The 288358-nt window shown below is 38.1% G+C and overlaps 1 protein-coding gene and 1 non-coding gene across 8 annotated transcripts; one reads left to right on the top strand and one right to left on the bottom strand.

The window, feature by feature from the left end:
• Positions 1 to 68710: 68710 nt before the first annotated feature.
• PRDM5 (PR/SET domain 5) lies at positions 68711 to 266121 on the top strand. 7 transcript variants are annotated; one of them, XM_058549982.1, is made up of 16 exons: positions 68713 to 68961; positions 87870 to 87953; positions 138748 to 138870; positions 163596 to 163770; positions 166003 to 166177; positions 167399 to 167491; positions 167753 to 167874; positions 171759 to 171838; positions 176242 to 176326; positions 177577 to 177734; positions 185844 to 185937; positions 189206 to 189366; positions 192359 to 192452; positions 214415 to 214500; positions 249848 to 249952; positions 263192 to 266121. In XM_058549982.1, exons 1-16 carry the CDS (start codon positions 68869 to 68871, stop codon positions 263354 to 263356), a joined length of 1893 nt encoding a protein of 630 aa, XP_058405965.1. In that variant the 5' UTR covers positions 68713 to 68868; the 3' UTR covers positions 263357 to 266121. The 7 variants fall into 7 exon arrangements, with proteins under 7 accessions (XP_058405967.1, XP_058405969.1, XP_058405965.1 ...); XM_058549981.1 differs by having other exon boundaries at positions 138730 to 138870; XM_058549984.1 differs by lacking the exon at positions 249848 to 249952 and having other exon boundaries at positions 68711 to 68961; positions 138730 to 138870.
• On the bottom strand, positions 173125 to 173232 carry LOC131411629 (U6 spliceosomal RNA). The gene has a single exon (XR_009221613.1). It is a non-coding gene; the product is annotated as a U6 spliceosomal RNA (small nuclear RNA).
• Positions 266122 to 288358: the final 22237 nt, after the last annotated feature.

Raw genomic sequence — 288358 nt, 5'->3', positions numbered from 1 at the left:
GAATTTCGAAACCCAAACAAATATCTCTTCATCATTTTCAATGATAAAAGAAAGATGCTACTAAACAAAACAACCTTTGAGGGTATTATTTCAGCTGTATTTAATACTTGATCTTCAAGTTTAGGTAAAGACTTGATTGTTTAAGAAAATTTTACAAATGTTAAGTCAAAATTTTAAGGGAGTCGAGGTTTCTAGAAGATATAGAGTCTAAGTGCCAGAAACTCAAGAATGTGGAAACTCCCTCCGTGTTGTTGACTTTCTTTCCTTGGTATGGCGTTAGCCTTGATTGAAGACCTAACATACAACTGAAAATTGCTGCTTTGAGACCACTGCAATCTTTTGATTTTTACTATTTTTGACTTGAGCCATCTCTTCCCAAATTCAACTTGCTAGGTCATATTTGAATGCCTATTTAGGTATATATGTATATGTCTACAAAATACACATCTATATACCCACCTTTAAATTTTCATCTCTTGTAGAAGCCCACTTCTAACGCCGGCTAGATGTGTTGTTGCCAGGTCAAACAGAACAGAGGAAAGACAGCTGCTTCCCTCACGATTCTGCTCTGGACTGACCTCTATCACCACGGCACTCAGGGAAGCCCGGTACCAGGCTTTCACACATAGCTAGATTATGCCAAGGAGCCATAAATAAACTCAAGGTTGCTGACAAGATTGCAGACATCAGGATCAAAAGAGGAAATTGCATTGAAATGAAATCTGATTTCAGATAAGAAAACCTTAGCCTTCAAATTTTTTCTTTTTGTCAACATTAGTTTTACTAAAGTTTCCTCTTATAAACCAAAGGTTTTGCCTACTTATAAACCAGACTGGACTCCCTGGAAAACACAGCTGTAACAGAGTCTTGGAAAGCACATGCGTTTTGAAACTGTAAAATTCAATGACTTCCCACTGCCTACATCACAAAATAACCGTGGAGAATTTATCACTTCGATAAAAGAAGAAAAAGTATGTGTTAATAATAACCTGTGCATCAGGAGCTGGCAAATTCTACCATTTAAATATATTATCCAAACATTACTCTCTGCCAAGAGCCAAGTAAAAATGACTGTTTGCAATAGAGGGTAAATGCCCCTCTTTTGGGTCTGCTTAATGTTATGACTTGAGCTTCTGTGATTAGTTTCCTTAACACATGCCTGTTCTCAGAAGCTTATGTAATGGTCCTGCTGTTTTGATCCTAACTTATTAAAAACACTCTGTGACCCTCCACATTTGCAATATAGATAATGTGGGTGCCCTGAGACAAGGACTGTAAATCTGCAGTGTTATGAAACAGATGGGCTCAAATGATGAGAAATGAACAATATACCTTGTCAACAATGCAGAAACAGAAGGGAAACAATCTCACCCCTCCACACCAAGTAATTTCTAGCAAGTCATAAAACCACAGAGATAGAGACCACTACGGATAATTAATCCTGGAAGAGCTCTTTCAGCTAATCCAGTCAAACTGCAGTTTAAAGTTAGAGTCTCCAAGTGATGAAGCAGGTTGCCCAGGGTCACACAGCAAGTCACAGAGGCTGTTCCTTGATTCCTACTCAAAAGGTTTTTTTCCTACAATATTTCCTTTGTTTAGCCCCTCCATCCTCTGGCACAATTTCAAAATTAGTTAGTAAACTTGAAAAATAATTATGACGATCAGGTCAAAAGTATTTTCAACGATCAAAATTCCATGCAAATATAAACTTCAGATTTACATGGGAAAAGTGATGGTCAGGAGAATATATTTCTGCTCCTCTACATGTCTGCAACTTGCAATAACATTGATCATTAAAAATATTTGCATTGAGCTTTACTTTAGAAATCGCATTTACTGATTTGCAATAAAAACATTAAAATGAGAGATTGGCCTATAAATCTGTTCTCCTTTTAGCTGCACTTTAAGACATTCCCTGTCTAATCAAAGAGTAGTTTCTTTTTGTAAACAAGTCCTGACCAACTCTTGCTCATGGAGGCGAGAAGGAGCAGTAATCATTAATAACAACTGTGTGAAACTTACGAGGTACCAGTCGTTTGCAAGCCTCTGGGTGGAACTAAAAACACTGCTTGCCAGAGCTGGAGGCTATGAGGACTAATAAATGCCCGAGCTAGTGCAGAAACAGAAACTCTACATCCTGACATCCTTTAAAGTAAGAACAAGCCACAAACGACACAAAAGAAGAAGGGTAAACTCACTGGAGAGGATGCTGCTGCTGGGTTTTGTCACATATGGAACAATGCAGAGTCCTTCCAGAGAAGCTGGCCCTTGCAAAGCAGGAGTAGATGAAGCCAGCACAGGGCTCTTTTGGGGGAGTCTGAATCTCCCATGCTACACGTAGTATTAGTGGGAGCCATGGAACGGGCCAGTGCTAGTTTCTTATACCTTTGTAAAGTCAGGAGCACAACTGGAAGGTTCTGTTTTTTCTGTCTCTAAGATATAGATTTCGGGGATTTCAAATAAGAATAGTGGGTCAAATCAGAGTCTTAGTAATAAGCAAATGGCGTGGGCTGCTTTAAACTAAGTGTAAAAGTTTTCAGTACAAAAGATATCCTCTTGTTTCCTTCGAAACGAAGATCTAAATCTAACCTGCAAGAAGTGGAGGGTGAGGTATGTTTTTGCTCTGCTCTTGAAGTCCAGAGCTCGATTGTTAGAAGGGAAGCATTGGGGTGACAATTAATGCAACTTGGACCAAGAGGAAGAGAAAGGACAAGTTCAACTAAGCAAACTGTTAGAAAATTCAACCAAAGAAATAGTAACTATTCTATGGAAAAATAATGCTGATGTCATCTAACAACATAACTGTTAAGTTTTCATTTCCTACATCACTGGGTGCTCTGTCCCGGGGATCTGTGGAAACTTATAGAAGGGCATAAACTGTTGAGAGGTCTGGCTCTGTTGGAACGAGCCCTAGGCTGCTAGGGCTGAACTGGGAGTCAAAAACCAAGGGACCCTCCTCAGATGGTAACCTCACGGCTGTGAACGAAAATCATTTAGCTTCTCAGGAGCACCACTTTCTCAATGTAAAATGAGGGACTGGATTAGAGAATCCCTAATGCTCCTTTTAATAATAAAATTCTATGATTCGTAACTCCACGCACTCTTTACTTGGATGAGATCGCTAAAGAATAATATTTGATGAAAATGAAATGGCAGGACAAAAAAGCAGTATTTTACATATTCAACCATATTTAAGAGGACTTCGTTATAGCTTAAATGTAACAGAATTTTTAGCAAATTAAGCAGAATTTAGGAAATGCATTTCAGAGTGGTAAAAATCTGATACCTTTCCTAGATAATAAAAACTTCAACTATGAAATTTATCCAAAGATTCTTTCATGTTCCCATTTGTAACCAATAAGAGATCTTGGATAGTTTCAAGTCCACTTTCTTCATCATGTAAAACTGAAGAATTTACATTCAGATAGCTCTTCATACTATCAAGCAATTCCACCAAAAAGGATTTATATATTGCATCATCTAATCCTTTCTATATACACAATTTGTCATAAAAATAATTTGACAGTATTATTCTTAACTTAGAAAAGTCCACGATAATCACATCTTATATATTTGTACAATGATTAACATTTTAGAGCACTCACATACCCATTATTTTACTTAGTTCTCACAGTAACCTTGTTACGTAGGTCTTTTATCCCTGCTTTTTAGGTGATACTGAGGCTCAGAGATGTTAAGTGACTTTCTGACCTTCACATAGCTGCAAGTATCGAAGTAAAACTGCTGACAATTCTATTTTCAAATCCAGATCTGGTTCTCTTTTGATTTTTAATAGAGTACTGTTGTCCTTGGAATGTGAGCGCCACAGAGCAGGGAATTTTGCCTCTGGCCCACTCCTCCATTCCTAATGGCCAGAGGAGTGCGTAGCTAGCAGGCACTCCATAAGATTTTGTTGAATGGATTATTGGTTACACTATTATAAAGGCAATACATATTTGATATAGACATTTTTGAAAACATAGGAGTTTAAAAAAATGTACCAATATCCAACCATTCAAACATAATTGCTATTACATTTCTGATAAATTTGCTTTCATTCTCTTCCCTATGCACCTTTATTCAAATTTTAGTTTCATGTGGTACTTTGTGATTACAATACAATGTATTTTATTTATTTGTATATATGAATTTTTTATTCTTCTCTTTTGAGAAACTTTACTGTTCTCAATCCATATAGTTTACAGGGGCATTTAACCCTGGTCATGGTGACTGGTTCAATAATAATTTAGAAAAATAACAATAATAATAATAGCCAATATTTATTCAGTGCTTACTATGTTCCAGGAACTCTAGTAAAAGGTATTAATAATTTCCAGGTATAATCTCATTTAATCCCCCAAATAATCCTATAAAATAGTAATTATTTTTAATTCCATTTTTAAAATGAGGAAACTGAAACATCAAAGAAATAGTACCTTTCACAAATCACACAACCAGTAAGTGGTGGAGCCAGGATTTAAATGTTAGGAGTCTAGCGACAGAGCCCAATCCGGGCAATGTGGCAAGAGCCTGCGTGAGAATGAAGCCAAAGAAGGAGAGCTGGGGATGGACACAGCGGGCTCTGCCAGCTTTCTTTTGCCCCGGTTCTAGCTATTCCTGAAGCCATTTCCTCTTCTAAATAGACTGGCACATGTGTGAAATATTCGCAGTGATTCATGACTTCATTATTTTAATAGCAAAAGACTAGAAACAGCCCAAATGTCTACCAGTATGGACTATTCATACTATTGCTTATTTCATTGGCCAATGCATATGCACCTTGTGTAAAGGCTGCCGTGGCAGAGTTTGAGAAACCTTCAGCTGATGTAGTTCTCTTATCTCCACAAATATGATGATTCTCCATAACGTGCAGACTGTCAGCACTTCTCAACTAGACACCTTACTAATATTCAAGGGAATGTTGTTACTTTCTCTTTTAAATATCTTGATCCATTGCTGTAACACCTGGAACCCAGCAATTCTCCTTTCTCTACCTAAGGAAGGAGAATCCCGTAACTGTTTGACCTTTGTGGGAGAAGTTTTTTGGAAATTTCCTTAGATAACCCTGATTTAAATTTATTTGTACCTAAAAATAAGAAATAGAAAATGTTAAGCAGGCTATATTATCACAGACTGAAATTCACCATAAGAATATGAGCTTAAATCCAACAAATGGCTGAATTGATCACTCTGCTCTAGATAACCAAGACGCAAGAGTTAAAGAGCAAGTATTTATACTGGCAGAAGTTCAGTTTGCAGGATGGGCCACGATGTAGGTAATGCTTAGGAGTCAAAGAGGTGTCTTGACCTCTGCAGAAACTCACATTAAAAATGGAAACAAATTAAACTTTTAGCCACAATAAAAGTGGCAACTCATTCAAAGCGTAATGATCCAGAATCTCATGATAATAACCTAGCTGGCCACTATACAAAACAAGCATCATTCACGAAGGTTATTGCCCGCATACCACTCAAAAAGGAAAAGCCTTGGAGAGATTCAAAGAGGCCATCATTAATTGCCAAAGATAAGCCCCTGATTCAGAGAAAAAACATTGGGGAAGGTCAGAATGCACACTGCTTGAAGGTAATCGTGGTGCTCACAAAATTGTTGTGTGGTCATACAAAATGATCTTCTGGAGTTTAGAAAAAACGCTTCATTATTTTACCCGTGATAACATACCTAAATTGGCCATGATGTTGAATCATCATTGGCTGGGTATTTTTAATAGTATTGTCAAGGATGTTTCCAGTGTACATCTTACTTGCCAACAACAAAATCCTGTCAAGACTGTAAAGACGGCACATGGACAGGAATCAAACCCACTGTACCCCACAAGGGGGCTGTAAGTGTCTTTCGGTCATTGCTTATTCTCAGGACGCATTGAGGCTTTTTGTTGCTGGAAAGGAAGGCTCTGATGGTAGTGAAAAATTCATTTGATTTTTTTGTTTGTGATATGAGGAAATCTAACCCATCTCTTCAGTGACAGGGCACACATTTCAATGCAACTCTCAGTAAGGAATTTTGCAAAGCCTTGGCTTTTACTAAGAAAAACTTCATCCCCAATCTTCAGGAAAAGTAGAGCAAATAAATGAAATTCTAAGACTAAGATTAGCAATGCTTTCAGAGACACTCAACTTCTCTTGGCCTAAAGTATTTCATTAGCTTTAATGGCAACAAAATCAACTACTTTGGGGATTCATCAGCTTTCACCCTATGCATTAGTAAGAGGCCACCCCATGTATTTAGGAATTTCACCTTCAGTCCCTGCTGCATGCTGATATGATCAAGTATTGCAACAGACTCCTGCACATGCCCAGTCTGATCATCAACAAGTACAAGCAGCCTCCCCATAAATTCCTACTAAGCGGACTCTGAATGATCTAAAACCCAGAGATTTAGTCTTCTAGAAGAAGATGCCCTCAAACTTTGATAAAAAGACCTTATCAGATACTGTTAGCAAAAGTACTATGGTGAGCTTCTAGGCATTGATCCTTGGATCCATGTTTTCTGCTTTGAAAACCACAAGTCATCTTCCTTAGGCTGTTGGACCATTTATCTTTTCTTACTTGTTGTTGTACTCTGGTAACCCCTAGAATTGGCCCAAAAGGTTTATCAATATGCTTTTACACATATATATCATTTTCAGAAGTCTGACCTCCCATAGCCTTTCTCTACCACCAAAGGAGAGATAATCTAATGGATTACTGGATTTGTCATCCCCAACCTGATCCTGCTAACAAAAATGTAATAGCTATTCAGTTGAAACATCAGAAGGTATATTTCATTTTACTGGTCCCTTCGGGTTCTTGAATTTTCCTCACATTATTAAGCTCATCTTTAGCCTTAGGGAAATCAACAAAATACTTCCACTGAAACCCATACAGCCACGTCAGTGGCATTGACCTCACCAGAGTTGAGAACAGATCTACCATTTTGGCTGCAGTAGTTAGTCTGTTCTGTTTTTTTTTAAGATTCTCCAGCCAGCTTTGCAGGAACTATTTAATTCCACTCAAGAAATCTGCCAGCCAGTGCAGGGGATCAATAATTAACTCACTCTTATTATGATAATCTGTGCCCTACTAACATGAGCAGCACTCTCTTGTGCATGCAGTGTAATAGCTAGAGACTTTCAGAAGACGCCTAGAAACCTCCAAAATGAGTAAACTAAGGGCGTCTCAGGAGAGCTACACAAAGGGGTACATGAGGGAGTTAGGCTCCCACTCAGGGGCATGTGCCGTGCGTGGACTGTTACTCCAACACTAGGCGTAATTGAATTAGAAAAAATGGATGAAACGTGTGTCTAACCCAGGAAGAAGTTATTAGTAACATTGCAAGTACTCTTCAGGCCCCCCAAAAACTAATTTAAATTCATTAGTGGGGATTCTCACGGATACTCATATCACCCTTGATCTGTCGTGGCTAGACAAGGGGCAGTGTGTGTCGTGGCTGGCGCCCTGATTGCACCTGCATAAATGCCACGAGCCAGGTGGGAGAGTCTGTGACTAGACTTAAGGAAAACCCCACCTGCCTCTCTAGAACAGAGCCAGCTACGTTAGGGGTCTTGTTTTCACGGTCTGGATGCGGTAATCTAGTTTCCTGACTTCTCAGTCATTTATAATGAACAACCATCATTTTTGTTCTGGTAATCGTCTGTATTTCAGTTAGCTTATGCAAACTATCCGGAATTTTAAACGCTACCGCACAACCATCGTAACACCAGGTGATTCGACAGCTCTTTCTACATCAGAAGGAATGTAAGGAATGGCATTATTCTGTGAAAGAAATACCAACAAAGGACACTTCTTTACCCTTTTTTGATTAATAATTATCTCCAGTTCCTTTATGAGAGGTAAATAAAATTGTACATTGGAATCAATTACCTGTACTCCAAAATAAGAGTTTTAATACTTTTAAAACTCTGGTCACAATAAGAAATATATTCACATTATGACCCAGTATACATATGCATGTGTGTACACCTGAAAAGGAATTCTTTAAAATAACATTTACCCTTACTATGCACGATGTATTATAATATTTTCTATTTTATTTTTAAATTATATTTTATTTATTTTGAAAATGCTAGATGCGCCACACAAATTGATGGCTCACTAATGGGTTGCAACCCAACATTTGAACTATAGTCTGTTACCCCAGGTGGCATTTTAGTCGTATATATTCAGTTGTGCAAAAATTTTGCTTTTTAAAAATTTTTCTACAACTTCTTCTCTGCCTCTTACTGCCATTCATCCTGATGGCAGAACATTTGATCAAGGAATCCCAGTTCTTCCTGGGTATTTAAGATTTAGATCGAATCACTTCTTTCTCCCTAGGAAAACACCTAAGTTCTAGGTATTCTGTAAGAACATCATGGCATCAGAGGGGAGCATTTATACCCCATCATGAACTTGTCTCAGTTGGGCCATGTCACGTCTGTAGCTCAGAGGTCATCATCTCATGGAATCTAGAACAGAGATATCAGTGACCCTGCCTTATATCTGCAGGGCACGTGGAGACCATGAGGTCCAGGCTCTTCCATCTGAGCTGCCAGGTCTACTCTACTCTTCTGTGCTGTGTTGGCACAAGGAAAACTCTGAGGTCGCTTTTCAAGTCTAAAGTTCAGATTGGACAAAATTTCGTCTATTCTCAGATACTCAACCTTTTCATGGTTTTATTGCCTCAACTTCCCAGACTTTGACCCAGGAGTGGGGGTAACTCGTGCTGAGACACTCATCAAAGACTAACTTTCCTGCTTGATTTCCCATCTCTGCTTTTCTCATCCCAGCTCTATGGATATTTTTGCTTCATTTTTAGTGACAGAATTATCTCTTATCATCATGCAGTCTTTCAAAAACACACTTCATGGTATGAACTTTGAGCTGTTGATTCTCCAAATTCAGGCTTTTCACACTTAAAAACCTTTCCTTTAAATCTATTATCTCAGCTCCGAGTTTTGAAAGTCTATTTAGAATTCAAGAGTCAAGGTTGCCTTTTGGTTGGTTGTTTGCTTTCTGTTCTGCCATAACTAACCGTTCTGGAGGAATAGTTTTCTCAATCTTTCATCCTAAAAGAGGGAATGCATTACCTAAAACATATAATATGATGATTAATTTTAAAATATAGCCTTCCCCCTTTAGAACTACCTATAGTAAAATAAAGTATTTTTAATCTCACGGTGTGATATGGGTCCTTCTCAATGCTGTTCCTTTTGATTTCATAATAGATAAAGAACACCAAGTCTCAAGTATGAATACGTACCTTAATGATATCTATTGTAGCACAAGTGAGCACACTCTCATGCTTATAATGGGCAAAACCAGATATACGATTCCTCCTTACAGCATTCTGTTCTAAGGTTTATTTTTATTTGTATAGGCTATGATTATATACCCATTTTGTGCAAGATATTTGAGGCTTTCTGTGAGCGATATATATAAGTGAACTATATCTTACCTCCAAATTAGTTCTAAACTGAAGTGAGGATGAGTAGATCAGTAAATTATAGAGACAAAAACAAAATAAAGGAAGAGCCATAGAAATGTGAAAGTTCTAGGGGTGCATTCGTTCAAAGGAAGGATGAGAACTCAAAATTCACTGGTTAGTGTCAAAAAGGTTTTCATGAAAGGGTTGGGCTTTAAAAACTGAGAGGAGAGACTATTTGTGGTGGAGAGAGCAGCAGAGGATGACTCAGGAGGGAAGATGGATAGAAGAGTAAGTGCCTAAGCGAGCTTGATTGGCTAAACTTATAGTACACCGAGGTCAAAGGGCACACTGATAGGATGAGAAAAGAGAAATAGCAGAGAGGGAATCAAGAAGGGGAGTGGTCCATAGCGTCAAAAGCTGCAGAGAAGATGAGCATAGAGAGAGTAGAGTTTTAAAATATTTCTTTTATTTGATTATTGGAGTGTTGTTGACCTTTAAAAACACCACTTCAGATTAGGAGTAGGAGTGGGAGGTAGATGCCAGCGGGATAAAGAGAGAGGGGTAAGTGTATGAAAGTAGTAATGTTAAAGGAGGGTACAGAGAGGGTCTAGGATGAGGGAGTCTGAGGATCAGTAAGAAAAAGATTTCTCTTGTTTGTTTGCTTGTTTTTCATACTACGTAGTAGACAGAAATATGTTGTTGTCAAAAGAACTAGAACCAATAGAGAGGATGTCATTGAAGATACAAACCAGATAAAAGATAATTTATGGAAAAACGACTCAGAGAACTCAGTAAGTGCTAGGATTAGCTATTTCCATGAAGTGGGATACTTGTCCCCAATAACTAGGGTAAAGAAAATCGTGAGTATAAAGAATAGAGATGAAAGAATGAGTAAATTATTTATTTCTTCTATTTACAAAGTATTTTCACATTTATTAGCTCATGTTATCCTCACCAGGAAATCTTAATTTGCAGCAAAACAAACTGAAGTTGAAAGATTTTAAGTGTGACCAATGTTCACACAATGAATAGCGACCCTGAATTGCATGAGATTTCCACTACACCACAATGATTTCGAGTGTCCTCAGACAGGTAAGCCTCCCTGATATGAAGAAATTTAAAAATGTAAAGTCCATCTATAACAATGAGAGAAGAAAGAGAAAGCATATTTGGACATATGGAACCTTCAGTGCATTTGTCAAGAAAACTCAGAAAAGTTTCCCTAGAAATAAAGACACACTAATAATAACTGCCACAAGTGTAAAGAACATGGATGAGAACATAAATGACAAACTTGGAGTGAGAAAAGAGTGTACAGGTCATGTTTTTTTCTCTTTATGGTTTGTGTTTTTGAGCAATCCTTTCTTACCCTGAGATCACCAAGATATTCTCTTACTTAGAAAAATCTTTAAAATTTTGCCTTTTATATTAGGTCTTTTATCCAGCTGCCAAATATTATGTTTTCCTTTTTGGATCAACTTTATTAAGGAGTAATTAACATGTAATAAAATGCACCCATGTAAAGCATTCAATTCTACAAGTTTCGGCAAAGCCATACACCCATGTGGCCACCACCATAATCAAGATGTAGGACATTCCATCACCCCAGGAAGTTCCCTTTTTTCCCCCTTCCCCCAGGCCCAGGCAACCACTGGTTGCTTTCTTTCATTGGAGATTAGATTTCTCATTTCTAGGATTTCATATGCGTGAAGCCATACAGGAGGTACTCTTTTTGTATCAGGCTTATTTTGCTCCAGACCACGCTTTTGAGATCCACCCATGTTATTTTATATATCAGCACGTTGTTCTTTCTTGTTGCTGAGTAGTAATCCGTCATATGACTATATCTCAATTCTATTCACTTGTTGATGGAAATTCGGGTTGTTTTCAGCTTATGGGCTGTTATGAATAAAGTTGTTACGAACACTCATATTTAAGATGTGTTGTGGACATGTCTTTTTTCCTCTTGAGTAAAGACCTCAAAGGAGGATTGTAGGATCATGGGGTAAGTGTACGTTTAACTTTATAAGGGACTGCCAAGAAGTTTTCCACAATGGCGGTATCATTTTACACATACACCAGCAATGTATGAGAGGTCTGGTTGCTATACTCATGCTCACACATACTCACTAACACTTGGTATTGAGATTATTTTATTATATGTTAGCCACTTAGTGGGTATGTAGTGGTACCTTATTTGAGCATCTTTTTTGTGCTCATTAGCCATTTATATATCTTCATTTCTGAATTGTCTGTATAAAAATCTGGCCTATTTTTATTGGATTGTTTGTCTTCTTACATTATACCATAAAAAGAATATATAAATATATTTATTTATATATGTAAAAGACTATATCCTTTGTCAGATATAGGTATTGTGAATATTTTCTCTCAGTATATTTCTTGCATTTCCATATTCTTAATGTTGTCTTTAAAACATATCCACAAATTCTTTGATACTCTTTCCTTCAAGAGATGATGCTTAATCACCTCCTTTTGAGTTTGGGCTGTAATTGTAATTGATTCACTTCTTATTAACAGAATAAAGTAAAGTGACGGTGTGTAACTTTGGAGATTTCATCAGTCCCTCCTCTCCCTTCTCTCTTATCACTGTGAGCATCTCTCTTCTCCACCATTTTTATTGAGCCAACCCTTAGAGCATGGTAATGCTACTGCAGTGCACTGCTGAATATTGATCTAGAACACACTTTTTCTCTGTCCAAATGAGTAAAGAACACTAGAAGAACATTGCTTTCACAGAATACACAACAGTATACCTTCCCTCTCTTATCTCAAGGGCTGAGCCTACTCTCTGGATATTTGTGATGATTTAGGGTATAGAGACTTTAGTCTTCTCAGCATTAGACTTTTTCTTCTTTCTTTGTTTCCACACATATTTATTGAGTGCCTATTATGTGTCAGCACAGTTCTAAGCACTTGGGATATTCATCAAAAATAAAACAGATAATTTCATATAAGAACTCTCAACAAACTAGGAACAGAAGGAAACTACCTCAAAATATTAAAAGCCATATATGACAAGCCCACAGCTAATACCATACTCAATGGTGAAAGACTGAAACATTTTCTGTTAAGATCAGGAACAAAGCAAGAATGCCCATTCTCATTACTACTATTCAACAAACTCTGGAATTAGACAAGAAATAAAAGACATCCAAATTGGAAAATTATCTCTGTTTGCAGATTGCATGATCTTATATGTAGAAAACCCTAAAGATTCCACACACAAAAAAAACTGTTACAACTAATAAACAATTTCAGCAAAATTGTAGCATACACAATCAGCACACAAAAATCAGTTGCATTTTATATACTAATAATGACCAATCCAAAAAGGAAATTAAGAAAACAATCTTATTTACTATAGCATCAGAAAGGATAAAATATTTAGGAATAAACTTAACCACGGCGGTAAAAGATTTTACACTGAAAACTACAAAATATCACTAAAAGAAATCAAAGAAATACAAATAAATGGGAAGACATCCTGTGCTTGTGGATTGGAAGACTTAATATTGTTAGAATGTTCATACTATCCAAAACAATCTACAGAATCAGTGCAATCCTCATCAAAATCCCAATGGCATTTTTTTGTAGAAATAGGAAAAACCATCCTAAAATTTATATAGAATCTCAAGGGACTCCAAACAGCCAAAACAATCTTGAAAAAGAAGAACGAAGCTGGAGGCCTCAAACTTCCTGATTTCAAAACAACAGTACAAAACAACAGTAATCAAGATGGTGTGGTACTGGCACATATAGACCAATGGAACAGAATAGAGCCCAGAAATAAACTATTGCAGATACGTATGGCCACATTATTTTTAACAAGATGCCAAGACTCCACAATGGTGCGGTCTCTTGAACAAATAGTGCTAGGACAACTGGATATCCACATGCAAAAGAATGAAGTTGGACTCTTACACCATATACAAAAATTATCTCAAAATGGATTAAAGACTTAAATGTAAGACCCTGAAGTATAAAACTCCTAGAAGAAAATATAGAGGAAAAGCTTCAGGACATTGGATTTGGCAATGATTTCATGGCCATGACACCAAAAGAACAGGCAACTAAAGCAAAAAAAGACAAATGGGACTATATCAAACTTAAAAACTTATATGCATCAAAGGAAAGAATCATTGGAATGAAAAGGCAATCTACAGAATGAGAGAAAATATTTGCAAATCATATATCTGATAAGGGGTTAATATCCAGAATATATAAGGACCTTCTGCAACCCAACAACAAAACAACAAATAACCTGATTAAAAAATGAGCCAAGAATTTGAATAGACAACCCTCCAAAGAAGATACACAAATAACCAACAAGTGTATGAAAAGATGCTCAACCTCGCTAATCATAAGGAAATGCAAATCAAAACCACAATGAGATATCACCTTACACACATCAGGTGGCCACTATCAAAAGAACAGAAAATAACAAGTGTTGGTGAGGATGCAGAGAAATTGGATCCCTTGTGCACTGCTGATGGGAATGTAAAATGGTGCAATCATTATAGATAACAGTATGGAGTTTCCCCAAAAAATTAAAAATAAAATTACCATATGGTCTGGCAATCCCACTTCTGGGTATATATCCAAAAGAATGAAAGTAGGATCTTGAAGAGATACTTGCACACACGTTTGTTTGAGCATTAATCACAATAGCCAAGAGGTGGAAGCAACCCAAATGTCCATAGAGAGATGAATGGATGAAGAAAATGTGGTATATACATACAATGAAATATTATGCAACCTTGAAAAAGAAGCAAATATTGTCGCATGCTACAACATGAACAAGTCTTGAGGACATTATGCTAAGCAAAATAAGCTAGTCACAAAAGGACAAATACTGTATGATTCTACTCATATGAAGTATCTAAAGTAATCAAAATTATATTAACAGAAAATAGAAAGATAGTTGCCAAGAGCTGGGGGAGGTGGGAGGGAAAATTAGGGCTTAGTGGGCATATAGTTTCAGTTTTGCAAGATGAAAAAGTTCTAGAGACCTGTTGCACAACAATGTGAATATTCTTAACACTACTGAATGTACACAAAAATGATTGAGATGGTAAAGTTAATGTTAACGGGGTTTTTATCTCAATAAAAAAATTAAAAATAAAACAGATAAAAGTCTGTGCCCCACATTAAAATAGTGACTACATTTTAATGGAATCACCAACCTCACAGGACATCCTGCTGGCCAACTATATTGATGGTATCATTACAATAGGCCATTATGAGCAGGAAGTAGCAGACGTTGTAAACACCTTTGTAAAACAGCTATGTGCCAGAAAGAGATATAACTCGGGAAAGTGCAGAGTCTTTCCACCTCAATGATTTTTTTGGAGTCTGGCACATATCAGAATATGATCTCCAAAACGAAGATATAAAACATAAATTGCTGCACCTTGCCCCATACCCCACTACCACCAATAAGAAGAGGCATAAGGCTTGAAGGGCCTTTATAAAGGATTTGGATTTTGAAAGTAGCACACACCACATTTGTGATGAATGTGTGTGAGTCCGTGTGTATATGCACATGTGCATATATGTCAGTGTGTATATATAGACATAAACAAATATATACGTTTCTCTCTAACAGATAAGCCATAAAGCTGCCAGCTCTAACTGGCCCTGGGCATGAGAAGTCTTTCCAGCTGGTTCAGTGTAAGCATTTTCCAAATCAATGGCTGCAAACCATATGCTAGAGCGTTGTGGAAAATTGAGCGCATCTGGAATAGCAATTACGATTTGAGTCACCACCTTACTAATTTAAAAACAAAAAATCCCTTTTTATTCTCCAAGACCAAAAACCAAGTTAAAAGAGAACATGACAGGAAACACCGCCTCTACTTATTTCAAGTGTTTGAAGATGACATTAATGTCTGTAATTGCCCAGAAAATCGATATTGCTTTTGGTTAGCTCTTTTGATAGGGAAGGGTGGTTACAAATGCTTCCTCTTGGCACTTGCATCAAAATAGCCTTTACTTCATAAGTTAGTGAGCCAATGTACACATTCCGCTAATTGCCAAGTATTCCTATTTTAAAATCTACATCCATAAATGAGGGAAATAACCAGGGTATGTCTGTGGAACCATTGTATCCACTATGAGACAGCCTCCCGCCAAAATTCCATTCATCACCTGAGCTCCACAGCCCCACTGTAATTGGTAGAACGCAGTGATATTTAAGTGGCAAGCCTCAGCATCAGAGTGGAGCCCAAGAATCCTGAGAAGTCTAGGTACGCAACAACTTCAATAAATGGACACAGATCCCTTAGTGAAGTGCAGCATAAATATCTACAAAACAAACTTTAGCCTTCTCACAGTGCTCTTACTTTAATGCTCTCTTTGTTAATGGACTTCTGGAAATCACCTGAGAAATCATACCTCACTACTGTGATAATTCAAGTCAGGCTGCTGTGTTTGCCAGATCTAGAGTATTATAGAAGAATAGGATCAGTTGCCCTTCTATTTCAGCTTCAGGATCCTCATTTATCCAGCAGCTATTGCCAAAGTTCTCTGCAGGTCAAGCCTTTCTGATGACCCCTCCTACTCTGCTGCCTACTATGATAACCATGCCTGTCTTAGCTCTGGTGTCTGAGAGTTGCCATTCAACCTTTGCCACCATCATCGGCATTGAAATCAGTAAGCCCATTTCAATAGCAATATTTTCTACCTTCATGCCTAGGGAAAAGGAAAGTGAGCCTCTTCTTCTTCTTTTTTTTTGGTGAGGAAGATAAGCCTTGAGCTAATGTCTGTTGTCAATATTCCTCTTTTTGCTGAGGAAGATTGGCCCTGAGCTAACATCTGTGCCCATCTCCCTCTATTTTATTTGTGGGACACCTGCCACAGCATGGCTTGATTAGCGATGCATAGATCCACACCTGGGATCCAAACCTGTGATCCCCAGGCCACGGAAGCAGAGCGCGCAAACTTAACCACTATGCCGCTGGATCAGCCCCAGGGGAGCCTCTTCTTTTGACAAGCAAGGTACAGTGAAGCTTGGGCTCAGGATCCTATGATTAATGTAAATCCCCCTAAATGTCCCCATTCCAATTCTCGGCCCCCTTCTCTCCCAACCAACATTCTAAATTTCATAGAAGAGACCAGAAAAGACTATGAATTAAACATACTTTGTAAGGTTGGTCTCTGTATTTGATCTTTGGTTATACCATCTCTAAAGTGCCAAGAGATATTACATTTTTAAAAGTATTCATAGAAGGTCCCTGGTTCTCTGCCTTTAATTGAACAGAGAATTTAAAACCCTAAGCCTTACCCTTCTTTCATTAAATCTCTGCAGAAATCAGAAGGAGCCAGCTCACTCTCAACTCCTTGTAGTCCCTCCATAATGGCCCATCACAGCAACCATTCAGGCTGCCCAAGACTTTCCTGTAAAGGTCTTTAGTCCAAGTGACAATTTAGATAACTACAGTCATGTATTGCTTAATGATGGGGACATGTTCTGACAAATGTGTCCTTAGGCAATTTCATCACTGTTCGAACACTATAGAGTGTTCTTACACAAACCTGGTTGGTATAGCCTACTACACACGTAGCCTATATGGTACTAATCTTATGGGACCACCGTCATATATGCGGTCCATTGTTGACTGAAATGTCATTACGTGGCACATGACTGTATATTGCTATTGCCATGTCCCATTTTCCATTAATAACTGGATTGTCCCTACTGCAAACTCAAATAAGTCAGATAACCGAACAGCTTACCACACTTGAGGTTTAGTTGCCAGTAACTATTTTGAAACTCACAACTGAATGAGACAAGGTCCAATTGCAGGAAACCAAAACTATTCTAGTAGGCATAAAGAGAAAGGGATTTCGTTGTTTAAGAAACTAAAAAAAAAAGAAGAGCCAGAGAAGCACACTGCCGAATAACACTGCAGGACTGCCCTGCCAAAGAAATTTCTGCCTCTGCTATAATCAGGCAGATTGGAATCAGGAGGCTGTCAGCAGAACTGTTGACTTCAAAAGCACACGGCCTACACTCATGTTCACAGCAGCAGTATTCACAATAGCCAAGAGGTGGAAGCAACTCACATGTCCATCAATGGATGAATGGATAAATAAAATGTGGTATATACAAACAACGGAATATTATTCAGTCTTAAAACAGAAAAAAGTTCTGACACATGCTACATGGATGAATCCTGAGGACATTATGCTAAGTAAAATAAGCCAGTGACAAAAAGACAAATACTGAATGAGGCCACTTATGACCTATCTAGAATAGTTAAGCTCATAGAAACAAAAAATGGCACGGTGGTTGCTAGGGGCTGTGCGGAGGGGGAAATGAGGAGTTGCAGTTTAACGGTTGTAGAGTTTCAGATTTGCAAGACGAAAAAGTCCTGGAGATTGGTTGCACAGCAATGTGAATATGCTTAACACTCCTGAACTATACACTTTAGACATGGTTAAGATGGTAAATTTCATGTTTCATACATTTTGCCACAATGGAAAATAAAAATTGTTAAAAACAGCGCGCTGCCTTCGCTGAGATCTAGGGATGAGGTCACTACACTGTTACAAAGTAAGTGACTGGGTGCTGGATCTCCAATGAAGAAAAATCCCAGCGCCTCAAGGATTGTGCTTCCTAGCGGAAAAACTGAACAGCAGGCAGGCGGCCTCCGCCTCTCTGGCCTTCAGAACACTGCATGGCCGTTTCTGATAGCCACAAGCTCAAACCCGCCCCCAGGCATTTTTGCAAGGAGTATGAGAAGATTCACCAGAAGGAGACTGAATGGATGCTAAGTGCAAATCCACTCTACCCACCACAGAAAAATATTTTCCTATGAAGAAAAAATATTGATAGTATGTTTTCAAGACTTCTGGTTCTAGAAAGAACATGGGCGATTTAGTTCTGAATTTTCCCACTGCCTCTGAAATAGGTACAGAGAAATAACAGGGGAAAATGGAAACACACCAAAAATTCTCACAAACTGCATTTTCTGTAAAACAAAAAAATGTAGACAACCCCAAAAACTACAGATTATGTGTAAGGAGTGTTGCCCCAGGCAGAGACAGGAGAACGGCAAGGCAGAGGAACAGAGGGCGGGGACGCCCATGGGGACAGATTCTAGAGATTTCTAGAAAATATTCAGTCCCGGAAGGAGACAGCATCATGATGAGAGGGAGCTTCGGAGAGCTGGGCTGAGATCCAACAGGGCTCAAGGCTGAATAAGGCTCATCTTCAGCCAGAGAAAGAGGAGGGGGGCAGAGAAAATAAAAGGTGAGAACTATAGCCAAGGGAGCCTATAGGTGGCAGACCTTTAAAAGATGTAGCAAAATACAGATCTGGGAGTGCGCGCATTCACCACCTTGGAAAGCAAAGTGATGCCTCTTTTGATGATGGTCCAGAGGAGTCCTCTGGGGTGGGGAGAGGGTGGACTGGGAAAACCCTGGGCTGGTGGCAAAAGCCTTCCTGAATAGATATGACCCTGGCCGTCAGAGGAGGTGTGACTACACAGATCAAAAAGCAACAGTCTGTCACTCCAGCACAGAGATTTTCAACCAAAGGCGATTTTGTCCTCCAGGGGACATTTGGCAATGTCAGGACAGATTTTGGTTATCACATTGGAGAACATCCTACAATGCACAGGGCAGCCCCCATGATAAAGAATTATCCAGCCTCGCCTGACAATAGCATCCAAGTTGAGAAACTCTGCTCTAGTAGCAGAAAGGAGAACCCTTGAGCTGTGAATTTTAGAATGCTACCTTGGGTCATCTCTTTCTCCATTGGAACCTCCTGCTAATGGTCCAGAAAAATCAAATAAATTCAAATATTTTTTAAAAAGGAATAAACAAGCACAGAATCATACAAAGATACTATAAAGAAAACTGTGAAAAAGAGAGGCTCAATTTTTCCATAAATAATGAAAACTCTCTAAAAAAGATTGCCATGAAAATTGTAATACAACTATCCTACAGAAATTTTGAAAATTCATAGAAGATTACAGAACATACATACAATAACTGAGGGAGAAGATGGACAGATAAAGGGAGAGGATAACTACAATTCGAGAATTTGAAGTGAACCTGGAGACTGCAGACAATTTTGAACATGCGGAAGCTCAATAAACCACTGGAACAAAAAAATCTTCTAAAATTTAGAACTATATTTTTTTTAAAAAAACAAGCAGATCACGTAGTGAAAAGCATTCATAGATACACAGAGAAAATCATACAAAGAACTAAGACCCAACATATGAATAAGTATAAACAGATTATTCTCACTTACCTTTCAAAAAAATTTAAAATTTGATTTGGAAAACTGATTCAGAAAAGCTAAATATTAAAAAAAAAAACAACAAAGGGGGGCCAGCCCAGTGGTATGGTGGTTAAGTTTGCACACTGCTTCGGCAGCCTGCAGTTTGCAGGTTCAGATCCTGGGCACAGACCTACACACTGCTCATCAAGCCACTCTGCGGTGGGGTCCCACATACAAAGTAGAGGAAGATGGGCACAGATGTTAGCTCAGGGCCAATCTTCCTCATATACACACACACAAAAACACAGCAAAGGTAAAACAGGCAAATAAAAGCAGAAAGAATTTAGGAGTTAAGATCTTACATTACAGAAGTTAGAATTCGTGCCAAATAGCGTTAAGATAAATATTGGTAATTTATAATGTCAACAAGTAAAATTCACAATGAAGATATAAGTGATGTCTTTGCACTAATAACCATAAAGCAACTTCTGTAAATCAGAAGTTACAGGAGATACAATGGGAAGTAGAAGCCAGTTCCCCACTTTCTGCCCAGTATAGATTGCGAGAGTCAGGATTCACAGCAGGAAACAGAAGCCAATCTCGGTATGAGTGGAAGAAAATTTAAAATAGGGACTTGGGTGCATGCAACATTATTAGAAGGCCTGCAGGAGCAGAAATCAGGATCCACCACTGGATGATTTACTCACAGTCACGATTCTGCTGCTCCCACTGCTGCCACCAACACGGCTGGCCCTCAAACCCTGAGACACTGAGTTTGCCATCACTCTTATCTGCTGATCCTTCCATGGCAATAGCCACCAACAGGAAGATGGCCCCTGTCTCACTTCATCTCACTGGTGGAGCCTCATTCACATCCAGAACACTAGTTGCAAAGGAGTGTGAAAGATATAGTTTTTAGCTTTACCACCTCTCTAAACAAAATTGAGGATAGAATGGGGATGGTAAGAGCGTATTTAACTATTTAGCAAAGGATCAAATGGAAAAGAATATCTGATAGAGAGGACCTAAAAGACATCATCATTAATAAGACAGATTTGTTGGATTCTGTACTTGATGATAGAGAATACATCTTTTTTAATTTTTTAAATTTTTATTTGTGTCAGGAAAATCAGCCCTGAGCTAACATCTGATGGCAATCTTCCTCTTTTTTTTTTTTTTTCGCTGAGGAAGATTGGCCCTGAGCTAACATCCGTGCCCATCTTCCTCTACTTTATAAGGGACACTGCCACAGCATGGCTTGACAAGTGGTGTGTCGGTGCGTGCCCGGGATCCAAACCTGTGAATCCCGGGCCGCTGAAGAGGAGCACACACACTTAACTGCTGCACCACCCGGCTGGCCCCTCTAGAGAATACATTTTTTAAGTGCCAATGGTATATTTATAAAATTGACCACATGTCAGGCCACAAATATAATCAATAACTTTCAAGAAGTATAAATAGGGGCCGGCCCCATGGCATAGCAGTTAAGTGTGCGCGCTCCACTGCTGGCAGCCTGGGGTTTGGATCCCGGGTGCACACCGACGCACTGCTTGTCAGGCCATGCTGTGGCCGCGTCCCACATAAAGTGGAGGAAGATGGGCACAGATGTTAGCCCAGGGCCAGTCTTCCTCAGCAAAAAAAGAGGAGGATTGGCATGGATGTTAGCTCAGGGCTGATCTTCCTCACAAAAAGAAAAAAAAAAGAAGTAGAAATATTTCAGATAACATTCTTTGATCACAATGTAAAGACACTAGAAAAATAATTAAATCAGAAAACAAAAACCTCTCTCTTAACTCTTGGAACAAAGGGAAGAAACAAACCCAAAATGCAGAATTTCTAGAAAACAACAAGAATGAAAATAGTACACAGCAGATAGCTAAAGCTGCGCTCAGAGAAAAATTAAAATCCTTAAATATTTATATCAATATAAAAAAGAAATAATAAAAATAAGTTATTAAGAATTTCGCTCAAAAATTAAGAAAGGAATAGCTAAAAACAAGGAAAAAATATGAAGAAAAGTTAGAAACTAATGAGCTAGAAAACAAACAAAACAAAAAAATAGACAAAAAATATATTAAAACTGGTTCTTTAAAAATATGAATAAAATAGATACATTGCTAATTAATTGAATCAAGAAAACAGAAGAAATCAGAAAAACAACAATATAAGAATTATGAAGGAGGGAAAAAACACAGAAATGGAGAGAATTTTTTGATATCATAAAACAATTTTCACATGTATAAGCAAATTTTTTGAAAACCTGGAAGAAATGGATCCAGAAAATATAACCCAGGAAAATATAATTTACCAACAATATCCCCCAAAGAGACAGAATATTGAATCAGATCATTTTCCACAAAAGAACTAAAGTTATAAAAGCACCACCTGCTAGAAAAGCACTAGTCCTTGATGCTTTCACAGGAGAACTGTATCAAACCTTTAGAGAAAAGATAACTCCAATTATTTTACTATTTTGACTGTTTCAGAACATAAAAAAAGGAGGAAAACTTTAAAATTGTTTTCATAAAGTAGGTATAATAATTCCCAAATCCTGATGACAGTGCACAGAGAAGGAAACTATAGTCCAAGCTCACCACCGTCAATACAAAAATCCTAAACCAATCATTAGCAAACAAAATCTACACATTAAAAGAATAATATGTAATGGTCAAGTTGCACTCACCTTCCCCCTGGAATATAAGGATAGTTCAATATTAGAAAATATATTAATATAACTTATCATATAAATAAATCTAAGGGAAAAAATCATCCCCATTTATCAGATGGGAAAATCAATGGTGCAAAATAGAAAAATCCAGAAATAGACCCAAATATATACAGGTGTTAGGCTATGTCAAAGGCAGTATCTTCAATTAATGGAGTAAAGACAGCCATGGTATTGGAACAACTGGATAGCCATCTGGCGAAAAAAGGATAAAATTGAATCCTTTCTTCATAGGATTCTATAGGATAAATTCCAAATGGATTTTAAATGTAAAATAGGAAATTTTCAAGTTTCCTACTTAGTAAAGGAGGGAAGAGGAGAGGAGAGAGAAAAGAGAAAAATATGGCCACTTTATTTTACTGATACGGAAAGATTTCTAAGATATAGTAAGAGAAAAGAGTGAGGTAGAGAACAGAGTAGTATCAGGGTACTATCTTTTATACAGGAATGGGGGAAAAATAGAATACATGTGTGCATGAGTACTTAGAAGGATATATAATAAACTAACAAAAAGTGGTTAGCACCAAGGAATTATGTGAACGGAGAGGATGGGAGACAGATGTCTCTCAATAAATCTTTTATAACATTCTGACTTTGAAACTTGTGAACATGATACTTGTTCATAAAAATAAATAAAAATGGTTAAAAGAATAGAGAAAATACTGGTGTCATCTACAAGACACCAATTTATGCATAGTTTCCAAATTTACTCTAGGTCCCGATTCACAAAAAGGAAGAAAAAAAGTCATGGTCCCTCTCTACAAAGAGGATTATTGAAATAATATGTACGCAAAAAAGCCTAATATTTCAAGAGAAACAATCAAATTGAATTTATAATGATACCTTAGGGACCTGCTAAGTGTGGTAGTCTGCTGTACATTGTAACAGAACTAAGAGTATGCTATCGGAGAGGAAAGAAAACTCAGTAGTACACGGAAACATGCATACCAAGTCTCACCTCTCCCAGAAAGGGGGCAAGGGGTTGGTAGCATTAATGCATCCTGAATAGGAATAAAAACAATAGGCTAAAAATACAAATCTGGGTCAAATCAGGTTAGAGACAATCATAAGTCAGTGTCATGATAAATTATGAAGGGAAACTAGAAATCTGTGGTTCAGGGACAACTCTGAGTTGAGAGATGAGCTTCAAGGGAGGACCAGGGAAATTCACACTTTATCTGCTTCTCTGAAATATTATAGGTTAAGTTTGATTAAAAAGAATGATCGATAATATCAAACTTAGAAGAAAAAGAGCCCTCCAAAGGGGATGTCTCAGAAGGGAACACCCCATCTAAGAAGGGTGGGAGAAATGGGGAAAGCTTTGTAAACGGGGCGCTTTACATGCCAATGGCAAGGACATCAGTCCCTAAGGCCTTTTGTTAACACCAACTGCTCTCCTCACATACTTTCCACCTACCTAATGTCCGCCTGGTTTCTACAGCAGCACCACTTCCCTCGTCCAGCAAACAATATGTGACCCCGGGCTGTTGCCCCAATTTATCAAACTTTATTCACAGAGTCATCTGAGTATATCTTCAACCTCTCCTGGACTACCCTAAAAAGAAACTTGACCTTCTGGGGCGTGTCCGTTGTTTTCTCTCTAAGAAGCGGGCTAGAGTCTTTCCTACAGCATTTTCAAAACAGCTCTATGTTCCGCATGAAAGTCAAAATAGTGTTTCATTCTTGTTGTGTATCTCAGAATTTAGATGCCAACAATGCACATGTGAAAATAATAGCATTTTGCTTTAAGTATGAATGCTGGAGACATAATTTCCTAAGAGGAATCAGATTTTAGCATCAAGAGTAATTACTCTTGACCCTTTACTGAGACAGGGTAGCTTTTTGGACACCACCTCATGTGAAACGACAGCAGAAAACCTGAGGATTCACAGCAAAAACAATCAACCGAAGGCGCAATGATTTAAGAGGGCATTCAGTCCTGATCTGGAAAGGAGATTTGTTTGCTTGTTTAATGTTTGTTTTAACTTTGATTTCCTCAAAAGGATTTCTATGAAGGAGGATCTTCTACTACCTGTGTCTGCAGAAAAGGAGACCAAGTGTTTGTTTTTTTTTAACATTAAGGATGTTTTTTAAAAAGAAAAAAGTGATTTTCGTTGCACTAGTTTGATCGGGCTGTGAAAAAGTTTTCAGAAACTCTGCAAATTAGCTCCAGTGTCCTAGCCCAAAGCCCAAAGCCACCCCACCTCTGGAAATCCCAAATATTCACAGTCATTGCAAGGCTCTCTCCCACTCAGCCTGCACCAGAGAGTTCTTCCATACTAGATCTGCCCAAGGTCTTCTGAGTGGGGAGGAAGGCAGAATTTGATCTAGAACCTTCCAGAAGTGAACTTTTCACAAAGGACCATCACATTCAGATGGCTGCCAGGGTGTACAGTTAATTACACGCAGGTGTGCAGCAGGCCAGGTGTGAGAGAGTAATGATAAGCTGTTTGTATTTCAAAGTATGGAGGAAAGAAAGAAAGAGTTCCAGGCAGAGACACAAAGCAGTGTGAACAAAGATCCTGGGCTAGGAAAAAGTTCAACACACTGAAGGAGCTGAAAGAAGGGCGGTACAAGCTAGAGCAGGGATTGGCTAGAGATTGGCTTTTTGCTAGAAATGCAGAGTGAGTAATTGCAAAAGAGACTGTATGGCTTGAAAAGCCTGAAATATTTACTATCTGGCTCTTTAAAGAAAAAGTATGCCGACTCTTGACCTAGAGAATGGAGAGGCAGTAGCCAGGGATACGGCTGGTGAAATAGAACCTGAATCACGCAGGGTCCTGAAGGCTTGAGTTGAACTATTTTGATTTTATCTTCTGGACCATGGTAAGCCACTGAAGTGTTTTAAACAGGGAGTGCCATGACAGGTAAATACTTTTAAAAGAACACTCTGGCTTCTACGTACAGGAGAGATAGATGGAGACGTAAATAGAAATGAGGAGACTGGCTAGGAGGCTATCGTGGTAATGCGGAGATGATGGTGGCTTAGGCTTGCGTGGCTTCAGTGAAATGCTGCTTAAGCAGTATTAAGCGGGTAGGATCCCCAGAATTTAGGGATTTCATTGATGTGAGGATGGGGGCAGAAGGAGAGATCAAGGATTTTTTTTCGTTCCAGTTATTTTGTCTCAAGAGTATCAACTGAAATTGGGAAAAATGGAATAGGAGATCCTTGAGGCCTCTTAGTTCTAAAATTCCATAATTTTGTAATGTTAAGCTTATGCATTGATAGCTTTGTTATTTGTGGTTATTATTATTTTAAACTTGCAATTTAGGGTATGTTAAATATAATTATCAAACAATTTAAAATTATACTATCAGGCAAATATAAAATGAACATTTTCAAAGGTATTGTTTAACTCATTAATAAATGAAGGACCAATAAGATGTTATAATTGGTTCAAAGGACATTTAAGAAATATCTATCTATCTATCTGCAATTTTAAACCGAAATGTTAGGATAAAATTGCTAGATTAGATACTAAACTGGTTAATATGTTGCAGGGTGAATAACTTTTGTGGTTATCCGTTCCATCAGACAGAAACTATTTATATCTCCAATGGACAAAAATCTGTAAGCTAACTTTTACCCCTACAGAGTTGTCATATACCCCAGGCAATCAAGCATCAAGCCCAGTGCTACACTGAGAGAACACCCAATAATCTCTTTTCAAGTTTCATGTAATTTTTCTGTTAGGTACATTATGGTGTCCCACAGTGGAATAAACGGGATTGCTCATTTCAGCATAATATAGATTTACAATAATTCTATTTCTATTCTGATTTCTGTCATATTCAGATCCGAGGGATAAACAAAAGTAGTCTTGGACACAAGAACAATATCAGGTGGAAAGTGAATTTTATGTAGAATGATGGTTAGAAGAATTCTTTCAGATTTTAAGTTTTCCATTTCTGGGATATTCAGTAAATTTTATTTTAAATCCAAAAGTCTAACTTTAAATACACAAACTTGAATTTGCAGTGGGGAAAAAATTACTCTTCTTAAAACCGAGAGAAAAATTAATGATAACCTACTACAGCCAAAAACAAGATTTAAGGCTGTGTTCCTTAGTTGTTTCATATGACTTGGGCTTGCCTAGTTGGCAGCTTCATAATTTGAACACATCCTGCTGTGAATTGAAAAGCTGACCAGAGTGTTTTGAAGAGCAGATTATAAGGATTGCAGTTTCTAGCACAAGCTGTCCTTGTATGTAAACCTCATGTTCTTCTCATCTAATAGTCACACTTATGGACTGATTTTCTCTCAGGTGACTAATTATGAAGCATATATAATTAAATGTTTTAATACTCCATATTTGTTTTAAACGTTTACATTTCCTCAAAGCATACCTTTGTGGACAGTAACTTGTATCATTATTCATCTCACTTGACAGGGGGAAGTCTGGGCCACGAGAAGCAAACATCATGCCTGTGATATCCCACTAAACAACATAGAGAAGCTAAGAATGTATTTTCCTGGGGAGTTGCAGGAATAAAATCATGGGGGATTTAGTATTGGCCTGGAATTTGGGTTCCTGAAAATGTATTTTGAATGTCAAAAATAAAAATTCTGAGATGAATAATTTTATAGAGGAATTCTAAGAATCTTTGGCTTTTTGAGAGGTGTTGCTCATGACTAATGAGGTGTTCAATTGTGAACTTGGATAAGGTAACTCCCAAAGGTGCTTTCCTGCATAGGGTGGGAAGGAGGCCATATCACTCTGCAGTATCAGATTTGGGAAATGGAAGTGGAATTATTCCCAGGGCTAGGATTTGTCTGTCATTTACTACTAAGTAAGCTCAAAGGCCCAATTCTCTTTCTCTTCTTAGTAAAACTAATGCAAAAGGCAGAAGAAAATTAACTACTTCTTACTGAATTCAGATAGTTCTAGAAGTAATCCAAATGCTCAAATGATTTCTTTGGCTTGTGGTACACATATTGGTTGTCTTCACAAGTTAGTTCATTGGATTATAGTCCAAATCCTTCCTCATTTTCCATTTTTCAGAAAAATAAAATGGTACCTTCTCAAAGTGCTTGGGAGACCAGAGAACACGGAGCAATCCTCTGTTGGTGAGGAAGCATTCATGTTGCATTACACCTATCTCAAAAGTAAAAGTAGCATTTTCAATAAAAAGCATTTGCCATTATCTAAGACGTTTAAAGTTTTCATTACAACATAAAAAGTATCGATTACATAAATAAGAACTGTTAAAAACAATTTGTTTTAATATCATAGATTTTTTTTAAGAGTAGAGATAGTTTTGGAATTCAATGTCATGTCTAAGGGGAAAAGCTCCAAAAGCCAACTTTACTTTCTTCAGCAATAACTCTAATTAGAAAGAATCTAGTGTACACACCTAACCAGTTCAGCGTTAAGGTATGCACACTTTCAGACAACAGTCATACACAATTACTTGATTTTAATTTTCTGGACATATTTACTAGGGGAAATCCTCTTTCTTCCCTGAAGCATTAAGAGAATACATACTTGGATCCTTCCAAATTTAGAGTGAAGCTACATCACCTATTGTGATAGAGTAAAATCCTATTTACTCTTATTTTCTTCATCTTAGACAGTTATGAGCTATTACAAGAAATGAATGATGGGTCTCAAAGAAAATGGAAAGTTTTCCTTCGATGGAGAGCGAGGGAATGACCAAATCTAAGATACTAAAACCTGCCCTGGGAATAATTTTTTCTACTTTGATAATAACAGTGATAGCAATGATGATGATGATGATGATGATGATGAAGATGATAACAGCAGTTGTAGTAGCAGCAGCAGTGACTAAGCTTAACCAAGCTTTTGGTATGTACCAGGCACAGTGCTGAGCACTTAGCATGACCTCATTTACTCTTGGCCATCATCTCTCTAGGAGGTCCATGCATGCAGAAGAACACTTAGGTAAGCACAAGTTATCCAAGATCCCACTTTGGGTGATCTGTGGACATATTGCAAAGTGGCTTACTATATTAACAAAAAAATCTTTAAAATCCCTTGTTTCAAAAGAAAAAATAAACAAATGGGACTTTATCAGACTAAAGAGCTTCTGCAAGGCAAAGGAAACTATGAACAAAATGAAAAGACAACCCATCAACTGGGAGAAAATATTTGCAAATCATATATCTGACAAGGGGTTAATCTCCAAAATATATAAGAACACATACAACTCAACAACAAAAAAACAAACAATCTGATCAAAAAATGGGCAGAGGATAGGAACAGGCATTTTTCCAAAGAAGATATACAGATGGCCAACAGGCACATGAAAAGATGTTCAACATCACTAATCATCAGGGAAATGCAAATCAAAACTACAATGAGATATCACCTTACACCTATTAGAATGGCTACAATTACCAGAAAAAAAACAACAAATGTTGGAGAGGACATGGAGAAAAGGGAACTCTCATACACTGTTGGTGGGAATGCAAACTGGTACAGCCACCGTGGAAAACAGTATGGAAATTTCTCAAAAAATTAAAAATCAAAATACCACATGGCCCAGCTATTCCACTACTGGGTATTTATCCAAAGAACTTGAAATCAACAATTCAAAGAGACTTACATACCCTTATGTTCATTGCAGCATTATTCGCAATAGCCAAGACCATGGAAGTAATCCAAGTGCCCATCGACTGATGAATGGATAAGGAAGATGTGGTATATATATACAATGGAATACTACTCAGCCATAGAAAAGACAAAATCATTCCATTTGCAATGACATGGATGGAACTTGAGGGTATTATGTTAAGTGAGATAAGCCAGACAGAGAAAGACAAACACCACATGATTTTAGTCATATGGGGGAGATAAACAATTACATGGACAAAGAGAGCAAATTAGGGGTTACCAGAGGGGAAGGGGGTTGGCGGGTGAGCATAAGGGGTAAAGGGGCACGTATATCTGGTGACTGACAAATAATAATGTACAACTAAAGTTTCACAATGTTATAAACTATTATGACACCAATAAAAAAACAAAAAACAGGGGCCGGCCCAGTGGCGCAAGCAGTTAAGTGCACACGCTCCACTGCAGCGGCCCGGGGTTCGCCAGCCCAGATCCGGGGTGCGCACCAATGCACCGCTTGGCAAGCCATGCTGTGGCAGCATCCCATATAAAGTGGAGGAAGATGGGCACAGATGTTAGCCCAGAGCCAGGCTTCCTCAGCAAAAAAAAAAAAAGAGGAGTATTGGCAGATGTTAGCACAGGGCTGATCTTCCTCACACACAAAAAAAATAAAAAATAAATAAGAGCAATAATAAAAAAGAATCACAAATAACACTTCTATCATAGCATAAAAAATATCCCTTGTTTCATTATAAATATATAGGCTAATTTTACATTCTGTTTCCTAATATATATACCTTTATTTTACTATTAAAATAATATTTTAAATGACTTAATAGAAAATTTATATTCCCTGTAATCAATATTCTTTATCTGATATTTGAACTTCACTTTCATTGAAGCAGTCTTGCTACATCAAGTAAAATACTATCAGAGATTTTTAAAAATGTTAAATCAACTTAATGAGCTAACCATTCTCATTAGGATGAACAATGAATTAATTCACCTTATTCAAGATTTTTGTCCTCCACATTTTCTTCTACCCCTGAAAATTTCCCCATGAGTTTAAAAACTTTTGATTGGCACCTTTCACAGCTTAATCATACGGAGTAACCAGAGGCTAACAAAGCAGTGAAGGATTTTGAGGCCACAGTTCATTGTCTTCTCTGAAGGACAGTCCTTGAGGTCATCTGCTGTGTGAGTCTATTTGGTTAATTCCTCTCACAGGCCCTGTAAATAAGGAGTCATCCCGGACATGAAACAATTTTGATCATTCTGACATTCACCTTTTATTGCTCTCAATGTAGATCAGTGGAAGAAAAGTGAGAGTTTGTGTGCATGTCCAACTTTAAGGTTCATTGTCTCCATTTACATACTCAGAAAAGTGAGTCTTCATGCATACTCTGCATAGCCCAGCAAAGGAAAAATGCAAATTTGCTTGTAGTAAAATTTCTTGCGAGTGTCTAACATGAAAACATTTTTTCTTCAAACCTTTGAGTAAAAGTGACATTCTGAAAGGATTCGACATGTTCCATTGAGTTCTTGTATCCCAGCACTTCACTGTACTGTCTTGAACGTTCTAATATGCAAATTAAGAAGTCTTAGACCAAATTTAGTTTGGAAAATTGTCAAAGACAGCTGCCAGGCATTGGCCAGTTGGTAGGTAAGAGAACATAAGATAAAATAATGGAGGCACTAAGGAGAATTAGTGGGATGGGAGCACACATATTGTTGAGCTACTTACTCCTCAGACTTGAGACAAACTCAGGCACATAACAAAGAGGCTCTGAGAGATGGCCTTGAAGCCTTTCATCTTCTTGCTACTGGTGCACTGTCAGTGACTAGGAGGATCTTATGCTATGCTGTGTTACCGTCATATGTGAATTTACTGCTTTCAGAGATAAATTGGACAATAATTAGGGTGATGTGACAGCCCCTAAAGTGCTTTTGAAAAGGATGACTCTAGCAGAGAAGAGTAGAGGGAAAGATGGAGGGGGGTGACTTATAAGAGACTCCTACATATTCAGGGTCAGTGACTTCTCAGGCAGGTCACAGCAGAAGGAACCTCCAAAAATGAGAACTATTGCCATTTTACCAAGATAACTTCACCCTATTCTGAAACATTCATAGCATTCTTAGTGAGTTAAAACTTTGCCCCATGACCATGGAAAGAAGGAGAAAAAGTAACACCAAGGAAAATAGAGGCAATGTGACCTTAAGTCTCCCTTGGACCTTGATATATTTTGTAAGCAAAGCTAGAGCAGGAAAATATATCTATTTGCCCAGTCTCTCTTTTCTCCTCACTCTTCCTCCCATTGACTGACAACTGTGAAGTCCACACTCCAAGAACATTGACTGGGCATCCCTGCCAAAGGAACCATTAGAACTAGTTCTGCTGGTATAATGCAATTTTTCCTGTCACTGTATTTTTGTTCTGTCACCTCTATCTTTTGAACTTCATAACCTATGAATGAGACCTGCACAAGATGGTTTAGAAGCAAATAGCAGAATAGACTTGAATAGACAAAGATTTTGAAACACATCATCCCAATTGAAGATATATAATTTCCTCAGATATTCTCCACAGATCCGGAGCAATGGAAAGCTGTCCTTAACACTATGCAACTGATAAGCTTGTTTTTCAATTCCAGTTCTTTTTAGAGGTATCAACCACTCCAAGGTTGTTATGGAGTTATATATAATCTTTTCAAAGAATTTCTTTCTGTCAGTATGCAGTAACTCTACACTTCATCAGTCATCTAGAGCAATCTATCATGGGGTCAATTTTGCATGATACTCTTCATCATATATAGAACAGAATGTAAAGGTTTGAAGTAATTTTTTTACCTAAAGTACATCCTTGAATGTTTTTTCTAATGTATTATTAGTTATGAAAACACTCAGAATGTGTCCAGTCTTGTGCCAATAAGAATATTACCCCTCTAGCAGTTATAATACAGTCTTTTAAGAATTATATCTACCCTATTTATAGCTATTTATCAATTTCCAAATATAATTTAATAAATGTTGGGTTGATCCAAATACTTAATACTTCACATTGAACATAGATCAACTGGCATTTATCAATTAGGAAAGCTTCAGTTCTACAACAGACCCACTCCTCTGGGAAATTCCCAACGTGGAATTTACATTTCCACGTCCTGTTCAATAGTGTTACAAAAGCACGTAAGACTGTTCAAGTTCTTTCAAGAGTTCCTAATGAATTTATTGCACAGTTGTACTGCCAAATGTAGAGAGTTAACTGATAGACCAAAGAAGTCCCTAGATCAGAACCTAATTTATAGAGTGTTCCAAAAGGACAATCCCAGCATAGGGTAAATAAGCCAAGGCTTCTAAAACACAGTGAAGCCACGCAATCACTTGGCTAACTCTCCTGTGCAGTGAATAAATTCTGTGACTTTCAAGATCACACGGGCTTTTTTGTGACTTCTATCTCCCTGCCTGCACCTGCACTTCTGTTGTGCTTGGACACCAGAACAGACACTCTGACTCAAATCATCAAGAGCTCTGTGCAATTTGGAGTTCTCTTGTTTTCTTTTCTACTCAGTTTTGTTTGGCCTCAGTGACCCAGATGTAGAGTAACACCAAGCTCATGTACTTTAGTAATACTCAGTACAACTGAAAGAATAACCCACCTAGGTTTGACTCTTGCAGACTTATTACAAATTTGGATAACCTCTGATCATTGCTAATTACCCTCAAAGTTATTGAACAGGAACTATCATAGCCTCTGTTAGAGCACTAGCTTTCAAATCTAGTTTTAAAGTGCTATCCATCCATTTATCCATCCATCCATCCGTTGTACATTCGTTGGGCTCCTCTTATGTTTAAGCCACTGTGTGTTAGGTGTTATGGGTTTTACCAAAATGCAGAAGATAGTTGAAGAGAGTATGATTCTTACTCAAGTAAGTGTAATAAAAACTTGTATTTCTTTATTTTCTTTAAAGCCCTCATTCTGTCAAGCTGGAAAATAATTCAGCTTCAGTCATTACTAGGCTCTCCTGTGCAAAGTTGCACAAAGGTCCTAGAGTTTTATATACACTCCAATACATCAGAGAGATCTTTTGGTCACTGCTGGGCATTTTTTCAGCAGTGGTCATTGATAAGTTGCTGATGGTTACAACCTAAATGAACCCAACAGGACTGGTCATTCTGATCCTGCTATTCTGCCCTTGTGCATGGACATTTTTGGGAAGTTCTAGTGGCTCAAAACTCTCAGTGTACTATGCAGCCATTGCTTACAAGGGTTCTGTTAGGGAACAAAGTGCAGTTCCCCTGCACCCCACAGACTTCCATTCTTTTCCCAGTCTAGAAGGATCACTTTCTCTACTTTCCACTCCTCCAGGATACTGTTTGCTGGCTCAAACTTTAGGAAAATGAAGCCACAAAAGGAAGCATGAAGCAGACAATTTGTGCTTTTTGCCTTATGACATCAATCACAAACCCAAAAGGAGAAGGGAGAGATGCCAGAACCCCCAGAAAATTTTCTAACTTTTGTGCTGATTAGACCATCCTTGAAATAATCTCTATGCCAGGCAAATGTCTTGCACTCAGCTGGCCTAAGCATGAATAAGCTGCCCTGTGGCAAAGGAGATGGAATTAACCTGACTGATTTAACAATTAAGGTTCACTCCTGGAGTTTGGAGGTGAGCCCATCCAAACTGAACAACTACTACATAGAAGAGAAGTTGGGGAGACAGTTTTAATGTATTTCATTACGTAGTTTAACAGGCTGTCTTCATCCCTAAACCTCACGTTATTTTCTGGTGCTCTGTATATAGAATAATCAAACACCAGTTTCAACTCTGGTGGTTGTCCTAGGGTGCTAAATGAAGTGCAGGAGACAGCAAACTAAGAAACCAAAGATTCCATTAGTACTACCACTCCATTATTGACCAGGCACATTTCATTTATTTGCCATTCACAGGGCACCCAGTACGTACCAAGTTCTGTGCTGGGCACAGAAAATATAAAGATAAAATAAACAGTCCCTGCCCTCAAAGAACCCAAGGTTGCATTCTTCTCAACGATAGCCTCATATTTAGCATATCTATTGAAAATATTTCCTACACACTTCTGTGTGCCTCTTGCAATTGAAGCAAATAAAAATGTTTAAAGGGTGGTAAACTTCAAGAGTAGGAAGGTATTTAAAAGTTTGCATGAACATTCCTAGTATAACTTCTGGCAAGTGGATTCTCATATCCCTCTATTGTCAACTCTTAAAAACCTAACATAATTACAACAGCTCTGACCACTTCTTGAAAAATTCAAATGGTCCTTTCTCAGTCCCCATCTTTGATCCTTCCTAGGTATTTGGCTCTTTGGACCAATCAGACTTTCTTGAAATTTCTCTTCTCTCGGCTTGGATCCCACTTCTCTCCATTGTTTGAATTTCCCATTTGTTTTGACTCTTGCTCTTCTATTCTCTTTACTGACACCTCCTCCTTCCCTCCCCTCCACTCTGGTTCCGCCTTCCATCTTGGCTTTGTACCCAGTTGTATCTGAGCGCATCTGTTCATCTTTCTGTAAACTCCCAACCTTGAGCTCATCTAATTTAGATTCCCAGTGCTACTCTCCTCTGCAGGCTTTCAACCATCATCTCTTCAGATAGTTCCTAAAGGAATATCACATTGCCTGTCTTTTGCCTAGACTCCTTATTTCCTGGATGCCAATAAGACATCTCCACTGAAAAGTTTCAGTATTACGTTGACATCACCATAGCTCTCACCACTTGATAATTTTGAATAAGTCGTTCCACCTGCTAGGTTTCTGTGTCCCTCCACTATAGAATCAGGTGTTTGGACCAGACGATCTCAAAAGTTTCATGCAATTCCAAAGACTCCATGCTAATTTATTTCCAAATCAGAACTGATCTCCCTCTACCTCAAGGCGCTTATTCTTATCTAACTCTCCACATTTTGTCCCAGTTTATTTTGAACTTATTTCTGTCTTTTATATCATCTTTCACCAACTTTTTTCTCTCTTCAAAACGTGTCTTTCCTTTGGATTCCTAATGCTGCTCTCCTCTGCCACTTCAACTATGCTCTAATTTAGTCTCCTTTTTCCTCTTAACTTAAACCTTCTTTATACCTTTCCTAAAACAATATTTTTATTATGCCATTTCCTGCATAAAAATCCTCAATGCTTTTATTGTTGTTGTCAACTTTCATCAAAGTAGATGTAATAGATAAAAAGAGTGTGTGCTTACCCCTTACAAGAGATCTGGGGGCCTAGTCCAAGGAGCTCTCTGCAAGTGCAAATATTCTTTTAAAATGTTTTAAAGTGGATTTTTCAGTTTACTTCATAATGTGTCTGTAGAATAGCCATGATGTAAGAATAATGTTTGGGGGTGGAGGATGTGGTTAAATGTTTGGACTCCGTAGACAGACTTGCATTTGAATCCCACTCCTCTCATTACCAGCGTGGACAGATAAAATCTCCTCGGTCCTTGATTATCTCCATCTGCCAAATGAGGATGATAACAGTACCTGTAATATAATATTGTTATCAGGATTAAGTAGTGAATTTAAAGTGTCCAGCATAGCTCCTGGCCCATGGTAAGCACTCGTTACATGCTTTGGGCTCCACACTCAACCACTTGGGGTTAAGTTCTGGTACCATCCCTTGCTAGCTATGTGACTTTGGGCAAGTCTCTTAACCTTTCTGAGTTCCCACATCTGGAGGTAATGATAATACTTACTTCACAGAACTGCCATTGGGATAAATAAAGTAATCTGAGGTGGATTTACCATGAAACTGATGAAGCTTAACTTTCAGTGCCTCTCACTTCCACAGGATCCTTCCAAGATCCCAAGAGTTAGTGGGGTGGAGTGGGGCAGCTAGAAATCTATTCATATGGTTATATGTTTCTATAAAATTTACAAAAATAAGATGTTTTATCCACACTTGGTTAAGACTGTTTCTTTCTACTCCAGCTTTGCCTCCATCACAGTTCCCCTCTGGTTGGCTGAGGTTGGAGTGGCCCACAACACTTTGGAGATGTATCTAAGCAAAAGATGAGTTGGGGATTCTTTTAGTCTAGGTTTATGGGGATTTTTTCCTCTGGTTCACACCACTTTTTGTATAGTTAAGTTATTGCTAGCTGTCCCTAGTGTAGAAATGATTTCCAGGAATACTGTCACCGCAGCTTGTGCCATAACAAAACATTGCAGGGACAGAGGTCATGGTATGGGCATGCTTTGTAGAGCCCAGTGCTGAAGTATGTCGATAATGATGGAGAAATTGGGTTTGAAATGCACAGAACCAGAAACCAATCTGTGGAAATTATAGATGTATCATATTATTTTTTATTTTTGGTGCATATGTCATATTCAATAAATCTCTAAGACGCTATTTTAATTGGAAGTTGGAAAGACATCTTGGAATATTTCATTAAAGTGAAAAATTATAGACTTCTGATTTGATCATATCTTTTATCTTTAAATTTACTTGGTAAAGAACTAAAAGAAAATTCAGATAAAAATTAACGAAATATGAAACAAAAGTGTTAAGGTGAGTGATGAAATCAATATAAATTATTCTGATGTTGAGAAGCAAATGGTAATAAAAACACTTTAGATGATTTCAAAAGCTGCAATTAGTTAAAAGGAAGGGACAAGGTTTGAACATAATAATAAATAGGCACTTGGATTATTTGATAATCAAATTCATGAAGAGAAGTGATTCATATCACACTGAAAAAATATTTACATTCCTTGATGACTGGATGTTAAATACTGACAGTGACAAAGATAATATCAAACACACTCATAACCACTGCTACAACCAAAGATACCAATTAAAAATGGCTAGCCATCAGTTTAATGAGTACATTCACTCCCCTTGAGCACACTTATACACACACTGCCACACACACACTCACACACACAACTTGTAATGCCCTGAAGTCCTAGAGTTTATAATTTTTTTTTAAAAAGTGGGGCCTTTACCAGACGAGAAAAATTCTGAATTATTTCTATGACTTCACCAATGATGATTTGTGAAGCTACAAAGTTAGTAATAAAAACAAATTTCAAGTAATCATGCTAGAGGAAAGTTTAAATTATCTCTCTCTTCTCTCTATGGAAAGCAATATCAGTAAATCTCTGTCATAGGAAATGGCAGTCATAAGGAGGGCACCAACAAATGAGGCAGCAAAGTGATTACAGAAGTGTGTCCGGCATATCATATTTTTTCCCCTGGATTTTGGGATATTTGTGGGTTCATTGCCTTTTTAAAATTTGTTTTGAGGTATAATTTATATACTGCAAAATGCACTTATCTGTTTTCTCAGCTATTTAAAATTTATAATTTATTTCTTTTCTCACTCTACATACATTCTCACTTTCATACCAAATTTTGCGTCTTAATTTTCTATTCTCTTTCTTGCAGGTGTCGCCCCTCCCCAAAACCTAGATCCACCCTGGCACTTTTTGGAGGAGCGCCCCACACACAGGAAGCTCACCATCAGCATTCATTGTTATTGCCTCGCTTCACATTTTATGTCTCTTAGCTGTGGGTGAAATCATGCACTAAGAGATGGGGACATTCAGGTTTGTAAGTGATGGTTTCACTTATCAAACTCAAATCCCTTTGCTCAATGCTCAAAGCCTTCATTTTTCTGGTTCTAAGCTACTTCTCATGCAAACACGTGCTACATCCTCAGGTTGTATCCTTGGTTCTATTCTACCTGTTTTCATTTCACTACTGACACTTGGCCATTGCTATGAATTAGGAAAAAATTAATGGACATGAGAATATAGTATGTATATAATGTATATTTCAGTGAAAAAATGTTTACAAATCTCAACTCAAGCATACTCTCAACTCTGTAAAATAAAAGTAAATTTATGTACAGAAAACACATCTGCATACAATTTTACTAATGACTATCTCTGAATGGTCTGTGGTCATTATCTTATTCTTTCTGTATTTCTGTATATTCCAATAGTTCTACGATTAACATCTACTCAGAAAAAATTAATTAAAGTTAAATAGATCAGATATATTTTCTTTAGTTATTTTTAAGGAGGAGAAAGTGCCTTGAATAAAATGTGCCCTTATTCAGACTTTTCAAGGGGCCATTCTTCTGAACGTGGTATTCTAATTGGAGCTTAAAGGCAGGAACTTGGCATTCCTATGGTCTACTCCCAGAAATGGTATTAACTTCTTCAGTGGCCTTAAGCTCTTCACTTAACCTATTAGCTCACCCTTTGTAAAGAGAGGATAATAGCCATTCTTGGGGAATTACGATGGCAAATTAGCTTAGGTTGTAAAGTATTTTAAAGATGAGACCCTGTATTAAATTGCTTTGCAATTTTGGGTATTATTTAAAGAAATAATGAGGAAGGTAATTAATTATCTTAACTGTCTGTGTTTCCATGGTAAAAGAAAACAAGACTTTTTAATAATGTATAGAGTAAGAGCTTGGAATGGAGGCAAAATGGCTTGGTGAATGAAAGCAGGCACGTTTGAAAATAAAAGTCAGATGAAAACAGCAGAGTGTGTGTCCTTTCTCCAGGACCCACACAGTTGGTTCTTTTTAAAATTTCATTTATTTATGTATTTTTGAGGCTAAGTAGGAGTCAGGGAATCTGGGATGAGAGGAAGGCAATATTCTTTGCAATATTAATTAAAAATATGAATAGGATGGGGGAGAAACTCGAGAAATCTGAGAAATGATTTCAATGAAAACCTCTTCCGTGTGAGGTAGCAAGCTGACAGCATAACGTCAATTTCATAAGCATGTTTCTGCTAATCAAAAAGAAAATTTTCGGGGGCCGACCTGGTGGTACAAGAGGTTAAGTGCGCGCTCTCCGCTGCAGCAGCCCGGGGTTCGCCGGTTCGGATCCCGGGCGTGCACCAACCGACGCACCGCTTGGCAAGCCATGCTATCGAGGTGTCCCATATAAAGTAGAGGAAGATGGGCATGGATGTTAGCCCAGGGCCAGTCTTCCTCAGCAAAAAACGGAGGATTGGCAGATGTTAGCTCAGGCCTGATCTTCCTCGCAAAAAAATAAAATAAAATAAAATTCTCCAAATCTGACTCAACTAAGTGGGAAGTGATGGTACTCTTGTAATTTCTGAGGCTTAAGAAATTTATGGACTACATTGAAATACTGATTAAAGTCAAATGGTTTTGAAATAACTTCTAGAAGCAAATGTTACCAATTTTTATCTTTACCAATCATTTACTTGTAGCAAATCAAAATATATTAGAGGAAAAAAACATACTTTTTTTATATCATCAAAACTGTAGACAAAGAAAACAACATTATGAAATTGGTAAGGGATAGCATTTTCCCAAAGAGGGGAGGGGCCTTCTTAAATACTGACAAAAGGCCCATTTAATTGTTTAAGAAAGTAGATTATGTCTTTGATTTCTTTTGAGGAATGTAAGTTCAAAATCAGTAGTGAACATGTGGTTTGTGTTGGGTTCATGTCAATGCGATTCGTTCCAGGTCTTGTATCTCCAACTGTCCTATTCCTATCAACACCAGACTGTGAAGGAAAAAAGAGTTATGAAGCTTGATCTTTCAGAAGCAGAATGTAGTACATTGGATGTTATATGACCTTGCCCATGCCCTGCAGTGATACCACATCCTCGCCTTAATCCCCATCCCTCCTAATGTCGCAAACGGTCTTCCCTCATGCTGAGCTGTTGCTGTGGAAGTACAAGAGCTGTCAAAGGCAATTTTTATAAAGCACAGTGTCACCTTCCAGACCCAAACCCTGACACTTGGCCAAAAACTGGCCCAGCAGTTTCACATACTCTCACCTGCACCCAAGGAAACTTGCTGCCCATTATAAGGGCTTAGCAAGGGTTTGTCTTGCAACTTCTGGCTCTAGTTTTGTTCTTTTGAACGTTAGCTTAAACCTTCCAGAAGCTCCTTCCAGGTTTATAATTTTCTTGACCTTGCTTTACTTGCTTTGTCATTTTAATGAACAGTGAGTGGAAACATAACCCAGTGTAAGGAAGTATTATTCACGTATTTGCTGCAGATATTACTTACATTACTCTTTTAGATATGTCAGAAATGAACACAGTTTTTCAAAAGTCATGAACCTGTAGCTTTCATTATGTTGTGAGAAATGCACGTATCCAAGGGTCTGTGCCTCTGTTTCAAGAATATAAATCATATACTCCATCTCTGATTTTCTCTATCAGCAAGATACCAATCATTAAAATAAAAGGAAAGTGCAAGTATGGGAGAACAGTTTGATTCTAGTATTTCTTGTGGTTCTTGCTATTGAATGCCTTGTCTCTGGGGTATACCTTTTTGGTCGGTTGGTCAATAAAGAAAGAGTTACTATTATATAATGAATATTAATAACAGTAACAGATTAAGTGTCATGAGATAATATTAGAGTACAGTATTATGTGTATTTTAATAACCTAACATCTTTCACAGGTTGACATTTATACTAAGGATCTTGACCTTCTGAGATTTCTGTCTCATCTTTCTCAGAGTATTTTTCACATGTTTTGCATAAGCAAATAAATTTGAATAGTAAGGTAAAATTGAATTGAACTCTGGAAATTCTTCATTTTTTTTTTAATCACAAGCTCTCATTTACTAATATTTATTTATCTTTTTTTGCTGGGAAAGATTCACCCTGAGCTAATATCTGTTGCCAATCTTCCTCTCTCTTTTTTTTTCCCTCCCCAAAGCCCCAGTACATAGCTGTATACTGTAGTTGTAAGTCCTTCTGGTTCTTCTATGTGAGTCGCCACCACAGCATGGCTGCTGACAGATGAGTGGTGTGGTTCTGCGCCCACGAACCGAACTTGGGCCACTGAAGTGGAACGTGCTGAAATTTAACCACTAGGCCATCAGGGCTGGCTTTCTCATTTACTAATGGACTCCCTAAGAAATTGGTTAGGAAGTTAAGGAATATAATTGTTCAGTTGCCTGAATAAAATCCTGAGGGAGAGGGCATTAGGAGCCCTCAGTTTTAACATTAGCTCTCTCAGTTTAAAAGGAGAAAGCTTGCTTTCACTGGCTCGAAGATGCAATCTTTAGACTCTTCCCTCCACATTATTATTTCACTTAATGTCATTATCTCATACTCATATAAATGTAGTCCATTGGTCGTAGATACTAAAGGGCAAGAGAGTTGATATTCTGAGGCTTTTCATTTAATTCAGCTTCAAGAAACACCTTTTAAAGCCCAACATTAAGTATTGTGCCTTATCTATCCTGAGCACACGTCAAAAGTGTTGACCACAAGTTTGGAGGCCAGACACTTCTTCTACTTGTCATCTGCAAAAGAAGGATTAGCATATGCCCATCCTACTTTTATCCACACCTCAGTAAAGCCGACCTTTTAAGGGAAAATTGAACATTGTTTTACATTTTTCATTTTAATTTCATATTAACTTATGTGGGTTATTGTGGGTTTTTACCACTTGCCCATATCTCCTTTGAGTTCCAGCTGATCATGCTCCTCTCCCCTTCCCTGAATAAGTGGTAGTGGACCAACCATGAGTCAAGTGATGAGCTGTCCATGATTAAAGTCCTCGAGATTTTTCTCAAGTAAACAATATGAATCACTTTGGAGAGAGTACAGAACCATCACAATCATACATTATTAATTGAAATACAAATCTTAACCATTAATAGTCTACCAGAGATTTACCTTATAGTTATAAGTGTTCCTGGGGTAACAATATTTTAGGAAATAATAAGAATAACTAACATTTATTGAACACTTAGTATATACTAGGCTCTCACTTTATGTTTTATATTCATCATCTTATATACTTTCCACAACAACCTTAATAAGTAACATTTAGGGTAAATATTTAACTTTCCACTTGTTAACCAGGATTTATTATAAAGTAAGACAACAATATGGAAACTCCAAACAATAACAAGGTAATTCAGGCAAAACACCTATTTTGCACTTTACTGAATTACGTACATCTAGCTAAAATGAATCATTTTCTTTTCTTTTTTTTTTTTTTTTTTGAGGAAGATCAGCCCTGAGCTAACATCCATGCTAATCCTCCTCTTTTTGCTGAGGAAGACCAGCTATGAGCTAACATCTATTGCCAATCCTCCTCCTTTTTTTTTTCCCCCAAAGCCCCAGTAGATAGTTGTACGTCATAGTTGCACATCCTTCTAGTTGCTGTATGTGGGACGCAGCCTCAGCATGGCCGGAGAAGCGGTGCGTCGGTGCGCGCCTGGATCCGAACCCCAGCCCCTGGTAGCGGAGTGTGTGCACTTAACCGCTAAGCCACGGGGCCGGCCCAAATCCTTTTCTGTGTAGACATACGCGCACACTTTTATGAGTGTTTGAATCATCCAGGTAATTGCTCTGGTTCAATTTTTTGTATCTAGATAGTTTTTCCAAGTGATCTAGAGTTTCTTGTGTTTGTAAAGATAAATGAGAAAGTCGATGTGGGAATTTAACCAGTGTTTCACTAGTAAGTGCTCAATAAATATTAGCTTCTATTGTTGCTGTTGTTTTGTTATTCATTCCTTCTTTTATTCAATGGTATTTATTGAGTGCCTTCTATGTAGCAAATACTGTTCCAGGCAGTAGGGAGCAAAATAAGGCAGAGAGCAAAATAAACAAAAACCCCTGTCTGGCCATGAATAAGGGGAGAAGATCTTGTAAGATAAAACTAAGCTGGAACCCAGTTTTACAATAATAGCAACTTCTGAATAATGCTTGTTGTTATTTCTTATTACTACATTCCTCCGCGAGCATTATGAGTGATGTCTGTAATTTTAACCAATTTGACAGTATTTTTAAAAATGTTACTCTCTTTTTAATTCATTTGGCTATATTTATAGAGCGCCTACTCTAAGTTAGCTATTCCTCTGAAAGAGTAACTAAGAGGCATTTAGTACTGAACAATGCTGAAATTTGCATTTATAATTTTTAAATACAGAAAAATCATTCATAAACATACAATGGAGGGAGAATAACGGGGAAGTATCCCAAATGTTAATATCAACCATTTACAACCAAAGACAGAGAGGGTGACACTTTTCACACTTGTCACCTATCATGAGTGGGATAGTAGCATAGGTCAGATAGTTGTCCATGCAAGAATTGTTAGGAGTCAAGTGGAACTCCTCAGGAATCTGTGATGCTGCCTTCTTTTAAACCATTGAGCAATGCCTCTTGACCCCATCTCTCTGTTTTATGAAGGAGTAAAGGTCAGAAATGGTATCTTATAGATTCAGACAAAGACTCTGAGCCTAAATATCTTGATTTATGAATTTGTGGGCCTGAGCTGGGAAAAGAGATGTGTTGGAGGCAAGGAGAACTTACACAGGGGGACTAGAGGAGGAAGGAGTGGGCAGATCCAGACCAGGTAATGGGCATCAAGTGGTGATTGGTGGTGAGGGGGGCCAACCCATTGGGTGACACCTACACAGGACTGTTCCCACATGGGCAAACGATAAAAGAAAGATTTCTGGACAAATGAACTCTTCATTCATTTTTATTCTTGGAGGAACATTTTTCTATTGTTTAAATTTGGGGGGGGCTTATAAATTTGTATGCATTGTTATACAAAGTCACTAAAATCTAATGGTTTTAAATCTAATGGTTTAAAGAAAAAATATAAAATTAAGCCATGAGAATAGCCGTTGATTAGGAAATAGAAAAGAAAGAATCTTTTTTAAATAAGAATTCCTCATCTTTTTAAACTCTGGCCAAAGATAATGTTGGGTTTTAAATATACGGAGCCATCTGAGAAATTGTATACATGCTCCAGTAACTTATGCAAGGAAACATGGTTATGAACTTCCTTTTGGAAGATGTGTGAAAAATATTTGAGTCTGTTAATCTGAACAGAAGTGCAATAGTTAAAGGCAGTAAGTGTTTTTTTTTTGATAATTTTCTTTAATGTTAACAAATATCATACGTAAATATCATATTGTACCTATAAATCAGCCTCTGGCTTTGTAGACAGCAGGGTCAAAAACTAATAAAAGAAGAAAATTCCACGTTAGAGTGAGCTGTTTCTCAGAGATCTCTATAATCTTTTTTATTTATGAAAGAATGTGCAACATCTACATAAATATAAAAATACTTAAAATCAAAATTTATTTGTTCATGGAAATAGACTATCTTCAGTAGAACTAGAGTAATGATACCATGTTCACATCTCAGCAGCTGTTTTAATATTAAAACCACTTGTACATAAAGAAAGAGATATAATCTGATGAATCAAGGAAGACTTCAAGGTTTGGATTGGAAAAGAGAAACGGAGAGAGTGTTCCAGTTTGATGGATTTAGATGAGCAAAGACAAGAAGAAAAGAATGAAGACTTACGTGACTATGAGAAGATACATCTAAAGAAAACAGGAGAAGAAATGGCAAGTGGGTTGCTTAGAACCAATTTTAGCAGGGCTTTGCCTCCAATCATATTAATGCATGAATCTTTAAAGGTTATTAATATTTGGTGTTTATAATTACTGTTTGTGATAGTTCCATTGAAGAAGGATGGATTGAATGGGTACTTACCATTCATTGAATAAAAAGATTGATATAACTCATTGAGAAATGAGTTCACCTTTGCAATTAGTTTTCCCCAACATTCATACAATCGAATGTGTGGAAGCTGTGTTTTCCTCAGGTTCTCGGAAGTTTGTTGAATATCACTGAATGTGAAAAGAATGTGCAGTTCTAGAAAATCTGTGCTTTCTCAGGGAAATAGCCTAAATTGGTATGCTGTGATGTGAGCCATAAGAAGAACCCTTGGGGTGGATGTTTAGATGCAAAGCCATTAAGTTAAGTACAGTATTTACTGCAATTGCTTCCTATTGCCTGGAGGGAAAATGAAGGAGAATTTAGTTTTTTTTTTTTTTTTTATTGGTTTATAACATTGTAAAAATTTCAGGTGTACATCATTGTACTTCTATTTCTGCATGGACTACATCATGTTCACCACCAAAATACTAATTACAACCCATCACCACACACATGTACCAAATTATCCCTTTCACCCTCCTCCCTCCCCCCTTCCCCTCTGGTAACCACCAATCCAATCTCTGTCCCTATGTGTTTGTTTATTGTTGTTATTATCTACTACTTAATGAAGGAAATCATACGGTATTTGACCTTCTCCCTCTGACTTATTTCACTTTGCATTATACCCTCAATGTCCATCCATGTTGTCACAAATGCCTGGATTTCATCGTTTCTTATGGCTGAGTAGTATTCCATTGTGTATATATACCACATCTTCTTTATCCATTCGTCCCTTGATGGGCACTTAGGTTGCTTCCAAGTCTTGGCTATTGTGAATAACGCTGCAATGAACACAGGGGTGCATGTACCTTTGCAAATTGGTGTTTTCAAGTTCTTTGGATAAATACCCAACAGTGGAACAGCTGGATCATATGGTAGTTCTATCCTTGATTTTTTGAGGAATCTCCATACTGTTTTCCATAGTGGCTGCACCAGTTTGCACTCCCACCAGCAGTGTATGAGAGTTCCCTTTTCTCCACATCCTCTCCAACACATATTGTTTCCTGTCTTGTTAATTATAGCCATTCTGACGGGCGTGAGGTGATATCTCATTGTAGTTTTAATTTGTATTTCCCTGATAGTTAGTGATTTTGAACATCTTTTCATGTGTCTGTTGGCCATCTGTATATCTTCTTTGGAGAAATGTCTGTTCAGGTCTTTTGCCCATTTTTTAATTGGGTTGGTAGTTTTTTTGTTGTTGAGAATTTAGTTTTAAAGCGATAAAATCTTGTGTAAATCTGGTTTAAATTATGTAACCTGATGAATGATTTACTTCTAAAAGAAGACCATTCACATTTGCTCACCGTAGAATCAAGCACAACACAAAACTTAATCACTGCTTTTTTACATTGCCAAGCAATATTTATTTTATCGAAGTAAGTATAGAATAACACATACGTATAAAAAAATTATTCTCTACTGTATACCACTTCATCTAGGGATGAGCAATTTCTCTACGTGAATAATAAGAGATAGTTGACTTTTGTGTTCTTCCAGAAGAGGAGGTTGCAATTTTGTGTTTTAACACTCTTCTTACAACAAAAAATGTTTGAAGATTAGTAGAAGAAAAAGCAAGACAAATTAGTAGCTTTACATGTAATTAATAGAATTGGCAATCACTTTTAGGTCATCTCTTTACCAATGCAGAATGGAAGTGAATTTTAAAATCATTACTCATTATACGTATTGCAAGGTTTTAATTAGCAAAGAAAATCAACCTCAAAATTGTCTTCAGCAAGTTAAGTATACCATGAATTATGAACTTGAAAACAGATGTTGACAGTGATTTTTAAAAGTCTACTTGACACCTTTCACAGGTGCTGTGATTTGTATAATTTAATATTTAAATAAAATATGCTTATTGAAAATTAAGCTATTTGAATAAAAGTCTATGCATTTTTACACTTTTGATCATTCAAATAATGGGTGACTTTCACAACATTCCAAAAAATCAATATGTATTTACTTGGCTAGTAAAACTGAAATGCTGAGATGTATATTTGTGCATGTGAGAGTATATATTTTATTTTATTTTTTATGAACTTCTTCGAATCTAGGGTGAAGGATTTAATAAAACCTGCCTGAAGGAATACTGGCATCTTGGCCTACTAGCTGAGAGGACAGAACTCTACTTGTGTGGAGTTTGGCAAGGAAGCACCTCTTAGTTTTCTCCATGAAAGTCAAGAGTGGGGGTGGGCGGACAGGGTGGGATGTGTGGTGGGGGCACGATTCAAGGAAAGAGCAACCCCGAAACACAAATAGATCATGGGGGCTGGACCTGCACTCCATACTTGTGGAACCCATCAACTTCTCTTACTGGTTTCATCCAGTTTCTCTGGCACCTTAGAATTCCTGGGGAAATTTCTTTTCAGAACCAGACGGTTTGATTCAGAATGCAGATTTTTTCCTAAGAAAACACTGACAATCTGTCCAGGCTTCATTAAGAGTTCCACACCACTTCCTGAATTTGACATCAAAATTTGCCTGCCCCGTTACAAAGGTTGAGGGCTGTAGGAACACTGGCAGACACCCGTATGAGTCTTGGCTAGGTTTCTCTAGGTTTAGAACTTAATGTGGATTTATTAAATCCACAAGCTTAGAGATGGGCTTGAATGATTTAGAAAAGAGATGAAAGACAGAAACCATAGTATTCTGACAATAAGTTTATTAAAAATCCATCAGTGTTACATTTATTACAGGAGAAATATACTTCATATTGCATTAAACCCTTTCTCAAATCTTCATCACCAGATTAGCTCCACAAAGATACTGCATTTTACAAATTCCAAGAGATTAAAAGGGTGCAATCAGACGGGAGAAAGAAATGCAATGTAACTTGACACTTGTTTTTTATAGAGGATCAGATTTTCAAAGGGATCTTTTTGATTAAGTATCATTAGGGTTAGGCTTAATATCAGGATCCATATTACTAGTCACATTATTATGGTCTGAAAGAATGAATATGTCTTTGAGATGTGAATGGTTTAGCTCCTATTTATTGGTAGGTCCTGATAAATGGTTTGCTAACGAGCTTTAAAATCTTTCTTATTATATCATTCTCACTAAATTCTTTTGAGACAGGTGATTTCGGGCAACTGTCAATTATACTTAAGTGATGGAAGGCAAGGGTAGCAGAAAATTGTGGTACTTTACTATGGCAGCCCTAGCAAACTAATACAATGAGTAAAAAATTTGAAATCAAGAAATAAAAACTTACAGATACCAGCAACATACTAGAGTTATTAATTTTTAGAATTCAAAGGTATTTTAGAGATTAACTGTCCCAATTCCCTTATTCTGCAACTGATGCAATTGAGTTACAGGGAGAACTCTGTAGTACATATGAGGTAGTATTTGAATAAGACAGGCCCGTTCCATAAGACTCCCATTCCCGGTCCTCTTCTCTCAGTTGCTTACCATGTTGGGAGAGAAAGCACCTATGACCAAAGTCCAAAAAGACTATAGATAATAGAGATGAGTCTATCTGATATTCAAATCAGGCAAAGATCACTTTTCTGGGAAGATCAAGGAGGGCATCAAAGAGGAAGTAGGATATGTGTGTGTGTGTGTGTGTGTGTGTGTGTGTGTGTGTGTGTTTTGTTTTAAGTTTCAGGTTTGAAGGATCAGCAAAATTGGTAGGCAGAGTGGTGGAACGAGGACATTTCAGTCGAGAAGCTGCACTCCGAGTGGAGTCATGAACACACTGGGTATGTTTGGAAAAGGTGAGGGATCAGTTTAATTGCTGGACGGGGTTCCTATGGAGGTTGAGTAGTAAATAAAACCGGAAAGGTGGCAGAGACCCTGCTGACAAGAGTCAGAGCATGGGGAAGGAGGGCCGTGCTGTGTGGTGAGCAACATTCGACCTTGTTGGGTGAGGGAATTTGATTTTGGGCCCAGGTGTCCCATCTGTCGGGATTCATTACTCTTCTCCTTGGCAGGAGGTACTTGCCGATGGGTAATTCAGATTTGATTATAACAGCATCTGGGAACTACTATAATTTTCTGCCTGCTTTTGATTCCCAGACTTGGTTATTTGAGTGAATGCATGTGTGCTTATATATGTATGTATACAAGAAAGGGACCCCCAAGTGAAGCCCCAAATTATTACACCTTTTTTCAAAAAGTATCAGTCTGTTCTAGCTGATCTCATGCCTCTCTGGGCATTAGAATGCTATGAAAACCTCCATGAAAAAGTGAACCATAGTTCTTAAAGCCATGTTTTTGACACAGAATGTTTATAACTTTCATAGTCCCAAGAGGTAGAAGTGGTTCTTGAAGCGGATTACATCTATTTATCCCTGTACATCTCTAAGGAGGAAAATATGAAAAGAAGTTTTACATGTGCAAATACTCATTGGTAGCCATTTTTATTACATGTGCATTAAGAATTCTTGCAACGTCAATACTGCAATACTGCGGAATAATGGTGCCTGACTTTTTCATCTATATATATAGGTTATCACAAGATGAGGTGTCAATGACTTTATGATACCTTAAGTTGTTGTGCAAGGAAAATGACTAATTTTTGAATCAAGGACAAATTGAACTCAAGGTAAAGCAATAACGCTTGATCTCTGTAAATAACACCTGTGACCTGTCTTCTAACCCCTCACCCCAAATTGTCAAAGATTTTATGTATACTAATTTATTCTCATCTTTTCAGACTATTACCTTTATTTTTTTGAAGAAAATATAGGGGCCAACTTAAACCAAAGAACTTCATCTTGCATCAATGATTGCATTTGGACATACAGTTCTTAAAGCCAAATATTTTTCTAGACATATTATCTGCATTTTTACTTGTACACTGATACATTATGTTCTTAAGGTATGTTTTATTGCTCTGTGGAATTATGCATCATCTCAAGCACTTGCATCTAACTCAAATTAAAATTGTTCACAAATAACTGAGAATCAATTTAGGCCCAAATATTTATCTCCAAGTTACAGATGTTTTCTTTCTGCATTTTTCTGCCTTAGGTACATTAGATTCCTTTTTAACTTTATAATCCGAGTTAAACAAATAAACGTTTCCATTGGGAAAATTGTGGACTTTCACCAGCTGCAAGCTTCACTGCATTGGAAAATTTATGTTTATTCTGTAGTAAAACAATAATGCATGGCCCTGGCCTGAATTCACAGCTACAATTTAATCTGTTTAATTGGGCAAGTTCAGGCTGAGGTCCTTCTGTCCTTCATAAAATTGTACTCCGGCAGTTTACGATTCTAGCAAACCTCCAAGAGTGAGTTACGGTTTGGTGCTCAAACTGGGAATATCTACAGGATTATTCAGAAAGTAATATCCCAATTGGGGGCACTTTATCTTTTTACAATGAGATTTTTAATTTTACTGTGCCTAGAAATACTTGTCAAAGAGGCAAAAAATGTTGTTTCAAAGACTTTTGCTTCTTTTCCCTAGTTTTCTAAGGTGATTAGTGTAATAATATTTCAGTTCCTTTGACTAGAAAACAAAGTGTTTTAAAACTATTGGGCGAGTTTTAAAGAGAAGTCAAGGCTACATACAAGTTAATGAATCATGTTTGATATTAGGTCTTGTGTTCTCTCCCATTCTCTTGGTCAAGTTTTTCTCAGATAGATTGAATATATACCGTGAACGCACAAACTAGGCACACCCTCATAAAAAGGCTTTAAGCACCATGGTGCACACTCTGTCTTCACTGAATGGAAAGAGAAGAAAACTGGCACTTTTTTGAGCACTCACTATAAACAGACACAGTATTCTGTGTGATACAAACATTGACTCATTCAATATTCTTTCTCTATATCTACATATAATATATCTCTATGTCTGTCTGTCTATCTTTCTATCCATTTATCATCTCTCTCTCTCTCTATTTGTACATACCCCCATTTAGTAAAAGAGGAAACTAATATTCAGACATCAAATAATTTTTCAGTGTGGAACTGGAGGCAAAGCATGATCTTTCTGACTCCTCTTTTTCCTGCGTTTTTACTTTTTTTTTTTTATGAGGAAGATCAGCCCTGAGCTAACACCCATGCTAATCCTCCTATTTTTGCTGAAGAAGACTGTCTCTGAGCTAACATCTATTGCCAATCCTCCTCCTTTTTTTTCCCCCCAAACCACCAGTAGATAGTTGTACGTCATAGTTGCACATCCTTCTAGTTGCTGTATGTGGCACGCGGCCTCAGCATGGCCAGAGAAGCGGTGCGTCAGTGTGAGCCCAGGATCCGAACCCGGGCCACCAGTAGCGGAGCGCGCACACTTAACCACTAAGCCACGGGGCTGGCCCTGCATTTTTACTTTTTAAAATTACATAAGTAATGCAAAAACTCATTCTCCTTGAAAAAACCTGGAATATTATGGTTAAAGCTCAAGTCCCTTTAAAAGCCACCTCTGATCCTGGTCTGCTCCTTCCCTCCTCTGAGATAAACAATTTTATGCATTAAATGTGTATTTTTCAGACCTTTAAAATCTTTTACTTACATATGTGTACCCATAAAAACGTGTGGCATGGTTTGATGTGTTTTGTTATTTTTCATATAAGTAATATCCTGCACGAATAATTGGACAAGTCGCTTTTTCACTCCTCATTAAGTATTTGAGACCTACCCATCTTGAGACACACAGATCTAGCTCATTCTTTTAACTGCTCTGTCCACCTGTGACTATATCATGTTTCAATTTGTAATAGCACTTACTACGAATATCGTGACAACACTCTTTTACAACTCTCCTTGAGCATATGTGCTAACGTTTCTGTGAGTGTGGAACCTATAGGTAGAACTGCTGGGTAAAAGAGTGTGTGCATTTTTAGGTTTATGGATACTGCTCAATTTCTCCCCAAAGTGGATCTCCTAGTTTATCCTCGCACTAACAATGTGCGAAAGCCCCCATTTCCCCACACCTCACCAACTTTGGGGGCTGTGCTCAGCTTTTAGATTTTTGCCTAACTGATGGGATTAGAATGTTCCTTCACTGTTGCTTCGATGTGTCTTTCCCTGATTGCTATAGAAGTTAACTATCTTTTCAATGGCCATTTATATCTTTACTCTTATTAATTACTTTTCCATTTTTATCCATTTTTCTTTTAGGTATTTGTCTTTTTCTTACTGATGTATTGTCTGTTACATATATTGCAAATATTTTTCTTAGTCTGTAGTTTATCTTTTAATATGGTAATGATTTCTTGAACTGTTTAGAAGTTTTAAATTTTGATGTGCTCCATTGTATCAATTTTTTACATTAAAAAATGTATTTTTTAAGAAGAGTTTCTCCACTCCAAAGTCATGGAGATAGTCTTCTGTATTTTCTCCTAGCAATCTTAAAGTTTTCCTTTTTGTACATAGTAATGTTAGATGATGGTGTGAAGTATTGACTGAAATCTTTCCTGTCCCTCGAGGTTACCAAATAGTGTAAGACTACTAGGGGAGACAGACCCCTGTCGAGAACAAAGTTACTAATTTCTCCAAGGTCAATTTCAAAGAGGGTCTGGTCCTTGGCATAAGATTCCTAATCCGACCCCGGATGCCAGTAAGGCTAACCTGCTTTGACAGACTTAGCCAATGCGAGAAAGGAGAGGGAATTTGGAAAGAAAAGGTACTTGCTGGAAAGTGTTTTGTATGTTTAGAAGTACAGCATTTTGTTCTCATCCCTATACATTGGGGGCAGTGAAAGAGATGTATGTCTATTGAAATTTAAAGGTGTGCTTAAACATAAAGACTAGAAGAGCTTCTTGTCTGAAGATTTCTGAAGAAGGGAGAGCTTTAGTAACTCATCCTTACTGGCCATGAAGGAACAAGAATGTAGTATGTGTGAGTCCAAAGGTACATTCAAGAAAGGCCATGCCAACACCCTATTTCCCTGTGAGCCTTCGAATATCTGGAAGAGAACTCCAGTGGTTCCTTATGGCTTCACCTGGAAGAGTACGCAGAGTTGCAGAAGGACACCAAGACCGTGAGACTGCCCAGGTCATCCCTCAGCCAAGCAACATACACCCAACCTGCAGATCTCTATTGGCAGCTGAACTTCACGTGAGTGCTGCAGGAGCAAGGTGGTCCCTCTGCCGGGAGAGGGTTATCTATGACAGAGGCAGTCCAGCTAAAGCTGAATCAGTCCTTAAGAAAAACAACCTCAAAGCAGACATATCAAAGCGGTCACATGGATCGAATTTTCCTTCCCTCCTCATCTCACTGGCTATATGGAGAGAGGCTAGTAAGAGAATTAGAGTGGGGAGAAGAGAAGGCTGTTCAACTAGAAAAAACAGAGAGTAAAGAAACAGATCACATCCCACTCCCTGATGCCAGAGAAACAAATCCAACATCTAGGAAGTGGAGTCCCCAGGTTCAAATTCAGGCAGTCAGACTTCAATATTGACCTTTTAATGTCTATGCAAATGTTTGATTCTCAAGTATGATATTTGCTCCAGATTTCTGACTTATATCCATTAGGAGTTCTAATTTCCTAATAATTTCTTTTTAAAGATTAATGGATATAGGCTTTTATTTGAAAAATTAGGGGCAACTGTTAACATAAATTTTTTCTGTTAATTTATTAATGTAGGGAATCAAAATGATAGATTTTCTAATATTTCTAACATTTGCAGCCTATTTTAAATCTGACATACTATTACATATTTTCTTTTAATACATTGCTGGATTCTGTTTGCTAATGTATTAATATATTATTAAGGAGTTTTGTATTCATGTTCAAAAGTGAAATAGAACTATAATTTTCTTGTTGTATATTTATCCATTTTTAAATCAGAATATTGTAGGCTGTGAGATTAGTTGATTAGATTAAATATTTTTCTAAATTCTAAATCTGTTTACACAAAAGGGGGATTATCTGCTCCCTGATCTTAAATCTGTCTGGAGTCAGGTGCTTTTGAATAGGTAGGTTGTTAATTACCTGTTGAGCTTATTTTACTGTTGTTCTATTGGATTTTTTATTACTTCCTGGACCATTTTGGTAATTTATATCTTCCCAGAAAAATTCTCCAATTCATGTGGGGATGTCCAGATTCATTCTACAAGATTACTGATGGTAGCAATCAAAAAACCCATTACCTTGTAAAATTCTTTCAATCAGTAGTGTTCCTTTTTATGACCCTACATTTTTCTTGATTGTAATTGCCCTGTTTGTCTTTTTTATTAGTTTTTTCAAATATCATCTTTTATTTTATTCAATTCTATTCATTTCTTTTGTTTTCTGTTTTATTAGTTTATTCTTTTACCATTGTTGTGTCCATCCTTCTACTTTCTTTGAGTTTATTTACGTTTTTCCACCCCATTGTTTCCTGATTACAACATAAAGTTTATTTATTTTCAATTCTTATTACCATTATTCTTTCTTAATAATCAAGGCTGTATATTTTTCCAAAATATACAGTGGTACTTATACCACTTTGTTTCCACTCTGTGAGTTTAGTTTTGTAGTGCTTGCTTTCTTGTTAGTAAGCTCTAAATGTTTGATTATTATTGATTTTTTTTTTTCTTGAGGAAGATTGGCCCTGAGCTAACATCTGTGCCAATCTTCCTCTATTTTGCATGTGGGATGCTGCCACAGCATGGCTGACGAGTGGTGTGTAGGTCCACGCCTGGGATCTGAACCCGTGAACCCCGGTGGCCAGAGCAGAGGGTGCGAACTTAACCGTTACACCACAGGGCCAGCCCCTATTCATTTTTAATGTACCTACTCTGTTCAGTATGTTCAGTCTGTGTGACATAATTTCAGGGGTTTTTAAAAATTAATATACATTCTAATCAGTTTAACTCTTAGGCCCTTGCAGGAGGGACTCTGTTTTGGGACCTGTGCTTTAGAGGGCTGTGCTTTGGCTTTTATTTTTTGAGTCCTATCAGTGACTTTGTCTTTCATGGTTTTTTTTTTTAAATAATTTAAAAAAAATTTAATTGTGGTGTAAAACACATAACATAAAATTTACCATCTTAACTGTTTTTAAGTCTACAGTTCAGTAGTGTTGATGTATATTTACATTGCTGTGCAACCAATCTCCCAAATTTTTTCATCTTGCAAAATGAAACTCTATACCTATTAAACAATAACTCCCCATTTCTCCCTCTCCCAGCCCCTGGTGACCACCTTGCTACATTCTGTTTCTAAAATTTGACTATGCTAGATAGGTCATATAAGTAGAATCATATAGTATTTGTCACTTTATGATTGCCTTATTTCACTTAGCACAATGACCTCAAGCTTCATCCATATCGTAGCATGTGTCAGAATTTCCTTCTTTTCTAAGGGTGAATAATATTCCACTGTATGTTTATACTGCGTTTTTTTAATACATTCATCTGTTGGACATCTCGGTTGCTTCCAATTCTTACAGATAATTCTAAACCCATTCATACTGATTGTAATTATGTCTATGTTTTGACTTTTTCCTCTTATTTTGTGTTTTTTCTTCATTATTCTTTCCTCTCCACTATTTTTTTTACCTTTTCTACTTCTTCTGAATATCCTGAAAATTTTAAAATATGCACCTAATCTTTTTTCCTAACGACATCTAGAGCCAATCAATTGAAATAAGTGGCCAAACCTTAACAGACTTTTACTCCCCTCTGCTTTCCTCTGCATATTCCACACACACAGACACCTCCCATTTACCATGTCAACAATGTCTAGAATTATAGGTCTAGATTGATATTTTAAACAATTTTTGCAATTTTACAACCCAGAATAATGTAAATTTACTTATTTTTGCTTATTGTTTATTATATCATTGCTTCAACTTAGTTTTATTTTTCTTCTTCCTAGATTATATCTTTCATCTTTCCTAGTTTTGGGGTAATAAATGTGGAGAATCCATGTATATTTGAAAATGTCATTTTTTTGCTTTCAGGCTTGAATGATAGTTTGGTTAGATATAAAATTCTAGGTTCACTTCTCTTTTCTTTTCCTTTATCAATTATCAATTTTAAGATTTTGCTTCATTGTCTTACTGTGTTCAGTGTTGCTAATGAGAGGACTCATGAGAATCTGATTCTCATTCCTTTTTGAGCTTTGTGCTCTGTTCCTCTTTTAGTATTGTTTCTTTACTCATTACCTTCTGAATTTAACTATGAGGTGTGTAGGTACTCAATGGGTCCTTTCAATCTAAGATTTTACGGCATTCACAAGATCATCCTGTTAGCCACTGGCAAAATCACCTCTCTTGACTCAGCCTCATGTTCATTATAATGGAAGTATAGGGGAGGAGATCTTACAGCTTTCATTAAAAAATTTTAGTCACGGGGCTGGCCCTGTGGCCTAGTTGTTAAGTTCGGCATGCTTCACTTTGGCGGCCCGGGTTTGGTTTCCAGGCATGGACCTACACCACTTGTCAGCAGCCATGCTGTGGCAGCAACCCACACACAAAATAGAGGAAGACTGGCACAGATGTTAGCTCAGGACAAATCTTCCTCAAGCAAAAAGAGGAGGATTGGCAACAGATGTTAGCTCACGGTGAATCTTCCTCAGCAAAAAAAAAAAAAAAGAAAGAAATTTATTCGTAAGGCAGGTACAAAACTCACTAGTTTATAAACAAAGAAGAATTGAATGCAAATTGTGTTTCTGGCAGATGGAATATGTTAAGGTTACCTGTTCAGATGGCTAAACCTTTTTACTAATATTTGTGGAGACTTTTTGATTTTTTATCTACTTAGTTTCCAAATAGCTCCTTTTTTTTTTTTTTCCTTCTGATGAGTATCATCTCCCTGAAGTTTGCATTTCTAAGAGATGGCTTTCAGGTCCCAGAGAAGACATGGTAGAAAATTTATCTCAAAGGCACAGAGAAAGGATGTAAGTTTTCTCCAAGAAGGCATTCTGAACCATATATGCCTATTACCAGAGGTCTAGGGTAATCACTATGTGAATTTTCCTTCTTTGTCTTAGGTGCAGGACAGTTCTGTTTCCAATGTCCTGATCATCTATGATATCTGCATCCTGAATGATATCAAGGGGCTGACTTGCCCATCCAACTACATTTTCTTCAATTTGTTTCTTTATGTCAGGGAGAATATTTCCAACCAAGGTGGAAATCAAAGGTTCTTATGTTCTAGATTTAGAGCTGTGTGTCTTTGGAATGTTTTAATAAATCATTCCACAAAAGCTTCAGAATGTTTTCTTTCCCTCTGGGTACATAGTTCCATTTCAGCTTTGGAGAAAAGGCCCCCCAAAATATTTCCTATCAGGGTCTGAATATTAGCTTCCAATTAGGCCAATTTCTGACCATAGAGCTCCTTAAAAAAATTCCTTTCAAATTTATTATCAGGTCTCAGCCAGGACAAACAGTAAATATTCCTGGCAGTACTGAACTCCTTTTTCCTTCTTTTTTTTTTCCTTTTTCTTTTAAACCAAAGGTATATCTATCGAGTGACTTGAAACCAAAACCAATAATCCTTTTATGACTTAGCCATGGATGCAAGAGGCATTCCCAAAGAAGGTGCAAAAGATATAGTCTTCCTGAGATCCAGAGCCCCTCCCAAGGATAGCCAAAAGAAAGAAAGACAATCACCCAGAGTGCTGGTAACAGTCAGTTTGACTCCAGTCTCAAACGGGATGCCATTCACATTTCTGTCCTGCAATATTTTGGGGGCCCCAACCTGATGGTGGAGCCACATGCACATGCAAGAACTGATAACCTGCATGCCCTGGCCAGGCAGAAAACCAAGCCACGCTCTCAGGACACAAAGCTAGACAAACAGGAAAGCAATAGTTGTCCCTGGGAGGGAAAAGATCAATGGGAACCCCAAAACCAAATTTACAAGAGTCACAATTCAAAGAACTAATTCTTACAAATGTTTTAATCTGAATTTGCAAAGGAAAGGTCACAGTTAAATTTTCCCTTCCTCTCTCGACTGGGCATTACAGACAGTGATCCTGGAGAGCTGACTTTGGTAAGAATTCTTACTCTTCGCCACTTCTGCCAGTTTTCCAGGATCCTATCATTAAATTAAACAAGGAAGCCATGAGACTGAGGTGGCTTTAATGCTGTGGAGGCCTAAATAAGCAAAGAAAAATCTAAGCCTGTAAATGCCTCAAGGTTATGAAATCAAAATCCTAAAGACAACCAATCACAAAGAGCCAACCAAGCTTTAAGCTACAGCCAATCAATAATTTCCTAACTTTGCTTCTGCCTTTTCTCCATAAAAGTCTCTCCCCAGCTCCTATCGGTGGAACGATCTTAACCACTATCACAATTCAAATTGATTTTTGCTCAAATCAACTCTTAAAAATGTTTGATATGCCTCAGTGTACCTTTTAACACCATCTGCAGGCTCCAGAGCAAGTGGGGTGTCCCAATGGGTCCTTTTCTATCACCAAAATTGTAGCAGAGAAAAAATAATTTTTCCTCTACCCTCTGAATTCTTGGCTGAGATCCCCAGTAATAAAAGACAGATTTACAAGAGAAAAACAAACAGAAGTTTATTACATGTACACCTCATGTATACATGAGAGATACCAAGGAAAAGAGAACTCCCCAAGATGGCCCAAGACACCACCTTAAAATAACTTCTTCAGCTAAAGACGAAAGAAAGATGGTGAGGGAGGAGGGGAGAAGCCAGTTATGGAAAAGCATGGTAAAGGGGATGGTCTATTATGCAGATTCAAGCGCTGCCTTCTCTATTAAGTTTCTTGTGATTCAGAGTCACCCTTCTCTTTCTGGTACCAGAGAGGCATCTTATAAATGGAGATTTTCTTTATAAATGTAAATTTCCCTTACAGAAGAGTAACTCGTACTTTGTTTTCAGCGCTTCTCCTGTGTCTGCTGTTTCTCAAAAATAATCATCTCAAAGTAATTCTGTATGCCAAAAATATACATTTTGGGGTGGCATATTCTGCTACCAGTATATACTGCTATTCAGTAGTAAGAAGTCAAAGTGGGTTGTGAACCATTGAGAAATTTTTGTTGTAAAACATTAGAGAAATGACACAATAAAGATAGGAATTATGCATAAATATTAAGTTTATGCATATGCAAGCAGGTGGCCATTTATAACCATGCAAGTTGTGCACTGCACAGCTCCAGAGGGACCCATTCACACTGACTATGGTAAGACTGAAGTCCTTTAGAGGTGTGTAATGCATGACCTTCCCCACTCTGTACTAGCACTATCTTTAAAGTAGTATGCTAGATAAACAAGGATAAAATGTAAGACATAATGTCTGCATTCAAAGACCTTGAAATCTAATTAAGTAAATGTGAAAAACATACACCCCCCCCCCCAAATGATACCAGCTAAACCCAAGGTTGACATAAGGGAAGCTATGTTGCAGAAAAGAAACCATATTGTAATTGAATGACCTCTGATTAACTAACCCAGACATGCTCTGTAGATTGTATGGCCCCTCACAGCCACTATAAGTTGATAACGTTGTTCTTTTGAGGTCCTTAGGTATGTGATGACCTCCAGGCAGAGAGTCTATGCTGATAGCCATCAAGAACAACTGAAATGTCAGGGTATAGGGTGTTGCTCCAGTCTCTGATGCATATCCAGTAAAACAAAAGACTGTCAGGAACTAAGACCAGATGTCTGCTCCCACTCGGAGATCAGATGGATTCCCTCACTTGGAGACCAGCTGCCTCTCCCATCCGGAGACCAGCCCCATATATAACTGGCCTATAGTCTATTTTCTGTAGGATGGTTCTTTCGGACATTAGTTGGCCATCTTTCCTCTTGCTAGCAAGCTGTAATAAAAAGTCCTTTCTCTCCTACCTCCTTGCTTCTTGACTATTGGCATGTCTTGCAGCAGGCAGACGTCCTCCTCCTTGTGTAGTAACACTAACAATGTAAGATAGTGATTGTTAAGCATCAGATGAATGAACAGATAACAAAAACTATGACTATATAAAACCAGGAGAGATTGCTTTCAGTTGTGGTGATCAGAAATGGTTTCGTGGAAAAGATGAAACATAGATTGGATTGTGAAGGATGGCAGAAGTTAAATAAGGAGAAAATAACGAAGAGGACATTTCAGGCAATGGAAAAAAATGTAAGCACGACATTGATCCATGTATGATAAAGTTTTATGGAAGAAAGAATAAGTCAATTTGATTGAATGAGGGATTCTAAAAGGCTAGTGGGAGTTAAGGTTGGAAGGGTAGGATGGAACCAGCTTGTGGACAGCCTGTTGACTTGAGGATAAGGATTTTGGAATATCTAGTTGATATGTGGAGTTCTTCAAATTGTTGGAGAAAGGGAGTGTCAAGATAATATTTAAGGAATCTTAACCTAGCAGTGACATCTATAATTCATTCAAACAAAGAGAAGCTAGAGTAGCAACATTTTATAAACATTGTAATAGTCAGATGTGGGGTTTTGAGGGTCTAAACTATGGATAGTGCCAGTGATATGGGAAGAGGCAAGACAAGAATGAAATGAATCAGATCCATGACATCTCATAAGTAAGGTGTTAGTATTTCAATTACAGATGCTGGCAGAACTGTTTCTAGAATAGGAAAATTAGAGTGATTAAACATTTTGAGGTTGCATCACTAAAGGACTAAAACAAACCTTTGGCTCATGAATTCCACAAAAAAAAAAAAAAATTAAAGCCAGGTATTTTTTAGTTCTTCAGTTATTTTAGTTATTTACTGTTTGTCTCTGTCTATTTTTCCTAGAACCAGTGATAGAATCATATGTTGCAACTAAATATATTATATGGATCAAAATGGCTCTCATAATACAGGCAATACTTGAAGCTTTTTCAGATTTTACATTAGATCCAATTGTCATATGGAATATTACTGGAATAGGAAATATTTACCCTTAAAAAAAGTGATATTGGTATGAATAAATTTTTTTAATTGAGGTTACATTGGTGAATCAATATTTTTGAATGAATGAATAAAGCACTCTTTATTAGGTGTGTTCTTTAAAATAAGTTAAAACTCTTCAAAGATAATTAAATTAATAACTTTTTTTTACTTGACTTTTGCTATATTATGGGTTTTTAATGTCTTCGTTTTGGAAGTTCCACAGCTACTATATAATCATAAGCATAAGAAATATTTTACTTACCCTACAATCATTTTAAATTTCCTGAGCCAAATTCTCCCCTCAGATGTACTTTTTATAACTCCCGCTGAAGTTAGTGGAAATTTAGTTAGACTATCTGAGGGCAAAATTTGGAATCACATTTGCAAAGATATTGACTTTTCCTGATTCATGTCTTATTGAGAAATTGGACATTTAAATTGGCTAGGATTATCTGTAATAAAGTATTTGAACTTGATGCCATTTAGACATATTGGGAAAAGAAGAAAAATAATGTTTTACTGCAAGTTGCTACTTTTCAGATTTTGACTTTCATTTCCCACGAAAAAAATATAAAACTGGAGAATTAAACGTCTCCACATTTTCCCCTACTGAGCTCGAAAGTTAAAAAGCATGGCAATTGCATGAGTGAAATATTTTTTATAGCATATAATAACACTGGAGCTACAGGAGACTGGCAGGAAAAGAGAAAAAACTAGAGGGATGGAAGACAGAATGTATGTGAAATATTGGACGCAGGAATCCAAAATAAATGAACCAAATGGTTTTAAGATTAACTCAGATTATTTCATTTCTACATTTTCATTGTGTGAAAACTATTACAAAGATTTCAAATGGTTCTATTTTTTTGGTGTTGACTTTATCTTTTCTAAATATTAGAGTAATGTAGTATACCCAGACAAAAGTCAGTCCTATGTAGACAGAATTTTGTGAGGGATGCTGCTTATGGTGCATTGCCCACTCTGGGCATCAGACTTTCGATGGCCATGCACAGGTGAAGGTCACTCAGTTCTGCTCTTGATATTTAATTAATTTTAGAAGAACTCGTTTAGTACTTAACCAAAGATTTGTCTAAGATGACAGTGCTCGTCCTCTCCATGAGAGCAATCTGAAGTTCATTCCTCATACCAATTTAAAATTTGCTATGTGTACAATTGACTACATATGCTGTATGTGTTGGGTTTCGGTATTTGTCCCATGCCTCCCCATTTCTTAACCTTGTGTGTAAAGAACAATTTTGGCCCTTATAAATCCTCTTCTGTGTCCTCTTCTGTGCCTAACATACTAATATGTTTCTCACAATTGTTCTTTCAAGTTGAAATGTCATATCAACTTCTACCTTCAGGAACCTTGCTGCTGCCTCTGTCCTTGCTTACGCACTTGCTCAAACACAAATAGCTAATGCTGGGTTGTTATCAATTGATGCTTAGAAAAGACTTTGATTCTCTCCTGTAAGCTCTGCAAGATGTTTGCTGTGTCTGCGCAAGACTATAGCACTCTGTTTCTAATGTGACTGCCCCGTATCGGTGTGTCCTTCCTATTAGTAAAATAGATGCTATAGTGACAGAGATGCTGTTAAGGCCTCCTTGTTAGGAAGACTTCATTTCCTCACAAATTCACTCTGCCTCCAACTGGGCAGAAACACAGATTGTAGGGGACATCCTTTGTAACACATTAAACAGGCTCCTTTTCTCCTCTTCCCCACCCTGAAGTAGAGTCGATTACAGTAATATTTTCATGCAGTCGAATTTGCAAAGTCTGATAACTTGTACTGTTTATTCTTTGTGCTTGGCACATAATTAGGAGTTCTATAACTACTTGTTGCAGGAATATATAATAATCTTAAAGATTTATTTTTTAAATAGATACCACATAATTTAAGTTAAAAATTGAAGAGCATCTTACAAAGTTTTAAATCAATTGGGAGTATAATCAAGGACAACAAACTGACAAAATATGTTTAGTACAATTTAACTACTGGTAGGTTTCTTTTCTCCCCCTTTGGGAGACACAGAGATCTATGAGCCCAGAGAAGAAAAAAGTTTCCTACAAGCTCTCATTGGAAATTGTTAGGATTCTGCTGGTTTCTGTGGCAGCAGCATTGTCTTACAGCCAGCATTATACAGATATTAAAGACTCCATTCTTGCCCTGGAAGGATGACGGGGGCTGCTGTGTGCCACGGTGCAAGTTAATAGACCCACTTCTGTGTAATTACAGCAAACCCAGGTGGCTTGGTGAAGAACATCGAACTATAGCTATGAAACTTAGTCCTAATCCATGGTAATAATAACAATAACTTCCATTTATTTTGAATCTATTTTGTGCCTGGGGCTTGGAAAAGTAGGCATTATCATCTTCATTGTACAGACACGAAACAGAGTTTCAGAGTGGTTATTCACCTTTCCTATGGTCTCACATTAATACATCTCAGATTCAAACTCCATACTCCCTGATTCCAAAATCCTTGCTGTTACCGTGGCCCTCACCACTCCAACAGAGACTGGGAAGCACTCTTCACAAAAAGGAGCTCCCCCTCGTTGGAGTGGTGGAGGGAGACTATTCTGGCAGTTGTGTCTGGAGGAAGAGGTTTCCAGATCTATTTTTGTGGGTAGCCTGCATAATTTAGCACGGACTGTGGCATGGTCTGTGTGATTTTTTCTTTTTAAAGTCTTTTTGCTTCCTTCTGGTCTAAGGTTCTTTATGGTAAAATTTTGCAGAAACGTTCAGAACTGATGACTTGAGGAATCAGCATGATGCCAATTTTTTCTTCACAGCTGCGTAGTGGTCAGCTTCAATAAAGAGAGACATAATAACTGAATTCCTCACACAAAGAGAACAGCAGTGCAAAGGCTGGCTGGATTATGATTCATGGAGGACACATTTGACCCAATGGTATAAGAGAATCTATTTTTCCCATATTTGATTATTGAAAATTTTTTGGTGTCTTTTCTCCAGAGAGTACACCTGTCACACAGCCAGAAGTCTTCCAATTTGGTTTTCCATGTGTTGACAAGCTTCTTATAACAAAGGACTTAAGTTACCTTCACGGGAAACAGTATTAGTAACTTTCAAAATAATATATTGTTTCTTATTTGGTCACGTATATATATGATTTAAATACTGTACTTCACAAGTTAGGTTTGGATATAAGAGCTTAAAGTCTACAGACCTATTTCAGCAACAGAAAATTTTGTTGGTTTTAGAAATAAGTGACATTAATATGCTGTTGTCTAATTACAAAGACTTTTTAAAACAAAGTAAACCAATGTTAATGAACATTATTTTCTTGAACTCACCTAACATGCCAAGTGAAAAATAATATTCTTCATTCATTCGTACAGTACTTGGTTACAATAGGAAACAACAGAGAGAAATTCTGAAATTAATGATCTTCAAACAATGTTAACTTGCCATGGTTGCGTGCTCAACATAATAGGATGGAATAAGAAGCTTACCTACGTGAAACTTCAAGCTGCCAAACCTAAGAAGAAAGAAACAGTTGGTAGAGAGGAGGCCTTATGGAGACCCCAATTCAGTAGGGAATTACATCATTGGTTGTGTATGTCTCCCCTTTTATTGGGAGGTCAGCAAGACATCATCACTCAACTGTGATGTTTATTTGAAATAACATTTGCTAAGGAAAAACTTAGTTCTTGCCTCTGTGCTAAATAATTGGTAAGACATTATTATAATAATTATTGTGATTATTATTTTTACTCTCTACATAGTTTCAGATAGTTTATAAAAAATGATCATCTAAATTAAGATTCCTCTGTGCTCATTTGAATGGTGTGTTAAGAAAGTGCTCTGTTTTTTGTTTTTTTTAATAATAGTTCAGCTCCAAAGTCATCATTTTATTTTAAGAAAGGAAAAGGGAAATCAGTAGAACATATTGAGAGTTTCTGACAAACATAGGAACATTGATACTGCTTTTTGGTTAATTGCTGTTGTATTTTTTTTGGTGAGAAAGATTAGCCCTGAGCTAACATCCGTTGCCCATCCTCCTCTTCTTGCTGAGGAAGATTGGCCCTGGGCTAACATCCATGCCCATCTTCCTCTACTTTATATGTGGGACGCCGCCACAGCACGGCTTGATAAGCAATTCATAGGTCCACGCCAGGGATCCAAACCTGTGAAACCGGGGCCACTGAAGTGGAGCATGTGAACTTGACCACTATGCCACTGGGCCAGCCCCCTGCTGTTGCTTTCTAATGTTATCATTTCTGTATATTAAAATTTGTGGATGCGTTAGGCTATGGTTATGAATAGGTCAAGCCTCAAAATATCTGTCAGGTTCAGAGAAACTTTCTGTAAAGGCAGGGTCTTATCTACAGATATCCTTGGAGAATCACATGACTCTGTCTTCTCTTAGACACAGTTGATTGGACCAAACTGGAGCATCTGATTACAGAACAACTATTTTATTGACCTTGGCCAACTATATTTTCTGCTCAGTTCTGGAGGAAGAGTTAGAGGCGGACTGGGAGAGGAGACGAAAGAGAAGGAGAGAGAGAGAGAGAGAGAGAGAAATGGAGAGTTCCACCTGTCCTAAACGACTGCTAAGCGTCATGGGAAGCGTAACTGGAAAGTGAGCTGGACTAAGTCAGCATAATAGAGAATCAAAGACATTGGAATCAGCCAATCCTAGATTTGAATTACCTCCCCCACTACATGGATATATGAAGTTGACCAAGATCAATCCCCTCTCTGAGATTCAGTTTCCTCATGTGTAAAATGGGGCTAATCAAACTTACTTTGCAGAGATGTTACGGTTTTAAGATAATAGATACAAAGATCCTAATCCAGTTTCTGGCGTACACCAGGCATTCAATAATGGAAACTCTTATCCTTCTTGGTTTCCTCCTCCCATTTTCCTTCAGCTTCCTGTCATCCTTCCATTCTCTGTTCCTTGAACAGCACTGACTTTTGGGATGAGATGACCACTGATTTATCGTTCGGCTTTTCTTTTTATAACATTACTCACTCTAGTCCCAACCACTTCTAGGTTTCTTCTAATTAAAGGATTTTATGATTCTTCTCTGGTACTGCAGAGAAGTCTTTGGTGTCTCACTTAAAACCAAGGGAATAAGGAAAATTTCATGTGCAGACGTTTTCAGGGTCATCTTCTCACGGTGCTATTGCTATTGTGGAATCAATGCTAAGGCGAGATGGTTTCAGAGCAAGAATCTAACAACTCCATTCTGGATTTAATTTTCAAGGATTTTTTTCTTTTTTTGAGTCACACCAAATAAATCTTTATTCTTTTCTGCTCAGGAAACTCGGTTTTATATTCATTCATTACAAAATCCTTCTGACTCTCAGGAAACTAAAGACAAATAAACCTCAGTGTTTTTTCTATCAGGCTTTTTCTTCACCATGGCAGTTGGAAACAGTCATTAATAACCAAGACACAATCAAAAGAATTCAACAGGATGTGTGGTGAAATAATTAATTAATATAGAATTATAATTCAAGTTTTCCCTGTAATGAAAAAACAAGTATACAAGTTTGAATTCAATAATTAAAGCTTGCTTTAGGCATATCAATGAAAAAAATTCCTTCCAAAAGCAAATTTGAAAGTAAGGAGAATGTGTTTAGAGTCATTTCTCTTGTGTCAAGATAGTGCAGTATTTTCTAGAATAAGTAAATCAGGTGCCTGGTCATACTTTAATGTCAATATTTTGATTTTCTTACTTATTTTTTTAAGACTGGATTTAAACTCTTAATATAAAGCAGACTTTTAATTTCCCATTTTTCAAAGATAATATTGAAAGATAACTTTTTAGCTTTTAAAGTTTTAAGAAATGACTCATTGTACCACTACTGTCTTAGAGGCTTCAAAATCAAATTTCCGGTCAGTATTGTGCATTGTGACTTGGCAAACATGTATCTTTGTGTGTTGTGATAGAGATTATTATTAAGACCTTTTTATTGCTGGTTTCCACGTTTTGGGTAGTAGATCTTCAGAAAACTCCATCAAACAGATGAAAAGAACATTGCGTGCTTTAATGAAATATACTGTTTGCGTCAGTTGGAACAAAATCTCTGATGGAGATTCATAAAAGATCGGGAAAGTTTCTCATTTTATTAATTTCAGATTTATCTTTACGAACATTTATCTCTTGCCATTTCCTGATTAGTAAAGATGCCTACATTCAGAAAGATGAGCATTCTTAAGTTGGCAACTTTGTTCCCCAGAAACATAGCACGCAACCAAAAGGGAGATATGCCAAAACCAAGGGTCAGCAGTGAATGAGGGTTGTGTCAGAATAAGACCAGAAAACATTTCTTTTTCTCTAGTGATCAAAAGCTGTGGAAAGCTCTGTGCCCAAAGAGACATGGCAGAGCATTTGACTCAGAGGCCGGGGCAGCTCAAGGGCCAGAGCTGAAAGACTGTCTAACAAACGGCTGAGTGCCCTGGGAAAACTCCACGGGCCACCCTCTGGATGGTGCTCTGGTTCCAGCTGGGCCCAGTGGACCTAGTCTGGCCTGGTTTTAGCACTGGTTTAAAAGACCCCAGGAAAACCTACTTAGTCCAGATTCTTTGAGGCACAACAACCGAATTCTAAGCTCACCATCGACTAGTTTGAAAATCTCAGATTAGCCTCAGAATTGACTTTTAATCAAGAAATATTTATTGAACACCTATTATGTGTTTCAGGGCGGTCTAATGCCAAATCCCCCCAAACAAACTTTGTGTTTGTTTATTGATTCATTTCCCCCTACAGAAAACTGGACACTATCCTCTACGGTGGGTCAAAGGGATCAAAACTCAGAGAACAAATAAGGCAGTGTTTCTCCCACCCCTGGTAAAGCTACTCTTAAATTTTTCAAAAAGAGGATCATTTATTCTATTCTTTAAAATCTCCAAATATTGCTATTACACGATTTTCTTCATAATTTTTTAAAAAAATCTTTTTCTACATTTTAACAAAAGTCTTCTACTTAGGAAATTAGGCTTTCCTTAGTCCTGAAGAAACACGAATCATTTCCACAGAGTGTAAGTGTTGTTAGAAGCAAGACGACAGGCCCCAAATGGAGTCACTTATGCTAAGCCCCACATCCCCAAACTGAGACTTAAGTACAGTTTCGGATCTCCTAGAAATGAAATCCAAAACCAATCAATCAGGAATCACCTGACCGGCACTAGGTCATCTGCTTGATGGACCCCTGATGACCCCTAAAGGAAAGTCACCTTGCAATAGCCAATCCACTGTTCCGCCCAGTATAACTTCCTTGTTCCTGCTCCCTTCTGCCTATAACAGCCTTTCATTTTCTACAGCCCCTGGGAGTTCCTTTTTATCTGCCAGGTTGCATGCCGCCTGATTCATGGATGGTTGAAGAAAGCCAATAAGGTCTTGAAAGTTTATTCAGGCAAATTTTGTTTTTTAACAGTGCGGTCTTTAATTTTGTCAAAATTATTTTTAATGGTTTATAAGGAACATAAAATGTTTATGGGAACATCAAATGGTTTCCCAGGCAAGACCCAGGAGTAGAAAATGACTAAGAATAACAAGAGAAATGAGCAGAAAGCTCTGGGCTCATCGTGAAGGATGAAATAGCCCTTTAAAGTTCCTTCTGAGCACACTGCAATACCTACTAACTTCATTAAACACTAAAACAAGACTTGCGGCACTATTTTAATGTTGTGATAGCAAATTCTATTTTTGCGGCATTCTCTATCTCGCCCATCTCCATTGGGGTATGTTTGAAAATCTATAACAGGTCTGATGATTTTCAAACAACAGAGGACTCAGGAATAGTTTGTCTTGGAAAGTGAAAGAACTTCCCAGGGGTTAGGGCATCGTAAAAGAACTAGTTTCTACTCGATTTAAATATTAAATTGTTCGCGACAAATTTTCAATTAACTTGAAATGGATTAATTGCAGGCCACATACACCCCCTTTCTCTGTATGTTAATCAACACACTTATTGGTCCCCTATGAGTTCAAACCTCTGAAACAAGCAGGAAAAAACCAAAGATGCATAACTCAGATGCGAGAAGGACCAAAATTTCCTAGCCCTCAGAGATTGTTCTCAGTAGTCCGGAAATAAATATGCTTTCAGAGTCGGAACTTGGTAAAGTTGTTTTGGAGGATGCCCCCAGCTGTGTCTAGGCCCATTTCATTTTGCATCTGAAAACAGTAAAATTCCCCGACTGGGAGTAATAGTTGGGAGGGGCAGAGCCCAGGGCTGGACAAGGGCGGGTCCGCAGCGCTCCCGGGTCGGCTGCGCTCGCCGGCCTCCGGGTTAGAGGCCCCGGGGTCAGCCTTCTCCAGGCTCCGCGCCCGGGCGCGGGTCCGAGCCGCCAACTTGCGGCCAATCAGCGCGCGGCGTCCCGGCGCCCGCAGCGCCCCGGCCCGCGCCCCCCGCGCCCCCGCGGCAGCAATGGCAGCAGTGGCCGCGGCGGCTCCGGGCCGGGCCCGACCCGGCACGAGGAGGGGCTGAGCCGCGGGGGATCCTGGAATCGGCGGGGAGGTGGGGATTCTGGGAGGAAAACTCCATTTCCTCCTTCCCCGCCGGACTCGCCCCTCCACCCGGCACCCCAAATGTCGATCTGTCGCCTCCCGGGCGCAGCGCGCTGGTGCTGAGCGAGGCGGCGGCCGCCGCGCCGGGAGAATGCTGGGCATGTACGTGCCGGACAGGTTCTCCCTGAAGTCCTCGCGGGTGCAGGACGGCATGGGGCTCTACACGGCCCGCAGAGTGACAAAGGTGGGTGCCCCGCAGGCCTGCGCGCCCCTGCTCCTGCCGCCGCGCCCTCGCCTCCCGGGGCCGCCCCTCCGCAGGGCCGGGCTCCGCGGGGAGGCCGGGGGCAGCGGGGACGGCCTCTGCCCGCCGCGCTACCGAGCGGGCAGCGCCACGTAAGTGTCTGCGGGGCGCGCTCCGCTGCCGGCCGGTCCCGGGGCGGAACTGCCGGCGGCCGCCCTGCGGCAAGATGTCTTTCCTCTGGGCTGCAGGAAGTGAGCGCGCGCCGGGCCTCCCTTCTCCTCGGGGCACTGCGCGCCGTCTCCGCGTGGGCGGAGGGAGGCGCGCGTGGGCGGGTGTCTTCCCGGGCGCGCCCGCACGCCGCCGCCGCCGCCCTTCTTCCTTTGGCATCAGCGCGTGCGGCCAGCAGCGCCTCGCCTGCCTTGTGGGGATGCGGAGCCGCCCACAGCGCAGGGCACCCCTGGCCTTAGGATCTCATTCAGACGCGCGGGGGTTCTTTCCCTCCTTGGATTCTGGGAGGTGCCAACTGGAGAGTCTTTAAATCTCTGATCTTTTTTCTCTGAATGGATCTCCTTCCAGAAATTTAGGGAAAAGTGAGTAGGGCAAGCACATTGCACTGTACGTAGGGGAACAGCCTGGAAATGCTGCATGTTGAAAGCAGAGGCCTAGGAGGAGAGATTACTGGAAAATTCCAAACCTTTGGATTTTGTGTTATAGCCGTTTCACAGGATATGTAAAATCTGGAACCACAAAGGCAGAGGTGAAGTGCTCAGGGTAATGAGAGCCACCGTTTACTTAGCAGATGACTTTGTGCCAGGACCCCTGCTTGGTACTTCACCTACATTAGTAACTTCACGGGCACAACACTCATCTGAGAACAGCATTAATCCTCATGTAAGAAATGAAAAAACAAAAATACTCCAAGGTAAATTTGCTGCTGAGTTAGTGAGTTAGGCTTTAAACCCATGGCTTGTGAGTCTAAAGCTCATATTCTTTCCAGATCTATTCCTGCCTGCTTCCCAGCACCGCCCCCCACCCCTGCCCCCCGATATTTTGAGAAATGGAGGTTTGGGCAAGAGCAGGCTTGTTGAAGTGAGGTATGTTAACCCGAGGTTCACAGGATGCACCAGGATCCCTTTCATCTGAGAATAAATCTCCCCTCACCCCTTACCTAAGGAGCAGGTGGGATGGGTGGAGAGGTGCTTCGGGGGCTTCCTTGTCCCTGGAAAAAAGAAACCCCATATTTACTTTTTCAAATGGGAGTTTGGAAGAATGCTCAAAGGTGAAAACCAGGAGTAAACACTTTATCTGAATTCGAGGTGTACTGAATAGATGTTTTTGCCCAATGGATACATGTTAAAATCAACATTCTTTCAAAGCAGAAGTTGAGATCTTGCTTTTAATTCTTTTTCACAAGATATGAAAATTCCCAAATGGATTTTTCTTGAAGGTCTCAGGCCTAAATGTAGTTACTTAAAAATTAAACACAGTTCTTAAACACTGTTTTGTTTAATGTTATATTAATAGTAATATACTAAAAAGTTGTACAAATAATAAAATTATTACATAATCCCTATTTTTTGCCTTATATTTTTAGTTAGGTTTTTAGAAACAGCTGGCCAATGTACTTTCTTTTGATATTTTTATTAATTCCTACTTTTTACCCCCATATACTTATTTGGACATTTTTATTGTTTTAAGAGCTTCCCCAATCATATATTATTGCATTTTACTGTTTCAGTACGAAGTAGACCCTTATCTTCCTGGCTTGTGTGACTTGAACATGTAAAACACAGAGATTTTCATCCAGATCTCATCTAGAATGCTTATTTATATAGTTCAAGTCAATATGCAGATGTTTGCAATAAATCCAAATGACATATTATTAGTGACATAGTTTGGTTATGATCACAAGATACTCAGTCATCAGGTCATTGATCATGGACAGGTTCATTGATGCCAGAAATGACCTTGAAGTAGCCTTCAGCTCGTTTGCCTTCCAAAGGCTGAGGATGAAGCTGAGTAGCAGATTTTAGCTGAATGGTGGGGCAGAAGCCTCCCTGACCTGTTTGCTTGCATATAGTTTCTCCAGTCTTAAGTGTTTTTCAAGTTACCTTGTAGCAGGCCTAACTCTGGCCATAAATTAAGGGGTCTGAGAAGAGAGAGTATTTCAGCAGTTAAATTAAGGACCTTACTTTAAAGTTTTCATGTTCTCTATTCTAAAGAAATTTTAGAATGTATCACTTTAGATATATATGTTGGAAATTACAGATGTTTTTTCACACTTTTATAACGCGTATGCTTGTATAACACTTCTGTTTTAAAAAACGCTTGCAATTCAAGCCATCTGTTGATTTCAAATTCAGAGAATCGAATCCAGAACTGTACTGACGTTGGAGATCTTGCTAGAAACTCCATCCCCACTACATTCGCCGGGTTGATTTGGGATTCCCTTACTCATGGGACCCCCTAACCTATTTCTAGACACACCCCTTTTTTTGCAGTGTTTCCTAGAGTGGGGTCCCTGCGGCAGAATCTCCTAATTCCCTGGCTCCGCCTTAGTCCTGCTAGGTTTTTCCTTGGCAGTTATCCATTTTTGCAGGTCTGTGGCCTCTTTCTCACTCTCTCTTTTTTTTGGTATAAAATCTACATAGTGACGAGAAGAAGAAAAGGAAAAGACTTCCTTTCCTTTTGTTTTGTTGCCATTATAGTAATTAGAGGTCGGATGAGGTGAGGGTTGTCTGGTAGATATTTCTGTATAAGCCATGAATTGTTCTTGGAGAAAGAATGGGTGAGAGTCTGCTGGAAAGCCTTTGAGTAGAAAAAGGAGGCCTGAGTTGCTAATGAGAAGAATAATAAAATGGACACTTTTGCATGCCATGTGCCAGACCCTGTGGTAAGTGCTTGCTATGTGTTATCTTCTGAGCACAGTTTAATGCTTGAATAAAGATGTGGAATTCTAGGTTAACAAGTACTATGCAGATTAATTACTATGCAAATTACTATGCAAATTAATATTAATGACTTAAAGCTAATACACTAAGTATACATAGAATAAAAAGCAAACTCTTCACTATGTTACATTTTTTATATCACGACCGTTTTTTGCCTTGCCAGCTTATATGATAAAACAGAGAGTAGTGGTGCTTGACATTATACTTGAACCCAAAAAGTGGAAAGGAAAACCATGCGGTTCCTTCAGCTCTAGCTTCTGTGATTTTGTGGAAAGGGTTACAGTGGGAAGTATTCTCCTAGCAGTCTTCCTTCTCTTTAGGTTTATTGCAGGCTCTTGGTTTTTCTTCCCTGCTGACTCTCAGTCATTGAATCATTCATATGTGGCAGGCCCCGTGCTAGGCTCTGGGGATGTGCAGGTGAGTGGCACAGATAAGGTCTCCGTCTACAAGGAGCTTGTTTTCCTGTGTGAGGAGAGAGGCAGTAAACAAGGAAAAAAGGGAAGATACCAAGAGAATTTAAGCGTGTATATGTGGATTGATTTTGCTAGGCACTATATTAGGCAATGGAATTGCAGGATTATAGTAGTTTTTAGTCTAGTCAGGGAGACAGAAAAGTAAATAGTTTCCATGCAGTCTGACTAGTGCTGCTATGATAGATGACAATGTGGAGGTTGTGGGAGATAAAAGGTACTGTAGAAGTTCAGAAGAAGGAGAAACCCCTGTCGTTGTTACAGTAAGTCATCAGAAAAGGCTGCGGGAGTCAAAGAAGGCTTTATGGAAGAGTTGAATTTCATGGGGTCACATTATTATTATTAATATTGTCTTTATTATTGAGCACCTTAACTTTACATGTATTGTTTCATTTTACTCTTTACTCTTTACCTGTGAAGTAGGTACTATTATTATACCCATTCTCAGATGAGGAAGTTGAGGCAAAGAGAGGTTGGCCAGTGTGACACATTTAAGTATTTCCTGGGCGGCACAGACTGAGTGGTGGACCTGTGATACTGATTTCAGTGAGTCTGCTGGAGTTTGTACTCTTCATCGGTTTGGATGGTGTCGAATGGTTTGTAGGTAGAATTGTGGACATAAAATTGAAGCAGTCCTTGAAGGATTAGACCTTGTGACAGACCTAATTTCAGACCAAAGAAGTGGTTTAAACATTTCCACTGAGGCACCACCTTGTACAGAGGAGCCTGTGGGCAGCCCGAAACCGTCACACACAGTCACACATTGTGAAGTCTGGGATTTTTTGTAGTCATTTTATTGTACAACAGTCTTCAAAGGTTTATTATTATCCCTAATTTACATGTTACACACTTGTCCAATTATTACTTCTTGTCAAAATTTTTGCAGTTGTCCTTATGTTGACCTTTACAATTTTTTCTCCTTTCTAGTACATTCTTCATTAGCAGGCTAAAACCTTACCCGATCTTCAGATTTATAGTTATTTTCTTTTATATCTAGAAGCACTTTAACTTGCATACCCTTAGCATAGCTGGACTGGGTTTGTATTTTTAAAAGAACTAAAGGCTAAAAGGAAAACTGAAGAAAAGCAAAAAAGGAAATAACTAAATATAAGTGAAATAAAATCTTATGTTTCTCCTGGATTTCTGGTCCCCTAATTTCAGTAGAAGCAGTAAAGAGCATTCCAGGGGCCCAGGTCTCCTTAACTTAATATACACCAGCTACAGTGATTTGACCTGCTGGGGTAGCACTATTCCTGGCTTCCTTCCCTCTCAACCCTAAGGGGCCCCTGATTGGCATCCTGTGTCCATGAACCCTAGGGCAGTCTTTCATTACGCTTGGCCCTTCTCATGAACAGATGCAGTTCCTAGTTCAAACTTGGCTGGATACCCTAGGATCTCATCCACAGCTGCTTTTCAGGGCAAAATTTATTGACAGCACGAGGGTATTAATTTCCTGTTAATTTGTGGGTTTGAGCTACAAATTTAGGCTTAAAACAACACAAATTTATCATCTTATGGTTCTGGAGAATATAGATCTAAAATGGGTGGGCAGGGCTGGTTCCTTTTGGAGGCTCTAAAGAGAGTCTGCTTCCTTGCCTTTTGCAGTTTCTGGAGTCTGCTTGCATTCCTTTGTTCATGGCCCCACATCATTCCCACGTCTGCTTTTGTCATCACATCTCCTTCTCTGACTCTGACCGTCCTGGCTCCTCTTGGTCCCTTGCTTAGAGGAACTGTGATTAGATTGTGCCCACTAAGATAATCCAGGATAATCTCCCCACCTCAAGATCCCTAATGTAATCACATCTGCAAAGTCCCTTTTACCATGTAAGGTAACATACTCGCTGATTGGGGAGATTAGGATGTGACCATTTTTGGTTGGCCATTATTTATCCTGCCACGGCTCCAAAGTATAATTCTTCTTTGCCCAGATTGTGTGGGGCATTTTACAGGGACTAACTGGGGTGAGTCCTTCCACATGCTGGTCCTGATAAAATGTACCTATTGCAAATCTACCATATTGATGAATATTCTGCCTTTGTTTTCAGTATTGATACTGGCAGAGGTCTACAGGGTTGGCGTTCATGCAGTAAAACCTGGGTGAGTGATTTCCTTATAAAGAGGAAGAGAAACAGGAAAAAAAGTGTGTGCATGAGAAACAGAATAGGACAGAATAGATTCTGATAGTGGTCTGAAGGAGAGTGTTTAAAAGAACTCGAGAAGCAATCTAATTTGCACATTCTCCTTTTGTAAATGAAGACATTGAAGCCCAGAGAGGCTTTGCACGGAGTTGCAGCTCACAGCTGCCCTCAGCTCGTCTGCCTTCCACACCACGGTCTCCCTCTCTTTCAGACCAAGGCAGACACCTGGTTCTCTTTGAGGGATGTGTAGTAATGACATTTGGTGAGGTAAAATCCCAAGTGAAAAATACCTAAAATAAAGGTTTAAATCTGAGTTTGTGAAAATACATTCAGGTAAAAAAAGGCAAGTTGTATGGGGTTAGAAAAACGTGGGAAAGAGGAAACTTGAAAAGAAAAGTAAGTGAAAGCATAGAGAAAAAATCACCATGCATCAATGTTAATCCAAGAAGACCAGATTTTGTGGAATAAGGTGTTTTGTTGATCAGCTCAGAAGGTGACTCTGGTGAAGAAACAATGGATCTTTATCCTAGGGCTAAAATTCTGCCCGTGGATGTTTGCTGCTGTTTCCTGGTGCCTGATGATAACCAACCTGGGAACATAATCAGAGGGAACATAATCACCGTCGGTGTCTGCCATACGTGCTATCTCTTTCTTGTGTTCACACATTTACACTCTCTGAGAGGGACTCAAGGCAGCTTTGTATTTCCTGGTATTGCTACAGTTTTTTTTTAAATGTGTAACTAATCCACTTAAACCAATGTTTTCTCAGAAACTTTGTATTTTGTTTTTTGTGATAATAACAGCTCCAGTTAATTCTTTCAGCAAATATTTGAGTGAGTGCAGTTGTTAGGCGCTGGGCGAGTTGCTAGTGACAGAGAAGGCAGTCACTGGGTGCGTTTCCCAGTTTGTATTAAGCCCTACAGCATGCCTGCAAGCTAGCCATTATTATCCTTGTTTTATAGATGAGAGAACTGATGTTGAGGAAGGTTATATCAATAATAAGTGGATTAATCAGAATTTGAATTCAGATCATTCCATATATCCTTTTCATTAAAAAAACCCCCCAATTTTTCCTCTATACTGATAAAATGCTATATCCGTGCTCATGTACCACAAATACAGACACATACCCACTCAGACTTTAAAAAAATTAGTTTACAAACATGAGAAAAGAGTAAACTCATTTCGTCATCTAGCATTTCTCATTCAGCAGTATCTTGTGGAAATCCCTCCAAGTAATCTACTTTGGCTCTAATTTATTATTTTTATCACTGAATATATTCTAGGCTGTGAATGTGCCATAATTTTCACTTATTCAGGTCTTGTTTTACACAATTATTCAATACATCTTTATCGCCAAGGTCTGTACTGGCCATTTGGAATATGATAGTGAACAAAATAGAAATTCTGGCTCTTGCGGGGCTTGTGTTCTAGTGAGGAGGAGACAGAAAATAAACAGTGAACATATTAGATAAATTTTACACTATGTTAAAATGTGATCAGTGCTATGGAAAAAAGAAAAAGTAGAGCTGGGGCGTGTGTGTGGGGATGCTATGATGAATAGGGTGTCTGTCCAGTTAATCCTCAGTAAGTGGGGGAAACTTGGGCAATGACTTAAAGGACGGGAAGGAAGTAGCCAAACGTATTTCTAGGGGAAGAGTGTTCCAGGTAGCAGTGAGAGCAAAGGCTGTAAGATGGGAGTTTGCCTGTTGTGTCCAGGACAAGGAGGCCAGTGGGGCTGGAATGGAGTGAGTGAGGGGGCCGAGTACTAGGGGAGGAGGTCCGGGAGTTAGTGACGGGAAGGGTACTAGGAGAAGAGCCACATTTCTTAGGGCGTTTACTGCCATTGTAAAGACGTTGGCTTTAGTTTGAGTGACATGGGGAGCCACTGCAGGGTTTTGAGCAGAGCAGTAATATGATGTGACTTGAGTTTACTGAGAATCACTCGGACTCCTGGGTTGAGAATAGTCGGCCACAGGGCAGTTGTGTAAACTGGGAGACTTGTTAGGATTGTTGCAATAATCCATGCGAGAGATGGCTTAGACCAAGATGGTGGCTGTGTTGGTAGTGTAGTTTGAAGATAGCGGTGACAGAATATGCTGATGAGATAAGGGTGAAAGAAAGAGAAGGATCAAGGATGATTCCAAGGGTTTTGGTCTGAGAAATTGGAAGGACTGGATTGTTAGCCTACAGCTGAGATGGGGAAGATTGTGGGTGGAGCGGCTTTAAGAGGGAAGATCAGGAGTTCAGTTTAAGGCATGTTGATTGTGAGATGTTTGTTAGACAATAGGCAGAGTTGTCAAAGACGCCGTGAGATACAGTTGTTACACCTGCAATTCCTCCTTCCCATTCTCTATGCCATTATTTTCATGTTTTATTTTGTTATAAACCTTACAATACATCTTTACTATTTTCCTTTTAGACCATCGATTATCTTTTAGAGCAATTAAAAATAAGATGAATTGTCTGTGTTATTTATCTTTATTTTATCATTTCTAGAGCTCTTCATTTGTTTGTTTTAAACTAAGTTACTGTCTAGTATCATATGCCTTATGCCCGAACCATATTCTTTTAACATTTCTTGTATCACAAGTCTGCTGGAAATGAATTTTCTCAGCTTTTGTTTGTCTGAAAAAGTATTTTGCTTTTATCTTTGAGACATATGTTCTCCAGGTTGACAGGTTTTTTTTTTTCAGTACGTTAAAGGTGTCACTTCTTTTTTTGGCTTACATAGTTTCTGCCAAGTCTGCTGTAGGTCTTACATTCTTCTGTACATAATCTGTCTTTTTTCCTCTACTTTCAAGATTTTTCTAGTTTTCTTTGGATTTTAGCAGTTGGAATATGATGTCTAAAATTTTAATAAAAATCTTGCTCCTTTTATATGTGGTTTGATGTACTTTATCATTTTTGGAAAATTCTCAGCCACTATCTCTTCAAATATTACTTCCGGCCTAATCTTTCTCTCTTCTTTTGGGACTCCCATTGCGTGTATCTCAAACCATTTGATATGATATTGTCTCACAACTCTTATACACTTTGTTCTGCTTTTTTTTTTTGCACTTTGTTGCAGTTTAGGTAATTTCTATTGCCTTATCTTCCAATTTACTGGTTCTCTTCTCAGCTGTGTTGAGTTTCCTGGTGAGTCTGGCAAAGAAATTCATCTTGGATACTATGATTTTTATTTCTAGGATTTCCACTGGACTCTCTCTTATAGTTTCCATCTCTCAGCTGAAATCTCTATATTCATGCATGTGATCTGCCTTTTGTGGTTGCTTCTTTAATAAATTAATCATAGTTATTGTTAAAGTCCTTGTCTGATAGTTCCAACATCTATGTCATCTCTGAATCCGGTTCTGTTAATTGCTCTGTTTCTTCACAATGGGCTATTTTCTTTCCTTGCTTTTTTGGATGTTCTGTATTTTTGTATGTCTTCTATATTGATTGAGTGCCAACATCATGTGTGAAACAATGAAGAGTGCGGTAAATAGGGGTCAGCTCAGTGGTGTAGTGGTTAAGTTCACATGCTCCGCTTTGGCAGCCCAGGGTTCGCTGGTTCAGATCCCATGTGCAGACCTATGTACTGCTCATCAAGCCATGCTGTGGCAGCATCCCATATACAAAATAGAGGAAGATTGGCACAGATGTTAGCTTGGAGACAATCTTCGTCAAGCAAAAAGAGGAAGATTGGCAGCAGATATTAGCTCAGGGCCAATCTTCCTCACCAAAAAAAAAAAAGTGGTAAATAGTATTTATGCCTGGAAATAGGCACATTTTTAGTTTTGTCAGGCTGTTAGTGTGGGAGTTTGGATCAATTTAGTTAGGAGATAAGATGTGTTTGCGTTATGGTGTTGCTCTTGTTACCTTCAGTGCACCATGGGCTTCAGATTCTTCTAGAATTGGCTGTGGTTAGGGTGGTGGCTGGGGTGCTCAAGATTTTTCTCAATGTTTATACTCTACTCCCAGCTTTCTTCTGTCCCTGAATGCCTGTGCCACGGAGGGATTCTCTCACCGTGCTGCCATGCTCTTGCCCTTCCCCCAGTAGTAGACTGCTGTGTGTTGTTATTTGAGGTTCTCTGTTTTCTGTCTTGGTCCAGCTTCACTCTTATCTAGGATTTGTCAGCCTGAGCTCTGGGAGTTGGGCTTTCTAATCTTTCCTACCGCTTTTTCCCCATGGGAACCAAACTTTTGCCTTGTATCAGTGGTTGGTGTTTTGTGGGAGAGTGTTTCCTTCCCCTTACCCAATGAGAGGAATCCTTTGTTGGTTGTGGTGTAAGTTCCTGAGCTTGTACTGCTTCCTGCCCTTCTCCCAGGAGCAGCGGATCTTTACCTGTGTTCTGGAAGTGACAGAGCTCTGCTTTTCTTGCAGTGGCTAAAGCCTTCTCCTTATATGAGAGGAAGGTCAGGGCAGGAGGTGCGGAGTATTGTGCCATTCTTGCAGCAGCTGCTGTTCCCCCCTTGTTTGTGTTATCACTGAGGGAATCTCTCTGTTCTCCTATCTGTCCCCCAGTTTCTTATATGGGGAGGTCCTTGGACAAGAGTCTGCAAGTATGTGTGAACTCCCCTTGGGTCTCAGGATTCTAGTGGTTCTGTACGGTCAAGCTGTCTCAAACGCATCCTTTAGCAAACCATTAAAATGTTAGATGATTTCTTACCAGCTTGTATGGTGGCTGGCAGCTCTTCCTTCTGTCATCTGCCAGAGTAAGCCAGTGCTCTCCTCAAGACAAGTTACGATTTTGTAGTTTCTCGGCCTTTCTTATTATTGGGGTAGGAGTGATACTCTTTCTAAATCCTTGGTGGATATTGAACTTTAAAAGTTTTAAAATTAAAGACATTTTCTTTATATTCTTACTTATTATTTTTATTACTTTACATATCTGTACAGTTTTGCAAAAGATGTTTTTAAATCTCCCACCCTAGTTCTTCTTGCATTTCCAATGTTTTTATGTTGCTGGTGTCTCACTGCTCTCTCTTCTTCATAAGTAACTTTTTATCACTAACGTTCTGCTTACTCTGTTTAGTGCATTCAGCCATTGATTTAGCCTTGTCTGATATTGAAACTATTGCCTTTCTTTTCTTTGCTTTTATCTATATCTCTTTGTCTACCCATTTTAATTCATTTTTTATAATTTTATCTTTTTGTAATCATATGTAGCTAGGTTATATTTCATAATGCAGTATTACAATCTCTCTCATTTAATGAGAGAATTTAACTCCTTCATATTTAGTGTAATGTCTGGTAAAGTTGATTTTATTCTTGTTATTTTTCATTATGCTTATTACTTATTTTATATTGCTGTAATCTGTTTTTAGTTTTCCTTGTTTTTGCTGTCCATTCAAGTCACTGTTTATTCCTTTCTCCCCTCTTGTTACTTTGTTAGTTCTCTTCTTTTTCTTTAATTATTTACTTATTCTGCCCCTCTTTCACAATCAGATGCACATGATATTTTATTTGATAGCTAGTGCTCAGCCGTTTTTCCCACAAAAACACACGATTTCCTCCACAAGGTCTTCTATTACCCTGTTACTTCACTCTTCTCCTCCTTTCTTCCTGCCTCTGCCTTCCCTGGCCGTGCAACTTTTGGGATGCTTTTGCCTTCCTGCCTTCCTTCCCCAGCAACTCCTATGTTTTGATGAAATGATGTGTTACTTAATAGAATTTCTTTTAAAAGCATATCTCTGTTGTTTTGAGAGTTGCTCTTTAGCTTATATATTCCACACTACTAGTTCATTGTCATACGTTAATTTTGCATGTATATACACCAGCTACTCATTTTCTTCTTCCATTTTCTGTCCTTTGTTCTGGTTCGTGTGTTTAGTTAGAGGCTTTTTGTGTTTCTTTTTCTCATTAAATTGTATGGATAAGGTTCTCTTGGAATCTGTGTATATCATCAAGTAGCTCTACTTCCACCGACTGGGTAAGTGATTCTCAAGTTGTTCTATTTCTCTTTTAATTCATTCTTTAAAAATATTTCATTGGGAAATCATGTTTTTTCACTCTTAAAGTTTTATTTTATTTTTTTTGAGTGCTGTACTTGAATCTCCTTAAATTCCTTCATGTAATTGAGATATTCCCTTTTTTTTTTTTTTTTCAGGAAGATCAGCCCTGAGCTAACATCCATGCTAATCCTCCTCTTTTTGCTGAGGAAGACTGGCTCTGAGCTCACATCTATTGCCAATCCTCCTCCTCCTTTTCTTCCCCAAAGCCCCAGTGGATAGTTGTACGTCATAGCTGCACATCCTTCTAGTTGCTGTATGTGGGACGCGGCCTCAGCATGGCCGGAGAAGCGGTGCGTCGGGGCGCGCCCGGGATCTGAACCCGGGCCGCCAGCAGCGGAGCGCGTGCACGTAACCGCTGAGCCTCGGGCCGGCCTGAGATATCCCTTTTAATGAAAGTATGCTGTGTCCTACGGAAGTTACGTTTGCAGAGTGTGCTTCTTGCTTTTCCGCCGGGTCTTTTTCAGGCAGCTGGGCCTCTTTGTACAGGCTGTTTGCCCTGCTGCTTTGTTGAAGCCCAGGGCTGCGTATTGCAGAAGGGTCTGTCATTTCTGCCCTGAAGGAAAAGGGATCTGTATTGCCTTGGGCCTGAACTGGCAGCTAGGCTGTCACTTCCCTGTCCCTCAGCTTTCTGGTCTCCTTATACTTTCCCGGGCTGCAAGGATGGGAAAGGCTGTGGGCTGTGGCCTCCTCTCCCATCTCTGACATTCAGATTCTTCACAGGATCTTCTAGTTTCCAGTCCTCAGCCTTGGCTCCTCTGCTATTTTCCAGTTTATTACTCAGCCCGCTGGAGACAATGCCTCACACCAGTTCTGTGCCAGAACCTAAGGCTTCACTTACGCCCAGTTACTTGTACATGCTAGTAGCAGTTGTTTTGCTCAGAGAAGCAAGTAGCTTATGGTTGGGGTTAAGGGAAAAGGTGCTGCATTCAGGTCACCATATACCCAGAATCTCTTCTTCTGCACAACTCTCCTGCATTTCCCATTTCATGTTTATTTTATAAGTGATGCATTTTACAAAGAATAATTCTGTTATATCTTGGACACTGGTACATTTCTTTTCCCTGATGTCCGCTGTATCAGCTGAGAGTAAGAGAGACAACTGCAGTAATGTAAACCTTGGGAATTCTCTTCTCCCTATAACAAGAAGTGAAGTGGGCATTTGCTGTTATCAGTTCAGTGGCTCAAAATGTCAAGGTAGAAGTCTTCGCAGTTCTCTTGGCCTCAAGATGGCTGCTTTAGCCCCAGGTGTCATGCTCTTATTCCAGATGGGGAGAAGGAGAAAGTAACCAACGCATTAGGGTATACTTGCCAGGTGACTTAGCTCCCATCTAAGAGCTTTTGTGGTACGTCCATACAATAATTTCTGCTTCTGTTAGCTCTCCTCTCTATCTAAATGGGAAGCTGATAAATGTAGTTTTTCTACTTGAACATATTAGTACCCTCAACCAGGTCAGTGTTATAATACTAAGGAGAATGGATATAGAGAGGTGACTTGTCTCTGCCCAGGCAGTCACAGTAGGGAAAGAAGGGTAGGTATTTTTCATACTGAACTTTTTAGAAATGCACTTTGTTGAAGGCCTAATTGTATTGCAGGAGCACACACATGCACAGTAGTTTAACATTGAAATATAATTATGTTCTAAGTTGGGACTCTGGACTCCTTCTGTGAAAAATCATCATCATTTCACATATAAATGATTCAGCTGCAGATTGATTTACTTTAATATAACTTATTTCATCTATATGTATATTTTTTTATTTGCTGAACCATTTCAAAGTAAATTACAGATGTTATGACAATTCACTCCTCAGTATTTCAGCATAAGGACATTCTCCTAAAATAGCCACAACATCATTTTAACATCCAACAAAAATAACAATAATTTCCTAATGTGTTGTAATTCCAGCCCATATTCAGATTACTCCAGTTGACTCCAAAATGTTTTTATAGCTGTTTATTTCTGAACCAGGATCCCATCAAGGACCACCTATTACATTTGGTTGTGTCTGTTAAATCTCTTTAACAGTCTCCCTCTTCCTATCCCTTTTTTTTTTAATAACAGTGAGTTTCTAAAGAGATCAGACTAATGGTAGAGTATCTCACAATCTGCATTTATCTGGTTGCTTTATTTAATGGGTTTCTCTATCTTGGGTATTTCTTCTAATCTGAAAGTTAGATATAGGTAATTTTACTTTTTTATGCACTGACATTGTATATTAAAGCACTCCTCCCCACTCTCAGGATACTTTTTACATTGCAGTAAATAGTGCAGTGTTAGCAGTGGGAAACAGGAAGGAGCATGGGGAAACATCCAGCTCCCTCTGGTCTGTGTTTTATCTGAGTGCTCTCTTCCTAGGTAGCACCCATCTCCCCAGGTGCTGGGTGAGAGACAGGATAAGGGGGAAGAGGTCTGCGTATGTTTGCTTGCCCTTTCGCTTCTGGAGGTGCCCGGAGAGTTCAGCAAACACCTCTTTCGTGTTCCTGTGACAGACACTGGGGAATGAAGGGCTAGAATGGTTTTCTTCATACTGCCTTATACCGGGGGGTATACACTGCTATCTGGTTTTCCCACTGTAGTAATGCCAACACTGGGTTAACATAAGTTTTCTATTGTTGTAAGCTGATGATACTGTATGAGTATCTATTTCACTATCAACCTTTTACCTAATGGTTTTAGAATCTATTGATGATCCTTGCCTGAATCCATTATATTGTTAGGGATTTCAAAATGGTGATTTCACTCAAATATTCCTCCTTTCTTTATAAGTTAGCATTCCTCTTTAAAGAAGAGCTTTCCTTCATCATATGCTGCTGTCTGGTTGTCCTGAACTAGGGTTATTATTGAAAACAGGACAAAATGCTTAGTTCTTTCCCTTTACTAATTTTAATAAGCTGTTATTCTCTAGTGATGGCAAATGAGGTTTAAAAAAATTTTTTTTCTTTTTCTTTCTCTCTGTGACAATCATTATGGACTTAAGAATTTGTTAATGACTTTCAATCAATTACACTCGTGTTCTCTTTGAGTCTCAAATTGCTCTAAATTTGGCCTGTGGAAGCTCTTTCTATTAGAGAGCTGGAAGGAATCTTGGAAATCAACTAGTCCAAATCCCAAAGTTTTATAGGTGAGGAAACTGAAGCTCAGAAGTTTGCGACATCCTAATGTGTCACAGCTAATTAGTGGCAGAGCAAGGATTAGGACCTAGGTCTCTTGAAGCCTCAGCTGGTGCTTCCCGCACTGTTCTAAGAGAGAGATCTGCAGGAAGTCTTGCTTTCAACTTCTTACTAATAGTATTAAGCAAAATGAAAGAAAATGGCCCACATGTTTGCAATCATACATTTTCTGTTTATTAATAGTTATTGTCTAGCCCAGTGGGTGGCAGATTGAATGGATTAACTATCTGCTTTGTTCAGAAACAGCAAAGAAGCAGCCTTGTAGGCTGGGTGTTGGGCCGGTCTGAGAGGTGAGTTTGACTTGGACAATTTGGCATCTATAGGTTGAATTTGTGTTGCAGTCACATTTTATTTGACCTGCACAGAGTTTTGAAAACTTGGAATTCATTGCCAATATAGAAAAGTAGTGATTTCACGTAGAGATTTGAGTTGTCAGCCTCTCTAAAATATTTGCAGATATTGGGCAACATTGGGCCCCCATTGTGATATAGCAACAGTCAGTTGGAGTGGAAGAAATTTTTAAATGGGTGGGCCCTTCCAACTCGCCTCCTGGCCACTCCCTAGTGTGTCCTTTAATATTTGTTGTTGGGTGTCTGATGTACTGCTTTCCTGCCTAACCTTGTAAGCATTTCAGATAGTGACCCTTTAGATGGTTAGAAGTGAAGAATTCTAGGAAGGTTCTTGCAGTGAAGTCACAGGTTGAAGGTAATGTCAGTAATGCAGGCACACATGAACAGCAAGACGATGGCAGAGCTGACCGTTTTCCTGCTGCTCGTATGAGATCTTCAGCAGCTTAAACACAGAAAGTAAAACCAATGATCACAGGAAGTCAGCTAAAAAATTTTGAAACTTTTAAGAAGATAGTTTGAAATATTGGTTTTTTTCCTATCATTAATTATGAACTTCACCTTAGGTATTTAATATGCTCGTGCACATGTGTATATAATTTATGTTATAATGAATCATGAAAAATATTCATTTTTGTAGCTTGAAAATGGTCCATTACTGGCAATTTCATATGGTTCAACTAAAAGAAAAAATAATTACATATATATGGGTCGTGTGCCCCAAACCTTCCTTTCGTAGGTATGTTACCCAAGCAGGTTTGAAGCCCACTGAGGTAGAAGAAGCTTACTCTTAGGTTAGAATTTCCATAGGAAATGGTTAGTGAATAAAGCAGTGTATTCGGTAAAATTATAATTATAAGAAAAAGTGCTGTTTGTATAGTAGAAACAACAGTGAACCAGGAATTATAGAAGGGGTGGGTAGCAGGTGCTGGGATCGTCAGGGGAAGGCTTCAGAGTGCGGGTGGGTCTTGTAAGGATAAACTCTTCATCTAAAGCCAAATATAAACTTTTAATTATCTGCATTGTTTCTTACCACAAGTGCTGTGGATATATAAGAGTTGGCTATTTACATTTTTGTATTCTTGCAGCCACAGAAACTTAAGTTTATTTGGTCAAATCATTCTAATACACACTCACTAGTGTCCTTTGAAGGCAATCTCATCAAATCGAGACAGCTCAATATACTTATAAATTTGCCCCCTCTATCTATGTTTTTATGTCATTGTCTTTCAAACTGTGGCTTGCAACCGATTGGTGAGTTATGAAATTACCTTATTGGGTCAAAAGTAGTATTTTTTAAAAAGTGAAGTAAAATAGAGTAGAAAATATGGGAGTATGTTGTACAGAGTAAGGGTAGTAGTATTTCAAGAAATTTGTATTTTAGTTTTATATCTGTGTGTTTCTGTGTGTATACATGAATATGCTAGGTTGAGATGCAAAATGTATTTCTTACTATGGGCTGAGGAAAAAAATTGAAAGCCATATTTATTATAATTTGGTAGTTTGAGTTTATGATGGAGCAATTGTTACTGTTAATATGAGACTTTAAAGTCTAAGTCCTGATGCTCATTTTGAATTTTCAAAGCTATAGGTCCTTTAATAATCTTATAGGTGTGCATCCGGGCAGGCTTTTCTCCTCATCCCAGTGCATTTATTTGGGTTTCCATTTCTTCCTCTTTAGTCCTTTGAACACTGTTGAATTGATCGATTCAATTGTTTTTCCTCCAAATTTGTACTCAAAGAGGAACTTTCCAGCATGGGTAGACCACTTGCATTGGGAAGCGTGTACTCAGATTACTTACCTTCTGCAATAGTTGATGAAGGCTAAATACATGATAAAGAGGAGTGAAAAGTTGAACTACATGCATTAATACCAAATCCTCAAATTTATTACCAAAAACACACCTTATTCTTTGGTCAGCTTTCCAGATCGGCCTTACCATCAGGCTGTCAGTTTCTTCATTCAATTCAACAGTCAGTGTGTTGAGTGACTTCTGTGAGCAAGGCTCGGCCGCGTAATTATTGAACTCTGTAGTCAACAAGAGCTGAGAAGAGAGGCATGAGCCTGACTGGGCCCCAGGTCATACAGCTGTTTGTCAGGGGTTTGAGTGGGGGCTTGGGGAAGGGGACAGTGCCTGAGCTCTCCACTTGGGATAAACCACTGGTTCCTAATCTTTTCTCTGACCTTTTTGCTAGGTGATGAACCCTAATCAAGCACGTTATTTAAACTCTTTGAGTCTCAGTTTCCTTCGTTGTTAAATGGGGAAATTCTCACATAGGTTTATTTGGAATGTGGCACATAGTAGTTCAGTAAATATTAATTTCCCTCCCCACTTCTTTCATTTCTTAAACAGCTTTCCTTAACTGCCATTAAATACTGGTAAAGTCCCATGTTGAGGTGAGAAATGGTTACCTTTTACAGAAAGCATCTTTGGGGCTCTGTGCTTGTTTGGCATGAAGTGGCCGGTGATTTGGCTGGTGAGGCATGGAAGGATGGAGAAGCAGAGCCAGCTTCCAGCCTCTCTGAAATTTGCTCGCTAAACTTTGCATCGGTAACTTTATGTTATTATAAATAACAGTCTCCTTGTTTCTTTGGTGTGCTCGTGCTTCGGTTATTTAGGTTTATAGTTTTGACTTGAGGAGTCTCAGTAGCTGTTTTCTGCCCCCAAGTTAACATTAAAGAACAGGTCTTCCGGGCTCTGCCATTATTTGTGGCTTCTCAGGACCGTTTTTTGTTATCTGTAAAATGAGGGGCTGGGTTAGCTAGTTGTAATTCCTTTTAGCTTTAACATTTTACTCTTCCCGGGAGTTCGGTTTTCTGTTGTTCATTAAGTAATTTGTATTCCTTGAAACATTGCGTTGGTGGTTATTTTTCCTTTAATGATGTTCATCAAAAATTCCCCTGGAGATTTTGTTGGTTTTTCTTCCTCCTTCTCCTTGTGAAGGGAAGGATCCTATTGAGAATAGTCACAGGTGGTTTGGAGGATGCTCACAAAGGCCTGAGTGGCTCTGTATCCTCTGCACACACTTCTACAGACCATCTGGCTGGACAAACATGACCCCACTCCCTCTGTCTCTGCAGTCCCTGCTTTGGTTGCCTTAGTGAGAAAAGAGTGTCACTTACCCCTTCAACTTGCCTGGGGGGTCAGCCATTCCTGGTCTCACCTGGGAACTTGTCAAAATGCAGCTCCCTAACATCCAACTCCCAGAGAGTCTGATTTGATAGAGCCCAGGATTCTGGATTTGAAACAAGTGATGCTGGTGATCTCACGCAGGTGGGCTTCAAAGCACGTGCTTTGAGAACCCTGGTTTATAGTGTGTCCCCTTGGCTGTTTGACAGATTGGCAGGAGAATTTAAACTTTATTTATGAACGGTCTTCCTTGGAGAATGGCAAGCCTACTTCCTTCTTGTTCATAATTGAGATGAATTTATGATTTTTGTGGAAACCAGGTGATTTTCTACCTGGTGGGCTTGTCTCTCAAGTCAGGCAAAACTCAGTGCTTGCCATTTTGAGACCACTTGCCAGAGGTGGCAGAGGATTGAATCACGTAAGTACAGTGTCAGGGCCCCGTCAGAATTGGAATGTGAAGCAGTTTAACCCTTTTCTTTTGGCTCCTGTGTTGTGGGTTTAGGCTCTTAGGCTAAAAACAGATTAAGTTGGATTTTAACTATGTAAATATTTTGTGTTGTGTAAATTAGTTAATATTTTAAATGTGTCTCAATTTTTGGGCATGAAGATTTGTAGAAAAACAATTTTCTAGAAGACAAATAATAGGTTATTTTAGTAACTTGATTATTGTACTAATCCTTTTTCAATATAATCATTACTACTCAGGGTGAAAAGTTTGGACCGTTTGCTGGAGAGAAGAGAATGCCTGAAGATTTGGATGAAAATATGGATTACAGGTTGATGTGGGAGGTGAGGATGTATTGGTATTTTAAATATTTCAAATATGTTTCTCTTTATACTATTTAGTGCATTTACAAGGCTAAGTTAATAGATATTGATTCCAGTTGACTATCGAAGCATTGAAGTGTTTCCATTTTAAGGAACCTGAGTAACTTAAGCACTAAAAAAAAAATACTGTTGAAATACCTTACTAGATAATTCTTCTAAAACTCTGAAGTTTATGTAGTTCATCATTGAAAAATAAGTTTTCTCTGCATAAGGATGTTTGGATTTCAAAATAACCACGTTCTTGTACTGCATTTAGAATTTGATTTCTGTAAATGATATACGTTTTCTTTAACTTTTATTTCCTAATTTCAGTTCTAATTGCATAGAAACAATTCTGAGCTCTATGTTGGAATAAAAATCCCACCTTAAAATGTTTTTTACCTTTAAAAACATGTATTTAAAGAACCGTGACACTTAGACAGTCTTTTGCACTCTGAAGCTTCCCTAATGCAGGGATCTGTATATACAAATGTATGTCTGTTTATTAGGAGGATTTTCTGCCTAGTGCCAATTGTATTTGTTGCTGTTATTTTTCTAGTCATTAGAAAAAGAAGGGCCTGAGGGATGGAAATAGAAAAATAAAGGCGTAGAGAATGTTGGAACAAAAATGTGGAAAAGAAAACTCAGTCCCAAGGATTGTATTTAGTGGGTTCCATGAGGAGGGTGGGAGTTGCGATATGTGTAGGTGGGGCCTAGAGAAGGAGGGTCATAGAATCAGAAAGGGGTAGAATCCTGGAACAGAGAACTACATGTAAAAAGTCTCTCCGAGTGTGTGTTTATCAGTTAGGGTCTCCAGAGCAACAGAACCAATAGGATGGAGACCTATATGTATTTCAAGGAATTGGCTCACATGATTGTTGGGGTGGCAAGATGGAATCCGTAGGGCAGGCCCACAGGGTGGAAACTCAGACAGGAGTTGATGTTGCGGTCTTGAGGCAGAACTTCTCTGGCTAACCTCAGTTTTTGCATTTAAGGCCTTTGACTGGATGAGGGCCACACACAGTATTGCCGGTAATCTCCTTTGTTTCAAGTCAACTGATTGCAGATGTTAACCACATCTACAAAATGCCTTCACAGCAATACCTAGATGAGTATTTGATTAAATAACTGAGTACTCCAGCCCAGCCAAGTTGACACATGAAGCTACTGTAGTGTATTATGTGCAAGCAAAATACGTTTTTAAGCATCACTCATATTGCTGAGACTGCTGGAGGTGGGGGGTGGGGTGTATTAGGAAGAGATTCTTGAAAGGCTTCTGCAGTGCAGCTGATGGAAAATGGAAATTCATAATATAGGCTTCATTATAATTTAAGGGGAAGTGTTATTGATATTGCCTTAATTTAACGTGCTGTTTTAATTGTTTCTTTTTATGAGCCTAAAAATACTTTTAATGGCTTTCACTATTTTTCTATAAGATGTTAATTTTCTCAGCAGTTAATTTTTTTTTACCATGAAGGTTTTCAGAAATCAAACATTTATGTGACTAAAAAAATTGATAATCTAAATAAGTCATAAATGATAAAAATAGCAATTATTTAAGAGGCTGTTAATGGCTTTTGATATTTGTTTTGTTGTCTCTGAAAATTTTAGTGTGATGGTCACGTTAATGTTTTGCACAGCTGGTTGTGAGGCATTGTTAAGCAGATAATGATTATAATTATTATTTTGAAAGGACTTGCATGTAGGAAACTTAAGAAGACTTTTTTGTATACCTTAAACTTATATAGTTATGTATGTCAATTGTATCTCAATAAAACTGGAAAAAAGCAGGCTGGTTTTGTACCGTTATACAGTCGCCAGTGCAGCAGCAGATCATCCAGTTTTCCATCATCTAGTCCCGTGGTTCTTTAATGTCTTTACATTATTATTTAGTTTTTACATGCTAATATCCCCAGTCCGCCTCATTCTGCCACCCAAAGAGCTACTGATTTTATACATTTTATGTTCAAGTAGTGTTACATTCGTATAAGGAATGGTTACTGTTCTCTTTTATTCTACTCCTTGTTTAATATTCGTGTTTTGTGTAAGTAATATTGGTACTTTGTACACATTTCAGAAGGGGATTGATGAAGAGTCTTCCTGTCCCCTTCAAGCCTGCTCTTTCCCCTAAGACCTCTGATCCCTTTAGCCCCTTGGTTCACGTACCTTTCCCCTCCCCTCTGTGGTTCTTCTCCTCACAGTCTGGTCTTCCGTGTGGATTGTCAGCCATCCTCTGCTCTGTCCAGTTGTGCTGCTTGCTGGGCAGGGCAGGGGAAAGACCGCTCAGAGGTATGTCTGCTGGGGGTAAACATTGAAAAAAAGATCAACCCCTTTGAACTGTAAAGGCTTACTGCCTGCCAGATTTAATTTTAGTGCTTATTGTGTTAACTGAGTGAGCTGCTTCCCAGCCTTGAGATATACTATTAAAGTCTTTTTTATTATTTTAGCTTTGGAGGTGCCAGGATTCAGAAGGAGCATAGAGAAAGGAGAATAACTGTTCCCACTATAGTCTTCTCCTCGTGGACTCCCTTTGAGCCCTCTCAAAGGGAGATAATGAGCCTCCCCTCTTCTGGTGGGTAAATTGGCACTGGTTATTTAAGTCATTTCTAGTATGCGCCATAGCTACAAAGCTAACCACCTGCAGTTCTCGAATGGGTAGCACTTCTCCTCAAGCCCATAGTTACTTGTGTTATGGTTATGGAACATGAGCCAGATACTGAGGGTAGTGTCTGGAAAATGATGTCATGTGAGAGACCATGTGGCATAGCTCTTTCTCAGTTTACACTTGCACTTTACTTGTGGTGCCAACAGTTCTGGTGGACAGGGCTGGGAGCCCCTAGGTGGCCATGTCATACCAGAGAACTTGGAGGCACCAGTTAGGATTGAGCCTCCTGATGTGAGTGAGCCCTGTTAGTTGGGGACAGGGTATAAAGGGATCTGAGGGGATCAATGGGGAGCACTGAGATCGTCCACTGCAGCCTGCCCCTCTCCCCCCGAAGGTGTAGCTCGGAACTTAGCGATGCCCACCGCTGCAGAGCCTTCACCAGCACTCACCCTCTTTCTGTGTTGGCCGCCAGGATTTGAGATTGGAGTCTGAAGAGACTCAGTCTTGTCTGTCCTTAAGATGTCTTGATAACCTCAGAATTTTACTTTTGTTTTAAAATTAAGTGTATTAGCAGAAGAATTCTGGATTTCTCAGCCAATTATAGAGCTTGAGGTTGGAAACCGGTGCCTGATTGTAACTGCTTCCCATTAATAATTTGGTGGAATATGCCCAGTTGTCTGTATTGTATTCTCTTCTTTCCTTAATTAGAAGTCTTTCTGTCTACTTTTTTTCCAGGTGGTTTGGAGCTTAAGATATATTTCCTTCCACTCTCTACCCGCTCAGACTTGCTCTAAGACCAAAATCCTTTCATGTACTGTTGCTAAAACTCTCAGTGATCCTTTGTTTTTAAATCTCCAAGACCTTCTCTTTCTATAATATTTTCTTTGGTATTTTAAACCACAGTTCAAGTACCTCCTTTCCAGGCACTGGCTCTTATGATTCCAGCACATTCCTTTAAGTTTTGGCACCTATAGAACACAACACACACTGTACATTTTCCTCGCCACCTTCTTAGCCTAATTATTCAGGTATTATTAAGTGGCTGCTGGTGAATCCAGTCTCTGCTTGAATCCTCCAAACAGCTCTGGTTTTGGCAGTGGGTCTTCCCTTCCTTTTCCAAAGCATCCTCTTGCATCGCCTGTAAGAGGTTTTTGTGTAGAAACTGGCCTGGTAAGTTTCTCAAGACTTGGCATTGTCCTGGCATTTCCAGTGGAGTCATTCGTTCCTGAACTTTGCATCTATCCTGAGATCACAAAAGTCTCAAGCCTGTCCTATCTTTCTCTTCTACTCATGCTGGGCCCATGTTTGCCTCTCAGTCTCTGAACAGTCCAGCTAGTCCAGTTGGACGTTCAGTGGTGTGATCTGATGCAAGTTGAGCCAGAATACTATGCCGCAGTTCAGAAATACTGGATGGCCCCCCGTGGACAGAATGTTCTTGCTGTTAGCCAGTTAAGAACTCACATGCAGAATCCCAAGGACCCAGATAAATACTGGAGGTTCAAGTGAAATATCCAAATTCTAGGTGATGTTTTTATAGGAAAAAGTAAAATCCATTTTACTTAGATACAGATTGGTTTCATGCAATTTTATCATCTCCAACTTAGTAGAAATGTATCTGTATCAACAGAAGGACATTAAGAAAACAACAAAACAGGGCTTAAACTTTGCTTTTTAAAAAGGCCAAGCTCTTACTCTTAAGGAGCCTGTGGTCTTGGAAGGGTTCCAGAAGTAACATGTTGTGGGATATACAAAGTATAATGAGAGCAGTCTGCTTTACCTGCATGAGCCTGACTTAGTGGCATTTAAAAAGTTTTACATTAGTTTATTTTTCTAAATCTATCCCCTTGAGGATTGATGAGGGAAACTATATTTTTTACATCTGAGGCCAGTGGAATTACCAAGGCAATTTGTCACTATAATCGACTAGATAGCTGTATATTACAAAAGGCAGAATATCAAATTATCATAATTTTATTTTTGTAAATAAAAGATTGCAGAAAAGATTTTGTACCTCTGGAAAATAACATGTTTTCAAAAATATAGCTACTAAAATATATGATTACAAGATTTTCAGGTGTTTTTGTGAGAATTGTTAACCTCCTACAGTTATAGTAAATTATTATTTCAAAATAAATGTATATACCAAGTGAGCTGGGGGCCTTTCTGTAATTGGGCTTTAAAAACAATCCAAATATATATGGACTGTTTTTGGAAACTTCCTTTACCCCCAGTCGCTTATACACTGGTGATGGTTCCTAATTAGTAAGCCCTCTCTCCTTAGTTCTAACCAAAGAAGAGCAGATAGGAGCCAGATGAGGACTAAATTATCTACCTCATTAATGAGCATACAATAACTCTCTAAGTTCATGCCTCCAGAAGAGCTGGATTGGAGAATGTAACTGGGACCCATGGTCAGAGTGTGGCCTTTATACTCTGCTCCTTAAATCTCGACCTTTGTACCACATGTGGGAAGAGTTGGGCCTGCAGAGTAGATTCGGAATATATTTGCCCATCAACTGCATGGAGAATTGTGGCCTGACTCACAGACAGCATAATCGGAATGGAAGATACCAGAGAGCCTGGGAGAGGGGCAGGTGTCCAGCCTGCTGTAGAAGGCGTGCCCTGAGTCTGATGGCCGGTCTGCTTCCTACTCGGCAGGGAGTTGGGCACAGAGAGGAAGGACTGTCAGGGTCTCACCAGTCAGCTGAAGAGAAGGAACCATGAAGGAGAGAAACCCAAAGTATATTTGCTCTTAATTTATATCTCTCATGGAAAGTGAAGAAACATGAAAAGGAGGAGTACGAGTTCTTTACTGAGAATTTGTGCATGTAGAATTAGTTTTTCTTCTTTCTCATACTGAAAAATGATGAGTCCGTTTGGAATTCTTTACAAAACAAAAATAGGCATGGGAGGTGCAGCATGATAGAAACAGGAAGAATACCAGAGTCGAGCAATCTTCAGTCTGATTGTGCCCCGAGGATGTGGTAAAGCTGTTGTTCTTTTTGGGCTTATGTTTCAGTAGGGAAAGATAGATGTAAAATACCATTAATAAGTAATATAGTGATAGGTAGTGATATGGATATAAAGAAAATAAAATAGGGCAAGAAGACTTACCTCAAATAAGAGATACTTGATACTTGATGACTTGAACATATTGATATTACTGCTGAGAACATCTACAAAAGACAGATTACATATCAGATAATTTGTGTAAGGCCATCAGAGAGCTGTTAAAGCAAGAAGTACCAGAGTGTCTAAAGCTCCAGAGAGCAGAAAACTTTGGAGAGGTGAATTGATAATCTGCAGCCTCTTTTCTCTTGGGAAAGTGGTCAGACTTTTGCTCATTCTAGATATGGGCAAGCAGCTGAAAATCTGAGCTCAGGTCATGTAGAGGGTTAGTGGTTGAGCACAGAGAAACAAGTGTCACTTTTGGCGGTCTTGTGAGTTTGGAGTGACTATTGGAGACTCAAAGGAACTCAAAAACATTGCTGACTCTTCCTCAAGACATTTGCAAGAATTGTGAAGCTGTACGGCAGAATGCTATCAAGTTAAGCCATACACTTCCAAAAGGCGAGTGTTCTGCAGGCTCATGTTGCTGCAGAAGGGCCATCAGTGCACATCATACTTTCAGTTGGAAGCACTGTAGGGCTGTGCTGTAGGAATAGGGTCAACTGAGGCCGGTTGAAGCCTGCCAACTGAAACCCAGCCTTGAATCAGCTCACTCCCTGATTAAAGTTAACAGTTTCCATTCTGCCTGTCAGAGGTCAGGATGAACCTATTCTGGAGAAATATAATATCTGGATCCTCTAAAATTTTTTAATATACAGTGTCCAGCATTTAATAAAATATGACTAGATGCTAAGAGATAGGACTATATGACTAAAACCAAGAGAAAAACTGGATGATGGAAACTGACATAGGATGATTCAGATATTGACTGGAGTTAGCAGATGAGGACCTTAAAATAAACATGATTGATATTTTCTTGCAGATGGAAGAGGAGATGAAACAAACAGATGAAAAGATGGAGAATTTTACTAAAAATTGGGATGTATAAATGTCATATAGACATTCTAGAAGAGAAAAATATAACTGAAATTGAGAACTCAGTGTTTGAATTAGATATTAGGTATGACACAGCAAAAGACAGGATTAGTGAAGAGGAAAAGAAGTCAATGGAAAATATTGAAAACGAAGCACAAAGAGTAAAAATAGATGTGTGAGACAGTGAAAATATCTAATATATCTGTAATGTTAGGATGTTTTAGCATTTGTTTTGAAGGAGAGGGAGAAAATGGGGCAGAAGCAAATTTGATGAGATAACGGCTGAGAATTTTCCAGAACTGTTAATAAACATTACCTGACAAATTGAAGAAGCTCTGTGAGCCTCAAGCAACATCAGTATAAAGAAAACTGCATCTAGGTATATCTTAAACTGTTGAAAATCAAGGCAATCTTAAAAACAGCCAGAAAAAAAAAGCAACATTATCTTCAAGAAAGCAACAGTAAGACTGATAGCTGACTTTTAACAGAAAAGGCAAAAAAGGTAACAAATATAGTAGACAACTGAATAATATATTTAAGGTGATAGGAAATATTTGCCAATCTAGGATTCTGTACCCAGCAGAAATACTGAAAAATGAAGGTGTAGTTGTCTGGGCCTCTTCAGCTGTGACCATCTCCCTATGTGACTGGTGCTTTGGATTTGTCTCACAGAATTAGCCCTAGACATAAGTCTTTGCTTACTCTTCAAATGAGGAAACCAAGACCACTTCCAAATCCCAGCCTAGATATAGATTCCAATCTTCATTTTAATTTTTAAAATTTTATATTCTCTGGGAGCAAGTTGCTATCTCCTATTTTTTTCCCTTTTGTGCTCAGTTACCTTGTTCTAGTGAGATTTATTTTTTTCTTCTCTTTATGATATGATTCTCCACTTATTTTGTGGGAGAGAGAAAATGTGCTTCTCTGGATTCACTGAAAGGAGGGAAAGAACAACAGGAAGCATTTAAATACAGAGATGTATATATTGAAATACGGACTTGACAAACAAGCCAGTCAGGGAATTTTCAAAGTAGAACAAAAATGTAACAAACTCTGCAAACTATTCAAAAGAGGTCATAATTGATCTCCCAATTCCCAAATTTAGAGGTAATGTTTGTTGACCATGTGCAAATGACTGCTCTGCTTGGGGATGAGAATGAAGAGATGCTGAATTATTTTCTCGGAACTGAAGTGACAGAATTTGAAGATTTTGACTCATACTACAGAACACGTTTTTATTTTGCCAAAAATTATTACTTTAAAATAAAGTTTTTTCCTATACATTTTATCTCAATAAGAATGGTGACCCATCTTCCAAGTTGTCTGAAATCAAACAGGAATCTGGGAAGCACTTGATGGAATGTTCATGTCAGACACAAAATAAATCTGTTTTGCAGAAATAGCACGAAAAATCTTTGACCTTCTTTACCTGGTTCACCAATGATTTGGATGTAGGTACAGGTGAATTAGGAGAGTTTATCAAAGATGCTGTTGGCCAGATCTATTCAAGTACTATTTAGCTCCCTATCTGGATGATAAAGAAGGGGAAGGAGAAGCAGCATGAGGATGAAGGAGAAGATGAAGATGGTGATGATGTGGAAAAAGGAGAAAGGTTGAAGAGGAAGATGACGAATAGAATACTAATAGATTGCAACCTTCATTTTATTTTTTAAAATTTTATATTCTCTGGGAGCAAGTTGCCGTCTCCTGTTTTTTCCCCTTTTGTGCTCAGTTACCTTGTTCTAATGAGGTTTCTTTATTTCTTTTCTCTTTATAATAATGATTTTCCACTTACTTTTTGGGAGACTATCTTGGGCAAAATACACTGGGGAAAAAAATCTGCTCATTTCTGATCCAAGTTTCTTTTTATCTCTTCTTTTCTCAAAAGATGTGACTGTCGTTTTGTGGAATTGACACTTCACTGTGCGCTGTGGGAAAAAGAAAATTTTCTCCCTTTGCTTTGCTGGAAGTTGGAGGGTGTTTATCCTCTTTGTGCTTAAAATTCTTGATTTTTGCTTCTTTTTCTAAAGGGCTCAGAAATTATGCTGTGTCTCTGTGCGAATATGGACATTTACCAACATCACCATGTACGTGCAATTTGTTAAATAAAAAAATCTAGTAAAATGGAGTTATATCAAGTGAGGAAAGGATGGGTTTGAGATGTTAGGGCATTTTAGTGTCAGCAGGAGAGAAGAAAGAATGCAGCAGAAGCAAATTGAAAAGGTAATGCCATTAAGTGGGTATTTTGACAACATGGCTTCTCCTGGGGCTTGCCTAATTAAAGTTTAACATGGTACCTTTAAAATAAAATTCTCTCCTAATGATAACTTGAGCTCTACCACTTGATGGACTAGTGGTATCATCCACTATGTGTACGATTTTTGAAATTGACATTCTCTGTTGTAATTTTGTTCCTGTTCATTTTTAAATTTTATTTTTCTTTCATGGGAAAGGAAAGAATGCTCAGCTCTAAACCTTAAAAGTATATGTACATTTCTTTGCTATAGTAAAACTAAATGTATATATAAAAGATTTGATGCTTTTCTCTTAGAACACATAAATTTCAGACCTTTCAGATTTGATTTGCTTAATAAGTAGTACTGTCAAAAAAATTAAACGCAAATAAAGATGTTTTCAGATAAGCAAAAGCCAGCAGACCTGCACCAAAAGAAATTAAGTAAAAGGTAGCTCTTTTGGGAGAAGGAAAATGAATCTTGACGGAAACATGGAAATGCAGAATGGAGTGAAGAGCTAACAAAGGTTAAATATATGGTAAATAATCATAAATATTGATGGTACTAAACAAGAATAGTAATGTTTTGTGGGTTTAAAAATACATGCAATTTATATAATGATAAGAACAATTCAAAAGGCAGGAGGGAAGCAGATGGAATGAGAGTTCCAAGGTTCTAGCATTATCAAGTAAATTTATCTAATTAAATTATCTAAAAGAATAGTAAGAGATTGTTTTTACTAACAAGTTAATAAAAGGAAAAAATGGGATAATAAAAGAATTTTATTAATGCAGGAGGCAGACAAGAAATGAGGGAAAAAGAAACAACTGATTCATATAGAAAGTAAATACTAAGTTAGTAGCTTTAAATCCAACGAGATCAATAATTATATTAAATTTAAATGGACTAAGTACTTCAATTAAAAGACTATTAATGGATTGGGTCCAAACACCAACCTGATGCCCCTTAACAGACAGTTTTAAAATATAAAGACACAGAAAGCCTGAAAATAAAAGGATGAAAAGAGGCTGGCCTGGTGGCCTAGTGAAGTTTGCATGCTCCGCTTTGGCAGCCTAGGGTTCACAGGTTCAGATCCTAGATGCGGACCTACATGCTGCTCATCAAGCCATGCTGTGGCAGCATCTCACTTACAAAAAATAGAGGAAGATTGGCACAGATGTTAGCTCAGGGCCGATCTTCCTCACCAAAAAAAAAAAAAAAAGGATAAAAAAACATATATATATATATACAAATAGAAAGAAATCAGGTGTAACCTTACTAGTATTTAACAAAGTAGACTTTAAGGAAGAAGCATTACTAGAAATAAAGAGGGTCAATACACTAGAAGATATATATGTTCCAAATGTGAAAGCAAAAACTGAAGTAGCAATAGAAATAGATAAACTCACAATCCTAATAGAAGACTTAAACACACCTTTCCCAATTGCTGATAGAATAAGCAGGAAGATAAAACTGGAAAGGATAGAGAGATAATCTGATCAATATAATCAATATACAGGACCTACATGACATTTATAGAACACTGTACCCAATGATACTTGATCAAGTAATGCACATGGCACACTTAACCAAAATTAACCATATGCTGTGTCATAAAGCACAAGTCAATAGATTTCAAAAGATGCAATCTCATTAAAAATCCTAGCAAGATTTTTTTTTTTTGGTGGAAACTGATTCTAAAACTTATGTGAAAATCCAAAGGGCCATGAATTACCACGGTGGCCTTGAAGTGAAAGAACAAATCTGGAGGACTTATGCTATCAAATAAAAAGGCTTATTATAAAGGAATTCTAATTTAATACTATAGCATTGACACAAGAACAGACAAATAGATGCTGTTTTTGACAAAGATGTCATTAATAACATGGTGAGGAAAGGATGGCATTTTCAATAATAATGTTGGGTCAAAATGATATCTTTATGGAAAAAAAGTATTTTGTCCCTTAACTCACATCATATATAAAACTTCAATTTCATAAGATGGTAAATGTAAACTTGTTAGGTAAAAACAATAAACCTTCAGAAGAATACCTTCATGATCTTAAGGTAGGTGGAGGTTTCTTAAATAAGAAACAGCGAACACTGTAAAAGAAAAAAATGACAAATTGGAGAACAGTAAAATTAAGAACTGTTCATCAGAAGATACCATAAAGAGAATGAAAAGCAAATAACAGAGGGGGAGAAATTTCTAATGCCTATGTCTGAAATGGGCAAAACACGTGAACAGGCACTTCACACAAGAAGGTATCCAAATGACCAGTAAATATGAAAAATGGTCAGCTTCATTAGTCATCCAGGAAATGCAACCCAAAAGCACAATGAGATGCCATGATATATTCAACAGAATGCTAAAACTGAACAGACAGATAATGTCAAATATTTGCAAGGATTATCTGAAACTCTGACATACTTATGCTGGTTTTTTTTGTATTGTTATTTTTTATTTTTTTTACCTATTATTTTGCTTCTATATTTTTTTAAATTTTTTGTTTATTGCAATAAGATTGGTTGATAACATTGTATAAATTTCAGGTGTACATCATTATACTTCTATTTCTGCATAGATTACATCATGTTCACCACCTAAACACTAATTACAGCCCATCACCACACACGTGCCGAATTATCCCTTTTGCCCTCCTCCCTCTCCCCTTCCCCTCTGGTAACCACCAATCCAATCTCTGTCTCTATGTGTTTGTTTATTGTTGTTATTATTTACTGCTTAATGAAGGAAATCATACGGTATTTGAACTCCCTCTGACTTATTTCACTTTGCATAATACTGTCAATGTCCATCCATGTTGTCACAAATGGCTGGATTTCATCTATTCCATTGTGTATATATACCACATCTTCTTTATCCATTCGTCCCTTGATGGGCACTTAGATTGCTTCCAAGTCTTGACTATTGTGAATAATGCTGCAGTCAACACAGGGGTGCATGTATCTTTATGCATTGGTGTTTTCAAGTTCTTTGGGTAAATACCCAACAGTGGAATAGCTGGATCATATGGTAGTTCTATCCTTGATTTTTTGAGGACTCTCCATACTGTTTTCCATAGTGGCTGCACCAGTTTGCACTCCCACCAGCAGTGTATGAGAGTTCCCTTCTCTCCACCTCCTCTCCAACACATGTTGTTTCCTATCTTGTTAATTATAGCCATTCTGACAGGCGTGAGGTGATATCTCATTGTAGTTTTGATTTGCATTTCCCTGGTAGTTAATGATTTTGAACATCTTTTCATGTGTCTGTTGGCTATCTGTATATCTTCTTTGGAGAAATGTCTGTTCAGGTCTTTTGCCCATTTTTTAATTGGGTTGTTAGTTTTTTTGTTGTTGAGATGCATGAGTTCTTTATATATTTTGGAGATTAAGCCCTTATCAGATGTATGGTTTGAAAATATCTTCTCCCAGTTGTTAGGTTGTCTTTTCATTTTGTTGATGGTTTCCTTTGCTGTGCAGAAGCTTTTTAGTTTGATGTAGTCCCATTTGTTTATTTTTTCTATTGTTTCTCTTGCCCGGTCAGACATGGTGCTTGAAAATATGTTGCTAAGACCGATGTTGAAGAGCGTACTGCCTATGTTTTCTTCTAGAAAACATTTCATAGTTTCAGGTCTTACATTCAAGTCTTTAATCTATTTGGAGTTAATTTTTGTGTATGGCATAAGGTAAGGGTCTACTTTCATTTTTTTGCATGTGGCTATCCAGTTTTCCCAACACCGTTTGTTGAAGAGACTTTCTTTTCTCCATTGTGTGTTCTTGGCTCCTTTGTCAAAGACTAGCTGTCCATAGATGTGTGGGTTTATTTCTGGGCTTTCGATTCTATTCCATTCATCTGTGTGTCTGTTTTGGTGCCAGTACCATGCTGTTTTGGTTACTATAGCTTTGTAGTATATTTTGAAATCAGAGAGTGTGATACCTCCAGCTTTGTTTTTTTTCCTCAGGATTCCTTTAGCTATTTGGGGTCTTTTGTTGTTCCATATAAATTTTAGGATTCTTTGTTCTATTTCTGTGAAAAGTGTTGTTGGAACTTTGATAGGGATTGCATTGAATCTATAGATGGCTTTAGGAAGTATGGCCATCTTAACTATGTTAATTCTTCCAATCCAAGAGCACGGAATATCTTTCCATTTCTTTGTGTCTTCTTCAATTTCTTTCAGCAATGTTTTATAGTTTTCAGTGTACAGCTCTTTCACCTCTTTGGTTAAGTTTATTCCTAGGTATTTTATTCTTTTTGTTGCAATTGTAAATGGGATGGTATTCTTAATTTCTCTTTCTGCTACTTCGTTGTTAGTGTATAGAAATGCAACTGATTTTTGTATGTTGATTTTGTATTCTGCAACTTTACCATATTCGTTTATTACTTCTAAAAGTTTTCTGGTGGATTCTTTAGGGTTTCCTATATATAAAAATCATGTCATCTGCAAATAGTGACAGTTTCACTTCTTCCTTTCCAATTTGGATCCCTTTTATTTCTTTCTCTTGCCTGATTGCTCTGGCTAGGACTTCCAGTACTATGTTAAATAGGAGTGGTGACAGTGGGCATCTTTGTCTGGTTCCTGTTCTTAGAGGGATAGCTTTCCGTTTTTCACCATTGAGGATGATATTAGCTGTGGGTTTGTCATATATGGTCTTTATTATGTTGAGGTACTTTCCTTCTATACCCATTTTATTCAGAGTTTTTATCATAAATGGATGCTGTATCTTGTCAAATGCTTTCTCTGCATCTATTGAGATGATCATGTGATTTTTATTCTTCATTTTATTAATGTGGTGTATCACGTTGATTGATTTGCGAATGTTAAACCATCCCTGCATACCTGGAATAAATCCCACTTGATCATGGTGTATAATCTTTTTAACGTACTGTTGTATGCGATTTGCTAGTATTTTGTTGAGGATTTTCGCATCGATGTTCATCAGTGATATTGGCCTGTAATTTTCTTTTTTTGTGTAGTCCTTGTCTGGTTTTGGTATCAGGGTAATGTCAGCTTCATAGAATGAGTTAGGGAGCTTCCCCCCCTCCTCAATTTTTTGGAAGAGTTTGAGAAGGATTGGTATTAAGTCTTCTTTGAATGTTTGGTAGAATTCACCAGGGAAGCCGTCTGGTCCTGGACTTTTATTTTTGGGGAGGTTTTTGATTACTGTTTCGATCTCCTTACTGGTGATTGGTCTACTCAAATTCTCTACTTCTTCTTGATCCAGTTTTGGAAGGTTGTATGATTCTAAGAATTTATCCATTTCTTCCAGATTGTCGAATTGGTTGACATATAGCTTTTCATAGTATTCTCTTATAATCTTTTGTATTTCTGAGGTGTCTGTTATAATTTCTCGTCTTTCATTTCTGATTTTACTTAATTGTGCCTTCTCTCTTTTTTTTTTTGGTGAGTCTAGCTAAAGGTTTGTCAATTTTGTTGATCTTTTCAAAGAACCAGCTCTTGGTTTTATTAATTTTTTCTATTGTTTTTTTGGTCTCTATTTCATTTATTTCTGCTCTGATTTTTATGATTTCCCTTCTTCTACTGATTTTGGTCTTTGTTTGTTCTTCTTTTTCCAGTTCCTTTAGGTGCATTGTTAGATAGTTTATTTGAGATTTTTCTTGTTTGTTGAGATAGGCCTGTATTGCTATAAACGTCCCTCTTAGAACTGCTTTTTCTGTGTCCCATAAATTCTGGCATGTCGTATTTTCATTTTCATTTGTCTCCAGATATTTTTTGATTTCTTCTTTGATTTCCTCGTTGACCCAGTCGTTGTTCAGTAGCATTTTGTTTAATCTCCACGTATTTGTGGCTTTTCTGATTTTTTTCCTATAGTTGATTTCTAGTTTCATACCGTTGTGGTCAGAAAAGATACTTGGTATTATTTCAGTCTTCTTAAATTTATGGAGACTTGTTTTGTGGCCTAATATGTGATCAATCCTGGAGAATGTTCCATGTGCATTTGAAAAGAACGTGTATTCTTCGGTTTTTGGATGGAATGCTCTGTATATATCTACTAGGTCCATCTGTTCTAGTGTATCATTTAAGGCCAATGTTTCCTTATTGATCTTCTGTTTGGATGATCTATCCGTTGGTGTAAGTGGAGTTTTAAAGTCCCCTAATATTATTGTGTTACTGTCTATTTCTGTTTTTATGCCTGTTAATAATTGCTTTATATATTTTGGTGCACCTACATTGGGTGCGTAGATATTTTCAAGTGTTATCCTCTTGTTCGATTGTTCCCTTGATCATTATGTAATGTCCTTCTTTGTCTCTTTTTACAGTTTTTGTTTTAAAGTCTATTTTGTCTGATATGAGTACTGCTACCCCAGCTTTCTTTTCATTGCCATTTGCATGGAGTATCTTTTCCATCTCTTCACTTTCAGTTTGTGAGTGTCTTTAGGTCTGAAATGTGTCTCTTGTATGCAGCATATATATGGGTCTTGTTTTTTTATCCAGTCAGCCACCCTATGCCTTTTAATTGGAGCATTTAGTCCATTGACGTTTAAAGTAGCTATTGATAAGTATGTACTTACTGCCAGTTTTAAACTTTTTTTTTCTCAGTGTTTTAGTAGTCCTTCTCTGTTCCTTTCTTCTTCTACAAAGAACTGATGGTGTCTTTAGCTTGACTTCTGTCTGCAAGCTCTACTCTTTAACTCCCCTCCTCCCTCATTTTATGTTTTTGATATCATATCTCATCTCTTTTTGTGCATTTGTATCCATTACCCTCTTATCATGGAAATAGATAATTTTTTCTATTTGTGGTCTTCTCTTTCCCCCTTAAATCAGTCCCTTTAACATTTCCTGTAGCACTGGTTTCTTGGTGACAGACTCCTTTAATTTTTGCTTGTCAGGGAAATTTTTCATCTCTCCTTCCATTTTGAATGATAACCTTGCTGGGTAGAGTATTCTTGGCTGTAAGTTTTTTCCTTTTAGCACTTTAAATATATCATGCCATTCTCTTCTAGCCTGTAAGATTTCTGCTGAAAAGTCAGCTGATAGACTTATGGGGTTTCCTTTGTATGTAAGTTGACTTTGTCTTGCGGCTTTTAGGATTCTCTTTTTATCTTTAATTCTGGACATTTTGATTATGATGTGTCTTGGTGTGGGCCTCTTTGGGTTTATCTTGTTTTGGGCTCTCTGTGCTTCCTGTACCTGGATGCCTGTTTCCTTCCTTAGGTTAGGGAAGTTTTCATCTATTATTTCTTGAAATAGATTCTCTGTCTCTTTGTCTCACTCTTCTCGTTCCGGCACACCTATAACATGGATGTTAGTGCACGATGTTGTCCCAGAGGTCCCTTAGACTGTCCTCACTCTTTTTAATTCTTTTCTCTTTTACCTGTTCAGCTTAGGTAATTTCTTCTAGTCTTTCGTTCAGCTCACAGATCCGTTCTTCTGTATCCTCTACTCTGCTTTTGAGTCGTTCTAGTGAATTTTTCATTTCCAGTATTGTATTCTTCATTTCTGTTTGTTTTTTTTTTTATATCTTCCATTTCTTTGTTGACATTCTCACTGAGTTCATCTATTCTTCTCCCCAGATCAGTGAGCATCCTTAACACTCTTTGTTTGAACTCTCTGTCAGGTAGGTTGCTCATTTCTGTTTCACTTAGTTCCTTTTCTGGGGTTTTGTCCTGTTCCCTTACTTGGAATGTGTCGGGGGAAGAGGGAGGATCTCCCTCTGCCCTTTCCCTTAAGGTTCTTCTGGCTGGCCAAATAATCAACAAGACAGGTTAGCAGGAGAAAATAATACCAAGTTTAATAACATGTATACATGGGAGAAAGCAGGGACACTGCGTTTCTCAACACAATAGCAGAAATTCTCGTCTTAAATACCATTTTCAGCCAATGACAAAGGAGGATGTTGGGGGGGGAGTCAGTTACAGGAGATTACCACTAAAGCACTGTAAACAAGGGTAAAGTTATTATGCAGATTTAAGACCTCACCTTCCACATTGATAAGTTTCTAGAAATGAGGTCATTCCCCCTCTTCCCAAGACAGAGAGGGAGATACCTTTACAAATGGAGATTTCCCTTATAAATGTAAATGTCTGTCTGGCAACTCCTTGCAGGGCCATCCAAAGAATGTGGCCAGAGAGACAGAATTTCTGATAAGATGGGCTTGTTGGTGCCTTTCCTATTGTAACATCTATTTTACATTATATTACAGCCATCAGATGGAAGATCTGTTCCAGGAAGGAGCCACCATGTCAAATTCTTTAGGCAGTTAGTGGGGGAGGTCAAATGTCCTTCAGAGAAAACAATCAAGGTAAAGAGATATATTTCAGGGTGGCCAAATTTTGATCTCCCACAAATGTATTCCTTTGCCTCTTCATTTTGCCTCTTTCCCTGTGCTTGTGTCTGTGTATTAGGTAGGTCAACTATGTCTCCTGCTCTTGGATAGGTGACCTTATGTAAGTGATGGCTTAGGAGGCCTGCAGTGTGCTTCCCTCAGTTGTCAATGTTCCAGGGGTGACCCCTATGTGGGTTATGTGTGTCCTTCTATTGTGGCCTGTTTGCTCTCCCTGTAGGCGCCCAGGGAGGCCGATTTATGCTCCTGGCCAGCTGTTGTAATGCTCAGCTGCTTGTAGTTGTTGTGGGCCCTTCAGTCTCTTTATCAGGTGTGGGGAGCCCCAGCACAGTTGGCTGCAAGTTCTAATACCACATTTGTGTTGCAGTATTTCTTTTAAGTGAGTAGGCCCCCAGCGTGGCAGGTTGTTAGGTTCAGAGCCTTACAATTGCTATAAGCCTCCAGCCTTTAGGTCTCTTGTCAGCTCTCTGAGGATTGTAGCTGGGTGGGGCTGGCCTCAGGCACGGGAGCACTCAATTGTTTCAGGCTTTGGAAGGTGGGGCAAACCCCCAATGTGGGTCTTTGAGAAGCACAAGTCTTCTGCAGCTGACAAGCCCTGCCGCCCACAGGTCCAGACACACAGTCAACACAGTCCTGCCCCCTGTGTGCGCCCCGACCTCCCGAAGCAGACCCAGTCTTCCATCGCGGGAGCCCCACACACTCCACCATCACCCCACTCTCTCTTTGTGCACGCCCTGCCCCACTGAAGTCTGCTCAGTCGCCAGGCTGCAGGGAATCCAATCACCAATCTATGCAGGCCCACAAGTTGCCTGAGGGCTTGTTGTTGGGTGGGGCCAGTCTCTAGGGTGGGGATTAATCGCTGCTTTAGCCAGTGGGGCAGACCCTGGGCTAGCAGGCCTCAGGGAGAACTCCAATGGCATCTGTGTCAGCATGCCCACACCAGGCCACAGCAATGGCCGCCGCCAATGTCCCAGTCCCTGGAGAGGTCTCACCTCTCACCGAGTTGCACACAGGGCCTGTTAGTTGAGTCTCTTTTCACCAAAGCACTGTGCACCTTTCTTTCTGGTGATTTTAGGTTGCTTTCTGAAACGAGTGAGTTTGCGCGCGGGCCCTTTAAGAGCCGGTTTTAATTTGTTTGTGAGCCAGCTTTTCTGGGGGTACTCCCCAATGTTTCAGTAGCAAGCAAAGTCAGATATTATGCCGCTGGTCTCGATTGTGCTGGGTCCACAAAATGCCCCCAGCGGGGGTGCTCCCTGGCTCAGGGCCCCGCGCCTCCAGGGAGGGCTGCGTACCTTTGGGCTGCTCTGGCGGACGTGAAGCCGGCGGCTTGTGAAGGCGGCGTTTTTCTCTCCAGGAGGGAGTTTCTGCCTCTTCTACCTCAGTTAGGATTGTGCGTTGTTGCAGAAGTTCCTCTCATCTAGTTTTCAGTTCTGTCTCAGGGGTAATTTTTCCATGAGTAGTTGTAAATTGGCTGTGTCCACAGGAGGAGGTGAGTTCACAGTCTGCCTATGCTGCCATCTTGACTTCCTCTATGCTGGGTTTTTAAATCGGTATAGTCACTTTGGAAAACCATTTGGTGGTATGTACTAGATCTGAATATATGCATATGATACGATGCAGCAATTCTATTAGGCATGTTCTCTGTAGAAATGTGTTCGTATATTTACTAAAAGACTCGTACAAGAATTTTCATAGCAGCATGATGAGAAGTTGTCCCAAACTGGAAGTAACCCAAATGTTCACCTACAAGTAAATGGGCAAATGCATTGTGGTATATTCATGAAATGGAGTATTATAAAGCTTTGTGATAACGAATGTATTATAACTGTGCTTAGCAACATGGGCGATCTCAAAAACATCATGTTGACTGAAACAAGCCGGAGACAAAAGAGTGCATACTGTATGATTCAGTTTATATAAAGTTCAAAAACAGGTAAAGCTAATCTATGAAATTTTACGTCAGGATTGTCGTTACCTCATTGTGACGATAGTGACTGGAAGTGGGGACTTTGGAGGACTTCTGGGGTGCTGTTTCTTGATCTGTGTGCTAGTTATTTGGGTGTGTTTACTTTGTGAGAATTCACTGAGCTGGACACTTAATTTTCTGCATTTTTTTGGTAGTTATTTTATACTTCAACAAAAAGTTTACTTTAAAAAATAGAACAGAACAGTGGGGTAAAGTGCCCAGGCCATGAGTTTCTAGCTGGGCTGTGGGGTTGTGCTGAGACCTATACAATGAGAGTGCAGCCATGTCAAGACGACCTGGCTTAAGAACCCAGAGAGGAGCAGAGACAGCAGTGAATTTGGGCTGTTCACAGGACAGAAGCACAGCCAGTGAGGCTAGTGGTTACTGGATGAGGGGCCAGTTGTAGAGCATATGATTAGAGAGGTAGTTATAGGTCAGATCCCGAGGTTTATTCTAGCGGCAGAAGGAAGTCACTGAAGGGATTTAATCAGGAGAATGATGTGATGCTGTTCATACCTTGAGAAGAGCACTGTGTCTGCTGCGTGGAGGACAGGCTCAGGGGAAGCAAGGGTACAGCAGGGACACAGGTAGGAGTCTGTTGCTATAGCTGAGGAGTAATTTGATGGTGGCTTGGAAGTGGGCCTTAGCAGTGAAGTTGGTGTGAAGTGATTGGCTTCCGGGGTGTGTGATGTTGGAGGTAACTAACACTGATAGGGCTTGCTGTTGGATTATGTGTTGAAAGGGAAGAGTCCAGAATGACTTTTAAGTGTTTGGCCTGAGCCATGTGGGTGGAAGGCGGTGACATTCTGAGATAGGGCAGTTGGTGAGTGAGAGTGAGGGGGTGGGAGGATGGGGTGGACCCCTACATTGTAAACTTGGGAAGACAGGCCATTGTCATAGTAATCTTTACTCCTCAGGTCTTAGCACAGTATCTAGAACATAAATATAATTGAATAAAAGTTCGATTTCTTTAATAGTCAATACTTAATAAATCATTCATATTCTATAATTATTTTTATTGTGGTATTATTGACATATAACACTGTATTAGATTCAGGTGTACAATTTAATGATTCGGTATTTGTATATATTGTGAAATGATCACCGTAATAATCTAGTTAACATTAGATATTCGGTAAATACATTGACTAAATGTATAAAATATTTTTACCATTGGCATTCTTAGAAAATATGTAACTTAAAGGTTAGAAAAAAGGAACCTACTGATTCCCTTAGTATTTTACTGCCTTGTGTTTGCCTACTTCGTAGACATTTTTCTTTTCTTTGTCATGAAGATGGTGATTTGACTAAAATATGGTTTTTAAAGGAGCTGATTGGTTGAATATTAAACTGGACATTTTGTTTAGATATTTTTCTCTTTCTTTGCAGTTATTTTGTGATTCCAACTGTTCTGCTGTTTGGGCATGTGATTCAGCATCAGGTTTCCAATGTGTTTTAGTTTTTGGAAAAAACGTTTTCAATTGTTTAAAATCTTTTATTTTTCTTTATTGTTTATGGAAGTCCTTTTAGGTGTCTGGAACAAAGAAGTCTCTTTACCAAATGTTTTTCTTTTGCAGACGATAACATTTTGTTTTAGGTTCTGAGTGGAACCACTTAGTGTAGACGTTAGTGGGAATATACCACCTAGGAAGCCTTGCAGAAGGCTGGGAATCCCAAAACAAATGTCATCGTGCATTCCTCCTGACACCAGTCCTCTAATTAGGGATTCAGCAAAGCTATTGAATGTTACGTGTCTTCTGGAAGTTCTATGTTTGTTTTGTGGTTGTCAAAATGGCTCCTACCTGAGTATGTCAGCCAACTTCTGGCCATTCAATCAAGCCTGAGGTGTGATTAGAAGAATGCTGGGAATCCAGGCCAAGTAGTCGGTTAAAAAGAAAAAAAACCCCAATATCTATATCGTTGGAGCACTTTCTCCATATTTGTGGTTCTGATCACACCTTACAGCACTATAGGAATTTTATCCAATAGATGCATTTGGCTACAAACAGCAGCAGCTCCAACTCATTGAAATAATGAGGATGTTGTGTCAAATAAGGAAATTTAGTAGTCTAACAGGTTTCAGGGATGGTTGATTAATTAGCTTAATGATGTGACCCAAGTTCTTTCCACGTCTCTGCTTTGCCAATCTTAGTGGCTTAATCCTCAGGCTGGTGGCAGGTACCAGACAGTTTTCAGACAAAGTAGTGTCCATAAGAAGCAAGGACATCTTTTCAAGAACCCTCTTCCTGTAGCAGCTCTCCCCTGATGTGTCGCATATCCATTCTTGAACTGGCAAAGGGAATGAGATTCCTCTTACCCAGGCGGGCGTAACCTGGAGCTGGGGCAGCTCAGCTTTTTCGTAGACTTCATAAGGAAGGGTGAACATCGGAACAAGTTTGGTGTTCCTGGAGGAAGGATGATGGACAGGGTGTGTACTCAGAGGCAGTGTCCCCCATGAGAATGACCACATTTGCTATTTGTTCGTTCAACAACTGTGTCTTGAATGCTTACTCCGTCCCAGATGTTGTATTGGGTGCTGGGTTTACCTAGAGAGATAAAAAATACCTGGCAGAGAAACAGCTTAATGTCTGGTAAGGAGTCCAGTATTTTTATCTTCCATTATTTCTAGGTTCTTCAAATGTTTTGATTGAGGAGCATAGAAAGCACTCTTAATGAAAGTCTTTTTGGTTCTTACAGCCCTTAAACGAACAATGCTACTAGAGGTGGGGGCAAGTATTTCAAGTAAAGAGAAAGTGTAACTGAAGGGAGATGCATGTTATCTACCAGCTTATTATGTTTTCAAAACATTTATTTTTCTCACACAAGTCACATATGACCACATGATGTAAAAAATTAGAGCAATATACATGAAGTTAAAGTCCATTATCTTTTTTCTGCGTATCTGCTCTTGCAGATCATTTTGTGTCCATTTCCATGCATATTTGCGACCAGTAGGAATTATGTAAATTTTTATGTCTATCTTATTTCACCATATGCAGCAGTAATATTGCATATCTGAAATGTGGTCACTAAGAGAGCCTGTCTTCTTCACTAATAGTTTGTGCATAAATGTAGGAGGCATTCATGAATTTTTTGTGTAGCAGCTTTATTGAGATATAATTCACATACCATAAAAATCTACCATTTAAAATGTACAATTCAGTAGTTTTCAGTATGTTCATAGAATGTGCATTCATCACCATTATCTAATTTTAGAACATTTTCATCACCTATTAGCAATCATTTTTGAGTATTTTATGTATCCATGGGTATCTTGTGTGAGATTACGTTTTAAAGAGCCATGTTTCTCTAAATAATTTTCTGAACACCTTAAGTCCTTATACTGAAAGTTCAGTTAACTCCTTAGGGCTAGTTTCAGAGAAAGTAATTCAGATCCTTAGAAAGATCTCTGAGCAATGAATGTGTGCATTTTTAGAAGTAAAACCTTTAGCAGTGCAGGGAATTTTAGTGAGGATTCATGAAATTAGTGGTAATCAGGTTTCCTCTGTTTTTAGATTTCCAACTGTCTAATAGCAAAAGAAGACATTTAGCAAAATAAGAGAAAGTAAATTTTAAGAAAGTACAGTGCTAGGAGCATTCGAGTAACTGATCTTTATTACCTTCTAACCCTATAATAATGAATAATTCTATTTTCTTTGCATGGAGAGCTAAAAAAATGAGGGTCACGGGAAAATCTAAGTAACATTTGCATTCAAATCTCTCATATCTCCTCTAAAATAATAATTTAAAACAACCTTATTTAATCTTAGGTGTACAAGTCTCCACTGTCCAGTGTGTTAGCAGCTGGCTACATGTGGCCATGAGCACTTGAAATCTGGCTAGTATGACTGAGGAACTGAATTTTTAATTTTCTTTAATTTTAATTAATTACAATTTAGTTAAAAAAACTAAAGCAGTGTAAAATATTTTCCCGTTAAACACAGCTTTATTCTCTGGTAGGACCACATTTTACTTTACCATTGCATCGTGTGAGATATCATTGTGTTGTAGGTGTGTGTCAGGCACTGCATTGTTTTTATTATTTTACAGAAACATATCACTGATTTAATCGGTGTCAGTGGAATAATTCAAATGATTTTCTGAAAATCAAATGATTTTTTCTACATTGTAATGTGTTTGAATATTTTATGTAGATAGCACGAATTACTATGATACCTTTGTAATTAGTAATTATATAGAAATACTTATTACACACGTATTTATATATATAGTGTCTTATGTATACTTATGGTATTATAAGATGGTTATTTTAATTACTGTATCAGTACATTAGCTTTCTAGTATAAAAATGAAGTATGGAAAAATGTTGACGTATATAAGGTATACAGCTGACGCAGAATTGGGTCGAGAAGTCAGTGTAGATGTAAATATATTAAAGGTCAGTGGCTTTTTGGTTCTTGATTTGGTTATTGGAAAAATTTTAAGTATCTTTGGAACAACTTCATTTATGAATCTGTTTTTTAAATTGTAAATTTTATGAAATTTAAATCTAAACTCAATTATTTCTGATTAAAATTTAGCATATGAATTGATGTGTGCTCTAAGTGTAAAATACACCCAGATTTCAAGGAGTTTGAATGAAAGAGAAGAATGTAAAATATCTCATGAATAATTTTTATATTGATTACATGTTGAAATGATAATATTGTGAATATGTTGGGTTAAATAAATAGATATATATTATTACAATTAATTTGTTTCTTTTTTCTCTGTTTAATGTGATACTATTAAAATCGCATATGTGGCTTCCAGTCTATGTCTGTTGGGTGGTGCTGGTGTAGATGTGTCAGGAGTAGCCTGAGCCCCTCGTTGGGCATTGCTTATGGCAGAATTGGATAGTAGCATGGGTCATATTGATGGAGAAGGTTAACTTTAATATTTTAGTCTGTATATCTTTTACTTTTATTTAATTGTTGTGACATAAATTTGGCACTTGATCTTAGCTTCAGCGTATTTCCTTTTCTGTTTTGTGTGTGTTTTAAAATTAGTAGACTTTATTTTTTAGAGCACTTTTAGATTTACAGAAAAATTGAAGGAAAGGTACAGAGTTCCCACGTATTCTCCCCTACAGTTTCCTCTGTTGTTAACGTCTTCCATTTGCATTCATGTGGTACATTTGTTACTTGATGAGCCAGCACTGATATATTATTATTGAGGTCTATAGTTTACCTTAGACCTATTTGTATTTTACATTCTATGTGTTCTGACAGATGTGTAATGAGGTGTATCCACTGTTACAGTATCATTCCGAGTAGTCACTGCCCTGAAAATCCTCTGTACTCTGCCTATTCATCCCTTTCTCCCTCCCTCAAACCTTGATCTTGTTACTATCTCCAGAGTTTTGCCTTTTCCAGAATGTCATATAATTGGAATCATATGGTATGTGTAGCCTTTCCATACTGGCTTCCTTCACTTAATGATGTGCATTTGAGCTTCTTTCATGTCTTTTTGTGACTTGTTAGCTCATTTATTTTTATCACTGAATAATATTGCATTGTATGGATGTGCCACAGTTTGTTTATTCATTCACCTATTGAAAGACATCTTGATTGCTTCCAAATTTTGGCAATTATGAGTAAAGCTGCTATAAACATTTATGTGCAGGTTTTTGTGCAGACATCAATTTTTATCTCATTTGAGTAAAAACCAAGTAGCAAAATTCCTGGATTGTATGATAAGAATATGGTTAGTTTTGTTAAAAACTGCCAACTGTCTTCTACAGTGGGTGTACCATTTTGCCTTCCCACGGACAATGAATGAGAGTTCCTGTTGCTCCACATCCTCCCAGCATTTGATATTGTCTGTATTTCAGATTTTGGCCCTTCTAATAGGTGTGTAGTTTTCATTTCACTGTTGTTTTCATTTGCAATTCCCTCATGACTTATGACGTTGAACATTTTTTCATATGCTTATTTACCATCTGTGGATCTTCTTCAGTGAGATGTCTATTGAATCTTTTGCTCATTTTGTTTTCTTATTGTTGAGTTTCTTTTTTTTCCCCATTTTTATTGAGATATAATTGACATACAGCACTGTATAAGCTTAAGGTGTACAGCATAATGGTTTGACTTAACATATATTGTGAAATGATTACCGAAATAACTTGTTAACATCCATAATTTCATATAGCTATAATAAAAATAAAATGCAAAAAAAAGAAATAGAAATTTTCTCCCTGTGATGAGAACTCTTAGAATTTACTCTCAATTTACTCTCTACTTTCCTATACATTCTACAGCAGTGTTAGCTGTAGTCATCATGTTGTTCATTACATCCCCAGGACTTATTATCTTATAACTGGAAATTTGTGCCTTTTTGACAACCTTGCCTGCAATTCTCCCACCTGCTCATTTTGTTTTCTTATTTTTGAGTTTCAAGAATTCTTTGTATCTTTTAGATCCCAGCAAAGATTTTCTTCCAGTCTACGGCTTATCTTTTCATTCTCTTCACAGTGTCTTTCGCAGAGAAGTTTTTAATTTTAATGAAATCGAAATGATCAATTTTTCCTTTCATAGATTGATGCTTTTGGTATTGTATCTGAAAAAGCCATCACCAAACCTAAGGCCCATCTTGGTTTTCTCCTGTGTTACCTTCTAGGAGTTTTATAGTTTGTGCATTTTACATTTAGGTCTGTAATTCATTTTGAAAATCTAATTTTTTGAAAGTCGTAAGGTCTATGTCTAGTTTATTTTTTGTCCATGTGTGTCCAGTTATTCCAGCACCCTTTGTTGAAAAGATTATCCTTTCTCCATTGAATCGCTTTTGCTCTTTTGTTAATCAGCTTATTTTTTTTAACGAAATTTCTTGCAGATTGCTTTTTAATCAAGAGGTGACTTCAAAGAGTTCTTTTCTTAGGGAGTTATAAGTAGAGTAAAGCACAGAAATGAAGGTCTGCAGAAGTTAGCTGCTCAAAAATTGTATTAGTCTCTCTGGAATTTTTAGTTACATTATTTACATGCAGTATTTATTTATTAGAGATTTCAAATATAATTGAGTGATTTCACTGACATACAATCTTGAAACGAAGTGGTCAGTTTTGTTTTTTTTTTTAAATAAGCAAAAACTAGTTCTTTACTTTATTCTTCTTTTGTCTTTGTCATGTGGCCAGAGATTCTTACATACCACATTTTATGATTTCCTGGGCAGTAAACATGAAGTTGGTCTAAAGATAAGATCATTTTAATTGAAATCATTCTTCAAAGAGCCTAGAGTTAAAAATTGGTATCAGGAGTGGAAAAGCCACTGAATGGTTAAATTGGAAAGTTATCCTAGGAACAGAATGTGGTTGTCACAGCAGCTGGCCACCTAAGTGACTGCCAGGCTAAACACACGTTACCTTGATTATTTCACTGGCAATTCCAACTTGAATGATGTGGTACATGAAAGTAGCCATGGTCAGAAATACGGGTGTTTGAGGAGGAAACTATTTGCTATTTGTAAAGGTCACTTGTGTTTCAGGAACAAAGTCTTCTATTTATTCGGTGCCATAAAAATATAGCTGAACTCACCTCATGGTCTCTTACTTGTTAAGCTTGTGATTCTGAACTCTGACTTGTGGAACCTACCTTGTCTCAAAGTTAGCACTGGAGTCATTTTCAGCAAGCTAATCTTTATGCTTCTCATGAAAAAAAACGGTTTTTCCATTTATAGTAAATTATATGTGGTATTTCTCAGATGAGGTTCTTCTGGATAGGTCTTGATGACTCTACTATTTTGAGTTTTGCAAGAGAATGTCTTATAAGAGTTTGTTTTGTTTTGTTTTTAAGGATTCCTCTGAATTTGATTGATCCCACATGGCATTGTAAATTTCTGTCTGTATTTCACTAAAGTTACATAAAGCAGAATACATCCTAGTTCCTGTGGTAATAGAGAATGAAGGTGGTTCTTATTTTTCTAAAATTTTGCATGCATTCCTTCATGTCCTGGGGATTCCAGAGACTTGTAGAAGATAGCATCCTTGGATTTTTCGTCAAATGTATCTCCAATAAGTACATCTTATAAAATTTTAATCTTATCCTGGAATATACATCAGACCTGGAATTTTTTTCATGGTCTTAAGTGTTTTGAACTTTTTTACTCTGTAAGGTCTTTATGTTTTTAGACCTTGTTTTTCTTTAGCTGTTTGGCTACACAGTCAGTCCTGCTATGACGTGATATGCGTGTTCCTAAAAATCAGTGTGCTTGCAAAATGGCTCAGTAAAAATCATAAGGGGTTAGGGACACGGTCTACAAAAAATTTGTCAGTGACATATCAAATAAAAGATAGGAGTCTAATAAAAATGGAGCACAGGGGGCCGGCCTGGTGGCGTAGCGGTTAAGCTTGCGCACTCCGCTTTGGTGAGTGGCCCGGGCTTTGCAGGTTCGGATCCCAGGCGCAGACCAACGCACTGCTTGTCAAGCCATGCTGTGGCGGTGTCCCATATAAAGTAGAGGAAGATGGGCATGGATGTTAGCCCAGGGCCAATCTTCCTCAGCAAAAAGAGGAGGATTGGCATTGAATGTTAGCTAAGGGCTGATCTTCCTCACAAAAAAGAAAAAATAAATGGTAGCACAGTTTCACACATGTTGAGAAATGGTTAAGAAATATGTAAATATTGCAATAAATACATCAGTTTACCTTTAAAAAGACCTGAAGTTTGCCGTGGAAGTGTACAGTCAGAAGGGCTGCAACTTGTGAGTTCTTATGAGATGGTGGAAGGAGGGTTACCTGAAATTGGATGGAAGGTTGTAACACCTCAAGTGGATGGGTGTGTCTCATAACACATGTGGTGAACTGACGAAGGTGGTATAAATTTGAGGTGGGTGTATTTTGTGTATTTCTCTGTGGCTCAGTTCAACTGGGTGTAATCTTCCTTATTCACCCCGTGTTTATGGGAGACAAAATTGTGCACAAGCAAATGCAAAATTTGTGTTATGCTCAAATTGTTTCCCATTATATTAGTCACATTGTGTTACTGACATTTTCAAAACAAACATTATAGCAGAACAATCAGTGTACAATTTTGAAATACTAATGGTTTTATAACTTTATAAAATAGTGTTTTAGAAACAACTTGGCTTAAATTACTTATCCAAACCAACAGGATACCTATCCTTTTAAGCAGCTATTCTCTGCAAAAGGAAATATCTGGAAGCATTTTTTAATTTAAGGAGTAGCTACCAAAACGCTTGCCCATTTGTACTTTGCCCATTGTCTACTACTTTTTACTGAATCTGTAACTAACTGCATTGCTTTGTCCACATCACACTTTCCCCTTGCCCTTAGGTTAATCATATTCTCATCATTTTCTTTGAGATCTAACTTTGGCTCTGTCTTTCTGAACGGCCAGTTTTTTCATGAATACTTGGGTGATTCCCATTCTAGCTTGACCTGGCCCCCAAAAACCATATTCGGCCTTCCCAGTTGCTCTGCCTCCTGGGCACGAGTGAGCTGATGGTTTCAGGGTTGCCCTGTGAGGCATTTGAAGTACCATGCCTGGCCGACGCTGGCTTGGGAAGAAAGCCCTGCCTTATAATCTAGTTGGACACGTGGAGAAGACAGTGGGGCTGCTGGCCCCTTTGCAGTCTAAGAATCATTCTCAGCACAGTGCTCCAGGCAGCCACCACAGATCAGTTGGAGTTGTCATGCACGTTGAAACCTTTTTCCCATCTTTGTTTTAATCTGTTTTCCGTGTTTGTGTGGTGTAGGCTTTGGCTTCCAAGTGGTCTGAGCCAGGACCCTGGGTGGGCGAACAGGTAGATGCAGAAGATTTGCCACATGCCTTAGGTCACCAAATTTGGCCAAGCAGTCCATTTTAGATATCTCAGTCAGTTCATCAGGGAGGGCCAGGCCAGTCCCTCTTGATATTACCACAGGCAGAGAACACTGTCCTCTGCTGCCTAGTAGAGAAGGGAGCTTGTCTATAGCTCAATGGTGTGACCTGCTGCCTGAGAGCCAGGCAGGTGATTATACAGCCTGACCACAGGCCACTTAGAGCAGGAGCCTCCTCCTACCTCCTCCCTACAAGGCACTGCCATTGCCTCGTGAGCAGAGGCTGTAGTCTTAGGTCCTAGAAAGTATATACACTTTCTATCAGGGCCAGAGGCTTGTATGCTTCAGAAAGACAGAAACAGAAACCTGTAGCAAGGGACCAGCTTTCTCAGGATACCTATAGTGCTTCAGTACCCAGCAAGGAAAAGAAAGTATTTATTTTTTTTGCACTGATGAGAATTTTCTGAACAGTGTTAAATAATAGTGGTCATAATAAGCAATCTTGTCTTATTCCTGATTTTAATGTCAGTGTTTATGCATTTCACCATTAAGTATATTGGCTTTGGTTTAAATTGGCTATTGCTTTCATATTAAAATAATATCTTTTATTCTTAGTCAACTAAGGGTTTTTATTAGGAATGTGGGGGAAGTGAAACCAGTCAAATGGGTTTAACTCATATGATATCTCATTTGCTTTAATCTTTTCTTGTGATTCTGAAGCAGAAATCTCATTTTAAATTATACATATTTAATCTCTATTTCATCTAATAAGTAAAAACAAAGAGAAAAAGAATCCTATTTTGAATTCTACATATTTATCTCTAGTTCATCTAATAACTAGAGACAGAAAGAAAAGATAACATTTCACTTCCCCTGCCTCCTACTCCCATTTTCCAGGCTTTGTTGATCTGAGATTAAAGTCATTATTGTGGTCTTCACATATTAATCTTCTGTTTCAATAATAGAATTTTTTCTGTTGGATTTTTGAGTTCCTGATTTTGATTACTTGGTCAATTGATTGGAAAAATCTTCATTAATGAAAGTAACCCTAAATCTGGATAAACATTTTATAAAGTATACATAATAGCTCAAGATGCATGAGGAGCTAATAAAAAAGCACCTATTTAAATTAGTCATATCTTCAGTCCCGGAAAAATTATATACTTGGGCACTGAAAAAAAAAATAGCTGTTCCTGGAGAAACTTTATATTATTTTTCAATTATTTCTCCATGAGAAGTCATGGAACATAGGGCAAATGAAGTCCGGTAGATTTTTGAACTTATCAGATTCTTTAACTACAAAGTTTTGGAATGAAATGCAAGATGCATTGTTTGAGAGTAGTTAGGAAAGTGGCAAACACTAGAAGCCAATAGGGTGTAACAGAGTCTGAGTTAGGTGAGACATGGTGTTTAATGGTTATGTAAGTCCAAGACACCCATAGACATAATGGCTTTTGATTTGAGTGAAACATTTGACATTGGCTATTGTGGTAACTGTACATAAGATGGAGAAATGTGGGCTGGGTGATGGTGCAGTTAGAAGGATTGACAGATGGTTGACCACTTATAGCCAGAGTGTTCTTGAATTTTAATTAAAAAGTAGGCTCTGTCTTGGCCCTTCCTGCTCAATGTTTTTATCAAAGTCTCATGAAAAATGAATACATACTCAGTTGAGTCCAAGGTATATATGAGCTGGGGTGAGAGTGGGGGGATAGGTAATTTTTTTTCATTTTTTTTATTGTGGTAAAAAACAGATAACATAAAATTTACCACCTTAACCTTTTTTTAAGTGTACAGTTAGTTCAGTAGTGTTAAGTATATTCACATTGTTTTGAAACAGATCTCAAGAACGTTTGTATCTTGCAACTCTGAAACTGTACACCCATTAAACAACAACTCTCTTTTTCCTCCTCCATGCAGCCCCTAGCAACCACCATTCTACTTTTTGTTTCTGTGAATTTGGCTACTTTAGATACCTCATATAAGTGGAATCATATAGTATTTGTCTTTTTGTGACTGGCTTATTTCACTTAATGTTAATATTTGCATAATGTTTTCAAGACTCATCCATGTTGTAGCATGTGAAAGGATTTTCTTCTTTTTTAAGGCTGAATATTATTTTATTGTTTGTATTTACCACATTTTGTTTATCCATTCATCTGGTGATAGACATTTGGATTGCTTCCACCTCTTGGTTGTTGTGCATAGTGCTGCTATGAACATGGGTGTGCAAATATCTCTTTGAGACCGTGCTTTCAATTATTTTGGGTATGTACCTAGAAGTGAGATTACTGGATCATACTACTGGATCTATTTTTTAATTTTTTGAAGAACCTCCATACTGTTTTCCACAGCAGTTGCACCATTTTACAATCCCACCAACAGTGCACAGGGGTTCCAATTTCTCCACATCCTTGCCGACACTCATTATTTTCTGTTTTTTTGATGGGAGCCATCAGGGAGCCCTCCTGACGAGTGTGAGGGATAGATAATATTTTAAGATATATAGTCAGTATTCAAAAACTTAGTAACTAAAGTGATGGACCAAATGCTTATGTGATAAAATCAAGCATGGATAAATGTAACGTCAATTTTGGAAGTTTAAGATGGAGGATATAAGACTTGATTTTGATTCATTTGCAAATGTCTTAAGGGTTTACTTGATTTATATGGACATTTTGGTTAGCAGTATTACTTGGTGGCTAGATCAAAAACCCAGACTTGAATAAACGAAGTGGAGTGTCGAGGTCAATGGAGAGAATAGTGCTGTTGTACTGCGCACTGGTCAGACCATATCAGGAGGGTCATGTCAAGTTCTGGGTGTTAGATATGGATCTGGAAATTGGTAAACAGCTGACATTCAACAGAGAGCAGGCATACACAGAAAGGGTCTGGAAACTGTGTCCTGTCAGTCAGTCAGCTGAGGGAACTCTTAACCTGAAGAACTGGAACTGTGACTCTGAACCGAAGAAGAGCAGAGGCAGAATCAGAGAGTTGCCTTCACATGATGTAAAGGGTTGTCGTGTGGAAGATGGTGAAGGCTTAGCTTTCCTGTTTGAGGACAGAACTAAGACAAAACAAAACAAAACGTTATGTGAAACTAGAGAGAAGCATGTTTCTAATCAACATGAGAAAAACCTTTCTGGCACTCAGAAGGGTAGAGAGTTCCTGTTGTGGGAAGTTGGAGCTATGCTGGATGAAGGTAGGAGCTTTGCTGTAAAGGATATCTCTCTACTAGATGGAAACCTGCCAAGATGGATCTGTAAAAACCGTTCTGCGCCGCCTTCTATGCGCAAGGAGTGTGAGAAGCTAGACAAAAGCCAGGTCTGTACATAAAAGGCCTAAAATATAGAGGTGTCCATTTTTGCCTGCCCAGGCTCAACCCTACCTAGACTGAGTGAATAAATCTGTCTTTAGGAAGAGTCTGGAGCTCTTTGGCTGTCTTTACTACTGAGGATCCGCTCAAGGGCAATGAAGAGTTACTTTGTTTTTCCAGAGTGCCACCGAGTGTTGTATGGAGCCTCAGATCTGACCCACACTGACCTCTCTACCCTTATTCTCAGTATTTCCTGCTCCACACTTAACTCTTACAGTTTACATTTCATTCACCCCGCGTGTGTGCCTTTGCTCTCGCTAGTCCGTTTACTTGGACTGTCCCCTCCTTTCTTGCCATATCCACCCCCTATTCCTGCGGCTGACTCAGGGGCCACTCTCACTGCTCTCTGAATGCCCGAGGCAGGTGCTATTACTGCATTTACCACGCATCGGAGTGTCTGTCCCGGCTCACTGGACTGTAAGCTTGTTCATGGTGACTAAATGTTGTTGATCTTTGATTTCTTAGTGCAAATGTTGACCTTCAACAAATAGACAGCAAGTTCTTTCTCCAGCAAAAATGGGTTTTTCAGGATCAGCAAGGAACTGCAATTCGGGGTCTGCAGCTGTGGCAGGCCACAATTGAGTCCCTGCAACAAGGGGAGGGGAAACTCTTTTATCGAGGGGAGAGGAAGTTGGGATGGCTGTTGTTAACAGAGTTCCAGGTGTGGTGGCTTTCCATTGGCTGAGCTGTGACAGTCTCTCATTGGCTGAGCTTCTTGCCGGTCAAGAAGAGGAAGCCTTTCTTCTTCCTGTTGGGCTCTGCCATTATTGTAGGGCATGAGGGCTCCCACTTTGGGCCTCCCAACTCCAACTTAATGAGGGTTCTGTTTATTAATTTCTACACAAACAAAACGTGTTTATTGAATGAAATGAAAAAGTGATGGAGTCTTTATCTGTGTGCCCCAGTGCCCAGCACAGTGCTTGACACATCGTGGTTGCTTATGACTTTTGGAATAATGGAAGAGTTGACTATATGTACTTTTTCAGTTTAGGTCATAACATCATCACATGGTTCTAGAAACCTTAATGTGGTTTGGATGTGCAGGCTGACCTCAGCGTGAGAGGCTGGCAGGCCCTCCTCCTCCCTCCTCTCTTCTGCTTCTCCCCTCCTCTTCCCTTCGCTTTATTCTCCTTCCCTCCCCCTTCCTAGAGTTGGAAACTCATGCAGAGTTTGGCAGGCTTTTTTTAGTCTCTAGTTCCTGCGTCGGTTAACTGAGCCTGAGTATTTCCCAAGACCTCAGATGCAGAGATCCTAACAGAAATTCCAGATCTCTTGTGCATTGACATGGGAGTTGTTTTTTCAATATGGCAAATGAGGTTCAAACATACCTTGTTCAATTTGTACATATTTGTCTTTTTATTTACTTGTCTTGCTAGTCTTTTTTTGCATTTGTGCCGGTCTCCTGATGCCAGCTATCTGTTGATTCTTCAATATTGTAGCAGCACAGGCTCTGTTTGTATTCAGGACAGTTTACATTTTTATGTTTGCCAAGACCTTTTGCTGTTATTCTGTAGTAAATTAAATGTGAGAACAACAACAGGCAGGCTGAAAGTCTCTTTATGAACAGCTCGATTTATTTTATCTGAGTATGTAAGCTGTTGTGTGATTACTTAGCTTAACAAATTGTAGCTCTATTTTATATTTATTTATTTATTTATTTTTAAATTAATTTATGTATTTTTTGGTGAGGAAGATGGGCCCTGAGCTAACATCTGCCAATCCTCCGCTTTTTGCTGAGGAAGACTGGCTCTGGGCTAACATCCATGCCCATCTTCCTCCACTTTATATGGGACGCTGGCATAGCATGGCTTGCCAAGCGGTGTGTCTGTGCGTGCCGGGGATCAGAACCGGCGAACCCCGGGCCACCGCAGCGGAGCACGTGCACTTAACTGCTTGTGCCACCGGGCCAGCCCCTTTACTTTATATTTACTATAAAAAAGTGGATTGAATGAATTTTTTCTCAAGTTAGGTATGATATTTTCTACAAGTCAAAACCACTAGCATGCATGTAACTATTTGCATACAATGGAGGTTCTCCAAACCCTGCTGAAAGTTAGCATAAAAGTCTACCTGAGAAATTCCATGTTTTCTTTTTATATAAAGAAGATTAATGTTCATGGACTTGAATAAATTCCATTTAATGATTTGGCCTATAATTTCTTTACTGTATGATAAATGACTACTGTGAAAGTACTTTGTTCTTTGAAGAAGTTTTAGGACAGCTTAGTTAATTAACGTTTTCATGTGCCTATTTGTTACTTTTTAACTTTTGACTAATGAATCATGTTTGTAAAAAATCTTTCCCTCTGTCAGGCCCTAGAGATCAACCAAAACACATACATATTCTTTTGTCTGTTAGTTTAAGATGGTAATTTTGTATTTTACAAATCTCAGACATTTCAAAACCCAGAGGAGGGCTAGGTTGTCGTATTGCCCAGGACTTGCATGTTGTCTCCAATTTGTGTGTTAATAAGTAGATTTTAGGCGACCCAAAGAGGAATACATTCTAATGTATGGAAGAGACTATAGATCTTAGTATTATAGCCCTGTTTTTTATCTATAGGCTTTACTTCCAGGTCAAAAAGAGTGTGAGAGTAGTTCTCCACTGAGAAAATCTGTCTTAGGAGTCATAGTGCTGAGTACACTTTTACAGAGTACCTGCTGTCTGCATAACCTTATCTAGATTTAGCATATGAAAGATCTCTGTTGCCAGGTAAATTAGCACACTTTTCTTTAATTCTGTGGCAGTGCACTTTCCGTTGGTACCATTGCCAGAACACCTGTCATGATTTTAATAAATTTATCTCATCTCTGTGGAGAAAAAGGACTCTAATGGGTTGTCTGATTATTCTTTTTAATCTCTAGGTCCATAGACCTTTACCTGGAAATCTGAAATCCAAAAAGCTCTGAAAACCAAATGTCTTTTGTTGTTGTAGTTGAGGAAGATTTGCCCTGAGCTAACATCTGTGGCCAATCCTCCTCTTTTTGCTTGAGAAAGATTAGTCCTGAGCTAACATCTGTGGCCAGTCTGCCTCTATTTTGCATGTGGGTTGCCACCACAGCATAGCTGATGAGTGGTGTAGGTCCATACCTGGGAACCAAACCCACAAACCTGGGCCACCAAAGCAGAGTGTGCTGAACTTAAGCACTACAACATGGAGCTGACCCCCCAAATGTCTTTTTTTTAATAACTTATTTAGCAGCAAAACCTGACTTGAACTTACATGAGGCTGTTTGTAGCCTTTTGTTTTTATCCTACTTAGCATGACTATTCATACTTTTAGTTGCAGAAATATGAATGTGTTCGATTATGGGATCGTGTTCCAAATCCTGTAGAAAATGTTATGTAAATACAATAAATGCACCATTTACCTTTCTAAAATAAAATTTTTAAAAACCAGCTTTCCAAAACATCTGGTTAAGGAATTGTGATGTTGTATGGGAGCATTTCCAATGCTTGCTTAGGTAAAAGCCCAAGAACTATGGATATTTCTGTAGTAGAAAACTATTAAAGGTAAATATAGTAGGGTAACAATATATGAGTTAAGTAGTAGATTTTAGAGTTAGTAAGGGACTCATTGTTAACGAAAGTAAATTGTTAGATAAATTCATGAGACAGAACATAGTACCCACATGTATAAATTATTCTGTCTTGCAGGAGCTCATGTGACACAACATTCTAATGTTGTTTCCATTTCACACAGTGAACACATTTGGAAGGTAAAATCATGAGTCCAGTGAGGTGGTCATTAGAGTTTTTAGTCTTACGGTTTTTGTATGTGCACAGGACAAGTTTTTCTCATTTTTGTGCTAACAGCTGCCAGTGAAGTGATATATCTTTGACAAAGAAGGTGTTTTTGTCACTTTGTAAGTTTAGATGACTTATCTTAAAAGGTATTTTGTTGCAAAATTAAGAACACTCTCTTGGGGAAAGCCCTAGATTTGTAAGCACACTTTTAAAAACTTAAACTAGTGTTACATAATGCCTTTTGAGAGTCAATTTCCCCAACTTCTTCTCTTTAGTGTTCTATATCTGTATTTTTAATGGGTTATTGTGTCTTTATGAGGTGAAAAGGTAATAGAAAAATATTTATGGTCACCAGTTTCCTTATGTGTTAAATAAGTTTGATATCTCTGTATACACTAGTTAAAGTATACTCAGGCAGCTCTATGATAAATGTAAAAAAAACATAATTTAAGGTTTAAGATTTGGAGAAAACTGATGAAATGGGAAATGTAGAAGCATATATATATGCTTTAATTTTATAAGAGGAACCGATTACCCCTGTAACCCAGAATTAGCATTAAAATTTAAAAAGAATACATTGTAGGTCCCTTCCGTATTCTTTTCCTCCCCTTTCTTCATTTAATATAAGACTAAATTCCTTACATTAAATATATGTTTATATTATATTTAAAGGCATTTGTGTTCTTTTTACATAATTAACACTATTTGTAGGTGTTAATCATCATTTATCATCTCATCTGATGTGAAAGAAGCAGGAAAATAGGACCTCCCTTGGTCCTACAGCTTCAAGGAACTGGAATTGGGCCAACAACCTGAACCAGCTTGGAAGCAGATTCCTACAAAGAGCCTTCTCCATAAACCCTAAGCAGAGAATCCAGTCAAGCCCATCCAGACTTCTGACCTATAGACCTGTGAGATAAGAAATGGGTATTGTTTTCAGCTGTTCTGTTGGTGGTAATTGTTGTGCAGCAATAGAAAACTAATATAGAATTTCGTACTAGAAGTGAGTATTTGTTTTTTGTTGCCTGCAACAAACTACCACAAACTTAGGGGCTTCAAACAACACCCTTGTTTTTTATCATAATTACAGTTCTGTAGGTGGGAAGTCTGGGTGGGTTCTCTGCTTAAGGGTCTTACAAGGCCATATCAAGGTGTGGGCAAGACTAAGTTCTTATCTGGAGGCTTTGAAGATCAATTTGCTTCCCAGCTCATTCAGATTGTTGGTAGAATTCAGTTCCTTTAGGTTGTAGGACTCAGCTTCTTGTTCTGTTGCTGGCTGTTGGCCAAGGACTGCTTTTAGTCCCTAGATCTCTTAGGGGCCACTCTCAGGCCGTCTTGTGGTCCGTCCATCTCAGCGGTGGAGAATCTCCCTCATATCAGATCTCTTACATGTACCTAGCTTTCTGACTTCTTCTCTGCTCACTAGCCCGAGAAAACTCTGTTTTTAAACAGTTCGTGTGATTAGATTAGGCTCCCCAAGGATAATCTCCCTTTTGTGATACAGCATGATCATAGTAGTAATGTCACATCATATTCACAGGTTTCACATTCATATAGGAGGGCATTCTATGAGGGCGAGGGGATGAGAAGTCATTCTTCGAATTCTGCTTACCCTTTGGCAACTAGTGACTAAAGTTGTAAGTACATTGAGGTGTTGTAATGTAGTGGGCTCCGGAATCAGATTGTCTTGGTTTGAACCCTAGCTTCAATACTTAACTAGCTGTGAAACCTTGGAAAAATTATTTATTCTGTTTGTCCCTCAGTTTCCTCATCTGTTAAACGTGGTTAATATGTAGCACCTACTTTATAGGATTGTTTTGAGGAGTACATTATATAACATGTGTAAAGGTGCTTAGCAAAGTGCCTGATAAATGATAAACATCTAATAACTGTTAGCTATTATTACTATTGTTATTTCTTCTTTAAAGCAGGATCCTTTTCTTTCATGTTTCAGTTTTCATAGAATGAACTTGACTAACTCTAAAGCATATGTTCAGTAAAAGTAACCTGATACTACCCCAAATGGGAGCCTTTCGTCGTTATGGAATCTGACTCATGTGAGCATCCCTCAGGTGGAAGTGTGAGCTTTATTCCCCTGCTGCAGGCGGAGGATGTGTGTTCCTAGATAGTCTGGACCAGGTGTGTGTGGGTGTGTACCTGTGTGTCATGCAGTGGGAGGTGGGTAGAGTGGCCTGAGCTGAGACAAGTCAGCATGTGAAGGGCCCTCTGTGTAATGCTAAGGAGTTTGGACTTCTGGCAGAAAATGGGCAGCTTGCATAAACAGGCATTGGTGTGAGGAGATGGGTGAATTACAAAGAGAACTCTGACGGCAGTTTGAAGGATGGATTTGAAGATAGATTTTGAGTCAATGTGGAAAACATTCAATTATGAAAATGCTATTTATGTTCAGATAGTGGATCATTGTCAGAACATGCCCCAAATCTAAGAGCTTTTCTTGATATCTTAGCAAGAAAAGTTTAGGAAGCTCTGATGGCGGTGAGGGTGGGTCAGACTAGGGAAGTCTGGACCAGGAAGTACTGGTGGATGCTCGTGCTCAGAAAGAGGCAGAGCATCTGAGCCAGAATCAGGCCCAGGTTTGAGTAAGATTTGAGTCTGAGGGTAGATGAGAATCCAGGAGATCCGTCTATGAGGGGTGTCTAAATTAAGGAACTATAATCCACCATCTGGGTTACCCATCCCAGAAGAGTGGGCTTGCTGGCATGGAGAGGACCAAAGAGTGCCAGCTGGCGGGGACTGGGACTGGCCTCCATCTGGCTTCGGGCGATACCAACAGTGCATGACTGTGATCTTGTTAAAAAAAGGTTGGGATTGAGGAAAACGAATTCAGCGAACAGAGTGCCTACATGGAGTGTAAAGCAAGCTGGGTAGGAACCCAGTCACTTAGGCACTACGTCTGGAATGAGATACTAGATTGTCCCACAGGAGAACAAATAAAAAACGCAGAGTCAGAGCAGAATTGATGTCAGGGCTGACTCAGCAATAGCAAGCACTGAATAATCTTAGCATCTACCCGTATTCTTCTTACCCAGGCCATGAGCTGGCCTCAGATTGAGGGGATTTGAGAGTGAGGATTAAGTGGCCTGAGTGGCAGTCAGAGGGCCCAGATAGCCCAGGAAGCCCCAGATGTCTGGAAGGGACCACATTCCTGAAGGATCCCTTGGAACACCCAAGATTCCTTTTATGAAGAACTCCCCCTCCAGGGCCGTTCTCATTTCCATTGACTCGAGTGGCCCAAGCCTAGAATGCCAGCTGCGAGAAAATCAGATGAAGGGAAAAGCCCCAGCTTTCTTTATCAGAAACCATCCTCTGCTGCAGTGTTTGTGCCCTAGGTTGGACGGCATTTGTTGCCAGGCCTTTTGCTGCCAGAGCAATTATTGATGCCAGACACACTTGGTCTGCAGCAGGCAGATATTCGTATTCCAGTGATCCCACCTCCTGGCAACATAAGCCTTTTGGCAGAATTCTGGAAAATGAACTACAGTAAGAGAGAAGTGTGTACAACATGGATGTTGTGGCCCCTTGTGAGCCAGTCCTTCCATTCTCATTTGGATGATAGGAGGTGAGAGCTTTAGCTAGAAATTTTGAGTGAGGAACCTAAATCCTTCAGGAGCAAGTAGAGATCAGCTTCTTGGAGAAGACTTCTTTTCTGAACGCTCCTTAACGTGGAGGGACAATGTAAATTGCCCTTGTGGATACTGTTCTGTGGCACTCAAGGGCCTTCTGTGCCTTGTATGTGAGGGTCATATTTTGCCATCTTTTCACCGTATTGTGACACTGCTAGGAGATGGAGAGTTGGGATCCTTGGCCAACCCACCTGATAGGCTAGATGTGTGGGAGGAGGATTTGAGAAGAATTTTCTACTTTTCTCTCTGCTTACATATAGTATAAGTATTACTTAATTTTTGTATTTGTATTCCTTTCTGTGGTTACCTTAAATGTGCTTGTCTGTTCTGGTTTTGTCTGCCTTGGATTCATACCTCCTGCAGGGTTGATCTGTCTGATTTTCTCCTTTTATACTCTGCTTTTCAGATATTAGGTACCAACTTTATTTATGTTCAAGGCTTCTAAATCAACACTTTCCACCCTCATCTTTCATTCTCTCCTTAGCTCTGATTTTTAATTCCAAAGGACATTTCTATTTAGATCTCCTTTTTATCTATGAAAATTCCCAAGTTGAATGCCAGGCTTTTCTCTTCCTGTTTACTGTTTCCTTTCAAATAGCCATGGCCTTTTCAATTTCCCATTAGCATCAATGAGACAGATCATTCAGGCTTAGCATTTTGGAGTATTTGCAGCTCTTTCTTTGGCTTGTCCCTCACATTAGTTTCATAAACAGATTATACCCAGATGTTTATTTTGCAGTTACTCATCATTTTCATTTTTATAGCCATTACCTCTTTCCAGAACCTTATTAATTCACATGTAGGTCATTGTAATAGCCTATTTAGTTTTTTTCCTTTCACCAAGTTTTCCCTCCACACACAATCTATCCTGCATATTAGAGTTGTTGTTTGCCCACCCATCATCCATCCCCTTTCATCTTTCCCACTTGAATCAAGATGTTGGCCAAGTTTCCATTTTTCCTCCATGCAGCAGTATGTTATTTCCAAAAAGATGACCCCTAGGAGGTGAATCCTGATTAGTCTTAGCCATTGAAGTTTCTGTTAGATGAAGGACAAAGCATCTTAATTCATACATTTCCTGTTTATTTCCTGTTGTTTCTCTGATTTTGCTACTTGAACCACCAAATTTGAGTTTCGCGGCTTTTTTACTAACTGTGTCTTCCCAACCAAATTTACTGATATCGTTCCTCTTGCCTCCTCTTCCCAAAATGACTAAGCTGTTCTATCATTCCTTCATTGGGATGATTTTCTCTACAGTGGAGTCACATCTTATGCAGGGCTTAGGTTCTGAAACCAGTTCATAAGGCAACAATCTCATATAATTAAAATTATGGGCCATGAAAAGGAGTAGTCCTTACTATTTAAATTTATTTTCTTTCTTTGATGTTTTTCTTGTTTATTTTTTCCTTTGGTTGAACAGATGTACTTTAACTTGTGTAAATTAAATATGCGTATGGTGAAACTCTGTTGATCTTGAAATGACCTTCTGCCTCTTCTTTTGACAAATTTATATCCCATTCATTCAGCACCTGGAACTAAACTCATCGTGTGTGTTGGGGGTCCCCGAGACCACCCCCACATTCAGAGATTCACTAGAAAGCCTCATAGGACTCAGCATATGGTTGTACTCATGGCTAAGACTTCTTACAGTGACATGGTAAGAATATACAGCTGGATCATAAGGGAAAAAGGCACAGGCAGAGTCTGGAGGAACCCATGTGTAGATTTCCTTATGCTTTCTCCTCCTGTGAGGGGTCACACACAGCACACTCTCCTCCCAGTAATGAAAAGGCAGCCACACACATGTGATGATTCTTTACAAGGAAGCCCATTAGAAATTCAGTACCCAAGGTTTTTATTGGGGGCTTATAGGCACTGTCTGCTTAGCACATATCAAAATTCCAGATTCCCAGAAGAAAAGCAGGTGTTCGGCATAAACCGTGTTGTTACACAGTCTAGGCACAGTGAATCACCCTTATCTATTAACTGTTGACTGAGGAAACCTTGAGAGCCCAAGTGCCCACATGCCAGCCAAAGGCTGATCTTACAAGCGGGCCGTTCTAAGCATAGCAGACTCAGGCCTGCCCGCTTTACGCTTTTTGCACACCTGCCTTCTGTCCTGGAACCTTTCACAACATACTCTTCTCTAACATTGACTTTTCACTCTGGGCCATTCTAAGGACCTGGCGCTCTGTGTTACTTGGCATCCACGTGTACTAAATGTTTTTGAAAAGAATGACTGAAGTTCATGTGTATACCTACTTTATAATAATGAGTACATTGCTTTGTGAGTTTTTTTTTGTGGGCAGGGAAGGATTCACCCTGAGCTAACATCTGTTGCCAATCTTCCTCTTTTTTCTCCCTCCCCAAAGCCCCAGTGCATAGTTGTGTATTCTAGTTCTAAGTCCTTCTCTTCTTCAATGTGAGCCGCCTCCACAGCATGGCTACGGGCAGACAGATGGTGTGGTTCTGTGACTGGGAAACGAACCCAGGCCGCTGAAGTGGTGAGCGTTAATCACTAGGCCATCAGGGCTGGCTCGAGTTTTTTTTTTTTTTTAATTTGTGTTTTCTGTTTCCTCATTAATACTGGAGATGTTGAGTAAAGGAACTGTATTCTAGAATTTCATCTGTAGCTTTTCATAGCACATTTAGAAATAACCAATAAAGAAATGTATAGTGAATGTTGTTCAATAAATGTTGTTTACTGATAACTGATGTTACTTTTTAGAATTCTTCGGCACAGAACTATGATTGTTGGATGATTATGAGAAGGGAAAGGATGAACCTTAGTAACTGGGAAGTATCAGTTGTCTGCATTCTTATACTAACATAGTTGATTTGTTTCTGTGTTGAGTTGTATACATTTTGCAGATGTCGATGAAGAGAATACAGTTCATTTAAATGGGTTGGACAGATTCAATTTTAATAGCTGTAGGAAAACTATGTATTTAGGAAAAATCTCAAAACACAAGGACTAGAGGAGTGGAATTTGTGTTAGGAGATCAGGATCAAAAGAAAAGTGGACTTTTTCAAAAAAATTTTTTTCCTTGTGGACTGCACAGTGCTCCTTGTTATTCGGTTTTTCTATAACCTTCACATAGAAGTTTTCAGATACAAAGCATCTTTTAAAAACACCATCAAAACTGTAATCTCAGGATCTTGGAGATTATCATTGTTTTACACAACCAACTTTTTCAAATGATTTCATGTCTGACGATTAGAATTTTGCTACTAAAATTTGCTACTTCTTATTTGGTGCAATTTGTGTACCCTTTTCATATGCCACAGGGGAGGTTCTTTAAAAGCTGACTGAGGCTTTAGGTCTGTGCAAGTCTCCAAATCTATATTAAAAAATTGGGCAACTCTATAGGCTCATAAAACTCTAACCAGATTTCAAGTTTTGTACATCATTTCTGATTGATCTGATGGATGCTACCAAACTGTCAAAAGACACGCTGACTTTAGTAACGTGGTTTTCCAATTCCTTGGTGAAGTAACACTTTACTTATAGAGAAGTTATCTGCCTTTATGATATTGACAGAATCAACAAGTAAACAAGAAAGCCAGTAAGTAGTGAAAATAGATGTCACAATATTCATGCACTAACCCTTGCATGTTCTTTAAAGAAAACCCCTGAGGTAATGGGTATAGTAAGCGAATGTCAGCTAAATTCACTTTATTTATGCAATAAAAAACGTCTATCCAAAAATGTCACTAAAATTTGGATACCTACCTGAACATGTTTGTAAAACTGTATAAGGGGACAGTGGCTACTCTGTTAAGACTCTCTCATAAATTTACTGTGGAAAAGATGAGGTACTTTTCACTGTTTTTTAGTTTATGTCAGTTATTTCTTCTTTTAAAATATTAGCCCCATTTTAAAAGTACTTTGAAAAGCAAGACACGGAGTGCTTTTAAAAGTTTTACATTAAGTCTCTCATTACCTCTCATAAAATATTTTTGAGCATTTAAAGGAAATACAGGCAATGGCAGTTAAAAAAGAAAGACACATTAGCTGAGCTTTTAGTAAATAAAATATTTATTGAGATTATACCAAATAAAAGGCTTCCGTCTCTGAGCAATCCATTGCCCAAGTCTAGGATTTGCTTAGCCACATAAACCTGACCGAGTTCCTCAGTTCAGCTTGCCTTTGTGTCTTGGACCGTATCACGTGGACTTTCTTAGCACAGGCTAGTTGATGAAAAAGGCTATTTCAGCTAAGTGTAAGATGTGGCACCCAAAAAAGCTTTTTTGATTTTAAGCTGCGTCAATAGAAATCATGCCCAGATCACGGGTCATAATAGTCCTTTGCGTGCTGTATCCTGTCCCATATTAAGAGAGCTTTGAGAAATTAGTGTGCATCCCTAAGAGGACAACCAAGATAGTGAGGGAACTTAAAATCACATCAGACAAGGAAAGAGTTATTTGTCTTGTAGAAGAGAAAATAGAGAAGGAGAGACTCCTGCCTTCAGATATTTGAAGGGCTATATGTGGAAGACAAATTAAAACTACTTAAGAGGACGGACCTGGAGTTGATGGCAGTTGGTTATCAAGCAACATGTTTCAGTTTGGCATTAGGAAGAGTGTCGATTCAGCTGAAATGGCATCTGAATTTGCTGCTCCCTTTTATTGGCACCTGCTCTTACTTCAGGTGTTCAAACAGAGGCTGTTTGGATATATATTTGGATTTGATAGTGGTGTTTAGGTTATCCTTCATGTTTGTTCCCTGAAAAAGTTGACATGGCGGAAACATGGTACATATGTTCCCAGCTGTGCCATTGAAAGCAGTGTTCATCTCTAAGGTGTCTGATATCTACTGTGAGCCTCAGTTTCCCAATACTTTATGGTTGCAGAACATCCATTGGTATAAAGAACTGTCATGCGCCTTAGTCCTTTTGATGCTTGCACAGTTTGTAGAGGTCGCAGGGCAGAGACCATCATCCCCATTGTAGAGCTCAGCAGACTGCGGCTCAACGCGGTGAGAGGAAGTGACTCACTCGGAGTGATACAGTCAGGGCTTGGATAACACCTGGCTCTTCTATTCCTCGTTCAGCATTCTTCCCACTCGAGAATGCCTTCCTGAGGTTCCTTTCACCTTGAAATATTTAGGGCGCTAATTATTTGTAGTGAAAAAGAGACTATTTTTCTCATCCCTCCTTTTAAGTTATTTAACTTTGCATGTGTATTATATTTTGCATGCTCTTCAGTAAAGAGACAGGGATCTGTAAAAGCCTGTGTTTTCTCTCCCTCTGCTTTCTCATCTGAAGGTGAGAGAATCCATGGGTCTTATAATATATCCATATTAGATAGTATGGGGAGGAGATATAAGCAGATACGCTTCAGTGATGTGTATGTATCTTGGGGGGGCGGTGTCTATAAGCACCAAAGCAAGCAAGAATTTTAGACAGAATCCTTTGAAAAATAACAGGAAAAAAACTCCCACCTTTTGCTTAGAAACTATAAATCACTACAGTTTCCCAGTGATGATCCTTGCTGATTTCTGAAAGTGTGTCTCCCTTTGGTTTAAATCTGACAACAGTGTGCTGTCAGAATGGATTACTTGAGCACACTTGGTTTTTTTTGTGCTCCTAAAGATCCCCTGATGTCTGGTGAATTCAACACTGAAGGCAACCTGGCCTTACTTCAGTTAAAGACAATTGCAGGAAGAATGCCTGTAATTTAAATGCAAAAATATGGTGACATTTTATACTCTAAAGACATCTGTACTCTAAATCTTAGTGCTTAAAACTACCTTCTTTGAAAAGCCTTGTTGACAGACAGAAAGAGAAAAATATTTTCTTTAATAAATAAATCCTACAACATAACATTGTGACTTCTGATTAAGGATATTATTGCTACCTTTTTTGGAACTGATGATACTTCAGTGCCGTTAAATTTTACCTCATGTTAAATAAAATTATATCGGTTACATTTTGCCCTGTCTGGAGACAAATCTGTGTGATAAGCTTTGCCCTGGGAACCCTGATGGCCTCTATGTAGTGAGTGAAGAATTCCTTAGGCATTCGAAATGATTGAAGAAAAATAATAGAGTAAGTAACAGTGTAGACTCCTCTCCTGTGAAAATTAACCATCCAAATAATAAATAAGCTTCTCTGTCTATAGTTGACCCAATTAACAAAGAATATATTTAAATTTAGGAAAAGAAAATTTGTATTGATGACCTATTTCCAATTTTTACTTTCACTTACATGTGAGGGTTTTCTGTTTGAGCTGAATCTTTTTGTGATTTCCTCTGTCCTTGACTGGGTGGGAAGACAGAATCTGCTGTGATTTATATTCAATACTGCTAATTTGTAATCTGGACAAAGTGACAGATCCATGCTACCAGATCCCCTTGGACACTTGAAAAGTGATGTCATAGCATTTAACAGGGACTAGAACCTGCCAGGTTTCCACACAGTGATAATTTTCATTTAATATAAAGTAGCAAAAGTCACAGAGATATGAACAACTGAACTGAAGTGTGAAGGTTTTCATTTTCACACGAGGGTTTCTTTCCATTTCCTATTTTAGCTAGCTTTTTTTGTGTAACTGGCTTAGGAAGCCTGTGGAAATCAAACAGTTTGGAATTAATATGGTTTTTACTGCAAGATGAGAATGTTGACTTCATTATAGGCCCCAGGTATGCGGAAGACGATCCTCGGTAGAACAGTATCCAATACGCTTCATTTCCATGAAAATTCAAATATAAGAAGATGGTATTTGGAAGACTAGTTTTGACAGGAAAAAAATATACACTTTGGCTGCAAAGGTTAGTTTGATGCTGGAACATGATACTAAGAGGAATTTTGAATCTTCTTTATTCGTTAGACTTTAAAAATGTTCAATTTATTACCTCAGGGCTCAGTATCAAAATAAAGTAGATAAATGGTGACTTTAATAATAGCCATCAGTCTGGAGTTTTTTTGATTTGGTTTCTCTGGAAAGAGGAAGCATGGATTAGGTTATCTCTGAATGTGTGTTTTAGACGTTTCAGTGAGCAGAATGCTGTGGTTAGGATAGGAAGATCAAAGTCACGTGAGCAGATAATCTAACAGCTTTAGTGAGTGTTGAAGACTGAGATGGTGGAATGAGGAAACGGCCAGCCACTCGAAAGTTGGAGAAAACAGGTAGCCAGCAAAGCCTGTGTAGGAACTTAAAAAGTCATTTGGGTAAGGGTGTTCAGAATAAAATAAATGGGCAGTTGCTCTGTTCATAAACAAAAAAGTTATTTCAGATATGCATGTGTAGGCAACTAGAGTAGATTGCTGCCCGTGATCGTGACGTTATGAGAATATAATAATAGTAAATCAGTATGTAAACTTGAATGTATTGAACGTGACAAATTTCACAAGAATTTTAATGTAAAATTAAATGGTGCATTTCTTTTAAGCTGGAATATGGGGTGAGAAGGTAATAAACAACCAGAAAGTGCATACATCTAATGGACAGGCAAGGAGAGAGATACTAATACTGAGCAGTTGAACATAGTTGGAGCCAAAGGGCCTGGGAAAAAGGTAAAATACATAAACAAACAGTGCCCCCGGTAAATGTGCCTACAGTAACAAGCCACAGAGACATCTTTCTTATGTTTCACATCTTTGAAGAAAGAATTCCAAATGTCCAACACATCTGATATGTATTGTACTTAATACTGGGTAACAAATGTATGACAAGGGAGGGCCATTAACTAGTTTCTGTAAGTAGGGCTATCCTCTCAAACTGAGATATGCCATGGGCGTTTCCCTACGTAAAATTAGCTGGATTGTGCAGATTTCAACAACAGCTGTAGATTTTAAATTTTGGTTCTGAGAAAGTTTTTCTTTCAAGTATCTAATGGCGTTGCTACCTGCTCAGCTTAATTTAGCTGTTCGTTAATATAAATAGTTTTATTACTGTAGCTATGGAGGAACCTGGAAAGGAGACTTTATACCCAAATATTTAAAATTATTTATTTACTCTGCTTAGAGAAATGTAGACTGGTGTCCCCTTGGAGGAGAGGTGTAGAGGGCCCTTTCTCTCTGTCATAATGGTGTTGTTGGACATTTTTGGCGTGACCCGGCGGGCAGCGAGTGGAGGGGTGGGCAGGAAGGCAGGAAAATTTTCAAGGACTTCCCAAAGCAGATCTTCTCAGCATGAGTTTGTTATTTAGTGAGAAGTGTTACAGATTCCCATCGCTTCACACCTAAACATAGGAGGTATAAATATGAGTTATTTATAGCCCTAAATTTGTTTTTGGGCAATTACAATATCAAAAATTAAATTCCTGCTCCCCAGTGATAGTTGGCATTTCACTACAGGGATTTTTACGTGGTTATTGAGGATCATTGGGCATTTAAGAAAACAAGAATTGTTTGAGAAACATGGTAGTATTTAAGATAGTAAGAGTGATAGCGAACCAAGTGGGCTCACCTCCTGGTGAGTTAAATAAGACTGTACAGCAGTGGAAGTTGTCTCACAAAGTAAAATGTATTTGCAGCAAATAGGCAACGACGAATCATTTCCAAAGTCATGGCTTCCTCCGAACAAAGGAAAGCAGGAACTCTTATTTGGTTGAGGAATGAATATTCAAAAGGGAGAAGCGAGTATTGGCTTGCACAGGCTCAGTTGGAGAACATGCTTCCACATAATGAGGCCTAAGCTCCTCCTGGAGAGATCTTGCATTAAAAATAAGGCAAAGGTAATGGGCATAGCTCTTGTGGTGAGGCTTGGTCAGTTTCAGGATGGCTGGTGGTTACATCTCTGTTGAGTGCCTTGCTTGGTCAGTTTCAGGACCGCTTACATCTCCTTAACATACAAAAGGAAAAGAAACAACCTGGAAAAACAGTAATTGCTTCCAAACCCACCTTTTGAGTTTCCCGAGGCACCTAGTTGGTGACAAGAGCAGGCTAAATGTATTTTTTATAGACAGTGTATGTTAGAATCTTGAAATATCAGTCTTTGTAGTGCACGGAGCAGATGTTTTTATCTAACAGCTTTTTGAGTAACTTGACCTCTGTAGATGGCTTCCTGGTCTGTATGGTGGTGGTGGTATGTCATCTGGCCTGTGCCAGTCTGTTTGATTGCAACGCCCACCGTTTTCTCAGTTGCTATATCTGTTCCAGCCCCACGGCCTTGCTTTTCCTTGAACAGACCTAATTTGTTTCCAACTCAGGGCTTTTCCATTTGCCTTTTGTGTGCTGCTCCCCTCTGCCTGGAAACACTCTTTCCCCAGCCATCCACTGGCCTGTGCCCTCCCTTCATTTAGATCTCTTCTCACACCACCGCATCAGGGAAGCTCTGCCTGATACCTCACCTGAGATAGCCCTTCTCTCCTTGTAACTGAACTCAGTGGGTTCCTCTTGTGGCCAGTGTGGAGCTGAAAAGCACAACCAAGGCAGAAGTAGGTGAAGAAGAGGTTTATTGCCTGCACAAACAATGGAGAACACTGGGGATAGCTCCCCAAACAGTGTCTCCAGTGCCGGTGGAGACTTTATACACAAGAGCGTAGAAGATAACAGGTTTATTTGTATCAACTGTGTAACAACTATATTCTTTTAAGGCACATGTGTAGCAGGTAAACATGTTATTACATACATCACAGGATCTAAAAATGGCTGTTTGAACCCTCCCAGAGGAGGAGAATTTAAGATACTCAAGAGTTAAGGTAACTTGAAAAACTGTGCTTGAACAATTGGAGGGAGTCTTTCTGCAAACATGTGAGTTTCTCTTCAAAACAGCAACATCTGCAAAACCGGGACATCAATTTCTGCGAAACAGAACACATAGTTTCTCTGACTGAAAAACATTGGACAGACTATGTTAGTTAACTAGATCTTCAGTAACCCTTTCTTTGCCTGGCTCCCTGGTCACATCCTCACTGTGTGTCCTCCTACTCTGCTTTGGTTGTCTTCAAGGCTTATCTTTACCTGAAGTTATATTCTACGCTTGTTTACTCTTAAGTGTTATGACATTAGGCTTTATCCTTCTCATTTGCTGAAAGATTCCCAGTGCCTTAAGCAGTATTTGGCACGTGGTAGGGACTCAGTAAGTATTTGTTGAGTGAATAAATGATTGTCCAAATGTGTCATGAAAATACATATCTTATTAGGCTGGTTGTGCTTTATTTTATAAAATAAAATTTTGGAAATCAGGGATCTGTTTTTCCCCACCTCACGTCTACAAAGGTGAATTTATAGTCTGTGTATTTGTGTTACTTGGTGTTGGAGATCTGGAGTGCTAATCACTCATTCCTTCTCCTCTCCTCTCTGGATTGCAACTGAATATAAACAAAAAATGAGTGTGGGATAAAGATTGGTATATGTTTTATTAAACTGAGCAAGTACCCAGTACCCTACAAGACAGGGGTTTTAGGGAAGCTAGATTCGAAGCAACCTGTATTCAGGAATGTCCAATGGACAACCTGCTCCTTTGGCAGTTACTCTCCTCCCTCAAATTGAAAGTTGAGTAGATCTGGCCAGGAGGGCTTATGGCATGAAACAGAAAGTAGAGCGCCCACTGTCCTTCGCACCAAGCCATGAGCAGACCATGTAAAGACAAAATGGAACTTGTTATGTGCATCCACTAGTTAAAATGTGAAATTGTGGCTCAATGGATGTCAGATTCCACTGGTTAGATCAGCAAATTCTCATCGTATGGAAATGATTCAGCAAGCAGGTGGAGAGAGAAATTGAAAGGATTGCTCCAGCTCCGCCCCTTTAATTGGGGAACCAAGCCATACTACCTTGTCTGTGGAAAAAGGGGATGAATTGCAATTATGGTTATCCTCTGAACAATTGCAATTTAACACATATATTAAAAAATATATATACAAAGAAATAATTTTGACCAGAAAAGAGCCATCAGCACAGGTTGTTTCTGGGAGTTGATTACAATTGTGAGTCATCCAGACATCTGCCAAATGAAATAGTAGGTTCTATTTGTACTTATGTTTAAGGGGAAGAATGGATGTTAATCCAGCATCTATTTAACACCTGTTAATAAGAAAGGTATACACTTATGAGAAAATACCATGTTCTAACCTTGATAATTTTAGTATGACTGGTACTGACTTCAAATTCAGGAGCCTTTTATGTTTCAGGTTCGTGGGAGTAAGGGAGAAGTTCTGTACGTTTTGGATGCTACCAACCCACGACACTCCAACTGGCTTCGCTTCGTTCATGAGGCACCATCTCAGGAGCAGAAGAATTTGGCTGCCATTCAAGTGAGCTTATTTGCTTCTTATTAGTACTATGCACTGTGAGGGGAATGAGCTAATTTGTAAATGTATACCCTGTTTTAAATTTATTTCTCAATGACCTGCTGCAGATAACAGTAACTAACTCCTAAAAGCAGAGAAATCTCATCTAGACAGTCTGTGCAGGAAAGGGCAGGCCTAGCTGTAAATTGACACCTAGCTGTAAACAGATCACTTACTTTTGAGAATTCTTGAGGGAATGAATTACATGGTCTGATATTGTCCTTGGCAGATCTTGCTTTCAAGTCCTTTTAATGCATTCAGTGAATGTTTATTGATAGTTTTCTATTTGATGGTTTATCTGGCTCATAGCAAAATATTCTGTGTTGTTGTTTGGGAAAGGCTTCATGGAGAAAGTTTACTTGGGTATATCCTCATGACTAGACTTGTAGTTTCTTGAGGGTAGTATATTATTCAGGGGTCTCCAGAGAAACAGAACCAGTTGAATCTGTATATCTATATCTATATCTATATCTATATCTATATCTATATCTATATCTATATATCTATATCTGTGTCTGTATTTATCTATATCTATAGAGAGAGACAGAGACAGAAACAGGAACAGAGACAGACATGCAGAGAGATGTATTGTAAGAAATTGGCTCATGCAGTTATGGAGGCTGGCAAGTCTAGAATCTGCAGAGCCAGTGCCCCACCTTGAGTTTAAAGGCCACAGGCTGGTGTAGTATAAGGAAGAGCTGATGTTCTAGTTTGAGACATTTTGAGGACTGGAAGGCTGCTGTAGACCAGGAAGAGTTTCAAAAGCTGTCCCACTTCAAAAGCTGTCAGGCTGGGAGAGCAGATGTTCCAGGTTGAAGGCCATAGGCAGGAGAATTCTCTCTTACTCGGGGGAGGGTCACCCTTTTGTTCTATTCAGGCCTTCAACTGATTGGACAAGGCTCACCCACATGTGGAGGACAGTCTGCTTTACTCAAGTCCATTTATTTAAATGTTAATCTCATGCGAAAACACCCTCACAGAAACACTCAAACAGCTACCTGGGCACCCTGTGGCACAGTCAAGTTGACAAATAAAATTAATCATCCTGGGTGGGAACCATGTTTTATTGAATTCTGTATCCCTGTATCCCTAGTATAGTGCTGCACCTAACATTAGGCTCTGAAACAAACTATGAATTGAACTTAGATTATCCCTCAGTGGAAATTAAGGTAAGAAGAGAAAAAGTTAAGGCAAGAAGTTTTTAGAGGGGCCCTATAATTAAAACTCATTGATCAGATGGATGATTAAGAAGAAACATTACATTCTGTCAGAGAATTGACTGATCCCGTGTGAAAACCCAGCTCCTGGATCCTAAACTGCAGAAGGGAAGCAAAGCTATGGTTGGCAGAAGCAAGAGGGAAGGGAAAAGAATAAGGAAACTGACATTTCCTTGAGTATTTACCATGTACACTGTTCTAGAAGCTTCATATATATCATGTCATTTATTCATAAAAATTCTGAGAGTTTAATAATTTGCTGAGGGTTATGCTGATTTCACTCAATTCTGAGCATACAACCAACATTGGCAAGAGAGAAAAATGCACAGAATTAGGTTTTAAAGTGACCAGAAAATAGTCATCTAGAATATTCCATTTCCTGGTGTTATTTTTTGAGTACAAATAAGTATTGGATAACCAATGTGTTTACTGTCTCATTTTGTATGGATAAATGAGAGATGACTCTTACCAAAAGGCTGGGTTGGGATGGAATATAGGATCTTTTGGCAGCTAAGAGATATTCAAGCTACTTTATAGATTATTCATGACATGCATTGATCCAACCACAAATTTAAACTGATCTGTCTTTTTTGTGTTTGTGTAGACATTAAATTTTTTCCATTATATTTTTTCATGGTTTCCTGAGGCAAACTCATCTCACAGGATCTTCAGTTATGTGACAATTTTAATTTATAGACTCAATTTGAGTGTTTCTTTGTAAATGTCAAAATTGCCTGTAGAATCATGGAATGTACGTTAGGTAAAGCCATTGTTTTGTAGGTTCTTCATTATTATGTTTTACAGAACGTTATTCTATTTAAACTAGATTATTTTCTCCATATGCTTAACTAATGATTTTAAGCTTTCCTGAAAATCGTTTAGTTTGAGAAATTGCTTCCTATTGGCTGTTATTTCTGAAGTATCAGTGGCTCTCTATTTGCCCAAACTTTCAAGGTGTTACATGCTCAGCTTTGGGTTTTGCCTCAGACTCCCTCAGGTCATCCTTGTCTAAGAGTTCCCTTTAACTGTACATTTTGCTTCTAACGCTCCCTTTAGTTATCTAAGTGTTTATCTCCATCTCTCACTACCCGCATTTGCTACTCTGTGCTCTATTTATTTCATCATATTATAGCCACCTACACTTCTCTTTTTTAGTAACCACAATTGCTAAGACTTACACAGTTTTCATGTTCATTCTGTGCTTTCATTGTAGTGCTTTTCTTCCTCTATATCAACTGTGTTTCTTTCCTTGAAAGAAAATACGAATCTACAGAAGATGACTATTGCAACTTTGGTACCTCAAGAAGTTATTGTTTGACTTCATAAGGGGAGGTAAGGTAAGGATGGGATTAGAATAGGACTCATAAACTAACCAGAGGCTCTGTGAAGTTTCACACTTGAATTTAATTAGAATCTGTGTCTGTTCAGAGGCCGCTGTGAGAGTCTTTGGTGAAGAGGTGATGACAATGCCTTTCATTCCTTTTAACGCTGCCTTGGCCTTTTCTGGGAGGGGGGTCGAGTGCACTGTGACCATGTTTCTTGCCATGGAGCGCAGTATGGATCTCTGTTAGCTCCCTAGAGGTAGCGTCTTTCTTACTTGAACAGTAGCTGGAGTAGGAGATTGCTCAGAGTTCAAGATCATATCTGAGCTAGGTGCAGAGAACGTAATAGTTTGGTCATATGGCTGATAGTGATGGCAGCCTTCTGATTGGTTGCAATAATCTCCTGAGGTTTGCATTCCAGAAACACTGAGTTGGTAAGAGAAGATTACAATGTTTCCTGCATAACATTATGAATCACTTGCATTCCAAATTGCATCTGAAATTTGGGGTATTCAGGAAATTTTTTATTTGAGCTGTATATCCCGAGAGTGAGTAAATGAGAAACATTTGTGGCTATGTGGCTTGCTTGGTGGAAAACGTCGATACTGGGTCCAGTTTTTTTGGATGAAGGATTAAGAATTTGAGGTCTGTTTTGGCAAAGGATTGGAAGTCTTTCTTGGAGACTCGATTATATTTCTAGTTTTGCAATTTATTTGATTTTGGAAAATTTGCTTCGGAAATGATGATTTAAGTATCTGAATTATTGAAGAAGGATCTGGTAAGCAAACAGTTCTTCCCACATGCACACATTTCAGAATAATCATTTGAACTGTATGTTCAGACTTCTGAAAAATATTTCCAGCTAAACCAGAAAATTCTAAATGTGAAAGATGTGGCTTAAAATGAACCAGAAGAATTCTTAAACTCCATAAGAAATGGGTGATTCTTATTAAATGCTAATTTTGTTACACTAAAGGAAAAACATATCTTGTAATATTTAAAAAAAATTTGACTTAGTGTTTTGCAGGCTTTAAAAAATACCTGATCTTTTGGTAGAAAATTATTTGTTTAAATACAGAATTATGTCATTTAAAGTTGAAACTTTGACTCCTTTGGGCATTTCAGAGAGAGAGGGTTGTTATATCTCATTTTCTTAAGGTCATATTTCCAGTCCTATCTTCCCTGGGACTTTTCGTAATAGGTTATCAACATAAATGAAAAGTTGGCTTGGTGTCCTCAGAACAAGGAGCGTATGGAAAAACACTTGGGTCTTGGTCCACCTCATGCGGGGTGTCAGGGTGTGGGGATGGTCTAAATAAGCTAAAGGCCCTGGGCATTAGGCCAAGCTTGTGATATCAACACAGCTCCACCCCAATTCCCATGTCGATTTGGTTTCCCCATTACCAGCAGAGCTATTTTATTACATATTATTTGCTCTCCTACCTCTGCCTTGTGTGAGGATGGACAGTCTAGGGCGGTCTATCCTGGAGTCTTTTCTGGCGACACATGATGTTTCAGTATGGTGGAGCTGGGAGATCACATGTGGATCTCCAAAGAGAGCAGCAACTTGGATGTTTTTGAAGCACGGAGAGGACTTGCTCTGTTGTCATCAAGCCACCGAGATCCACAGGCTTATCAAATAGTGTTGATGCAGAATTTAAATAGCAGTGGTACAACCAAGCAACCAAGAAATAGAACTTTCAGAAGGATTTATCACTTATACCCAAAATTATAAATAGTTTCCTCTAATTCTGTTTCTTCTCTATTTCTGTTTTTTTCTATCAAATTTATACAAATCGTATTTATACAATATTTTCTAGAATGTGTCTGTTACAGAATAGTAAGATGCAATTGTCTAATGATTTTGTTCAATAATACCATAAAAATATCAGTTAAATAACTGAAAGATCTTGTAATGAATTATATTCCACTAAGGTACATATTTGTCTTTCATTAGGGTAAAAGTTTAAACTAAAGTAAAATTACAAGCAATTGATCCCATGAGGTGTTTTTTTTGTGTGTGTGAGGAATATCAGCCCTGAGCTAACATCCATGCCAATACTCCTCTTTTTGCTGAGGAAGACCGGCCTTAAGCTAACATCTATTGCCAATCCTCCTCCTTTTTTGCCCTTTTTCTCCCCAAAGCCCCAGTAGACAGTTGTATGTCATAGTTGCACATCCTTCTAGTTGCTGTACGTGGGACACCACCTCAGCATGGCTGGACAAGCGGTGTGTTGGTACGCACGTGGGATCCGAACCCCGGCTGCCAGTAGTGGAGCACGCGCACTTAACCACTAAGTCATGGGGCCGGCCCCGATCCTATGAGGTTTTAAGGACCAGCCCTACTGTGGCCATACATTCCTGTGGGGAGTAGGGGAATTTTATTACTTATCAATTTATTATTTTCGTTCAGGTGTAGTTTATTGACAGGGCAAATGAGTATTTATAGAAATATCCTTAAGTTATATATAGTGATAACCTTAAAATATATGTTAATCCTTAACAATGATGATGATGATGGCAGCTAACACTTACTGAATGCTTAACTATGTGCCAGTAAGTGGTCGTATGTATTATAACCTGAATACTTCCTGTGACCCTACTAGGAAGGTACTGTACTAATCCTCTCCCTTTGTCAGATGAGGAAACTGACACCAGAGTCTAAGTCACTTGCCTACCGCCCCACAGCCAGTGAGCAGCTGGATAGGAGTTGAACCCAGGTGATCTGTCTTCCTTGTCTGCTCTCTTAACCTCTGTGCTCTAATACATTAGAGTTGAGGTAGTTTGTAAAAGAATAAATTCAGATTTTAAAAACCTTCCCTGTTTCTGAACTTATTTAGATATTTTTGAAACTGCTGAAAATTTTCAAAAGTTTAATTTTTTAAAAATATATTTTAAAGTTATTTATATCATGTTTTCCTGGATCTTTTTTGAGTTCCCAAAGTCTCCTTCCTTCATTACGAAGCATTGCATCTTCTTCTCCTTCACCTAAAGGTGGTGTCCAGGCGGGATCTGTCTGTGCCTCTTTTTCCCTTTCATTCCTTTCTCCTCATTTTAGCTGTTAGCTAATATGTTAAAAATGTGTTAAAGTTAACATTTAGATTTCTTAAAATTAATAATAGTAAAATTTCAGAATCAGAGTGTGTCAGGTTGGGTGAGTAGGTGGGACTTTCTGTGCCTCTCAATCCAGAAGCCATACAGGTGTTTCCTCTGCTACCTCCACTGAAGACCAGCCCCGCCTCCCAGTGTCCGTGTCCACACAGCAGTAAAATAGAATGTGTGGTTGCCCTTGACTAACACAAGGGTTCTATGAATTAGAGCGTGACTTTGAGCTATTTTTCAGAATGATTTTCATCTCGCCTATCTTATCTGTGTGTATTTGTGATTACATTATCTATTGCTGTGTAATGAATTTCCCCCCAATTTTTTTTATTGAGGTCATAATAGTTTATAACATGGTGAAATTTCAGTTGTACATGATTATTTGTCAGTCACCATGTATATGTGCCCCTGTACCCCTATGCCCACCCCTGAACCCCCTTTCCTTCTGGTAACCCCTAATCTGTTCTCTTTGTCCCTGTGTTTATCTTCCACATATGATTGAAATCATATAGTGTTTGTCTTTCTCTGTCTGGCTTATTTCGCTTAACATAATACTGTCCAGGCCCATCCATGTTGTTGCAAATGGGATGATTTTGTCTTTTTTTATGGCTGAGTAGTATTCCATTGTATATATATACCACATCTTTATCCATTCATCAGTTGATGGGCGCTTGGGTTGCCTCCACGTCTTGGCTATTGTGAATAATGCTGCAATGAACATAGGGGTGAATAAGTACCCCCCAATTTTAACAGCTTAAAACAACAAACATTTACTATTTCATACATTTTCTGAGGGTCAGTCATTCGGGAGCAGCTTAGGTGGGGGGTTCTGGAGTTTCTGCCCTGGGACTCAGGCAGTTGCAGTGAAGCAGCCAGCTGGGACAATGTGAGGCCTCTGGAGACTGGATTATGGCTGGAGATTCCACTTCCAAACTCCCTCACATGGCTATAGCAGGTGGCTTCCATTCTTAACTATGTGAGCCTTCCCTAGGGCTGCATACCACATGGCAGCTTGCTTCTCCCAGAGAGAGTGATGTGAGAGAGAGAGCAGCAATCTTTCCTGATTTTGGAAATGACATACCATACCATCACTTCTGTAGGATGCCGTTAGTCACACAGACACAGACACAGACCCACCCTGGTACAGTGCAGGAGGGGGATGCACCAGGGTGTGAATACCAGGAGGTGGGGCATCAGTGGGGACCCTCTTTAAGGTTTGCCACTGCCATGATCAATGGGGAAAACTTGCTTTATAGAGGATGGGGTAGGGTTAGAGTGCATGGACAGTACAAGCACTTGATACAGAATCAGAAGGAATGCAGAGCCCAGCCCAGTTTGGGTACTATTAAGAAAGGCAGTTTTAATCAGTGGGTTCCTGGCTCTGATCCTTGCCCGCTGAGCCGTTTGCTCAACTCATTCCTTCAACCGATAGCTCCCGACATCTGCTGTGCCAGGGCTTGTGCTGAACGTTGGAGACGTTATAGTTAAAAAGATGATCTAGTTCCTGTCTTCATAGTGGTAAAAACAATGTTTAAAACTCGGTTTCTCTTTGTGAATTAATGGCAATAATGCCTACTTCATTGGGGTTTTGTGTGGATTAAATTAAATGAGATAATATATGCAAAACACCGTGCCCCTCTACGTGCCAATATCTGTTACCAAGTAATTTCATGATCACTACCCCTGCCAGGTTTGTAGTTTTGGTTTTATAGTTTTGTCTCTATAGAAAACAGAGCAAAATCTGTTTTATTTCTCCTAAGTTCCTCTCAAGGTAGCTAATATAATTCTAAACATGTAGAAAACTTCTCAGTAAATATTCGCCACTCAGAGGACGACCTGCTGCATGGAATGACCGAGTCCTAACGGGCCTGCTCCTGACTGTGGGCAGCAGCAGCCGGGCTCCCCGCTACTGAGTTGCTCCGTTGTCGGATGCATGGGGAACCCTGCTGAAGTCGCTGAGTACTGTTTTCTGTGACATGGCACTGGCTGTGGCTGTGTGGCCTGTCTTCTGTTTGGAAAGACAGCTGGACTTTATAGACACAAGCAGTGTCCCGTGGGGAAGGTGTCTTATTGTGCTCTGCAGAGAGCCTTGTTAGATACAGTGGTTTGGCGACCTTAGAGAGAGGTTTAAGATCGTTATCATTGTTTATGCTAAGTTCCTTTTCAGCTTTTTTAAAGAAGCGAATTTTCTGCAGGCCGATTGTTTCTTGGAGAACACAACTACATTCTGCCTGCTCTCAGAGACCTTCCAGAACGGGGAATGCTGGATACGAGTAGGTATTGTCCCTAGAATCATTTACAAGGCTCATTGCTGCTTTCGTAATTTCATAACCCAGCAAAGCCCACCTCTGTGGGCTCTTAACCAAAAGGAAGCTAGAGGGCTGCAGAACGTTTGTTTCCTAATTGATGTTGGGCCTTTGGTAACAGGGTTGGTGATAGGGAAAGTATGAAGTGCAATTGAAAATAGAAAATCTGTGAAATTATTCTTCTGGGAGAAAAGTGCCAAGTCGTATATATAATATTTAATTTAAATTTATTATTATTATTAATTTAAAGTTAAATTCTATTGAACACTTAATTTAAAACCTTTAAAATTCAAAACTGAAAAAAATATTTAATTTAAAATATTCCCAATGCCTCCAGAAGAGAAACCTAAACTGCCTAATAGGTCCATGGTTTCACCTAGAGAAAGGATTTATTTACATATGTATTTCTGTCGCTGGCACAGGCTCCTCAAGAGCAGTCTGGGTCAGTTATGTTAGTTTTCCCGCTGCTCGCCCACGCGGATACATCTAGGGGGCTCATGAGTGCTCCTGGACCGGGCCTCCTCCGCTCTCTTTTTAGCCTCTTTGCTGATGTGGTGCGCCTAGTTGATGTGCCTTGTCAATTTGGAAAAAGCTTATGTCTGTGTCCTTTGCAATAACAGAAAGCAAATGCTTCCACTTGAACTCTGGCCTGAGTTGATGTGCGTGGGAGTGTTTGGTCAGGCAGAGTGTCACGTTTTTACTCTGAGTGCTGAGTGTGTACTAGTGTGCGAGTACACATTTCAATCTACTGTGTAAGGATTTTAATCTCTCAGCCAGATGACTATGTGGCCAACAGCACCTTGTCATTATGTCAAAAGTCTTTACAAATATGACCACAGACAATCAGACCCTTAAATTCAGGTACTCTGTTGATTAACAACCAGACAGTCCAGTCTGGATGAGTTTTAGCTCAGAAACCTGGGATAGAGAATAATGATGTGGCAAACAAAGGTGAATGGGAAAGGAGGTATTTGCTGTGAAGGAGTGGGGTTCTTTCAAGTCACACTTAACAAATGTAATAATGAAAGATGAGTATTTGAGAATTCATCTACATTGTGTTAAATCCACTGGAACTGGACTATATCATTACAGGATTTAAGAACAGATATGGTAGAAATTAAAAAGAAAGTTTAAAATCTTTTAGTTGCTAAAAAATATAATGAGAAGAAGAGGCATTTGTTACAGATGCAGTGAAGCAAACAACACAAATACCCCGTTTATCAGAGGAGGAAATTAAACTAACAAATATATATATATTAAGAGTTACAACTAAAATCTAGACACCTGAAATTAAGCATACACACCACTTGTTGCTAGGCGAGATATTTTTGTGTGAATAAAGAAGGAAATGGCATTTATTTTTCAAAATTGGACATACATTTTATGATGAGTTTTAGGTTATTTTTTAATGATTGGTGTTAAATTAGTCAATAAACAAATTGCAAAGTGAAGTCAGTTTACTTAACTGCGTGTAACACGGAACACTAGAATTAGCCACATTTAGTTCTTTATCAATGGAAGTTGAGTTTTCTAGGGACATTTCTATTCAAAGAAAACTGTACTTCATCCAGTGTGTAAATAGATTCTCATAAAAGGTCAGCCACTCCTGAGCAATACAATGTAAAATGTGAAGTTCTACATTCCATCACTGAGTTAATAAAATATTATTCAAAAGAAGGTATAAAATGTCTCTTATAATTTATATATCTTTCAATTAATGTAACCTACACAACAGCTAAATATATTAAATTCTGAGAATTTTCAGAAAACTGGCTCACAACCTTAGGAAAAATGTTATCTGAGAACCTAATCTAATCACTCTTAATTGTGTCTTAGTCCTCCTTGGGAATCTCACCTGATTGAAAAGACAGCTTGGGGAAAGGGAAAAGGAAGGTTCCTTACTGAGTTGTGGGCTGCTGTCTATGGTGCTTTATTGTATTAAGAAGGTACAGAGTCCAGTGGAAGAGAGTTCTTGTGATTTGAGTGTGGCTTTTCTTTTCACTTGGAGCTTTGTTTAATGAGAGTCTGGAAAGTAATTAAATATATCATTATAATGGCTGACATGTCAAAACTATACACACTCTTTTTATTATATTTAATTAAATGGGTAATCAGTTGACTAAAGTGTGTGTGATTTCTTAAGTTGGTATTTAATAAACATTTTATTTAATTCACCTCAGTGGGCTGAGATTGAAGCAACAACATTTCCTGGTTTCCTTTCCTGTGGTTAATGAAGTCCTTTGAGATACAGTTATGTACATTGTGTGGTGGTTTACACATCTGTCTGTTCTCTTAGTTTTTCAGACAGGAGACAGGAACAAGAAGGGGCATGGTCATTCTTGCTGACTGTTAACCTTGCTCTGCTCTGAGCAACAGCATGTGAATCCAGCTAGGCTTGCGGGGGTTTTCCCTGTGTGACTTAATTCCATGCCCATTTCTAGACTTTGGAATGTTGTATGCTCATATGTAGCTTGTTTTTTACTTTTGTCAAATTTAAAATGCTTATTATCAAGCATTTATATGCTTGTAATAAACTTCTGTAAATACATTCTGCTTTGTTTCAATTCATGGTGAGACCAATGTCGCGTTGTATATGAAGGGATATATAATAATCCCTTGAAATACTTTGCACCTTGTTATTGAATAACATGTATGATTTTTAACTCTGTTGACATCATCTAAAACCTACGGGGAAAGCTCATAATAAATTTTACTTTTAGAAAGTCAATCAATAAGTAAACACAAAACAAAACAAATAAAAACTGATTATGCATGCTTATGAAGTGAGATTTCAAACTGTGCCCCTTTGGCCCATTATAAAAACTTACCACCTTTCTGCATCAGCCTTATGTCATTTAATTCTAATAGTTCCCCCCAAAGGAGTAGTATTAACCCCATTTTACAGTGGAGAAAGCTGAGCTCAAGTTTATGGAGCCTGGAAGTGGTGGAACAGAGCTTTTTGCCCCAGGCAGTCTGACATGCAATTTTGGTGTCCAGATTCTCCCAGAAGGAGAGAGACGATGGGCACAGTAGTCAATTTTTTTCTGGAAGACTCAGAGGAATACATGTACATTTTAGAACAATGATGAATATATGCTTTAAATACATTTTTAATGAATGAATTGTGATTTTTATAACTGATCTAATGCCAAAGCTAGTGAAATGGCTCCCTTACAGGAGAAATCACAGATAAAAGTCATTTAGGATTGAAGGCACTTTATCTGGGGTTCAGTGGTTAAGAGTATGTTTCTATAAAAGATTGTAAGTAGCCTGTTTTAATGTTTGGAGATACATGAAAATTAGGAAGATGTTGTAAGAAGATACATGTCCTCTTTATTTTTGTGAATGTTAAGAAAGGTGATGTAAATAATACTTACATATTCCTCAACTTCTGACATCAAACATGCACACTTACTTACAATGGCACTCATTCTCTTTGCTTTCTCCCAGCGTAGAGAAGTGTCCCCTCCTCTTTCTTAAAAGTAAGCCTTCTGCGTGTGTTCCTCCCTCTGATGAACACTTACATTGTAGATTATCCTTTCTCTGCATTTGATATTTACTCTCTCACTCTCAACAGGATTCTTCTCATTGATTTTAAACAAACTTCTCTTTCTTTTCAAAATCTTTCCCCCTTGCTCCCATGTTCCCCTGCAGCAGGGATCCTTTCTCCATCCTTGAGTTGTCTGAATGCTGGGTCTCCATTTTTCTCACCTCCAGCATACTCTGCAACCCACACTAACCTGGCTTCTGCCTCCCTCCAGCCGTGTAGTGGTTCTCCCTCAGGTCACCAGTGCTCTCCATGTCACTAAACCACTCAAGGCTTTTTGGACCTCCTTTTACTAAATCTTCTCAGCAACATTAGGTGTTGACAGATACCTCCATCTTGAAACACTCTCTTCCTTTGGCTTCTCTGAAACCACCTACCCACTTAGCCACTCATGTTAATTCTTTTTTACAGCTTGTACTCTTTATTATATGTGTGAGTTCCTTCTGTTTGCCCCACTCTTATCAAATATGCATGCATGCACACGCACATGTGTACACACACACACACCATTTTCCCTTTGCTACGTTCCTCCTATTCATTTCCTTCCAGTCTGAGCTAAGTCGTCACTTTACCAGGAAGCCATCCCTGAACACTGGACTAGGTCAGCCCTCTCTGTTGTATACTCCAGGCGCACCATGTTCCTCTCTGTCCTCGCCTTCATCACGTTCTTTTCCATTTCTTTGGTGATTGATTAATGGCAGTCTCCACTTCTAGTCTGTAACCTCTTGGAGGGTGGGTACTCTATCTATTTTATTTCACTGTGCTACACTTAGTCCTAGCATAGTTCTTGGCACATAAGTGCTCAAAAAATTTTTTTTTTCAAATGAATTACTCATCTCTATCAGAAGTATTTCTGTCTTAGTTAAAATGAAAACTAATGCAGAATTAAAAATTAATGATATTGAAGGATTATTCCTCTGAAATTATTTGTAGGTTATTTAATGCTACATTCTTGTCTAGGTTAATATGTTTTCTTTGACCAGAAGTTATTTCAAACGTACTTTAGTTTTTTTCAAATAGATTCTATTGTGGCAAAATAACTAACGTATTAAATTTCAAGTTTGATTGTATGAGTCATGGTTGTGCAAACAGAGCTAATAGGGTATGTGTTTATATATATGTATATATGAAGAGATATATTATAAGGAAATGGCTCACATGATTGTGGAGCTGAAAAGGCCCCACATCTGCAGGATGCATCAGCAAGCTGGAGACCCGGGAGAGCTGATGGTGTAGTTCCAGTGCGAGTCTGAAGGCCTGAGAACCAGGAGAACTGTTGGTGTAGTTTGAGTCCGAAGGCCCTCAAGCCTGAGATACAGCAAGAGCCGATGTTTCAGCGGAGTCCAAAGGCAGGAAAAAACAAAAGTCCCGGTGTGAAAGCAATCAGGCAGGAGGGATTCTCTCTTACTCGGGGGAGGGTCAGCCTTTGGTTCTTTTCAGGCCTTCAGCCAATTGGACGAGCTCACCCACATTGTGGAGGGTAATCTGCTTTACTCAGTCTGTGGATTCACATGTAACTCTCATCCAAAGACACCCTCACAGAACACCCAGAATAATGTTTGACCAAATATCTGGCACCCTGTGGTCCAATCAAGTTGACGTAAAATTAACTGTCATATTGATGAAATGAACAAAATTTCTTACAGGTTTCTACTTTCAAGGTTTTTTCCTGTCACATCGGGCTCATGTGGTTGCCTTATAATCTTCCTCAAGTGCTGCAGTCCACTGGGAACGTTTAATCTATGCCTGACTCTTTAGTCCCTTCACATATTAAGGCTGCTTTTTCAGTCTAGTTTTCTACAACTTTTCTGTAATACCCGATGTTCTAGGTAGGTTTGCTGCTTTCCATAGTGCAGATCTGTCCTTTGCAGTGCTGAGACCTTGCTGGAGTTTTTTCTGTACTTTAATAAACCCATTTAACTCATTTCCTCCTGATCTTATCTTCTCCAAAATTTAACCAGTTTACAAGTTTCAGGGTAAATTTCAAGTGCCATTGTGAAAATACCTCCAGAAATTCTACAGCTGCTACTCTCTGTACAAGTATCTTGGCCCTTGCTGCTCTTTCTCATTGTTTAACCAATTTGTTCTATTTCCACCGAAAGCATGTACAATCCAGCAGGACCAGTGTGAGTATTCTTACGAGTGTGGGTATTCTGCAGTACTGTGCATGCTATGTGCTACAGTAAATGTGTCGAATGAATATTCAGTTTCTCTGACAGGTTTTTGAATTAACTTTCAGTATACTGAGTGAAGCCAGCCCTGGTGGTCTAGTGGTGAAGATTCGGTGCTCTCACCGCTGAGGCCCGGGTTCATTTCCTGGTCGGGGAACCATACCACCCATCTTTCGGTTATGCTGCAGCCGCTGCATGTTGCTGTGATGCTGAAAGCTGTGCCACCGGTATTTCAAATACCAGCAGGGTCGCCCTTGGTGGACAGGTTTCCGTGGAGCTTCCCGACTAGACAGATTAGGAAGAAGGACCTGGCCACCCACTTCTGAAAAAAATTGGCCATGAAAACCCTGTGAATAGAGTGGAGCATTGTCTGATATAGACCTGGAAGGTGACAGGATGGCACAGAAAGACCAGGCAGGGTTCCGCTCTGCTGTACACAGGGGTGCTAGGAGTCGGAGTGACTCTGCAGCACTAACAACAGTAACAATATCAAGTGAGGTGTGCTTGGCCTGATTCTGGTCCTCTTTCCAGGGAGACATCTTCTTGTCTAATCTGTTCTCTGATTTCCCGTTGGTTAAAACACTCCCAACTGTTGGCTAACTTTTGAATTCTTAAGATGTTAGGAATGGGAAATTGATTCTAAAACTCTTTTCCTAGTGATTTCTACTTTCTTGAATGACATTCTTGCCTTTACTGTTTTATTAGTTCAAAAGGGAATGACAGTTCTTTTTTCTCTTAGTTCAGTTCAGCAGATCCTTTGTTGGTAGCCTGCAATGACCAAGGTATTGCGTCCAGGTCCAGGTATTGAGATTTATACAGAGATGAACATGATGTAGTGCCTGCCCTCAGGGAGATGACAGTCTTTGGGGAAGGGAGGAGGCAGGTGAAAGGAGAGGCCTGTGTTTAGCTAATTCTTATGCAATTTAGAATAATAAATATTTTGGGAATGATAATTTGTATATCATTTGGGGATATAATCCCTTCCCCCTTGTTGCTTCCAGCCCAGTTGGGGATTCAGCTAAATAAATACAGATCAGGTGGTAAATAGTCTGATGGGGACAGCATAGACTGTTAGGAAGGCATATGTGGTTCAGACTTGCTTATGTAATAATTTGGTTGAAACTCTCTGTTCTCATGTGATATGGACCAGACTTGAGCAGTTAATAGAAGAAGTTTGTACTAGTAGGGGATGGTAGAATTAATGCTTCAACCATTTTATTTTAACTTAAGTTTTATCAAATATACATTTATTCACCAATTTTTTGATTTATGACCAAAGCCTTCTTGGTTCTGAGTGTAAGTTCTCTCAGTAGAGTTCGTTACCATATTTTTTAAATAACCACTCCATATAGTATCCAGTTTTTCTATTTTTAAAGTAAAGACTCTTGCAAAGCAACCTGAGTGCAGAATCCTTCCAGATTTGTGATTTCCCCCACTTTTATAATTACTTTGCCTTGTGTAATTTGACATTTTTTTTATGGACTTACCTTTGAGTCTTTTCAAAACATTCAATTGATTTTCTTAGAAACAATTAAATTTTTCTTAGTCATGTATCTTTGGTTTATGTAATATTGAGTTGTTACATAATTACAATACCTTATACCAGTGGTATAAACAGATGTGGGAACAAACACAACTGACTCTTGGGGTGCAAGCATGCAAGTCAAGTGGTGAGGACAGAGGTGTGCAGTCTCCTCACTGGGAAGGCTGTGTTGGGCATCATTCAGCAGAGTTTAGGGTATGCAGAGTGTCAGGTAAATCTGGGAATCAGTTAAATGGAGGTCAGTTAAAAGAGCTTCTGATGTAAAATAGAGCAGATATGCTGTGGGAACACAATCCGCCCTCTAATTGCTTGTGTATAAAGTAGCTACCCTATTCTTCATTGCATTATCTTATTCTAAAATTTCTTGGTCTGTCAATATTGCTAACTTATCTTTAAATGAAAAAGGTTAAGTATAGTTTTTTTGTTTTTGTTTTTTTTTCTGTGAAGAGCCACTGCTTCTCAGGATCACGTGACTTCTTTGTAGCATCTGTTTCTTTTTATTCTTCTCATCTTTTCTGTAGACTCTTCTCCATGATGTCAGACTTGTTTTCTAAGATGCTTCAGACATGACTATCTGTTTGATTCACTCAGAGAAAGATATGTACGTGTCTTAGTGATTTGTAATTGATATTCTTTGCTTATAGACTTGATTTTTTGTTTAATATAGTATCCCATTCTTAGGAATCATATTAAACTGTTTCCTTGCTGTGTGGCTGATTATGAGCTGTGATTAGAATAGAGACAATTTTGTTTGTACTTGCGTAAAACCTCATTTTTCTTGTAGGACCTGATTAATGCACTCTAACATGAAATTAGCTTATCCTGCACTATTCATTATTTTAAATACATCTCTCATTTTTCTGCCTCACATTATTTTCCTTGATTTCAAAATGTTTTCTTATTCTCAAAAAAACACAATTTTAAAAAATATTATTTTGCATAAGCTATTGTATCAGTCAAATTTTGCAGCAGACTGCTCTAATAAACAACCCTAAACTCTTAGTGGTTTATAGCCACAAAGATTTATTTCTGATTCACACCAGTATGAGGTGCTGGAGGCTGCAACTCTTTCCATAGCTCCGTTCCACGTGGTATCTGAAGGAACAGTCCTTACGAGGGACACGTGTTTTCCTGGTATCGAGGAAAGAGCAGTGGCCCAAACATGGGATGACTCTGGAAGCTTTCACTTGGACGTGGGTCACTTTGCTTCTAATCACATTTCATGGGTCAGTGCAAGTCACCTGGTCAGACCTGTTGCAGTACACACCCCCCGGGCAGCACTGTGAGCCGCAGGCAGCTTGGTGCAGTCCTACTGGGAAGGGAATGAATAAATTGGAATGCTATCATCTGTTAGTTCTGTTTCATTTTAGAGGTTTTTAATTTTATTGTTAGATTAATAGTAATAGGTATATTTTGTGAATTTACTGTGGAAATGATTTTTTTCCTGATGTTTATCAGCTTTGTATATTGAGCTCTATAGAAATGATATTGATACACAGGTTTACTCTGAATCAGAGTTTTAATAAAGAAGAGTTAAGTGAGAGGATATTCAGTATGAAATTCTTACTATTTCATTATATTTTCTTTTCTCTACTTTCAATGACTCATCTCCTACTTCCTATTGATTACTGAGTGGGAGTCCAGACTTTTTTCCCCCCATACTGGGATCGATTATTTGGATTTGTAAGCCCAAGAATTGTTTGAAGATGATTTCCTTTTGTGTTGACTACTCATTAGTCATTTAGCTGGATAGTCTGGATTTTCACAACTTACTACCTTTTCAATACAATGAGTTGTTCCTTAGCGAATTTCACAATCATGGTTTTTCTTACATTGTCCACATGTGGACAACAGCCTGCCAACAAGTAAACAAACACCAAGTTAAGTCACAGACGGATGCAGCTGAAATACCAAATGACCCATAGCCCCTTCTAGAATTATATTTGTTTACACACTATGGGGATTATTATTTCCCTCCAAAACAAGAGACAGTTACTTTTGCTGTTTTGAAATAACAGAACTGAGCCTCAAATGCATGGCTTTGTGAAATCTAGCCTACTGAGGCATGATACTTGAGAAGAGACAACAGGCAAATTGTCAGAGAAAGTTGAGGTTTGTAAGTAATGCTGGATGTTGAAGGGAGATGGGGAATTTTAACAGTAGATACGTCTCCCGGATATCCAAGAGTAAATGTTTTTGAGACAGTGATAGAATCAGAAAAAATTAGACTGGAGGGCATCGTGAGTTCATTTGGTCCTAACTGTTGTCACAATGCAGAAGCAGTCACGTTGATAGAATCTTATCAAGTGATAGCTTACATTATTTTATGTAATTTCAGAGAAGGCCCCACCCAACCTTACAAGCTTGTGTATTCTGGCTTTTCATTGACATACTAGTTAAATATTTCTCTTAATTCCATACCAACCTTCCTTTTGGTAGGGTGAAGTCTGAGAGGGAGAGCAGTGATTGGATTAGCTTGTATGCCTACTTTTCCCTTCATGCTCATTAAAGAGGCTCTCGAGAAGATGCGTGTACTTCACTTGTGATTGAATCTGGCTTTGGAAAGGATGAGATAATAAAGCCCAACTCCGTCATTTTACAGATGAAATAAAATAGTTCTAGAGATATGAGACTTCCCAGGGGTGACAGAGCCCAAGAGTGGGGAAGCCAAAGTCAGAAGAGCCGTCTTCTGACTCCTAATTCAGTGTTCTTCCTATTGTATACTGCGTATAAGTAGCTACTCCAGGAGTATATTAACATCAGATGTAGATAGTCAATGGAATATAAGTTTCTCCTGTGCATGAGATTGAGGCAACATAGTCAATAATAGGTTCTGAGCCCAGTGCCTGGCTAAAAAGAGAAAATTATTATATGAGTCATTGAAAAGTAAATAGAAAGAATAAAGATTTATATGAGACCAAATTCTCTTGAGCCTTAAATGCATGAGGTTATTTTAGGCTCATTCGGAACATATTGGATCCAGGAAAATTCAAATTGTAGCTGCATAGATTGATTAATTCTCCTTCATTCCCGACCCCGCCACATCACGTCTTCTAGTTCTCGCCTCAGCTTCTAGACTGGCTCCAGCATTCACTTTGTGATCTTTATTAATCACCTCTGTGCCTCATTTTCCCCATATGTCAAATGCGGGCTGGTTGGAGGAGTTCTTGTTGGAGAGGGACCCTGATGCTAACCATTTCCTATGTGCCTGCTGTCTACAAGACATGCTTTCTATATTCTATGGTAGTTACTCCTCAAAACAACTCTATGAGGTGGGTACTTACTCTCGACTCCATTTTATAGATGAGACTACATTAAGATAACCTTTTCTAAGAATACATAGCTAATAAGCTGTGAACTAGGATCCAAATTCAAGTCCATTTGACTTCAAAGCAAAGTCTATCTTTCCAGTGTACTTGACATTTCCAGCCGTACCTCAGAAAGTTACTCTGAAGATCTGTTGAAATAAAGTACATGAAAAACTTTAGAAAACTGCAAAGTGCTGGATAAATGTGAGATATTGTTATTTTTTCTAAGAGTTCTTAGCCACTTATCAGAAATTATCAGTAAGGTCCAAGGCATAAATAAGTATAGGAGTGTTATTTTTTTTGCTTTATGGATGAGGACATTGAGGCCCATAGGGATAAGGAGGATGCCCACATATCCAGAAAGTGGCAGAGTACTGTCAGCTCCTAGTCTGGTTCTAAAGCCCACTGCCTCCTCGTGTTCATCCCTAGGCCTGGGTTCTTGCTCTGGCAGAGGGGCTGGGATTCCATTGCCCAAGGACTGATTCCTATGATGGAACTTCCCAACCCATGTGCTAAGAGATCCTGGTAAGCTAAGAACAGATTACTAGTGTGGAATGAGATATTGATATTGATGGTATTTCTATTTAAGGCAATTTACATAAAGTTAACATTCCAAATTCATGACAGATGAATACAACTATATTTATATGGCTACCTTTCTATACTTTGTGAATTTAGAAATTAGATTATTTTGGTGTATAAGAATTTTGGTGGAGCCTGCCTCAAAAGAATGCTCTGTAGTGGCTGTACCACATGGTACTACCTCTGGCTTTCCTGTTGAATAGTCACAACCAGATTATTGCTTTTTTTACAGATTTGTTTATCTTTATTACATAAGTTTGTTTCAGAAACCCTGACAATCAGGATATTCAGAGAAGCTCTTGTGTGTGTAAATTTTTCTGTTAATCTGAATTCCATAATATGTGATGTTACCAAAATGATGAATCTAATAAAATCGAAGCCACTACTGTTTTTTCGGCTTCTTTCAAAGAAACAGATCAGAGTTCTACTCTTTTAACAATGCACTGGCTGTCCAAAGGAAATGCTTTGCAAGTAGTTTATCATCTAAAATAATTTCTTTTTTGGTTGGAGAATATGAATGACTCTTACATTGTAGATTTGTTGAAGAATAGTAATTAATTTTAAAAATGGCTGAATTGATGGATATTCTTGGGTACCTGAGTGAAGGACCACGTGAAAATATATTTATACACACAGAGAAGATAGAGATTCAAAGCAGAAATTCGCAGTTGGTGTTTTATTTTGAATCCTTAAGAAGAATTATTATCTAATAGAGTAACATTTGTGAATGCTTGAGAGAAAACTTCATCACCTTGGACTCATCTCTGACCCTTCTCCTTCTCCCACACTCTATATACAATCTGTCAGGAAATGGCATCTGCTTTCTCTTCAAAGCATATGCAGAATCTGATTACTGCTCACCGCCTCTGCTACTTCCCTGCTATAATCCTCCCGAGTCACCACTGTCTATGACCTGGGTCATTGTCATTGCCTCCTAGCTGTAAGTAAATAAAGGAAATATCAGTAAGCTTTTTACTAATAATTGTTTTTCTTCTGTAGACACAAGCAGTTTTGTATTCTCTTTTACTATTCATTATTTGTAAAATATTGAGCAACTTTTATGAGTATGGCTGATGCTGTGAAGGATACACGGTAATTCCTGTCCACTGCCTTGAGGAAATCATTTTTTGGGAGATGAGAGCAACACATATTAAAATTTCATTGATCACATGAGCTAAATGACAAAAACAACAGAAATAAATTATAAGTAAGTGCACAATTGAAGTTAAGGCATTTTATATCGAGAACTCCTAATTCGAGAACCTACAAGAACTTGGTAGATTAGAGCAGGTTTCATGGAGGAGGAGGCAAGTGAGCTGTGCTTCAGAGGATGCTGAGGAGGTGCAGCGGGGAGACCAGGTGGTGCCTTGGCTTTATTCTAAGCAGGAATGAGCTCAGTGCTTTCTGAGAGGAGGTGTACCAGTTGGACTGAAGAACAGGAGGCAGGTTCCTCTGAAGGATATTTGGGGATGAGAGGATGAAGTGGGTTCAGATTATGGGAGTCCGTTTGGTAAGCTATTGGAGCCATATCTGGGGACACGACTGGTTATAAATGTTGAGAATCCTGCACTGGGGCTGGAGGTGGGTGGGTCCAGTCAATATTATTGGTAGGAAATCTGAAGTGGAGTTTTAGAATGTGGTTCTGGAGAGCATGAAGGGTATAGTTAGGGTGACCAAGTGTCCTCGTTTGCCCAGGTCTCCCAGTTTCAGCAGTGAAAGCCCCATGTCCTGGGAAACCCCTCACTCACAGGCAAACTGGAGGCTTGGTCACTTTAGGTATGATTCAGATAAGTGACTGGTATCAGAGGTCCAAACCAAAGTGACACATTAGCATGTTAACAAGTGAGCAGAGCATGACAACCAGAAATGCAGCGCAGAGCGTTTCGGAGCTCTGGTAGGCAGGGAGTGGAGTTGAATTGTGTTTTGGCTGAAAGCAGTTTGGCCAAATGAAATTTCATCAAAAGCAGCATTGTCAAAGCAACTTTGTTTATGTGACAGTTTGATTGACACAAATTTTGAAAAAAATGAATCTTTTAACCAGTGGCTCTCAAGTTTTTGAATAATAATAGCTCCTGTACATGAATGCTTAGCATGTGCCAGGCACCTTGCTAGATGTTACAAATATTCTCACCTTTAATCCTTGCAAACATCCTATGAGATAGGCACTATTATTTTCTCCATTTTATAGATGAGGAAACGGTGTTTTGAGAGATTAAGCTGTTTGCTCAGTTACACAGCAAATTAATCACAGAAAGAGACTTTGAACCCTGGGCATCCCAAAGCCTTTGCTCTTAGTCACCATGCCGTACTGCTTCCTGGTATCAAGGAGCAGCCTTTATTTATTATTTATTGTTCTCTTTTACTACAAAAGTAATACATATTAATTCTAGAAAAATTGTATGGACTAGCAGAAGACGACTATGCAAAATTCTTGCAATTCCCTCTACTGAGAAACAAGCCATGTTAACACCTTTGTTGATATCTTTTTCTTTTTGGGGCACATTGAGATATATGTATCTCAATAAATATATATATATATATAGTGTTTTTCTATAAAAATGACATTTGATAAATCTTTAAAAACCAATTGTTAGACCTTAATTTTTTCCAACTTACATTGCTGGGCATTTAGGCTCTTGCAACTTTTTGATATTGCAAACAGTTTACAGTAGAAATAATTAGCTGAAAACGATACATAAATAAAGTAAAGCAAAATGAAACAAAGCTATAAAACAAAAAATTTAGAACAATGGTAATGCAAGAGATGAATAACAGTGGTGAAATCACTTGCTTTATGTTGTATCCCGATTACTAATACTATTAACACCAACGGTGGAAGAATATTTGCTTTTGAACAGACATGATGTTCAACACATTGAGCTACAGTGTTTTCAGCAAAATCACCCGGAGCTGGTGACAGGAACCATGAGCAGGACCTCAGCGCCCAGGCAGAGTCCCAGGAACACGGCTAGTCCCTAAAATGTAAATGCAAGGAGTGACTCTGTTACGGAGTAACTGTGTCCATGGGAATAAGCCACAAACCCAATGACCGGAAGCGATGGCTGTAACAAGGAGAAGTAAATTTCAGGATCAGAATATTAAAACAGTTATCAGAGCTGGAGCACAAGGTCACAGCCAGGCTAATGACAACCGGGAGTTGATGCTGAGTCCCAGAGTGTTGGGTCAACACTCTAAATCCTTCTTGCCAAAGGGCAGGAGATTGGGCCTGGCATGAGCTACAAATGGGGAAAATCGCCCCAGCGAGCTGGAAAGATTAGGAATTTGGCAGGTCTGACAATCCAAGGTTTTGAAGGAGAATAAGAGTTGTTGTGATTAAATCAGTGAAGTGTGGGCAAGGAGGCAATTTAAGAGGATACTTCTTACGACTATTGTGGTAGCAAATGAAAAGGAAGAGATGCTTGGTCTGGGCTGTGGTGGGAATTATATGTAGAAAGATACATAGAGATCTCCATTAAATAAATAGATTGGAGGAATACCTGTAATAACTTTCCTCTTAAAACATTTTTGACATACAGACAAAACATGCAGTTGATCCTTGGAGCCTGTAACGCTGCCATTACTTTTATTAAATTAAAGTTTTAACTGGTATATTAAAATTTTCTTTTATTACAGAGCCCCTAAATAGGCATGCTGTGTCTTGTGATTGCAGTTTAGCTTAATGTTATCATGTTTTAAAATTAAAAATTATTATCTTGGTGCTATGAAGGCCATCACAAAATTAATGACTAATATGCTAGAAAGACATTTCAATTAACTTTGTTGGATATTGATCAGATAAGCACAAAGATTTATGATTGTATTCTGAAGTCTTCATTAGGTGAGTCCTTTGTTGTTTTCAGTAACCTTAGCAAGTGGTTTCCAAACCCTGGAAAGTACCGCTTCTGAGTTAATTTAAAGAGACCTCTCTTTTGCTGAGTGTCTATATTTTTTGTTTGTTTGTTTTTTGTTCCACTAAGAGTAACAGTTGTATAGAAGTTAATTCAGTGTTCTTAATTAGAAATAACGTTTTATGTTTCTGGAGGTATGAAATTGAGAAACTTCTGAGAATGCTCTAGATATTATTGGAACTTCCTTTAATTAACTGTAGCTAATGGTTAGATTTGCTTCAGTGCTTTGAACTTTTGAATCAAGCCTCCTTTGCACAGTATTTGATGAATATGATCATCATTTCTGTCTCTTCCATGGAATTTTCTAATATATATTATTTTTAAAATTATAGAATAATCTGTTTATTGTAAAAAAGAACTAAAGTAAAACAGTGTTGAATATGGACAACCCCTCTCCCAGCCTCAAAATGCTAACTGTATAAAGTCTGTTGCATAGTTTTCCAGTTTTTCGTGGGGGTTCTGCTTGTGTATCCCTACATCCATGTGCATTAGACGTTCCTCTTTCTCCCCTCTCCCTTCTCCTCTCCTCTTCCGCTTCCTCCTCCTCCGCTGTCTCCTCCTCTTTGTAATGCTGTGACATTACTGCCGCAGGAGAGGAGCCTTTGTTCTGTGTCCTGTGCTTTGTTGAACTACACTCCTGGTGGAGCTCATTGTCCTTGTCTTTTCCTCCCCTTGCCCACCACGAAGGTTCAATACATTCAGGCTATGCTTTGCTTCTCTGTATCCTGAGCAGCCAGACTGGGAGCCGTCCCAGAACAAATCCTCAACTATGTAGAGGACAGCAATTTTGGGTGTTTCTCCTGGGGACGGCTAGCTAAGCAGCCCCAGTTCTGGCTCCCCTGGTGACGGGCCCCAGGCCCAGAGGCCTTTTTTTACCTGTTGATTCCAAGTGTGAAGTTTCTCTGGGGTTTCCTTGGGAAGAAGGTTCTTTGCAGCATTCCTCGTCTGTGTCCGTTACGGGTTGAGATTTCTTCTGCATTAGTTATCTATCATTTCAACCCTGTGTGATTTCTGTCTTGTAGAATTATCTTTAAAAATTTGGTATGTTGATGGTGGACCTTGTTTTCTTTCTTTTTTCTTCTGTCGTTTTAGTGGGGTTTAGAGGTGAGGTACACAGGATAACCTAGTCAATGCTTTGAACCTCCTAGATGCCTAGTGTTTTTTCTATTTTTGGTCTGGTTTTTTGGAAATTCTTTCAGGGCTCATGTGCAGTTCCTCTGGTTTGTGTTGTAATTTGAAAGTTTTTTTTTTTCCATCCATTTTTGCATTTAATGTTAATCCTAACGAAATCATTGATATCTCATTGCTCTCTGTCTGGGTATGGAATGACACCATTACTTAATAAACTTCTTTTCAGCTGCTTTTATGGGATGCCACAGGGTGTTACTGCGTAAGGCCAATTAGTGATGCAAAATTCACTTTTAAAAATTTAAATAATTATCCTTATTTCATTTGATATGTATGAATGTCAGTATCTCTAAATAGTACATATTTCTGTTTTATTTGCCAGTTGACTGATATTGTCAGTTTCCTTTTTCAGTGTCCAGATCAATTGGAGATATAAAAAATGTAACACTAACTTTTCATGGGCACATGGTACTCAGTGTATCTTAAAATGATCTCTTCGTTACTATCAGTAACAAATGAATGGTTCAGCATTTTTTTTTTTTAATTTTGTCTCAGGAAGGAGAAAACATTTTCTATTTGGCAATTGAAGATATAGAAACAGATACAGAGCTTCTGATTGGCTACCTGGACAGTGACGCGGAGGCTGATGAGGAGGAACAGCAAATTATGACAATGATCGAAGAAGGGGAAGTTAAAAATTCTAAAGGACAATCAACAGCGGGCAGAAAAGGTATTCCCTCTACTTGGAGGTCTGAGAGTTGTAGGAGAAATATAGTTTGAACTGTGGTTGAATTACGATTGCGTTATAATAGAGTGTTCTCAAAATAAAGTTAGTTCTTGTCCGAACTGCTCTCAGAAGGTATCCAGATGTGTACCCGTCTCTCTTCTAGCAGGAGGAGAATGCTGGGTGTGGGTGATGGGTGTGCCCTGTAGGACGGCCAAGTTCGGGGCAGCTCTTGGCTGGTGTTGCTCTCACTGGTGTAGCAGGGTGGCTAGGAGTGAGGGTTTTTGTACTCTAGCCCTGAATCTGCCACTCATCAGTCTTGTAACCAGGCAAGTCACTAACTCTCTGAGGTTGACTTTCTCCTCTGCACTTGGGGAAAGGCCAGTACAGAGGTGTGCAGAGGGCCTTGCTGGCCCTACGGGATTATTCCTGGGCCTCGCTCTTGTTTGAGGTCCTTTGAGAATCTGGAGCCTCTGGAAATCTCTTTCTATTCTGATCACTGAGGCCTGCAGGATTGCTAGTGGTTCTAGTTGGGTGACCAAGAACTTGTGATGACCGTAGGTCAGACCTGCTTAAATCAGTCCTTCAGTCCAGGAGGTAGATGTCACTTGTTTGTCGTCTGCTGGGGAAGAATCAATTATTATTGTGCCTGGTTCCTATTATGTTGTGTTTTACTCCTGATAGGATTTCAGGAAATATGAATGATGTTCTAAGAATTGACATTTTGTAATAGGCTGATACTCAGTATAGAGTATTTTTCCATTTTGTTTAGCAAAACTACTTCAGAAGTGACGCTAATTTCTTTAGTTGTTCTGGTAGTAATGTCTTTCATATGAATTTTCTATTCTAACTGTATGTCATTGGCTGAGAAAGAAAGAGCATTCCCAGCATTGCCAGCTTATGCTTCTGTTTCTTTATTTTATTTGGATTATTTAAGGGGAAAATTAGGACAGGCTGTCTGTTCTGTCTTTCAAATATGCTTTATGCTGTTTGGAACATCAGATTTTGGGTGGTGGGAATTATTTCTGTATTATTCTGTGATTTTTTTTTTTTTTGTATTTTTTTCTCAACATCACCCCCCAGTGCATGTTAATATTATGTCCACTATTTTAATATAAAAATAAATCTACTGCTTAGTATTATGGCCCTGATTTTTCTTTAGTTAACAAAATATCAATTTCTGTTATTTTTGTAAAAAGAATCAACAGGAACTTAAACAGATTTTTAAAACATGAATCAGGTACTTACATTGTTGCTATTTTTACTTTAGAATTCAGTTTTGTTTACAAAAGCAAAACAAACCCAAAACAAAATAAAAAAAAAACTCCAAACAAAAACAAAAACAACCAAACACAGCAAAAGAAGCAAAAAAAAATCCACCCAATTTTGTAACAATGGAGAGTTTAGTTAAATAAGTTATGGTACCTTAAGTTTAAAAAAAAAAATTAACTTGAGAAAGTGGTAAATGGAAAAAAAGAGCAACATGTAAAATTGCATAAAAAGTATGATCATAAGTGTAGCTATTCTTAGATGTACATAAACTATGAACGCAGAAAAGGCAAGTCAGGCTTGGAAATATATCACAGCGGTTGTCTCTTCATTATGGGAATATTGGTGATTTTTATTTTCTTCATATTTTATGCATTTCCTAAATCTACTCTTATTTGATAATCAGAAAAAATATGTAATTTAAATAGCACACTTTGAGAAATTTGGGTAGAGCTGTGACAGTCCATATGGGACTGGCGAGCCAGCAAGACAGTGGAGCCTCGATACACCTGCTGTAATGAGCGCTGTTTTTATGACCTTGATCTTTTTTCACTTATGTGTGAGATTCCCCTTGGTAATTCAACATACTTCACCTCACTTGGATTTTTCTCTGTGCAGCTAAACGTGAACTCAAGATGACCCATTTCAGGAAAAACTTTTGCTTTCCAATTCAACATTTGTAATAACTCTATGAGGTGAAAAGTTAACATTATAGGGTAAATTAAAAATTGACTTTGATTTTGTATTAATTTGATGAAACACAAGTGAAATGATTTAAAAAATAGTGTATTTCTGGTAACATCCTATTATTTTTCATGGACAACACTATTAATATTCATAGAGGTCATAAGAATTTACTAATCTGATACCATTACACACAATTAATTTTGATTTTAAAGTGAGGGCAAAACTGAGCAATTCTTGGCTCTTAATTTTTGTCTTAAAATCTGTTTCCTTATAAATGTGCAGAGCGCTTTGGCTGTAAAGAGGACTATGCTTGTCCCCAGTGTGAATCGAGTTTTACCAGTGAGGAAATTCTTGCTGAGCATCTTCAGACATTGCACCAGAAACCCACAGAGGAGAAAGAATTTAAGTGCAAGAACTGTGGGAAGAAATTTCCAGTTAAGCAGGCTTTGCAAAGACAGTGCGTACATTAAAGAATATCTTTAAAATTATAAGCTAACGTTGCTTAACCATTCCATTTGTTTTGTCTTACAGTTTCTAACCCGTGTGTGTGTGAGTGTGCGCGTGTGTGATGGAGACAGACACAGGGAGGGAGGAGGAGATTAAGCATTCTACATTGTCATTAACTGATCTTTTCTTAGTATATTATGTTGATTTTTGAAACATTTTGATTCTGAAATTTAACAAGTAAACATTGTTTATGCTAATCAGTCTTTGTCCATTTAATAACCTGCTGTCAAATATCAAGCTCAATGGTTTCCTAATCTGAAATTCAGATATGCATAATTTAGCTAGTGCTTTGAGGTGACAGATCAAGTTTCAGTTGTCTGCATTCAATATTCCCTCTGAAAGCAGTAAATGAAAAGTTTAAGAAATGGAGAGAGTTCAGGTTATAAGGAATACAGGGACTTTTTGGAAAGCACTGTTTATTTCACAGCAACTCTGGAGGAATAATTTAAAGATGAATAGATACAGGATATGACGATAAGATGAATTAAATGATCCCACACATTGCTCTGCACCCTGTATTATCTTACCTATTTATAATAATAGCATATAAATATCATATATTCTTTTACTTAAGTATTTTACAGTATCATGAGTTATTAAAGTGAGAAAGTAGATACATATATTGTAAATTTTTATTTTTAACAGAATGTCATCTTGCATATGAGCAAGAAATTTTAAATATAGGCTTGATGTTTCATTTTTTTATTCATTAAAGTAAGATTCTGAAGTATACTGCATTTCATATTAAAATTCTTTCTATATTTTATATGCATCCACTCTTGCTTATGACATTTGAGCTGAAAAATTTTTGCTCAAAACTTAACCTAAAAATTAAAACTTTTATTGTAATAGCAAGAGATTAAACATTTGGAAATTCAATTATAGGCTCTTAACGAAAAACAAGCAAGGGCTATATACTTTTTAATGAATGGACTTTAAAACTGCATTCTAATCAGGTTTTATTGAATTTAGTATTAATTATTTCACACAAAAGATACTTTTGCTGAGCTGGGTCTTAGAGTTAAATTCGGTATTACTAAAAAAATTAAAAGAACAAAAGACAGAATGAGAAGATCATGAACATGACTTCATTCAAAGTAGAAATATTTTTGTAAGTTTTTGTCTTCGACTTCGAGTTTTTGTTTCTTTTTTTTTCTCCATTTCCCCTCAGTGTTCTTCATTGCACAGCGAAAAGCAGTCTGAAGGATTCTTCACGAAGTTTTCAGTGCTCTGTTTGCAATTCTTCCTTCAGTTCAGCATCGAGGTTTTGTGTCTGAGTTATCAGATGGCTGTTATGTAATTGTGGGTCATTTTTGGCATGCATGCGGTCATGCTTCTTAGTGATTTAGTCTCACATGGCTACAGAATTGAATTGCCTTCCTTCCTACCTGCCTAGGTAATGCATGAAATGACCCTGACATTCTACTAGGGAGCATGCATTACAAACGCCGCCACGATGGTAGCATTGTGTGGGTATGTCTTCACCATTTCTTCTCCCTGTTCCCCTTTCCTGGTTGTCTTGTAGTTTTGAGCAGCACCAGGAGACTTGCCGGGGCGATGCCAGGTTCGTGTGCAAAGCTGACAGCTGTGGAAAGAGGCTGAAGAGCAAGGAGGCCCTGAGGAGACACCAGGAAAATGTCCACGCTGGTGAGAAGTCCCTGGAGGGTTGTTTTTAAAGGGGCTTCCCCTCCCTGGGCTGAGCGATCTGTTTTTAATTCTCACTCTCGAGGAGAGAGTTAGCTTTTCCATGTATTTCACACAGATGTGGAGCTCCAGCAATGGATTTTTCCTTTCGCTGAACATTATTTCTTTTTCAAGTTGATTTCAGCAGCATTTGTCATTTTTCCCATCTCTGAATTAATCATAACTGGAAACCTAAGCTAGAATCTAGCTGTTTGTTAGGTGCATTAAGAATTAATATTTTTAAATAATAATTGTAATGTTTTAGCATATTAAATTTCTCTTTTAGTAGCTATATTTTAAAACTATTAAGTTATGCCCTCCTGCCTTAATATTTTTACTGTAAAATTCCATTGTTTTAAACGCTGCCATTCTCCTATATTGGAGAAAATTACTGACTGCATTTTGACGTCAGAATTGAATATGTTTGGATTAATGAAACAGATACTATTTAAATTCCTTCTAATGGATAGCTAAACAGTACAACAAATGTAAAATTTGACCATCACTTAGATTTCGTCTGCTTAGCACATGGTGAACGTATTTTGGTTCGGGGATTGAATCTATTGTGTTGAGTTGAACAGATTGCTGTATTGTCGGAGTTAACTTTTTGCTTCCTCCGTGTCTTTTCCATAAAAGAGGCTGAGCTTCCTGGAACCCCTCATGGCTTCTCTGCCTGTACTTTTCCCACGGGTTTACTTTTGCCCTTGGCTTCTGGGAAGTGGGTGGAAATGTGTCTCTCTGGATGTAAGGAAAGCCAGTTTCTTTTCTCCCATGTTGTTTATTCTGACATTCAGGAGAAAAGGATAATTGGTGCTCCGCTTCTGCATCCTGTTTGCTCATTGTCCAAAAAGCGTCTCCTCTATAGTAAAGTTACAGATGCTGGTATGAGCTGACTGCTGGCTCCAACTTTGCACCATCGGTTTGGCCTGCACATTAAGTGAGAGCTCTGGGTGGTAGGAGGTATGGCCTTGCAAAATACAGCCTCAGGATGGTGCCCACTGCTAGGACTTTGCAGTGTTCTGCATATATATTTTTGAAGAATATATGGCTGATTTAGGGAAGATGGCATTTTTCTGAATTCATTATACTTGGACCTTCTCTATGTTTGCAAAAGGCAAGCATAACTTTTTGATAGACCTGTCTTCATAGTTTTTTTTTTTTTACAAAAAGCTGTCATGTTTAAAATGCTGTTCTTAATTTTCTTCATCTTTGTCTACAATGTATTATAACAAATCTTTCATGTCATTTTTAAAGTTAGCTTGGCTGAACTAAGTGAAAAACCAGATGCATACTGAAACTCTGGAAACTTGCTTTCTCGTTATTGGGCATGTGGTCTTCATGTGGTCTTCAGGCTGTGCTACAAGCATCATTTCTTTGAGGCTTCTTGTAATTGGCCTTGGATGTTATAATATTACTGATTCTGGAAATTCATGGTGATTTTGTGGTAAATAATTTATAAAAGGAAGTTTTTAATTTTTCTATGTTGTGGATCAGATAAAATGTGAAACTTAACTGTATTTCAGCCAGAGGTGACTATACATACCTTTTCCTGGGATTGGTACACAATCTGTCACTCATTCATAGCCTCTCTCTTGCTTCTCCCCTTTCCTCTGTGAGCTACACAGACTTTTAGGGAAAGAATATTCCGTATACAGAATAGCAAGTAAAGCAGTGTTCTCACATATGGTTGTGGAATCCTTTTGTATAGAAAGGCAGAGGTATTCAAGGAAAGAGAATATCTTGCAGCTTTTACCACTGATGATGACAAATGTTCCTTGTTAGGTGATATGAATTGAAGATGCTGAGAAAAGAGAAGATGAATTTTTAAATTTGGATCACATTTTTCCATAAAAACTGTAACATGTGGTGGGTAGGTTCTTAGAGCAGATCCTAGTAGCATACTTAAACCACATTGTGCTGAAACTCATGGTACCTAAGTGCCTGTGTATTTAGTACAGTTGTATTAATTTCTCATGCATCTCCTACCTTTGTAAGTAATGTGTTCCTGAATATTTTTGAAAGTTAAATCTGAAAGTCAATTGTCAGACTTACCCGAATATAGCAAAACTAAAATAGTATAAAGTCTAGTTATGGCTTTATAGGTGGTGTTGTCCTTGAACCTAGGGAAGGAAGGAGAGTGAGAACCTTCACAGTTACCTGGGGGAAACAGAGAGAGTGAAGGAATTGACTTCCTTAACCTACTTCCGTCTTTCTCTTTTGCTTAGATTCTGTGGATGCTAACGAAGAGATTTCATATTTTGGGGCTATATTCTCAGGCAAACAATCTTAAACTTTTCTCATATTTCTTCTCAAAAGAGCTAGGATTCCAGTTCTAGGATAAAGATTAGAAGATGTGAGGAGGAGAGAAAAGGTTGAAGAGTGGGGATGGGTTTGGTATATTGCCTGTGATTCTGGCTGGAGGATCAGTGGCAAGTGTGCGGGGATAAAGTGAGAGGGGTGGCTGGGGAAGTCTCACTTCTTTCTCTCTTCTCTCACTCAGGCTCTGACCTACCCGGTGGGAAAGAATAGCATCTGGTCTCAAGGAGCTGCTGGTCTGAGGGATAAGATAGGGCAATAAAGGATTATGGATTGAAGGAGGGAAATCCTAGCTAGTGGGAGCTGGAAAAGAGGGAATATTCTCTCAGTGGCCCTTCATATATAATAGATATGTATAGGGAATTGCTGGCTGAATACTTATTGTCAGATAATCATTTTGCTTGGAGAATTTTCTCCTTAGTAGCCATAATTACTTGTCAATCACCAAGAAAAATTTTCTTGGCTATAATATTTAGCATGCTAAAAATAGTGCATTAATGAAATAAGTATCTTGAATAATGAGACAAAAATTCCTGTTTTCCTTTTTCTAAACGTTTTTCTCCTTCATAAATACAGTCCTATAATAAGATCAAAGCATTTTTATTGTTTTTTTACTTGTTTTGGATTTGCTTCAAACTAATAGAGAAATGGAGGAGTGGGTGGGGCTGAGGTTGGGGCAGGAGCAGCCAGTCTTAGTCATTGTTGGGGGCAGGTGATGGGTATGTGGTGGCTCGTTATACTATTTATTTACTTTTTGTATATTTGAAATAAATCAATTAAAAGTTGAAAAAACCATTCTGGGTTATTTATGGTAGTTCAGATGATGCTGTTATGACATCACATTTGAAAAAAATGTTTTATTGAGTCTTTTCATTTCTGTAACCACTGTGAAATTTCAAATATGAAATGAGCTACTATAAATATAATGACTAAGTAAGAAGACAAAATCAGGCTTTGTTTTGATTTGTATAATACTATGAATGCAATATAATGTTTTGTTGTACTTGATTTTACTTTTTTTCCATTTTCCGTTTTTAACATTAATGTGATAAAGCATATGTGCATAGATTTTGCAAGAGTCTAGTACTGGAAAGAATAAATTCCATCTTAAAAAACCCACATGATTAAATCACATATTCTGTTAAAAGTTAAAGGAAGTAGCAAAATCAACTTATGAATTAATAAATCCAATTTTTGCTTTTATAAACACATTTGATTAATTTTAATTTTGATTTGAATTTTTTGTGGAAGTGTGCTTTTCTCTTTTAATACGACATTAGTATATGGAAAGGTAAAAGACCTGTTTTATATATGGAGAAGTGATATATCAAGCTGAATATTTCTCAAATTTAAAAAGAGAGGGTTTAGAATATAACTTGTTCTTTATCTGAGTTCAATGAACTGAAAATTTTAGAATTCTAAATTATGAGGATGAAATACCTGTTTATTTATATGTCACCTAGAAACACTGTATCTGATGCTCTTCTTAATAACCTCATTTGAATCATGATGGTATTTTATTTCTATTTTAGGAGATCCTAAGAAAAAGCTCATATGTTCAGTGTGCAATAAAAAGTGTTCTTCAGCATCAAGCCTACAGGAACATAGAAAGGTCGGTAAGATAAAGATTAATGCTTATCAGTGTATAATATATGATCCTTTACTCATTTATAGTGTCTGCCAGGTAAATTTTTAGTTGATTTTTTATATTGTAAAGAGAGAGCTTTGTCATTAATTTAAATACTAATATATTCTAATATGCAAAATTGATATGCAGAAAAGTAAACCTTGAGAAAGGCTATTTTGAGTTATTTATTGTTCAGAATTACTAGAAATATTTCTCCAGTGCAAAGTGTCATATCTAGTCAAGTCCTTCAGTATAACACCTCACCCTGGTTTTAAGCTTTATCATTTGCTGTTGGCTCAGGAAATACCATCTATTTGAGGAAACCATAAATTTTTGTGTATTTATAATATGCTCTGCAGTGACATTTAGCTGTTAAAAGGGATGTGTATTATAGTTAAATCTGGCAAAACAAAGACAAGGGCTCCATTATTTTGAAGAGCTAAAAGTAATGTACAAGTATGTCAAACTGTTGTCAGCAGACACAAATGATTATATTGGGAGAAAATAAATTTAATACATTTTTAATGAGTATAAAACTTAGTAAGTTATGATTTTAATGTGAAAAATTAATCTGAAAAATAAATGGCAGTTATTAACCCTCACAACATTAGCAACTAGTTAATAGAATTTATTATAATGGGAACAGAGTTAAAAAGAATTTAGATTTTTGTTCATATCATGGCAGAGTCCAAAAAAATTCATATTGTATTATATTATTTCAATAAAGATATAAATGATTATTTCCTAATCTCATATATTGTTTTGTTCAGAACGTCTAGGAGCACATATTATTTTCTTTTAGTGATTTAATACTGAAGAAGAGGGGAGATGGTACTAGTGATGGTACTTTTGTTGAGGTTTGTACAGGAATTTTGTCTCTTTATTTGTATATAGATGTTTTCCAAAGTCACTTGATGGGCCTTAAAATTCATCTGATAGCAGTCCAATAGCTCCAACCATGTGCTGTGGATTTAACCTATAACATATGAGATAGTTATATTGTTAAGATATCTGAGGTTATATGCTATGTGTTGAGTGATTTTGATCCTTAGGGAGAAATAATGGAATAAGCACTGGACTGAGAGTCAGGACAGTGGGTGTCTTCTCCTTCTTTTGTCGCTAACCCTCCACTGGGGTTAACATTGGGCCTCCGTTTTCTCATTTATGAAGTGTGACATTGAACTGATCAGTGTTTTTTTTTATTTCTTCTGTAAGTGCCATGAAACTACTTGTTTTTTTGGTTTCCCAGTGGTTGTTTTATCAGATTGTTTAAAAATATGGAACACTTTAAGAATTTGCATATAATTCTTGTGCAGGGGCCATGCTAACCTTCTCTTGTAGCATTCCAGTTTTAGTATATGTGCTGCGGAAGTGAGCACTGAAACTACTTTTAAAAGAAGTTTTGCATAGAACTCCAGACCAGGTGCTTCTTCTTTTAGGTCTCTCTTTCTCCCTTTCCATCACCGTTATGGCTTCCAAAGCAGAACCCTAGTCTCAGACAAAAAGACTAAATCCAGTAGAACAGATGTTTTCTAAATATCCTCTTTTGGGGCCAGCCCTGTGGTGTAGTGGTTAAGTTCACGCACTCCGCTTCGGTGGCCCAGGGTTCGCGGGTTCAGATCCTGGGCGCAGACCTACACACTGCTCATCAAGCCATGCTGTGGTGGCGTCCCACATACAAAATAAAGGAAAATTGGCACAGATGTTAGCTCAGCGATAATCTTCCTCAAGCAAAAATAAATAAATAAATAAATAAATAAATATCCTCTTCTATAATTCTATGATTTATATCCCTGACCTATTTAAATCTTAAGAAGTTGAAATTTAAGATATTTCACCAAATTTGAGATTTTACCAAATAGAGTGCTTCAGCAAAGTTTGTCATGGGGCATATTTCTGAGAATGTCTTCTTTTCCATTTATGTTCTTTATAAGAACTTTTTTCCCAAGGAATATTTTGGTAGATCTAAATCCTGTGTGGTGGTGATGGAATATAGCACCTCAGTTGTCTTTACAGAATGTTAGTAACATATTAGCTCAATGCAGCACTTCCTCCATTACAGCATAGCTCCTCTGACTTAGCCTTTCTGAATCCGTAGGCAGCTTTTACTGACTCCATTTTTGACTCTATGTCGAATGTCTAATAGAGTTTGGTTGCAGTATTTCAACCTTGCCAGTAGATGGTGCTTTATGAATATGCCAAATTACATTATAGTCTAGTAGAGTATTTTACATTACTATACTATCCTATATTATAATATAGGATATATATTATGATCCTTCTTGAAAATTATTTAATTTAGGACTTCAAATTGTAAATTACTATCTTCCATATCAATTTGGAAAGCGAGACATTTTACAAAATGTGCTTTACTTAGCATTTGGCATAAACAAACAGCATCTCTTGCCATTTCACTTTAAATCTGATTATTTCATTAAACCTTTTTAGGAGTTTTGAAAATAGCTTTGGTCTGAATTTTCCACTATAAATAAGATAGTCAATGCAGAAATACTTTCGTGTATAGCAAATGCTCTATTTTATAGTTTGGGAAATATCAATTAAATTCAACCTTTAAAAATGTTTCATGTTTCAGAAGGCATGAGAGTTAAGAAGTGAACAATTATGAGTACTATTTTGCAATATTTAACAATTACTGTTTTATGTATGGATTAATAATTTAAAAAATTTTATGTACTAATAAAAATTTAACATTAAAAATGAAAATGAACTAAGTATGTTTTCATTTATGTGTGGCTCAGAAGGTTTCTCATCTTTTTTAGAGTATCTTGTTTATATAAACGTTATATATTATGTATTACAGAGGCAGAGTTTAAGAATATAACTCTGTTCTTGCTATCTTTAAATAAACATTACACATCATATCATTGCTCCTTAGACGTAGATGTTCAACCAAAGCCACTGTGAGAGTCTTTGATTATTGAAGAGGCTGCCTTTATTGTCTCAGGCTGAAAGATTTTCTTCTCTACTATGTGGTACTTGTGCAGATCCCACACTGCTTTCTGAGGAAGCATAGAACTCTCTGGACTCCATATATCCTGTGATTGAGATTAGATGCCACTGCATATGGATAGAAGTCAGGGGTAGAAGTCAGACTCTAGTGGAATGATGTCTTTCTGCTTCTGCCTGGTTTCTCTACCTTTTCCCTGCTTTTCACAGGGAAGAGTTTACTGATTCGCCAAGAGTCAGACCTGACAGAAGCAGAAGGCGGGTTGGCAGCCACAGGCCTGCCACGTGGTTGGCACAGACTGCAGACCTGAGATCTGTTGGCCTTGCCCCAGCTTCTGTTTCCCTGTCTCGTCCGCTCTTCACGCTCCCTGCCTTGAGTTCTTCCATGGCCATGTAGATCGGGGAACCATCTACCAGAAGACAACCGAGTCCTCCACCCGTTACTCATTGCTGTACCAGTTCAGGGTCATCTGCCTTGATATGTCACTCTGTAATGGCCCTAGTTATTCTATGGGATTAACCATGGTATCTGGGCTTCCTGCTGAACAGCCTTTGCTTGTTTGGGGTTTAGTACTGTGAGCTCTGCCTTTAGTGAGGTTGAAACAAAAACATGACTTCCCTAAAACCACATTTGAATCTTCAGCAAGACAGTGTGATGCTCTTGTTCATTGAGATGATCAACATTTTAATACAAGGTTTCATGTAATACATTTCTCTTAGAACTTTGTGTGTTGTTTCTGATAATAAACTGGGCTTATCCTTTTCGTACCACCTATCCAATTTCTCTGATTTAGTGTCTGAGAGAGAAAGAACTAAACTTAATATTCAGTTGTAATATTTATATTAGCCAGTTGTTTGCTAAGGCTATGCCCCACCCCCTACTTATTATGGTTTTTGACCTTTTCTTTTTATTGTGGTCCTCCTGTCGTGTGAGAGTTTTACTGTAAGCTAAATGTTTTTCAGAATCATATGTCTTCTTGTCTTTCACGGTAATTAATGTTTTGTTTAGTATGATGTACATTTAAGTTTAAAATATTGTTGACCACTGTAAAGGGAATATTATTACCTGCAGGTTACATATTTCCAAGTCTAAATTTATGCATGACAAATTTATTAAAAGTATAACAGGTATAATTTTTTACAGAGAGTATAAATCTAATATGCACTAAATAGGTCAGCTATATTACATATTTAAATAGTGTGCAATCTTATTTTCTTTTAATGATATGTTTTTACTAGGTAACTTGCGTTCATTGCATTTTCAATTTATATAGGGTAGTATGAACAAATTAAGGCTGAATTATAATTTATAGTTTGGATATTGCAGTAGCAACTGTCCACATGTTTATACTTTTACTTGTGCTGCATATAATTTATTTGGCCTTAACAATTGATTTAACTGTCAGTTTAACCTTTTGCAGATTCATGAGGTATTTGATTGTCAAGAATGTATGAAGAAATTTATTTCAGCTAATCAGCTAAAACGTCATATGATCACTCACTCAGGTAAAATAGATATTTTTTTCATTTATACTGAAATCACTACAAAAGATGCCCTTTGTCGCTTTCAGGAGCTCTGAGAGTGGTAATCAGGAGACCTGGCTGTTAGGTTCTAGCTCAGCCGTTAACTAGCCATGTGATTTTGAACAAGTTACTTAACTTCTCTAGATCTCAATGTATTTATAAAGCAAAAGTGGTTGGACTAAATGATATCAAAGATGTTCTAAGTCACCACTTAATTTGTTACCCACTCCTCCTTGAGCCTCAGTTTCTGTATTCTTCATCTGTGAAATGGGATACTTGTTCTTGCCTTTCAAAATTGCTGTGAAGGTTAAACGAGATCATTAATGTTCTGTGCCGGGCATAGTATCTGACATTAGGAGAGATTCAACAGTTATAGTTCTTACATTTCTAGATACTTTTACATTCTAACTAAGGTACTAATAAATGTTAGTGAGCATTTATAAATACATTTTGGGAATAGATTTTTAATGCCATAGTTTTATTTTAAGCAAGTTTGAGGAACAGGTCTGTTATACACATTTAAAAAAAAAAACAGCTCTGAAAATAATTTTTGCTTTATGAAGTGTCTTTCTAGAGTGTAGGATGTCTATAATTTGAGGCCATTGAAGTCAGGAAATTTTTGAATATCCACTTTGTTTGGATACAGATATAGAGATTTTGACAAATGGAAATAAGATCAAAAACTAGTGGCCTTCAGATATGCTTTGTTGGAAACAAACAGTATATTATTTTACGTAGTTGTCAACATTACGTGAATATGGTATAAATGTGGATCTGACACAACAATCTAAGTGTGTAGTTTCTGCTGAGACTCAGAAGCTCTGCCCATGTGGGCTCCACCTGACCGAGCAGGAGGCAAGTCTGTCCTTGGCCCCTGTCACTGCAAGGCCACCTTAGCGTTCCGAGTTGTGACCCTGATTTAAACCCACACCTGTCAGCAGATTTTTCATCTGGAAGTAGGATTTCTTCCTTGAATTTAAATTTCATTTTTCTATCTAAGCTACTTTATACATTTAGCTTACAATATAGGTCTATGGAAGAAGAAGCTCACATTTCTTTTGTGAATAGGCTCACATATCTCAAATATATGCATTGGGCAGTAGATGTTTTTCAATTGTTTGGATCGTGTTTTAATTGACTTAACCATAAGAAGTAATATGAGGTAAGGCTGTTTCCCTTTTTATCCTTTACCTTTATGTAGATATGAGATTGTGTCCACTCATTTTTCACAGAAAAACGACCCTATAATTGTGAGATTTGTAATAAATCTTTCAAGAGGCTTGATCAAGTGGGTGCCCACAAAGTAATACACAGTGAAGATAAACCTTACAAATGCAAGCTTTGTGGAAAGGGATTTGCCCACAGAAATGTTTACAAGAATCACAAGAAGGTAAAAGCTTATTAATATTATTTTATTTTTTCTGATTTGCTGAAATGGTTTCCAATTGTTTATCTTTTAAAAAAGTGTTTGTATATCTGGGGCATGCTGTACATTTGGAGTAATTAGAGAAGATCTTGCCTCCTCTTGCTAACCACTCACTCAGGCCTTATGGCCTTGTTTCTGTCTTCCATTCTCTGTTGAAACTGTTCTCACATGCAAAGTATCATCCAGTGTTTTCTAGTGTTATACTAATCTGTATTCACTTCCTTCTTTCTCTAGAGTTTGACACTCTTGTTCATGTTACCTTTTTGAAATCCTCTTCATCTTTGGTGTCACTGCAGTATACTCTGCTAGGTCTTCTGCCAAGTTCTCTGAACAGTTCTTTGGTCTCGCCACCCCCAGGAGGTTATCCTGATGCTCGGGCTGTGGGCCCCTTCTGTGTTCTCTATGTCAATACATCCATGACTTCTGCTGTCAACTCTATACTGATGAATTCCAAATGATGTGTTTTTTTGAATCCCAAGCTTCAGACCCACGTTTATTACTGCTTATTTGATACATAACTGGGCGTCTTTTTGACCTAATGAATTGAGCATGTCCCAGGATGACTATTTCATTCTCTTTGCCCCAGATAACCTCTCTTTTGGGGTTTCCTATTTATGTTAATGACAAAAGCGTATAATTATGTCTGTCTCTTTCTTTATTCTTAGCCCCTTTTTAAAATTAGAAGCCAATTCTTAAAGATTCTGCCCTCCACATTGTCTCATCACCTTCACAATCATGTGTTCCTTTACCATTCCAACATCCTGGTTAATGCTCATCTTCATCACTTTTATACCCATGTAATTGGTCTTCTTGTTACTTATCACTTCCCACTACAATCCGTCCTACCAGATAAATCTTTCCAAGGCACAACTCTGAACTATCACTCTTGTACTCTAGTATTATAAGTAGATTTCCAATGCCTTGTAAGTTATAGTATATATTCCTTACCCTGTCATTCAGACTTCTCTACACCATGACCTCAACTTACTTTTCCAGCTTTTTATCCTACTGTCCTCTGCATTAGCCATTCCTAAAACAGCGTGGTGTTTGCTGTCACTTGACATGACCTAACTTCCTCTCCCTCCTTTCCGATAGGACGCTATTCGAGTTATAATCTCCTAGTTTCCTGTTGATTTTTGTTTGCATTTTCTGCACTTTACCTTTACTCAAGTTCTTGTTTCAGAATATGTGAGTTTTATCTTATCTACTTTGTGTAGATAATAATGTCTGAGTTAATTCAGAAAATTTGTCCAAAGATATTCAACATCTTAGCAATGTGTTAAAATGTATTTGTGATGTGATAAATATTTGCTTATAGATTTTGGTTGATATATTTTAGCATGCTATTAAATAACATGTATATAATATCTTTTAAAATAACTTGTTACTTATTTTTTCACTTTCAATATTCCATTGGAGTTATAGTTATTTCAGTATTTACTGGAACTTTACAAAGATGTCATTTGATTTCTTTTGAAATCATTAAAAAAGTTATGATATCAATTTCAGCTTCAGTCTAAAAAGAAAAAAAAGGCAGATTTACCAGAGAATAAACAGGGTTGATTGATAGTGTCCCACGTCGTCTCTGCCTGATTTCTTTTTGATCACCCCTATATTTGACTCAAGCATTGTATGTTAGGGGCAGGACCACATTCGTTACTGCTGCTACGGAATTATATGAGCATAAAAAATTATCTGGCTAGTTTCCTGCTCAGTCTCTGGAACCCTCTTGCTCCTTTCTTTGATGAAATTGATCTACCCACATTTATGAGTTTTTCACAGTTTGGCTTATGTTATATGCCATATGGGAATTTGGCACAGGATCTTTGCACTATCTCTCATAATTTCAGACATAAATCATATAAGAGTAATAATGATGTCTTGGAAAGGATAGAAACAATGATGCCTGTAATTTCCAAACTGGAAAGCACATTCAGTCCTTCTGCTGTATAGACAAATGTGCTTCTCACTGTGTTATGATCCTAGAGTGTGTTTGGTAAGGTCACATGAAAATGTCTGAAATAATCTCCAAAAGTCATGTGAAAAAAGCAAATGAACTTTTTCTTCCTTCATTATTCATTAATGGCTAGTTAGGAAATTGAAAAATAAGGATATGCAAGGAAAGTAGGAAAAAAAACATTAAGAGTCAAGCTGACCTTCATCATGTAGCATGACCAAAGGGTTGTTTTAAATAAATTAATTATTCTCTTGGTTTTTGATTATGTGACCTGTGCGTTTTTATTATACTTATTTATTTTGGGGTCAGTTCTTCTCTTTTAACATTTAAATTTGCTTGAAAGGAAATGTTATCTTTCATTATGATTATGACAATATAGAGTGAAATATTGAAGGAGTGATTTCTGTTTCTAAAACTTAATTAGGCACTACTGGTCAATGCAAAATTTCCAATTCATTTAGCCATTTTGCCTAGCAAACAAGTTATCCACTGTAAGAGCTAGTATAGTTGCTATGAGTTGTTACACGTGAGTAATAAAAATTAGGTTGCCTACTTTTATGCAGAAAATTCTGCTTTACAATTATGGTGATGCATCTGAAAACTGTGTCTTCATGAGTGAAGCTATAGGTCTCTGTTATCCGCACAGTTTGTTAAGGGACATGGTTGCTGTTTCCATATATTCAAAGAGCTTCATTGTGGCAGAGAGAATGAACTTGGTCTATAGGGCTCTAGACTAGCTGTAATATATGATGGCCATTGTAGAGGCAGAACTTTTAAATTAATGGTCATTCAGCTAGCCTTAAAGATCATGTGTTCAAAGCAGTATTTGTTAGAAGCATCCTTGGTTAGAAATATGAGATACCATCCCTTAGCAGTGTGGTAGAGAGGAAAGCTCTCTCTGAGGGGGACTCTAATTGCTGCCTTCCAAGGAAGACTTCTTCTGAAAGTCTGTGGTTATTCCTTCTCTTAGCAAATTCCCTTTGCCCTGATCAGGGTATACTTAGGGCTGTGGGGACTACAGTAGTTGGCTCCGTGGGGTTATTGCTTTGTTCTAGGGGAGTTGTGGCTTTCAAGCAGTGGAAAGGCTGTTCTTGCCTATGCAAGGTTATGGTTCTGCAAAAACATCACCTAAGTTTTAGAATCTCAACTTCTCTGTGTGGAACGAGCTACCTTTTCCTGTACTGAGCTGATTTCTTTGATATCTCTCCAGTTTCCATTCATTTTTCTGAGGAGGAGGGCTTTTAAGGAAGCCCGTTGTTAAGCTGACAGTAATCCACAGGCCTTGTAAACAGCCTGATGACACACATTTTATCAGCTTTAGGTTTATTATATGACCCAAAGAGACAGACATATGCTTATGTTATGCAGATTTGAGACTTTAATAACAAAACTCTTTTTTTTTTAAAAAGGGAATAGTTTTAACACATATATCTCTGGAATATTTTCTCCAAGTTTATTTTATCTCTAGTTATGTCCCTTGAATTTTATGATAGTTGTCTTGCTTTGCACGTGACCAAAGAAGAAATACCATTTCCAGTAATACTGCTACTATGGAGCAATATATATTACTGATAGTCAAGGTTATCATTTTTAATTGTGAATGGCCTCGATAATCTTTTTTAGCTCTAATGAAATTAATATTTGCTTTGTGTGGTTAGAAATGTGCTAATTTGGTAATTATTGTATGAAAAGTATGCTAAAAACTTTCTGAAGCATTTTTGAGACATTTTATTAGGTATTATAAATAGTGTAACAAATTTTCTTATATATTTTCTACATCTACAGCAGTAACCAGACTTAATGCATAAAAACAATTGGTGCATAAAGAGATGTATTTTGTAGTACAAGTTCATGGACTAGTTCATTTGTTATATCAGCAGATGTTGGTGTCATCAGGGACTTGGCATTTAACCGGGCTATGTTCTGTAGGTCAAGGATAATGCAATTAATAAGTCAGTAAAAAGTTTGGCACCATTTAGAGATGAAAAACTGAAAGCTAAGTCACCTTTGAAAAAGCTTAATTTTATCTGGCACTTGTAAAGTATATCTTGGAGACAGAAGTACCCTATCTATAACAGGCAAGCATTTTACTACCGCCTTACTTAAATGAGGTGGCCTCTTAGGGTCTTCCTATGGGATGAATGCATGGGTTCTCTGCTGAGACTTGCACAAGTCATGCCATCACAACTCAGTATTTATTCACCTGGCTATGCACTAACAGCTTACTGCTAAAAATACGCTATTGACTTCAGATGTTGTGGCTTTGGTTTGGTTGACATAGGTGGAAGACATTATGCTGTCCCAAGTTCTTTTGTAGTCAAGCTACTAAGTCATATCCACAAGTTGTTTTGTCTTAGATTTGGAAAAAGAGAAATCATGGGTTAGAGAGGGATAGAATATTTTTGGAAGACTAAAGCAGCCCTGTGTTCCAATCTGGATGCTCTAAAAACAAAATAGTTTCTTTCTTTTTAAAGATTTTATTTATTTATTATTTTTCCCCCAAAGCCCCAGTAGATAGTTGTATGTCATAGCTGCACATCCTTCTAGTTGCTGTACGTGGGACGCGGCCTCAGCATGGCCGGAGAAGCGGTGCGTCAGTGCGCGCCCGGGATCCGAACCCGGGCCGCCAGCAGTAGAGCGTGCGCGCTTAACCGCTAAGCCACAGGGCCAGCCCTTCTTTCTTTTTATAATAATGTTATCTATTCATTGTAGAAGATTAAAACATCAAAGGAAGGTATGAAGAAGAAAGCAAAATTTCTGTCAAATACCACTCTGCACTTTATTATGAAAACCTTCCTCAGTGTCTTGTAGAACATCTTCCCAGACCCCATTCTATGTGGGTATATGTATGTGACATAAATGGTGTTCTATATATAATGTTTTACATTCTGCTTTTGACACTCAAAATATGTTATGGAGGATTTTTCATATCAAGGAAAATAAATGTATAATATCCACTATAATTTAGTTAACCAGCTTTATATCTGTTATTGTGCATTTAGGAGTTTTCATTTTTAAAAAAAAGTTTTGTTTATATAAGAATTTGTCAGATGTGTTCCTATAAAGTTCCTATAAAAGGAATCGGTTAGTCAAAGTCACATTTGTCGTTTTGGTACATAGGGCCACCCTGCCACTCGGAAAAGTTACATCTCCAATTACAGGATATGAGATTGCCTGTTCTTGCCCTTTAGTTAACACTCAACAATATCCATTTTCTTCACCTTTGCCAATCTGATAGACCACAGATAGTATTTTGTTTTTAATTTTTTGTTTTTCATTTATTCACAGCTTTAAATATTAATACCATATATGATCTCACATCTGCAAATTTTATGTGCTATAATCCAGACTCAAAATATTCAACTGCCTACTAGCATCTTTTAATGGTCATTTGAACTCATCCAAAATCGCACCCCTTATGTTTCACCCAAGCTTGTTTCTCGCCCGCTCTTTCATATATTAGGTAATGACTAACCCATCCTACCATTGCTCAGGTTACAAACTTGGAGGCATGCTTGCTTCCTCCTTTCTGTGTCTCTTGCTTCATCTCCAAGTCCCTCTGCAGAGCTATTCACTTGCCTACTATATCCAGAAGCCTGCTACTTCTCTTGACATCGGTGACTACCACCCTGGTATAGGCCTCAGTCATCTCTTCCTTGGCTTATTGCTATTCCTTTTCTGGTTTTCTGCTTCCCCTTGTCCCCCTACGTCCTGTTCTCAACACGGCCCCCTTAGTACCTGTTAAATGTCAGGTGAATCATGCCACTCATCTGCTCAAAACCCATTAGAGATTTTACATCTCTCTCAGTAAGACACAAAATTCCTGCAATGGCCTGCAGGCCCTGCGTGATGTACCTCTCTCCCCATACTTCTCCCATTTCCCTGACCTCATCTCCTTACTTCTCTGCCTCTTCACTCCGCTCCACCCCCCTGGTCTCCATGGTGTTTCCTGCCTGTGTCATCCAGAGAGAGACCCACCCTTGCTCCCTCGCTTCCATTAGGTCTTCTCTCAAATGTCACCTCCTCAGCTAGAATTTCCTTGACTTGTTTAAAATTGCTACCTCGTTCTTTGTAACATTTGCTACTCTCTCTCCCTGCTTTATTTTTCTCCATAGCATATATCTCATATTTTATGATTTTGAACTGTCCTTCTCTCCCTGCTGGTATAAGAGCTCCATGATAGTGGAGACTTTGTTTTTTTTTTTTTTTTCACTGCTATAGCCCCAGCATCTAAAATAGGACTGATACATAGTGGCATGAAGTGCATAGCATGGACTTGGCACAAAATAAGTAATGAATGAAATTTTATGAGTGCTATTTGGAGGAGAGTCCTTTTGCCCATTTTCTTTAGAGTTTTTATCTTTTCTTATTAATGTGCTAAAACTCTTTATATTAGCAATATTAAACTTTTGTTTTATGTTGTAAATATTTTCTTTGTCACCAATCATTTTTGCTTTGTAGTTTTTAATTTAATTCTTCCTGTCATCTGAATATCTGGGTTTCTGCCATGTTTAGAAAGCCTTTCCCCACTCAAAAATCATTTGAAAACTCACTCATATTTTCTTCTGGTATATTTACGGCTTTATTCTTCACATTAAAAAAAACACCTGAATTGGAACGGAATTTATCTTTTTGTAAGGGGTGAGGAATAGACCCAACCTAATTTTTTCCTGAATGTCTATACAGTTGCCTAAAAATCATTTACTAAACATCTCACTGTTCCCCTACCAATTTGAAATGGCATATTTTCCTTCACTAAATGTTCATATATTTAACGTAATGAAAGAAATCCACTTATTTTCCTATTTTTTGATCCATTTATTCCCAGCTAATATTTTTATTTCTGAGGCTAAATAGCATATTTGAGTATCTGTAGTTTATCCTGAGTTTTAAAGATTTGTTCCCCCATCCATTCTCTATATTTTTCACAACTGAAAGCAGGCACAATAATCTCTTTCTCACCAACGTTATGTTAATAGATAATGCTTGTATCTTGAATATTATAATGTCCATTAGACTAAGAAAATGTGTAAATCAGTATGCTATGAATAAAGTGACTTTCCTTTCAATTATTCTCGTTGTTTTTATACCACATGTATCATAAAAACCCATCGATTATGTGATTTGTTATATTATAATAAGAGAACACAGTGCAATTTTTGGTGTTTTAGTGTTTGTAAGCATTGTTGTCTTGCCATCCATAGTAGAAGAGGATTTTACTCACTGATTAGTGCCAAATAGGTTAATATTGATGTATAATGGAAAATAGGTGAAGTGAATAAACTTACTGTTTTTTTGTTTTGTTGTTTTTTTTTTAAGTTTTAGATCTAGCAAGGGGTTTTCTGTTGTTTATTATTTATCAGTATATTTTTGTTTGTCATGTGTTGAATAGTGCTTGCTGCATTTATGCTGTTTGACCTTTGGCAAGTTATTGAAACTTTTTGAGCCTTAGTTTTCTCATCTATAAAATGGGGACAATAACAGTATTTTATTCATCAAATTACTGTTAGAATTAAATGAAATAATTCATGTAAAGTGTTTAGCATAATATTTGACACCAAATAAATATTTAATAAGTGTCACCTAGTATTAATTATAACATGAATAAATTTTCCAGTTTAATTTAGGAGAAAAGCACTTAGGACTAAAAATTATTTGAAGTTATTCAGTGAAGTTGTGGGAAAAGGGTAGAAACAGTCTCCCCCTTACCAGTTTCCTGTGTCTGTGTTGAAAATGTTGTACCAGATAGTTAAAACCTGTTCAGTGGTAAAAGAGGTTTAGTCTCTAGAGAAATTACACATCATTTCACTCTGCAAAGTAGAGCCTGAAAAATCTCAGTGTGTATTCAGATTAGCATTCTGAGATTATAAGAACAATGTCCTTTTCTGTTTATCAAATGTACAATTAATATGAGGATGTAAAAATACAGTTGCTTTTCTCCTGTGAACACAGCGTATTTGTGTTTATGATTTTGTGATGGAAGAAGGTCACCAGAAGAAACAAGATATTGTCTACCTTCCCTTCTTTCCTCTTGGACGTCATGAATCCAAGCCCCAGTTATTGTAATGACTAGTTGAATCTAGATCCTGCTGATCCCCAGTTTCTTTCATCTGCAGACCCACTCTGAAGAGAGGCCGTTCCAGTGTGAGGAGTGTAAAGCTCTGTTCCGAACCCCGTTTTCTTTGCAGAGACACCTGCTCATACATAACAGTAAGTCACAAGACAGGGAGTTGAGGACGAAGGGATGATCTCACACTTTGTTCTTATACCCTTTGAGAGTGTAGGCATCACAGAAGCGGACCTGTAAATAGGTACGTAATCTGCTTTTAAACATAAAGAGGACTGATAATTCTGCCTTTCCTCTCTTATTCCTTTATCCTTGCTTTATTTTCCCACAGTAAGATTAACTATTTTATGAGACATTTCATTTTATATCATTTCTTCCCATTATTTAAAGTTTGTATGCAAAAGTATTTTTTATGTTTGGTAAGGTATCTTTGAAATTTGTTCTGAAACAAACGTTTTTGTTCCCTTTTAAATGTAATGATTAAGGAAACAGGCTTAACTCTTTAAAACATATCTGGCATGATTTTATTAGCTCACGGATTTAAAGTTGGAAAGCATCAGAGGACACATCTAATTTAACCTCTTAATTTGAAGGGAATTGAGAAAATTGAGACTCAGATAAACACAGGGACGTACTCCGGGTCCCACAGCGCTGAGGGGTGGCAGCCAGGTCTCTGCGAGTCACAGGCTTCACCTACCTACTCACAACTTACTACTCTCTCTGATTTCTTACTTCTGGCAGGGGCATTTTTTTTTTCCTTTGGGTTAAGTTATATGCATACACACCATGAAATTCTGCCTAGCAGTTACGCTCGGAGCTGTTTGTAGAATACCATAGAATTTATAGCCATATCACCGAAGGACATCACTTTATTGAAGAGAAAAAAATGTTAGTGCTAAGCGGAGTTTTAAAATGGATTCTCTGTTCAGATGCTGAAGTAGCTGGAGATTGCCTAGACTGCTGTATCTAAAATTAAAGAACAAATGGTATAACATAGGTAATATTTATGTATCTTGCTTTTCATTTGAGTTGTTTAAACAGTAGAAGATCCTCTACACACTAAGTTCCTACTGCTGATTAAATTTTTAATATCTCTGAGGAAAGCAAAACAATCTTGACAATTGATTGTACAGATAAGATAGTATCTTGGAAGGAATTTTCTCTGGTCAAGTAGAAGTATCTAAAATTCAAAATAATAAAGATATTAAAGTTTTTATAAATACTGAGTGGTAATGATTATGATGAAATGCATCTTTTCTTCTAGAAAAGGTAGTGTTATAATCTCATGGCTTTCTGCATCCACCTGACAGCTCTGGGGAAGTTGTTAGCACCACTTTCCATTTTCCTTATAAAGAACAGCTATGTATTTAAGAAATAAAATTTGTCATGTAACAGCAGGGATTTCCATCCTGTTTGACAATCATTTGATTAAGAAAAATAACTGTTATGAGATGAGTGGATTTTAGAAGAGAGATTTAGACGAGGGAACCTCCTTCATACTAAAAAATTAGACTTATATGACTAAACTTGGCCTGATGTTCAGGAAATTTTTCTTTGGAAAGGTGAAATTTTATTTTTAATAACAGCAAGAAACTTTTAATAGAAGGAATCTAATACTTTTGATTTCAGCTTATTGGTTCTCATCAACTTGAGACATAGGCTTGAAGTGACTGAGTAGACTGTGCTTGTACTTTCTGTATTTAATATAATGTTGATCAGCACGTTAATCAGAGGCTTTATGAAGCAGCATCAAGACTAAGAAAATCAACTTTGTAACTGAGTGAGTAAATGAGTTATTTAAGGTAAAGTTAAACATCAGTTAAGGCTAGTGAGTTAAAACGATGGGAAAATTAGAAATGGCTAAAAGAGAGAGGACAAAATACCAGATCTTGTCTTACACTATATGAAAATTAAAACTCATTTAACTTTAGAACATAAAGGCTGTTTTAGAAACTTACATCAGCACTCTGGCTCAAAATATGAAGAATAACTTGTCATAATTACTTTGGAAATTATTGCTGTTTCCTAATACACTGAAAACTAAAAGGCAGGTTGCTGGCTAGCTTCTTGGTTTTAAGAAAGGGAAAAATCCTGATAAATTTAAGGCAAAGAAATCTGATAAAATCAGATAAAATCTTATATCATATTTCAAACATTTTGATAAACTTAAAATGAAGAAATATGGAATTAAAATATGAAAGAAGAAAGGGAAGGCCTCCCTTGGTACAGCTTGATGAAGTGTTTGTACAGAAACCAGTATTTTGATTCACTTGCTAATTTAATGGAAATGCTTCGATAGGAGCAATCTTGGAGGATTGTTTTTTGTTTTAATTTCTTTCAGTGCCTGAATAGATTTGGTATTATTAACGTTTACAGTCTTATGTCAATTGATATTTCCTTTTACTCTCACTGGTTATACTTTTCCTACAAATAAAATGTTTAAATAAATCTGAAAAGATATATAGAGACAGACTAGGTTACAATAATAACACCCTGCAACAAAAATGCACAAAGGCAACATACAAACAAAGTGTATGTTTTAAGAAGAACTACAAAGATGGCATTATATGAAAGTTTAAAAAGTGCCATAATCTCCCTAAACATAATTCCTCGAGTTGCTTTCCCTGTAGGCCTAGGCCATATAATGAGAAGGTGAAGACCCTCTCAGGTACCCAGGGCTCTAGGGTAGAAAAGGGTAGTTGCCCTCAGTGTCCTCCTGCCCCAATCCAACTGCCTCTCTGAGAGGCAGCCCCCACACTGCCTGAGAGCCTGGGAGGTTGAACCCCTTCCCCAGCTGTCCCCAGCAGGGCTGGGACTACATTAGGGAGCCTCCAGTTCAGGGTCCTGAGATGGTGCTGAGGAAGGAAGGGGTGTTGTAGCCCTCTCAGGATGAGAGGGCTGGCTCCCACCCATTCTGCCTGCCCCCAGGGGCTTCCTCCCAGCGTGCTGCCTGCGACCCAGTTCTGCCTCTGCGCTGTCCACCACAGGGCTAGTGGTGGGATTGAGGGGAGTTCGAGAAGGGCCCCAAAGGCAACTCACTCTGCTTTGTAGAGGTCTCTGTCACCACAAGAATCTACAGCTCAAACCCCAGCCCCTGCCCTAGAAACACATACTGTTAAAGAAAGTTCATGGGAACTTTAGAAAATTTAGCTAATTCAATCCCCATATTGTCTAGTTAAAGAGACTGAGACTATAAGTTTAAAGGACTTCCCCCTGGTCACACAGAGAATTAGCAAATATGGAGCTGAAATTTCTTGGGAAAAAATGACCTTTTGTGTTTATGATAAATTGCTAGAGCTATAAAGCTAAATTTTTGGAGAAAAACAACGCTAAATCTAGTATACGTGAGGAAATTAATGGGACCTGCTAGTGCATCGTATGTTTCTTTTATTTGACTTTTTCATTTCTAAGGTGAGAGGACTTTCAAGTGCCATCACTGTGATGCTACCTTTAAAAGGAAGGATACCTTAAATGTTCATGTCCAAGTGGTCCACGATAGACACAAGAAATACAGATGTGAGCTGTGCAATAAGGCATTTGTTACACCTTCCGTGCTTAGAAGTCATAAGAAAGTGAGTAGAAGCCTGCTGTGAGTTGGAATGGATTACATGTGCCATATGGCCATATATGTTAATTATCATGTGATAATCAATTTTATATTAATTTATTTAAATTTATTTACTCAAAGTGACACATAAGGAATGTATGATTTATATCAGCTCTTCAGAAAATGTCTGTTTCCTTCATTTTTTCAGAAGAAACATATTTTTCATCTGAAAGAGACCCTGGAGTTAGAGGTGGATTCTACACGGCCCTTAGCTGTGCTGATAGGTGGGCCATGCAGCGTATATGAGGAGGGGGAGCTTATCGATTGTTATACATTTTTGGATTAACATAAGTTTTTTTTTTTTAAAAAAAAAGAAATATGAATAGTGCCTTAATAATTTTATTTTTCAAAGCTAATTCAGGTGTTCATGACTGGTTATTAGACTGAGCTCCTCTGAGATTGGAATGGTCCTTCTTCGTCCTGCATCTCCAGGGGCTAGGGAAGTTCCTGGTGCAGCTCAGGGTCTTAATAAGTATTTGCTCAACTCAAATAAGATGTTCTTACTTATCGTGATTTGGAAGTTATCTTTTTTGTGTTACGCTAATGACCTCAAGCAAATCAATTGAATAAGTCTGTTTTAAGTATATTTTTAAAATAGCAAAATTCGTATTGTAACACACGCAGGTCAAGGTTTTGAGGTTGACTTTAGAAATGGCTGTGGAGTGTAGAAGTTTTCCGCTACTTAGTGTGCGCTGCTGAGGAATGTGAGGAAGTGACTCCCGCTTCGGTGTGACCTCTATTTTGGTACCTATCCTTAATAAAGCTGATTCAAGAGGATTAAGTTTTTAATTACTTTTTTCATGAATTTAATAAACATTTGTTGTGTTTAATCAGTGAGGGAAAAGTATAGTGAGTTTTCAAATCAAGAACAGATTGTCACAGAGTATATTTTGCAGTTTGTTTATTTTCATCTTATACATTCATCTAATATTGTTCTTATAGAGATGTTTCCATGCTTTCTTATCCATATTTAAGATATTTTAGTATTATATCTTCAGTGTCCTTTAAAATCAGCTAAGAAAATTCTGTACCTACTAATAAGATATATTTTTAAATTAAGCCAAGGGAACTTTTAAATTCTTTTCAGTAATATAGCCTTAACGTCCTTTAGTTTGAAACTTATACCACTGATAAATAACTTAGTGAGCAATGAAATACTTTTGTAGCAGCAAAAAGAATCCTGTGGATTTTATAAAGATATTACAAATAAATTGGTAGTTGCCTGTTTGGAATAATCCAGTGTTGTAATAATATATATAGTTTCTAAACAACCTTACACTAATCAAGAAAGAATTGCCATATTTTGCCCCTTCTTTCAGGGCATGAGAAGAATATAGGTCTGTTATATGTTAAAATGTTACGGCATTTCCTTTAAATAGAGTGGTAATGTGGACCATGGGAGTAAGGGCTCCCACTGAGGTGTAAAGAATGTAGAACTGTTTTGTATAAGAACCTGTAGTGAAAATGGAAAGTTAAGTGCTTGCCAACTGTGGGATCAGGAGATGTCTGTTGTGGGGAGTGTTGCTGGCTAGTGCAGCAGTTGGTTAGGCTATATTTTTTGAACTTGAGTATAATATAAGTCCTTTCCGAGGGAAAAAAGATCTAAAATCTCACTGATGTTGACCACGGTGTTTAGTTTATAGCTCTTTTAAAAATTACAAGTACAATAGTAATATCCAACTACAGATTATAATTCAAATACAAAAATTTACAAATTAAGTACCAAGAAGGCTGTGACACCAATTGTGTTAACAATTTAACATGGATGAGGAGAATGTTGTGCTGAGTCGGTGGTTCTCTGAGGTTGTCAGGTGATGAGGTAACTGTCCCTTTTGTCTCTGTCCCACCCTGTGTGTCTTTCCCTTCTAGGAATGCATCATTTTTAAAAATACCTTTCCTATTCTTTTTTCATCAGCCCATCACAATTCAAATAATAATACTTGCCAGTAACTTACATAAAAACAAAGGCAAACACAGGCCCTGGGAGCTCTGTTTTGTGATTGTAACCCAGATGATCTACTCCATGCTTGTATTAATTTTCAGATTATAATTGAAATACAAAAAATTCTAAAAACAGTTTGATAACGAGTGTGTGGATACCTGAAGTAATTGCCTGCTTTTCCCTTCTTTTTCCCTTTTCCTAAGTTTGAAAAACAATGGGGCTTGAAAGGTAGCTCTGACCCTCATTTATTGGAATGACATGTTTTGATGTTGGTATAATAACTGGTCTCCTGATGAGGTTGTGAGACAGGTTTAAAACCCTCGATCTGTCTCCTCGTTTTGGAGAGGTCACTCTGTTTTCTTTGAACTCTCTAAAATTTTATCAAAGCTCGCTTTTGATGATACTCATTCACCTTTCTTGTGTGGTGGTTTTATGCCCACATTAAAGCTATGTTGAGGGCAGGAATGTTCTTTTAAATTGACTGTTCAATTAACACCTGCTAATTTTAAAGGTCAAATCAGATTTATATTCTTTTTTACTCTGCAGCAAAATAAGTCCAGTCAGACAAGCATAATGCAAGTGACAGATTACTTTATTGAGATTAATTCTATCCTCAAGAGTTAAATATACACAAAGAATGTGAAAAATGCTTCTAAGGACATGTTTCTTGACAGCGGTCAAGGGCAGCTGTAGCCCCATTTTGATTATGTGGTTTTGCCAGCGTATACTGGTCTTGTAGAACTTAATCATTTTTAGATCAGGGCTCCAGAAAGGCTTAAAAAGTAAACTGCACAATCATTTTCAAATTAACACTAATGCACGATTGTAAGGTTTTTTTTTTTTTGAACCAGTGGGAATACTGATGATAAATGGTTTAAAATCTCGTTGTGATATTAAATCATTTTAGTGAAACATAATCCTGGAAAAAAAGGATTTACCATGGTCAGAGGCACTTAATCATCGTTACCTAATTCTTTATATTTATCCTCAACTCTTTTTATTCCATTCCATTTAGACACATACAGGAGAAAAGGAGAAAATCTGCCCATATTGTGGCCAGAAATTTGCCAGCAGTGGGACCCTGAGAGTTCATATCCGTAGCCACACAGGTATGTAGATTGTAATTGGGGATAAAAACAACCTAGAGAAATCAAATTCTTCCAAGACCAGGAAGATTGTAATGTTATAGAATATCTCCCAGATTAAGAATTAATCTTGGCTGTTTTCTCTCCCTTAAAGTTTTATGACATCCAGTTCCTTACTCTAGAAAAATTTTGAATAAGTATACTTTACAAAACTAAATTAAACATCTAAAGTGGAAATAATTTGATTAATGTTTAGTTGTGATATAACTGTGATTTACTTTATACGCGATTCTAATGGATGGAATAGGGAAACAGCAGTTTTACTTTTTATAGAAGACTAAGGGCCTCCTCTTAAAAATCCCTCCTATAACTCACATCAAATGTGGCCTTTTAAAATTTACAATGTCTTTGGTTGCTGCTTGAATGCTGTAGGGTTTCGTTGGATACAAGAGTGATATGACCATAATATCTGTTATGCCATGGACTGCTTCCTAAAGGTTCCCTCCATTTCCTATGACTTCCTGTGCAATTTCTCCCGTGAAAGAGGGCTGTGCCCTAGTGAAGAGTGAATGAACTGCTGAATATTCTTGAAAGAACCTTGTCTGGATTTTATCTATCATGTAGAGAAGCACTTGAAAAGACTTGAAAGAATACTCTTAATTTTCATACCCAGATGATTTTACATGAATCTTATATGGTTTTCGGTAGCAGGACTGTATATGGTCAACTGTGTAACTGGATTACGTTGCTGAAACTTCCTACTCAAGAGCCAAAGTACCTGAGTCTTTGTCATCATATCCCCAGCACCTAGTGCAGCGTCTAGCACAATAACTGTTTTGTGCATGAAGAAATGTTTGTTTAAGCAGACTAAAGAATCAATACTGTGATTATTATAAGTAGATGGAGGAAAGGGCAGCAGCGGAGCATAATTTATTTTGGGAATTTTCTGGCTAAAGTTAAAAGACATGTCAACTTAATATTTGTTATCTTAGAATAGCCTCTTAAATACTTCTAAATGGAACATACAGCCAAGAACAATCAACCATTGTACATGATGGCTGTGGAATAATGGGCACCCTAAAGAACAAAAGGAGGTCTTCTTGCTTAGAAGTATCTAGAGAAAGTGAGGTTTTCAGGACAAAGTCCAATATGTGTAACAGAATCAGAGACAACAGAAAGAAAGAAAGGTAGAGAGAAGCAAAAGGAAAAGGGCAGCAAAGAGCCGTGTTGAGGGCAGGTGGACTTCAAATAGTGCCAGAGCTGGGAGCACCATGTCCTGATTCTACAGAAGAAGCAAGTCAGTGATGAGGAGAGAGGAGAGAGTTCTGAAGTCTGGGGCCAGCCCTTGCCACCTAACAGCGTGGTCTTTGATGTCACTGGTACTACTCTCTTATGTATACTGGGAGCCGTGTGGAGTTGTGGTGAAGCAGGATGAAGACAAGAGTGAAGTCAATAGCCATCCATTCTGGGTCACTAATTCTTGGAAAATGTCTTTGTGCCACTCTGAAAATATAACTTACAGTTTGTGGAGCACATTTACCTGTCTGTATGTGTGTGCTTGTGCATAGCATTTGTGTATGGAAGGAGGGCAGGTAGGAAATGGGGAAAGAGTTATTACTGCATATCACAGTAATAAGTTTATAATAATGCCCTGAGACATCATGGTGCAATTGAATTATGCTCAGTACAGTGTGTTTCTAAAAGGCAGGGATTATTTTGTTCAGAATGCGTTAAAACATATTCCAGCACAGAAAAGATGAAGCCAATCAAGTGGAACACTTGATTATTCAAAATAATTCCATCCTTGAGAATTCTGTGTGCCTACATTTTATTTTACTTGTAGGAAGGATGGGCAGTGGAGAAGAATAAAGTACTTAAACTAGTAGTTGCCCCTAAAATTTAATTATTTTTGTTCTCTACAAAGTTGCAATAATAAGATTATTTTTTTGAGCTTTAAGAAGTCTCTCTGATAAAAATATTGAATACATGTAGTGTTTTGTTGTTGTTGTCGTGTATTATGTTCTATATTATGTATAATGTAGAGAATATTCTAAAATTCTAATCGCTTTGTGTGTGATTTGGTTATTTATTATATGCATGAATCTGTGCCAAATGTTATACAAATTCTGGCCTTTTCAATGTGGTTTCTGATCAAGAGAACTGGCCATCTAAATTCAGACAACAGTGCTGAGGCACAGTCAGCCAACACATACATTTAAATAAATAAAAATATAAAGCTGTGATGTATGTGTTTGCACATGTCCATACAAATAGTTGTATAATTATTTATAGTTATTTACTTATAACTAGATTTTTCTGTTTAAAATCAGACTCATTTCATTTTCACATTTTACAGTTCTTCTTTGGGCTATTTTGATGTCAATCCTATGTCCTTGGTGACAACTGCCTGGCAGCGTGGCTGGGGTTGTGTTTGAAGTGGTAGGTGCCACATAGTGGCGATGGCTGCAGAGACCTGCCTGGTTGCTGGTATCCGGGCTTCCCCATGGTCCTGAGATGGGTTTCTTTTCCCGCATGGACAGATGATGCTTTGCTTCTCTTTTATCTGCTTTGTCGTGTCCTCCAAATCATGTGCATCCATTTACCCTCCAGAGCTAGAACCTGGCTCAGTCGTCAAATGGGCTTATGTAGTTATTTTGCTACTTTTTTTTTTGTGTGTGTGTGTGTGTGTGTGTGTGTGTGAGGAAGATCGGCCCTGAGCTAACATCTGCCAATCTTCCTCTTTTTGCTGAGGAAGACTGGCCCTGGGCTAACATCCATGCCCATCTTCCTCCACTTTATATGGGATGCCACCACAGCATGGCTTGACAAGCGGTGCATCGGTGTGCGCCCGGGATCCGAAGTGGTGAACCCCGGGCCACCGCAGTGGAGCATGAGCACTTAACCGCTTGTGCCACCAGGCCGGCCCCTATTTTGCTACTTTGACAGTAGAGCTCTCATTATTTTGAGTTCTATAAATGCATTTTTTTCTCTCCCTTTATTATTTTTCCTTATGAAATCATGTGATTTTATTCAGCCCTTTCTCACACTAGATTTAGCAATTAATGTTGGTGCTATAGCATGATGTAGGTAAGACCTATTCTACAGGAAGTATTTAGTTAGTACTGTTAGAGAATGCACAGTCAAGTGGGAGGACTGTGAGTGAAGATGGGGTGGGGACAGTCAGCACAGACAGCCAGTGCAGCCTCTGTGGACAGGGCAGCCTCTGGATTATTAGTGTTCCTATTTTGGACTCAACACTCTGTATCATCTTAAAAATAATTGAGGACACTGGAAAGCTTCTTTTTTTTGGTGAGGAAGATTGGCCCTGAGCTAACGTCTGTGCCAGTCTTCCTCTATTTTGTATGTGGGATGCCGCCACAGCATGGCTTGATGAGCCGTGTGTAAGTCCGTGCCCGGCATCTGAACCCGTGAACCCTGGGCCGCCAAAGGGGAGCATGCAAACTTAACCACTACACCATGGGGCTTGCCCTGGAAAGCTTTTTTTTTTTTTATTTTATGTGTGTTATATCTATAGCTGTTTACTGTATTAAAAATTAAAGCTAAGAACATTTAAAAATATTTATTCATTAAAAAATAATAATGAACCCATTACATGTTAAGATAAACAACATATTTTTACAGAAAATAACCACATTTTCCTAACTAGAAATAATCTAGTGAGAAGGGAGACATTGTTTTTTTTGTTTTTTTTTGTGAGGAAGATCAGCCCTGAGCTAACATCCATGCTAATCCTCCTCTTTTTTCTGAGGAAGACCGGCTCTGAGCTAACATCTATTGCCAATCCTCCTCCTCTTTTTCCCCAAAGCCCCAGTAGATAGTTGTATGTCATAATTGCACGTCCTTCTAGTTGCTGTATGTGGGACGCGGCCTCAGCATGGCCGGACAAGCGGTGCGTCATGTGCGCCCGGGATCCAAACCTGGGCCACCAGTAGCGGAGCATGCGCACTTAACCGCCAAGCCACGGGGCCGGCCTGGGAGACATTGTTTTACATTTCTGAAAATCTTTTTGTAAGGTCTGGTTCAAGAGGAAACAGTTTGGATTCTCCTATCTGTTTCTTCATTCATTCTGCTTCAGTATGTTCTTTTGATTTCAGAATTTGAAGAAAATCTGGCCTCACACAGATATATATAGTTAGAAGGAGAGAGTTTCTTAATAGCCTTTGTCAAATAATTCTGGATATTATTTATTACTATACTGAAACTCAAAAAGTGGTAGTTTGTTTAAGACACTGTTATGTGGAACCTAGAACATGTCAATGAACTTTTTCTATTCTGTTATGTTAAAATCCATTGGCATGTCCTGAACTTTGAGCATGGTCTTTTACCCATGCGCGATTCTGCGACACGACGCACAGATCTTTTGGACAGTGTTGGCTTGCTGAGTTATGCAGCTCTTTCACGTGTGTTAATGTCACCACTGATCTCATTAGGCAAGTCTAAGTATTTGGAACCCTTCAGCTTGTGATAGCAGATATAAGTTTTTCAAAATTCTAAATTTGGTAAGAAAAACTATCATTTCCTTTTTTCTTTTTCTTTTTTTTTGAAATGACAAGCTCACTTCTTTTATTTTCAAAAAACGAATGTTTTGTTTTTTGAAGACGAATGTCCCATGCAAGTAAGGACCCAGCTGACAGAGGCCGTCCTGTTTAACTGGGACTATTTGTCTCAACTGATTGCTCGGATCAATATTGCTTCCAGCTGTTACTCTGGTTGTCTTGGTGATAAATTCGCAAGCTTCCACTGCTGTTGCTGCTGCTACTGAGACATGTTGCTGTCCAGTGTCATTGCCTTTGCTGGCATCTGGGTTCTAAAAAGACGCTTGATGAGTAAGAGGTTTGCCAATGCTGTGCTTTTACAGGTACTGTTCGTTATTGGGCCGATAATGTTTATGACTGTAAATAGAAAAGGATTTAAGGCTTTCCAAATTTGGACGTATTTGTAGGTATACTACAGAACTTACCTCTAAAATTTGCCTGCAGATACCAAAAGATAGTACCTTGCTAAAAGGTTATCCTATCAGCAAGATATTGACTGATATCTGAAGTCATTTAGTAAGAGTTTAGAGAAGTCTGAGTTATAGGGAGATTAAATCACTTTCCCCACCTGGAGAGCTGCCCTGCTGAGTAGAGGCTTGTCTCAGTGTGTTTCCTGGTCTACCTTCCTCCGCCATGGGAGTCAGCCTTGCGTAATAGAAAGGGCAGGGGCTTTGGAGACAACTGACTTGAGTTCGGATTCTGGCACCCACCACTTACTAGTTGTGCACTTTTGAGCAAACTGCTTAACCTCTCTGAGCCCCGTTTTACCTCATAGGTCCTTTGTGAAGAATAAATTGAATCACGTCTAAAATACTTAGTGCTGGTTCATAGTAGATGGTCAGTTAATTGTCCTAAGTATAATCTCTGAAATTCTTCTCTAATATTGCCACTTAAGACTACTTTTCCAAAGTTAAATGAAGTGTATTCATTAACATTGGATGTCAAGGCTTTATTGAACGATGTAATTGCTTATATGATCATTTTCTCCTTTTCTTAGTTTTCTTTCTTACAGGACATCATACTGAGAATTTTATGTTCAGTATCTTTCTCTTTTCTTTCTTTCAACTTTATGAAGATCTTAAATTGTTGAATATGCTGCAACTTTAATAACTTAGTTTATAAACATAGTCTTGATTGGTTGTTGATAAGGAACTGATTTAATATCATGGTGTCTGGCATAATTATAATCATGGGATTTTCTTAGTGTATTACTTTTGGAAAAATGCATTTCAGATGGCTATGTTCCTGATTAACTAGGCTTTTCTTTTTAATAGATGTTTAAAGGACCACTCAGTTGGAAAAATCATTTTTGGTGGTTTTTATAAATTCTGAACTATGTATGTTTCACTTATTTCTTTCTTGAAATTAAATCATAATGACCTCCGAAATAATCTTTGACAAATTTAGTTTGCCTCGTCACATCAAAACTTGTCCTTGGCTTTTTAAATTACTACTACCTTCTTTATGAGGCATAATCCCAAAATATGCTTAGTTTCTAAGTCCAAAAAGAGATTATAGGCAATGAAGTTTGCTTAAAAAATGTATATTGGGGCCGGCCCAGTGGCGCAGTGGTTAAGTGCGCACAGTCCGCTTTGGCGGCGTGGGGTTTGCAGATTCGGATCCCGGGCACGCACCGACACACCACTTGTCAAGCCATGCTGTGGTGGCATCCCATATATAAAGTAGAGGAAGATTGGCATGGATGTTAGCCCAGGGCCAATCTTCCTCAGCAAAAAAAAAAAGAGGAGGATTGGCATTGGATGTTAGCTCAGGGCTGGTCTTCCTCACAAAACAAAACAAAACAAAGAAAAGAATATTGTCTTGTTTCTTGAAGAACTGTTTATAATAGCAAAAAATTGGAAATAGAGCCCGGATATCCAGCATTGAGGAGATTGGTTAAATTATATTATGATATATCCATAAGTTGGAATATTATATAGATGATAAAAGCAATATTATAAATGTATATTAATTAACATGAAAAGAAATGAGAAAGATAAGTTACGAAAATAAAATGGTATTATTTTTGTAAGGATAAAACATTTGTATATGAAGATCTTAAAGGTTAAATATTAAATTATTAACTGTGGTTATTTCTTTGTATTGTAAATATGGATAATTTTACTTTTCTTCATGATTTTCTGTGTTTTCTAATTTTTCTATAATAATTTCCTTGTATAATAAAATATTTAAAGTGTATTAACCTTATATTATGACTATGCAGGTAACTGTTATTGTTAGAAGGTTCATACTAAATTATTTAGGTGTGACATGTCTCTGTATCTTATTCTCATATAGGCCAGCAAAAAGAAGTGCATATAAAAATATGTTGAAAAAGAGAGAAAAGAGAATGAGAAAGCAAATATGGTAATATTAAACCTAAGTTAGAGTATATAGTTTCATTGTAACATTTGTCCAGTTTTTCTTCATGTTTGAAAATTTTAATAATTAAAAGTGGGAGTGTTTTATTCCAGTGAGAATAAATGAATGGACACAGAGGCCAACTAAGTGTGGCTGGGAACCGTTGCCTGAACATCCAGCTCCATAGCTACATCTTGTTCGTATCTCCCTCAGAGTCTAGTTCTTTCAACAGGAAGACTTACATTCTTTAAGTATATACAGACTTTTTGTTGTTCTGTTCTGTTTGCTGACAGTTTACTGCTTGTAGAAAACTCAGATTCTTCTGAAGAAGCTGAGTGTCATTACTTCATGCCTAGTCATCTTCTTGAAAAAGGAGTTCCATGAAATGTGCTATTCTTATGGATTTTTCAGAAGTTTTCTTTGAAATACAGTGGAAAGTATATGTATTCTTTACAAAAGAAGGTGTAAAGAATTGATAAGGATCACCCAGTCATGTTATTATCCTACTTAAAAACCTCTCAGTGGTTTCCCCTCTCTTTGTACAAAATGACTGGCCCTTGCCCATCTCATGAGACTCATCAGCTACCAACCCCAGGCTTGTTTACTGGGCTTCTTTCACTTTCCTCCAGTCTCCAGTTAAATGTTACTTTCTCCGCGCTGTTACCTGACCGTCCCCTACCCCCACCACGTTAGGCCACCATGCTCTGTCTTCTCCTTCCCTCAACACAGCACCCTTCCGAATGCTTGCACTTCATCAGTAGTTTGTAGGTTCTCTGTTCCCTTAGATCTGTACCGTCTCTGATATCTTACCTGTTTACTATTCAGAGAACTACCTGGCATAGAGGAAGAACTTAGTGGCTGCTTCTTGACTAAATAAGGGAACCTACAAATACATCGCAGTAGCTGAGGGATAGTGGAAAGTTTGCTGGCTTCATAGTGAGAAGTCCTGGATTGGAATCCAAATTGCATTGACATTAAAATCATTTTTTCGTATAATACCTACAAAAATCTGTGGAATTCACTTTGAGAATGTTTGCATTAAAGAATAAAATTGCTAAACTCCACAATTTATCAGCTGGGCCCACCCACAATGTAAAGTTAGGCCTTTTGATTTTCTTTCCTTCCTTCATCTCCTTGCTCATCACACAGTTGGTGGTAAAACATATTGTATAACCAATAACAGTTAACAGCATGTTTCAAGATCTAGCTCACCAATTCTTATAAAATTACAGTGTTTAAATGAAGGAATAAAAATCAATATTTGGCCAACCAGCACTCGTATTTACTATGACTCCTTTTAGTTTGGAGTTGCCTAGTTTTTTAAAATTCTGATTAGAAAAAAGTTAGAGGAAATTGGTCCTAACAAATGCCCCATCCATTTTATTTGACGAGGTCGATTCTATGGGAACTGGAATAATTACAAACAATGATGTAGTGTATTAAAGTCTCTTGCACTGTGTAGCCTCTCCTCTAGTAGAAGTTTGGGGGCTGCAGTTTGTTTATTATATATAAATATCTCTTCTCAGTTATGATATTATATTTACTTTGTTTATGTGTTCCATGACTAGATTCTAAGCTGAAGGGCAGGGCAGATCAGGCTCAGGTTTTTAGTCTAGTTTATTGAAGGAGGGAAGTTCTCTCAGATACTAAGTTAGCCCTCTCACAGCCAGTATGATAGCTTTCAAAGAGCATTCTCATTTTCTAGATGAGGAAGCTGAGATTCAGAGAAGCAAATGACTTATCCAATCAAGGTAGTAAAACCCATACCTTCTGACTTCAAATTCTTTTTTATTATTGTGTTATCTCTTCTTTTTTGGTACACAGCTGCTGCACAGCTGTTATAATTACTACAAGAATTAGAAAACTTCTGTAAGTTACCCGGTATAAAAGATGAGAAATGAAATTCTAAAAGTCTTGTATTATTTCAGTAGTATGAAAGTTTTATGCTTTAGAGCCAAATGAAGGGTGCTTTGTTTTTTTTTTTTTTTTTTTTTGTGAGGAGATCAGCCCTGTGCTAACATCCGCCAATCCTCCTCTTTTTTTGCTGAGGAAGACGGCCCTGGGCTAACATCTGTGCCCATCTTCCTCCACTTTATATGGGACACCGCCACAGCATGGCTTGCCAAGCAGTGCGTCGGTGCGCGCCCAGGATCCGAACCAGCGAACCCCGGGCCGCCGCAGCGGAGCGCGCGCACTTAACCGCTTGCGCCACCGGGCCGGCCCCCCGCTTTGTTTTGTTTTTAGCATTCACCTGTTCATTTACTCCTGAGTCATTTTTATAGTGGGCAATAATGTGTGGAGAAAATGATGAGTAAATTTAGTTTCGCCAGATTCCTTTTTAAAAAAAATTGACCTTATTTGTAGAGCAGTTTTAGGTTCATGGCAAAATTGAGGAGAAGGTACAGAGATTTCCTCAAATACCCCCTCCCCACACCCATGCATAGCCTCCCCGATTGTCAATATCTTCATCCAGAGTGGTACATTTGTTAACAATTGAGGTGCCTACGTCAACACATTATAATCACCCAAAGTCCATAGTTGACGTTATGGTTCACTCTTGGTGTTGTACATTCTGTGAGTTTGGGCAAATGTATAATGACATGTATCCACCATTATGGTATCATACAGAGTATTTTCACTGCCTTAAAATTCCTTTGTGCTCTGCCCATTCATACCCCAACCCTCAGCTCATCGCAACCACTGATCTTTTTCCTGTCTCCATGGTTTTTTGTTTTCCAGAATGTCATATAGTTGGAGAGATTACTTTTCTTATTTCTAGGAAATGATTTAATTGATGGTTGGACCTATAGTGAGGTGGATGTACATTTGAGTACACTGCAATGCGATGAGATTTTTATGGAGTTAATAGTCTCTTCATTGTTTTCCCATTATATTGAAGGAGTCAATTTCATTTTGCTCTTATAGTATTCAAGTTATCCATCAATAATTTGAGAAGTCAATTCTCTTTTTATAACATCAAATAACACTAAGTTTTATGAAGAGAAAACGTAACTCCAGTTTATGTTTCTTCCTTCCAGTTTGCCAATTGGTATCTTTCCTCATTTCCTATCTAGCATAGTGACAGTATTGTTTTGTGTAGCGTTAAAGGCAATTTCCTTCATATTAATTTTCTCAGAACAGGTCTTATTTTATTGGCTCATGACTAATGGTCATTCTGTAAGACAGTGATAACTTAGCTATTGGATTACCACCTGTCTGTTAGTTCTCAGAGAAATCTTAGTATTTATGTCTTTGTTGTAATTTTTTCTTAACGGTGTTTAAAAAAAATTGTTTTTTAAATCTCTGCAATTCCTTCACGTTTTGATTAATTTTGTCCTTTACTGCCTTAAATAACCAACTAGTTGTGTCCTTGCTTCACCGTCTTTCTTCTCTGTCTGCTCCCTCTCCTTCCTTAGTCCCATTACCACTGTGCGGTACCGCTAGGGAGAAGTCTGACAAAACTTCGGTCTTTCCATTAACTTTGAAAATGTTATTTTTCAGAAACTTTGTATCCACCTTCTCAAGTCCACTTATTCTTCATCATTAGGTGATTAGGTTAAGGACATGCATGGCAAGTCTGCGTAAGACAACTGCTTTTATAGACTATTAAAATATAATTTTCTTGACTTTCAGAATAGAAAGAAATTTAAGAAGTTTTCTAGTTCAAGCCTCTTAGCTGAACTAATGCCCAGTAAAATACAGTGATTTGCTCAAGTTACACAACTTCTATGTGGCTCATCTAGAACTAAACTAAGGCATAAACTTTTTCCAATATATCACATTGCTGGTATTTTTACTTCTTTAACATACCTCCTAACACTTACTGTTACTCTTGAACTTACCATAAAATTGCATACATTCCTTCCATAATGTTTGATGATGTTATCGTGTTGATATATCAACCAATTGAGGATAATAATTGCAACTTGGAAGCTTGAGGGTTTGTAGTTAGGTACTTATGGTCTACCTGAGAACTTAAGTCTGGATGTGGAGAAACTTTCCCACCACAAAGTCAACTATCTCTAATATCTTATTATTTAGTACCTGGTTCATATCCAGAGTATGGATCCTGGAGTCAGATTTCAGGCTTCAAACTCCATTTTATTTATTTCCTCCCTGCATGAGCTTTAGTAAGTTGCTTAACCTCTTCAAAGCTTAGTTTGCTCACCTGAAAAACGGGTACTAATAGTCCCGACTTCCTAGTGTTGTTTTGAGGAAGAAATGAAGGTGTATGTGAAGAACTTTGCAGTGTTAGCACAGTGGAAGCATGCGATCATGTGAGTGATGCTGCTGACATTGCTGTGTGTTCTGTTTTTCTTATTCCTACCTGTATTTAATCATAGGTATTCATACTCCCTTGATATATGGTTTGACCCTCTATTCCCAGTGTCATCATTATCATCTTTTTATAACCTTTAGTAGCAGAATATAGATCATCTATAGGACATGGATGAGGGTTTGCAGTCAAATAGGGCTGGTATGGGGTGAGTGAGGGTGCATGTACTGTGTGTTGCTGTCATTGTCAATGAAGGTGAATGCTTAGGTCTGTGCCTGGCAGGCAGCTCTGTAATTTATCATCTGGTTTCCTATGCTAGAATGACAGAGATGGCACTCTGTGGGTCAGCTGAAATAGTAGAGCACATTCTCCTGTTGGTTTATAGCTTCTTAGGGTCAGTGAGAGCTGGGGTTAATTCCACAAGGGAATCCACGGACTGTGACATGAATTCCATCAGTTGTTCATAAATTATGAAAGAAATTCTAGGAACTGCTTTTGGGGTTTTAAAGCTCTGGGCCAGAAGGTTAATTACTTGCCTACAGTTCCAACCAACTTTCTGTGTTAATAGATACCGGCTGTGTTGGCCCTTCTGTTCTAGGCTTGCTTGCACACTGTTCTTTGAGTGTAGTAATAAATCACTGTCTTAGGAAATATTTAATTTTTTTGGTAAATACCTGTGATCAGCTTAGAAATAAAAGATTGGTGTATTATAACTTCATTATACTTCAATTTATCCACTGGTTTTCTTTCTCCTCTAATATTTCTTGTAAATGAATTTATTCATTCTTTTTAAAATTTTTGTTCAAAGTTATGAAAATAGTAGCTATAGTTATAAGTATATATGCCTATTATTACTAAACAAAAATAGACAATTAACTAATTATAAACACAAATGAAAATTTAAATCCTTTTTTTCCCATTTTTATGAGAATTAGATAACCTTTGTATGTTGAGAGGGAGTTTATTTGCTATATTTATTTTCTGAGTAGTTAATTACTAATTAAACCAAATCAAATAATTCTTTTACCTACAGGTGATCTAAGAGCAGAATAGTTGAGTGTAGCATCTGTGTAGAAATAAATGATTTCCTCAGTATCACACTTCAAGAGCTTTGGGTTTTCCCTAAGAAGTCTTATTCATAGATTAAAGTCTTGAACTGCATAATTTTTGTTTTCTAAGTGTTATTTTGACACATCAAGTAACTTCAGATCACCAGACCACTTCGGTGGAATGAACTGTTTCTTCCTCTTTTTTTTTTTTTTTTGTTGTACTCAGCTCCTCCCTGTTGATTTTAAGATAGTGATAAGCATATCTAGCAACATAAGAGAGAGAAACATTCATTTTGATTTTCATTGGTAGTGTGATTATCTATTTTTTTCTTTTTTCAAAAATATCAAAGGCCCTAGTTTTTAATGCAGGAATTACAGTTCTTATATTAATGTTCGTCACAGGCTGGGATATGAGGCACAGAGGGAAGAGTGAGGGAGTGACATTTGTCTTGGAATGTAGTGTTATGAATAATCATCAAATGAATTAATAATATAGTCACAGAGACACTAATAAGCTGGGTCTTTAAAATATACTGTCATTTATGTAACTTTCTTTTCATCATTTCTTCATTTTTTTGGTATACTGGGATCCTCAAAAATGGAAGTGGCCTAGGCAACAGTTTCCATCAACTGTTTTTCAACAGCTTTATCTGTTGGTGAATTATTAGATAATATTATTAATAGCTACCTCTGTTAAATTTGGAACACCGACATTTTCTTTTAGTTTAGGGAAACTAAAGGAGGTTTGATTTCTCTGATATGTGCTTGCTTCTACCATTGCTGCCATTTGCCCCAAAGAACAACTTCCCTCTGGGTTGTTTTTCTGCAGCTCTGAATTGTGCTTCAGAGCTGGGGAAGGTTTTATAGCTGCTCTAGTTTTTGGGTAAAGAGAATTATTTTCTGAGTTTCTTGCTGCTCAGAGTTATATATGTTTGATTCTTCCTTGCTGGCACTATTTACAGGAAAACCCCTCTGTGTGCAGGCACCTGAGGTTTACCTCCTTCATCACTCCACAACCACCATTCACAAACTATGCTCGTAAATACTTGGTTAAATAAAACTTCTGGTAGAAATTCCTAAAATCAAGAAACTGCTGGGGAACAGGATTAATGATTTTCCCACCAAAGTCTGACTCCCTAACAACAAAATGCAATCAATACATAATTAATTACTTTACCTTACTTACCTATCTCACTTTAAAGTGTCCCTTAACAAGCAGTGCGGAAAACTCACGTAGGAGTTTTTCTTTCTTGGTCAGAACTTTAAAACTTTGCCAGTGTCTGGATTGTTCAGATGTTTCTCCATTTGTGAAACAATCTCCTTTGCTTCCGTCAGCACTCACATCAAGGACCTCATATAGGTATCTTGCTTTCTTCAGACGAATCAGACATAATGGGAGTCATTTATACACCTGCTTGGCCGAAGCTGGGGCATCCTGAGTAGAGAATCTTTTACTTTCTCTTCCTAGCTCATTTTTTAAAAATTATTCATTAATTTTTGTCCTTTTTTATTCTGTATCTCACGTTCTATTTTGTTTGCATCAGTAAAACTCAGTTTTTGTTTTGCCCTCAATCCGTAAATGGGTCTGGCTCTTTATTATTTCAGACTAGAAAGTAGTGAGCACGTGGCTCTCCCATTTTTCTGCTTCCCGGTGAACCTCACCACGTTTGATTTGGCATCTCCTCAAAAATGAGGGAGGGATACCGTAACTGTAAGATTTTCAAGGAAAAGGATGCATCTTTTACTTTTTTGCAGCTCCACAGAACCTTGCATTAAAAAAAAAAAAGACTCAATTTGTTTTGATTCACAAAGTATTTTCAGAAGGTCTTCTCCTTGAGTCACGTTTTGATTTTTACATTTTATTGCCCACTTCCTTTAATAGTAAACTTTTTCGACTTCTAAAAGTCGAGTATCTCTGTAAATATTCCAGGAGTAAAGGTCAAGTTCAGGTTTTTCTTGTCTTGCTTTCAGAGATGCTGTCCTTGGGTTTCACTTCTTTAGATCAAGTGAGATTCCGCAGGATTTGATTAATAGGAGCATTCCAAGAGGAACAGTGTGGGGTTCAGTGAGGTCAGTGGGGTTTCAGGGCTCTTTTTGCTGCAGGAAAAAAGAGAGTATTTCACTTCATAGAAAAGTGCCAAGAATGAACTTGAGCTACTCCATTCGTCAGTGTCGCATTTCACTTCTCTCTGCGGTGTGCTTCTAATTTATTGGATGCTCCGTAAGTGGAGGGGATTGGTATGTTGGAATTGGAAAAGTGACTAGGTGGTGCTTGCACAATTATATTTTTTGGTTTATTTTTCACTTAGGATGAGTCACTTTGATGTTTTGTAACCATTTCCTTAGTCCACAAAAGCAAAATAAGCTAGCCCCATGATATTTATGGAAAACAAATGTAAAGTTCTTCTAAAGAATTCCCGTACAACACACATATTTTAAAGTTCAACCACGTGGAACCATCTTAATTTTTCATGAAACATGCACTTTTGATGTTTGCTTTTTCATTTGAGACTTGCTATCTCCAAAACCGATTTTTGTTAGAGCAGTCAAAGTAAAAAGTAAAATTATGGCTCCAAAATGTTTAAACATTAATTAATTTAATTATTTAAACATTATTTAATTTGGATTCATTGAAAATAAGAGTTCGCCTTTATTCCATCTTAAATTACATTTTCTATGTGCACACATCTTTTCATTTTTTCAGAGAATTATGAGAATTCTGTGAAATCTATGCAAGTTTTGAAGATATATGTATAAAATAAAAGTTAAAATTATTAAAATATTTTCTGATAATAAGCTATTTTTATTTTAATCAAAATCTCTTAAAACATATACATTATATATTAAACTCTCCTTGTTTAAAAATCTCTCAAAGCATAGGGCTCATTGGTTGTACACTTTTTTTTGATTGTAGTAAAATATAAAATAAAATTTATATTAAATTTATATTATTTATGTTAAAATATAAAATGTATCATTTTAGCCATTTTGTTGTACACTTTTTATTTTTTTATTTTATTTTATTTTTTTGGTGAGGAAGATTGGCCTTGAGCTAACAACTGTGCCAATCCTCCTCTATTTTGTATGTGGGATGCCACCACAGCATGGCTTGATGAGTGGTGTATAGGTCCGCGCCCAGGATCCGAACCTGCAAACCCTGGGCCACTGAAGCGGAGCATATGAACTTAACCACTATACCACCAGGCTGACCCCTATTGTACACTTTTTAATCTTCAAGGTTCATCAGGGTCATTATTACTAAGTCTTTGCATTGGATGTGTTTAGTAGCATGAAATAAAATGTGACCTCTGAGCCCTCTGACAGAGTGGTCAACTGCATTTCTTAAATTAAATCCATGGTCTAATTTAAGAATATCAAGATACCTAATTTAAGAATATCAAAGTTTGCAAGATTTTTCTTTATTAATTTCATGGTATGTAAACATAGATCTTTAGAAATGATTTGTGTCAAGATGTTGGATATTGAAGTGGTTACGTAGCAATAGACGGAAATTAGTGGCTTTAGGATCCTTTTATCATGAAGATGCATGCTAGCCTGAATTCCCTCCACAAATTTTAAGATGCTGTTTTAATATTAGTGTGTAAATCTTTTGATGAGGGCTAGAGTTCTTCTGATGTCTTTAATTGAAATTATATTGCATAAAATAATGATAATGCCAATAAGTTATAATCCTAGTGGCATATATTAAACTTGAATCTGATTTTTTCCTATTGTTTTTAGCCATACTTGCCAGTGGATAGTTGTTGTCATAATGCATTTTCTTTGTCAAAGACTCAAGGTTGCTTGTTTGGGGACCAGGCTAGACTCTGGTAAGATGCTCCAGGTGGCATCCAGACGTCCCCTTTTGTTACCACACACTGCCTTTGGAAAGCCATCTCCAATTCTCTGGAGCTCTTTTCTGAATATTTCCATATTTCAAATACTTTTAACCCACTTCCATCTCAGGTGTGCCTACAGTGAGAATTGGAGAGAATTGGAGGCAATTATTTCAAGCTCAGTGAGCTAAAATGCTTCTAATTCAAAGATGAAGCATTACAAAAACATGCGCTTGAATAATGTTAAATTGACATCAAGGAACTACATTCATCCAGTTTTTCCCTTTCCTGATAACCTTAGTTAAGTCCTTCTCCTGCCCACTCACACAGAGTGGGACTTGCTTAAACCTATCTCCTTGCTTTATTTTCTTCATATAATTTATCAGTATCTGAAATTATCTTGTGTCTTTTCTTTAACTTTTTTTTGTCTTTCTCATTACACTAGTAAAATTGAAGAGACAGTGATTTTTGTGAATCTATTCACAGCTGCATTCCCAAAGCCCATGACAGTGACTAGAAGATGGTATGTGCTCAAAAAAAAAATCTATTTAATGAATGAACTCACTTCGTGGAGCATCCACTTTGTAGCACGTTTTAAAGTCAAGTTAAAATCCGCCTTTTACAATTGCCATCATGTTTGTTTGTTCCTTGATGTGTTTGAAGAAAACACAAGTGGATTTTAAAGTTATTCAGTGTCAGAACATAATTTAAAGAAAGAAGCAGATGCAAAGAACTCATCTGTTTGCCTTAGTTCAGTGAAAAATATTTTGCTGCTGTGTATACACTTCAATATTATTTATGCTACTATGTTTATTAAATGTGACTATTGGTAGCTAAATCTCATGGTGCAGTATGTGATATTTGTCAATACCATATTTCCCTTCTGAATATTGAAGTTGATTACCTATATGTAGTTCTCAAGGGACCGTTTAATATTATGTCAGTATTTGCGTTCGCTTGGGATCTGCTTTGAGACATAACACACATGCCTAACCTGCCTCCTACCTTTTCCTGGTGAGCTTTGATAACTAAAAGAATGCCTGAGTCTACCAGCCAGAAAGATCTGGTTAATGTTAACTGTTATTGCAAGAAGCAGAGTTTTTGTCAATAACTTCAGAAAGTCTAACCTAATTTACACAAAATACTAGCCATATTATAAATTTATGTGACGGTATGAGTTAAGGGTTAAAATTCTGATTCCACCATTTAATAGCTGTGTCATCTTGAGCCAATTACTCTATTTTTCTGTGCCTTACTTTCCTCATTTGTAAACTAGGGATACGAATACCTAGATCAAATGTTGCTGCAAGAATTAAAATTGCTGATATACATTAAGCAATGTGAACAGTAGAACAGAGCCTAATAGTAGTAGGCTTTATATGTTTCAGCTATTGTTATTATTATTTCCATTTAGATTCATTTGTAGCTCCATTTTTTTAGCTAATTTTCAAAGTAGCTAATTTTTATGTTAGTCAGAATTTGAACGCTGTGACTAGCCTAAGCAAAATGAAGACAGTGTCTAAATCTACCAGCGAAATTAAAAAATAGTGGTTATTTTGATTTGCATCATATTATATATCAGAACTGATGCACTGGCAACATTCAAATAAGAAAGATCTGTATTCTTAGAGTTAACTCAAACTGAAGATTAGTTCCTGTTCATACCAGGATAATTTTATGTGTAGACAGAAATATTTCCTGGAAACATACTTATCACAGTAACTTGAAATAATGAAGGAAAGTATCATATGCATAATGAAAAAAAAACCTAAGTATAGCAGCTTGCTTAATATGCAAATTAGGCAAGTGACTTTAATAGTTATTAACATATTGACTTGTACAGGTAACCTTCAGCTTCAGATTGTGTGGGATAGCAGATGGCTTTGTCCCCAGAGGCTAAGGATTGCCCTAAATGGGCTCCAACCAAAAGGGTAGAGAGAATAGCAGATTAACATAGTCTAAGCTGATTTGCAAACCACACATTCTAGTTTTCAGATACATTCTGTTTATCAGAACCATTTACCCAGTGACATCCTTTAAAACTGGAGTTATACTCTGGGATGGTAGAATGAATGAGTGGAGTTGAACTTACTCAACTTTTCCAGCTATACCAGCTGAGTATCACTGCATCTCAGGGGTGGAGTGGGGCTGGGGGAGAAATACCGATCCTCTAGAAGCACCAGTTTCTATTCTGAGCAGTCTACACAGTCCTCGTGGGCAGCAGAGAGATAGCTATTAGTGATGATAATAATCACCGCCTATTGTGAGTAGAGTGGTTGTATTAGTTTGCTAGGGCTGCCCTAACTAAGTACCACAAACTGAGTCACTTAAACAATAAAAAAAATTGTTGTCTAACAGATTTGGAGGCCAGAAGTCCAAGATCAAGGTGTCAGCAGGGCCATGCTCCCTCTGAAGGTGCTAGAGAAGGGGCTGCTCCAGGCCTCTCTCCTGGCTTCTGGTATTTTTTTGCCTTGTGGCAGCGTATCTCCAGTCTTCACATGGCATTCTCCCTGTGTGTCTGTCTTCACATGGCCATCTTCTTATAAGGACACCTGTCATATTAGATTAGGGGCCCACACTATGCCAGTAACATTTTCAATGACCGTGTTTCCAAATAAGGTCACATTCTGAGGTACTATGGGTTAGGACTTCAGCATGTGAATGGGGGGGGCCACAATTCAATCCATAATAGGTGACCATATATTTTTATTGTCCTAACTGGGACACTTGTGTAAGTGAAAGGGAGTACTATTAATAATTATTCGAGGACAACTAGCATAAACTGAGACTGCCTTAGACAAACCAGAATATATAGTCACTGTACCTATGAGAATGGTGTAATTTATCCCAATTTTATATGTTCAGTGAGGCTGAGTAACTTCACCAGAATTACAAAGAGGATGAGCAGTATTGAAACCCAGGACAATCAGATTCAAAAGAGGAGAAAAAGTTGTGCTTTTAAAAGAAGTTAACTTTTTCATGTTTATAGAGGAAATTTCTGTATTATGACACCAGGTAAAACAGGGAATGAATTTGTTATGCACGCCTCTCTAAAATTTGTTAGTATTCTTTAACTATATCTCTTTCCCTGCTGAGTTAGTTTTACCTATTATGAAAGAAAATGGTAACCTGGTATCTTATATTAGGCTTAATTAACATAATTTGCCTGCTGACTGCAAGTCTTTCATTTTTGTTTGCTGGCTATTCTCTAGGTATTTGGAGAGCAAGACCACACACACAGCTGTGTGATACAGAGAGAATAGCTGTGAATATTAAATTATCTTAGGCTTGCTAGAAAAATTCGGAAGTAACTGTTTGTAAGCGTAAACCACTTGACTGTTTTTATCATGCTTTATCCGTAACCTAGATTTGATTTGTTGATTGATTCAAATGTTCATAGATAAATAAGAAGGAAACATTTTAGCATTCTTCATTATCTATCAGTAAAGTAAAACAAACTTACTTTGAAAAATCTAAAAAACTATTTTGGTTTTCATACTTTATGAAGAAGAAAATAAAAAATTATATGGAATTCTGTGATGCAGGACTTAGGACCATCAGCAATAGCATTTTGCTGTTTTCTTCCGGTCCTTTCTGTGTGTGTGCGTGGTTAAAGGTTAAATGGTTATGAAATCAGTAAATGACAGTTCCTGCTGCTACTCCTTCTATCGCTGCTGAGTTGGTCAATACTACTGCTATTAATCTCATTTTCATTTTTGTCATCATCATCAAGGAGGAGAATTATAGAAATATTAGAGAAGTGAAATCATCGTGACTTAGAGACTGGATGTGGGGAGAAGTGAGTTAAAAGGGGATATCTTGGATGACTTGCAGGTTTCTTATTTGGTAACTGGATGAATGTGGCATAACGTCAGGACAGCATGTACAGGACGTGCAGGATCAGAGGGTAAGGATCATGAATTCAGGATAGTGCCTGCTGAATTTGAGTTGTTTGTGAGGTATCCAAATGACAATACCTGGTGGACAAATGGATATGGGGCTCAACAGAGAGATCCGGAATTAAGATAAACACGTACTATCAATTTAGGATTAAAATAAGATTATCTTTTCATGGCCGTTCAAATAAATTGGACTCTGAGCTTTTATTCTTCTATGAAAAGCCACACCTTCCTAGGGTCACAACTATAATCAGGTCAGGAATTCCAGGTCGACTTAGTGCAAAGGTTGATTTTGTCTCACAGAAGAAGTTGGTAAGTCTGGAAAGTTCATTAAATAGTCCTGTCCTGTTTGTGTGCCATTGTTATTTTTAGGGTTTTTTTTCCATTTTGGTGATTGTCATCATTTTACAGTGCCCAGTTCAAAGGGAGAGTCCCGGGTGCCCCTCCTCAAGGAGGAGAGGCTGGGAAAAGGCCACTGTGCTGGGGACTCTGCTACGGTTGCTTCCCCACTGTGTTACTGGTGAAAACACAAAGTTCATAGACCAGGGCAAGGCCCCCTGTGCCATGAGGGCCTCAAAACCCAGGAATGTAGCCATCCATTTCATGAAGCAGTGTCAGGGTCTGGGGAGAGGGCAGGGAACGCCATGAGGAAAAGTGACCGTTGGATTGAGCACCAAGGAGCTGGCTGTTGCCCTGAGAAGGGAGTTCACTGGACTAGTGTGAGTGGCACCTGACTCAACAGGAGTGAGAATCAAAGGGGACGTGAGAGGAGAGGACGAGCACACACTACTCATCGAAAGGCCCGTCTCTGAGGGGAAGGAAAGACGGAGAGAAGGTTTACATTTGCTGAAGGCAGATATTTTATTGAGTTGATCTTTGATTGCAGTCAGGGTCTAGCCTCCTGCCATGTAAGTACAGTGTTAAATGAAAGAATAAATGAATTAGTGGTTTTGAGTTACTGTCCATTCTATAATTAAACTTTGACCAGATGGCAGCTTCTCCAGGAGATTCCTCCTGGAGAGCAAATTTTGTCACATTTTTGTCATTTCACAGTAGAATTCTTCTTCTTCTTCTTCTTCTTCTTTTTTTTTTTTTTTTGTGAGGAAGATCAGCCCTGAGCTAACATCCGTGCTAATCCTCCTCTTTTTGCTGAGGAAGACCGGCTCCGAGCTAACATCTATTGCCAATCCTCCTCCTTTTTTTTTTCCCCAAAGCCCCAGTAGATAGTTGTATGTCATGGTTGCACATCCTTCCAGTTGCTGTATGTGGGACGCGGCCTCAGCATGGCTGGAGAAGCCGTGCGTCGGTGCGCGCCCGGGATCCGAACCTGGGCCGCCAGTAGTGGAGCGCGCGCACTTAACCACTAAGCCACGGGGCCAGCCCCACAGTAGAATTCTTTTAAACGTGATGGATATATGTATGATTACTTGTTTTTAAAAAATGATTTGGCTGTTTTCTAAATAACCTCTAGATGAGAGGTACTTGTTATATCAGAAAGTATGGATCAATTATTATTTAGTTTAACTACCAATGGTTCTGTTTAACATTCACCAATTTTATTAAATTCTTTTGAAACTCGTCACCCTGAGAGAGAATATGAAATCTTTTTTTAAAACAAAGAATTAATCAGCCAGTTAAATAAAGACCTCCGTAATACAGTGACAGAACACATTGATTAATATAAAATCCTATTAACAAATTCTTAAAATTAGGAGATGTAATTGGGACTCAAGAGTTAAAAAGAGTATGCAGGAAGCCTGCTGCTGGCCGATGTTGTTTGTGTCTGCGTGCTGGAAGTGCTCTGGGCTCAGTCCCTCTCCTCAGGAGGGCGCGGTGGCAGTCCACTGCCCTCAGCTGCCCCTGGTGTGTCACCTGGCTGTTCCTGGAGCCTCTCCTTGGCGGTGCCCGGAGCATACATGGTGACCAGATCTGAGTCGGGGGGGAGCGATGGCACAGTGCTTGCTTGCTGCTTTCCGTTTTGCTGACTTGGTGGCTTTCTTTATTTGTAGGTGAGCGTCCCTATCAATGCCCTTACTGTGAAAAAGGATTCAGTAAAAATGATGGACTGAAGATGCACATTCGTACTCACACCAGGGTAAGATTATATTCTGTCTCATTAATATTGATTATAAAAACCATGCTTATTTTTTAAAAAAGATATTTGACTTGACATGAGAAAATAAAGGTGATGTTGGGGATATTTTTTTTTTAAAGATAAAACAATGAAAGAAAAAAACATCCAAACCCCAAAAGGATCCCCATTCTTTGAATTTTGAGTCAGTCTGTAAGTGTTATAAATGACAAACTACCAAGTAAATAGATTGTAACATTTTAATACTAAAAATAAGATGTTGTCTTGCAGAGTATTGTCCAGTAATGGGAACATTCTTGAATAGAGGCGAGTCTGTCAGCATGTGACTGTTAATTAATATATATGAGCAAGTATATTTGCAAGAAAGACATTGAAAATAGTGGAAATTATTAGGAGAGGTGGAAAACAAGGGAGGACATCTCATTGCTTTACTGGGCATGCCTGGCGCTGGTTACATTCTTTTGCTGAGAGTGCCCTTTGTTCCTCTGCTGTCAACACCTCTCACTGGACTATTGTCATTCTGTTTTAAGTGACTTTTCCAGACTCAAGCATCTGCCAGAAAATGTGAGCAGCTCACACTCCATCCAGATACATTTCTAGTTTAGGGCACAATTAGACACTTTATATGAACTTTCCATTTGGAAATATCATGTTGTTTTAAATAGCTCTTCTTGATTTTGTTCTCTCTGTCTTTTCACTGCATTATCTTTTCAATTTGGCTGCTTAAAAGTGCTTATGGTCTGTATATAAAGGACATATTTTTTCAAATTTTAAGAGATGTGCCTAATCCCCTTAAGGAAAATTCTGATTTAGGCCTCTCCCGGATTTCCTTTTTTACCTTAGCTATAAAATAAAAACTTTAGGAAAACACATAATAATAATATCCTTTCCAGCATAATAATATTCTGGCCTTCCACTTCAGTTCTGTAGGCCATGAAAGATACACTCTGAGGTCCTGTTAAGAAAATACTGTTATCTTTGTGGTGGAACAGGGAGGCAGCTTCTCTACTCATTAAAGCAAATTTATAGCAGGTTTCTCGTTTTGGTTTATAATATATTAATGTTATATGAATATTAGGAATTGGAGTATATATGTTGCTTAACTATGGGGACACGTTCTGAGAAGTGTGTTGTTAGGCTATTTCTTCACTGTGCAGACGTCATAGAGTGTGCTTACATAAACCCAGATGGTATAGCCAACTACACACCTAGGCTATTTGCTACTAATCTTACAGGGCCACCATCGCATAAGTGGTCCATTGTTGACAGAAACATCGTTATTTGGCACATGACTGTATTTACTAGATATAAAATTACTTTATAAACAGTAAAGGATTAGACAAATATTATTGCTCATAATGACTTAAATATGCGTATTCAAAATATTTATTTCGCAGTGAGCATTATTAAGGAGGTGTAAGTTAGTTTTAGTGTAGTTAGAAGGTTATTTTATATGTATACAGTTGTCACAGAGGTGTCAATAATGTGTTTTAAAGATGCCAACATACAGGCAGAGGAACCATGGTTCTTCTCATTGAAACTAGTGATGTTAACCAAAATATGGGCATTCTGGGTGCATATCATATTGTTTCACATGATTACCGATGATAGTCATGATCCTACCACAGAGGAGACTGTTTCCATCACTGCAGGAAAAAATACCTTTTGGGTTTTCTCAAGAAAGGGTGATATTTCCAATTCAGCTGATTTGTTTTTTACTTTGTTTTAATATCAAGTTTATTAATGAGACTAATACAAATAGTTAAAATAAGTACAAAGACCACTAATTACATGCCAGGTACTGTTCTAGGCCTTCACATTTATTAATTCATTTAAGAAGCCTCACACCAATTCATTAATGAATTTAACAATTCATTTAAGACTCTATGAGGTAGGTATTATTATGATCCCTTTTTAAAAAATAATAAACTGAGGTACAAGCAAGTGAGTAGCAGAGTTGAGACTGGAATCCAGGCAGAGACCTGGGCGTTGGCTGCAGAGACCACGCCCTCACCTACTACACACATTTGCCTTTTATTCAATTAAATATTTTCTCATCCTGCTGATTCTGATATACTTTCCTGTGTATTTTCAAACTAAACAAACTGCAGCAATGACGCCAACTTTAAAAGTCTCATGTTCTTGTGAATATTTGAGCCTTACTCAGGGATCTCCAAACTTGCACCAGGTGCAGGTGGTACCTTGTTAGCAGCCCTCAAGCAGTTGTAACTGCACAGAGAAGAAAACAAACCCCAGCCTTGGCTCAGGGAATGCCAGAGAGGGCTCGACTAGAAGCACCCAGGATTTAGACAGAATCCCACACGGTTCGTAGAGAGCACTAGCATAGGAACAGAGGAATAGATACAAGCCTTTCGGGTTTTGCCTCAAACTCTTCTTTAATTTTTCTTTTTCATGCAATATTTATATTTTATCACAGATGGCTTTAGTTGTGAAATCCTGTTTTCCAAGCATTAGATAAATAGAGATGTTCTTTGCATATTAGTGACAGTTTTCACAAGCTAATTATCAGCTAATGCAGTCAAGTTAATATCAAGAACCACAAGAGACTTTTTGAAAAAAGTTCTAGAGGAACAATCTCTGCAAGTTCCTATTTTCTCATTTGGGTTTTGTGTACGTTTGGTATTAATACATTTGGTATTATTTGGGGTTATAAATTTTAATTCAAAAAGGACATCCTTGGAGCCGGCCCGGTGGTGCAAGCGGTTAAGTGCTCACGCTCCACTGTGGCAACCTGGGGTTTGCCGGTTCTGATGCCGGGTGCACAACGGCGCACCGCTTGGCAAGCCATGCTGTGGCGGCGTCCCATATAAAGTGGAGGAGGATGGGCACGGATGTTAGCCCAGGGCCACTCTTCCTCAGCAAAAAGAGGAGGATTGGCAGATGTTAGCTCCAGGCTGATCTCCTCACACACACGAAAAAAGATACCCTTGTATTTGGACCATAATACATCTCAGTTTCAATTTTGTATTTATGTTTGGTATTTAGATAGCTCTAATTCCGGACTTTTTAAATCTTATTTCAAAAGCAAATTTTAATTCCATTACAACAACAGTAACAAAAACGATATGATTTAGCAAGTTACATCTTTAAGAAGTTTTGGTGGGTCTACACTAAATGCCGTGCTATGCCTTCACCCCATGGTTTGCATTCTGCAGTTACTGCGTGGATGCCTCTGAGAAGGAACACAGAGTCCCTCTGGGTATTGTTTATAGGGCCCAGCAAGGGCCCCAAGTGTGAGAAATGCTTTTGCTGAAATCCTAATTTTGCTAAAAGGCTAAACAGTCATTGGTCTTTCATGGAGAGGCAGGGATGGTAATTTCTTCATTTCCTCCAATACGTTTTCTTTCTATTTGGTTTTTAGCACATTGACTATGTTGTGCTAAATGTGCTTTTCTTTGTATTCATCCTGTTGTATCTGTGGTTTGTTATTATTAGTTAAATTTTGGAAAATGCTCAGCTATTTTTTTCCAACTATTTCTTTGGTCTCTTTCTTTTTCTCTTCTTCTCATGGAATGCCAGTTACATATGTTGGATGGTTTGATATCGTCCTGTAGCTCTTGATAGTTCTTGTTCATTTTTATTTTGTTTTGCTTGCTTTTGGTTTTTAATCATGGATTTTTTCTCTTTGAATCTTTGTGTTTCTAATTTCTATTGACAAATTTTCAATTTCACTGCTTTTTCCTCTGTCGTGCCCGGTTGGCCTATTGAAGGAGTTCATCTTTGATACCATGTTTTTCAGTTCTAGTGTTTCCATTTGGCTTTTTTGAATAGTTTCCATCTCTCTGTTGAAACTGCCCATTTGTTCCTGCATGTTGTCCACCTTTTCACTGGATTCTTTGACATATTAATTATAGTTATTTTAAATTCTCTGATAGTTCCACCATCTGGACCATCTTTCGATCTCATTGTGTCATCTATTCTATCTCTTGATAATGGGCTGGGGAGGGTTTGCTTTTTGAGTGTCACACAAAATTTTGATTCAATGCCTTTTATTGTGTGTAAAAGGATAGTAGAGACTGAAATAGATACTATTTGTGCCTGGAAATTGGTACACCTCTTCTGCCAGGCCTTGAATGTAAGGAGTTGAACTAATCTAGTTAGTAGTTGAGCTAGAGTTGGGTTTTGTTGTTGCTATGGTTACCATAGGCTTTAAGCTCCTCCAGTGGTGGGCTGCTGTTTCCTTATTGTCAGTGGGAGGTCTGGAGGGCCAGGGATTTTCCACAGTAATTCTGCTCTATCCGGTTTTAGCAGACCCTTCATGCCCTCACCACAGAAGAGGTTTCTCTCTCTCTCTGCCTTTGCCCCTCTATCTGTTGTAGTCATCCACTGCTTGTTACTCAGCACAAGACTTGAATGGGACAGAGGGCTTTCTTGATTCTCCTGCTCTAGCGTTAGAATGAGTCAGGTTCTAGGCACCTGAGCCTCCAGAATGGGGCTTTCTCAGCATTCCTACCCCTGCCCCAGTGGCGGGCAACTTTTGCCTCTGCCTCAGTTCAGGGTCTAGGGATGCAGTGTCCTAGCCACTAGCCACACATTTCAGTTAATTGGTTGTAATTAATTGAAATTATATAAAAATAAAATTGCACTTTTTCATTCACACTAGCCACTTTGCAAGTGCTTAATAGGATACGTGTCTTGTGTCTACCGTTTCAGACAGCACAGATATAGAACGTTTCCTTCATCACAGAAAGTTCAATTGTACGGCACAGGTCTAGAGGGCAGCTGAACTCGGCCTTGTATCCGTGGAGTGTTTGGGCATTAGTGAGTTTCCCGCTCCTCTTCGGGCAGCAGCAGACCTCTTCTGTGGATCTTTGTGGATCTTGGGTTTGAGCCCCTCTCCTGCATGTCAGTGCAGGGTGGGGGGTGTGGGCAAGGTTCTGTCCCTCCCCAGAGGCAAAGGCCTTTGCCTGGGACCAGAGCGCCCGAGGGTTTCCTGCCTCACCCCCAGCAGCAGGTGGCTTTCGCTTCCAGGCAGGAAGTAAGATCTGGGACATGGCAGGTGTCTTGCTCTTCACTCAGAGGCAGAAGGCATTTGTTTCCTGTGTCAGAAGGGTCTGTGGCCTCGGCAGTTTTGTGCTTATTCCCCGGTGGTGGCCAGTCACCACCTTGTACTCATGTGGGGACCAGAATGCAGATGGGTTTCTTCTGGTACTCCTGTTCTGTCTTCACACCCTGTCAGGCCCTGCACTCTGTGTCACTGAGGGAGCTCCCTCAGGTCTGCCCCTCATCTTTCTCATGAGCATCTGGTAGAGCCAGTAGAAAAGAAGTCGTGGATGGTGTGGACTTCCAGTATATTTGGGTCCCCATAATTCTAATCTCAGTTGTTCCTATAGCCCACAATGGACCTTTGAGAATTCTTGAAAGCTTTGTTTTCTTCCTACCCACTTTGGCGGCACCTGCCTCTTCCTCTGTTCTCTGACAAAGGTGAAATAGCTCTTGTGCTCCATCTTTGTGACATTCAGTTCACCTGCTTGTCTGGTGATCTTAGTTCATAAAATGTCTCATGACTTTAGGTTCAAAACAATGATGTAGATTATCCAGCTTTTTCTCGTTGCTAGGGTGGGGTGGTGTTCTTTGTGACTTTCCACATCCTAAGAGCAGTAAGTTATTCTTAGCTGTCTTGGTTTCTTAGAATAACTTCTGCTTAATGGCTGTAGATTAATTTTCTGTTTGGGAGCTGATAAAAACAGAAATTCTTATACTCCATGTCCAGTTAGCAGCTCTGTTCAGTCAGAGAAGCACCCCTGTTTACAGGCCCCATGTGGTCCAGGCCATTTTGTTAGGTTTCTACAAAGGGACTCTTTCCCAGGGTGTGGAGTTCCCAGGGTGTGGAGAGCTTAGTCTGCCTTGGGCAGGGTTTGGCAAGCTCCCCTCAGGGCATTGTATTATGAGCCATATCTCATCTGTGTCTAGGTTCTCTCCTCATCTACCGTCTCTTCTTCCCACTTATGGGCTTTTTCCTTTGCTTGGGTGATGGAGGAAACAGCTCTTTGGAGGGAACAGGGCCTTTTGGGGGACAATTTTCTTACTTTGGCTTCAAACCAAGACTTTTTAAAACAACCTTAAAAGGAAATAAGGATTTTCCTAGGGCTTTTAGGCTTGGAGATGCTCCTGGTGTACTGCCAGACCCTCCCCTCCTTATCTCGGTTGTCTTTTGTCTAAAAGCCTTCTTGTGTGTCCCTCACACAACTCTATCTGAGGGAGATAAATGTCAGTTGCTTAACCCTCTATGTGTGATGTCTCAAGTCCATTTTAGTACATTATGCTTAGGAACTATAGATCATCTGGAGATTACAGACCTTAGGTTTTTATTGTCTTAGACACATTGAGCCAAACACTCAACTCTCGGTGAGCTGGGGCACATGCTCATAAACATCCATTTTGTAAACATTAGGTTCAAAAGAAATTGTTGTTTGTGACCATTTACCACAGAAAGCTTCATGTCTTGTTTAATGACTTGATTTTCAACATGGAAAACACCTGGACCAATTAGAAAGTTATTTCAGAAACTCTGCCTTTTGAACACCACTTAAAAAATCAAATTAGCTTACACAAGTGTCAGTTTTAAGATCACAGCTGTCTCTCCAGCCTTGTTTGTAGGAATAGCCAGATTAGTTCTTACAGGCTTTAAAATGAGATTAATTGCCAATTGTTAAAAGTAACAGCAAGTCTTTTGTGTTGTTTTGTATTTTGTTGAATTTCTCTCATGAAACTTCCTGTCCCTGATCCTTAGGTAGTTCCAGTTTTTCATGGGTTTAACAAACATATACACTTTGCACTTTCTTCTGACACCAGGCAGTGGGACCCAGATCTCTAAGCCCAGACTGGAGTGGGAGGTCTCCGAATTCCTAGGCATCAGGCACTGCTGGATTTATCTGGAGGCTTTCAAGTGGTATACTGATGGAACAATTTGTAAACTATGCAAAAAAATCTGACCAGAGCAGCCAGCTGGTGAATCATGTGGGTGCAATGTAAGCATGATGTTGAAGGAAAAAGAAAAAAGCTAATTCATTATGGGTGAAGATGTTGGATGAGGAGGAGCGAGGAGCGGATGCTAAGAGAAGAGGCAAGAAGAATTTCCCCAGCTACAGGAGCATTGTATAGGGTTTCTGTAGCCTTGGTCGAGAATGGAAAGGGGTCTTTTAAGGGTGAGAATCAGCTTGGAATCCTCATGAACACATTATGCGGCATGCATTTAAACTTAGGAGACAGATGCAGATGTGAGTCTCTTCAATCAGGTAGGGGGTGGGTGAGTTGATTCCAAGAAATGCTAAAGAGAGAGGGTGGTATTTGAGGTAAGCTTTCAGGAATATGGAGGAGGGCATGGTAGGCATACATAACCATAGGGCAAAGTGAGAGAGGTACCTCCCAATCTACCTCCCGATCTAGTCAGGGGGGCCTGGTCCCTGTGACTGTCTAGGATGCATGCTGAAGTCTGACTGCAGTTGAGACAGGCTAGGACTGAGGAGTTGGTATGAATCCTGGAAGCACATTTTGTTTTGTGTGTTGTGTTTCATTTTGAGTAGGGGAGTGACATGATCAGCTCTCTTTTATGTTTTGTTTTGTTTTTTGTGAGGAAGATCAGCCCTGAGCTAACATCCATGCCAATCCTCCTCTTTTTGCTGAGGAAGACTGGCCCTGAGCTAACATCTATTGCCAATCCTCCTCCTTTTTTTCCCCTTTTTCTCCCTAAAGCCCCAGTAGATAGTTGTATGTCATAGTTGCACATCCTGCTAGTTGCTGTATGTGGGACGCTGCCTCAGCATGGCCGGACAAGCAGTGCATCGGTGCACGTCCGGGATCCGAACCCTGGGCCGCCAGTAGCGGAGCGTGCGCACTTAACTGCTAAGCCACAGAGCCGGCCTCCAATCAGCTCTGTTTTAGAAAGGTTGCTCTGAAGTCATCCGCGAGGGTGAATTGAAGGAGGTAGGACTGAAGGCAGGGAGAACCAGTCAGGAGGCATGCTGGAGCCAGGTGAGCTAGACAGGGAGCCCACAGCAGTTGGTCATGGGATTTGAAAGTAGGGCCCAGATATGAGGGACATCTTTGAAATAGTACTGATGGGGTCTGGACATACATAGTGCATGTAGGTGAGGAAGAATAGACCTCTATCTACCTCATCATCCCAGATGAACTTGGGATACCTAGAAGGGGCAGTTTGGGTGATGGTGATACTCCACTAGAGACAGGCAGAGTAGCTAGTAGATTTAGAGAGAGAGGGGTTGAGGGGGAGGAAGAAGTGGGTCTTGGATTCACAGTTGTATAGATTACATGCTTGAGGAGCATGCTCAGCTATTTTTGTTTTTATATCTAGATAGGAGGATGATATTAAAAACAAATTTAATAACTGTTTTAAAAAGCTTATTAGGATTTTAGAGAAAACTTTGAAATTTGTTTTCATTTCTTATTTTTCTAAACTTCATCAGCTTTTGTGCTGTGGGGGCAAGAGGGTATGGCTCATTGCCACTACTTGAAAACATCTTTAATTTGGTTTTGAAATTAATAAATCTTTTATTGTTTCTAGAACGTACAAGTTTCTTGGGGAATTTTATGTGCCTTGCAAATGAATCATTTAAGATAAATGGCTTTAAGATACTATTGTATTTTATTTGGCTCAGGAAATACACCTGCATGAAACTGAACATTCTTATTCCATCATAATAAGCTGCCTTTCCTTTGTAAAAGGGGAAATCAGACCATTCGAAAAATAACTTCCTGTTTAGGGAATGACAGCATCATTTTCTCCTTTTCTTTTCCCTTTTTCTTCTTTGTGAAAATTCTTTTTGATGGTCATCAACCCACTTGGCAGAGTGCTCCCTCTTCTTATTCTCTGTGCAACTGTGCTCGTGAGCTAGTTAGCTCTCTTAAAATCACCAGTTAAGAAGTTTTCAGTTCCCTGGTTAGGAATACTTTTTTGGCACATCAAATAATGTTCCTAAAATTAGGACTTCTGGGTCCAGGCATTCTAAACGTGATGAGTGGTCCCTAAATTTCCATAGGCTTTGAGAGAAAGAAGTGACAACTTAAAATAAATTGGATTTCATACTCTTGACAAATTTATTGTCAAGAGGTAAATTATCCTATAGGAAAATAGACAAAAGTCTTTTGTGGAGTTAAATTCTGTTTCTGTTTCACTATATTTAGGGTTAGAAGAGTAAAGTTACATTGATGTGAGGGATTGAACTGGACCCAGGCATCAATATGATTTTTCTGCAGAGGTTTTTAATGGCACTTAGATTTTCATTCAATATTTTTATGCCTAACTTGACTTTTGGCAGGAAAAAAAAGCTAGTACTATGCATCTAAAAATGGAGATTTTTAGAATGTGCATTAGTTAGAATAGTGGAGTGGTAAGGTCGTCTCTGTGATGGTTGCCATCAGTTTCTTCCCTCCCTATATGCACATACTGCTCTCTACATCAACAGGTAGAGTCTGACTTCCGTTCATTTGAGTCTAGGCTGGCCACAGTGACTTGCTTGACCAATAGAATGCAGCAGAGGTGATAGTTTAGAACCTCAGAGGCTAGGTCATAAGAAACTTTGAAGCTTTTGCCTGTATCTCTTGGAACCAGTGCCCGTGCTGTGAGGACCCCAAGTCATGTGGAGAGGCCACAGATAGGTGCTCCACACAACAGCCAGCCAGGGGAGTTAGCCATTTTGGACACCAAGGCAGTTGAGCCTTCAGATGACTTCAAATGCAGCCAACAGGCTGACTACAAGAGAGACTCTAAGAGAGAATTGTTGCCTCTGTAATAGTCAGTCACAAACCCAGTCAGTCCCCCCACCCCCCACAAAAAATACCCATTCAGTCCACGAAACCATGAGAAATAATAACTTATCTTAGGTCACTAAGTTTTGGGGTGGCTTATTATGCAGCAGGAGTAACTGGAACAAGTGCCAAATATTGCGCAATACTCAGTAAGTACAATTTTCATTGTGTGATATGCTTCTATATTTTGAAGTGGTAACCTTTCTGGACAAAGTGTTCAAGGGAGCACTTACATAATGTTCCTAAACAGAAGTTAGCTGCAGGATCACAATACCTTCGTGCAGCAGTGGGAGCTGTATTTTGTAATTGGAAAAATGTAATTCTTAAGATTCAGTTTAAAAAATAATACTAACAATTGTTTAGAAAGGCATATGCTCTTCTGAAAAAGATTCAAGAGACAGAAACGTGTGAACATTAAGGCTCTCATGGTATTTATATACTATTTAATTCGTAGATCCAAAGTCTGATGGCAGATTTGCTTATGTAACACTGCAATTTGTATAAATGAGCTCAATTAAGAGCTTTCTTTTTATTTATTTATTTATTTTTTGTGAGGAAGATCAGGCCTGTGCTAACATCTGCCAATCCTCCTCTTTTTTTGCTGAGGAAGACTGGCCCTGGGCTAACATCCGTGCCTGTCTTCCTCTACTTTATATGGGACACCACCACAGCATGGCTTGCCAAGCGGTGCATCAGTGCGCGCCCTGGATCCGAACCGGCAAACCCCGGGCCACCGCAGCGGAGTGCACACACTTAACTGCCTACGCCACCGGGCCGGCCCCAAGAGCTTTCTTTTTAAATGGTAGGCCTTATAATTGGTGTGATAGTGGGGTGGCTGAAGTGAAAAGGCTCATCACCATCATAACATTTTCTCTTCAATACTTTTTAGAAAGTTAAATAACAGCCAAAGAGTCTAAAACTGAGTTATCTATCAGTATTAAAATCAGGAATGATACCTGTTTGGGGGCTTTTTGTGTGTAATTCTTGTTTTTGGAGCTAGTGGTCTGGCAAACTCAATCATGGGTTTAAATGTTTAAATACTCTGTCAATTTAGTAAACTTAGTGTTATAGTTTGTTGATATGTTTCTCCTTTTTTAGATTTGACCTCCATGTGGACAGGAATCTTATACCTCTTTTCCCCCAGCATCTGTGTGCCTGGCACCTAGTGGGTTATCAAATTTTTTGAATGAATGAAGTGAAATTCTATCAGAAGTGAACTATATTAAATTTACCAAATTGACTCAGCAAATATATAGCTAAGTAAGACGTATGAATTCATTCATTCATTTATTCAGCAAACATTTATTAAATGACTACAGAGTACTACAAACTGAGAATATAGCAATAAACGAATCAACCATTGTCCCTACCCTCAGTGGAGCTTGGAGTCTGTTGATCATAACAAGTGTAATTCTTGCTTCACCAGCAATTCCTTCCCACACTCAGAAGGTGTGAGAAGACAAGAGTGCATGCGTTCAGCAGATATTGGTGATGTCCCCACCACAGGCTGGAAACTGTAGTGTCCCAGGCCCTGCCTGTGTCCATCAGGAAAGATGAACACTGGACATATTTTAAGGAATAAATAATAACAAGTGTGCAAAGTGATGGAGCAGGAAAGTACTGGGTCTCAAGTGTATCACTGGGCACCAAGCCTAGTCCTGAGGTGCTGGTGCCTTTGGCATGGCCCTCGCCCGTCTCCAGTGGTTCTTCTTCATTGTGCTAGCTGTCTGCTTCTGTCACTCCTGCTGCTCTGCATTTCTCCACGTCACAGTGAGCGGGAGGCACTTCTCTCTGTTAGGGCAGGCATAGGCGACTGTACGCCTGGTACTCCGTGCTTGATGTTGCGTGTACACTGGCCCACTTTTCCCTCGTTGACATCTTGGGTCGTTCTTGTCATCTGGCTCTAAAGATTTTGTTCTCAGAGGTCTGTTTGCCAAGGGGGAAGCTAGCGGTCTCTGGTCCTCTGATGGAGCCGTTCCCACCCTGTTGTCTGCCGTGACTCACCTGACAGATAAAGCTCCGGTGGGCTCTGCACCTCAGGCCGCAGCGTGGACCCTGCAACGTCCAGCCTTGACTGCTGCTGCTTATTGCCCACGGAAGATAGCACTTGGGGTGGAAATGAAGGAGAAGGACGTCGTTAGGGGCTAACATTAAAACCCATCTCATTTGTAGAAAAGGAAGAGATCATTTACAAACTGTTGTACTTTATTATTAGTGAGAAATCACGTTACAGCTATTCACAGTATATCACTATGCCAAGGCTTTGAGGTTGTGACCATAGGTCTAAAGGTTGTCCCTCTTAGATCCCAGGATACAGGATAATTCATTTCTTCTGCAAGTATTTATTAAGCCTACTGTGTGCTGGGGCTGTACTAGGTACCAGGGATACATGGTTGAATATATATAGTGCAAGGTGCCTGGGAGTTTCAGGTATTCATGTGATGGATCGTGGCGTACATACAGGATATAGTAAAAAAGAGGCTTTCAGGGTGAACAGAGGACAGACAATGAAGGCTCTTTGGATGCTGGATCAAAGTGTTTGGATTTAACTCTCAGGGCTATTGAGAAGCCCTTGAAGGTCAGTGGCCTCAGAGTTTTGGCTTTTTCAGGTCTTGCTAAGCTCGACTACTGGCCAGTTCCAGCCCCACTCTGATCATCCAGTGACTTTGCTCTTAAATCTTAGAGATCTTTTTGTTCTCAAATCTTAGAGATCTTTTTGTTCTCTGGTTATCCTCAGCGCTCAGTGATCCCTTGGACTCTCCTCAGCCTGCTGATAACTTTTGATTATTCTGCCCAAGTAGTTTGGGGCAGGGAAAAGAGAGTGTTTCAGGAAAATACTCCCAGGCAAACCGTCCCTGGAGAAACAGTAAAGCCTTTTCCAGTGGCCTTTTCTTAGTCTGCATTTGGTCTGCCTTCTTTTTTTCACTGATTTAGAGCAAGGAATAAAATATCTGTGCCTAAAATCAGAAGGCTCTATCTCCCACCCACCTTCTAGGCCTGACAGGAGAGCTCTTCTCAACATTTCCACTCTTTCCTGCTTCAATAGGGTACAGTAACACAAGACAAATATCATATAAGTGCCTTTTTTTATTTTCATCTTCACATAACCCTCAGGGACTGTTACCACAGCTAGGATCAACATGATGTTTTAACTGAAGTCTTGGTGAAGCTTTGAGCTCATTATCATTCACGCTTAGGAGCAATGTAAAATTCAGTCAAAATTTCATTTGAAAGGATTATTTATGGAATATTTGGTTAACTGATTTATGTTGCTGTTATCCTGAGCAATAGGAATAAAATCAGATCTCTGTGTTGTGAGTTGCAGATACTTATGGTGACATCTGGCCTTTCTTGATTATCTCACATAATGTCTTAAAATTTAAAAACAAAAGAATTTATCTTAGGGAACTCTGTGACAGTTTTTATTTAACTTTGCTAAACAGTGACTTCAAACAGTTGTTTCCTATATAGAAAACTCCTGACTAAAGAAGCTTTTTTTGACTAATGTGATGTGTTTCTAACTGTGACTCTTTAAGATTTAGAAGAGCTACTTAGCTCAGTTGGCCAGATAATTTTATTGGGTCAGCTTCTGTGTTATGTGCTGTGTATTCAAAGAAGGGTTAAGAAAAAGTTCTGGCCCTTAAGGATTCTGGGGGAGGAGCTGATCAGTTAGAGCATGGCAAGGACCATGAGAGGAGGATCCCAAGGAAGCTAGCTGTAAACCCACAGAGGAGGGGCACCTGCCTCCCTATAGGAGACGGACACAGGCAAGGAAAGGTGTCAGGAGAGACGTAGATGCGAGTTTAGTCTGCGAGAGCGGAAAGCTCACTCGTGAAGTCTCCATGGAATGAAAAGAAAATGGCTGAGCAGCAGAAGATGCTCCGAAAGGAAACCAAGAAGGAGCAGCCAAAGAGGCTGAAGGAGAACCAGGAGAAAAGAGGTGGCACCAAAGCCAAGGGAGAGGAGGAGTTGTAGCATTTCTGGGAAAATCACATGTTCTGTCTTCCTCTTGGAGTTCCATCATGTCTATAAGCATGTTACAGGTTCTGAAAGAGCAGCAGGAAAGACAGTTCTTGTAGTTTGTGTAACCTAGCATTTGCCAAGATAATTTGAGCCGAGCAAGTGCATGAGTGTGTGTGTGTGTGTGTGTGTGTGTGTGTGTGTGTTGTGTATGATCTACTACATCCCGCTGGGTCTAGTGTCCACAAAACACAGTTTAAGAAATCCTGGTCTAATCCGTCCCACGTACGGCTGCCGCAATAATACTTACAAAGGTCAGTTTTCATTTTGATGTGTCTCAATTACTAAAGAAAACAAAACAAACAAAAGCAACCCCAGAGTGGCTCCTCGGTGCCTGCAGACTGGCGCCCAGACGGTGTAGCCTAAGGGGCCCTGTGCCCTCCTGGCCGGGCCGCCTGCCGCTGCCGGTATCCAGCCCCTCTCTCCCTGAGCGCACACACACACCCTGGGCTTCGGCCAGTCTGGACCACGTGTCCTCCCAAAGCTCACCACGTGTTTTTGCATCTGCTTCAATATTTCTTAAGGGTACAAATAAAATAATCCTTGTTTTCTAGGCTCTTTCTTTTTAATCCTCTCCCCCTTCCCCCTGTGAAGATCTAGCTCTCCTTAGAGCTCCTGGTCGGCATCACGTTCTCTGCAGAGAATTCACATTCCCCGCCACCTCTGTCATGGACATATCTTACTGGCACGTTAATTATACTCGATTGACTCAGTTTTTTCACTTTTGGGTCATAGTTTTCCTTTTCTTTCTTTTTGCCTTAGAGTTAGTTCATTTATTCATTCAGTCATTCTGCAATATAATTATATGTCTTATAACTATATACTTATCCTTGTTGGTATTTATATAGCTTTTCTATCAAAATGGACTTTCTAAAGAGATCTTCACTGATGTTGAAAGGACAAAATTTCTAAGACTTGGTCTCCGCCACCAGGAGTTGTCTGCATACCCGGGAGGGGAGACAGACACGTTATTGAGTTAGATCTTCTTTCAGAGGGAGGAACAGTGTGGTGTGGGAACATTGGCACGTGGGCCGCATGGCAGCTAGCTTTGCCCGAGGGAGAGCAGGTAGACTTCAGTGAAGAAGTTTGCATTGGGTCAGAAAGCATGATTATGAGTTTTCTAGGAAAAGCAGCAGAGTTGGGGGTGGGGCATGCCATGTCAACTGAGTGCAGTGTGCAGAGTTGTGAAGTTGTGCCGTGTGAGTTGGTGAGAAACTCAATGGTGGAACCCCAAGTGTGTGTTGGACAGAATTGGAGCGTAGGGTGGGGGACTAGGCAGGTTGCGCGAGACCGTGAGGAGCTTTCTGTGGAGAGACGGGAAGGTCCCATTGATTCTGTGGGTAGTAATGAATCAGCACAGGCTTTTATTTGTTTCCCAGTGAGGGAATGAACGAAGAAGATAAGCAACAATCCCAGGTGTCGCCTGCTTATCGGAAGTACAAAACTGTGAAGTAAAGGCAAATATTCACTCCAAGCAACTCCATCCCCTGAAGTAACATCTTTTTTCACTTTTTATACATTACAAAAACTGGCTTGCAGGTTAAGACTAATAAATTATAACTCAATTTCTAAGGCTGTAGTTATTACTGTTACTACTGTGAGAACAAAATATAGGACACGTGTCTAAAATTCCTTCGTAGTTTGTGATCTATTTTGAGTGGAGTCTGGAATCATAGAATAGTATGGTTAGAAAGCCATGATCCAACTCTCTCATTTAAAAATAAGGAAATTTAAGTCATTAAAGACATTTTCCTGCCTCACATCCATTTGGTCATGAAATTAAAGGGAAACGATAATGGTTTAGGTCAGAGAGTAGGTAGAGTATATCATTTTACAGTTCTACTTATATATATCTTTGTGTGTGTGAGGAAGATCAGCCCTGAGCTAACATCTGTTGCCAATTCTCCTCTTTTTGCTGAGGAAGATTGGCCCTGAGCTAACATCCGTGCCCATCTTCATCTACTTTATATGGGATGCCGCCACAGCATGGCTTGACAAGTGGTGTGTCAGTTCATGCCAGGGATCCGAACCTGCGAACCCTGGGCCGCTGAAGCAATGTGGGCAAACCTAATCCCTGTGCCACGGGGCTGGCTCTGTAGTTCTACTTGTATTTTGAGTTTTAGTAATATTTCATATAAAATTATTACCTCTTTTAAAAATATCTTATTGTGAATTGACCTGCTCTATTGTTTTGTATTTTATTACCTCAGAGACCAAAGTTATTTTCAAGCCATACATCTGATTTTAAAATATAAGTTATTGGGAAAATAGAATTCACTTAATAGTTAGGAATTTATATTTTTATTATTATTGGAATTTATCTTCTCTGTAAAGATTGGAAACCTTGTAAGTAGATCTTTATTAATGTGGGAAGGATGAAGTTTCTAAAAATATATAAATCATAAATTAAATCATGTAATTACTTAATATTATATGTAAATGGGTACATTTTAGATTTTTTATCTACCATTTAGATTATTTATTGACCATTATATACTATGCACTGAGTTGGGTACTTACATATTGGTATTTTAAGCAAGAAATCTTCCCAGTAATCATGTAAACTATACATAATATACTCAATATTAAGAATAGAAAAATAGAAAATAGATCATGTAACTTCTATGTTTTTTTATTTCAGCTACCAATCTTTTAGATAATCTCTACGCAATCATGGAAGACTCCTCTTAATCCACTCACACTCCTACCCTTATTTTGAGACAGTTCAAAATCAATCTGAATACCTCATCAGACATACGAAGGGTGTAGTCAGTTTCTTGAATGTTTCAGCTGTAGTGACCATTACGACTTCAGCCACCCACTCACAGAATTATACCTTTACGATTTCAGCAACCTTAGTTCAGGAATTGCTTCCACTGCTAGTCACAGAGAGCCAATAATGGTGTCTTAATTAAACAAGTAGGGGTTTATTCATAATGGTTCAGAGGTAGGCAGTCCTGGACTAGTTTGGCAGTTTCACAAAATCATCAGGGCTCCCTTAATTTATCTGCTTCTCCATTCATAGCATGTGGCTTCCGTTGTCAGGGTTCCAGTGTGGCTCAGGATGTGTGTTGCTTCTCCTTCCATCACATCCTCATTCCAGGCAACAGGAAAGAGGAGGTGGGGAGAGGGCCACAGGATGTGCTCGAACTGATTTCACTCCCATTTACGAGCTTTCTTGAAGTCCCACTCAACAACTTCCACTTACCTCTCATTGGCAAGAACTGTGTCACATGACCACACATAGCTATGAGGGATTCTAGAGCTATCGTCTTTTCTTAAGCTCGTTGCCACACTAAATAAAATTAGTTTCTATTACTAAAAAAGGGGAATAAATATAAGGTAAATACTTTCCCAGTGTTATCTACCAGCCCAAATTTCATGCTGCTCTCTTTCTGGACACAGTGCTTTTACACTTGTTCTGACTGGAATATCTGCTTTACTGCCTGGCTCTCCGCATAAATAAATTTTTAAAAAAGACCTCTGCTTAGTTAAGTAAGTCATCACCACCACCCCCCCCCTCATTTTCTGACCATCCGTCCCATAGCTGGACAACCAGGGACTTCTCTCTGCTGTCATCCCATGTTCCACCTTGTACTGCACTTGCCTGTGTGTCACTTTCTCCCTCAAATTACGCAACCTTTGAGAAAATGTCTTGCTCCTTGCTGGAACTGTAAGGCCTAGTTCACACACAGTAAGAACTCATTAGGTATTTATTGAACTGACTGTTAATTGTCAGTTAATAATGAGTGCAAATCGCGGGACTTTAAGTCAGTGGTGTTTTAGTCCAACTGTCTCTTCATTTCCCATGGCACCCGCAGTGGAAACTTGCTACATTGTCTTGGGGTTTTCATATCCAATTGAACCTGCTCTTGTAAGGGCTGGGACGGAGTGGTGTAGGAGAACAACTTCATCTCCCTGGCTTGGGTAGCCCCATTTGTAATGATAGTGTAGTTGTTTCAGAGGTGTCTACTGAACTCCTTTGTGAGTGTGGTGTATCAACAAAGAGTATATGTAGAGCCATTTCAGATTTAGCTAAAATATAACTCTATAAATATTTAGCATTTAAGCTGATTGCTGCTTCCCCACCACTATATTATCTTTAGACTTTAATAATATACTTCAGGATTTAAAGGAAAATACATGCTGTCTGAAATGAATAAAGAGAATTTTTCTTTGTTTTGTTGGCAATATACAATTAATTTTTAAAAGAAATGAGACCATATTCTTAAAAAAGTAATATATTTTCTATACCAGTTTCTCTCAGAAACAGATTTTATATTCATCTTGCACTCTATTTGGGGTTTAATTACTGAAGTAGCGTAAGAATCTTGAAATAAAGGAGTCTATTTATATGAAGGTCTCATTAATGGATTTCAAGAACAATGCTATATTGAGGTTCATACATAATGTCCTTTCTACATACAGTCACCCCGGTTATGTTTTCAAAATTTGTGTGCCTTTTTCAATTTTGAATTATATTATTCATATGCATATTTTGAATAGTACATAGAAGAAAGCAGGTTAATATAATATATAAAATACCCTTATTGAATTCTTACTATGGCCAAGCACTATAATAAGCAAAATCCTATGACATAGGTATAATATCTCACATTACAAATGAAGGAAGTAAGACTTGGAGAGGTTAAGTAGCTTGTCCAGAGTCATATGACTGGTAATGGGCAGCACAAAGATTGGAAATTAGATCTCTTCATAGCTAAAGACCTTATTCTTTATTACTGTGCCAATAGCTGTCAAGAAGTTCTAAACGATTATGTCCCATATTGTATGAACCAATCTTTTACAAAAATTCTAAGAAAACTGGCGTTGGTTTCTCATTCAGTTCAAAAACAGCTCATTGCTGCTGCAGTACCTCTTGAGTCCACTGGGACTCCTCCCTCCTCCCCCGCACCCCCCATTGCAAGGTCACCAGGATTAATGCCATAAAGTGTCTTGCCGGAGAATGCTCCAAGATGACTGTCACGAAGATGCTCCTCATAGAAAATCATTCAGCAGTACCAGTATGACCTCTACAGGCATTTTCCCTTCACTTGCACTTTTTAAGTTGTTTTCAGTAAAATACTGTTAATATTTTGAAAGCCACCAGGGAGGCATATTTCTGGTCCCTTGGAATCCATTTTAATAAGTGAAATTTCAAGGTAGGGAGATTTACTCCTCACATTTTACCTAAATCCCTCATATTGCAGTTTCTCTGCTTCATTGGAAATTAAAACGGCATTTTCAATGTAAGAACCTTTCAGATCTTTTGAAGATAGCTATTTTAGGTATAATTATTTTCCAGGAAGATACATCTAGGCCAAGAATGACTCACAGTAGGTCACAGGGCAGGTGGATATCCAGGTCAGTGGTCAGGCCATGTGAATTATGGCTTTGAAGGACCTATCAGGCTTCTCAGTCACACTGCTTTTATCTCAAGGAGGTTGTGAATATTTTTTAAATGCTTTGATTTCAGTGTTTCTAGGTATTATAGTGAAAATTATTCTTAAATTTATGAAAGAAATAGAGGGCCTTCAGGAGAGAGGTCATTTATTTTGGTTTTGGTTTAAATTATAGTTATGGATGTTCCTTTTTTCTCCATGAAAGAGGCTTTCTTCTTTGATTTCTTTATTTTTTCTCTCTAAAAGAGACAGGGGTCCTAAGAACATGAATATTATTTATAATTTGATTGACCCAGACCATACTTATATTGAAGTAAAAGTCTGCTTACCCTGAGAAACATTGAGGCTCTGGCTCTCTCTTTCTTCATTTTATGCTTAAGGCTAAATCCTTATGCTCTGTATCAGTCATGATTCAGTAGAGGGAAAATCGCCTCTTTCTGGGTCCTAGGGTCATACCTTCCAGGCAGGCTTAGCTCCACTGCTTCTGAGGAATATTTACACATGCTACTTGTAAAATTCCGTTTTTTACCTTAGTTCTCATCTCACCTTCAGTTCTGTTCTCAATTGTAAATTAACTTTTTTTTAGTCACTCAATTAGGTATTTTCCAGTCAAATCATATTTCTTGTGTGTATTTTCTATTTAGTTACTTTATCTCCTCGTTATGGGAAATGTGTAATGAGGATGCTACCCTTTCTTGTGCCTTCAGTTCTTCTAGAAAGTATTTAAGTATGAATAATAAAAGGTTAATGCAGTGCCTTGAATACAACACTAGACAGAGTATGTCCGCGGGCGGATGTTGCTTGGTGGGAAACTGAAAGATAAGAGTTTGTACAAAAGAAATGAGTATACCAATTCTATGATGTCATGTCCTTGCAAAATGAAAGCAGGCATTCACTTAAGGAAAAATCCGATTGGTCTTTTAATTTTTATGAATATTGGGATACTATTAAATGTAACTAAGTATTCTCCAAAATCATTATTGTGTGGAATCAGAATCAGAAAGAATATATATATTCATATATAATATAAATATATAATTATATAATTTAATAAAATATAAAATATAAATATAAAATTACATATAGTTTTTATAATTTTATAAATATATAACATATAAATATATAATATTATGTATATTTATTTATTTTTTCAATTTAATTTGCTATATCATTATATGCTCAAGATTGTAGATAGAAATAATAGGAACCAGAATTGACAGCAGTTTCTCAAATACATTTTTGTCACTAAAGGTTATTTATTTATACTTTAAAGACGTATCAGACAGATGTATTGTGTTCCTGAGGTTTTTCTTTTCCTTTATAAAACTCTGATTTACAGTGATTATGATAGTGCTGATTGCTTGTGGCCTTGATGTGGGATTGTAACAGATGCATGGGATAGATTACTGATGTGAGATGTGGTGTTCTAGAAATCATGCAGCAGGAGGAATGGGCAAGAGCCTTTGGGGACTGGTAATCAGATCTGAAGCCTTTCACTCCAGGGTCGGTAGTTGAGCTAGGGTGGCTGTGAGTGACATTAACCACTCGTCCAAGGAGCGATCCTTATCATGACGGAAAACTGATGGCCTGAGTTTCCTCAGTGGCACTCTCAGAGTGAAAGTACTTTCTGCTTCAGCAAAAAGGGGCAGACATCTGAGAACCTTCTTAAGCTTCAGGACTACCCTTGAGGATCCCTGGGTGCCTGGCTGCCCAGCCCTAAATCCTGTGACACTGGACTTGACCCAGGTCTCAAACACCCCGGAGTACTCATGCCAGATGCAGGATCCCAACTGCAGAACTTGGCACATCAAAGGGGGCAATTCTAGAGGTTTCCCCAGGACTGATCTTAATATGCATTACACTGAATTAAGTTCAATTAATTCGGTTTAACTCAAACTTGTGTCATTATCATATGTCATATCTACATGCATACATATATACAGATATATATATCACGTATATATACATATACATATATACATACACCTTCCTTATGTGTGAGTTTGCTATTCCAGCTACTCCCTCTATTCAGTGAATGAACGTATTTGGTTATAATTAACCAAGTAGAAGTTAAAATTAACATTTTGCTGGAATGTGATGTGCCTGACTGCTTTGGATCTATTATATATATTTGGCTTTGTAGAGGTGACAAAAGTGAAGGAACTAAAATTAACGTGTTTTTAGACATGTAAGCAATGTACCAAGTCATTGCCAAAAAATGACATTCCATCTGTAATACAGTCTTTAACATGCAGGATAGTTTATCACCAAGTGATATATGACTCAATGGCTGAATTTTGAGTTTTTTAAATATTAAATTGTTTATATTTCCCCATTGGCAGAACATGAGTGAGTTCTCCAACATCTGTCCTGTTAAGAGCTGTTGCCAGTGCTGTGGCTGCTGCCTGCTAAATGTCTGTTCCTTTTCATGCAATTCTGGGCTTAAAGCCCCGGAGACCTGATTACTCCCCATCCCAACCCTCATTTTTGTGTCTTGAGATGATCAGTATATGTCCTTTCATCCATGTCTGGAGAGAGTTCTTTGGAGATCGGTTCTGTACTTTATTTGATAGGAAAGAAACACACATACTTACTCAACTTTCTCTGAGCATTTGGGCCTCATTGTGGCTTAGTTCCTTTATGTGCAAAATAAGGATTGTGTTAACTGAATCTTCTGCCAAGTGTATTATTTATGTTGATTTGACTTAGAGGATATCTGCTACTAGTAGAAAAGCCGTTGTCACTGCAATTATGAAAAGAGAGAGAACAAATTTCTCAGAGGTTATACTGGCAATTCTTTTCCTAAATGTTTGCACACTCTGAAGGGACTCATATATCTAAACCAAGGAGTAAATGTAAAGAATTAAAACAATAAAACAGGATCATCTCAGCACACAAAAGAATGGTTCAGAATTAAGATCTGTCATTCCACTGGGTTCTCTGTGACTTGGAATTTGGTAAAAACAAGGAAATTGCCTCAATTCAGAGTCTTTTCTTTTACCTACTATATTCTGAAAGAATGAGATGGACAATTTCTGCGTAACTTTGACAGTTCATAAGTAGCCCTCTCCGTCAAAATGTTCTTCCTTTAAACAAAACAACAAAACAAAAACCACCTTCTTGAGGGAAAAAGCATTTTGTTTGGCCCAAGCAAAAACTTAGCACTTCACCCAGAAGCGCTGCGTCTCTTAGCCTCCCATCCATTCTTCATCCTTGGGCTTCCAGGACTCTAACTGCTGCCGGCTGGGAGGGGAGCCACTCTTCTCAGTGGGGATCGTCAGTGCTTTTCCTGGGTAGCTGGGTTCATTCTGCCAGTGAGATCATAGACTGTGACTCTATACATGGGATAGACCAGGAGAGACGACAGGGGAGCTTAGGCAGGCCTTGTGTTGGCAGAATCTTTCCTATTTAGTATATCGCCCCATCACGTGACTGCTTGAGTGAATTTACAGGGATAGTGCATCGACTTCCCTGGATGGTGTGTAAATGGGGCATTACAGAGGGCCATTATTCCTAAAGTCAGGCAGTGCTGTTTAATATAGAAACCAGCTTGATATTATCTTGCTTTTTGCCCCACACTAACGGGTTTCCTGGGATGTGGGACTTTCAGGGCTAAAACTGGGTTAATCCCAGGTAAATAGGGACAGTTGGTCATACTAGTCATGGTTCTCAAAATAACTTATTGAGAAGTCCCTTCTCAAGGAACATACTGTATCCAAAACAATTAGAACTTAGTAGGTAAAAAATCACCATTATTTACCCAAAAAAGCAAAATATGATTTGTTGCTGGTTACTACTGATGACAGTAGGTGATTTTATTTTGGGTACAGGAGTGGTATTTTGCAGAAGGTTTGAAGTATACATCAGCCTGCTGGAATCTGTGTAGTACTGCCAGAGATTACAAGAAGTCTTCACAAAAAACTCACCCATTTGTCAAAGAAGATGGAGCTCAAATTTTCTTGCAGAACAAAATTGTATCAGATGGAAGGGGTAAAGAGTGAATATGCTAATTTTATGAATAAAAATAATATTCTGCTGTTACCTTTGGGATTAAAAAATGTTAATGATATTCAAATTTGGAAAACAAAAATGTCTCCATTTATTACAGTAATCCTGTTGTGTCATCATCATCTTATTTTTCTAACCTTTTAGGCTGACTGACTTTTTCTCAAAACATTTTATAACTTGAGCACATTCAAATCTAGCAAGATCTCTGCCAGGACAGCTGTGGAATCCTCACCTGTGCAAATAGGCTGTTTTTTTCAGCATTTTTGAGGTTTGAAAGGGGCAGGTTTACGCTACCACCTCCCTGCCATCTGTGCAGTGTGTTGATTCAGAGATATAATTTATATTGATGATATGATTTCCTCTGACTTCTGCCCGCTCCATGATGGTTTTGTTCCACCTGTTGACATGAACTTGGCTGAAATGAATGCTCCATTGGTTGTGGGTGAATTAGTTGCATGTGTGATAGCACCTTTCTGCTGTGTTCTTATTATTTTCAAAATTATGTAATGGGATAAGTATGTTATTTCTTTAGAATTAGATGTCCCTTTTCTAAGGCTTTACATTTACATAATTCCTTTCTCCTACAGACCTCTGAATAAACTTTATAGTTTTATCCAAAGATGGATTACACTTGCCACCATCACATATGTCAGAAAACATGCTTGTTATTTTTGGAAGTAGGCAAGTTGAATTAAATCAATTCTCTATGGACTGATTGGATCTGCCTCTTAAATGTAAGCGTCTGTGACTATATTGAGTTCTCATTTCACATCCTTCTCTGTACTCCAAATTATGCCCCCTAAATCAACAGGGATGTTTGGTATGTGCCACATACCGTATTTCAAATTGTGCAGCCACAAAAGCTCAGGTTGATGGACAAGTACACCTTGACTCCGTCTCCTCCATCTGCCCTGTCTTTGGTTTGCAAATCTGTTGGACTCTTCTCGCAGATGAGGACCACATCTTAAACCTTGCTGTGTTTCTCACAGTTCCTAATGCAGTGTCTTGCTCAATACCCGTGGAGACTTGCTGATGAATTTACCCTCAACTACATCATCATCTAATCATGGGAATTATTTTGATTGCTGTCAGCTCACTTGTAAATAGAGCTTGAAATATTTAAATCAATTGATTTGTAAGCTTAAAGTACTAGTTCAAATCTATGAAAGGACCTTTTTAGAAGAAGTGGTTAATGTTTTTCTTCCTCAGTTTGCCTTGGGTGGTGGATTACTGTGTCTGAGACTATAAATTTTTCAGGAGAATTCCGCTGGTAAATGAAGCTCCCTGGAACCTACAAAAAAAATTTAGGCTGTCTTAAACTTGTAAGACTTACTTTGATTTTCATTAGCAAATTTTTAGGATACAAAAAACAAAAATGTTGAAGACACTATGTGACAAGAGAATAAGGCAGTTTCATTAGCAACCTGTGCTGTCACAACTCTAACAATTTGTTTTCATAATTGGCTTCCATTCTGATTGTTATTTGAAACTCAACATTTTTGCCTTGGACACTATATATATCTGTCTGTGTGTCTGTGTGTGTATGTTTTCATCTTGTCCTTATATGCTCTATATTTTTGATCGTATTTATTTCCCTTCTATTTCTTACACTTATATGTCGTTATATTTTCATTATAATTTGCATTTATATTTCAAAGTTTGATTTATAATTTGTTAAGATGGTGAGCATAATTTTTTCCTTATTATAAAATTTTCCTGTTCACACGATTAGTCTTATTTTGTTAAGATTTTTGAAGAAAAAAAATCGAAACAATTAGTCATTATGCAGGGAAATAAATAGTTTTGCTTTAGATAATTTAAATAATAACACTCTTTCACTTAACCAGCATTACTTTTCTTCTAAGAATTACAAAGAACATTCTTTACAATGCACAGATCTCACATTGTTCTCAGAATTCTTATCAGCAAATATATTTTCAGCTTCTTTTTAGCTGCCTCCATGTGTATAAGAAAAATGCTGCTGTCCAAAAGAATACTCACTCCCTTTTTGAGCTGGGGTTCTCAGATTGTGTTGTACATTATCATTTTAATAGCCAGCCACTGACTGAGTTTTTTATTCATTGTTCTAGTGTTGTGCTTCCATCTGAGCTAGAAGTATTCTCTGTACTAGAATAGGCCATTGGAATATGGCGTGATGATTATAAGGGACTTAAGTGGTGATATTTCTTAAGTAACATAACAAGAATTTCAGAAGTAGGGCCATCTCAACACAGTCTTCCCTGGCCCAGGATCCTGTCATCTCTTCTGCTTCCTCAGCCAGCTCCTCATATGCTCACCACATGCCTGTAGCAGCTCAAGCATCACCTCCATACACCATCTGCCTCAACAGGCAGAAGAAGCCTTTTCCGGAATCCCCTGTAGACTTACTCTCTCTGCTCAGTAACCACAGTCATGTCACGCGCTCCAATCTAAACCCATCATGCAATGGAAACAGAATTGCCATCACTGGCTTAGCCCAGCGGGTCCCAAATGGGTCTGTATATTAGAATCACTTGGGGCCTTTAAAAATGCCGAGGCCCAGACCACACCCCAGAGCAGTGAAATCACTCTCTGGGGGCTGGGTCACCGGCATCAGCAGTTTTTGAAGCTCATGGGTGATGCCATAAGCAGGCAGGTTGGGGAGCCAAGGCTTATTAGCCTGATCAAGATTCCCTGTTTCGGCTGGGCTGTGGAGTCCCCTTTTCCAGACTGCTTGACCAGGTAGAGGTGAGCGCTCAGAGTCAGAGTTCTGCCAGCAAAGACAATGGAGAAAAGGGAAGGGGTGTGGGTGGGTGGGAAGCCACCAGGTCACTACAGACACAGGCCTTGGAGTATGAGTGCCTTATTTTGAGTTCTACCCTCTCTATTGATTGTGTAACCTTGGTCATATTTTTAAATTTATGTTTCTTCATCTGCAAAGTGAGAATAACCATACCAGATTTGCAGCATTGCTTCACAATTAAATGGAAAAAAAAAAATCCGTAAAAGTTCCTAGCGCTTTGCCAGCCAGCATGAGGTAGGCAGTCTGTTAACATGCGCAGTAGTGCCATGGTGGGAAAGTAATAGGAGGAGGAGGAGGAGAACTAGAAGTTATCGTTGCTGTTGTTGTAATTAGTATTATTATCACAATTATTACTTGAGAGGATGTGAACAGATCAGAAGTTTTCCTTCCTGGTTGTGCATTAGAACCTTGGGAGCCCGGACCAGTGAAATCGGCCTCTCTGGGGTGGGACCCAGTCATCAATATTTTTAAAAAGATTCCCCGGTGGTGATTGAAATGTGCAGGCAGGGCTGAAATCCACTGGCTAGAGATTAGGAGAGCATGAGGGAAAGTTTGGTTTGGTCGGCTTACCTTACTCTTCCAAATGGACCGGTGTGTGTCACCTTTGGAGCCCCATGAAAACAAGATTTTTGAACTAGTTTGGGTGATTCTTTGCTTTATGCCAGACAAGCTCTTCTGTCACCTCTGTGCTCATGATAGGACTTTCTTCCAGCCATTTCTCTTATACACATTATTCTGTGGGCCTCAAGAGTGGATTAATTAAAAAGAGACTGAATGCCTCCTGTGTCTATTTAAAGTCTGTATACAACACTCTAATATAAAAATTATATTCTATTTACTGTGCTTATTTTTAGTTTTCTAGATGTGAATTGTGCAATTCATTTTCCAGTTTATAGAAAGTGTTTTCCATTAGCTACAATGCAAAACCAATTATGGATGTGTTATGTGGAAACCTGCCTTAAATATTCCCCTAGCTTTCTGTAGGTCTCCCTAAGAGTTATAATTTTTTAGTGCCTTGTTTACTAGGCCACAGGTATGTTTTGTCATATGTTGAAAGATCACATCGGCTATAAAAATAAGACAGTGAATACAAAGCCACAAAAGCTATAAACATCTGTAAAAGAAGTTTTCTAGGCAAGGCTCCTCATTAGAGGGGAACTCGGTACATTTTGATTGTATGCAGCTGGTGGCACGTGCACTTGCAGAAATGGGGCCATTAAGAGGCACTAATAGATATATGGCATGCTGTCCTGTAGGCTGTAGATCTGTCCCCTTAGCTGTGTGTAACAGTGACCCGTGGGGCCACACGCGCAAACCCTCCTCTGATTCCACCTGCCGGTCTGTTGCGAATTGGATGTTTTATGGAACCAGGTAGCCATCTTTTGGCCACAAAGCCAGTCTTACTAAGAATTAGCTGGCTTCTAGGAGCATGAAAAAGCCTGGATATATCAGCATGGGCTTCACCGTCTCTGCCACACTGAGGGGCACACGTGAAGGCTGACCTCTGGTCCGTGGTCAGTGCCACCTCAGCATGCTGCCTGGAGCTCTCTTTATTCTCAGAGGATCTGTCATGTGAGGTACAGATGCTGACTCAGTTAAATGGATGACCCCGTTATACAAGAGCACAAGAAACGCCTGCTCTGGACACGTCTGAGTGAACAACCTGCGCACGCTGGGCTGGGAGAGGGGAGCGGCTTACCAGGCTGCGTTTCTGTGGCTGCCAGCAGGCCCAGTCACCGGAGCACTGAGTCGTCTCTGAGCAGGCCTTTCTGAGACAGTGTTTCTGACTTCCGAGACGGATTAATGTTTGCACAGTCCATCTTCCTCATATCAGAGATGGTTCCCCTAAAAAAAGACAAGATCTTTGAAGCGGAAAGAGAATGGTGATGTTTTAAGTTTTAGAATAACAGGAAAGGAATTTTTTTTTAAATTTCTTTTAACTTTTTGGAAGGAAAATTTCAAACCTACAGGGGCACAGAGAATAGGATAATGAATCTCCATGTACCTTCACCCAGGTTCAATAAGAATTATTTTTCCATTTATAACCTCCCCACTAATCCCAACCATAAAACTTGGAATTTTTATATCTAATATTAAGATGATATTTAATTCAAGGTTTAGGTGTAATTCTGATGATAGATATCCTTTATATAAGATGTTTTAAGAATTTCTTCACCTAGATGGTGATAAAATTGAATCATGGACATCCTGTGATCAAAGACATGTTTATTCTAGACCAGTGCTATTCCAAGTGTGGCTCAAAGAATAATACAACCCGCAAGTGCTTTTGTTTCTGCTGTGATGAGGTAAGTACAGAAATTGTGAGGAAGTGTTTAGAACTTAGAGCATTTTGGCATTGCTGCACATCTAAGTGCATGGTCATTTTTTTAGCAATTCATTTTTATTATATTTTACAAAAGTATCAGCAACACATTGGGGAAAACATGATCTTTCACTACAGATAGTTCGAGAAGCACTCTTGTGTACAGTGCTTCTGTGATTTTACCCCTCGGGACATTTGGCAGTGTCTGGGGATATTTTGAGTCATCACAACTTGAGGGTGGCGGGGAAAGGAGTATACTACTGACGTCTAGTGGGTGCACAGGACAGCTCCCCAAAACAAAGAATTGTCTGGCCCTAAATATCGGTAGTGCTAAGGTTGAGAAACCCTGCTCTGGGCCACAGTGGAGGGCTTCTGCTGCTCTGGGCCTTGTCTAAGGAAGGTTTGGCAAATGGGTCTTGCCAGGGTGCAGGCTGGAAAGAGTCTAAGAGTGTCTGTGTGTGATCTTTCCTTACACTTGAGGCTCCATATTCCACTTGGGAAATTGTGAGACGTTTTGCAGATGGAAAAGTCTGAAGGTTAAATGACTTTGCCCCAAATCCTTTAAAAATATAATGCAGCCCTTTTAGTTACAAGTTGCCCATTTCATCTCTGCCAAAGTTTGTAGTATGTCCAACGAGAGAAAGTCAACCACTGTAGCACTGAGAAAATGGGAAACTGGAAATTCATAAAATTTCTGTTTATTTAGAAATTTCATATTTAGGAAATTCATACCAAGTCTCTGCCTCATGAGGTTTTTAAAGTTTTCTTTTAAATTTAGAACTGGGAAATGATCATCCAGCAAAAGCCATCATTTTTCTGAATTCTAATAGGGCAAATATTAATAGCTATAAAATACTTTAGTCTAGGAAAAGTAATCAAATGAAATTAATTTGGAACAAAACGTAACTTTTATATCCTAACGCAGTTGTGTGTGTGTGTGAGTGAGAGAGAAAGAGAGACTCATTTCTACATCTGATTCCTCTTTGGTGAGTTTCTTCTCTCAAATTGTATTTGATATCCAAGCTGCTCACATGGAAGTTATTTCGTTAACAACGCAGACGCTCTGGCCTTGTTATGGCTTTGAGCAAGACAAATGAAGAAAAAGTTTGTCCATCAAGTGTATTCATGTAAGATAGAACAACCAAGGAGCCAGTGTTTTGCTCACAAGGTGAACCCTCTCCTAAGCAAGCTGCGTTATATATGTTCACAATACCGCAGGTTCTGACAGTCCTTAGCACGCTCGCTAGTCTGGGTGTTTCCTCTCAATTGCTTACTGATTTTTCTTTCTTAATTTTATTGGGGTCAGGCTACCATGGTTATGAAGGAACATTTATTGACCATCATTCTGTGACTTCTTGACACGGCTTACCTTGACCTCTGACTACGGGGGAAAAAGCTCATTTGTTATATTTTCTGTTTCTCTTCAATTGTGGCTTAATATGAAAACAACTGTAGGGAATCTTCGGATTACCTACCTGCGGCGTGTAGATAATCTGCCCATGATCTGTCCTTGTCTTTGGTCGTCTGCGTAATAGGGGTGCATGCTTGTTTACCTCCTGGCAAACAATCGTTAGCTAAACTAAGAAGAAGCTCCGATAAATTTCTATTCAAAGAACTTCAACATTCAGATCCCTCCAAAATTTATTTTAAAAAGTGACTTTGTTTCTATAGAGCCCTCTCAGATGATGTTGAGATTTCTTATTTCAGTTTTTGATGGCAAAAAATATAAAATTTGAAGTTACTCTTCTTCTATATAGATGGGCATTAACAGCACAAAGATATGACTTTTTATTAAAAGCTGCATCACGAGGTGCAGGGCATAGAGCTCTGTAAACCCGACCTACTGAGTGAATTCTGCGAAATGCTGTTTGATTAAAGCTGGACTTATTAGACTACTGATTAACTCTGCCTTTGATAGATTACACAATTTAACTGACAAATAGATTGCCTCCATTTAGTAATGGTTCCCCAGTTATGATGACAAAGGACAAGCTATTTGTCAGCTAAACTGTGTAATCATTCAGAAACAGAATTAATCAAGAACCTAATCATTTTGTCTCTAGTTAGATCCAGCTAATGACTTAAAATGTGTAATATATACTACATAAAACGCTTGGATATAATAAAAGCCTAATAAACAGTCCCAGCAACTCTAAGAAATTTCTGATCTAAATACTTGGAACTACATTTTCTTTTTCAAGTTTTTTTTAAAACTAGGCAATATTTGAAGAAATAATAGGTGCCAAAGGTAATGCAATATGTAAAAAGAGATTGTGTTTGTTTAGATTAGAGAGGAAAAGCAGTAAGCATCATATTTCTTGCACTGCCAAGAAAATGGGATTATTTTTTTTCTGTTGACTGTGAACAGAAATTTAAAATACACTTTTTTACGTCTTGAAAATTATATGTATAGTGACTTCCATTTCTGACAATATGGTAGACTCCATATCCTGGAAAAGAGGCCCTATGCAAAACACCTGTCAATGCTGAATAAAATAAACATCAAATATCTGAACTTGTAAAAAAAAAAATAACAGTAATCTCCAGGATCCAACAAACAAAACTGAAGGCAAACGCCAGAGTGAGTCAAGTTGAGGATGCCGCACCTTGCAGGGTGTTGCCAGTATCAGTAAACTCAAGACTTGGTTTTAATGGTAACGGAAAAGGAGACAAGCTCTGGGCTCAGATTATAGGGCAAGAGGGAACCAGATCTCACCATAATACTGGGACCCTCGAAAGGCTATGTTCAAAATGAAATCAGGGACTGGAAGTAATCTACCTTTGGCAAACAGAGATGCTCGGGATGTTAACTGTCTGGGAGTAATTGCTGGCTAGGGAAAGAGTTCTCCTTAGACTTTGCAACCACAGTCCTTTCCTCGAGTGTGTTTGGAGTTTAGACGTAAAATACTTGCCTGACCAGAAAAACCTAAGGCAAGAAATAAACTTAAAATTGTCTTTGATTGATAGCTTCCCACAGTGCCTGGCAGAAGCAAACACAAAGGCCGTCTGGAGGGACTTACCCTCAACCCAGGGGTCACAGAATTTTAAGAGATAAGACCACCAAATATGAGCTCCTGATTCTAAATTCCAGAAATACCCAAGGAAACAAAAGCCATGAGCAGGAGACAGGAGAAACCACAAATAGCAGAACTAGACTTCCAAAAAACTTAAGATAATGATTTATCAGATAAAGAAAAGTATATAAATGCCTAGAGTATTTTTTAAATAGGCATGAGCAACATGAGTAGAAAATAAGATTGTATCAAAAAATTAAGCAGAATTGAAAAGAACAAAAAAAATAAACTTCTAGAAATTAAAAATATGGTAATATAAATTAAAAACTCAAATGATCCCATTGAGTAGTGCATTATTCACACCTGAAGAGAACTGATCAACTGATTCTAAAGAAATTGCATAGAGTGAAATACAAAGAGATGGAAAAGGTAAAGAGAGGTAAAGAGACATGAAAAATAGAGTTTATTATACATCAAATTGGATTTGTAGACTTTCATTCAACAACAAATGAGAAACAAAGTCGTTTTCAATCAAATAAAAACAGAATTTACCATCAGCAGATCCTTGGAAGATCAGATATGTAAGAAAGCATGAAAAGTAAAGAAATTGTTAAACGTGTGTAAAGCTAAACCACACTAATTATATAAAATAATAATGATTCCATACTGAGTATTAAAAATCAAGATACAGATACTGCTACACATAACAAGTAAGACGGGAGTATTCTACAGGTTATGTTACTCAGTAGAAAGGAAAACATTTAGATTGTGTTAAATGTACATGGTAAAAAATTAAGGATAACCACTAAAAGGATAAAAATAGAGTTCATAACTTCTATAATAATACAGGGGAAAATGTTCACTCCAAAACATGCAAAATACAGGGGGGAAAAAAACCTAGAAAACAAGCAAGACAAAAACAATGCATAAAATATAATGTTAGAAATATATTCAAATATATTAGTCAAATTATTTGCATATAATTTAATAATATACTTAATAAATATATTCAAATATATTATTAATAACAATAAATATTAAATAAATGATACTAATTATATTCTATTATAATAATTAAATATTAAGAAGCAAAACTTGCTGTCTTAAAAAAAGTGATACAAGTTTGGGTTAAAAAAAACCAGTTGTAAGCTGTTTATAAGAAATGCTCCTCATATATAAGGATATAAACTATTTCAAAGTAAAAAGGTGGATATACCAGGCAAATACTAATTTTATTTTATTTATTTTTTTACCTCTTTTTAAAAACTGAGATATAATTGACATATAACATTGTATAACTTTAAGGTGTGCAGCGTGTTGATCTGATCCATTTATATACTGCAGTGTGATCACCACCATGGTGTTAGCTAACGCCTCCATCGGATCATGTAATTATCATTTCTTTTTTGTGGTGAGAATATTTAAGATCTAGGCTCTTAAGTTTGAAGTGTATACCACAGTATTGTTAACTATAATCACAATACTGTGCATTAGATCTCCAGCACTTATTCATCTTCTAACAGCAAATTTGTACCCTTTGACCAACATCTCCCCAATTCCCCCACTCCCCAGCAAATACTAATTTTAAAAAGCTTTTATAGCTATATTCAGACCAAAATAATTTTAAGGTAAAAAAGGTTATTACAGATAAGGAAGGTCACTTTGAGAAGATAAAATGTCCTATTTTCCAGGAATGTAATAGTTTTCAACTTACATGCACTCATCATGTATCTAATGAGAGTCTCAAAATTTGTAAAATACGGTGATAGAATTACAAGAATACACTGGATTTTGGAGTGTAAAATGGTTTTTTTTTTTTTTTTTAAAGATTTTATTTATTTATTTTTCCCCCCAAAGCCCCAGCAGATAGCTGCATGTCATAGCTGCACAATCTTCTAGTTGCTGTATGTGGGACGCGGCCTCAGCGTGGCCAGAGAAGCGGTGCGTCGGTGCGCGCCCGGGATCGGAACACGGGCCGCCAGCAGCGGAGCGCGCTCACTTAACCGCTAAGCCACGGGGCCGGCCCCTAAAATGGTTTATTCACTTTGTAGAGCTATTAGGCCATTCCTAGAAAAATTGAAAGTGCAGTCACACTTCTAGATACACATACTGTAGAGAATTACATTCCTCTGTGTTCAAGTATACATGTACAAGAATATTCAGAGCAACATTATTGGTAAGAGTGGAAAATTGGAAAAAACTTAACTATCCATCACTAGAGAATGTATATAGGCAAATTATGGTATAGCCATTGAATGTAACACTATACAGCATTAAAAATGAATAAGTAGGAGTTACATGTGTTCACAAAATGAAAGAGCAACCTAGGAGCTCATAAAGATCATGTTGAGCAAAAATAAGTTCAAAAGAACTCACAGGAAATATATGCCATAGGATACTGTTTACATAATTTTAAAAGACAAAATAATACTGTCTTGCTTAGCGATCCATCCGTACATATGCAGTAAAAATAGAGAGAAAGGCAAGGGAATGGTCAGCCCCACATCCAGGGCAGTGGGCATCTCTGAGGAGGTGGGAGGGTGCTGCAGTTAGTGGGTGGTGGGTGCATTGGTGAGTACACCTGTGCTGGTAATGTTTGATTTCTTCAGCTAGCTAGTGGGCACACGTATTTCTGTTTTGTTATTTTCTTATCGTTTTGTAAGTCTGAAATTTTTATATTCTTTTAAACACTAAGGAGAAAATGTAAATAGAACTTGCCTATATAACATGAAATTAAAAACATATGCACACTACCTTAATCCAAAAAAGTGTTTACAACAATATTTTTGAAGGTATGTTTTTTTAAAAAACTCGTTGCAAGTTTAATCTAAACAAATCTTTTTATCAATGCGCTATTTAATAACTGACCAGCTGTTTTAATGGAACAGTGTTAATTAATTTATTTTGCAGTTCATTCCAAGCTAAAAAGATGGTGCTGTAAGTTCCTGGTATCAAAGATAGCTAAGGAATTTGGACAGTTTTTCTTTTTTTAAAAAAATAATGTTATTAAGGTCATGTTGGCTTATAACATTGTGTAAATTTCAGGTGTACATTATTATATTTCAGTTTCTGTATAGACTGTGTCATGTTCACCACCAACAGTCGAGTTTTTATCCGTCACCATACATATGTGCCTTTTCCCCTTTTGCCATCCTCCTACCCTCTTCTCTGGTGACCACTAGTCTGTTCTGCTTATCTGTGTGTTTGTTTGTTTATCTTCCACATATGAGTGAAATCATATGGTATTTGTCTTTCTCTGTCCGACTATTTCACTTAGCATAATACCCTCAAGGTCCATCCAAGTTATCACAAATGGCACAATTTTGTCTTTTTTATTGCTAAGTAGTAGTCCATTTTTTTCCTATGGACATATTTCTTTTTCTTAAGTGTCTGTGACCAACAATAAAATATTGCCTCATTTTAAAAAGTAGTTTAGATTTTATAAAAGAATATCCTACCTAGGAAAAAAAATTGGACAACAGAAATGAAAATACTTAAATCACAATTGAGCTCTAGCTTTTTAAACTTAGCCCCCACACTCTGTGGAAAATTTGGTTCTGACTTTTCATTCCCAGGAATCCCTGCAAAACAGTAAACAATTTGCACCATCAAATCAGGGGGCCCAGACTTTCTTTGTCCATGATGCCCTTAGTATCTCACTAAATTTTTATGGCATCTCAAGACCAAAAGCAAACCTAAGAGTTCAGTTCATCAAGTAGTTAGATCACAGCAAGCGTTCAGAATCCAGCTTTGCAGAGATAGGACTTCATGGAAAGAAATGTAGCGTAATCTAATGTTGGAACTGAGAACTACCTTGAGCCGGTAGTTTTCAGACTGTCCCACAAATGTTGAGTATTGCTGTTTCCCCTGCAAATTTAAAAGAACTCATGGCACCCCTGTGAATTTGCTGCAGCACCCTGCAGAACTAGATAAAATACCCCCACACATCCACCTTCATGAGAGGACTGTGCATTCACTTGAAGTCATGGTTGTCTCTTTTCATTGACTGCAGGAGAAGCCATACAAGTGCTCAGAGTGCAGCAAGGCCTTCAGCCAGAAGCGAGGGCTAGATGAGCACAAGAGGACGCACACCGGAGAGAAGCCTTTCCAGTGTGATGTGAGTTTGGCTTCTCTTTTCTTTTCCTAGTGTCCTCCTGTAACGGGGGGGGGGGGGTGTGTGTGTGCGCGCGCACGCGTGTGTGTGCACATCTGTGCGTCTGTGTATGTATGAGTGTGTGTGTTTTGTGGTGCTGGTCTGTGTCTATTAATGTCTTGTGCTGTTTATACTTTTTGATTACATAATCCATGTAACACATTGTAGTGATTTTATTCATCCTGGTTTACTTGCAGCAAATAAACTCTGATTTTCTTTAAGATATGCGTGCACCCTGTTCTAATGCCATTGAGATATTCTTCCAAGGTATAAATGCATGATGATTTGAGGCAGGTTTCATGTGTCTGCCCAAGTCTTTGACAGGTTAATGACAGTTAAACCAAAGATTTAACTGGTCATAGATATTATTTATTTTGTAAAAGCCAAACAATGAATTTCTAAAACATGCATAAACTCCTTTGTTTAAATAACCCTACTGCTAATTGTTTAGATTTTCTGTTTATGATATTTGAATTGAAATGTAATTATCAACATAGTTGTTTACATTATTTATGAAAGGAAAAAAATACTACATTGTCAGTAAAATTCATCTGAGCATTGATTAATATAGGAAAAAAATTGGTTCCTCAATGAACCATGTCCCTGTTCTCCTGTGTAAGATTGGTAATTGACAGAAAATTGACACAGATGTTAGGGAAAACAGTTGGATGCTTATTTCTAACACAAAAATAGCAAAAAGAGTATTAATGTAGCTCAATGTAAGAAGAAATATTAAAGTTGTAATTTGTGAAATTGCATAGTACAGGATTCTCTTTAAATGTTGAGGGGAAACTCAAGTATTCAGTCCCATTGACACATCCCAATGGACAAGGCATGGGATAAGCAGTCCATGTGAAAGGAAACTCACAAGTGCAAGATGTTTTCCTTGTCCTTCTGTGAAACTGTGGTGTAGGGTTAAGGCAACAGTGTTCTCCTAGTGGGCCTACTCATAAAATGCCCCTATCAACAGTGGACTTCTTTAAGGAGAGAACTTCTTGTAGAGAAAGAAATGTACATGTCTATAGCTCTATCCTGAGCGAGGGGTCCAGCCCCCAGCTTAATCCTTTCAGTTGGTTTAATTCATTGGTGCTTTTATTGGAAGCATTTTCATCAAGGCAAAACCTGTTTAGATTATTTAATTGTACAACTACACAAATAACTGGTAGGAAATAAAAATTAAATATTAACTGTGTTTAGACATCTTCCTACTGTCACACTCAACCCGACTTTTATTTATGCTGAAAATTTTTGTTGACTACTTCCTTAGATAAACTGGATCATGATGTTATTTTTTAAGAACAATAATGTTAGAAACATGATTCTTTTTCTATCTACCTCTATCCCGTTTACTTCTCTCTGATCGTTATCTGCGGCCCAGACTGGTCTATTGAGCAGAGATCCAAGTTTAACGCCTCCAAAACTTCCCTGAAATGCAGCCTGCTCAGTAGAGAACTGGCTGTCTTTGTTCCAAAATCTTGTCCTCTTAACCTCCTCATTCCAGATAGAAGTCATTCTTTCTCACCCCACTTTCAATCTATCTCCTTCCTTAATAGCCCTCAAATCCATCGCTTCCTCTCAGTTTCCATTCCCACTAGTGGTGCATAGCCTGGACCCTCACTGTTTCTTATCACATCCAATCTCCAATGTATGTGTTCCCCATCCTGCCAAGGTGGTGTTTTTTTTAAATTGAGATGAAATGCCCACAACATAAAATTAACCATTTTAAAGTGAACAATTCAGTGGCATTTAGTACATTGACAATGTTGTGCAACCATCACCTCTGTCTGGTCCAGAACATTTTTGTATTATCCCCAAATAAAATTTCATACCCATTAAACAGTTATCCCCTACTCTCCCCAGACCCTGGAACCACCAATCTGCTTTCATTTCTATAGATTTACCTATTCTAGGTATTTCATATAAATGAATCATACAGTATGTGACCTTTTGTGACTGGCTTCTTTCACGTAGCTTGTTTTCGAGGTTCATCTACATTGTAGCTTCTAGTACATCATTCTTTCTTACAGCTGAATGATATTCCAGTGTAATGGAATACATACATATTCCATTGTATATGGAATCCCTTCACTTTATCCATTCATCCCTTGATGAACATTTGAGTTGTTTCTACTATTATGAATAGTGCTGTGACAAACAGAACATGTAGAAGTATTAGAGTACCTGTTTTCAGTTCTTTGGGGTATATATCTCAGAGTAGAATTGCTGTGTCATATGGCAATTCTGTGTTTGACTTTTTTTTTTTTTTTGTGAGGAAGATTAGCCCTGAGCTAACATCTGTTGCCAATCCTCCTCTTTTTGCTGAGGAAGATTGACCCTGGGCTAACATACGTGCCTATTTTCCCCTACTTTATGTGAGATGCTGCCACAACATGGCTTGGTGAGTGGTGCGTAGGTCCGCCCCCAGGATCCGAACCTGAGAACTCTGGGCCGCTGAAGCGGAGCGTGCGAACTTAACTGCTACGCCACCAGGCCAGCCCCTATGTTTGAATTTTTGAGGAACTACCATACTATTTTTCACAGTAGTTGCACCATTTTACATTCCTACCAACAATGCACAAGGATTCCAATTTCTCCACAATCTTGTCAACACTTCTTACTTTCCATTTTTAAAAATTATATTCATCTTAGTGGATGTGAAATGGTATCTCATTGTGGTTTTGATTTACATTTCCCAAATGATTAATGATGTTGAGCATCTTTCCATCTACTTGTTTCTTGGCCGTTGGTGTATCTTCTTTGGATAAATGTCTATTCAAGTCCTTTGCCCATTTTAAAACTGTGTTGTTTGTCTTTTTGTTGTTGGGTGAGTGTAAGAGTTCTTTATATATTCTGGATACTAGATGCTTATCAGATATATGTTATGCAAATATTTTCTCTCATACTGTAGATTGTCTTTTCACTTTCTTGATAATTCCTTTGATGCACAAAACTTTTCAATGTTGATGAAGTCCAATTTATCTGTTCTTTTCTTTTTCTCCTTTTGCTTTTGGTGTCATATCTAAGAATCCTGTGCCAAGTTCAAGGTCATGAAGATTTACCCTTACTTTTTTTTCCTAGGAGTTCTATAGTTTTAGCTCTTACATTTAGGTCTTTGATCCATTTTGAGTTAATTTTTTTAGTATATGGTGTGACGTAAGGGTCCATTCTTTTGCATTATTTTTCGGTCTTTCATCACCGAATATGCTGGTAGCTGTGGCATTAATCATAAACGCCCTTTATTATGTTGAGAAAGTTCCTTTCTATCCTAGTTTTCTGAGTATTTTTATCAAGACAGGGTGTTGGATTTTGTCAAATGCTTCTCTGCCTCACTTGAGATGATCCGTTTTTTTCCTTTTGTTCTGTATTACATTGTTTGATTTTTTTATGTTGAACTACCATTGCAGTCCTGGGATAAATCTCACTTGGTCGTGGCTTATAATCCTTTTAATATGCTTTTAGATTTGGCTTGTTAGGGTTCTTTGTTTTGTTGTTTGTTTGTTTGAAGATTTTTGCATCTATATTCATAAGGGATATTGGTCTGTAGTTTTCTGTCTTTGTAATATCTTTGTCTGGTTTTGATATCAAGGTAATGCTGGCCTCATGGAATGAGTTAGAAAGTGTTCCCTTCTCTTCTATTTTTGGGGAGAGTTAGAGAGGATTAGTGTTAATTCTTCTTTAAATGTTTGGTAGAATTCATCAGTAAAACTATCTAGACTTTTCTTTTTGGGGAGGTTTTTTATTTGATTCAATCTCTTTACTTGTTTTTGGAATTTTTCTGTTTATTCTTTAGTCAATTTTGTTAATTTATGTGCTTCCAGGAATTTGTCCATTTCATCTAGGTTATCTAATTTGTTGGCATACAGTTCATAGTATTCTCTTATAATCCTTTTTATTTCTGTGGGGTCAGTAGTAATGTCCCAATGTGACTTTTTCAGTGTAAACCCAATCAGGTGCTTCTCTGTGATAGCGTCTCACAATCTATAGGATAAAATCCACCTTTTTACTTGACTGAAAATTATTCCGGTCTTTGTCAGTTCTTATTATTTTATGTCTTAATAATCTCTAATCTGCCAGTACTCTGCATTTTGTTTGTACTAACGCTTCAAGTTTCCTGAAGCAGTGACGCTGTTTTACATCTCTGTACCTTGTTCCATGTGGCTTGCATACCCTATTCCCTCTGTCTAGAAAGTCCTCTTCATATCCTGTTCCCACTCTCTGGCATATATATATGCATGTACACACACACACACACACACACACACACACACACACACACGACATTTGAGTGGCATTTGAATGGCATTTGAGAAAAATCGTACAGGAAAAATTGCTATATATCTATTTCAGTTCTTCGCAATTTTTCCCAAATGCCACTTCTCTCATGAGCACTGCTGTAACCCCTAGGCCCCGTCATCCCATGCCGTGCAGCTACCCAGCATGCCATACCTGTTGAACTTTAAGTATCTTTAGCTACTGTCCATATGGCGATGACTTCCAAATCTCTCTTTCTCGTACCTAGATCTCTCTTCTGAACTCTAGGCAGATATTTTGACCCGCCTGTAAGACATCTTTCCTATATTCCAAAGTGAAATCATGGCCTCCCTAACCTTCTTGATTACTCACCGTGTTCCCTTCAACTACTCATCTCTCTGAGGACTCTGCCATCTCCAAATAACCCAAAGCAAAGGTATGAGCCTCATACCAGATACCTCTTTTTCCCTAAGCCGTGACCAATAGCATCATCTAGTTGAGCTTCTATTGTGGGAAAGACACAGTGATCCACAGTTTGTATATATTCTCTCTGATCTTCACCACAACCCAGAAATATATAGGTGATATTTCCACCTGTATGAAGCAACTGAGGCTCACTGAGGTTGAGTGACTTGCCTGTTGTCCACCACTTATAACTGGCCAAGTCAGGATTCTAGGGTTCACACCCATGCAGCTTTCTGTCAGTCCAGAATTCGTAACACTCTTTGCTTCTATATATTTCTCAAGCCTGTCACGTTCTCTAAATTTCATTGCCACCTTCACTCTTCACTTTCTCTACTCCCTACATCCGATCCAGTAGCAAATCTGATTGGCTCGACATTTAAAATAAATTGAGAATCTGAACACTTCTCACACCTCTACAGCTACCATCTTAGTCTCCTGGAATAATGCAGTAGCTTCTTAATTGATCTCTCTCCTTCTGTCTTTGCTCCCAACAGTCTCTCCTAAACTTGTCACTCAGAGTGATCTTTCTAGAACCTGAGTCAGATATATATATAATATGAATTATACTCATTTGCTTAAACCCCCCAATGACTGTTCATCTCATTTAGAGTGAAAACCAAAGTTTTATCATGGTCTTAAAATCTCCACATGATTTTTACCCCCAGCCCCCTACCCCAGCCTCCCTGATGTCACCACCACCCTCCACCTCACTCTGACCACATGGCTTCCTTGCTTTCTTCAGACCCACTAAGTGTACTGCTGTGATTAGGTCTTTGTATTTGCTGTTTCGCTGGCCTGGAACACCCTTCTCAGGGATCTTTATGGCCTGCTTCTGTGCTTCTTTCAGTTCTCTGCTCAAATTACTTTCTCTCTTATTTCCGTTACTTTCTTAACCCTCACCCCATATTCTTCTTCTTCATGGCACTTATATCTACCTGAAATATTACATATTTGTTTGTTTAATGATATCTATGGTAAGCTCCATGACAACAGAGTTTTTTCTTTATTAGTCATTGCTCTATCCCCAGGCCTAGAACAATGCCTGGCATATAAGAAGCATTCAATGAATATTTTTAAAAGAATGAATAAATGAGTTAATGACCACTGTCTTAGTTCATGTCTAGATCATTTCTGGCTTGGAGTGGAACAATAGTATTGGCCTCCTTGACTCCAGTTCCATACTCTCTAGCTTGCTGACTAAATGATATTTTTGTTTCAATCTCTATTTAGAATCCTGTGACGAATTCCCACCATTTGCAGAGTATACTTCCGGTTTCTTATTATGATCACCAGGATCTCCAAGATTTGGCTCCAGCCTTCAACTCTTATTTCTTTTTCAAGTTATTTCTCTAATGGCATCTAGTCTTCAGCCTTAGTGAGCTGTTTTCACTTTCCCACACGAGCCTTGCTCTTCACACCTCTGCCCTTTGCACACCTTCTTCCCTCTCCCTGGAATGTCCTTCCCCACTTAGGCCATGATAGACCCTGTGCATCCAGGCAGAGTTGATTTCTCTCTCCTCTCTGCCTCTCTTAGCACTGCGTTCATGACATTACAAATATTTCTCCTTAAGACTGTGGACTCCACAGGGCAGGACAGAGTGCACTTTGTCACTTTGTTCCTAACTGAAGTGGGGAATATTGTGTTTGATAAATATTTGTTCACTGAAGATAGTTGTATAGAATTCTAATTCTTATCTCTCAAGGTACTTTCTGTTAAATATGTTGCTTCATTTATTTTAAAACAAAATCAGTTTACCTCCAGCCTAGAGTAAGAATAAATATTTTCCCATTCTTTGGCATGTGAATTAATACTAAGTTAGAGAAGGTTGAAGGGTTGGATGAGAATCACAGGTAGAAAGAAAGAAAAAGAAGCATCCTTATGGCACTATTTGAACTCTTTCTTGTTCTCTCCTATTTTTAAAATGACTACAGATGTCCTAGGATTTGCCTGATTTATTCAGAGCATCAGTTTGAAGTCTCTTAATGACTGCCTTTAAGTTCATGAAAACATAGCTTTTAATGTCTAGGTTGTCAGCTTCACAACTGTGACATCAGCTACTCTCTACTGACATTTACTCCTCGCCACTGGCCCCTATTCAACAATGTGTTGGATTGTTCCCATCCCATCTCCTGTGTGGAGCTTCTAGGTCTCCTTAATTCAGAGGCATTGTCAATGACTTCAGCATCTTGCTCAACTTCCCTTCCATTTCTCCAGCTTCCGCTGCTGTAATTTTCCCATGGTGGCCATGTAAATGGACTTGGACTTTGCATCCCTCACAACACACTGGTGAGCTGAACTGTCTGAGACCCTCCTTTATTTTTTCAAAGAGGTTTTTATTTCTTAAATATGGTGTCAGCCAGGCAAATTGAAAAAGTACGGTCGGCTCACATATCTCTGTTTGAATTTAGAGCCTTTAGTAATAGTTGTTCCTTGGTGGGGTGGGATAGACTCTGAATCCAGACTTCCTGGATATAAATCCTGGAAACCAATTCCTAACTCTGTGACCTTGGGCAAACTGGTTGAGACATAGAAGTGTGTGTGTCAGTTTTCCTCTATAAAATGGGGATAATAGTACTAATATTACCTAAAAGGGTGGTTGTGAGGATTGAATACATTAATGCTTAGAAATTGCTAAGCGTGGTTCCTGGCACATAGTGAAAGCTCATGTTAGCCCTTTCAAGGGTTCACCTAGATTCACTAGGTTCACCTCGTCCCAGTGCCAGACACTGAAATAAAACAGTGAACAAGATGCCACGTCCCCTCCCCTCATAGAACTCATGGTTCTTGTGGAGTATAGACATTAAACAAATGAACATGAATAAATATCTAGTTGCATTTTATGATAAAGACTCGGAAAGGGAAAACAAAATGAGGAGAGTGAAAGAGTAGTTAGGGAAGAATTCTCTGAGAGAGTGACTGAAAGTAACCTGAAAGATGAAAAGGAGTCAGCTGTGGAGAAAAGAGAAGTCCAGGCGCGGGGAAGAGCGTAAATCAAGGCCTGTAGGTGGGAAAGAGCAGGGGGTTTTAGGAGCAATAAGACAGGAGCGGGAGCACAGAGAGAGAGGAGGAGGGGCGCAAGGTGTCGTTGGAGAGCGAATTGGTGGCCTTTCAGCCACGTTAAGGAATTTATTCTGAATGTAATTTCAATGGGTAGCCATTGAAGAATTTGGCATCTGTTGCTCATTTTTATGTGAGGCCTAGAGAAGGGGCCACGGAAATAGAAAATGGGGGATAAATTTTAATTCTATCTTATTTATAATCACAGATTATATTTATACTTATAAAAACAATTTAGAATTCTTTAAAAATAATCTCTATAGACATGTTCTTTGATTTCTCCTGAGATATTCCACAGCCTTTGGGGTACTTATATTACTCATAGGAATTTTATCCATCTAGCAATCATCTACCTACCTTTCATTCTTTCTTTAACCAAACAAATATTTATGGAATTAATACTCTTTCCCTCATGTTCCTTCTACTAGTAAGGAGACGTATATAAAAACAATCACACATAATTAATTATATTCGAGGTAAGTGTTATGAAGGAAAAGTAAAGGCTACTATGAGAGCATTAACAGAGGACTTCTCCTAGCAGACAGGTCAGGTGGGCTTCCCTGAGGAATGAGCAGGAGAAGCTAGATAGAGAGAAGTGAGGAAGTACTGAGGCAGGAAGACCCTGGTGTCTTTAAGAGCCTACAGGAAGCTCATTGGTTTGGCCAGAGCTCAGTGAGTTACCCTAAAAGCAGTAAGGATCCATGAAAGAATTTTAGGTAACAATGTGACATTTGTATTTTTAAAAAATCCTTCACACTGCTGTGTGGAACATAGACAGAGGGGATGAAAATGAATACAGAGAGAATATTTATCAACTGGCGCTTTTTGGCATTGTGCAAGATTGTCACACACATGAACAGAGTATTTGCATCCTTGCCCCTATACAAAATGCAAGCAGCACCCACCATTCATCAGAACAAGTAAGCACCCCTCACAATTCCAGACATTTCCTGCAGGGAGGGGAAATTGTACCACCCCTATCTGAGAACCCTCAAGTTGACTGTTGCACTAGTCTAGGCTTTGGTTTCCAGGGTGAGGAGCTGCACATCCCAGGAGGCATACAAGATATCCACTGGGATGTGGGAAGGAAGGATTACAACTTTGGTTCCTGCTAATTGTGTGTTTTAAAAATAAGAACAAAATTAATCTTTATTATCATTGAGTGGAGGGCTTGACTTTGGTGTCTTTACTTGGCCGTTGTCAGCTGGTCTCTTGTGACGTATAGAACTAAACGCGATCTGAGGGAAGAGTGGCAGTTCCATGGTAATGATGTTGGTTGACAATCCCAAGTCACTTGTTTGTTTTCAGTGCATTGTTAGGATTGCATTTTATGTGTTCTCAGTTAAGTGGAGACGTGATTCTATCTGTTTTTAAATAAAGTAATCCTGTACATGTGGCTTAAAAGAGGCCTATATAGAAACCGCAGATTGAAAATAATGTTAATAATACAAACAAGGTAACAAAAAGAAAATGGCAGAGTTAATACTATCAGTCAGTAACAATTTGAGATAAAAAAATAATGACACCATCGTATCTGGAAAGAAGGAAGCCAAAAAATTGTAATTATGAAGAAGACATTTAAAGTATGTATTTGCCTGTATTTTTGTTAAAGATGACTCTGACTCTAAATATATATCTTAAAATATTGCCTAGTGAAAATATGAAGTCATTATTATTAACCCAAAAATATTGTTTATTTCATCTTTTTCACATTCTCGTAAAATTTTGTTTATCTTTAATACAATATATAAATACATTAGCGCACATGGTATATTTTATTTAAAAATGCAGATAATATATGTATGCTGAACATTTTCTTATGATAGAGAAGCAGTGGTTTAGGCAGATAGTGGTTTTCATTTAGGTCGTATGTGGCAGTGGAGAGGAAGACGTTTGTACAAGGAGAAACGTGTACAAGGAAGAAGTGGTAGTTGATTAGGCGAGGTGGGGATGAGGGAGACACTGGGTCAAAGTGGACGGCCAGATTTGCAGCAAGTGCCAGGTGAATGGCAGAACTTTTTTTGAGAATTAGATTTGGGAGACAAAGATGCTTAGTTCCATTTTCCACATATTAAATTTGGAGTACCAGTGAGCTATCCGAGTGGGCAGTTAGATACTCCACTGTGGAGATGAGAAGAGAGGACTGGATGAGCAAGAGACATTTGGAAGTGATCTCCATATTAATAGTAACAAAAGGCATGGATGTGGTTAAGATCACCAAGGGAGAAAATACCTAGGGAATGGAGAAGAGGGCTAAGGAACAGGCACTGAGATCCCAACTTCAAGGTTAGGATGGAGGAGGAGGCTGTACAAGAAAATGGAGGGCAAAATGCTAGAAAAGTGGAAGGAAAACAAGGAGAGCAGATCGTTGCAGAAGCCAAAGGAAAGGCAGGAGGAAGTGGTCAGGTATGTCAATGATGCTGAGAAGTCAAGAGAAGATTCAAGAGGCCCCATTAGCTTTAGCTATATGGAGACCTATCAGAGCAGTTTGGAGAGGTATAACACTCAAGACAGAAGTGTGATGGAGGTGGGCTTGAGGTATGGATGGAAGAGGACATGGAACTTTCATGCAACCAACTGTATTTTTTTATTCCAAAATGATATTTGCTTTCTAATTATAAAAGCTTACTTTTTCGTTCCTGAAAAATTAGGAAATACAGAATGGAATGAAGACAGAAATTAATCCCAAATTTCCCAACTAACGTCAGCTAATATTAATGTTCATCTGTTGACATTTTCCTCATAGACTTACTTATACAGATCCAGTTACAATCTTTATTTCAATATTGTAGATTAAATTATGCATTACATCTCATTACTCTTTCTTCCCTTTAGATTTTATCTTGCTTTTAAAAATTTTTTGAAGTATGATCTTTTTTAACAGCTAAAAAGTATTTTCTCATCTGTTTATATCAAAATGAACATACCCATTAACTTTGACTGGGCAAGTAAGTCATTGGTAGTGCTTCACTTTTATAAATAATTCTGGATGAACATCTTGTATATACATCTTCAACTAGGAGATATTCATACAAGTGGCACTCCTGGTTCTTTTAAGGCTTGTGAAAATACTAACACTAGTACTGATACTCTCTATCTTTCCAAGATGCTTTTGAGGAAGGGCTACTCCGTACCAGTTTATACTCCCATCAGCGTCACTTTGCACACGTTTATGCACATTCTGACCCCCCCCTTTTTGAATTATGTTTGGGTGTGTGAGTTTTAAGTATATTTCGTGAGAACAGCATGTGTTTGCATTTTCCTTTTTACCCTAATTTCAGAGTCTTGTCTTTGAAAAAGGTACTTTATACTTCTATATCAGTTATCATAACTCATATATAATGTAGTCTGTCATTGCATTTTATGCTCTTTCATGTTTCTGGGTCTTTCCCTTTTATCCCTTGACTTTTCTACAAGGACTTGGCTTTGTTTTTCAGTGGCTTTAAAAGTATATAGTCATTTTTAATTATGATTACAAAGCTCATGTTTACAAAGTTATTTCAAAAGAAAAATATCCTTTCCTCAGATTGATTGGATGCATTGTGTTTGTTCTGGAAAACTATCCTATTTGCTTGCAAAATCACTTGTGTGTTACTGCTACTCTGTAGAATAGACTGCTACTCTGTAGAATAGGTACGTTCTCTCTCGAATCCACCTATGGTGGCTGTTGGCTTCCTCTTATTAACGTTAGTTTCTTTTTTCAAATCTACTGATGATTCTTCTTGCCAGAGAATATAAAAGAGAAAAAATAGGCACTGACATTTATTGAGTGTCTGCAATATAACATCCATTTACATAGATTACCTCCTTTAATCTTTGTATTAATCTTGTGAGATAACTATCTTTATGGTGATTTTACGGGTGAGGGAATTGAAATTAAGAGGCATAGTTTGTCCATTTAAACTTCCTTAGTAAGTGATAGAATCAGAATTCAAACCCAAGTTGGTTAATTCAATAAATACTTATTGAGTGCTCATTCCATAGGCACTGTCTTACCCCTTAGGATATACGAGTGAACAAGACAAACAAAGATCCCTGCCTTCCTGGATCTGGCTCAGGGTGCCAGTCTGTCGAGTTCTTGGTGAGGGCCCTCTTCCTGCTTATGTTCTCACATGGCCTTCCTTGGTGTGTGCATGCAGAGAGAAAGACATCTGTGTCTCTTCCTATTTTTATAAGGGCGCTATCCTATCATGGGGGCTCCACTCTCACGACCTCATCTAAACCTAATTATCTCCCAAAGGCTCCCCCTCCAAGTACTGTCACATTGAGGATTAGGGCTTTAACATATGAATTTTTCAGGGTCACAAACATCTAGTCCATAGCAGACTCCAAGGCTTATTTTCTTTCTATCACTATGCTGCTACTTATGTGTATATGGAAATATATTATTATTGGACTACTCCCTCTCCTTACCATATTAGGGGCCTGTGCCTTTCTGAGTTTCTTGTTGCTGTGAATGTAAATCCTCCTTCCCCCATAAAGAGAGAGAGCAAATTTTTTATTTGCTTTAGTATTTTCACAAGCCTCACCTTGTTCAGAACTTCAGCTTCCTTTCCAGTATTTTTACAAGCCATTTCCTCTTTCATTATATTCTTCACATTTTTCATGGTATTTTCACATTATTTAAGTAAGCCTTATTTTACAAAGAAGAGTTTCATGTAAATGGAATTTTTGTGAATAACACCGAACTTTGAAGGAAAATTTGGTATTAAAAGAATTCCATTTCATTTCCTTTTATGACCTGATTAATTATGCCTTACATCTTCTGTGTTAATTCAATATTTTTAATCATTGGGCTGTTTAATGTGTGTTGAGCCAGGTGGCGATAGAGCAGAGCTTTGTGAAGTAAACTTGTTAAACTTAGTTTAACTTAGTTAAATGAAGTATATATAATAAGAAGTAAAAAATTGGAATAGTGGGTAATAAACTTCTACTTAGGGTGCTTAAATTAGTGTTAATCTTTTACTTCAAAAGTGGAACTAAATTGAAGGGATCACTGGTGAGAAATGTCTTGTGCCATTTATGCCAGATAGAGAGATGCCATCTAGACCATAAGGCAGTTTTGTTTAGGAAGTTTTATATGAAATTGTCAATACAACCCATTATGGTGAGAAAGATATTGTTTCCAGGGAGTTGTTTCTCTAGAGATGTTTAAATACAGCAGCTGGGGATGGGTCGGGGTGGGGAGGGCAGTTGGGTGCAGAGGACACACAATAAATGCAAACAACTCTTGGGAACTCTAATTAATTTTCCTTACCCTTGAATTTGAGTGTTAAATTCCATTTATTTCAAGAGCACTTTTTGTTCTTATGCTTGTCAGTACATACTTGATAATAGGAATTTGCATAATGTGTATTATATAAAAGATAAATTGGTGTATCCTCAGGTTTTTCAGTATAGTATGATTGGTATCTTTGGGTCTTTTCTAGGTTTGTGACTTGGCTTTTAGCTTGAAGAAAATGCTGATCCGACACAAGATGACTCATAATCCCAATCGTCCGCTGGCAGAATGCCAGTTTTGCCATAAGAAGTTTACAAGGAATGACTACCTCAAAGTGCACATGGACAATATCCATGGCGAAGCTGACAGCTAATGGTAGCTGTAAAGGAGTTGAACCATTCAGAAGGGCTCCTAATATGAAACCCAGATTTCTCTCACCTGATTAGCATAGCAGAAGTAGCCAAAAGCCATTCACTGGTCTCACAGTTCTTACTTGCCTACCTTTAGAGTCTGTGGATGCATAGACAAAAGAAAAAAAAAACCCTACTTTTACCAAGAAATGGTACAAATGGAAAAAAAAAAAAAAAACTTTGTAGCCTTGCAAAATTCTGCTTGTGCTCTGTCTTATACAAATGGAAAAAGGAGTCCTGGCTGTCCTTCTTGGCCATCTCTCTGTAAAGAAGTTTATTAACATACTTCCTATGAGGCCTTTTTATTTTATTGTTAACCGTGTGTGTGTGTTTGTGTGCCCATCCGTGTGTGTGTGTGTGTGTGTGTGTCCGTGTGTGCGCATGTGCACATGCTGGTTATTGCAACTGGTTATTACTGATTTAGTCAGGAAGAAATCAAGATAGCCAACTATCTCATTGCAGATAAGGATAAGGGCAAGAGTTTTCAAAGTCTCAAGCATGAAAACGGGATAAAACTTGCTATTTTGTGAAACAGACCAAAAGCAGATCGTATTTAATAGCTCCCTACAACCGGTTAGTTTAAAATAAGGAGGTGTTTAAGAACTAAAACATCTCTTGAAGTATTGCTCATTTTAGGAAATTCTTAGGAACCAGTATTTCCTCTCTTCATTCATGGTCTGGCGTACTTTTATAAGATCTACATAAATGTGACCCTAACACTTAAATATTCATCAAGCTGGTCCTCCTGAGTTTATACTGGTTATCTTTAGAAATTAGCAATATACAAATATATACAACTAAAAATTGAAACAGAATAGGTTCTCAATGTTTGTTGGCTGACAGAGTGGCAGGACAATAGTGGCATTACAATATTAGTTATGAGGAACCCAGCCCTTTCCCCTCTCATTCCATAAAAGTGCACAGAACGTGCTAGTGCAGATATAATGGAGTCCTCAGAGCATTAACATTCTGTTTTGCAAAAGACGTTTTCCAGAATCTTGGCAGTAGGTGATTCTGAAACACTTTTAAATTACCCTCAATCATCCTATGTAATTAGGAATCCAGAATAAAAAATACAAACCTGGCAATTGTTATGATTGAAATTATCACTGAAGCTTAAGGGAAATTGAAGCAAGAAGCATAATTTCTTCCTTTAGGTTCTATTTCAGTAAAATACTGGAGAGCAACACAATGAACAGCTTGTTTGGGGAGAAGATATGATAAAATGTAAAGGTGATGTCAGCATAGCATAGAGGAATCCAAAAACCAGAAAAAATTAAAATGAAGCCCGAATCATGACATTCTCTATGTGGAGCCCACTCAGAAGAGAGGAAGTATAATTTTAAGGAAGTTATTTGGTTCTGATGATTTAAGGAGAAAGGTTATCTGAAGACACAGTTCTTTGAAGCCAGGAATCTTGTTTTAGAATTATATTCATGCTCAGTTCTAGTTTTTAAAAGAAACATAAAGATTCAGTATAGATATTTAAACTCTGTAAAAATACTAAATTTGAAACTTACCAGAGATAACTTTAAAAAATATAAATCCCCAGATTATAATTTAGATGATATCTAAGTATGGTTATATGTAGCATTTTGTATCTGAAATTATAGATTGTATTTTATAAAAATAGATTTTGGTCTTGTTTCTCACTATGTCATTTGTTTCTACAGTATATTTTTAGATCTAAAATGTTTTCAATTTAACATGACAGTGTGCTTAATATCATTCGAATATAAAAGGACAGCTGTAAAATTTAGTAGTGTGTATTATTTAAACACGTTCTGCTCATTCCTTTGGGTGCTGCCTTCTCTATAAGGGATGCTTCATATCCCGATTATGTGATGAATGTGAAACTTGAAAGGAAGCCAAATACCAATTTTGTGTAATCTCAGTGACTCACAATTTTCAGGGCTGCTGGGGAAATTACCCTTGAAACCATGTTGTCGCCATGCTGTGGAGTAAACTGATGAGGAAGACGTGCTGGGCCTTATCAGCCTGAAGGTTTGTAGTCAAGGAAAACTTTAAAAAATGGTGTAGGAAGACCTACTGTACACCATGCTTTCTTTGCAACGCACTGAGACCAAAGCAGGTCCTTAAAAGACTATTTATGTGCTGTAACCTTTTATCCAAAAGATGATTATTTATGAGCATTTCAGACATGTTAGCATTTGTGTGCTGCAAATTTTAAATCACGTAGTAATAACAAAAGATGAGAACTGATTTTTTTTTATGTTTGAGAAATTAAGAACATAAATAGGTAGTCAAAGAGGAAAAGTCTTATAAGCAAGCTGGAGTATAGGTACCCTCTTTGAAGTGTCTTTCCCTTCTTTCCTGCTGTAAAAGATTGTGCCTCAAGTACTTGCTTGGGAAAAGGCCAGACTCTCAGGGGCCCATGAAGTCAGGGCTAAGTCATTTTAAGAGGTGTTCAATGATACAATAATACAGGTAGGTTCAGATATCCTTTCATAATTTTTATCTTTGTGTATTAACATTCAAGATATTTGTATATCTTGAATTCCTTCTTGTTTCATAATCACTGGCTTACGTTATTTTCCTTTCCTTTTCTTTCTTCTTTTTTGGTTGTTGTTGGCCATATAGAAGCTTTTATTGATTACTCATGATCAACAGATGCAGCATAAAAGTATTCATTGGTGATTCTTTCTTGGGGTTACACAGAATAGTTAAAATGCTTTAACTTTAAAATACATATTTCTTATATGCTCTGTGTGTCTGTCTGTCTGTCTGTAAGAGAGCACTTTTATGCGATGCTTATACATGCAAGTGCATTACTTTGCTCAAAGCTCTCCTGCGTTTTTGCAGCCCTCTCGCTGGGGGACTGCAGTGGGAACATGGAGCTTCCAACCTTGGTTTGTGCATTGGCATTTTTGTGTTGCCACCTCTTCCAAAGCTGGATGGGGAGGGAAGGAGAGAGGATAGGTCCTGGAAATAATTACTTTTTTCTTCCCAAATCTAAACATTGCTTGTGAAAACTTGTCTTGGGGTTGTGAATGGGTGGAGGTGTGTAAGTAGAGGAAATGTGCCTCTTTAAAACCCTAAGGTTTTACCGTTAATATTGAGGCTGATTTGCATATACATAAATGTAGCATTTGTAAATATAGCAGAACTTCAATAGCATTTTTATTTTGTTATAAATCTATGTAAATCACTGCCACAATTGGTGTTAGCATTATATTTTACTAAAGAATTATAACTAGCATGGTTCTATAGTAAAATCCAAATGAATGTTTTAAAGTTGTTTTTGATGAGAGAAAAATATAATTGCCATTACTCCCAGGCCTCATGCTTTTATAGTTTACACGTAAGCATTTCTAGATCTGGAAAATATCTCTCAAGTTAAGCAAGGTTGGTCTCAGGGCCATAAGAGAGAACCCCTTCCTTACTTCTTGTCTCATTCTCGGTCACAAGTAAACAACACGAGAAAAGGAACATCACTAAGAACAAAAGAATCCTGATTTATGGTAGCATCTCTGAGCAAAAATATCCTGACGTTCGCAAATATATTTTAAGGATGATACAAGTTACCGCTAATATTTTAGGTATTCCTTTTTTAAAAAGTGGTGTTTCATCATTTTGGTGTTGCCCCAATCTGGTGAGCTTTCCCTGATGGAAAAAGTCATCGTCATCATGCGTCTCCCAGTAGTGGATTGAGAAATGATGTGTTCATTTAACTGTAATTTCTCAGGATTTCTTTGGAGCTCTCTCTCACAGCCTTGGGTACCGTGGGCTCAAAACTGTTATCAGGCCCGAGATTGTTAACTTGGTATATGACAGAATAAAAAATTAACTCTGGAGCCTTCAGTCTGAGCCATCTCAGAATATTCTTAATTTCCTAGGCACATGAAATAGTGAGGAATGCAATAGCTGTCTTCTACTAAAATGGTGCTGCTGATCCAGTGTCCAAGTTTATTTTCTTCCTTTTTTAAAAAATGCTTAACACGATACTATAGAACAAATGTTTATATTTGTTACAAAATAGGCTGCCTAGATATTTGATGACATATTTAATTTCCTAATCCTGCAAACATTTAGGCAATTAGAATAAGTTTTTATTCCTTGGGTCCATGCCACCTTGGTATATTACATGGCAGGAGGAAACTAATCTAAGATTTTAAGTAATGTTGATAATTCATATACTGAAAATTGAGAAAGGTCATAGGACCACTGAAACTTGATCATCTAAATTAATATAAAGGAGTTCATATAAAATATCAGTTTCTGACAAGAAACACTGTAGACCTACTAGGAATTAATTACACTTAGAAAGCATAGAAGAATCCATTTGCCTTTGCAAAATAGTGTAAAAATGAAAAGAATCCCAGCTCCCAGTGGACACCTGAATCATTTCTTACTTCATTTTTTTGTTTTGTGTTCTTGGAAAACATCAAATAATGCTCTTTTCCTTAACGTTAATTTTGGCTGACATCTTTTACATAATGTTTGCTGGCATATCTTTTTTTTTCCCTTCTTCTGCTAGAGACTTTCTGTGAGTATATGTAAATTTTAGATATGTTTCTAATAAACAACGTATGGTAAGATTTCACATTTCTTATCCTGTCTGACAATGCTGTGTGCTTTTCAGTCCGTGATGATGAATTTGTCCTGTCTCTCCCACAGTCTCGTCTAGCCTCCTTTGGATGGCTGACTGGGCTTGTATTGGAGTCTGTACCCAGAGAGAAATACGTTCTTTACACTTAACATATGAAATTCATCATCACCAACGTGTAAATCTGATAAAAGCTTGACATTGTAGACACACTCCAAGACCCTCCTCTGTATGGTTCTCCCTGACCCAGGGTAGCCGCTGATGCAGAACTGAAGGCAAAAGAGATTCCTTAAAAAGCATTCCCGGGGTTTTGATACCACGGACACAGGTATAACTGCTGAACTCTGAATAAATACACCACCTTTACTGGGATTTAGTTGTTGGAACAATATATCCTCTGTTCATTCTTTAATATTTGATAAAGCAACCCATAAAAAGGGAAGTGCATTGACTTCCAACTCTATATTTTTTCCTTTCTAAAGTAACTGCTAGCATCTGGAGAGCTGAAATTGCCTTTGATGGACGAAAGAAGGTCTGAAATTAACTTTTATGAAATTGAAGCAAACCATATAGTTCCTATGTTAAGCAGGAACGTAAAAGTATGGAGATGGGGTGTAATACCACATTTAAATGATTCTAAAACTTTTATTTCAATTTGGCAAACTGATGGGTCTTTTATGGAATATTACATATGGTAATTAGGATTACTAAGTACTCATTAAAATTAGATTTTGTGGAAATTAACCAATCACTACTTTTGACTGCCTTAAGTCTAGCTTAATTATTAAAATGTAGGATATCCTCTCCTGATCCTTCTTTTTGGTAATCTGATTTACCACATAAGTAAAATAACTGTTTGCAGTTCATCTTCTATCTGGCAAATAGAGTACATAGCTTTCTCCAGCACAGAAAATAAAACAGTGTCAAGTGCAACACTCTGAGTGTCGCTTCAGCCTTTCCTGCTCTTCTCACGTGGAATTCATTTTTTGTGCTGTTGCAGCTGCTGTGTGACCTTGGTGTAGTCTCCAGTTTCACCTTCAGCTGGGTTTTGAGAGTGACAAGTTGGTATTGTTCCCAGACTCAAATTATGATATTTAGGATATTAAGTTGTATCCTTTCTGCTCTGACTACAAAATATGACATTGGGGCAGACGAATTTAGTTGATTAGGGTATTATTAGACTAAGTATGTGAGTTGAGCCAATTGGCTTTATATGAGGAAAACTATTCCGTAGTTTTCTGAGTCACAGTTCCCACCCCTGATGGTGCCGGCCCAGTAAAGGGCTTGTAGCTTGTTTAGGATGGATCCTGAGAGAGGGCAGCACAGAGTCATGAGGATTAAAAGACGAATTCAAAATGTATGTGCTACAGACAGGAGTACACCACTACCTTTCTAACAACAGATAAGTTGGAATTAAAATTTCAGATAAGAGTATTCCAATTTAAGAACTCAAATGTCTTTCCTAAGGCTTGTATGTTATAGACAGAGTTGAGCTTAAACCTCCATCTCCTGACTTCTCTCTTTCTTCTCTTACTGGAGATCAATCACATCATACTTGTACAACACCAATTCTGAGTCTGAATTTTACATCTGTATGTATGTATATGGGAAAGGATGCAACCTTCTAAATGGCACATTCGGTACTCCTTTAAAGGAGTAGTTTATAACTTATGTATAAGAACATATGTTGGTGCATAATATTCATATTCAGTGAGTAAGTTAAAACTAATTTTCAATTAGACTAAAATTAGCTGTGTCAGAAAAATAATTAAGACATATTTTTGGGAGGGGGATTTGTCTGGCCAATTGTTACCAACTTTGACCAAAGTCACTGACTTTGAGATGTGTGTTACATAAAGTTAATAATCAGAGCCAAATCTTTAAAAGCTTATTTAAATATCAAATTAATAGCATATTTCCACATTTTTTGTACATTTTACCTCCTTTATAAATATCATTTTTAGCTTGTTTCCTGGATGGTCTGTTACAAATGCATACCCATATCTTATGGGAATTTAAAATACACGTACAAAATTGAAATGAACAGTACATTACCAAATTTCATGTTTTAATTAGACATAAAATAATCAGTTAGAGGCACAAAATATCCTATACACTCCTGCTTTGACTGAGGAAGTCAAAATTTACTTTAACAAAGTACTTTAACAAAGGTACTACAGTGTAACAAATCACTGAGAATTTAGTTACAAAATATATTTCACCTGAAGCTCAAAGCTATGTTAGTCTGCAATTCTCTCATACTTGGAAACAAGAAAGTAAGAAAGAGGAAGGGAAGGGAGAAAGGATAAAAAGAAAGAAATTAAACTTGTTGTAGACATGGGACAAAAATCAAGGTGAAAATAACTATATATTTTCTCATTTATTGGAAGGGAAGGATAGGCATAAGAAAAAGGGTGAAAAGATCTTCAATTTGGAAAGATGAGACACCTGTAACATCATTTATCAGCTGAGTGATGTCAATTTCCTTAACAGTGAAATGGATTTAGTAGTATCAACTTGTTGGTTTTGTTGTGAGAAGTAAATCTGAAACTGCGTACAATTCTGTCAAGGATGCCTGGCACATAACTGGAGTTCAAGAAATGATGTTACCCTAGTGCTCCTCCAGGTAATTCCCTTGTCATCCCATATATACTTTTCAGAAACTTCTGCTACTCCCCAGCATTCCAGCTCATACCTTGAAGCAAACCTGTCACAAGCCAAATTAGACAAGATTTAAGTTGTATATCATTGACATTATTGCAGTGGTAGAAGCATTTCATTTAGGGATGTTTGGAAAATTCTCAAATACTATATTTATCAGTTTAGCACATCATACTTTAACAAAATTACCTATTCTTTGAACTCAAGCATATAAATAAGATATTTTTGTTAATGCCTAGATTATCAGGTATTTTTTACTGTGCTCAAACTACATTTTGCTCTTATCTTAAAACATAACTCAACAATAATTTTGATTTTGTAGAACTTGAGCTACCTACCTCTTCATTTACAAGGGAGTGGTACCCAAATGTTCAAAAGAGGGAACAACCTTATTACATTGTTCATATTTTAAATGACATACCTCATATCAAAATGAAAATCTGCTATTAGATCAAGTAACAAAAACCAGGTGTTCAAAATAATTTAATTGCATCAACACCCACAAATTGTCACGTACGTGCAAATGAACATAAATACATCTTTTCTCTTTAGACATATTGAAAGAAAAGGAAGGAATGTTGTGAGAAGATTAAAAAACAGAGAAACGAGTAAGTCATTTATTATGGCTAAATTCAGCTAATACTTTGAATGGAAAAATTAAGGTAAAACAGTATACCATGAGATGAAAAACAAGGTTATGTTTTGAAAAATGATATAAAGCAGGGGTTTTTTTAATATAATGATTCTTTGAGATAATTTTTGAATGCTGATTTTCTTAAGCAACTCAACAGTAGTGAAGTATCCTAGAATTAAGAATATTTTCTTTCACAGAATTGATAAAGTTTGTAGAGAAATTATTGCAAATAAAGATCGTGAAATACGTTGGTAAAAGACTAATACTTTTTCAGTTTTCTTCACTTGCTTTTTGAAGTTTATACCACAAATATAATTAATATTTCACTTATTTAATTGCATAGTATGTTAGTCAGACACGAGTACTCTTGCAGGTTAGACAGACAAGTGTGAAGCGTTACTGAGAAATGCCTCACTGTGGCTGATAAATGGAGGCTGAACAGCTAGAAATGATAAGGAACATGAGTGTCTTTTCCATTACTTTCAGATTTGCATTTGATAGCTTCCACAGGCTCTGAATACTAGGATATGTTAGTATCTCTGGAAAAAAAACTGGCTTTTCATATTTTCTTTGGTCTTGTTGTCATTATAAGTTCCAGGAGCAATTTGTTTTCCTAATCATTTGTTTGGGTCTCATGCTTTGTAAATTAAATATGTTCATGGAATTAGTCATAATATGCCTTTCTGTCTTGCTGACAGGGTGTGGTTATCTAACAGGGGATGTTTCATCAATTAAAATATCTCATCTTCTGTAAAGAGAAATATCGGATGCTTTGGAACCTTTGATATAAAAAGATCTACTTGGTTATGGATACTAAATGTTGAGGCTCACTGGATCTAAAGTTTTTGTTGTTTTAAACTGTTGCAACGTGTTTTCAGAAGGAATTTTCTGGACCAAAATATCAGGTGTTAACTGCTCTTTCTCCATACAACATGCCTGTGGTAGATTGTTGCATTAATGACTCCAAGTGAATCATGGCTCCTGGCATCCATGCCTCTTGTGACATCTCTTCACACATGGACTCTGGCTTGGCCTGTCGCATCCTTTGGCCAATGGAACTTCTACAAACATGACCAAGCAGATATGGCTTGCTTCTTGGAATGTTGCCAATCGCCATCATGTAAAGAAGACAGGTCAGCATCTTTAAGGATGAGAAAACACATGAAGAGAGAGAACTAGCCATCGTATGTAAGCCAGCTCCCAGCCAACCTTGCAGAATACAGCCACACAAGTGAGCACAGACAAGACCAGTAGAAAAACCTCCCACCCAACCTACAGAATCCTGAGATATACTACATTGTCGTTTTAAATCCTTAAGTTTTAAGGTGGGTTATTATAAAGTAACAGGTAACAAATACAGAAATTATCACATAGAAAAGGGTTTCTAAGAAAAAACCTACGATATATGGCATTGGCTTTGAGACTAGGCAGCAGATATATAGGCTGGAAAAAATGGCAAGTAAGCTGTTGACAGAGGCTGGAGGAATGGCAAAGAAATTTTAGTGAATGCTGAAAAAGTGTGAGTAAACTGCTATTGAAGCTTTGAAAAATAGTGTTTTATCATCATGAAACAATTGCTTAACTGTGCCTGCAGTAAAATGGAAGTTAGAAAATTTGTACCTAATAAACTTGTGGTTTTAGCTAAGGAGATTCCCACACAGAATGATGAAACTACAGTTGACTTCTTTTAGCTGTGTGTGATAAGATATGGAACGAGATGAACTAAGAAAGGATAATTCAGTTTGCAAACAGAATTTAGAAGAAATATGTCTAATCCAAGTCTTACCGGGTTGAGGAAAATTGAATGGTTTTACATTTCCAATCTCTCTAGCGAGGGTTATCTCTCTAGATAACAGATTCTCAAAGTAAGAAACAGCCTCAGGGAGAAAATAAAATCAGGGATATTGTCTATAAAAGCCTTTATTAAGACCTCAGAAAGATTGAAGTGGTGCTGAGTAGACCTCCAGTTCAGCTAGACAAAAATGTTTCTGGGAATATTAAGGGTGTTGTTCCGTGACACTGTTATTCCATGAAAAGTACAGAGATGTCTGTCTGAAAAAGAATTATGGATATGGCATTTGGGACATGGAGTAAGCCCCGGTTATATTCATAGAATACCCAAAGAGCGTCGGCTTGGACTAAAAGGGACTGAGTCAGTTCAAAATGAAAAAGCATCTGGGCCCCAGCATTCTATGGGAAGGAAGCAGGCTGGAAAAACTATTCAGCTATTTGAAAATATTCAAATGCAGGCCATTTCTTACGGAAATGGCAAGACCTCCCCGAGGATGGAACCAAAGAGAACAATGAATGAGAACCACTTCTATGGAATAGACCTGGGTTCTAATCAAGGAATTTTCCTGGTCTCTGAATGGAAGCTCTAACAAAATGTGCCCAGCTGGATTTTAGAATTCCCATGGACCTGCCATGTGCCTCTAATTCCTTGTATTTGTCATCTGTAAATAGGGACAGTTTTATTTCCTTACAAGACTATTCAAGTTATCTATTTCATCTTGGGTGAGTTGGTAGTTTGTGGGTTTTGAATAATTGATCAATTGGACAATTTCATCTAAGTTGTCAAATTTATGTGCATAATTGTTGATAATATTCTTTTATAACTGTTTTAATGTTTTGGGGAGTGGTAATGCTATCTTCTCTTTCATTCCTGATATTGATAATTAGTTTTCTCTTTTTTTTCTTGGTCAGTCTTGCTAGAGGGTGTATCAATTTTGTTGATCTTTTCAAAGAACCAGCTTTTGGTTTTATTGATTTTCGCTATTGATTTTCTGTATTCTGTTTCACTGATTTTTGCTCTTACCTTTATTATTTCCTTCCTTCTACTTGCTTTGGAATTTTGCTCTTCTTTTTCTAGTTGCTTCTGGTAGAACCTTAAATTAGTGATTCGAGACTATTTTTTCTAATCCACTTAATGCTGTAAATTTCCCTCTGAATACTACTTTAGCTGCATCCCATGAATTTTGATATGTTGTACTTTTATTCAGTTCAAAATGTCTGCTAATTTCCCTTGAGACTTACTTTTTGGCCCTGAGTTATTTAGAAGTGTATTGATTAATTTCCAAGTACTTGAAGACTTTCCTGCTTTCTGTTGTTAATTTCTTGTTTAATTCCATTATAGCCAGAAAAATACTTAGTATGATTTCAATTTTTTAAATTTGTAGTGTTTGTTTTATGATCCAGAATATGATCTATCTTGAGGAATGCTCCATGTGTACTTGAAAAGAATATTCTGTTGTTGGGTGGCATGTTCTATAGAGGCCATAGTTAGATCCTTTAGTTGATGATGTTGTTCACTTCCTCTATAGCCTTGCTGAGTTTTTCTGTACTAGTTCTATTTATTACTGAGAGGAAAGTGTTGATGTTTCCAATTATTTAGTATGGATTTGTCTATTTCTTTTTTCAGTTCTGTCAGTTTTTGCTTTATATATTTTGAAGTTCTCTTGTTGGGTGCATACTCATTGAAGAACGTTATTTTTTTTGTTGAATTGACCTTTTATTATTATGTAATATCCCACTTTATCCCTTAGAACTACACCACCAGCATTTTTGGGTCTCCAGTTTGCAGACAGCAGATTCTGGGACTTCTCAGTCTCCATAATTGTGTGAGCCAATACTTTATAATAAATCTCTTACTAGATTAGAGAGAGAGAGAATCTCCTCTTGGTTCTGTTTCTCTGGAGAACAATACAATATTCTGTTTCTTTGCTAAGGATTTCTGTTTTTCCATTGGCTTCAGGAGTGTACATGATTGCTTGCTATAAGATAATTCCAACATCTGTGTCATGTAGGCATTGGCATTGGTTCATTTTTTTTCCCCATGTAAGTTGCGATTTTCCTGGATCTTTGTTTTGTAATTTTGGATTGTATCCTGGACATTTTGAATATTATGAGACTTTGGGTCTTTAAATCCTGTGGAGAATGTTGATGCTTTTGTTTTTGCAGCCAGTTGAATTGGTTGGGTTCAGGTCACAAGTTCCAATCTTTCATCTGTAGGGTGTAGTTCTAATGTCAGTTCCAGTTGAGTTTTCAAATTCTTTGCAGTGCTATTTGGATCTATCCCGTATGTGTGCCACCCAGTGGTCAGTCTTGGACCTGGGTAGTGGCATATCATTAGTTCCGTTCTTAAAATCTTTGACTTGCTAAGTAGGATCAGATCTACACATGCACAGCTTAGGGGTGGGCCCAAGAGTTCATAAATAACTTCATGAGGTTGCTTTTCTGAGTTCTTTCCTCTCCACAATCTGTCTGATTCTTTTCAGTTCCCTAGAGCTCCCCATTTTGCTCCTCCAGCTCAATATTACCCTGCTCTGCTGTATACTTCTGCAACTTCATCTGCATCCACGATTAATCAGCAGGACAGAGGGAAAAAACTGTGGAGGCTGGATCACCCTCTTGTTATGGCAGCACCACTGAATGGGGAGCACATTGTTACTCCCTCAGGGTTTTGGTTCCTGCAGCCTCCTGCTTCTGGCCGTGTCTCATCACCATGGTATTAATTAGGGATTAGAGTGTGAGAGAACAGAGGATAGAAAGGAAAAAAAAAAAAAAAAGATTTCCATACTCTTTCTGAGTCTTATGTATTTATTTTCCTGCTTTTTGCATCAGAACTAGTGGGCTTTCTATTTGCCCTCTATGCCCACATAAGTTCACTTGGGGCTACCAGAGGGGAAAAAAGTGGTATACTTATCGTGAATTTGTTTGGACTTGAATTCTGATCTTCTTCCTAATCCACTTGCTATTATTTACTTTTCAGATCTCTCAAGTAGCCGCTGCATGCATTCTGTCCAGGTTTGATAGCTATGTTCCGTGGGAGAAATACTCCCATTCCATTTTTCTCAGAAGTGGATCCCCATTCCTCTTTTCGAAGGGGAGTGTCTATTGCAGTTATCCGGCCCTATCTCACCATTATATATTGGGTTAATGGGAGCAGATAACTTGTCTTTTTTGTTCAGATCTATAGATAAAGAAGAGCTGCATCTGGGGATCCTCAATCACACCTGGACCTGCTGCAGATCATGAAATTATCGCCTCTAAGCCCAATGCCAGATTGGATGAGATTTTGGAATCTTGATAGAAAGTAAATGCATTTTGATTATAGAAGGAATATGAATTACTGGGGGCTGTGGAAGCCATGAAAATGCACTACTCAGAGCTTCTGCTGTGGAGATATAGTTGAATGATGGCTCTAGCTATTGCCCCTTTGGATCCTCCACAGCTTTCATGCTGAGGCCATGCTTCTCATGCCAATTGAAAGAGTACTAACAGAGGCCCATTGCAGTGAGCCTCAAGACATCTCTGATGGGCTGCTTTGGCTTCAAGACTGCCTATTGGCCTGGATGAACCTTTCTTAGAACTACCTTGCAGTCTGAGACTCCTCCTACTGATCCTTCTTCTTACTTCTTCCACAGGTGTCAGACCTGCATCACAATCTGAAGATGCTCTGTGCCTTCTCTGACTATCCTCCCCCTCTATCTTTCACAGACATTTTCTCTGATAAATCAATGCCTATCTAATCCTATCTTGGAAACTGCTTACTGGAAGACAAAAAATAGCACAGGACGCAAGGACAAACTGTGGTAGATTGTTATATTAATGACCCTGAAGTATCATGCCTCTCACTACCTACTCCATGTGTAGTCCACACTGTATCAGGGTTCTTCAGAGGAACAGGCCAAAAGAATATATATATAAAGAGACTTATTTGAAGGAATGGGGTCTTTCAGTTATGGGGCCTGGAAAGGTGGGAAACTTAGGCAAGGGTTGATGCTTCTGTCTTGAGACAAAATTTCTTATTTGCTGGGAAACTTCAGTTTTTGCTCTTAAGGCCTTCAACTGGTTGGATGAGGGCCACACACAATATCAAGGGTAATTTCCTTTACTTAAATTCAATTGATTATAGATGCTAATCACATCTACAAAATACCTTCATAGCAACACCTAGGGTAGTGTTTGATTAAATAACTGAGAACTATAGCATAGCCAAGTTGACGCATAAAAATGACTCTCACACCCACATTGACTTTGGACTTGGCCGTGTGGCTTGATTTGGCCCACGGGTCAGCAACTGACATATGATAATCACTTGCACATTGGGTCTTGCCCTTTTGGAATACCACCACCATCGTTAAAGGAGTCTAGCCTTCTTGAAGATTAAAGATAACATGCAGGAGACCCAACTCTCCCAAATGAGTCCAACTCCTGGCCAACCTATCAGCTTATTATGGTCACATGGTTGAGCCCACAAAGTCCAGCAGTAGAACCACTTCAGACTAACCACAAAATTGTGAGAAATAATAAATAGTTGTTACTGTTTTAACACATTATGTTTTTGAGTGGTCTGTTACCAGCAATAGATAGTTAATGATGTCTCCTTGACAATGTTGAGAAGAATCACAAATATAAAATAAGAACAAATATATTATGTATTTTCCAAAATATTTATCCTCTGGTGAGTGTTTAATACTTTATCTTACTTAAAATTTACAAAGGTGAATCCACAACCAGACTACACTCTGGATGTATGTCTTTTAGCTGTGCATGTGAGTGTGTGTGTGTGTCGTGCATGCACTTGGAAAGCTTTATACAGAAATGTCCTAAGAGAGTTTTAAGTAACTCTAACCATTTTCTTAGGTTCTTGTCCCTGGGAAAATTATACCTGCCTCAAAATGAATTTCACTTATGGTATTTCAGAGAACCAAGGGTCTAAAAGTATCTTTTAAAACAACTCACAAGATCTAGCCTAAAGAGATTGGCTCAAATTATTTTTAATGTCCTTTCCATGTGCTATATGACAGTAGATTTTATGGCTTGTGAGAATTTGGGTAAGGAGAATTTACTTAGCAAATTTGGGTAAGTAGAATTTACCTATTTAAATGGGAAAGTTTCTCACTAAAAAATTTCTAATTACTAAAGTCAAAATTTTTTACTTAATTTAGCCTTTAATTAGTAAAGAGAAAGAGCTGCTCAAGGAGTCCTTGGCTTCTAATACTGCGATTCCATAGAAAACATTATACTAAGTTCTAGAGCAACTAGCATTATTGGAACTCATCTTGCCTGTGAGTTGAGCAATCGCAGCTATTTGTAGCTCCATTTCCAGGGGACAACATGCAGCACACACTTGTCCAAGATTTTTTACTGAATTGTCAACTTGAATATACACATACTACAAACTTCTGTGATATTCCATTTGATAAGTTCTATAGTTTTTAAACAATAGTTATTTAATTAGTGTCGACTAATCTAAAAGATATTTGCAAATATGATTTGCAGTTTTGGGGATTACCTGCAGTTTGAAGAAGTCAAGAAATCCAAAATGGTCTGTCAGCACTGGACGTTTTGCCTGTTGTGGTAGAACGATGGTGCGTGGTGCTCCAATTGCTTCCCATCTGGAGATGGCATTTAATTGTGAAGTGGATCACACTCGTTAGTGCTTATCACACTTGCCTTTCTCTACTTACCTCTATAGGCCAAAGACATGGCTGTGTCCAAAATGGAAGTTAAACTAATCCATTCTACTCTCGTCTAGCATATTAACTCTTCAAGTGTGACTTAAATATATCTGTTCAGATATAAGTGTGAATAAGCATAATATTATTGATCATATAGCTATCCAATGTTAACTCAGCAATAAAAGAGAGCACTGGCAGAGATGTCCAAAGTATAATAATTCAAAAGACCTTTACATTTTGTGATGTGATGTCTATCTTCAGATGCAATTGGATATAGTACAATTAACCTCAGTGGGAATGGAAGGGGCTAGAGCAACCCACTAAAGTAAGGAGGTCAGTAATCGGAGAGGTGAACAGAGCAATGATACAAATTTCCAGTAGGTGTACTATACTATTCTGATAGTCTGGAAATAAATGCTTAGTCCACTCGTGTTGTGGTGCAGGTTGGAAGCAGCGTAAGTAACATCAGTATTATTGCAAATAGGCAGAGCCCAGTGACAGGAGTGCAGGAACAGATTGGAAGACAGTTGGCTTCATGGATTCTGCTGGCAAGGAGCAGATCTCCAAATGCTGAGTTAAGGTTCAGAGATGGGATATCAGCAGCTAAGGTAGCAAAGATTCGTTGGAGGTTATGTAGACAGTGTCCTGCTAAAACGAGACAGGAAGAGGAATTTAGTACTTCAGATTCAACAGATGCCATATTAGACTTGGCTCTCTGTGACCATCTTTAGCCTAGGCCATGCCAGATATCACGGTTCTCTGGGACCTACTTCATCCTAAGGACCTGCCCATATAGAGACCACAGCGTCTGAACTGTTGTCAGAGCATGCAGCAGTCAAATGTTGCAGATATTGCAGTTGCTGCAACTGACACCTTCCAAGGGATGATTCTCTTGGCTCCTGGACTCACAGCATCCATCTCAGTCATGCATTTTCAGTCAATGCCCATAGTGTATGTTTCCAAACGGCTACTCTACCATATTTTCACCACTATAATGCTCTGAACCTTCTTGTTTCTAATGTAGCCCACACCACTCACCATCACCCCCAGGCCCTACAGTCCACTGCCCTAATGCTTCTCTTATATCTTCTGAAACTGCCTCTCTGTTTTCAGCAAGCCACTGATAGCTTCCATTTTTTTCTGAGCGTGTGCTTCACCTTCCAGCTGACACATGTCTCAAATGGTGGATTCTTTTTGTCTCATGTCTCATAAACCTCAGTCAAGAGGTGGGATTGCTGCCAAGGAATGCAAGGTTGGTTTAACATTTGAAAATCAACGTAATTCACCAAGTTAACAAAGTAAAAAAGAAAAATGACATGATGATCTCAATAGACATGGAAAAAGCATTTGACAAAATTCAACATCTATATCTGATAAAATTCTTGGCAAACTAGGAATAGAAAGGTACTTTCTCAACCTGATATAGACCATGAACAAAAATCGATAGCTATCATCGTGGTCATGGTGAAAGACAGAATGCTTTCCCCCTGAGATCAGCAGTAAGACAGGAAGTCTGCTCTTACCACTTCAATTCACCATTGTACTGGAGGCTTCCGTCCATGTTATTCACAGACAGCATGATCACCTATGTAGAAAATCTGATGGAATCTACAAAAAGCATCTCACTAATAAGTGCATTTAGCAAGATTGTAGGATAAAAGATCATTACACCAAAATCTATTCTATTTCCATATACTAAGAATGAATAATCAGACATTAAAATAAAACAAAATCATTTAAACCAGCCTTAAAAATACAAAATACATTGGGATAAATCTAATAAAAGATGTGCAAGATCTGAAAAATACAAAATATTACTGAGAGGAATTTTCAAAGACTCAAATAAAGGAAGAAATATGCTTTGTTCATGAGTTGGAAGACAATATTGCTAAAATGACATTTCTTCCCAAACTGATCTATAGATTCAACACAATCCAGACAAAAATTTTTGTAGGCTTTTTTTCTGGAAATCCATAACATGATTCTAGAATTCATATAAAAATGCAAAGATCAAGAATAGCTGAAACAGTTTGAAAAAGAAGAATAAAATGGAGGACTTATACTACCTAACGTTAAGCTATAGTAGTCAAAACAATACAGTATTGACATAAGTATTAGACAAATAGAGCAACAGAACAAACTAGAAAGTCCAGAAATAGACCCACATATACAGGGACAATTGATTTTCCATAAAGGTGCAAAAGAAATTCAGTGAAGAGAAGGTTGTCTTTTCACCAAACAGTGCTGCAACAATTGGATAGCCACGTAGAATCATGTGATGGGCCAGCTCAACTGCGGACTGATCCAGGTGTACTGTGTTGGTGATTGAAAGGCCACGAGCAGCACTGCTGTCTTCAATGTGAGTTTGGGCAATGGTAAGCCACTCTTGGAAAACTTGAACGAATAAAGAACAAAACAAAACAAGCAGTCATATCTCAAATGGTAGTTATACTCCCGGAAAATTCAGTGTCCATTAAAACTATGCAAAATGCTTTATGTTTATGTATAAGATGAAATTAGGCTCAGATAATTAGAGTAGTGGCTGGTGCATAATGTACGTTCAATAAAGAGTTATTGAACAGACTAAATAAGAGCTGAACAGACTAAATAAGAGCTGCTTTCCCACATGCCTTCCACTTTTAAATTTAAACTTTCTCAAAGGCCGTGAAAGAAAAGGGTGAAATGTTTCAAATCTCACTCATTTATTAAGAAGTATATTTTACTCTGGGAAATTCAACTAAATATCCAACTCACCAGACTTATCTTTCCTGTAATGTACAAGCTGTAGGAGAAACTATTGCTGATCCTGAACTATAGCTCTAGGTTAATCTCCCTGCAGGAAAACCTGCCCATTCCTCTGCAGGGAGACACCATTTCTCTCTTCCACTTAAAGACAGCACATTACGAAATAACAGGAAACCTTCTTAAGACTAAGATGTAGAGCCTCATTAAATCTGATTTATTGGTTTTCGTTGTAGTTAATCTGCTCACATGTCCAGAGTTTGTCCTCGACCCTTTCCTGCTACCAGCTCATGGTCAGTTGCAATTCAGTCACCTGCCTACTGTAGGAAGTCAGCCAGAATCCTTAACAAACCTCGGTGTGTTTCAAATAAAATTTCCCCTTGAATATCAATTGTATCAGTTGGCATATTAACTATAATTATCTTGATTACCTTATTCTCCACCCTGAAAAATCTTTCAGGACTGATTTCACTAGTTCTTTGCCATTTCAGTATAACTGCCAGATTCGAACAAACAAACTGCACAAAAATCCTGAGAAATAACGTCTTATCGTTGAGCAGTGCATTTGTTGCGTCTTATGGGGATGCCACCAATTCTGACAACACCACAAATGCCTAGCGAAGCCCAAAGGCTCCCCACGGCGTGCACATCCACTCCCAGGGCGTGGATGGTGTGGAGGGCTCTGGATCTATGCTCCGGTAACTGTAAGCATTGACGCAGGGCTGCAAAGCCAAACATCTTTATTTATTTTTTATAAACCTTCCATTTTCCAACAAGGATTTAGGTGGCTTAGAAAGAATTTTATATGTGGAAATGTTTGATGGAAGTTAGTTAAGAGTATTAAGTGACTGGAAACCTCAAAAAGCCTGGGCTGGACAATAATTCTCCATGCATCATCTGCTGGATAATGTGGGATTTTCTTGTTTCCAAAAGATAAAAATAAAAAGGCTCCATTCTAAGAGGCTTCACATCAGAGAATAAACTCCCATTATTCTCCTCCGTGTATCAATCTTTAATTTCCACTAATGTTTTTGTGTTATTTGGTCAATCAGTTGTCAGTTTCTTTTAAAAGTAAAGCAATCTACAAGCTTTTCTTTCTGGTGGGTACAGGACTCAACATTTACATGTAAATTGGTCCGAGCCAGTAGATCTTTGCATTTTATACATTACTGAAGAGAAAGGAACTGAATTAGGTCTCCCTTGTGTACACTTCGCAGCTTGTCTGTTTGCTAAATCACTGTTTTTGCCACTTGCTTATGCGTCATTATTTCTACTGTCAGTGTTTCTCTCCAAGCCCTAGTGAGACATGTACTCTAGCTTTGACAAGGTACAGGAAGTGGAACTTGTTGGTCAACACTTCAGACAAAACAGATGGGAAGCAAAGAAGTGTGTGACATAAGACATGGAAAAATTTGGCTCTCTCCAATTAATCATGGTTCACAGCTGACAAAAAAGTGACGATAATTGATGCGACCCTTTGAGAAACAATCTGGAACTTCAGCACCCTGGGAAATCTTGTTCATTTTTGCTCAGCTACTCCTAAATTAACGTGTGTTATAAATTGCTACTCAGAGGGGCACTTCATAAAGTCAGAGTTTCTGGAACAAATCCCACACCATGAAACATCCTAAAAATCATCCATTTTTCTGGCTTCTTGCCATGCAGTGTTGTGTCACCCACTGTAACAAGCACAGTGTTCAGATAAAAGATGGGAGTGCCAATTTATCTGCAGTGCATTTTGCCGACATAGATAGCCTTCATAACTCAATTAGATCCCTAGGAGTTTTATTTGTTAGCTGGAAATGTCTGTTTTGACAGAATGCGATGGTGTATGATCTCCTTCACTGGCTCTGCAGCTGTAGAAAGACATGCCGCCCCCACTCTTTTAGATGTAGCCTCAGTGTAAGCAGCCTCCCCTCAAAAGACAATGTCACTATTGGACAGGCATTTTTCTTCTTATAAAAATGTGGAGGCTTACACATAGACGACACAGTTCCAAGTTCCACACCTGAATAAGACAGAGATCGCTGTGTAAGGCAGTACAGCACTGATCTCCAGGAAACACAAATGTAAGAAACGTGTTCTCCTGGGGCTGCAAGAAATATATTACAATTTCTATCGATAGTTGATTCTTAACTGTAAAAAAGAATAAGGCTAATTAATTTTCAATACCGAGATTGACACTAGTCTCCTTACTCAGTCCGTATATAAGAAGGTCACATGTCACATAAAAGTAGGTGAGGTGAGAGGTCCACAATGTGGGGACATTAATCCTGCATCCCCACTCACACATTGCTTTCAGCATGTTGCCAGGCATTGTAGGTAAACAGACTGATGAATTGTCATCTAGTTTTGATTACTGTACCTCACAAAATAAGCACACGCCTTTAAAAAATCTCTATAAATAAATCATAGATTAACAGTAATACCAAAAACGTGAGTAAAAGCAACCAAGGAAATAGTAAATGCTGATACCTCTTCCTATTATCATCTCTTTGTCAACCACACTATAAGATGAGAGCAATGATCATCTAATCAAATCTTCTGAGACAATGGGCACAGCAATTTGAAATTATCGAGACTATTTGAGGGGCCGGCCCTGTGGCTTAGCGGTTAAGTGCACGTGCTCCACTACCGGCAGCCCGGGTTCGGATCCCAGGCGCGCACTGACTCACTGCTTCTCCGGCCATGCTGAGGCCACGTCCCACATATAGCAACTAGAAGGATGTGCAACTATGACATACAACTATCTACTGCGGCTTTAGGGAAAAAAAGGAGGAGGATTGGCAATAGACGTTGGCTCAGAGCCGGTCTTCCTCAGCAAAAAGAGGAGGATTAGCATGAATGTTAGCTGAGGTCTGATCTTCCTCACCAAAAAAAAAAAAAAAGACTATTTGAAATCAGGATTTACATCCACTGTCATCAACTATAGTTAATAAATTAAAGCTTAAATACTATATTTCAAATTTAACTCCTCTCTTTAAGATTGATAGTTTTGTATATTTTATAACATGTGTAATATATTAATATGGTAGGATATGTATGTGTTTTGTGAATGAATGCATATTTATTGAATATACATATTCAAAAATTTAAGAGATTAAGGGCACGTTCAAATACTTATAGACAATTTTTTTCATATTCAAAATAAATAGAGTGTAGTCAATCTGAAGAATTGATGAGATTCTAAGTATTGAAGAAGTATAGCTCTAAAGTTATATATTTTTTTCAGTAAAAATTTAAACCTAACTACAATAATTACATGGTTTTTCTTTTTTTCAATCTTGGAAACCTAAGATGCTGTGTAAAGAACCGTACAAGAGTCATGGTCAGATTGAACAAAGGTCTTCACTGGTGAAAGCTCTTGACATTAACTTAATAGCTTGTCTAAGAGTAGAGAGAAGACCTCCATTTTCCTTGCAGAAACCTCGTACTATCTTTAAACCAAAACCAAGCCAAAAACTATAACCAACAAAATATTAAAGACTTTTATTGTGAATTTGGGGGGATGTGATCTAGGGATGGAGTGAGATTCATTACAGGGTGGTGCACATCTGACCAAACTATCACTCTACCGCCATCATTAGGAAATGACACTGCTATCATCTGTAAGCTTGCCATAGCCTGAAGGTGAGTGATAGCTGTACCCTCTATTTCCTGGGAACTTTCTATGTGCTAAAGCTCAATTTACCCTCACATTAGACAAGAAAGTGGCCATTATTATGCCTATTATACAGATGAGGAAAAGGTAGTTTAAAGTGTTAGATAGATTTCACAAGCTGATAAATGTTGGCTCTGATACGGGAATCCATGTTAAAAATCTGGTTCCATTAGAAGCAGAATTAGATGTGAAATTCAGAGAAACAAATATTCCTTCTGATAAATAAATGGCAAGCAATAGGATATACTGGAGTATATGAGGAAGCCATTTGGTGTAAAACTAATTTGGTCTGACCCTGTTTTTCCAAAAGGGCCTGACGTGGCCATTGAGCATGCATTGTATATCTGCTTTAAGCATTTACTATGTCCCAAAGACAAGAACAAATGACCTTAAGATAAAGATGTAACTTCCCCCACATTAGCATTTCCTTAAGGATAAGCATCTCTCCCTAGGCTAGGAATTGATTGCTGCACTCACACTGTGACCACCCAACTCGAGACAACAGACTGCTACCTGCTGTGTCCATCAATCGCTGTGCTGACAGGGCAATCTCATGACTATTGTAAAAGGGACATTGCAATCATATGTGTTGCATGCTCTTTGATGGTATATAACCACTCCATACACCCCACTTCTTTGGTGCCCTTCCTTCTTTGGGGAAGGAAGGCCCTGAGCTATATGGTCCTCAAATCTGGCTCATAATAAACTACCCCAATTTTGATTTATAGGTTGGCTATGGATTATTTGCATCAACACTTCAATATATAAAGAGTTCAAAAGAATTTTATCTGTCAAATATTTGAATGGAATACTTCTAGAGAATAGCTTCTCTCTGGAGATAATGATGGAGAATCAGGTAATCTCTATTCAGCGATTTTATAGAGGAGGATTCAGATGTTGGATAGAGCTTGCGAGTAGATGTTGTCTTTCACTGTCCTCACTCTATGATATGATGACTTTGTCCCACAAAACCTTTTCTGAGGTTTCAAAGTTTTCTGAAGCCAAGGAGGATTATGTTTATTATTATTATCGTCACTCACCAATACACCACATCATTTTTAAGATAAGCAAAAATAGCCTAAGACTTAAAACTATAATGGATTTGCTATTGCACAGTTTAAAGGGGCATTTATTTACTACGTAATTTTGACAAAAAACCTCCATTGTTTCCTTCTCTTTAAAGTGCAGAACTAGTTATTGCCGTGATAATTGATAATAATTGTACCTGTTGAAGGTAAATAAATTTTTTAAAGGGTTGAATGTGATTCTGAGTTCTGTCTTTATAAATAGCTCATGCAAAAGCAGGCACTTGTTTTCAAGTGATGAAGATGCAGTTGTCATATTACACATAAAACAAGATTTTTTGTGCACACATTTATACATAACAGTATAGATTTTTTACATATACACACATACAGATATATAAATAGATAATATGTATACACACATATTCAAACATATAATACATATGCCTTTATAAAATGATAAGGCCTGAACACTACCTGTCAAGAACTTGAAAGGATCTGGAATTTTGTCCTACTTACAAGGTAACAGATTAGCCTACCAGTTTCATGGATGCTGACGGAAGACCTGAGACTCCTGAGACAGAGACAAAAGACAGTTTATTACTTATAGCAATAGCCAGAGTGTCATCATTTTTGCACCAATTTCTGATCCCCAAATCATAGGAGACACTATGAAGAAGGCCAGGTGACACCCACATGTGCACTACTTTGTATTAGAAAAGAAGAACCCTGAGCTTAGGGAACCCAAATGTTTTATAATGAGCAGTAAGTCTGCCTGCCTTAGCTCCACAGGGAGACATTGTTCTTATTATACTGGACAGTAATCAAACCTGCTCTTTCCTCAGGAGGGAACAAAATTTCTCTCTTGCAAGGCTGTTTGCTAAACTAATATCCTTGAAAAGAAATTCCAGAACAAAAGGAATCAGTGTCTCTATTGGTAAGACATGCAGAAATGCAGGAGACTCAGGGAGGCTTGTCTCCCAACACCCCAGAAATACTTATTGTCAGCATTTGGTTTGAAAGGGGCACATGGCACAGTGCTTGTGAAAATCATCTGGCTTTTGATCCTGTAGTGGCCAAACAGAACATTACAGCATGTCAAACGTATGGACTTTTCCACATCACGTTTCCTGGAAAGCACATGTTTCCTGTTCAGGGGTCACTGACACAGTTGGCGCTGGAGAGCATCGCGACTGGACTTGTGTCTGCATCACTTGCTGCCTGGGAACTGTTCTGCCATCCTGCCTCCTGGGCCTCGCAGAAGGATGAGTAATGGAGCATTAAATACCAACAATCTGGCTATCACAAGGGCTTAATCTCTTTAAACCCCACAGGCATCTGGGCGAGCATCAAAATAAGCACACCAAATGCGACTGCCATTGACTCTTTAGGCAGAAAAGCTAAAACACCAGTGACAGCATCTGAGGCCCAGGGTTGTTTGTCTTATAAATGGCATATTAAGATATCTTCCTCTAAGGCAGCAACATGGGAGAGGCAATGCCGGCCTCCCCATCAGGCCACGTGCCCTGCCTCAGGGCACCAGCAAACAGGGGAACTAACGAAATAGGGCTTGAAAAGCCCACGTTCAATGAATTTACCCAGGACATTATAGAGATCTACATTAGAGGTATTTTTAATTTCAGCTTACATTGTAACCTTGTGATGTTTTTAAAAATACTCTTTTACTCTGAATTACCTATTATGGTGGTGGTTGGGTGCTGCGGGGCATAATTATTTTTTCTGTTCTTATGGCCTCTGAATATAGCTGAGTCCAGCGGAAGGAGCATAAGTTCTGAATTGTCCAGGATTTGAATCCTGATTCTAGGCAAGTTACTTATCCTTTATGAACCTCGGTTTTCTCGTCCATAAGGACAGACAGCTATTTATTCATATACGACTGTTGTGAAGATTTAAAGAAAAAGCACATTTAAAACACTTCGTATCGAGTGTAACACATAGCAGAAACTTCAGATAGCCTTGGGGGGGGTGACCTGACACCCAAAGCCTGCCTTTGGTTTGCTTTTGGACCGCTGATACTGTGGAACTGTAAGATTTTATGTCACGGGCCATGCCAGCTAAACGCTCAGATTGCCCACTTTAGACTAAGCTCAGGGAAAGCAAGAGTTGATAAAAACTGCCAGACTCGCTTCCTCTCCTGAAACTGTAAACTTCTGTTGGAGTGCGGTGTTTATGTTGTAACAGTGTGTGTAGT

The sequence above is a fragment of the Diceros bicornis genome, chromosome 11 (genome assembly GCF_020826845.1).
Source record: "Diceros bicornis minor isolate mBicDic1 chromosome 11, mDicBic1.mat.cur, whole genome shotgun sequence".
Lineage (NCBI taxonomy): Eukaryota > Metazoa > Chordata > Mammalia > Perissodactyla > Rhinocerotidae > Diceros > Diceros bicornis.
This window is presented reverse-complemented; position numbering and strand designations above follow the sequence as displayed.

Coding starts and splice junctions, on each gene's coding strand:
- PRDM5 (XM_058549981.1), top strand. CDS start 68,869: ATGCTGGGCATGTACGTGCCGGACAGGTTCTCCCTGAAGTCCTCGCGG. Junction 171,839..176,241: donor GCCTACAGGAACATAGAAAG/GTCGGTAAGATA, acceptor AACCTTTTGCAG/ATTCATGAGGTATTTGATTG. Junction 176,327..177,576: donor TCATATGATCACTCACTCAG/GTAAAATAGATA, acceptor CATTTTTCACAG/AAAAACGACCCTATAATTGT.